At 40.1% G+C, this 222,941-nt stretch overlaps 1 protein-coding gene across 4 annotated transcripts; it reads right to left on the minus strand.

Moving 5' to 3' along the window:
• Positions 1-10,821: 10,821 nt before the first annotated feature.
• On the minus strand, positions 10,822-183,697 carry celf6 (CUGBP Elav-like family member 6). Of its 4 annotated transcripts, none has more exons than XM_086071286.1 (13): positions 183,392-183,697; positions 167,753-167,835; positions 76,286-76,334; positions 62,538-62,666; positions 55,130-55,209; positions 42,308-42,451; positions 40,685-40,832; positions 37,016-37,165; positions 34,906-34,968; positions 33,390-33,470; positions 31,030-31,173; positions 25,066-25,215; positions 10,822-19,046 (listed from the first exon to the last, which is right to left on the minus strand). In XM_086071286.1, exons 1-12 carry the CDS (start codon positions 183,642-183,644, stop codon positions 25,088-25,090), a joined length of 1,452 nt encoding a protein of 483 aa, XP_085927412.1. In that variant the 5' UTR covers positions 183,645-183,697; the 3' UTR covers positions 10,822-19,046; positions 25,066-25,087. The 4 variants fall into 4 exon arrangements, with proteins under 4 accessions (XP_085927412.1, XP_085927410.1, XP_085927411.1 ...); XM_086071284.1 differs by having other exon boundaries at positions 40,685-40,829; positions 42,278-42,451; XM_086071285.1 differs by having other exon boundaries at positions 33,390-33,467; positions 42,278-42,451.
• Positions 183,698-222,941: the final 39,244 nt, after the last annotated feature.

Below are 222,941 nucleotides of genomic sequence, written 5' to 3' on the forward strand. Positions count from 1 at the left end.
GTGTGAAATCAGGGAACATGTTTTTCTTTTATGCTGTACTAAAATAAAGTGTAATTGTACATCCGCTACAGTAGGTGGCAGTGGCGCTCGCATTGTCAGAGAGTGCGGAAGGAGTATTAGCTCCTCTGCGGAGTGTACTTACTTTTACTTTTAAAATGTAATCCATTACAGTTACAAGTTACCTGCTAAAAAATGTAGTTAGTAACGTAATCCAAGTACCATAATATTAAAGTAATGTAACCGGATTACTTTTGGATTACTCCAATATTGAGTATGCCCATGAAGACAAAATAAAAATAAATATCACCACAATATATATTCTATACAATGTGGAAGGTGTAACTCACATTATGGTTGTAGGCTAGCAGGCTAGCTAGCAAGAAGCTACAGCGCGTAGCATGCCGCTGGACTCTCAGCTCAAACTTTCGCTACAAGTAAGTTCCAGTGAATACCGGTCGCCATTTCCTCCTCCATGAAGCTCTTTCTTGCTCTGTCTCTCTCTCATCGTAATTGTAATCCCTCGAAGTAATCCCCATTTGTAATAAATGTACCTGTAATCTGATTACATGTTTTTTCCTGTAACTGTAATGGAATACAATTACATTGTTTTTGCGATCTGAATACGCAACGGCGGTACATGTATTCCGTTACTCCCCAAGCCTGCTTACAACAATTTTATCAAAGAGTTCGGGGGTGAAAAATAGTTTCTTCTTCCTAATAATTGAAGAACAAGCTCGCGTAAACATTATAAAACATTTAACCTACAATCACGTACGGAAGCTGTTGCTTATGGGGATTTTATTTTGTTGTCAACGCTGTCATTGGATTGCAATGATCTGCTTTACGTAAGAACAAGAGTCGTCCTTCAGCCTCGGAGGTGTCTTTGGCAAAGGAGAGACCCCTTGTTGGTTGATGGGAATGACAGCCCTAATTGGATTCAAACCCTAATTGAAACATAATAAAAATGCATCAGTAGACAGCGAACTGACAATTACCTCATGCAAATCTCTTGATGAATTGACGCAAGGGGCGTAATTGCAAAAAAAAAAAAGAGAGAGAGAGAGAGAGCGGGAGAAAGAAAAGAAAACAAATACATTGATTTTTCCATTCTCCTTTCCTGGAATAACATCAATTCAAATCAGCCTTGACACGGCAAGGCGTTAAATGCGCCGTGCAGACGAGGAACACAAAAAAGGGCAGGGCTTTTTTTTTTCCCTCTTCTTCTTCTTTTGTTTTCACTTTTGTTGGTTGGCTGCGGTTTGCGTCAGTTTGCTGAGCAAACACAAAGCCACGACGATTCAGCAAAGTCGCGCGCATGTGAAAAGAAAACACATTTCCTTTTCTAGCTATTCTGATCGTGGCGCTCAGGGAGATTTATTGTCTATCACTGTAGTCATAGCAACAGGTTAATAAGATCCCCCACCCTCGGTTGCTGCACGGGTTGCTAAGATACCAGCAGCATCCTGCACCTTTTTTTTTTTTTATGACAATGAACTTTCAACTTGCGCAGCAATGTAAAGTAAGACAAGCCGTTGCACGGACCCCACTCGGGGGGAGGGATGACAACAAATTGGCTAAATCTGACGACCCGACGAGCGGTTGGCCCACGCGGCGGGCCAATCGGCGGCGGCGGCCTGCTTGCTCCACGCGTGCGCGGGGAAGCCAGGGCGGAAAAAAAGCCAAAGCGTTGCCTCCGAGTTGCATCAGCTCCATTAAAGCGGGGGGTGGGGGGGCTCGCCGCAATGTCTCTTTACGAGAGCCGCTCTCTCGGAGAAGAATTAGCCTGACTTCCCCGCAGTGATGGGCCTTTTTATGAACCGCACTGGCATCGTGCGCGCGGGTTCCTGCAGGGGCAAGCCGCTGTTAAATTGCCAGGAGAGATGCTTTTGCGGATCCTTTTGTTTCTTGTAAGGTGATGTAACAGCACAGCTGGCTTAATTCACTCCTAGAGAGGCTGGCGTTGGTAAAAGTGATGGCGGTGACTTATTTGGATTTTTTTGGGTCATTTTCTCGTGTCTTTCTCCTGCGTATACTTTTATTCTGGGTGAAAAGTGCAGCAACTCGATATGAGAGCAAATAAATAAATAAAGAAAGAAGTTTTGGTCATGCACAGTAAATGTAGTGAAGCCCGTATATTTGCAGTCTCGTCATTGAATAACCTTATCATGTATTATTTTCCTGAAAATGTAATAACTAGGGATTAGCATTTTTACGAATATCGGCCATTTTGAAGAATCATATGGCCGATAATAGATCCATTTTTAAAAAGTGTTAACTTCAGGGAACTAATTATTGGGTATTTACATTTTCAGAGATGATGCTGACCCTGGGAACTCTCTGCACCTTCTGTTTTTGTTTGAAATTAAAACTAAGATAAGTAAAATTTTAATACTTGAGATATTTAAAAATTTTGGAAAACTTTATTTACTGTAGAAAACAATAGGGAGCTATTTTTATTTAACTTTTGAAGACATGCTGCTGTCCAAGGAGATCCCTTAAAAGAAAGATGTCTATTAAATATGAATTAAATATTAAAATTCCCCCCAAAATGAGAGCTGGAGTGTCTATTTTTTTCAAATTTAGATATTTAAAAATATTTTCCCTTTTAGTGAAAATTAATATTGGCTTCAAATATCGGTTATCGGCATCCTTGACTACTAATAATCTGTATCATATCGGCCCTGACAAAACCATATCTATCTTTAGTAAACACGCCTCAAAATGTAATAAAATATGCCCTTAATCAAAAAGTTAATAAAACCCTCATAATTTGTTTTAATTTATTTTTAATGGAAATTAACTTTCAACTTGAAATGAGTTGTAAAGTAAGACAGGTCATTGCACGGACCACACTGGGGGAAGGATGACAACAAATTGGCTAAATCTAATAATAATAATGCATCAGATTTATATAGCGCTTTTCTAAACACTCAAAGACACTTTACAATGGAATGGATACATTATTCATGCACTCACACTTTCACACTGTCGTGGCAATAAGCTTAATTTTTTTTTTTGCGTAATTGAATCACATGACTAGTTAACTCACGATTAATCCCAAAATTGATATCGGTTCTAAATGTACAATAAAAAAATTATAGGTTTTCATACTCTTGTTAACAAAAGTGGGGAAATAAATAGAAATTGTTCAAATTTATTTTTGACGTCTTTAGCAGTCAATGGTAGTGAATGAGTTAATACCTGAGCTGTTCACAATGGGTACTCCTGCAAGCCTATGGCTAATAGTTTTCAGACTGGATTCGGGTTCGAATTCCCCGCCCTCTGTCTGCGGATGTGACATCATGTGCGCATTGTGTATGCGAAGAAGGGTGTGTGCAGTTTCATTTTTTGATCAACAGGTGGCAGTAATGTTTCTAAATTGACTTTGCAAAATACAATAACCCTTTAAATTGTCACAGAGCCGAAGTCGTCGATATTTCATTTTATTTTTTTATTTTTTTTACTGCCGTCACATGAGTTCACCGTGTCAGTGCCAGAGATGTTATGCTCCTTATTGCAAGCCGGCCTCCCATCCAATGTTATTTCAAGGTCAATTGACTACTTATTTGTTCATTCATTACTCGTCTGTAAATGGATCATGATGGCAAATCATCACACAGTATATTGTCAATTAAACAAAAGGAAACGCACAGTGTAGTATAACGCGCCGCTTGTCTTTGATTAAAAGCCCTCCGATGTGCTCCGCGGTGGTCCGAGTTCATTCGATCTCCGCCTTGATTACTCTATCGGCCATATTGATCGAGGGCTAACTTTAATGACCGTATTATCTCAAGTGTTAATCAGGTGTCGGCGGCCTGGACACACAAATACGGTATGAGCAGACAAAAAAATCCTGCAGGTTGAGCACCCCGAACACCCTAATTGGTACTCAGCCCCAAGTCTGACCATTTTTTAATTGTCGGCTCCCTTTCAATCTTTTCTTACAGTTTTATGACCCTATGAATTACATCGGAGGGGACAGGGAACAAACATAGAGTCATTTTGTATGTTCCTATAGCCTGCACGCAAGCTTAATAAATTTAGAAGGCCCATTTAAACCCTGAGAAATATGACCCTACGGCAATTTTATTGGCGCCGGAAAGTCATTCAGAGCTGTCAATCATGCCTTTGTGTCATTCCGAACTTTAACAAAATTCTAATAATTAACTCATGGTCACACGTTACACTGCAATCATAAGTTAAAATGGATGCAAATTGGCCGTATGTGGAGGTATAATAATAATAATAAAGTATTGTAACTACCACTTTACAATAAGAACAATAGTGTGCAACTAAGTGAACCGTGTGTCTCTTCAAGTGTAAAAACACTAAAATCATGTTTAATGTCAAAGTCATGCGCAGAGTAATGACTTAAGTGTCAGGTAAGTGTAACAAGACATTAACTCATTTGCTCCCAAAACCATATAAATACGTTCTATTTTAAATATTACCAGTCCCAAAAACGTATTTATACGTGTTAAAAAAAGTAATGTTTTTTTATGCTAGAGCATACAGAAGGCTTTGATGCAGCTTCTGACCAGAAGATGTCACTTAAAGCAATGGTAGTTATTACAAAAAAGGCCAGCAGGTGGCAGCAGAGTATAAGATATCTATATTCTAATGCTAATTGCTGCAAAACGGAACCAGATACAAATATACCATTTTTCTTGATGAAAGAAGAGACTCTGATCTCTGTTTTGGTAGGTTCCATGTTTTTATAGCAATAGAACACAATATTCTTTGGGCCTTGCAAAATCAGTCAAAATCCAGTGAAACAGCCGGGAGCGAAGGGAGTTGCTTCAGTGAAAGTGGCTGGGAGTGAATGAGTTAATCACTGTAAAATGTATGTTACGCTTGTGAGTCTGCTCTTCTTATTGAGGCTGCTCTTTCTTCTGGAATAAGATATGTTGTAAAATGTCAAACACAATGCAAACCTCAAACATACATAATATTGATACTTGTTGAATTAAGATAGACTGAGAGTTTAAATAATCCCAGACTACACGGAGTTACACAATAAGAATAATTGGATGCTGGCTGGTCTACGGATGAACACCACTGACTGATTTGGTGCAATAGGCATTAGCGGTAGTGCTCTAGAGTGGTTTATATATATTGCGTTAGCCCTTGCTAACACGTTAGTCTTGCTCTGTCCCAATGTCGTATGGTGTTCCACAGGGTTCAATTTTGGGGCCCTTGCTCTTTTTCATTGTATTTGCTGCTCCTGGGTTAGCTAGCGATCTAGCTAGCTAGCGATCTAGATAGATAGCTAGATAGATAGATAGATAGCTAGCGATCTAGATAGATAGATGGATAGACATCTAGCTAGCTAGGATTCGGGTTCGAATTTCCCGCTAGCTAGATCTAGCTAGATCTAGCTAGCTAGCGATCTGGATAGATAGATAGATAGATAGACAGACAGACTTCTGTGTTACTACAAAATATTCTTTTTTGGTTTGAACACATACACTGCCCACATTTTCCCAAGTTGGTCCCATCTGAGTCTCTTCTGTGCAAACCCCGCCAACCCCCCCCCACCCCAACCCAATCTCCGTTTAATTATCTACCTTTTCCATCCTGCCCTCGTCAGGTCTCATCAATGCTTCTTAATTTCCATCAATACTTCTGCAGCACTAAGGTGCCCCCGCACCTGTCCGATCGCCATGGCAACCCTCACCTCCGACAACAAAGACCTCCAGAAGACACGGCGTGCTGTATTCCCCTTGATTAGATATTGATTAAGCTTTTGTAATACATAATGGGATCCCGGGGATTCTGCTGCTTTTGCTTACCGACGTCTTGCGCGTGCTTTCATTTAGTTATAATCCTTTGTTAGTCAGAGAATCTGCATGTAATGAAATTGGAATTTGCCACCCTTTTGTCGAGAGCCTCCGTTTTCTCCGCCTGGGGACCCCTCGCTGCACAAAAACCCTTTGGGAGAACATCACTATGCATGCAGGAGTCTCATCTATGCATCATCTCCAATTTAAGTTCTGACCGAGGCTTGGTTTATGCTTGACTTGTTGCGAGCTGCTTGGCCATTAAAGCAGATAATAGCAAAGAGGGCCTTCTGGAAAGTGCACAGGCTTCCGAGTGCTTGAGTGTCCCTAATGGATGCCGTGATAGATTAATGGACGATAAAAGTCAAGCGCTAAATGTGCGCTAAGTGACAAGTGATAAGTCAATGTGGTAAATATTTGCATAGGACATAGTTAGGAAGTTGAAAGGTCGTTATTCAGGATTACCTAAAAACGAGCCATCCAACGCTATAATGAAACACGGGGCATGAATTCAGATAAAATGGTCTTGGGCACATTTGGGTTATATTGGCGTTAGCATCAGCCTCAAACAAATCATAAATGGATGACAGATTAGTCTGCTGTACCATAAACAATTTCTCCTGGTAATGCTGCTCACAAGTTCAAATGATGGGGTTCTATCTGACACGAAGATCATTGAATTTACATAAACAACTGGATGCAAAACTTCTTGTGTGTGAATTATTGGCCAACTTTCCCAAAATTCAAGTGAAGGCTGTACTTCTATTACATGGTTCCAATGATACGGTTCCAATAACTTTCTCCAATATGGAACTACTTGATTATGTGCTATGGAAACGTAAAAAGGAAAAAACAACACCAAATACTTGTGGAATCGAATATCTGATCGAATATCGTGCCAGAATCTGTTATCAGCCAATGTGATTGCAAAATGCCAACTCGTATTGTATTGAGACTGACGTCATCGATCATGTCCAACCAAACAAAACAACTGCAGTGAATGTAAAAAAAACATCATCGTAAATGAAAAGTACAGTGAAAAGCATATTCCATTAAATATGGAAAACAATGGACGGCCGCTGGTAGGACATGATACCGTGCCTTTAAACCAATGGGGGAGGGGGGGGGGGGGAGACTCAGTCCAGACCTGTACATGTAACATATATTTTTATCGTTTACGCCTGTGGAGTCCTTGGCCAAATTTGACACTTGTGTAAGCCCAATACGATTGATGCCGATTGCTATTACCATCTAAAGTACAACGTGATGGCCTGACTCCAAAATTGTGTCAAGACTATACTTTAAAAAGCCCCGACTGTAAAGACAAGTTTGCTCTATATTATTTATTTAGCTGTTACTAACATAACTATGAGATTCATTTCTCAAAAATCATTTCCATTTATATCAGTGTGCACTCTTTAATTCACCTAAAACCTATAAAAAAATCCCATACCGTTCACCTAAACCGAAAACTTCAGAATCCAGCTAGAGTCGTGAGGTTGTCAGGAGACCCGAGGAAGGATCAAAGAAAAGAAAGGAAAGTGAAATCCAGCACCGACCAGACATCACCTACTACCCACCGGGTTACCAACCAGAATCTTTCACCAACCCTAGAAACATCTAAATTTCAACAAATTAGGGAGACCTCAAGAGACCAAAGGAAAGACAGCAAAGGAAGGAAGGATAGACGAAGCAGAGTGAGATCCATCCAGAGGGTGACTTTCTCAATCGCGTGCTGTTTCTTTAGGAACGCTACAAGGCTCTTTAGGAACGCTTCGGGTCTTACCTTGCTTTCTTTATAGGCGTTTCACATTGCTCAGCAGAGAGACAGCCGCCATTTTACGTCACTGCGACGTAAATAACAATGGCGGTGTACCAAATAAAGTATTAAAAATGTATTAAATTGAAACTATTTTAACCAAATAAATAATATAGAGCAAACTTGTCATTACAGTCTGTTTTTTTTTTTTTAAATAGGATCACGATGCATCGATCATGACTGAAACCAGTTATAAAAGAATGTTTTGAAAATGTATATTGTGATTGATGTATAATTGCTATTGAAGACCACACGTCCTAATAAACTCAATCAAAATGGTGATGAATTGAGACCACGTAAAAAACTCCCCCAAAAGAACCTATTGGAACAATCTGTCACTCGTTTTTTTGTTACAAGTCCAACACGGATAAAGACGGCACTGTGTCCTCTGTCCAATCCATACTCCTTGATTATCCCCAACTCTGAAACATTGGAAAAATGGAGCTGTCAAAAGGCTCTTGTCCCCCCCCACATACACACACCCAACCCCCTCTCCCGGAGACAAACAAACAAACCCCCCTGTTAGCACCTTTCATTCAGCTTTAGGGCTACGCAGCAGATTGAGTATCGACATCGAGTGGCTGTCGAGGCTTACGGCTCAAACGCAACAGTGGAAGGGAAATTCTCCCGGGGTGGAAGATTCAATCGAAGGGACCAAAATAATTCAGCAAGACTCACTCGAGGAACAATCCACTTTGTCATGTGGAATCATGGATTGTCTTCCCTCACAATGGAGCGGCTCTCGGGAGACTTGAGCGCGTGAATCGAGACGCGAATAGCCGAGAGTTAGTGGTTTAGACTTTGCCCCCTTTTTATTTTATTTATTTTTTTATCACCTGCAAATTTAGCAACCGTAAATCTGTTTCCACACCAATGCTAGGGCGCAGATACACCACAGAGGGCCATAAAAAAGAAATTATGAGCGGTGTATCTGACATGGTTCGGCCACTGGAGTCTCCTGGGGTGGAACGACCCTTTCAGGGAACAATAACTGTCTCGGGCAGTTGAGACGTTTCCAGCGTGATGGGGCAGTTGTGGCTGTAGGAATTGGTCGATTTATGTTTTGGAGAGAACCGGCACATTCCACCCACCAACCTTGTGATACAGAGGATTCAAGACTTCACACCTGGAAAGTTTCTCCTATTCAGGGTTTAGGTTTATCTAACCTGATTGATTTGGGGCATGAGGTGGAATGTACACTCTAAACTAGGAACGGGCACTTGACGATGTCTTTGATTAACTCATTCCAACCCCAAAACGTAAAAATATGTTTTTAAATACTTTGTCCTTCACTCTCAAAAATGTATTTATAATTGTTTTTGTGTTTTTTAGTGCTAGAACACACGGAAGGCTTTGATGCAGGTGAAGAAGTCGCTTAAAACGATGGTAGTTACTATTAAAAAAACGACCAGCATGTGGCAGCAGAGTATAAGAGATCAGCCAGGGCTCTGTTGCAACAAGCTCTTTTCCCCAGTGTTTTCAACAGGTTTGTGAATAATGATGAAACTTAGACATATTCTCATGCTAATTGCTGCAAAACGGAAACAGATACAAATATACTTTTTTCCCCCTGATGAAAGTAGAGACTCTAATCTCTCTTTTGATAGGTTCCATGTTTTTATAGCAATAGAACACAATATTCTGTTGGCCTTGCAAAATCAGTCAAAATTCAGTGAAACAGCCGCGAGCAAAGGGGGTTGCTTCAGTGAAAATGGCTGGGAGTGAATGAATTGAACATTGATCACAAGTAGCTAAATTAGAATCTTACCCTTGATGACTTTTCTATATTAATTTTTTTTAAAATCAGGAACATGCCGGCCTGCCTCCCTCCGTAACCACTAACCTCTGCTTTAAATGTTAAATATTGGGAGTGCGGACCAGACAAAGGGCCATTTAAAGGAAACTAAACAAAAGCTTTCAATGTGACCTTTACTCTCCTTTGCCATGCAGTCTACGTCAATAAAATGCAGCATGATTAATCAATTGACCTCCCGCTTGTTATGTGGTAGGGACCATTGACACACCTCTGCACCGGGTTTTCGGTTCTGCGGTAACGCCTCAATAACGAGATGAAGATCCATTTCCCCTAATCAATTCATTCTGCTCTCCTTCCAATCTCCCTCCCATTTATTATACTTTATTTGCCCCTTTTTTCAACAATCAGTCTCATCTGATTTGGTATTTGGCCGTGTCAGATAATGCAATGGCATGTCTCGACATCTACGACACGTGACATGAGGCAACACATCTTTTTTTCTTTGGGTCATTCCTGTAAGTGGAGCACACAAGCCAAACAATCATTCTTTTGATGATAAAAACGTGCTACGGTTATCATTATGGCAGCCAAATAACAGCCTCAAATGCAAACGTTTCTCTGCTTCATCTTTGGTTTTACTTGATTGTAAGACAACCTTTATTAATATTTGCAGTTGCTTGTTCAACGGCATACTGAAAAAAGCAGAGCTATAAACACAATAAATCCTTCAATCATTGTTTAACACAAATGTACTCTATGGAAGATAGAGACGATCAGATAACTGGTTCTTTTTCAAGAACCTTCTGTTTAACTTATTCACTGCCATTGACGGCTATATACGTCAAAATTTCATTTGAACTATTTCTATTAGTTTAAATTTTTTTCCATTTTTGTTAGCATGAGTATGAAAACCTAGATTTTTAAAAATTCTATTAGAACAGATATAAAATTTGTGATTAACCGTGAGTTAACTAGTGAAGTCATGCGATTAATTACGATTAAAAATGGTAATTGCCTGACACCCTAATTTTAATCAATTATTAAAAATTTGGAAAAAATTATTATTTTATAAAAAAAAAGATTATTAAAAATTAGGTGTGTGAGGTGATTAAGATTTTTAATCACATGACTTCACTAGTTAACTCACGATTAATCACAAATTTTACATCTGTTCTAAATGTACAAAAACCTTTTTTTCTAGGTTTTTATACTCTTGTTAGCAAAATTTTTTTTTTAACTCATATAAATAGTTCAAATGAACTTATGACGTCTATAGCCGTCAATGGCAGTGAACGAGTTAATGGCCTCTTTGCACGTGGCTATAGTTTTTATTTCCAGAGTATATTCAGACTGAATGCCATGCTTGTATCATCAGCCGAATGATTGGGCCAATAACCACATTTCCAGTGTACCCGCAGCACTACAAGCTCAGCAATGTGAAGGAATGAAAAGGACGAAGCGGGTGATCGTTTTTCTACAGGACTGTGCTTTATTTTTAGTCTAAGCAGAATATAATGAACTAGAGAACTACATTGTTCAGGAGCACTATGGGGAGGATATCACTCCAAAACCAGGGGGATCGGACCCGAGCCAACATTAATTCAAATTACATCTCTGTTTCAAAAATAAATAAAAAAATGTTATGCCAGTTGGTTCGAGCCATGGAATAATAATACGTGTTTCATTCATCGCTAATTTGAATAAATTCATGCGAGCGAATGACCAGGATTAGACGGCAAAGCTGGGAATGACTCGTGATAGAAAAATCCACGAGGCAAAAATTTCTCATGACTCAGTGTGACTTCTCTGAAGGCTCTGATTGGATTCTCAGTTGGCGCAAACCGACCAGTCTTCTGAGTTCTACATTTTGGTCCTTGTAACCAATGGCGATTGAGACGTTCTCATTCATGCGACGAATGGGCTTGAGGTAAATTAAACAGCAGGCTTTTTTCGACTCTTGGGATTTGGTATCTCCCCATTTTTACAATACAGGGTGTCCAAGCAGTGTTCACAGGTAGTACCGCGAGAGAGAAAGGGAATAGGCTGGGTTTAAGGCAGAATTCCCTCATCACATTGGCAAATCAACATCTCCAGTGGACTGCGGTTGGGAGGCAAAAACCCTCGCCGCAAAATATGACAAAACAGGAATGTAAACACAGAGACGTGAAAAACCACCAGCCCTTAAGAAATGAAACATAATCAAACAAAGGGATTTCATCCATAGTTTAAGTACAAGGTTACAGCATAGGTTTTGATTTGATGATGTTGGTGGGGTTTCTTGACTTTGCTGCCTTTCGGGGACCCTTTTTGACCGAGGGCCCGTCTATAACAAGGGTCAAAAGTGATTCCTTAATTGGTCTGAAAAACTGGTCAACATAATTTTTTTTTCCAATAAAAGCCAAAATGATGCTTTTTGGATGACAAGTCTGCAGGGTCCCCAAAAGTGACATAATCAAGAGTTTGTTGGACTTCCTCCTTGATTCCACATGACCAGTACCATAAGTGCATTTTGTCCACTTTATTATTGATCCAAAAGCTGTCAGCATGCGGAATCTCTTAAGGACTTTTTTTTGTTACATATGCAGCCTGAAAAATATAAATACAGTAAATAAATAAACAAAAAAAAACATCATAATAAACTTCATGATAATGAGTCCATCCCAGCTTCGGAAACAATTGGAAAAATCACCAATTTTCCAACATGAGTATAAAATCCTTGTGAATCACTGTACAAGAAATACAATTATTGTATTATCTGTTCTTTTTTTTGTTAAAATTATTCCATAGGTTGCTTCTCTTAATTTGACTGAAATATATTATTTAATTAGTTTTTTTTTTTTACATGAGATATTGTACCAAGCCCATAAAGAAGGCTGAACAAAATTAAAAAATAAGCTATATTGTATGTACAAGAGAGATGTGGCAGCAGTGTGGTCAAGAATCATGGAAGGCGACATGTTTATCGGATAATTGGTCACTTCTTCGTCCCCTTCTTCCATTCGCCACTTATCTTAGGTCCATTGCTGCTTTTGCAATGTTTCAAAGCAGATTAAGAACATGATCTGGAGTTCCGGTATGATTTTCCACAACGAGTACCTTCCATGATTCCCTGTGACCATCTCATTGTTTTCACCAAGCAGTACAGTCCAGTTTGGATTGGGGTGCGAGACCCCACCCCCAAACCTGAGCTGTCAGAATAACCGCTCACAATGGTAGGCTTGAGTACGCTTCGGTATGCTTTGATCCACCATCTTCGCTGTCACAACCAAAAGCACGGAATCGAACCACGGTGATCTGAACTGCTTGGCGGAAACACCTTCTGTTTGTTATGATAGATAACTTTACTCATCCCAAAGGAATTATTTTTTTTTGTCTACTCTCTCGAGCTTTGGTTCAGCACTTGGAAGAGTGAGACAAATTCAAAACATGGAGTAGACTGAAAAAGGACTCAACACTGCTGTGGTGTATCACGTGACATCATTGTACCAGAGAGCGGGGTTTTCTCAAAGCACACTACTGTACAATCTCTCTAATGTTTGTATTTTCCAAGCTATTTACATAAAGATACAACACAAAAATTGGTCATTATTGTTCCGAGTCAAACGTGATCGTACGTCCCGAGCGACTTGTGTGCATTATTGTCTTCGATTACGCTTTTGTTTGCTGTTCCTCTTGTGATTGGTTGATAGGAATTAGGTACTTCATCGGCCTGTTAGCGCACCGTGCCGTAGACGGGATGTGATTTCCTATCTCGGGATGAGGCGGTAAGGCGGGGGCCTCTCCACTAATCATGACATCATCGCGCCTGATGCCCTGAGTATCAGGAGTGATTTTGTGGAGTTTTCAGGTATCGGCCCTCCCTTCCGACTTGCAGCACTCAGTGCCTATTTCCATCTCCAAAATCCCATTTCCACAGCAGTCTTGCTGTCCCGACTGGATTGAGATGACGGAAAAGCGCCGTCTTAAATGAGAGGCATTAATTTCTTCCCTCCTGTCCAACAGGTTGCTTTAATTATCTCTACGCTTTCAGTCAATTACATTTCACTTCCTTTCCCTGACAATCTCTATTTTAGGGTTCGTGTTGGAGATTTAAAGGTGCACGATGAGCTAACCAGGATTTGGTTTCTTTTGTGTGTGTGTAGGGGCCGTAAATCTAATGAACAAGAATGTAGAGTTTGGTGATGATCCAAATTATAGTCTGGATCCAATAATTGGACTTTTTGCCATTGAGTTGTGAACAAGACCAACCACGTACTATACAGCTAAGCAAAGCTCCAACTACAAGTCTTAAGTGCAGACAGAAGGATCTGCATTCCCTTTTTGGCTGTTACACTCCACCTGCATTGGGGGCTAGGTGGACTATTTACCGGTTCATTCAGGTTCAACTTGATCTACAGGGCTACAAAAGCCTGTTACATTTAGTCTAGATGTTTTTTTTCCAAGGAAAAAGCTTGCTGTAGGCTAAAGGGTTTTAGAACCAACATTTTTGCCTTGTCATGAACCTGACACTGAAAATGCTTTTTCAGTGTTGAAGCCTTAAAATATGCACCATGGTCGATTTGGTTTTGATGTTTTTAGTAGAAGTGTGCCAAAAAATAAATTCTCATAAGAATGGCAATTCTCATTTCGTAAGATTCAGAATCAATTTGAAATGTCCCCAAATCGATTTTTTTTAAATTCTCGCCCTTGTTTGTGTGTGCCTTTATTGGGAGCGCTGTTCATGTTGTACACGATTTAGCCATTTAGGGGCACTGTGTTTCTGCGTGTTGTTCTTATACACTTTTAGGTTGTAGCCACATTAGAGAGTCAAAGGAAAACGTCCCTATGAAGTTATTTCCATAAAAAATTAGTTTTTTTGCAGCATAGGAAAAGCATATGCCGGTGCTTAATGTTAACATGCTTCTCTGTATACATTCCTGAAGCATTTTGTATGAATAGCCGTTCCTTTGAGTAAAGAGCCGCGAGTAGCCCACTTATTAGCATTAGCGAGTCAGACTGGAGGAGATCATGACGATTCTTTGCACATCTATAAATTGGAGCAGAAATCACGTGAGACAGTCAAAGATTCCCACCCCTAGTTTTTAAGTTTTAAAAAATACCCAGAGCTGAGCAAAACCATCGGCCCCTCATTGAAAAATACACGGACTGAGATGGACCTTCTGTAATGAGTGACCCGGATCGACGGACGTAAACCTGCTTCAGTCGGTACTCAGGCCGTGTATTGCCGAAAGGTAGGCATCCGTCAATGATGTGCCGATGTGAAGATGTTTTTCCCAGCTCGAGTTATTTGCCACATTAGTCAGATGAAGTTTTATCCACAGGGCTACATAAGTGTTTTTAAGTTTGTAAAAATACCTTTGTATTGAACACATCTTTTGTCATCTTTATTACCACAGATTCAGAGTATGTTATTGTATCGTACATAGGGGGGGAAATCGACATGGCTCTTTCTGTTTTTACTTCTCGAGGGGCAAAAGTGATGCACACTGTCTTTGTTGAAAGTTTCCAGCTGCCCATCTAACAGTTTAATTTCACCTTGCTGTAGGATATTACGTGTCGTAAATTCAGCACTGGTTAGTCAGCAGCATGATAAGCTAGCGTGGGTGTCAGCTCACCTGGGCGTTCAACCTGCCGCCGGGAACTAGAACAACACCTGGTAACGACCCCACGAGAGTAGTTGAGCGAGGTTTCGTTATCCGCTTGCGGCGTGCGCGGCAACGTGAGGCCAAGACGAGCGCAGGGAATTTCATTGCTTATGGAACATTAGATTTGCCATCAATTAGTTCTGCCTCTCATGAACAAGACGCACTTTGCAGAGCACTGCTTTGTTTCGACGAACTCTCTGTTTCCTGAATGCACCTGATAGCAAATCAAAGACAGAAGGGAGAAGAATAATATGACCGTATTTCCTCGTATTGTGGCCATGGATGTTTGTTCTTTCAATTGCAGTGTACAAGGTATTAATTATGCGTTTCTTAGAGGGGTGGCTTTTGTCCATTAGAGGTTTAGTGTTTGAAGTTAGATGACACATTTTGATTTCTCAATTTTTTTGACTATTACATGCATAGTTGAAAGACAATTATGCGTATGCGCTTAAAGATGCACCACAATCCCAGATTCTCTTCTTAACTCATTCAAACCCAAAAATATGTAAATGCGTTTTTAATACTTTGTCCTTCAGTCACAAAAACGTATTGCTACGTTTTTATGTTTTTTTTTTTTTTTTAATGCAAGAGCATACATGCTTTGATGCAGCTTCTGACATGGAGAAGTGGCTTAAAGTAATGGTAGTTATTACAAAAAATGGCCAGCAGGTGGCAGCAGAGTATAAGAGCTCAGCCAGGGCCATATTGCAACAAGCTCTTTTTGACATTGTTTTCACCAGGAATGTGAATATTGATGAAACTTAGCGATATTCAAATGCTAATTGCTGCAAAATAGAAACAGATACAAATATACTTTTTTTTTCCTGATGAAACAAGAGACTCTAATCTTTATTTTGGTAAGTTCTATGTTTTTATAGCAATAGAACACAATATTCTGTGGGCCTTGCAAATTCAGTCAAACAAACAGCAGCGAAGGAGGTTGCTTCAGTGAAAATGGCTGGGACTGAATGAGTTAAACTTTTGCCGGAATTTTGTAAAATGTTCACAGGCAGTATAAACCGGTTTGAGCCATGACATGAAAACAATCTGTACCACATTTGCTTTCTTATCTTTGGGGAGGTTTTGGCAGTGTTACAAATACCAGGTCAGCTGTCAATGGACTCACCAATGTGAGGCGCAAACATAATTTTGGCAAATCTTTCCTCTGTCCCCCATGGAAGCCCTCCACTTGCCATTTGGTCCCGGTAACTTTCTTCTTTTTGAACTGTTGCTGGATAAAAGCTGGTGATTACAGTGCAATATTGGCTATAAAGGATTGAGTAATTGAGCAGTAGTGTGAACAGACGTTGAGTTCAATAATATGAGCACAAGTGAGGGATGGGCTTTTGACACTATCTTGGCAACTTGTGCTTTATCACAATGAATCTACAAATCTGTAGCACATCATTTGTCAGTTATTTGCAATAAATCTGGTTTAGTTGTTTTTCCCTTGATAGAAAATGGGATTTAATACTCAAATTGTTTGGATCAAGCTAACAGACTGAAGCCTTTAATCCTATCATCCTTTTTTTTTTTTTAACACAGCACAGATATATGGTGCTTGTCACCAGGAGCTTGGTTACATCTTCTATTTTTATAGTGTTTGGGCTTCATCCTAGAAGCATTACTTTGAAGGATGTTTACTTCCCCCCCGCCTCCGTTCTTCTTACTGCCTACCATCCACCGCTGTTGGGATCGGATCGTTGCAACGTTCCAAACGAGCAAATTGGCCAGAGTTAATTTACAAGTTGGCCTTTTGTGAAGGAGCGTGTCCTCATCTTTTGTGGAATCGACATGGATTCGATTGTTACCAAGAAAGTAGGTCAAGGAACACGTTCACAGTCGAATGTTCATGATATTGTGTCATTGTGTTGGTCTTATGTCTTACATCTATAGGTAGTTGTTCATATAATAACGCTATTTGATGTTGCTGAGGGGATGTCGGACACAACTATACAACTTTAAGTCGTGTTTCCATCAAGCGGTATGGTTCCGTTCATTATGGTATGAATCTTATTGTTTCCGTGGCTGTGTCCCTCCCTCTTTTGAGTATCTTTTCCTGGGGGTGTCAATGTGATAACTTTGGTACGCTCCTGTAAGATGGAGCATGACAGTTTTTTATATCTCTGTCCCACTTGCACAGCAAACTTGTCGGATCAGAGCCGTAACGAAATAAACAAATATCTGCTCAACCCAGCAAATGCGGGATATTATTGCAATCGTGCATTTTTACAAAGCGACCAAACATTCTTTAAAACAAACAGGCAGTGGGAGATGTGAGGGTCAAGTTTGTAGTTTGGCTCACCTTTCCGGAGGTGTGTTGGGCCTCTGGTACAACATAGGAAGTTTCGTGGTCACCACATTACATGTCCATGTTGTTTATACAGAACAGCCAACAGGAAAAAAAAAGAGGCAGATAAATCATTGCTTGAAAATCTGTCTGCACATGGCACTGCACCATTATTTGATTATTTATTTGCCAAAATTACACACTTTGGAATGATGGACTTTGCAGCTGCCAAAAGGATGGGGTTAAATCTTAACTTGATCCTTTCCCTGTGGCTTAAAACGGGACTGTCCCGGTTAAACAGCGACTCTGGTCACAGGTTACTATTGAAGCCTGGTCAGGGTTTACAGAACCATACCGTGGCAAACTAAACTATACCACCTGGTGGAAACGTGACTTTAAGGTTCATTCTTCTGGCAGTTTCAGTAGCTTTTCTGTTCCCTAAAAATTCTTGCATTCACCACCCTCCATTGACCACTTTGCTTTTCATGTTGCGCAATACAAAAAGGTCAGAAAAAAAAAAAAGAAAAAAAAAAGACGCCCCGGGGGTCCATGTTGCTTGGTCTTTTACAGTGGATTGTCGCTTGAACATAAAGGCTAAGGAGAAGCCTTGAGGGTCTGCACTCTGTCCAGCGCAGGCACAAGTAAGTTCAGTCTTTGCCCTTTCCGGGAAGCAGTCTCTTCTTTTGTGGTGCCTCGGACATCGTGATGAGCGTAATATCCAGTGGCGTAGACGGCATTGTCCATTGTTCATTTTTTTCTCGTCCCTTATCTTTGCAACTTCAAGTATTTTTTTTAACAACAGGAAAAATGAGCAAATCTACATGTTTTTTTTTTTTTAAACCTACTTCACTATGATACAACATCGTGCCCGATTAGCATCCAGAGCAAACAAAAATCAGCCCCTATGCTACAATTCCATTTTTTTTCAACACATGAAGTCCATTTTCTTTTATTACAGTAGGCCACTGGATATTGATTTAATGATTTTTTTTGTTCCTTTTTTTGACTAAGAGTAATACTTGTAGCTACAAGGTATGAGATTTTTTTAAATATATATTTATATATTTATATATTTATATTCTTTTAAAAAGCGTTTTTTTTTTTTAGTCCTTTGGTCCCTATTTCCCAAGGAATGATGCATGTAAATTATCCTGGATTCTTCCTCTTCTTTGTCGTCATCCATCCAGTGCTCGGCCCTTTCACAGAGCACATAACGTCTGTGTAGGCACAAAAACCAAAATGGCAGCAGGCTGGTGTGTGTACGTGTATGTTTGCATGTGTGCGCATGTATGTGTGTTTGCTTCAGTACTTGGAATTGGCATTTGCACTTATGTACAACATTTTTTTTTGTTTGTTTTGTTATTTTCAATAGCTATATCATCTTGTCTGTATGCGTGTTGATGGTATGCATGCTTTGAGCATAATGAGTCCATAAATGTATTTTTCTTCTTCTTTTCAACCCATCATGTCTAAAAAAAGAGCAGCAAAAAAGTTGGTCTTTGCAAAAAATCTGCTTCCAACGGATGCCAAAGCAAAAAATAAATAAATAAAAGAAAAAGAGATTAATAAGACAAAAAAGGCATTTTCAAAAAAAGGGGGGAAAAAAACAACAAAAACCCTTCACTCAGTCACCCAATCTTCCAGTGGGATTCCACCAGGATCAAGGGACCACCTGTCCGTCGTGATATGTAGCAGAGCAAGGAGTCTTTGTACTTTGACTGCACTTGTGGAAATAAGGTGTTGTGGGCCCTTCATCCTGCGACACACAAGAGAGCGGGAGAGAGCGAGGAAGTTATCACACAGGCTGACTGACAGGCATAACCAACAACATGACGCACAGATGGGGTAAAAAAAAAAGAAGAAGATAAAATTAGTAGTGCGTGTCAATCAAATCCAGGAATAAGTGAGCTTCAGGTGGCGCGTAGATTCTTTTTAAAGCAATCGCATTTAAGCAGTGATCCAATTGAGGCTCGTTTAAAAGGGACTTGGTAAGCAATTAGGGTATACAGCGCATGGGCGTGGCCAGTTGATTTTCGGACAAGAAACACAGGCAGGCGACTGAGGGAGTGTATTCGTACGAGGCGAAACTTGTGAACTGACTCGCTACTTCACCATAAATATACTTCACAGACGTATTATGGTTACAACAAACCTCTGCTGCTTTGGTGTCTGCCATTATGTGACTGGCGATGTGACCGGGATCGAATGAAAGGAGTTTCTAGAGGAATGTCTCCGGCCGCTGGGTTCAAGCATGTACATTTAAACGGCAGTAATTTACGCGAAAAATGTCACCTATATTATGCTCTCTACATTTCGTCTGTGTCAATGTGCCAGCAGCTGAAAATCCAGAACCAATCGATTGCAGGTACGTCTACTTTCTCAGTGTTAGCCTTGCTAGCTGCCTGCTACAACATGCTAGCTACTATACATCATAGTGTAAATGCAAAGTTGACGGCTCTTGGTTTATGAAAAAGATCAGGTCCTTTCTTCTTCTTCAAAAAAAATGGGGAGATGTGGTCTCAAGAGTTTGAAAGACAGTTCTGGTTGCCAATGTACAGCAATGTATACACTTTTGGTTTAGCAACAGATTAAACTGACATCATAGGTGAATCAAACATGAAGCCGCATATAATTTTTGGACTGTGACTGTTAAACCTGAACATAAACCAATTCAGAGTCTTTTCCAATGTTAGCTGGGATAGGCTCCAGTTACTCAATGACACAAAGGAAGAGATGCGGAAATGGAGAGGTGGCACTTTTTGACCAAGCTTTCCCGTCTGAGCTGGAGAACCCAGCCAAGTTTGAAGAAAGCTCAATCTGAACAGTTTAAGGTAGCAAAGGTGGTATCACATTCTTTGCTAGTTAGCGATTCCCTTGTGTGGACGATACATCTGGCACACCTTTTGACTTTTTTTCCGTTGTTTGTTGGCTAAAACTAGCTCATAGAATGACAGCAATTTCAGCAACAACCACACCACAGGCAGCCCATGAGACAGCTCTGCTTTTGTGTCGACACATTACAGATAAATGTATCCATGCGCTGGAGATTTGGACATAAAAGATCTAGTTTATCTCTAATATTTTGGGAGCTGTGATGTGGGTGAAGAAAGGCTGCGATATCACAGCAAATTGCTCTTCGAAAGAGCGAACATGAAAGGCCGCGACTCGCCGATGCGAACCCGCAGCCAGACACTCTTTGTTCTACCGTTCGCCTCCTGCAAAATGAGCTTGTTATCGTTCCATAATAGATCTGCTTTTTAGATGTTAGTCAAATCGAGGCCAGCCATTAGCAGAATACAAACGGCCAACGGTTCTAATTATGGATTTTGGTTTAGAGGCAACAACGGACTCTAGCTGTATGTCTACCAGAGCACAAGATCAATGGCTCTAATGGAGTTTTATTTTATTTTATAAGCTAACAACTTCTTTGAAAACATTGCAGGTCTAAAACCTTACTAGATTTGAGTAACTTTGTTTGTACATTGCAACTTCTAAAGTTTTTAAGGTCGTACAATTGAGAATTCAAACTGTGTATAAAATTGGGTTATGATGTTTTTTATTTGACTTCATATAGTGTAACCCTAAAGTGGATCATTCTGAAATTGATTCCTTCCTTATGTTTTGTTTGTCTTCAACAGACCGCTGCCATGTACAAAGAAGGATGTCATGCAGAACATTATTGTGGCAATAAAGATCCGGGGAGGGGGTCGGTCTCTCAGAGCCCACTTCACGGCTCAGATACGCACTTCACCATGTTGAGAATAAGTGCACTAGTGCTCGGCATTTAAAGGGAATGATAGGATCTGTTATGATTGAAGTTGGGTGTGAGTGACCATTCCCAGACTGGATAAGGACTCCTGCTCTCAGTTCGGCAGAGGTCTGCAGATGTGGCAAATCTAGGTCCAGAAAGTAAAGACCCTGCCACAGATTGGCTTTAGCCAGAGTTGCTTCTACTCAACCAGCAAGTAAACGAGGTCCAAGAACTCTCACCTGCGGCTTAAGCCAAACGGTAGTTTCTACTTTCTGGACCTGGATTTGCCACTTCAGCAGACATGCGCAGGTTGGCGGGTCTGAGAAAGTGAGGTCCGCACCAGTCTGGGAATAGTCACAGCCGACTTCAATCAGAGCCAATCAAAGCAGACCCTCATGTTCCCTGCTTGTCTGTGAAATGATCAACATTTGGGTCTAACCTGCCTCTGCACAGAATTACACTGCGCTGGAGTTAATGCCGTTCACGAAAAGTCACTCTGTCTGAAACCTCAAAGATTCCACAAAAAGCAGGCAAAATCCCATCTAGATAGAAGTTGGTATGTTTACATGATACATCTTAACTGAGTGACAAGATCTGTATGTCACGGACGAGCTCAATTTGGGTTGTTTTGTTAGTAGAAGTTATTGAGAGTCCTTCATGTTAAGAGAGTTCATGTTAAGAAATTAGAGATGTCTTGCCATAATACTGTATCTCTTGAGAAGCCTTTGACTCATTAACAGTTTTGTTTCCATTCACATCAATTGCTACTGCCATTATTGCTTCAAAACGCGAACAAGCCAGAGTTAGAACAGCATCGGGAGTGGGCTGCGTTTGACCTTTGAGCTTCCACTCTATTTGTTGCAGAATCCTGCACCTCACTCTGCTACATTGGGTAGACACCTCCATAAAAGACTCCTAGAACGTTAAGAGGTGTACTCAGAGCCACAAAGGCGCTTGCAGTGACCCTCCCCACCCGGTGCAGACAGTCCCATGGGTGCGTCTGGCTAGACAAAAGGAAGGGCAGAGTCACCTGCCTTTGAGAAAACAAACTCTCACTCAAATGGACTTATCAAGGTTTGACCTGGTCAGACTAAAACCTTGCAAAGAAAGGATCTTTTTTTGCAGCAAATCTGATGCCGGCACGTAAACAATTTACAACAATTTACATGATGGGATCATCCTGTTACCAACAGAATCCATTCAGTATGGCTGCACGGTGGTGATATTTTTGGGCTAATGCGGCTAGGCGGTGCCGCTAGCTGCTCTGTTGCCACAGTGTAATCTGTTTTCAGCCTCATAAATAAATAAATGAGAAGTGATTCTGGTGTTGGGCAAACAAAACAATCTTGCACGAGTGAGGCCTGCGCAGATGGAAATCCACCGAGAAGTGGAGTGTCAACATTTGCCCGCGCTCTCGGCGAGATTTAATTGGCCGCGCAAACACGCCGGGGTCATCTCGGCGTCAAGCCATCTCGCCACTAAACAGCTGTTGATTGCATTTGGAAGAAGGTCCTTTTTGCAAAGACTTTCATACAAAAACACAAATAATAGCTTGCTTGAGGAAACACTGAACGTGAGGAAATGGTGATATAGAGAAACAATGATTGTATGATTACCCAGAATGAATGAATCCACTTAATTTTTTTTACAGTTGAATTTCAAATATTGCTTAAAACACTGCCTGCACAGTTAATGATTTTATGGGCCTACAACAATTTAATTCACTTTACATTATTACCTATGGAAACAAAAGTTGCTTGGAAGCAAAACCGTGCTCAATTTTGGAAGTCCCTCCGATACATGAACCCTACAGGAGAAAGTCAAAGCATCACAAGGGCACACCATTCAGCAGCATAAAAGGGTTAATGAAGGCCAATGACCGAGTTTAGCGCAGTAGTTATATTAACAGATGCAAGAAAGTCATCAGCTACACTGCACTTCACATGTGTTTAAACTACGCTCATGTCACGCAACGCGGTCACAGTCCCACCACATGATGTAACCATAGGTTAAATGTCACCATGGCGCCAACCTGGCTGGCTCCCGTGATGGGCGTGGCTATAGCGAAGCAAGGGCATCTCACACTGTAATTGGCCAATTGGGTTGCCAGGTTGGTGGAAAAGGAGACACACATACACAGTGGGATGGGTCCTTGTGTCACAAATTACCCGCTTTTCTTGTTACGATTGCAACACACCACAATGATTAGGTAAACAAAATCACCAAACAAAAGGATTGACATGTTAAATAGAAATGACAAATAATTATAATCACATCACCATAGAAAGTCATTTGTTACTCTCTGTGGTGGCGAGGACAGATTCCCAGACAACTTGCGGTCTGAAAAGGATGAATGGATGTTTTTTTCCGCTTTTTTGTACATGCACAAAGATAACCCTGAAGGCAGAAATGCATATTTCAAAAACCCTCCTGTCTCCAGTAATTGGATTTGCCTTGCATTGTTTGCGATGAGGTCGGCCACACAGTGAGGGCTGCACTCTTTCTTTTTATTTATCTATTTATTTTTGCATTAGGTTTATCTTTTCTGCACATAAACACAATTTATGAGTAGCTTCTTCCCGGTAGAAGAGAACACCGCTTGATCTTTTTTTTTTCCTTTTTAAATAAAAATTTCACCAACCAAAATTAAGTATCAGAGAGGAATACAATGGGCCTCAGAGTTTATCGTCATATGAAAGTTTTTTTATTATTACTTTTTTTAACCAAAGGGAAACAACATTGAAGTTTTATTATAGTTTTTTTCTTCATTATTATGTAGATGGCGTGGAAGGCTGGAAAACCAGCAGCTGCTGCAAAAGTTGGATAAAGTTAGTTGGAGGTTGAAATAGACTTTAAAAAAAGAAGCCATTTTGGACCAGGTGTCTATTCAAGGAACGATGCAAAGCTTTGAGTCTACAAGGTGTAAGGTGTGACATTTTGAATCAGGCATCTAATATTAGAATTAAGGTGTGAAATTTGATCTATGTCTTCGGGAAAAGTTACACAATTTTGAACGTGTAACATTTTGGTGAGGTGCTACATTCTGTGTCTAACAGGAGAACAATATCTATTATGAGTATAAGAAGGGAAGTTTTGGACAAGGTAGGGTTAAGGTATGGAATTTTTGGCTTGGTGTCTGGGAGAAGCAATATTTACGAAGTGTGGAACATGTGTCTGGTAAGGTGCACAATTTACAACCTGGTCTCTAATTAGGGTAAAGTGTCTCTTAAGAAGGACTATGTATGTTTTGCTTTTCATGTGTAAATTAGGTTGAATAAAGATATTTATTATGTCAAAGGAAATAAAAAATATTTAGCCGGAAAGGTACACTGACGATGCATAGCTCTCATTTACAAACCATGTTGGTGCTGCTGTTTTGGTTAGCAGTGATATTTAAAGTGTCAAATATGAACTGAGGTACTTAAAAGTTACCACCTTTTTGTATAAGGGGAAATATAACTTAAATATCCAAAGAACATTTTGAGTCAAACCATGGCCTTCCTAATTTCGACCAACACCTATTTTGGACCACATTAAAAAAAGAAAAGAAAAAAAATAGATCATTATTTTGGATATCTTGAGCCTGCAACGCTATCATATGCGGTTATTTTCAAGCAGGTTGCCTTATTGTAAATTAAAATTGAAATTCCTCATTGTACAGCCCGACACGGTCTCTGCGGGCTGTCGGCTTTTGTGGATTTGTCCGCTCGACAACTCGCATTGATTGTGAACACTGTCTCCAGTTGTCAGGTAATTATGCACAGTTGGGTATTGATGATGTCATCAATTTCGCAGTGGCAAATCCCGCTGTTGTTAATGGGATTCCGAACCCCACAGATACGATGATTCTTTTCAGAGGGCAAATTTCACAACATTTAGTCTTTCGCGGGGACAGAGCTGTATCGATTTTTTTGTTTCATTTGTATTTATTTTCTTTTTTCATATCCTAAATTTGCTGTTGCTCAACACGGTTGACATTGGCATGACACCTAAGATGCAAATTTGAATAAGGGTGTCCTCATACCTTGATCAGGACTGTAGACCAGTCAGTAAGGTCGGTTGGCATCCTTCGGCCGCTTTAGCTGCACCTTCAGCCTCTTCATGCCTATTTGAAAGCCATTCATGGCTTGGATGGCGGCTTGGGCGCTAGACGGGTTATCGAAACTCACAAAGCCTGAGACGAGACCACAGAGGGGCGGGAGGGGGAACAAAAGGGAATGGGAGAGTGGAAGAAAAAGGAATATCGGCAGGGATGGAGAGGGGTGACGGGAGGAAGATGAGATGAGACAGTGTTTGAAAGGAGGCCCCTTTTAACTGCAACAATGAGATGACAATAGCTCTTTGTTTTGTCTTTTCAGCGCATTAATTGAAATTCTGGGAATTAAGAAAAGATTACATAAAATAGCACAAAAGGCTAATAAGGCAGATAATACGATCAAACACAAGGCGCTATTAGAAACTCAAAGTGGAACTGCACTAGTGAAGAAAAAAAACAAACATAAAAAGGTGTGAAAAGATTAAATAGGAAAGAGATTTGCAAGAAGCATATCATTGTTAAAACCACATTTTCACCAAGTGTTCATTAATTTCACTTTACCACAAAGTGGTTCGTATTAAGGACGGGCTTTGCTCGCTGTTTAATATCACTTCTCCGGGGACATCACAATAACATATATGTTATGTGCATTGAAGACTCTACATTGTCCAAATTTCTGAATGTGATTTTGAGTGGTTGGTTGTATGCATCCTACGATTGGCTGGCAACTAGTTCAGTCTTGCACAAAGTCAATAATGATTGGCCTGTGAAGCTATTAAAGAACAAGCTTTTAGCAATGCAGCAATCAATGAAAGTAGTGTGAAGTAATACATCCTACATTAATAATGGGAATTTTGTTTGTTTTTGAGCTGGTTTACCAGGCTCGGTTCCCTAAAAAGAGATGGCTCTTCAACTTTTTCGACCCTGGAAAAGACATATTGGTCTATCACGACTCACATCATATAAAGTGCTACCAAAAAAAACAAAAACAAATCTCCATGAAAAAGGTGTAAAATCTTTGTATATTGCTGAACGTTTGAAGAAGCAGCAAGTTGCAGGAGACACACACACATTTAACCCTAAATGAAATAATATCATCAAAAGTACATAGTTTGTGGAGCGAGCCGAATATGAAATTTTAAGTTTGCAAAGTCGGCATTCTGCCCTTAAACTATCTATTAACTTTAAAATGACTTTTTTTTTTTCATTAGCCAGGGGTCGATGGCATCGTGTGGTATCGTAGGCTGTTTGGTTACAAATAGCTGATAATGGACTAGTTAGCGCAATAGTGTAAGAATATGTTACATGGCACAAGAAGGCACACTCGTTACTACAATTCATTTTAAGAAGCATAGGGTTGTGATAGATAGACAATAGCACATTCACATTGTAAAAAAAAAACAAAAAAACGATTTGACCCAACTTTGAGTCAAGAAATGGGTCTTTTAGTGTAAAACAACTCATAAATATTGGTCAGATCGTTTACTTGGGTCAAAAAAATGGGTCATTTTGTATAAAACAACACAAAAAGTTGGGTCAAATTGTGACCCATAAAGTGAATCGGCCCATTTTTGATCCATAATTAGGTTGCTTTTGACCCGACTGTTTTTAGAGTGCGGGCACATGCACACATATGCGTCATGTCACCACTGTTGGAATGAAACTATATTGTAAACTACGGGACTATGTTGACCCTGTATTCAAAAGAAGAGGACTAGTAGTTGACTCATTAACTAGTGTTTCTTTTCGACGCAAATATTATCGAGGCATGCACATGACAGAGTCATCAGTCATTTTCCTAGATGAGCATGAATGGGGATCGTTTTGTCTGCAAATCCATTATTGATGTGTAAATGTTCGACGTACGCGTCAAAGCGTGCAGGCGAGTAAAGGGCACCGGGTTGGGGGTGGGGTTACGGGATGTAGACGCCTGCAGCACTGAGTTATCACCTGGGTGTCACAGCGCAATGAGAGCACAGGTTTCCACACCGGGACTCCGTGCCCGTTCTTATCAGACACGCTTGTGATTGACGGCGCAAATTTTCCGCCTGCCAGCTGATTTCATCGCACTGCTACGGGTCCAATTTAATTTGGGGGTAGAGGGCAGGCTTTTGTCAGTGCGGATGAGATAAGGCTGCTGCTTTTACAAACCTTTTAAACAAACGGAGCAGACAAGGGCCTGTCAGTTGGCAGTGATCCCCCCCCCCCTGCCCCCGTTCCAAATCCCCCACTATCCGCACACACCACTCGCACACTTGTGATCCGAGCAAGCGCATTTAATGAATCGCCACACCTCACATTTACATCCTCGTGCCAGAAAGAGGTGATAGGAAGTTGGGGAGGAAGGAGGCAAAGTGTTGTTAGAGGGCGGCAGGAAGTCTAAAGCTACTGGAAGATTTCTGGACATCATTTAATTGGCTGTTTTCACAAGATAGTTTCGGGGCTGATTTGGTGCATGTGGGTGGTTTGTTGGGGAAGGACTCAGCATACCAAGATACTGCAGAGTTAACTTTGTAGAATTGATGTCGTACAAAGTATGAATGGCATTTGGCTTCATTTCCATGACGAAGGAAAATAAACGGCTTCAATATTCTCGAGAGCTCTAAATGAACATTCAATCTCTGAATGTTGCCTGATTTACATCAGTGTTGTATTGAGCCGGGTAATGTGACATTGCTGAAGTCTGTGTGGATCTGAGTTCAGTTTCCCACAGCTGACATTGTACTTCTGTAGATAGCAAATGAGTTGAAAGTGAATTGCAGTAAGTGGTGCTCTCCATTTTGTATGAATTGCTCCAAGATGAGATTAATCAATAATTTCCATAATTAATCAGTCCATTAATCAATATTTAGGACAGTACAAGTTTATTTTGGTGCTTTAACGCTTTATTTTGTCTAATCATTTTTGTTTGAAGGTTAAGCGCTTGAGAGTAGGTGCAACTGAATGATAAAAATAAAGAAAATAAATCATGTTTAATTTAACCTACTAAAGCAGGGATGGGCATACTTCCTAACAGAGCTGTGAAATTAATCGACAATCAATTACAATTTCAATTATTACACTCTGCAATTACAAAATCAACATAATCGTAAAAGAAAAAAGATTATTAAGACAAATTTTTAAATGTTAAATTTATACATTTGCACCTTTTTTTATTTTTAATATAACTATTTTAATAAATTTTGTTTAATCCAAAATGAACTTGCATTATTATAGTGTTTCAAAGAATTTTGTCTTGAATTAATATTTTTTATTAGTTTTTTATGTTTGAACATTTTCTTGATTTCTACCCAAAAATAAATGATCGTCCTACTGCTCAGTGCACATGCTGTACTCCAACTTCAAGCCAACATAAATAAATATATATAATATTACAAATTCTTACATACATTACTTAATTGTAATGTTTCTATTTAATTTAATTGGCCTTAATATTTTTAAATGTTTAAACATTTTCTTGTTTTGTACCAAAACAAATAATCGTTTGAATAATCGTGATTTTAACTATTGGCAAAATAATCGTGAATATTTTTTTCCCCATATTCGAGCAGTGTCACGTGTGGGTTGTGTTTTTTCGTCCCCAAAAGGAAAGGGCAGACCCCGCCAGGGCGAAAGTCACTCAGTTTAATGAAATAACAAAAAGCGCACAACACGTGGACAAGGGGTTGTTTTAACAAAAGGCGACGACGACAAAAAGGTGTACGTCGTGGGCATCAACAGGAAAACACAAAATCACGCCGGAGGGCGGATAAAACAGAGAGGAGTGTAGTAGACAAAAAAGGAAACAGCGCTACTAGTCTAATTTCTAGTGGTGTCCACAACACCAAGAAGGATTGCTGCAAGGAAGGGAGCAGTATCAAAAAACGTCAGGTACGGCAAGTAGCGTCGCGGAGCAATAACCCGACACTCCTCTCTGTTGCTGCCAGGCTTTTGTTTCAGCCTGATGACATAATGGGCAGCAGGTGTGTCAGCAAGATCCGCCCTCCAGCCGTTTCCCCAGCAACTGCAAGGGAGAAAGGGGAACCAGGAAACGGGAGAGAACCAAAACATAACAAGCAGCCCTACTTCCTAACCAGATGTATAACAAAAATGCTATTTTAGATATGGACAGGATACATGCTCTTAATAGTTAATATATTTCATTTTTGATAAGGCATTTTTCAATGCATGTCTACAAGATCCACTAACAAAGGACCAGTTGGGGTTGGGGGATTAATCAAAGTGCAATTCAGAGTGTCGCCACCAACTGCCCATCCCTGTGTTAAAGTAACAAGTAACGCTCCTACATGCTAAACACAGTATTGTTCAACCGCCCCACCACGTCTTAAAACGAGATTTTAAATATTAGTTCACTATTTGTATTTGTAACTTTGTCTATGCAGCCGACAAGACCGCATGTGCGGTGTAGACAGAAAACGATTACATAAATAGTTGAGACAAGATCGTTGTCTGGGAAAAAGACTTCCATTTACATTTTTTTTATTTTTTGGGAAGGAAGATTGCACCTGCTTTCGAACCTGAATAGGCATACTTGGAAAGCCTCATTCTCTGCAGTGTTCTTAAACCTTTCTAGCCCACTTTACTATTCGTTCTTACGCGTGTACCGTTGAGCATAATAGCCACTCATGTTAGTACTTTGCCCTTTAACCACGTCAAACATTTTAAGCGGAAATATTCTTCTTTTTTTTTTTAGACAGTCTTCTGCCTACTTTGTTCGTGTCAAAGCCTCCAGTCCATAGCCACAGTATTAAAACATGGTAAGACATCAAAGACCTTTTTCTGACAATATTTTAATTAACAACTGACACGAGTTGCCGTCCTCTCCCACGGCGTGACGGACAGTGAGGAAGGGTCTCTGTCCTGAGAAGGACGCGGGGGTTACGGAGTTGGGGTTGCCGAGCGCCTCATAGACAATCATGTCGAAGAGATGCTGAAAGAAAGCCAATGCCGGGAGTCTTCCGTGCGCTCTCTCCTGGGTGCTGCTGTCCAACTGAATCAACAGCAAGGTCCACACCAGTCTATTATTATCTCTTTAAGCTTGTGGAGTCCACCTGCACCGACTCCACCATGAACTGGTTGCTGTGGGGGAGGCATAAAGAAGGGGGCAAAGTGGGATGCTGTTGCTAAGGGGAGGGAGAATAGGCCCGGAAGAGGGGGATGTGAATGCTGTATTCGAAAAGTGGAGGGGAAATAAATGGCACGCTGATGTATCCTTACATGCATTGTTTATATTTTGTGCTTCTTGACAAGTTATATTATCTTTTTTTCTTCTTCTTCAGCTCTAAACTCCGTTCTGGCCTTTTCTCCGGATTTTCACACCACAGAAAAGTTCAAACTTCAGAGTAAATGTCAGTTTTACAGTTGCCATGTTTACTTTGCCGTGGCGTACAGATGTCTGTTACGACCACATGATGGTATCAAAGTAAAGTTGATTCGGTCTATGACACTGGACCACCAGGACATTTGATATCCACAACATGTGCGTTTTCAAGTGAATTCAGGAAAGAAATGGTAGGAAGTCTTTAGAAATGCAGAATGTAAATCGCCAGTAACTGATTAATAGTCTCTTCAAGATCCATAATCAAACTTAATTCTATCAGATTGTCTACAAATGTGTGTTTACTGCCTTAGCATGGTTCGTTAAAAATTAAATTACCCTTTATAACACATTATGGTATTCCTTATTTCCGCCTCCCTCCCCATCGCTGTATTACCAACCTTCTCTGATAGGGTCGATTGATAACGGGATGCACCCCCCCCCGCACCCCCCCCCCCTACCCTGCTCGGTGGTTCGAAACACCACCTTTAATATGTTAATTGCATCTTGATTAGGATACGGCGGGAATTAAGGAAAAAAAAAGACAAATGCTAATTGCAGAAAAGAAACAAGAGGCATGAGAAGATTACAAAGCGCAGCCGCATATCGGCTTCCACTGTTGATTTTCAACTCACCGAAACATTTGCTCTGATTAGTCGCTCTGTCCACAAAGACTTTCGCCGAGATGACGTTGCCAAAAGGGAGAAACATTTGCATGAGCTCGGCGTCACCGAATTCCTGGGGCAGGTGATAAATAAACAGGTTGCAGCCTTCTGGCCCTGGTGGAGGGAGGAGACGGCGCAGAGGAGATGAGTGACATCTGCACGACACTTTCACACAAGTAACATTTTCCATTTTCTGTAGCACTTATCATCATTGGGGTCAAACTTGAGCTGGATTCTATCCCAGTTGAGATTGGATGAGAGGCGGGGTACACCTTGGACTAGGCATCAGCCCATATTAGATTTTGACAGTATGATAACCGAAAACATTGCGGTATCACAGTATTTAAATAAGAGCTCTAAAATGACCTTTTAAAAAAGATATATATAGTAAGTAAAACAGCATTTTTTTCAGCATTGAAAATAGTCTAGTTAATTTTCAAACAAAATATAGAATATTTGGTACAGAATAAATGTGTACGTCACAGTAGTTCATCAATGGTGAGCTATTTTTAGAACTGACCCATTGGCAACTCATGTTATGCTTGGGGCTAACTTTTTTTTTTTTTTTTTTTTTTAACAAACACATCAGTGTTTGCAGCGTCCCTTTTGTCTTGCTCCCTCCCTCATCCGTGCGTAACTGCAGTTCTCCGCTCGTCGAAAAGGAAGGGAAAAAAGGTTAATTGGAGGCTTGTTTACTCAACTTTGCAAGCAGCCAATTACATTGTGCTCTGCTTAGAAGTCCCCTCAAAAAAAGAAGAGCTTAATTACCAGAGATAGCCAGTATTTGAAACCCTGACTTTTTAAAACCACGGCAAACCGTCAAACCGTTAATCGGCCCATGCCTACCCTGGGAAAACAATAATCCCATTTACACCACTGACAATTCTGTGTCTTCGGTGACCCTAACGTGTGTTTTTGGAATATGGGGACGAAGTGTGAGTATGTGGAGAAAACCTGCACAAACAGAGGGAGAACACGCTGAGGCAAACATGCTAACCACCAGTTAGAAACAGCACACATTTTCTAAAATTGTGAAAAGTGATATATATCGTAGGCTATAACGTTCCAACAATAATGTTAATCCGACCGTTAACTAATGCTTGTTAATTTACTAGTTCATAGCATGGAGTCATAGTAGCCACTTGTTGCTATACTGTGTGTGTGAAGTTGTGTCTCATCAAAAAAGATGAAATAATAATATAATCTGCTAACAAAAAATATATATACAGGGGTAAAACAAATGGTAAACTAAAACATTGAGTTGAGTTCTTGGACTACAATAAAGACTAAAATGCTAGATTTATAGTCAACTAAAAATGAACTAACTAAAAACGGGATGGGGTTGACTAACTATGATAAAAACTAATGAGCGTGATTGAAACTGAACTAAAACTGAGACAAAATTTAAAATAAAATGAACACTATTAGCATAGTAGTATGGTTGTGATTGAGGATGATCGTTAATTCATCATGTGAGGCAAGATTCAATTTAGTACTCGGCGACAACCAACAGAAGTACTGTTGTTTCAGTCTCAACTAGTTTACTGAAGTCCAAGTGGTTTGTTAGCATGTCTGCCCCACAGTCCCCATAGCCTCCCATCGTTGATGTCATTTTCTTTAGATCTTGATTTTTTTTATACGGCAAATTCTTCCAGATTGATTCAAAAGCTGGTTTCAGCCGAGCAGCGCACTTGACTCCGGACTGGGACCCTCACATGCACTCCCATGGTGGTAAACAAACTTTTTCTGCAAGGCGGATTTGGAAGCACTTCATTTCATACAGTACATCCTACATAGAATATTCATGCTGCTCTAAGCTGTCTCCTACATACAATCATACAGATGAATAATTGAGATGGAGGAATTATGTCAAAAAGAGTAATTTAACATCAGCGCACATCCTTTGCTTTATTACATTTGATGCCATGGCCCACGTGAGTGTGTGTACGTGGGTGCATGCCAGTGCGTGTGAATGCTTCTTCTAGTAATAGCGCTAAATGATTATGCATGCAGATAATTAATCTGATGAATATTTATAACCACTTAAATACATTGTAATGGACTGATTAAGCAGTCCGAGTGTGAATTAGTGCGCTTTTTGAATAATGACAGAGTAACTTTCGTCTCCTCGCTAATGTTCTTTAAATGCAGAGCCTTTTTTCTCACTTTTTTTCTTCATACACCAAGACGCCTTTTTCTTTTCTCACCATAAGCCCACCCCTTTTCTCTTTCCCCTTCCCGTTGCTAATTCAAAGCGGCGCAGCAACATTAGAATGGAACACAGCAATTATCACCTTTTATCTTGGGTGGGCGCGTTCACCCGCTCTTACCTTCCCGCTGTTGCTGGGGAATGATGGTCGGTTGCTGTGGGAATGCTTGGCTGATTGGCGCATAGGCGGCGGGGTAGGCTGCTGTTGCAAAAGGGGGAGAAAGCAAGAGGGGTGGGGGATAATCGTTTCTCCGTTTTCATATTTGACGGAACAAATACGATGGTACTTTGTGTTGAGCAACCCAAAAGGTGTACACAACTTTGGTGGAAAAACTTACCCCATACCTCAAACATTTGAATTTCATCATCATAAATGACCTCACGTGCACCTAGCAATTGATTACTGTGTGAAATAAGCAAAAACATATATATATATATATATATATGTACACAGACAGTGAACCCACTTTTTTTTTTTTTTTTGACGGAACCAAAACATTTACTTTTCAGAGTCAACTTGTAAAATGAGTTTGAAATTATATTAAAATGTTTTGGGATCAGATTTTGTCATTTATTTACTGACTCTAGAACAAATTATTCCAAATATAATTGATCTCAGTGCAGTGCTACAGAAGTGTGGAACTGCCAATGTGGAGTAAACATTTTGGACTAGGGGCAAATGCGGTTAAACGTATTTTCAAATACGTCTATTAATAATAGTACGTCACATTATGATGATCTATAGTCATGATTTCCATTCCACATTTTACCCATAATGCCACGGGGGATTGACTTCGGCATTTAGCAACTTTTTAGCATTTAGCCTTCAAGTACATTGTACACTCTATGGGTCAAAAATGGACCGATCCTCTACTTGGGTCAATTTGACAAACTTTGTTTGAGTGAAGAAATGGGTCTTTTAGTGTAAAACATTTAAATTGGTCAAATCCTTTACTTGGGTTAGAAAATGGTTTGATTTTGTATAAAACATTGACCCATAAAGTGGATCAGTCCATTTTTGATCCATAATTGGGTTACTTTTGACACAACTGTTTTTAGAGTGTAACATATTTACGCACATTCAAACATACTTACAAATACTTTTGAACACATTTGCAAATACATTTGAACGTATTTGCCAGTCAATCCATGTTTCCGTACATTGGGAAATGTTTTAAGTAGACCAAATTCAAGTTTGACCAATGTCGCTGAATGGATTGTGGTTTCACTTCGAGGTACCACTGTATTCTAAAGCACCACACAAATTGTCAATAAGCAGCAACTCAGCCATGCATGAAGACTTGCGTCTCGTTAATGAGAGTCGATGTCAGGCAGCAATGAAAAGCCCATGTCATCTCTCGTGTAGGCTATGACAAGTTCAGATCCTCAGCTCTTTGTGTATTTTTGGAATTAAAATTTTTTTTTGCGTGTGGGTGTACTATCAAGTCAATTCAAAATCCTTTCGCAATCCTAATGTAAAGCAGACTAATCCTGGTGGAAATTAGCCGGTTGTGGCTGGCTGCTATCTTTACTTGTCAGAGTGTCTACTAGTGTGACAAACAGGGAGACGAAGAGAGGGAGGTGCAGATGGAGTGAGCGAGCGACTTTCGCGAGAGGATACAAAACAGACGGATCACCTGCGTAGTGTTGGACGCCGGCATAAGCCTGCTGGAGAGGGTCGGTCACCGTCGGACTCTGTGCTGCAAGAGAGGCAGTGGGGTGGAAAACAGGGGAGGTGGAAAACAAAGAGGGTGGAGAGCGGTCAAGAGAGGCTCTGAGACAAAGACGGAAGATGTGATACCAGTGTCTTGCTTTCTGCTCAGCAGTTCAGTTTGGCGCAGAGCTATGTGGTGGTCACTCTCACTCAGGGGAAGATTTTGATACATGTGACTTTTCTAACATTTTCACATGTGGATGCAGTATTTTTAGATCCCTTGATACTCTGCCACATATCATTTATTATAACCGCATATTTAAAGATGCAATGCAAACATTTCTTTCGTAAAGACCTTTTCATTCATATACTCTGGTCAAAAATGGACCGGTCCACGACTTGGGTCAATTTGACACAACTTTCTAGGTCGTTTTCTATAAAACAACAAAAAAAATTTGTTGTTCTATATTCAACAACCCCCAACAATGGGTCGTTTTGTATAAAACACAACATCAATGGGTAGTTTTGTATAAAGTAACCTTGAAAGTTGGATCAAATCAAGTCCAGCTTGGCCCAAAATTAGATTATTGACTAGGGATTTAACGATAACAGCAATATTGTGCTATTGCGATATTAAAACTGCCACAATATCGTCGTCATCATGTCACGATATTAACAGCAGCACATCTTTTAAAAACGTCAGGTTGATTTCCATTTGTGCGGTTCTAGCACCCTCTGGTGGCTAGTTTTTTAGTACAGTTTAGTTTTCACAAGGCATGTTTTAGCCTTTCTACGTTTAAAATCCACGCTAATGGTCAGGTGAAGGAGAATGTAATATGCTTGTGAACCGAATCAATATGTGGAGGTAAGTGCCTCAATATTAAGTGTTATTAGAGATTGTAGGTTGTTTATATGCATTGCTGTTATGTACAAAATCACAATATCGTGTATGTTTGTGTTTTTAGTATGAGCTAATTTGTTTTCGAGACCTTTTTTTATATTGCCAACCTCCCCACAATATCGTGATAATTATCGTATCGTGACCTTCATATCGTGATAATATTGTTATATATATATATTGTTATATATTATTATTATACTGTGATGTTTGGATATCGTTACATCTCTATTATTGACCCAACTGTTCTTAGTGTACAGTCAGTGTCAATCAAAAATAATTACTCTCACACCATAGCAAGCAAACAAGATTGCCTGGAAGTCATTCTATATCATACCATCCACAATCATGGTTTCATGAAATAAAATGCGTACATATACCAATCTAGCTCAACACATTCATAATACAAGTAGAAACAAAGCCAAGTAAAAAACAACGTCTATAGAACCACTATAGAAGGGATAATGTTGTTATCGCTCTTTTTGTAATTTGACTTGTGTCATCACATTGTCATGATGTCCCACTATTTACATGAAGCCGAGGCAGATATTGCCATGCCCCCTGTAAACCTTCATGCAGTTCAGTTGCTGAAAGTTACCTGTGGTGAGCTAATGTGAACTGCAGCGCTTTGAGGAAATCTGGCTTAACTGACTGTGGAGAGCCATCAGGGCGCTAGATCACACTGAGAAATGGCAGATATTTGGGTTGTCATCCCCCTCACTTCTTCAAAATTGCCTGTTCGACCCAGATGTTTGCATCAAATATTAATAACGTGCCAAACAAACCACTTTGTAGTTCATTACAACTGCCGCTCTCTTTGCATAATATACAAGCAAGGGAGCGTGAGTCCTGTCACTTCTCCAGGAATCATTCGCAGACAGCATCAAGAAGCTCAGGACAGGCTGATGCACGTCAAATTAACCAGAATGGATTGAAGGGTGAAATGATTGATTCATCATCATATGGCGGTTGGCCGCTCTGAAATCTGCCAAAGATGCAGTCGACCGGCCCTGGAGCTTAAAAGGCTTCAAATCAAAAAGACATGTCACAGGAGGGTAAACTGGAAAAAAGACCTGTCAACTTTTAAATTGTAACATGCAACGCCATTCATCGTGTCACATGTGACATGTTGCTCATCAGGTGACATTTTTGGTTAGACAACAAATCCTTACCGCAAAACAGGTTTTCATCTCACCTGGGTAAGGGTGAATGCCGTTGGTGTAAATTGGCTCGGACGTGTGCTGCCCATTGGTTTGTGGCGCGAGGGCACTGAAGCCGTTGACCCCGATGGGCGTGGCTATGCTGGGGACGGCGGTTGCAGTGATGCCTGGGGGTGTGCTGGTGCCTGAAAATATAGATGCAAAAATATTTGTTTTTTTGTTGTTGTAAATAAATGAAAAAGAGGGAAATTACATGTTGCAGTCTCAAAACAGAGCAACATAATGTGTGTAATCTTTGTAGAAAAGAAGGAAGGCGTGTGTGTTATGAAAGGGGCACGCAATTCAATTAAAAAAAATTGTTATAAGAAAAGCATTAGCCACTGTGTAATATTTGATACACTTAAGGTGCTATTTTCTTTTGGTGGGTGGGGTGGGGGGACATTTTACCACACACTAAATAACAAGATGAATTAGCTGGGTGTTGCTTTCTTTTGTTAGCTTTGCAAAAATGTAAGCTAGCAGGCTTGCGGTTGTCTGCTTAACCTATTTCTGTCTGTAATTACTCCAATAACAGCTGTGGATAGTAAACAGTGTCACTCCCTCTTGGCTTCGGGGATTTTCTTTTACCCAACATGAACATCTACCTTTACTTTCAATCATCTGCTCAAAACAATATCCAATTGTTGTCCGATGCGGCTCCACCAGTCTAAACCTGCTATTCTGATTTAATATTGCTTTTGTGGAATATGAATTAAGCAGCAAAATCCACCTGTTTTTATCCATCTCAGGGGGCGGCCATTTTACCACTTCCCGTCAACTGAAAATGACATCACAGTACCCACGGGCTCAGCAAAATGGCCGCCCCGTGAGATGTTTTCCATCTTTTTTTCTTCTTCCTATTCCCCCCCTCTCAGCTTGCGGTCTTGTATGTTAAGTACCAAATGTGGGATAGGGGGCACAAGATGGCTCTTGAATTTGCAGACAGAGGGGTATAGCAAGAAATCACCAGGCCCGGTTGAGTTTTAATACTACAGACAAAGAATTTGCTATTGTCCGGGACTCTGACACGGCTATTTCACACTTCTGTAAGTTCCATGTGCATGACATGAGCAGTTTAATGCTGCGAAATGTGGACTGTGGAGGAACGACTTGTTTTGAAGGACCGTACTGGCAGCCAATGGAGATACTCCACTTCGTAAAACATGTTGTATGTGGTTCTTTAGCTATAGTTTTATAATTGTATGACTATGTAGCATGACAGTGAGAAATGTATATTAAAAAGCCAAAACCATCATCTAGTGGACTCAAATTCCACATCAACAACATGCTACTTATCCACTAGTGAAGTATGACTTCTCCTGAGAACACTTATCGAATCCGATTTTACAGAATTTAATCGTATTTTATGTATAATTAATTTAAATAATTTATTATTAGTCAATGCATCACTACACTTTTGAATCAGTCCGCCTCAAATTCATTATTTTCTCTATATTAATCCTATCAGACTATCCCTGAACTAACAGCTCAAATCCAAATCATAACATGGAAAACTAGGATTAGCATAATTTCTGATTCAAAGAAATTGTAAATGAGCATATTTGAAGACGGTAAACATCCAAAGACCCAAATATGAGTCTCAGGAAGGAGACTGTAGTGTATCTTTTGAATGTAGGAGACTGCCTTGTCACCTTGTCAGCGCCCTTTTGTGCTGATGGATTTTTATATATTTTTAATCCAAGGCGAAGGGCATTTAAGGCATCTGGGATTACGTTTGATAGGCATTACCTGGTATGTGTAGGCCTTGTGGATTACAAATGCTCCGTACAGCGTGGAGGCACTTTATTTAATGTATTTGCAATGACCCTGCCTTTCAGGCCGCCTGCCTACTTAGTGTCGAGCCGTCAAAAAAGTCTTGGGTGACAACGGTTGAGAAGGTAGTTCAGACCCAGGTCCGGGATTATCGCCTTTGAGTCATCGCTCTTGTATTTGTTCGACCAAGGACTCTGAATCCAAAGTCATCAGGATTGGCCGCGTTCCCATGGGAAAAAAACATACACCGTCACAGAGAGCGAGTGACAGCAAGGCAGTGAGAGATAATGAGAGCGAGAGGAAGAGTGTAATGTGGAGGGAATGCCGTACATGTCATACCATCTTGGCCTCCTTCAACGCGAGCTTCTTTCAGCCCGGAAAGTGAAATCTTAAAAAATGTAACAAGGGCATATGTACAAAGACCTTGGATGAATTCATTACTGCCGCTTCTCACAATCCTGCCAATAAAAATCGGTTTCCAACAACTACTTGGAATTCTTGAAAGAATTTTTTTAACATAACTTTTTCAAGGCTTGAAATGTGCTTGCATTGTAGATGATACATTTTCTGCCAAAAACACTTGTGTGAAACTGGGAATCCAAAAGTCTATATAAGCATAATATGGTTGTATTCGAATGGAATTCCCCCCCAATCGACTCTACTATTAGTCTTTGAAATCTGTGAGTTCTACTGCTTTTTTAGAGCTGAATGTCACACCTGAGCTTTTTGATGACCAGAATAGCCTAATAATAACTGGATGTATTGTCAAATTATTAACTACAGATATATTTAAAATGAATGAATAGCCTGTTTTAAATTAATACGTGGATTATTAATCCTTCAGTCAACGTATTAGGGAAAGGAGAACGTGTATTTTTCTTTGCTAAATTTTGTGCAGATCCCAGCTGTGTCAATTTAGGCACGGTCTGACCTCTGTGTGACTTCTGTTACGTTTAGTATGCACAGAGGTGGGTAGAGTAGCCACAAATTTTACTCAAGTAAGAGTAGCGTTACTTCAAAATAATATTACTCAAGTAAAAGTAATTATCAAAAAAATCACGTAAAAGTATTCGCTGAAAAGAATACTCAAGTACTGAGTAACTGCTTGAACATAAAGTCATATATTTTTTTTTTTAAACAATGTCATCAGACAGACAAAAACATAAAATTATGTGCAAATTCTGGCATCTTCAAATCATTAAAAAAAAATTTTTTAATTACGCCTCCTCTCCTCTTTGCTCCGTCTCTCCGTGACATGTTGTGTTCTAATTTCTGCCATGGTGCTAAAGCAGACAAGTTAATTATTTGATTAACGCTAATATGCGAAGATGACGCTCCCTCCATAAGCAAACGGTGGTGCGCAGGGGAGGGGGTGCATTAGGGGGTTGAACTGCTCTCACATTGAAGAGCCGTTCAAAAGACTCGATTCGTTCATGAATGCCACATCACTAGTGTCCGCGGAAATGCTCCCACACAGTGAGCGTGAAAATATGGCAAATCTAATGTATGAAAGGGGCGGCGGTTAACGACTCGAGTGTAGCCCAAGATAGCGGAGTACGAGTAGCGTTACTTCTTCACACATCTACTCAAGTACAAGTAAAAAATATTGTGTGGTAAATCTACTCTTAGAATATTTTATTCAAAAAAGTTACTCAAGTAAATGTAACAGAGTAAATGTAACTCGTAACTACCCACCTCTGAGTATGTAAATATATAAAAGAGCATACCCACTGCATACAGGAGAACTAATAGAATCTTACGAGTTCATAAAGTACAGTAGACTAGCAGGGTTATCAGCAGACAACAATTAAACAGTTAATTTGAATAAATAAGAGCGGTACGTTATCCAGGGCTGCAGCGAGTAAACTTATGAAGATAAATCCCCCTCATACCTGAGGATGGTGTCATCGGAGTCGCCACCAGGCCGTTGACATTGAACGCCGCCATTTGCTGCATTTGCGCGGCAGCAATGGCCGCCATGGGGTTCAGGTAGGACCCTTGTGTTGCCGCCATCAGGGCTGCTTGCTGTTGCATCATCTGCTGTAGGATTAGAGATCAGCGGGCGGGGGAAAGAGGGGAAGGACGGAGAGGAGGGTGAAATAGCCGCGGGAGCAGAACGTGTTTACTCTCACATCTCTGTTTACTTGGCCCGCGCCTTGTTCTTGGACCGCATCACCCCTCAGCATCACTTTCCAGCTACCAGTCCATAACAACACTTCTGGCCTCATTGTACTGCCTCATGATCAAGATGCGGATGATTCAATAGACTACATCTACTAGTAGCATTATACATGTGCTGGAATGAGGGAGGGAGGGAGTGGAGCGATTGCGAATGCGTGAGTGGGCGATTCTCACCTGTCAGGATGAGTTGTTAGCTACCGTGTGAGTGCAAAATCTCACATACTTCTAACTCGGGCTGTGACTTTCATGTGTGAATATGAAACGGTGGTGATGTGGCTAAGGGGGAGGGCAGGGGGCTGCCGCGGGTAGTGGGGGAGCCAGTGTTGGTTCTCGGTAATGACATACACTTGAGTTTTTGAGTGCAAGGTAAAATGTGTTGGTGGATGAAATTCACAGAAGTAGTCCTAAAAAAGTGACTTGAATGGGAAGTAGATGCACAACATGGCGATGCATACACATGTTAAAAATACACAAAATCAAAAAGTGTTGTATCATTCTCTAAAATGTATTATAGATTTATGAGCCAAAACTTTAGGTACACTTAACATGATCTAAGTACAGGGGGTCCTCAATTTACAGATGTTTTTTTTCCAAGTCTATCACAAACCTACAAAGTCATATTTATGAAAACTGTGAATACAAAACAATCAACGAAGTATTAGCATGCCTTGACATATTCTTACGCCTCTGTACAAACTAGTTTTTATGCGCATGTAACTGCAACACGTCGTGTGTCAAAAACTGTAGACCCCCTGTATATGCAATACAAGCACAGTACCAAATGGGCAAAACCAATTAACTGATAGAATCCTGTTAATTACGTGGAATTGGTTGATTAATCATGTCTTGGACCAACTGACTTGGTGCATTCAGCAGAGGGCGTGTTGATTCAGTCTCAACTATGGTGCAAGTGAGAATTTTATTAAAGGTGCAAATACAATATTTTATTCTTGTGAGTCGTTGTGACATCAGTTGAATGTCACCCCCATAATCTGTTCAATCAAGTAGCGCTGCCCGATTATGAAGAAAATATTAATCGCAATTAATTTGGTAATAATTGAAATCACGTTTAGGACAATCATTTTGTTTTTTGGTACAAAATAAGAAAATGTTTAAACATAAAACTGCTATGGTAAAAATTTGGTACTGTGTCGTGTATTAGAATAGACTGTGCAGGTGTACCCAATGTCGTGGCCACTGAGTGTATTACTCAAACAAGTGGACATGATCACATTCCTAGTGGGAAAGAGAAGAGAGGTCAAACCTTCAATGACAAGCGTTTTGTTTTCTGTTTTCAAGCTCACCGTCTCCTCCCCCGCTGGGCTGAGACTTACAGCGTGAGAGTAGGCGCCATAGGCCCCAAACTGGATAGTCATGGGACTGAAGATGCCGAGCTGACCCGCCATCTGGTGCATCCGGCGCAGGGTCCGCTCCTTGTCGGTGTCTGCGAATTTGACCACCAGGCTGGACGAGGCGCCCTATAGGTACATACACACATTAGAATAGGATGTGTTATGTTAGGTTTCATGTTCTGCAAAATGGATTAGTTTTAGTGAGGTCTGTAGGTTTTCCACAGGGTTGAATTTTGGATGTGTATCCAGTGGAAGTGTATCCAAGCCCAGTAAGAAATGCCTAATATGAATGTGCCCTTACTCTCCCAATGGATTTGCCTTCTCTTCCATCCCATCTGAACAATGTGAGTGCACGTTCTTCATGACCGTCAATATAAAAATATAGACCGTGATATGCATTTTTTTTTTTCAAATGAATGTCTTGACATCCATCAAGGAAGCCAGTGGAACTGAATATGCAACCATTATGAGCACAGTCATTTAGCTGTCAGTATTAAATGGAAGACAATGGTGATTGATGCATGCCTTTGCCAACTTTCAAACTCCAACAGAATTGTGATCTCAACCAGATGCCGCAGGAGTTCCAGTCGCCCGGCGGTGAAGCTCTGCTGCCTACAGTTGCCAGTAATTAGATCTGACCAGTGCCTTCGGCATATGAAGGGTGAAGTATTGACTTTACCTTATGGCATACATAGTTCTGTATTGATGTCGATCACTACTGAGTTTGCATCCAATTAAATCATTTCAGAAACAGAGACCAGAGTCAGTTCCTCGGGTGACATCCAGGGCGCAGAAAGTTCACTGTGACCGTTTAATTAAAAGCTCTGTATGCTTGGAAAGAGCACCAGGACACTAGGACGGGACGCAAGAACCCCAGGGGAATATAATTAGTAAGATCATAAAAGCAAAGACATGACGTGATGAGATCAAAAACTCGAGATTCTGTTAGAAAATGTCTCATGCTGACGGAGTCACTACAAATTGGGGCTTTGGTTCAGATTTCTATTGTCTCCTGGAGTGTGGACTTTAAAAGTGGGAGCGAAGTGACCAGTGCTGCCATCCACCTGTTTCTCACGCATGAATGAAGTGAAATTGAGAAAGCTACTCCCAGATGCTCCCCATGTCAGATTTCATGAGCATGAGTACTAGTTTTATCCCAATGGAAAAGCACAGACGCAAGGATGCCTTTGCCCTCGACAACCAAATAATGCAACAGGGCAGTAACAGTCTGTTCCCGTATAGACACAGACACTATCTTACTGTACAGCAACCATACTTACCGGTAATAGTAATTCATTTTATTGGATCTCACAGTGAGGAACCCATGGGCCACATTGAATTAATAGTTTTCTGTCCACCAATGTGGAGATTGCAGTTCATTTTTAATGTGGATCACATTCTTACTTGGTGTGTTTATACCACCATTACTTGAGATATCAACATTGGTTAAAACTTAGATAAATAAATACATAAACAAACAACAACATCTACTTAGATTTCTTGAATATTTTTTTTCTGGTGATTCATGCAACTTGACTGTTTTGTTAAATTACTATTTGGTACATAAACAATTGAAATTGAAGAATTGTCGAAGACCATGTAAATCACATTTGATGTGATTTTATTGTCCTGTCTATTGTCTATACTAGTGCATGTCCTCATTAGAGTTGCAAGAGAGCTGGAACCCATCCCGGCGCATTTTGGGCAAAATGTGGGGCATAATCTGGAATGATCTCCAGCCAGTCACAGAGTGCAACCACCAGACAAACAACCATTCACACCTCTAGACAATTCAGTGTGTTTAATTAGTGTAACAAGCATGTTTTGGGAATGTGGCAGGAAGCTGGAGTATCCAGAGAATGTGGAGACACTCGGCACCTCTCGACCGAGACAGAGGTGGTAACCACTAACCCACTGTGCCATCCATTAAATTGTCAGTTGCTCGTTACTGTGGTGTCATTTTCAGTTGACAGCAAGTGGCAAAATGGCCCCCTGAGATGAAGAACAACGGGTGGAATTTGCTGCTTAACTCATATTCCACAAAGGCAATATTAATTATAAGACCATATTTAGACAAGTGGGGTTGCATAGAACATATTATTGTAAAGAAAATGTTTGCGTTGACTTCCTCTTTAAGTCTTTGTCAATAGCATGCATTTCAAACCGTTAAATCAACAGCCCTTTCAACTGTCATTTGATCTGGAATGCTAATGCTAAATAAATGCTCGTAACAAATGAACATTCATCGCTAATATTTATAATATATAAAAAACAAACAAACCAACAAACATCCATAACGTGACTTTAGGCACAGTGATGAATAAAGTCAAAAGTCCATCCAATCATTATGGGAATGTTTGGGAACTTTCAATTGCTTCTCACACCCGTGTACATTGCACAACCACATTGAATGGACTTTAATTAAGCCCTGATTCAAAAGTGCCATATAGGAAATAGGCTGTGATTGAAGCTCAACTTTAAACAAATGGTAATTGTTTTACTAGAACTCCGCTTTCCTCCTATTATATTATTTTAGTAGCTACGAAAACAAAGAGTTTGGTGGCTGCTGATAAATGTACAGTAAATAAATGCTGTGAGCATCAGCGTGGCCCCCTGGGGACATTTTGCCGCACATCGGATCCTATATTGGAGGCAGCGAGCGTTGCCCCTCAGGCAAGAAGACAAGCCGTCTGATTCGTCTCCTTCCGTGCCATTTCAATTAGTTAAATCAATACTCCGACTTGGCAGCATTAACAGAACTGTTTTATTTTCCATTTCTAATTAGATTCCACTGCACTTCCTGACCTTTTTCCCCACTTCTTTCTCAACTTTGGTGGCCATTTGTAGGCGCCAGGCGGTTTGGTTTAATGAGGCTGACGATGAGCAAACATTGTCCGTCTGCGTTGCTGCCAGTGAAGCCTGCCCACCGTGGCGCCGCCGCCTGGCATTTAGCTCACCCCCACCACCCATCCCACCCCCCCGCGTTCTCATATTCGTTTAATACCTTGCGAAGAATGAGTTGTGACAATTGGAACAGTCAAAGCCTGAGGCGGCCTGTGCTGTCGAATACAAAAATTTTTTTTTAAAAATGGGCGCCCGTCTTTTGAAGCCTAAACTTCACCCTCGATTCTGAGGATCCTGATGCGTTCCGACGAGATGTGGGGTTCATCTCGTGGATCGACAGTTTCCATTACCAAAAAAGGACGAGCGAGATGTGTCCGGGTAATGAAGGAACAGGTGGCTACCGACGACGACGAAAAAAAAAAAAAACTCTCCTAACTGGATGCAGAAAATCCCAAGCTGACAAACAAACTGAATAATAACCTCCAGCAGCACAAGTCCTCATACCTGGAGAGAAAATGAATTTGCTGAATTTGATAAGGGCCAACGGGGAGCCGTCACTTTTGACAGGTACAACGAAGGAATTTGCGACAGGTTCAAAAACTAATCAAATTTCTTAAACAACACACTTGACTTGTGAAAATCTCCCCATATTGGATTTTATATAGGCCGGGAAACGTGGCAATGGAACAATACACGCCGGTAATTGAGGGATTAGAACTCAACTACGCCCGTGGAATGGCATTAGGCTTTATCGCCTCAGTCCTTGCGACTCAATTGTGTGTAAAATATGTGCAAACAGGTAAACAGCCTCATTTTCGTCTATCTTGAGCAACATTACGTAATATTACAGCAAGATGTTCTCTGGAGGGAAAATAAGGACACAAATTATCAATAATAACAAAGTTTTACCTCCCCGCGGAGCAAAATACTTTTTAAAGGATAAGCGAAAGTTTGTTGACACATTTAAACTCTCAGGGTGTTAACTGAGCATGTGTAATGAATTAATTGAATATATGATAGCGAGTTCTTTTGTAAATGAGTGAACTCCCACTGGGCATAGTGTTGTACGGCTGGTGAAACCGCTCGGGAAGGTTGTCGCTCATTAGCGGTGCATGTTGCTGTCTTGGTTTGGCCTTTCTGCTCTACCCCCCAAAGACTGCTGCAGCTGCTAAGTAAAAGCCGTATAAGACCCAGAAACACAAAGGATTAGGAATACTGCCATTCAGACTTTTGGACAAAATGACATTTGTCATTTGCCTGTGATGTCTGACAATATACATGTGAACATTTCCAATTCAGTTGTAATTGGGGAAATGTAGTAATTTGGACTCTGTGGTCTTTACAGAGGTGCTGTTGATTCAGTATCTACTAGTTTTCATACTAAGTTACCATGGTTAGCTTTGAGAAATTGATCTTCATACCAACTCCTCAAGACTGGCATGGAAGCAGATTTTGGCTATAGTCATTGTATGTATATGTTATGAGGGGCAGGGACAACGGAATGGAGCGTTGATGGGCGGCGCATCAAATTGGAAAATGATCTATTCAAATGTGGCGGCGTCATGACGTCAGACAAGGATTTCCAATTGGAGAGGACCTGGCGAAGTGATTTTGTGTTATTTTGTTGGACTTATTTAGTAACGTCATTGTTAAACTGTCCAAGTTCCTGCCAAGCCATTAGTTTTTCCTCTGCTGCTCATTCTTCTTAAAATGAACAAAGTCAGGGCTTTCTTTTGAAGCAATGAAAAATACATCTTGTCAAAGTGCAGTCTAACCAGTGGCAAAATCTCCGGTCGTTAGGTTATGTTGCTACATCAGCACTTCCAAAGATGTGCACGCTGGAAAACGGTCATTCTGCATTGCCTCGCGACTCTTACGCACTGAGCAAGTGCAGTGTGAAAAGAGCTCAACAGAGGTGCTGAACTTTACCAACTACATAAGGAAGGACAATTGGGACACACTAAAGGCAGACCTGCGAACCACTATAATCGCCATGCATCTCCCATCAAAAATTGGGAAAACAAAAGGATGATTTGATTAGTATTTTTTTCCTTCTATCATCCAACAAAATGTTGTCAAATGCTCATTCCTAGACAAATCAACACAATTGTCAGGCAAATAGCCAATCAAACAAAGTCGAGCACAAACTAATGAAAATGTTGCATCTATATAAAAGTATGTGTTCGTGTAGCCACACTCGGACTGAGGACATCCAAAACCTCATGCGGAATGTCACAGCTTGAAATTCCACAACACTTCGACGTAACGTTTAATGCACTACATGTTGCCAAGACAATGCTCTCTGGCTCGGTCTTATCTCTCATTAATCCACAAGTAGACAATCACACACACCTGTACACTCTTGTCGCTGCCAACGCCACTGAGGCTCCGCGGGGCCTGTCAGCCGTGCCGTGACAGCCGACATGACAATGGCGGCAATTTGCTCGCCGCCCGCCTGCCTGCCTTACCCTTGGCGCATTCCATTTTGAAGTTCTGCCACACGCGTGTCTCTTTAGCGTGACTCAACCAAGACTGTCGTTTGAGTTAATTCCGGGAGCACCTGCAGTCTGTAGTAAACATAAAGGGACACTTTGACCCGATTTTGGTAGTTGTGGAAGCAACAAAGTGCAGATACTTCATTATTGTACTTAAGTAGATTTTTCTACTTCACTTTAATGATGCTGTGTTTTGGTGTCACATTTATTTATAGTTTTGTACGTGTATGCCAGGTATCGCATATGTGACAGGGGGAACATTAAGGGATTCTTTGTTCAATGTTCATGCAAACCTCACAGCTGGCAGCAGGACGCCAAATCATGCCTCCTGCTCGATGGTTGTTGACGACATGTGGCAGCGATATTATCCAAATTAACCGCATCCCCCCGTCGATGGCATACCCGTATTTGGGTGCCTATTAATCTGGGAGGAAGTTGGATTTGGGGTGAAAAGAGGATAACAGGTGCAGGGATAGAGCCGGGAGATTTAGTTAATAAAGAGTATTAGTGAACTTTTTGGATGGCTGCTGTTTATCAGCCCAAGGTCTGTTTGTGCCGCCATTTGTTGCTGTGGACAGTTCATCTGCAGCAGAGCTCAAGCGGCTGACTGGCTCAAGCTAATGCAACGATTGCCAAGGCTGCAGATGTACGACAGAACTGTACAGAAGCCTGTAAAATGTAGTCCGTCCATTGATTTTTACTAGCATTTATCCTCACTAGTGGAATGGGTACTGAACTGAATGGACCATGTAGGTCATTGTAAATTTACAAAAAAATATGAAAGAATGTGAACCAGTATTAGAAAAAAAGCGTTTATCATAAGCATTTGAGTGTTAAATCTTGTCCTCATTTTAAGTGTTTATAAAACCATGCCACAAATGACCGCTGTTGATCAGGTTTAGTCACATAAATCAACCTTTTCACAGCCATCATCGTGTTGGGCATGTTAGTTAAGTCTTTTTAAATTGGATTTGAGAAACATTACAAATAAATTTGAATGATGGTAAAATTGTTTCAAAGCTGTCTGCAATTATTTTGTTAAAACAACATAACGGTGATAGGCTTTTGACTTCTATTTTGACATCGTGGATTATAAAGTAAATGGGTGTGGTGTGAAGTATTTGAAGGACAATTCTGCTGGCCAATGGTGATACTTGATAGACTTGTTAAATAAAACATGTTTTTATTGGTTGCTTCACTATTTTTAACTGAATGCACAATAGCATAAAGTTGGTGGCGAAAAGTCAGCGACAATATTGAGGATAAGCAAATCAATGTAATTCTAATTTTATATATATATCTATTTGGTTGGATTTTGAGCCTCATAGTTTACATGCGCATAAACCCTATGCAGGGCAACTGTGCACAAAGTTAAACAGACTTATTTCCCTCCCTCGCTCCCTCAATGTAATGCAAAAATGGGGCTGCATCAAAAATAAGTGTAAATCACATCTAGTTTCATGGCTGCCAGGAAGCATCCGTACATATTTATCGCGGCACATCAGTGAAGTGTGTGAAGAGTGAGTGTTTGCCAAAGATTGTGTGTGTGTGTGTGCGTGTCCTGCCGTACATCATTTCTTATACTTACACGGCCTTGTTTGAGCGAGTTGGAAGCATATCGGATTCATAATTAACTGCCGCTTGACGACAGCTTCCGGTTCTTGTGGCCCCATTTTCCAGTTCCCAAATCAACACCATCCAGTGCACTGCAGTGTATTATGGTAAACAAAAAAACACCCTCTAACTTCGGAGTTCCTGCTACAGTGCATTTGCTGCTAAACCCCACTCAAAAAAAACTAAAAGGGCAACTATTATATTGCACAATGCAGCCCACTCCTGCAGCCTTGTCCTTGCGTTGTAGTAACAGTGTAATGTTGTTGCCAATGACAGAGGTAGACTGATAAATGGCACTTGTCCGACACTATTATGAAGGCCTAATGGGTTCATAACAGCCAGGCTAAAATATTAGAGAATCAGTTAAGGTAGGCCACCTTAATAACCTGATCTAGTTTTGCAGATCAATCTCAACTCGAGAGAGTGCTTGTCAACATTATTGACGAACTTGTTAACCAACCCATCTAGTCGCCGCCTTGAAACCTCCCTTGATAAGTGTTTTAAATATTTAATATACGCTCCCTGACACTGGATAAACTGTACCCATAATTCAGCCGTGATGGTCTTTTTGCGAGATATTTTTCCATCAGTGCTACATCTTGTGCGAAGCCTTTTACCTTTCCACGTGTTACATTGCGAGCAGTCAATAACGGCACTTTATCTTTCATCTATAATACACTGCCCCTGGCTTAATTATTTTTTCTTCAAATAAGTAATGGATTGGTCCCAAGGGTTTGTCCTTCCACCCTTTGAGCTTCTCGATCATTCAAGGCTAGACTGGCACAAAAAATCGAACCTGACATTTTGGCTTACAATGGCCCACGTGCGCTCGTTTTTACATGCACATGAAGTCATTGTTTGTCATACGATCCGCTTTCAGAGTTTCATGAAATGCACACATATCCAGAACCTTGCTCATCACACTCATAATACAAGCAGGATCAAGTCTTAGTAAAAAGCAACATTTTGCTGAAAAGTATAATGACACTAACATCTCTTGATTCTTCAAAATGCTGCTTGTTCTTGCTTATATTATTCTTTCTTTTTTTTTTTCAAACTATTATGACTGTGGACATGCCAATATCATGCATGGACCCCAGCGAGTCAATATTCAGGTTTCCATTCAATTGTTTAGAATTTTTTAAGCGAATTTACTGAAAATGCGACTTATGCCCGTTTCCATCTGTTCTTCTTTTGCGAATATTGAGAGAGGACTCCGACGCTGTAGGTGGCAGTATACACCATAGAGATGTGATCCACCAGTACTTTAAAAGAAGAAGAAGAACAGGAAGCTACCGCGCCGTGCGTTGACGTCATATGAGTTTGCTTTTTTAATTCCATAGCGTTTCTTTGCTGTTTTCCATCCCAAATAGCATTAATATTCGCTTTTTTAATTAATTCCCCCCCAAAATTTCTGTTTCGTCGTCCCCCAAAACAGACCTTACTTTATCATCCGACATTGCTTTGGGACTACAACTGTACGTGTGACGTAATATCCGGTCAAAACGTGCAACGTGTATCCGGTCTTGTCAGCATTTATTCACAAAACCTGTTTCCGTAGCCAAAATTTGCATTTTTCTTTTTTAGTACGCTTCAAAATCCACCCCCTCCAAGCGTAAAAACTTTTTTGCGAATTGCGGGCCCTTATTCGAATTTCTAGCGTTTCCATTCAGTTTTATTTTCACATTTTTTGAAAATTCGAATAATAAAACCCCACTAATTTCTCCCTTTGTAATTTGTGTATCCACCACCCTGGGTAGCTGCTTTGATTTGCCAGGAGTCAGTTGTGTTTCATCCCACAATGACTCACAAAAGCACAAAATGCCCTGTTTTATTGGCGCTCTTCAAACAAAATACCAAAAGAAGGTAAATTCCACCCATGCACAAAGTTTATAGGTCACAGTACTTTTGGGGAAAAAACAATTAATTATCTTGATCTCTTTTTTATTACAGTATACCACAAAAACTTGGAATTAGAACAGGGGTGAGTAACTTTTTACATCCCGTGTATCAATGTATTTGATTATGAGCGTGACCTGCATAGCTGTTCTCCAAAAATGGTGTTGCTCACTGTTGCCAGACACACTCTCCAACGTAAAGCCCCAAATTATACACTCATTTACATTTTCTGAAGGAGGTTAAGAGGGGCATTTATCATATTACGGAGGCCTCTTTGCCTGCTTGGAAAAACAGTCCTATCTCCTTATGATAAGAGAATACTTACGCATACTTTCACGCGCACTGTTTTCTCCTGCCTCCCACACGCATGCCATCATCCCACTTTGCACTTTGTAGATCAACAAGCCCTTGTGACAATTAAGTACTAAATCCTACTAAAGGTTAAGCAGCATATTTAGTTTGAGGGTGAACTGACATGAACATCACTCAAGTTTTCATGAATAAAGCAGCCCTAAAAATTTGATTTTGTTGTAATTTGAAATAGTTAAGATCAAGACTGATTTATGCTGTTTTGCATATTTTTAGTGCATTGCTTTTTTGTGAGAGCAAGCGCTTCAGTTTTGCTGTCATTTCAGGACAGCATTTTGTCTCTTCTTTAGAAGCATCATAATCAAACATCCGTGATAAGGAAATACTTGTTTTCGGTTAAAATTACGTTATATATAAATTTATTTATTTCAACCAATTTGTCTTCTTCAACTTCCCTCCGATCAAAGTCTCATCCTTGTCATTTGCATGAATTATGTAAGAACCGCTTCACATTAGCCTCGGCATCATTCTTTGACCGGTGATTGAACCGTTACTCGTAAATAACATCGCGTATGAGACATTTGCGGCACAATGTCTCCCGGGGACACATTTAAGGATGCATGTGGCGTGTGCGCAGTCATCGTATCTTCTGTAAGACTCAAATGGGAAGGTGATCTGTTTGCTGAGAAGCTAGTTTAAATAGATGCAGAAAGAACGGATAAAGTGTAAATAAATGAAAGGAGTTGTGCACTGTAAGGAGGCCGATGCTGACTGTTAGTATCTTTTGTGGGCGATAACAGTGAAAAATGTCTGCGGTATGTCTGTAGATTGTTTGTATATTTTAGGCCAATGACAGTCTATATCAGTCTGTGTCTAGAATATATACTTAAAACATATATTATACACTCAGGTATGTGTTCAAGTCACCGTGTTTTCACCAATCCAGTTTGACAGGCTTCAAACTTTCAAACATTGGTTCCCCTCTCAGTAAAGATGGATTGATCATAGATGGTGCAGTTTTACCAGAACTGGGAAAAAAAAAAAAAAAAAAAAAAAAAGACACGGGAAGTGTTGTTTTTTTTTCCAGTAAAGAGAAAATGTTCTCAACCTTGGTTGTCACTCGAACCTTCGTCATAGCTGTCACCACGTCTTTGTGTGACGTGTCTAAAAACAGGTGATCGGATCGGGAAAGCTTCATAAATAATAAACTTCCCCAAACCGACCCAGCCTGCACTCCATTTTGAAGGTTTCCCAACCCAATCAGCTGTTTTTAGACACGTCACACAAGGATGTGGTGACAGCTCCGACGGTGGCTCGAATGACAGTCAAAACTGTCAGCAAAGTAAGAGAAATTTCTCATCACTGGAAAAACTAAAATCTGTCTAGGGAAAAAGAAAGTTCAGACCTATTTCAACAATTTACTTGTGCTAAACTATTGATGTTTCCTTTCCTATTTAACCTTACAAGACTATATCCCTCTATTTTCACCAGTACAGGTTTGTCAGGTTTCTAACTATCAAACAGTGGTGTGTCCCTTTTCTAGCGAGGTTCATAACACACAACTTTATCCGATCACCTTCACATTCCGCTTTTCCAAGCGATTTTATTAGCTCATTCCCCCAAAAATGGCTGGTCTGGATATTGTATGTTTGAATATGTCAACCAAAGATGACCGGACTGTGTCCCAAAACTCCTGATTTATATTTAGTTTTTCACTCATGTCCTCTCTGCTGTGCTGGGTCACTTTACGTCTGATGGATGCCACTGCTGCCTGCCAAGAGCAATTTTATACGGGGAGCCGACAGGAATGGCTCTCCGCCAAGGGGACCGACCCGCCTCTGGTTCTCGATTTGTCTGCCTTCAAAATCGATGTGAACACACATACAATATTCCCTCAGGACTCATACCGCAAATCTCTAAAGGAAAGCTGAGCATTGCGCGCGATATAAAAAGCCCGAGTAGCAGGTGAGAGTTTAATTCGGCCTACATTAAAATTTTATGTGTTTGTAACAGTTCTTGAGATCTGCACCTTGGTCAAAAATTGTCAATCTCACATTTTGATGACATTTATCCACCGTGGAATTGATGTCATTGAAAAGACAGTGAGCTGATCGTAGTATTGGGGCTTTGTAGAACAACCTTGACTGCTAGCAAATGACATGCAAATTTCTTGTATCCTGGATAAATTCATTTTATTTGGGATAGAAATGAAACACGAAAATGCCAAGATGGTAAGAAGTTGTATTTTTGTGATATTGAGGGATATTTGCCTTTTCAGTATGTACATTTTTTAACATATATATATATATATTGGTACATATAATGTCAGTTAACTGAGTTTTAGGAAACTTATTTTGCAACATTTAAAAGAATATTGCTCATTTTGAGCATAATCTAATAATAATATCAATAAAACAATCATTTTTAAGATTGGATTTGGTCGTTTTGAGAGAGTATCAATAATTTTGAACAGTGTATTTATTTATTTTTTTATAAATACTGAAAATACAACAAAATATATATTTTGGGGGTAAATTCATCTCTATCCAGACTCATTCAACAAATACTAATTTACTATGACTTTAACCATGGTGTGAATAGGTTTAGACCAGTGCTTCTTAACCTTGTTGGAGGAACTGAACCCCACAAGTTTATGCACATTCACCAAATCCTTCTTTATTCATTTATTTATCAAATCTAGCTCTCTTCACCTTGAATTCAGAAAGCCTTGTGTTCTTGTATTCCCCATCTCCATGTATCTTCAAGGAAGTGTTATTTTCGTTTCGCTTGATAGCAAGTTGTGCTGGATTGGAATTGCTCAAATTGGCATTACAAATCATGCAGTTAGGACTCCCATCACTTAGAACATAACTCTATATTTATAGAGTACTTTAAAACAACCACCGCTGTTTTCTTAAGATGGAACCCAGGGGCAGCAGATACAATGAAAAGAGCAGAGGCCCCAAAATTGAACCGTGTGGAACACCATACGTTCTGTAATACATAAATTCATATTGCACATATTGGTCTGACCACTTTCTTCTTTTGGTCGACAGACTTAGTATGAAGGGATTACAATAATAAAGAAATCACATGACGTGTTACAACGGTCACACGTCGACTAGCTGAGCGCACTCAATTCCCTGCAGCACAGATAGGCCAAGCAATGTGATCACCTGCAGCCAATGATGGCCAAGCGGGGTGCGACATCACGAATCATATGAGTCGGGTGTGTGTCTTAACCTCCACCGAACCCCTGAGACTGACTCAGTAAACTCCTTGGGTTCAATCAAACCCAAGTTAAGAACCACTAGTTTAGGCATAACCAACAACTGGTGGTTACTTGGTCGATACAACTATACCTTTCAAGTTTTATCCTTTTAATTCCATCTTGTTCAGTTATACATCTTTTTCCTCTGGGTGTACCAGAGAGCTGACTTTAGAAACGTGTTAGTACTCTTGGTTGGAATGTCCAACCAGCTCAGAACTGAAATACTGTGTCACATTAGCTTGAAAAAAGGGAGCCATCTTGTCCAGACTGGAGAAAAAACAGGATGTTTCTGGTGATCAAACCCCCTAAAGTATTAACATCGATATTAATGTTAATTCTGTTATTTGTATGTTGGGAGAGTGCGTTACTTACAGGCATGGTCTGTCCACCGTGCAAGCTGTTGATGGCAGCTTGTGCTTCTCCATGGCTGGAGAATTTGACAAAGGCACAGCCTGCAAACACACACACACAGACAAAGAAAGAAGAAACAACATCAGGCAGATGGCCTTGGATTTGTCAAGTAAAAAAAAAAAATTACCAGTTATTGTTTTCACGTTATCTGATCTATAAATATATTCTGGTCACTTGTGTGTTGGGATCGTCGCTAAAGGCATTAGCGGCCTGGAACATCCCGTCCCTCGCCCCGGCAGCACTAATTCCACAGACTTGTTTGTGAATATTAATCTGTTTAATATTTACACATTGTGATTTGTGTGCAGTCACTCATAAAGGAGATTAGCACGACAATAGCGCGGTCTTATAATCGGCCTATCCGACGGAATCGTCGCTCGCTTCAAATTTAAGACGTTGGCGGTGGTGGCGGAGGACACAATCTGGAGAGGGACGACTTTCTTTTTGTTTTTTTCCCTCAAAGGACATTGAAATCATCTTAAATCTGTTGTGTGGTTAAGGCTCAGGAAGGAAAAGTCAACATGAGAAGTTGGCCAGAACACAAGGGAAGTAAGCGTCGGCAGCAGTGTTGTGGAGCTTTGCCGGATTAACGTTTCAAACGATATTAAAGTGATTCAAGTGGATAATATTAATGCATGTTGGTACTTTAGATATGCTAACCACAAGATCAAGTGCTACCTTAAAGGTTTGTGGACTTTTTATCCCCAAAAATTCCCACTGAGATCAATTGCTTGGAATAATTTGTCCGAGAGACCAAACGGACACCATCATAAAACCTTAACTGCATGAGCAGTCTGTGAGATGCCTTTGTCAAAAATACCTAAAGAATCAAATACATTTTGTCTCATGGAAGTGAGCAACTCGATAGCTATACCCTTAAAAAAAAAGAAAGAAAAGCAAATGCCCATAAAGACGATAACAATGTTTACTTGAGGCAGGACACATAATCAACCACAAATACCTGCCAAACATCACTTCGTCAACATCACCAAGCATTAAAGTATTCTTATATGAAGCTAACATGTTAGTTAGCACTAAAAGGTATATCCATCCACTAAATGCAACAAATGCAAAAACAACACAAAAACACAAAACAAAAGCAAATGCGCAAAATTGACATGAGACTTATGCTCATTTCCATCTGTTCTTCTTTTGCGAATATTGAGAGAGGACTCCACCGCTCTAGGCAGCAGAATACACCATAGAGATGTGATCCACTAGTAATTTAAAAGAAGAAGAAGAAGACCAGGAAGCGACTGCGCCATGCCTTGACGTACGAGTTTGCTTTTGTAATTTTTGATAAACAGTACCGTTTTCCATAAAAAATTTCATTAAAATTGGCTTCTTTAATTAATACCAAAAACATTTCTGTTTGTCCCCCCAAACATACCTTACTTTACCGTCCGACATTGCTTGGGGACTACAAACGTACGAGTGACGTAATATCCGTGCAAAGTGTACCTGGTCTTGTCAGCGTTTCCACAGCCAAACTGAGCATTTTCCATTTTTTTGATACACTTCAAAATCCAAGCCCTCTCAGCGTATGTTTTTGCTAATTGTGGGCCCTTTTTCGAATTTCTAGCGTTTCCATTCAGTTTTATCTTCGCATTTCTTGAAAATTCTAATTAATATGGGTGGATGGAAACCCAACTAGTGGCGACAGATTGAGAGACCCGATGTGCGGTTCTGCCCATGATTAGGCTGCTGGTGATCATCTCTGACATCAGAATACTGAAACACTTGCTACTGCTGGCCCATTTCAGTTTCAGTTATTCCTTTGATGCTGGGTGCAATGTCAAGGTACGCTTACAGCTCATGTGATATATTGACGTCATCTATAAATTGGTTAAACACCAACATTTAACATAAATGTTCAGATTTCAATATGCAAGTCTAAACCACAGACAGATACAGCACTGCACTACAACATGTGGCACACTAAAATGGAAGTGATCGGTAGTTCATTTGGAAACGGCATTGAATTAATCAGCTTTACCATCATTGACTACTCTTGTTCTATCCTATTTTTATCCTTGGCCTCAGGTCGCTCATGTTTTAACTTTAGAAGGCTATCTAATTAACAACCTTGCGGATTTATTCAGCTGCTTTTCATTAATCGAGCAAAAGCAGTGCTCTGCTCATGGAAGCTGGCACATGCTTCCTGAGCCGAGCACCCCGGAGATGTTGGGAAATCGGATTTGAAATAGTTTTGTATTTAAGTCAGTTGATGATGATTTTACTGTGATTTTGGCTGTGGCTCTCTGACCTCGACTGGTATATTCTGACAATCACGGTCCACAGGTCAACTACAGGAGGCGTTACAAGTGAACCAGAGTCAAGGAAATCATCAAGAACTGAAAAGTTTCCTTTTACGCAAACTTTTGTCTAAATTCAATGTTCTCACCGTGCATAAGTGAGTTTTCTCTGTGTACATCGGCTTCCTTCCACATTCCAAAAACATGCTTGTTGGCTCATGAAATACTTCAAATTGTCCATCTTTCAGCTAGTTGAGAGTTTACCCCGCCTCTTGCCTCAATTCATCTGGAATGTTCTCTATCTTATCGTGTTCGACTTTGGAGGTTAGTTATTTTTCTGACTTTGCAGGTAACTTTTCCAAATCAAAAGTTTCAAAACTCGGGGACTCTTGCACTGTGTCCCCAATCAATAGAAGAAGAAAAAATCCACTTTCACCTGAGGCTTTCCATCCACTACAAAAGCAGCGTAAACTGTTTGTGTGGAGACATTCAAGTGAGCAGTAAAAGGCCATGTGTGTTTTGTTGTTGTGTCAAATGTCCTTAAAGCTGAATAGATCTACAGAAGGAAACCGCAAACGTCAAAGAACACTTTGATTCTGTCCCCCCGCCTTTTTACTTCACTCGAACAGCTCTCAGGGGGGGTTGAGGCAGGAAGGGTCTTCATTTGTTTGACTGAAAGACGTCGGTGACTTGAAGTCTGCCTTTGAAAGAACAAACAAATTTGACCTTTTTGTAGGAAAAATGACTGGGTTCAGTGTGTTCTTTCAAGAAACCTTTGGTTTTATAGGGCAAGATAATGTCTGGTTCTTTCTCCAGCAAGGGTTGGGTGGACCACAATGCAAGTTAGCATCTGGACTCTTGAGCATACAGCGTATGGCCCAACAGAATATTTAATCTGGCCGACCAGGCATTTCCTCAGTTGCCGCTTTTGGGGAAATTTTCACAGTAATTTTATTTTTGGTAAACAAAGCATCTGTTTTTTAAATGGTATATGATTATTGTGGTGCATCTGAGCCCATGTTTGTGACTACGTGTAGCTACAGACTACTATGCTAGCCCCTCACATTAGTCGCGAGCTTGTTAGCTGCTATACTCTTTTCACTTGAGATCAAAGAGTGTTATATGCCTGTATTACATTTAACTCATTCATCTCAGCCATTTTCACTGAAGCAACCCCATTCGCTCCCAGCTGTTTTAATGGATTTTGACAGATTTTGCAAGGCCGACAGAATATTGTGTTCTATTGCTATAAAAACATGGAACCTACCAAAAGAAAGATTAGTCTCTTCTTTCATCAGGAAAAAAAAAGTATATTTGTATCTGTTTCCGTTTTGCAGCAATTAATATTAGAATATGTCTAAGTTTCATCATTATTCACAAACCTGTTGAAAACACTGGGGAAAAGAGCCTTTTGCAACATGGCCCTGGCTGATCTCTTATACTCTGCTGATACCTGCTGGCCGTTTTTGTAATTACTCCATTGCTTCACCCGTTCTCTGCAGTTCTAAAAGGCCCCCATAAAAACGTATAAATATGTCTTTGGGACAACGTTTAAAATAGAATAGTATTTATAGTATTGGGAGCAAATGAGTTAAGCATCTTCATTTTTATTAGTTGATTGTTATATTTGTATGACATCCATCCATCGTCCTCATTAGGGTTGTGGGTAAAATGGTAAAAAAAAAAGCTGACTTTAGACGAGAAGAGAGTTACAACCTGCACTGTTTGCAACCCAATCGCAGGGTGCACATAGAGAAACAACCATTCACATTCTTGTTCACATGACGTGAAGTAAAGTCAACTAAAGTGGGGGACCTAACTGAGATTCAGCCTTGGAACACTTTGACTTGAGGCTGACACTCAACTTTCGTGCTGCCTTGGTTGAATCAAATTTCTTCATGGATGTAGTATGTCTCACATGGTACTGAAAAGGTTAGCATTCATGTTGTAAAGTTTCATTTTCATATCAAACATCCACTCGCTTTGACTTTTGTGCAGCCCAGGAAGAAAGCGTAACACAGTGCCAAAACATCTCCAATTAAATGGAAGTGCCAGAACCTCATGAATCATAGCACATGTCTTGTCAGTTTTTTTCCCTCAAATTTGACGTTTCCGAATGAGTCGGGGCGAACGCGGCGAAGAGAGAGATTGTATTGCTTTCAAGTGAGGGGATCTCGCCGCTGCCTTTTGAATTCCCCGGGTAATAATATGTATGCATAAATTCCATCTGGCTGGATGGGTGACATTTATAACACAACTTAATTATAGAGCTAAAAGCCATCTCTCTATTATTCCTGACAACTCGGGGCTCTATTCAATTCTGGCGGCAAACGCTGAAAGTAGTTTGGAGAATCGGCGTGGTGGGGAGGGTGGGAAACTTCTTGGCCTTTCTATTGGGTGATGAAGGCGGTGTGGGTGCTGCAAGGCTTCCGAGTAGCACCCATTACACGGGACTGTTGTACAGTTAGAAACAGGATTGGACACAAATAGACAATCTTTCTTTAACCTCGAACATAATATGTTCTAAAATGCCCATCAACCTCCTCCTCTGAATAATCAAAAAATCTTTTAGTAGGAAATACTTGTAAATGACATGTCTCCGTGTTGCAATGCTTTTAAGATGATGTCGCATAGAATTGGGGTAACAAATCCCAAGGAGTCACTAGTTCTCTCTGAGACTTGGAGAGAGGACTTTCAAGACTCAAAGCATAGAAAGATAAATTCTGGATCTCAAGACAATATCCAGGGCAGAACAAAGCTTCCGAAAGACGAAACTGAGCTGAGGTCTCAAATTTTAGAACTGCTCTCCTGGCAAGTGCAATGAGATAATTTTTCTTGTGCTCATAAAATGTGTTTAATTCACTGTATGTTGTCCTGATAGGGGAACTAATTCTGTATCTATTTGTATTTAGTTTTAACAATGTTTGATGATTGCAAATGTGTATGATGGTACCAATTTGCAAATAAAGTGAAGCAGTTGTCTGAAAATGTTTTAGCTTGTCACTGAGCTGAAGGACAGCTAAAATGTTCCAATATTAAAGATCAAATTGAGCTGTTTGCAGTGTACATTCAGTTTTTCTTTCATGATGTTGCCTTACTTTAGCCAATAATAAGCCAGGCAAAGCAAAAAAAAAAAAAAAGATACAAAAAAAAAAGCAAATTAGTTTATAACAGATCATTAGTATTGAATTAGTAAACCCTAAAGTAATTTGATATGGGTTTTTTTTTTTTTGGGGGGGGGGTCTATTTTCAATTTATTTACTATATGGTGTACATTCCATTACAGAAGTGTGTGTAACACTTTAGTCCATTATAATTGCTGTTCTAAGACTAATGGCCTGATGAAAACGCCAAACCAAAAGGCAAAACTCAATTGTTACTAGTTTTTTCAACTTATTGTTGCTGTAACTGCATTATACTAAGCAACAGGGGCAGAGACACTTGAATACATACCTACTACTACATTTACAGTTCTATAGCTAGACTACTCATTGTCATCAGTAGTTGTATCACTGTTAAATAATAATAATAATGATAATAATAATAATAAGAAGAAGAAGAACAAAAAAAGACTATAAAATAGCAAAACACCCTGAGACATATTTTTAGAGATACAATGAAAACAGCCAAGGCCCCAGAATTTAACCCTGTGGAACACCATACGTTACGTTATACATGAGAATTCATATTGTACATATTCATCTGACCACTTTCATTTTTTTGCTCGACATTGTATGAAGGGTTTACAATAATAAAAAAATCACACGAAGTACCATCACAACAGTCACAAGTCAGCAACTGAGCGCACCAAATTCCCTGCAGCACAGATAGGCCAAGTCGTGTAGTGTGATCAGCTGCAACCAATGATAGCCAATGAGTCAACTGTGTGTCTTGACCTCCACCGATCCCCTCAGACTAACTCACTGAACCCATTTAGCCATATTGTACTGAGCAGCCAGCTCCCAACTTTTGCTTCCACACTACAGCCACATTACAAAAAGTGACATGTTATCCCACTTTTCATCTCAAAACCCACTTATAGAGATAATCCCTTTGATGCTCACTGTTGAAGTCTCACGACATTTGCTGATGTCTCATTCAAGTTTCTGTCCAACTTTTGAGACGTGTTTTTCCCGAAAATGTTCGCTGAACTTTTGTATGACTTTGGGGCATTCGACATTTGAAGATTCTGCTGTACTGCTAATTTTTCTTCACTATGTCACAGTGAACCGCTATGGAAGGAGTGAGGAAAGAGTGAGAGACGAATGCCACTAGAGGGAACATATGGCGCACAAAGAGAGAGAGGAGGCGCGAGGAGGGTGAAAAGGAGCGAAAGTATAGCTCCTGTCGAACACACCAGCGCCGGCCCGATTTCATTTTATGTGCTGTCAATCAGCCCCGGGCATCTGTGCAGACAGGAAGGAAGAAAGGGAGGGAGGTGGCATGAAGAAAGTGGAAGCAAGCGGTTGGCGGGGTGTAGCGGTGGGGTGGACGAATGTGGTGGGGCACACAAAAAAAAAGAGCTGGGATTAACAGTGAAAGTAAGCGATGTAGACGCTGAAAGGCCCGTGGTTCGATACCAGCGAGACTTTCTCATTGATTTCACCAGAGGATGCATGCATTATCTAGCGCTGCCTTGCCATCACACACGTCGTGGTGGAGACGGACATGTCACAGCTTATAGATGCTGCACTGGCAGTGGAGTTCACTTTGGTATGACAAGTTCTCAATATTGGATTTTGGTGTGTTAAAAAGATGAACAGTATTAAAAAACAAATAAAAAAACATCACCAGTAATGTGATAAGATATGAACATGTTTTCTGATATATTGAGAGTGACTGCAGCTAAACTCTGAGCTTGGCTGCTTTATTTACAGTAGGACATAATGGCTGTCTGGGGAGGGATGATGGCGATGCGGGGGGGATATGAGCTGGTACATAAGAAGTAAGTAGTGAGGGGGAAAAAAGTGTTGGAAGCATCGTGACAAGAAACGAAGGAACGAGCGAGCGTCAAGTTGTGCTGCCTCAAGGATGCTCCAGCAGAGGCGGCTGAAGCGAGACCGGGCTTGCAAAAGGAGTGACAAGGGACCGTATGTATGTATGAGTGCTCTGACCCTTACTGGCCCCATCAGGACCCCGCAGGACGGTGCACTCCTCGATCTGGCCGAAGGTCTCGAAGAGCCGCCGGACGTCGTCCTCGCTCTGCTGCTTGCCGAGCATCCCCACAAACAGCTTCCTGTCTTCTGGATCGGAAGAGAGGGAAAAACAACAGCTGATGGGAGCGTTCTGCTGAGCCAAAGGGGGCTTGTGCAACTCAATCCCCCCCGTGCCCAACCAACTTTAGCTTTCTAGCAGAAATACTGGCATACTCTAAGCTTTGTGAGGCTAGCGCTGTAATGTAGGGTGTGCTGCACAGCTCAAGCAAAGACAGGGGGCCCTATTCTCATGCCCAGTGCAGGTCTAGTGCAAAGCACAGTCTAACTGCCTATGGGTGTAGTTCTTTCTTTTGGTATTTTGCTATACTAGTTCACATAGAATAGGGAGTTTTGCACCGTTGTGGGATGGAATGCAGCCGACTCCGGCCAACCGAAGCAGCTCCCTTCATCCCCATTAAAATCAGGTGGGTGGAAGAGCACCTGTGCTTGACATTGGAAAAGCAGAAATCGACTCACTGGGGTCCGAGAGGTGAGATTGGCGCACACAAAGTGCAATTATGCAGGTGTAATATAAGATCTCCCCTTGTGGATGATGTAGTCGGCTGCGAATGTGACATGGAGAATTAGAGACCACTTTGGACTCCAAATCATGCATCTGTGTGACCCTTCAGTTGTGACACGCAGTCAAGAGAGTGCTATTAAAATACCAACACGTCCTCCAAAATAAACAACCATAGTTTTACCATGCACCAAAATACGACCAAGTGTTACGTATTGTAGTTTAACGATTTCTATCGGCCATGCTAAATAGCAAAAAAATAGTGGAGTTAATTGGACTTGAACACAGGCCGTCTGGTGAGAAGATAAATGCCTATCTTACAGAGCTAACAGGCCAGTAATGACTTTGGTGGGGTTTTTTTTTTCTGTGTTGATATGTATGTCAATTCGCCGTCAGACTCATGGTTGGGGTTAGTATTAGGCTTTCAGTGAGGTTGGACAGTACACGCTATGACTTTACGTGGGACACTAATGGTTGAGGTTAGGAAGAGACTCAGTGAGGTTGTAGTATGGTTGACGATATAAAACATGTAGTCAACACTAAAACAATCACTGGCCAAATAGCTCAGTCTGATCGACACTCGTCTTCTGACCAGTCTACTTTCTGTTAACAAATTGCCAAATTTGCTGGGGGCATGGTTTGCCTTTTGACAAAAGATGTCTGTTTCATATATATTTACAAACTAAACATTTACTGAACTGAAAGTATTTAGGATAGGTTAAAAAACGAATTAATATTTTTGGCACGATCAACAGTTGTGGTGAAGAGAAGAAAGTTTGTTGCAAGGTAATTTAGAACTATAAGAATAGCTTGTAATTATCATCTATATCACGGGGCCTCAATTAGTTTTTTTTAATTGGACCAGTAAATATTTTTTTTATTTGCAGTTATTGATGTTGTGAGTGTTATAAGTGCTATCGTTATGGTTAGTTATACAAGTATAGTTTGTTGTATCAGCAGATACAAAAGTAGATGAACCTTGTTTTGAGGACAGACAAGAAAAACGCAGTTGATAGAAAGTAAGTCCAATATCAAGTTAATTTCGAATGCCCCTGAAAAATATTTTATAAAAAAAAATATGATCAATTTGAGCAATAATACAGTAATAACACACACGCACATGTTGCGTGGCAAGCGGCAAACTTTGGAAAACTTCTCAGCAACAATTGAAACAAGTCAATTAGAGTGCAAGAAAGGATAAACACTGAGCTTTTGGAATGTGCAGGGGGCTGAGCGGGAATAATGAATAAAATTCTTCTGTTATTGCAGATAATTATGAGCAAGGCTTCATAACAATAGCACCGAGTCTAACAAATAATCTGTTTTGTGAACACGTTCTTAGTCTATTCACTTTTTTTTACGAATTATCGTCATCACAAGCACGGTGATGGATCTGTTTATTCTGGTTTTAAACCACAATTTAAATCTATTCCAGCTTGTTAATAAATGTGTTAAATATAAAAAATAAAAGTTGTACTCCACTATCATTTTGTCAAGTCGGAAATATTCATTTTCCCAATCTATCCTCCTGGTATAGACAGAGCATTCATCTTATTTTACATCTTTTACATTATTCATCTCCAATTCAGCTGTGTTGTGGAATAAAATGGTTACAAGTAAGAGCCCGTCCCCAGCACTGATAGAAAGTGGCAGCGAGAGGACGAGAACTTTATTGGCAATGACACTGTTGATCTTGCACGTGAGTCATTTGACTGGTATGGAGCGTGGAGGAGTGCTTGTGGTGGGGAGGTGAGGATGGCGACAGCATCACCTGGGCCTCAACAGATGTGACGCCTCCTGTACCTGCCAGGCCCCATTAGATGCATCTGGTCTAAAAAAATAAAGCACCCGGGGCCGCCCCCTCCTTTGCGGCGGGGAAATCGGATCCTGTTCCATCTCTGTAAAGTTCAAATGAGACACGTGCGCGCTACCCGCTTGGCCACACAAATGACCACCTGCATAATCAATAAGGCTTCGCTGCCTAGGCTCTGCTGCTACTGCTGCTGCTATAATCCTGGTGTCTAGCTGGGTTTTTCTAGACGTGGATTGAATTGCAGGCTAGGGTACTTTTATCGAGAAAACTGTTGAACACCATATTTTTTCAAACGTTGATTTTTATTTTAGAAGGCAGTAAATATTCAATAATGTCCATCCATCCATGTTATACTGCTAATCCTTGGGACGAGCTGGAGCATATATATATATATATATATATATATATGAAGATAATAGAATGTATTTTCCTAGCATTAAATATTTATTTTACAAACGTACCAGTACATTCCTTCTTATTGGTTTTTCATATGGCTTTGGGCATGCTTACCAACAAAAACATTTAATTGGTGATTAAAATGTATTCATATTAAATCCCTCCCCCCCCCCAAATAAATAAATACATAAATAAATAAATACGCTTTATTCTACCAGAAAGTGTTTCCAGTAGTTGATTTATTATTATTTTTTTTTACAAAGATTTTCATTTTGTTTATTGAAGAAAACAATATTATACTAGACAATTTTTTAAAAGTATAGTTTTCATTTTAGGAAGAAATTCTATCAATACTCAAAAACAATTAAATATCTGCTGGCTGAACCAAAGCAGGAGCACAGAACCAATATTTGGACCATAGCGGGAGAGGAGCCAAATGTTAAGAGCTGGAGCTGAATGACCTTCCTATTGATTGCTATTTAGAAATCGGAGAAATACAGGTTAAAAATGATAATTTTACTTAAGCATATGTTGAGGGAGACATTCGTCAGTCAGGGAATCATCACACTATTCCCTTTCAACCAATCTACCTCTGTTAGGGTCCGCTGGACAGCATTATCCTGCTGTCACTGGCATAGAAACATGAGTTCATAATATTCACGGAGTGATTTAAAGACTTTAAACCAGTGGCCAGGTGCTTTAATAAAATGTATATAATATGATTTTGAAGAATGACAAGACACTGTGTGTATATGTTGTCAGGCAACAAAACTAAACTCCACTCTGTTTTTTGTTGTCACACCTGTAGGTGTTTTTGCATGCTCGTGTCTCAGTGTTGATCGAAAATTTCTCTAGACATACACCCAAATTAACAGCTAATGTCACGGGTAGGGAAACTGTGTGTGGGGGCGGTTATAATGGAAATTAGCCCCACTGTTTTGTTACAGTGGGATGAACGTACAGAAATGCTCGCTAACACACTTTTTCCAGAAAAAAAATGGAGTTGGTTGTTTAATTTCACACTTGAGGGTTGGGAAGGCACTCTAGAGAACTATTTCTATACAAGCAATTAAAAAGTCAATTTTCCATAAAATGTCCCCTTTAAATGATGAGTCGATCAAGGAAATGTAGTCGAAAGCCTATCCGTGGACGTTCAACTTGAACATGTGTTGGGGTAAATGAAGCCGACCTCTGTTCAAGGAAGCGAAGAGGAAATATGAAGGAAGGCCACAGCCTGTCCAGAGCACATGTGACCTAATTTGCCATGAAGGCCCCTCTATCTTTCACATTTCCACTGAGGGGTCCCTGTTAAATGGGCAGAGTGCAGTTTTACAGGCCCCCCCACTGTGTGTTAATGTTGTGGGACAAAAAAAAAGTCTCATCTTGGTCCTGGCCCGAGGAGATCTAATGGTGGCTTTACAAGGCTAATTAACAAGCCATGAGCGAGGTAATGAACTTTCCAAATGTGCTGGCAAACGCAAAAATAAATGACACCCCTGCGAAGGCATTAAAGGAAGTGTGAGTGTACTTCAGAGGCGTCCTCCGGGAGAGCAGAATGAATTTGGTGCTTGCTATCTTTTCATTGCCTGACCTAAGAGAGTCTCCGCCGGCCAGCCGCCTGCCCTGGCCCCGAGTATTGATTGCTATTAATTAGTCCTCTTTGCACCTGTCTCCGAAGCTGCTCGCGCTGGATTTTTACAAGTTCACCCCCCACCCCTCGCGCACACATCTCCCATGGCCACTTGCGCACTTTAAATTGGCGTTTTATGAATATGAATATCATGTAATGCACCCTCTGCGTAAGGGGATGACACCGCGACTTTAAGGAGTAATCCATTAAAAGTGAAGAGAAGCGAAAAAAACAAGAGAGCCCTTATGTGCAGGCGTACATTTGCATTAAGGACCTACATATAGAACCAACATGTCATGATGAAAATGTATTTTGGATTTCTCCAATAAGCTGTCGAGCAACTTTTAAAAGTAGAAATATGTGAAAGTGAGTTTATCTTTGTCTTTGCGCCAGATTCAAAGTTTGGCTGCAAAGTGAGCAGAGGTTAGCTGCCACAGGAAGTAAATACAATTTAGTTTACTGAGTTAAAATTTGCTAACACTTTATAAATGTAACCTCCAAAGTCACCACTTTATATTTTACTTGCGAGTACCGATACTTTGAAATAATACATCATACATATATATGTAGCCTATATGTATACATACCACATTTTCAGCGAGTACTTTATGAGGTTGAAGCCTCGAAAAAAAACTATAGTACAGGCCAAGTTTGGATACACCTTCTCATGCAATGCATTTTCTTTATTTTCATTACTATTTACATTGTAGATTCTCAATGAAGGCATCGAAACTAAGAATGAACACGTGGCGTTATGTACTTGACAAAAAAAGGTGAAATAACTGAAAACATGTTTTAGACTCTAGTTTCTTCAAAATAATCAAAATGAAGAAAAAAAGAACTTGTTGTAAATGTGATGGGCCATTGTTACAGATTGAATCTATTAATAACATCCAAAATATTATGTGGCTGGATAGATTTTGTTAAGGTCACTTTGGTAACAGAGTGCGCCGGATGGATTCCCTGTCATAGCAGGTCTTTTAAGAGTCAACTTTTATGAGTGTCTAAGAAGAGTTAAATGTCTAAAAATGTACTCTCCCAGTGTGAAATATTTTCACTATTTTAAGTGTTGATTTAAGTCTGGAAAGTGTGGAGCTATATAAACTGTGAAAAAGTGTTGAAATCAACTCTGTGAGAGTAAATTCATCATTGTGCTTTTTGGCTGTATACAAGTGTACAACTAGGACATTAGTAAGACCGGCCATGTTGTATAGTTCAGAGACGGTAACAATGATCAGAAGATATTAGAAGAAGCTGAAGTGGCAGAGTTGAAGATGCTGATATTTCTCTTTGGGAACAATGAGGATGGACGATTTTAGGAATGAGCTCATCAGGGGGGCAGCAAAGATTGGAAGGTTTGGAGACAAAGCTAAAAAGGTCAGATGTAGATGGTTTGGACATGTGCAGAAGAGGGACAGAGGATACATCCGTAAAAGGATGCTGTAAAAGAGAAGATTTATGGTTATGGTGAGGAAAGACTTGCAGAGTTATAGAAGAAGTTGGAGAAGGCGAGGGCAGATGGATGGTTCACTGTGGTGACTCTTAAATAAGATAAAGCCAATATACAACAAATACACGGGTGCTATTAGTCTTCATCTTTGAGGTATTTTGACAAAAGCATGTCACAGACACGTTATGATGTAACCAGGGAAGTATTATAAATTGTAACAAAATTCTGCAATGGCTCCCCTAAGCTATGTACATAGAAATGGAGACCAAAAAAGTTACCAGAAAACTACAGTCATCTCTGACAGTTGCTTGTCACCAGGATGCCTTCTCATTCCATCCCTGTGGTATATTAAAAATTTATAGATTTTTCACACAAGCCATGTGCTGTCAAGATTGATGCTTCTCTCAATATAACATTCTACTTGCATCGTATCATCTCTTAATCCTGTAGTGCCATCCTTTGCTTTCTTTTCACTCTCCAGGCAAATAATTAGTTGCTGCAAAGCCTATATTTTAATTTTGTTTCTTTGCTCACAATGTTTTTTACAAGAATGACTCCTGTGCTGTGGTAAATATCTTTTGTTTTCACCATTCCATCCCACCATTCCCGCCGGCTATTGTCGAGGAGGCTTGGTAGTAGCAAGTGTTCACAAAGCATGGACAGCTGCACCCGACAATAAAAGATGCCTACCAGGCCGCCGGGTGCATTTCAGATGCGGCGTAATGTTCCAGGCAGCATAACAGAGAAGTTGCACTTCTTATGGACTCATTAGCAAAGCATGATTTTTATTCATTTATTTCTTTCTTTATTTATTTTGGTATGCCTGCGAGGCTCGCCACCGGACGCACTCGCACATGAAGGTGCACAGAATGGTTGTATAAAATGTGAAAAAGTGTTTTTTTTTATATGGAGTTGGGCTTTGTTTCGCATCATCTACTCGGTGTCCCGATTACGTGACAGCCACAGGAATCAGTTTGGAATTAAATCGCGCCATTTGATTTTTAGTCTAGCCCGTTTTGAGGGAATAATGGCCATTCCATACGCTTCCACCTCCCGAAAAACCCTACAACTGAACTTTTGTTCAAGGATACTTTTTGTTTTTCAGTAAAAGTCCAACACACACAAAAATAGCATGCTTAGTGAAAAGAGCACACAGTCTTTATCTGGATTGCCAACAAATTAATGAAATGAGCTGGAAATATTTATTTTGGTGGGGATCATATTTTGTGGTATATTTATTGTTTAAACTGTTTAAAGGCAATTATATTCAGGTGCGTATTTAAGGCGTGTGAATTTATGGATTTTTTTCTTTCTTGTTTTTCACTATAAGAGCCGTGTGCTTCATCACTATAACACTTTGAATAGCATCATAATAGTAGTTACTGTATTGGATAACGTCCTTGGCAGATTCAGATTTTTTTTTTAAATGGGAGGAATGGTTCTGACTAAATAGTTTCTCACAAAACTTCTAAGACGAATTGCCGTCACGCATGAGGCATACCTCAAAACTTGAGCAAATCCCGCGAGACCTCGGTCTGCCTCGTGAGACTTCGGCTGAGTAAGCGTCAAAGGATTCTTTCTCTGACTTTTTTGGGGGGAGATTTTTTGGTGTGTGCATATGTGTCTGATTCCTCCACAAAAGGGTGCAAATGATGGAAAATAAATAATTAAAATTAAACTGATTATGACCATAGAACTGTTCTAGTTGCTAAGACCAATAGGACAGGAATATCCACCCATCCATTATCCGAATTATGACTCTAAATAAAAAACAAATAATAATATTAATATTAATAATAATGTATTGTGTCAGTAATGTTTTAATTTAGAGATTCACCACCCAAGCAATTACAACCATTAAAACCAGTTCATTTATTTATTTTATCCAGTTTCCATTATTTCCTATGGGAAAAACTACCTCTAAATTAAAACAAATTCGATGTTGACCACCATCCAGCCCATCGTAAGGTCACAAATAATTTAAAAAAAAAAAGGAAAAAAAAGGGGTTCATGCTGATGAGAGTGAGGGACAATCAGTGCTGCAAGGTTGCCATGGCTGCTTTCTTGAATGAGCAATCTTCCAGATAAATTTCTCTAGAGGTGTTCTAGTCGATGAGGTTGTTAGCTGGGAAAAGCAGCCTCCAAACACAGAAAGCCAAATTAAACTTTTCCATTGGAGGGAATCATTATTTTTCATTTTCATAATTATTAACGCTTGATGGAGTTTGGAATCCCTCTTGTTGAATGCTGTTTCTTTGCCAACTTACATTGAGTTGATGCACATAAGGCATTATTTAGTGTCTGGTTCAAGTGCAGTATTGAATTTAATTGGTTTCATATAAACGTAATGAGAGTAACATCCTACTTAAAATAGGATGGAAATAGTCGGTCGAAAAAAACGTCAAACGTCAGTGTTCTGATGCAACAACAGGCTGTCTACATGTAAATGCATTACTCTTGCAAGTCTACCTGACACTCTTGTATATCGATGGGTGCTTGAAACTTCATGGTCTGCATGCAAAATGAGAAACCTTTGAGATAATTGCCTGTTGCCGTTTTGTCCAAAGGCGCTTGCCCAAAGCTCCATAAATTAACGTTTAACAAACCTTTAATTGATGTCCTGCAATCCCTGCTTTGTTCTGCCCATACTCAGAACTGTCCACCGCAGTTGCGTTTGCTAGGCGGTAGTTTCGGGGCACAGAGGGATATTTTGGCTTCATTTGCATGTAAAGTGGAACACAGTCCTCTGACGGCATGAGGTGCCTCCAGACAGCCGCTCCCGTGTGGCCCGCCAGACTGTGCCAGCCAGCGGGCCCTCACTTATCCCGTGCCTGCTGGGCTGGGCTATGACAGCACACTGCGCGACATCTTAAGGTCCTGTCAATCTGCAGACTGCCCTGACTGGGGTCATTCTTCTAAAGAACTGGCTGGCAAGGACAAACGTGAGCCGTTCACAGACACTCCCCTTCAGCTAGACAGACAAAAGGCGCAGAGATATTAAAAAGGCTCACACCCGGACCACTGGGAATCGAATTCAGGCGCCGTGATGCTCCTGGCACTGTATAAGCATCCAATAAAGCCAAAGGATGGGAGAGATAATAAACAACGAGGACATTCATCCATCCATTTTCTATTGCGCTTATCCTGTTCGGGGTTACGGTAAGGCCTGAAGGCTTTCCCAGCTGACTTATGCTACATTTTCACTGCGTAGTACTGGGAATTGGTTTTACACTTCAAATGCATTATTTGGAACACGGAAGAATGGGAGAATAAGGATCTACTGTATACGGGAAAGAAACACATTTAATCAAAGAGGAGATTAACTCATTTTCTCCCCAAAACATAAAAATACATTCTATTTTAAATACTGAAGAGAATGCTTGAAGCAATTGTACTTATTACAAAAATGTCCAGCAGGTGGCAGCAGAGTATACGAGATCAACCAGGGCCATGTTGCAAAAATATGTTTTCCCCGCTGTTTTAAACATATTTGTGAATAATGAGGAAACTTAGCTATATTCTGATGCTAATTGCTGCAAAACAGAAATAGATAGAAATATATATGTTTCCTGATGAAGAAACTCTAATCTTTCTTTTGGTAGTTTCCATGTTTTTATAGCAATAGAAGACTATATTCTGTGGGCCTTACAAAATCAGTCACAATCCAGTAAAACAGCTGGGAGCAAAGGGGGTTGCTTCTGTGAAAAATGGCTGGGAGTGAATGAGTTAAGGGCTGCAAGAAATCAGCAAAATGGAGACTGTTGGTAAATAATTATAGCTTCCAAAGATAAGGTCTGCAGTTGGGTAAGCCACAAGTTTTTAATGTTGGTTCAATATACTCAACCAATGAAAGACCAGCAGCAGGTCTGCATCGACCATATCGTATTGGCTTGGCATGTCTGGAGCCCAGATGACCGGGTGCTAGAAGTAGTACCTCATAGTATCTGGCAGTAAGCCGTTTCAATCGTGGAAACGTGTCAATAAAAAGAACAGCCTTGTCGAGTTGATGACAACTTTGAATTGATCACCAGTCAATCACATAGCGATTGGAAATGGCACACTCAGTGGGCTGCACAGTATGTGAACCACTTCAGTACCTTAGGCCCATAGGCAGGACAATAGCAGGCAAAGCGGCACATTGAGAAAAAGTCCATATTGATGGACATTTCAGAACCTTTATCAACGAAAGTAGACGCTGTTGCCGGCTGATCCATCTTAAGTCTCCTCATCACTGACAGTAGTGGCAAGCGAAGTAGGACCCCTGGTTCAGAGATTCTGTTTAGATAATGGCCATCTCCAATCATAGATAATCTGGCTCCCATCTTTTCTTCACAGACAAGGTCAGGGGGAGAAGATTCCTGGGCAAGGCAAGGCGGCGATAGGGAATGGGGGCGGCTCTCAGATGATTTACTACTGAGATTCACTCAGCTGCCTCTATCACTCTCCGTTAACTTTTTCATCCTGTTGTCGTTGTCCCTTTTGCTCATTCCGCCTTCTATCTCTCAAATTCCTTCACGAGCCCAGGATGCCTCGCTATCGCTTGCTTCATCTTTCTCCTCGCATCGGCGTACCAATGAAATGGCGTAAGAAGAAAGCCAATAGCGAGAGAGAGAGAGAGAGAGAGAGAGAGAGAGAGTGAGAGAGAGAGAGAGGGGAAGAGAGAGAGACAGAGAAAGAGACAGACAGAGAGAGAGAGAGAGAGAGAGAGAGAGGCCGAGAGTGTAAAGAGGATTTGACATTTTCTGATTCTTGCCCCATCTTGGAATGTGGTAAATTACCGAGGCTTTTGAATTTAGATGTATAGCTTGTCTATCCATGGACTGCCAACAGAGTGAGTGAGTAGAGGTTCCATTCTTCACTTATATCAGATAGAATTTGAGCAAAGGAAGAGAAAATTGAAACAAAGAAGAGAAGATGGGAAGCTGTGCTTCCATACGTCTTTCTATCTCAATAATCCATGGACAAAAATCAAAGATGAGGCATTAGTATTGAACAATTTCAATGGTGGCATCCTTTGGATGAGCCATCTTATCTGGTTTACTGGCCAATGTTTTCTATATTTACTTCATTTTACAATTACAGAGAAAGTTGTTTACATGGAGTCTTGAATGATTGTTCAACAGTGTGCTCTGGTAAATTGCCATTACAATCATATGGGCTAATACTGGGAAAACTTCCTGGTTGCGTCATGCCTTTAAATCTTACTCCTATCTCAGGATACTAGATGGTTATATGTTAGCATTACTCACGTAACAGAAATAGAACAAAACTTTCAAGGATCCCAGTCATACATAATGATGAGTTATAAACCCTACAGTGTGTCGTCATTTTGCTTAAAATAAAGTTTGTCTGCATTTACATGGTTACTGTGGTTGACCTTAGTATCAAAGTAAATGAAAGACTTGCATTGTTAGTGTTTAAAATCAAGCCTTGGTAAATCAGATGATACGGTAGTCTTCAGGTTTCCTGGTGAGGCAACTCTTACCCTTAGACATGGTGCTCAGTGGCTATATATATAAATATATTGTTACATCACAAATTTAAAATTAAATTCTGTTTACATGATTAGAAACCCAATAATTCCACGTTGCTGCCATACTGAAGATGCATAACGGCACTCAAAGTGTTGTAAAATCAAGTAAAAGAAGGCAGCATATGGAGGAGTCTTCAAAATGGGACTGCCTTCCTTGGTGTTATGGTCTTCATTTGCAGTCTCGGGAGGGTCCAATCCCTGGATTGGGACACATCGATTGTCTGTAGTGGCAGCCAAGCTTTGGCTTTCTGCACTTTGGCATTATTGCTCCTCCCAACATATCCCGATAGGCGTCTGACGTCTCCAAGGGAGAGCCTCACAAAAGAGGGTCTTCAGCACCCACCAAATGAAAGAATAAAAGCGACTTCATACTGAAGGTGCAAATGTCCCAGTTGACAATCTAGTGGCTCCCACTGGTAATTACACCTGACTGGTCCTTCAACAAATGAATTCTGTGCTTCCTCCTTATTCTTTTAGTCAGCCCGGGCTGTCTATTTCCCTTTAACCGCACGGCTTCATAGTAAATCTCATTTCATTGTCAGCCGTGACTGTGGTTTACTTCCCTTGCTGGGCGGCCGACTTCCTGTTGCCATTAAAGCTCAATATCTCTGCTGGGGCCTGTCTGCTTGGTCTTATTTCAATCCGTTCTGTTACCAAGCCTGTCCTCCCATATAGAAACTTCATCTAACAGACGAGTGGCGGCTCTGCCAGCCTAAGAGCCGCCTGTATTTCATTCGCACTGCCTGTTCGTTTCCTTTCGGTGAAAGAGGGGTAGTAATTGATATTGGGATCCATCCATCCTCCCCTCTTAAGCCTTGAGATCTAATTTATCTTGGTAAGAATGCCAATTGGCTCTCACACAAGCCTTGTCGGTCAGACTTTGCCTGTTTTTAGATGTCCATTAATTAAAGTGCCTCCATGACAAAAATAAGACCTGCTTTGGGGGCGCGTGTGCCAATGGAAATGAGCCATTTGATTCACACTTGGGGCGGATAAATCACCAATGTGGCTCAGTCTGATCCCGTCCGAATCACCACCCAGAAATTCAAGCAGACGCTGATTGGTTCAATTAGAGCCAATTCCACCCAGTGTGCACATGTTTAACTGGCTTCATATGCATTAACCTCCTGTGATGGTAGTCACGGAAATGATGCAGTCACGGTGCCATTGTGAGAGTCTCTGCCAGATATTGCGCTTAATTGACGAAAATGTATATATTATTTTTCGTGGGGTGATGATTCAAACTTTGAGGGCACATACAAATTTTAAGGTAAGCAACATCTGCATATACATTAGGGGTGTCACCAAAAACAGTTTGAAACTGAAAATCGTTTTTTGATTTGCGAGTGTATGGAATAAAGCCGGTGCGTTGCACTTTTAATATATATTGGTACCTCTGGATTTGTCTTTTATTTTAGAAGGGAATTGCACATTTACAGTACTAATAAGTTCATTCAAGTGTATGCAAAATGACAACAAAAAAGTAATTGCCTCATACCCTTTCAAAATGAGCCGTACCACATTGAATCGATCCATAAGCACTCTGAGTTGAACCGAATGGAATCATTCTATTTTTAAATTGAATTGTCCTTGAATCGTTTCGCGTACTACATATCAAAAAACGTATCAAATTGACTTTTGTAGAAAGATGCACACCCATAATATATAGTATTCATGAGTTGCTCCTCTGTGTACGACTGACCTAACATACGATTCGAAGTTACGAAAGGAGCCCACTGGAGTCTTCACAGAGCACAAGAATGCAAGCTCAGTTTCCATTGAATTTACTATTTTTTTTTTTAAATAATTGTAATAAAGTCAAAAAGTAAATGATAAAAAAAAATACCGAAATTGGTACTTAATGTAGAGCATCATTTCCCCCAAAATGTCCCTGTACACAACAGAACCTCCTATTTTATTTAAAGGTTGTCCTGTTTTCTGCTTCCAATTCAATAATACAACTCAAGGTAGCATCCTCGAATTGTCTAGCTCAGTCTTACTTTCTCTGTCCAAGTTTGTTTGGCTTCTCAATGCGTGAACGCCTTTTCCCCAAAGCCTCAAGCAAGAGTGTCTACTTATTGCTCGGCATCCTCTTTCGTCTTTCCGTCGTGTTCCTCTCGCTTGTCTTTGACCCGCTCGCAGTGACTGTGAACCGCGACAGCCCCCTTTTTGCTGGCACAGATGGGAAGTCAATAGAAGCAAGTGACCTATATTACAGACCACGCTGCTAACTCCCAGTGTGCCTCAAGTGAGAGGAGAATATTAAGGATTGTGGTCGTACCACTCTGTGTGTGTCAGTGTGCTTATTTTTTTAAGGTTATTTACCTCCCCGTCCTTCGCTGTCTGCTGGCTTCACCTGGATGGGCCGATTCATCTGGAGATTAAAAAAAAAGAAGAAGAAGAAGGAATGGTTAGTGTGTAACAATGGGAGCAACTTAATTCATCAAGAGACTGAAGATGTGAATGGTAGCCCCCGGTGTGCAATGAGTGCTTTGTTAGCTAAACACAAAAATCCCAGGCAGTGAGTTTAATTAATGCAGGGTGCCGCCTCCAGAGATGCCCGAATTCCCCTCACAGTTCAGCAGAGTTCTCACTTTTCAATGACGGTGTCAGATGGCGCTTGGAGATTAATGCTATTACATCAGCCACTCCCGCACCTCCAGGCAGAGTTTTTTTCTGGCCTGGCCCTCACTCTTCCTGTCCTCTCACAGCTCCAGACTCCCAGTCACCAACTTGTCCCTGACCCTCAGCAATCCTTCCTTTTCCCTGCCACTATCCCTTCCTCCTTTCTGCCCTGAATCGCCGCCAATATGCCACCAGTTTAATCAGCCCAGCACCAAAGGATAGTTCGTACAAGGTTAACCATAAGGAATCAATAGGCAATATTTGAAGATGTGTGAGGAAAATGTGGCCGTGTAAAGATTAAAAACACCCTCCTATTTCTTCTTGTGCTCATGTCTGCCGTTTCATCTTGAGTCACTCCCAAGAGTTGGGATATGGAAGCAGAAACGCACTTAAGGTCTGCTTGTCCCTCCCTGAGCTGGAGTTTTTCTTGCAGCCCCATGCTTATCCAGGTCACGTGTCATATTTTGGTGATTTTGTCACTTGTGGGGTCGGCTAGCCGACTACATGTGAACGGCACAAGGCGCTGCCCGCTCGGATCACTCAGCTCGGGCAGCACGGTGGGTGTCGAGCCCCAAGGCAGCGCAGCACTTGACAGTGGTTGACATGAGCCGAGACCGTAGAGCTAAATATAGCGCTGAATCTGGTGGGCATATACTCAGATACACGGCGACACCCGGGGGACACAATGTACTCGGCTGACAATATGCTGCCACACTGGAACAAAAGGGATGGACATGACGCATAGATGAAGGCGTGAAGGCGCTTATAAACAGCTAAACATGTTTCCTATGACAAACGTAATTAGAGCTTAGCCTGTTGCTGTGCTTTAGGTTTGGACACTGCAGTCTTATTTTCCACAATGTACACTTTTGCTTCAGCATTCCCTTTTCTTGCTCACCTCAAATAAAATCTGTCATCCCACTAAGAAAGTACAGTACATTCTCCTCCATTGTTGTTGTTTGTTAGAGTGTCTAGATCTGACTGATGCGTTCAATGCAGAGTGGTTTTCAGTTTCCTACTACAGAGGCAGTATGCCCAGCTTTCAGTGGGCACTTCCGATTTTTGGCAAAAATACACGGACTGAGCACCGACGGAAGCAGGTTTACATCCGTCGATCCGGGTCAGTTCAGACGGGCCATCTCAGTCAGTGTATTTTTACGAGGCTTCGTGTCATTAAGTCAATGACGGATATACAGTAAATACTCCATCTATGTTCTTTGTTAATGAGTCTTACTCGGAGTACAGAGGCTGCACTATTTTGAAGTAAAACAAAATAAACAACCACATGCAGCCATGCTGAGACACAGAAGCGTTATTCTACACTATTTATGCCTGAATGTTACCTAGCAATGTTTCTGTTTATGTCTTGGATAAAGGTTGTTGTCTGCAACCGCCATGCATCAGTACTAATGTAGGTCAGTTGTAACACTGTAAGTGTTAAATGGAGTGTACTTGCTTTATCCCTGAATGTGTCATAGTTTGTCTGGTTATAAGAGGTTAAAGAGAGCCTGAAGTCCCTAAGATCTCTCCACTTGGTGATCAGTCAGCTTCCAGGACTTTTAAATGGCAACAATTGGGCAAAAAGCTTCATTAGTGGCCTTGAGCACCGCCGCCCTGCAACAAGAATCATTAGTCGTACCAAAAGTACATTTGGGGTTGCTAGGCAACACAGTGGCGGTGCCCGGCAGGCGGACAAAGCGAGCTGGCCCGTCGGTCTGCCGGCAGTTTGCCAACCAATTGGCACTTCTCTTTTTCCCTTTTTTTCTCTCCCTCGGCTAGGTCCAAGGAGGTCGTAGCGAGAGTGAGCAAGAAAGATTCTCTAAACTCCCACACCTTCTAGCATGTCCTACTTTTCTGTCCCTTTTCACTGACTCTGACCAGGACTTTTCAAAGCAAGTCTGCTGCTGCAACTTCTGGGCCAACTATTGAGTCATTGCTAGCACGCACGCACTTGGTTATGACAGCAGATAAATCCCCTAATATAGTCCCCTTGCGGAGAATGTTACTCTCAAACAAATTTACACTTTTTTTTTTCAATTCAATCTGTCCCCCTCCATTGCATCTTCCCCCACAGTAGCACAAAAAGTCTTGGGGCTCAATAACAGCAGGTGGTTTAGGTGACATTTTAATCCCTTATTACGGAGTGCAGGATTAGCCAACAGATCAAGGCTGAGTTAATTATATGAATTCATCAGAGGCTGGGCGAAGAGGCAGCCTTCCTCCCCCTTGGGCCAAGCATCCACCAACCACAACCCTTGCTCACACAAAATGTCACATTTGGTCTACCCGGGCAAGCTGGATAATACGGATTTTAGTGTTGCTGTGCTGACTATAGATGGATTTACACTACATGGTTTACATGACACAATTCCGTTTTTTGTTCTCTCATGTGCCCAAAGTCTGATATCGGCTAGAGTAGTGTAACAAAGGCAAAAAATGTCACGTCAGATATCCTAAATATTCAAATATTTTGCCAGTGTTGCTGCAGTGTAAACAGATCGGGTCGGAATTGGTGCACTTATAACAATCCACACTGTGGGAGCGCGGCGCCTCTTTTGTTTTTGTGTGCATGTGCAATACTTTTTTGTTTTGGCTGTCAATGTTTTTGACACCTTGGAAGCGTACGACTATTGTAACGCATGGTGGCGCCAAGCCCACTGTTTTTTGTTTGTTTTTAATAAAGTTCATCTGTGGACTTCCAGTCCTTTTGTTGCTCTCCCATTTTTTTTTGCTGTCCCGCTGCGCCGTCCATGACCGATCAGCCACCGCGCGTTACACACTCCGACTTTCCCGCACACAACCTAAAAAATGTATTTTGACTGAAAAGAGACACACATATGGTTTTATGTTTTTTTTTTCACTTTTACATTCAAACCTCCCCATCTCCTTCTACATTTCCCCTCCTTCATGTTCATGCTTAAAGTGGTAGCCTGGAAACCAAGATTACTCTATGGAATAATCTCTTGATTTGCTTGTGACAGCCCAAATTGGCACATTTCAAACAGCTGTGAAAGATAAAAGCCCATGATGATGAAAATACAGCTAGCCTCATCAGCCCTGGCCAACAATTCGACCCCTGGTCCCAGCTTTGCGCTATTACCTTTCACACAGTCGCCGATGTCTCTGAAGGCAGTAAATTTGCATGTGGCTTTCGTCCACGCATTGCATCTCAGTCCCTTTCACACATTCCAGGAACACAGGAAGACAGAAAGGGGTATTACAAAAATCAGATATCGGCACTAAATCAGACTAAAGCACTTAGCAGTGTAAATCCAGTCTCAGTAAAACGATTTCTAACGTTCTCCCGTCGGGCCTGTACGAAATAAGCTGCATCAACATCCGGAAGAAAGACGTCCGGCTTATTCATCTGGCAGACGTCTGGCTGCGGGGGATAGAAGTCCCCCACCACTCCCACCCCCTCACCCGTCCATGTCTTGCTTTATATTTGTCTCTCAGTGCCCTTTTGGCCTCCAAAACCAATATGCTTCCCTCCACAGCCCCTTAATGGCTTGATCAATGCTGACAAATAGGCAGCTCATGCTGTCCTGCCTGGGAACTCACAGCTCTGCGCCTACGCAGGCGCACTTAGAGAGTCCATCTTTCTCCTCATCTCTACCATTTTTCCACATTTTTTTTTTTACATTCAACCCTCCCCATTTCCGTCTACATTTCCCCTCCTTCATGCTCTATTTGCTTTATGTCTATACATTCACTTTTTCTTAGCCCCCCCCCCCCCCACTCCGCGGCATTGAATCTATAGTTGTCATTATTTTATGATGAATAAAAGTGTGTTTAAGACATGGAGGGTTGGAAAAGCAATAGTGTGGAAGAGTGGAGCTTGCTCGCATTGTTCCACAGAAAGACTTCTGTGTGTGTGCCTGTGCGTGTGTTTGTGTTCACATGCCTCAATCTTAGTGTGTCTGATTGATAACAAGTGCAGCAGAGAGGAAGCAAGACAAGGTCAGTGCTGGCCTTTGACCACGCTTGACCATGCTTTGTCTAAAGGGAAACTCAAAAGCCAACAACGTTTTTTTCCTATTTTGCCCGACAGTCCGAAAACATGAAAAATGTCATGCCCAAGCACAGTGGGTAATACAGTCTCAAACTTCTCCCCAAGTATCCCCAATGACCCCAATAACATTAAAATTCAATAGCATTGTAAGTCTACATATTTATTAAAAACAAGGTAGATGTTTAATTCCTAAAATGTGAATGTCATTTTATTCAAGATTTATAGTAACATTATTGTAGGCCACTTTAACATTTTGCATGGTTTCAATATAAACACAGTGCTTAAATATAAGAAAAAAAATGCACTTAAATCACAATTTATATAAAATGTATACACATTAGTTAAATACAAATGATACCAAAATTGTGTCACCTAGATTAGCTCTCAATTAATGTGAAGTAATCAATTAAGATTATTTTTTCCCCTAATGTATTCTGGGGATATTAACACACCTGTGATTCTTCTTCAAGCATACCCTAAACTGTCTCTTTTTGTGAACTGTTATATTTATCTAAAGGAGCCATGATAGATCTTCTCTGCCATTCACATTACTCATCTTTTAAACAGACAAGACATGACAAATATAAAACGTCGCCCGGGACAGAAAGTGAAGAAAAAGTCTCGATATGGTGCCAATGGCAGATAATGAGCCTCTCTAAGATTTATTCATCAATGCACATGCTTAAAGTCATCAATAATATGGAGCCTGGCTGATCAATTGATAACCCATATGAAAATTTATTAGTCGGAAAAGTATAATTACTCATTCCAAAAATGCAGTTTTCAAAGACGTAAATTACACTTTCTGGCAGCAGCTTGAGAATAATAAAGACTACTATAAAGACATTCATTAAAACCTTGAAATGAGCAGTTTAAAAAAAATAAAAAATGATCCTACCATTTAAAGAAGACACATTTTGTAAAACAGTGCCTTGATAACATGTCTGTGACATGTTTTATTTTTATTTTTTATAAATAACCTAATGATAAAGAATTATGTCACACTTAACACAATACAATTTTGTCCTGCTGAAATTATTCAGGTTTGATGGAGCGGCCATGTCTATGTGCCCCAACACACACACACACACACACACACACACACACACACACACACACACACACACTTCCCATGTACTGCTGGGCCAATGGCCAGTACAGATTTTGCTACAATGTTGACGAGGTGACTAGGTTCAAAGTGCACACCAACCACCACCACCACAAAGACAGCAAGAATTGTAATGATACCCTTGTGAATTAAACTTGTCAATTAGTGTAGTTGATCCATGTTGTGCATGCAGCGGACACAACACCAAACACAAATAACCTACTCACCACCATATCAACTTCACCAATGAATCAATGAAATCCAGTTACCAGAAGCTAATGCACTTAGCTAACACTAATCAGTGCATCCAACAAAATTCAATGTAGCTGTGCTTAGCTTTTGTCTTTGACATGAGAATGTTTCAGAAATCTGACTGTTGCTTGAAAATGGCGTATCTTCACCCTGCCATAAGGTGGCAAGTCGTGGCCAGAGCAATTCAAAATAGTGTTTGCACACAGACAAAAACCATTTCAGAAATAAGCAGCTTGCAAAAGATTTGATTGGTTATCCTGTCCTGTTGGGCCTGATCGGCAACGGCTAGCAAAACAAATACTGCCGCAGCGCACTGCACTACCGCTGAGCACTGAAATTTCCAATAAAACTCTATTTTGTGTCAATGTCCACTGAAAATTGAAAACCACGGTGGTCGCTTCAGTGCAATCCAACTGCCAGACTGGCAAACAAGCTGTAGAGGAAACACAACCTACTTGATGGAGGACACAAACAAACAAACAAACAAACCCCATTTTATCACAAAAATTATTTTTTTCTTTTTCTTTTTGAAGGTTATCACATATTTCCACCTTGACAAACCGCCATCTGTTTGATCCATCTTCTGATTTCTGCCACTCGTCTGTATTTTCATTTGAGCTGCTGGTGCCATTTACAGCCTTCAATGCTCATTAAAAGTGTTTAATGATGACTGACTTTTCTTAAAGAGCCCACAAAGAGCCTGTGACACTTGATAAGATGGAGAATTCACCCTTTGTGAAGGCAAAATACTGCGTTTGTGTTTTATTGATAGATGCTGATTACGGTGATGATTTCCAGAAATTGTAATATACTCTGGTTAAATCAAGCGTTAAAGTGAATTTGTATTTGGTTAGTCTAACAGCATAGTTGGCATAGTTGCCAAAGGCATTTTTGAACATTTTCAGAAAACAGGAAAAAACAAAACAAGTTTTTTGCAAGCACGATGGTGTTTTTTTTTTTTTTACCATATTTTTGGACCATAAAGCACACAAAATCCTTCACTTTTCTCCAAAATTCTTATGGCTGGATCAATGTTGGCATTTCAGTTGATAGTCTATAATTCAAATTCCTTCCTATTACGTTTACATACTCATTCTCATCTAATAGCTAGCAAGTGTCTATGTTTTCGTCATACCGGAACTAAAACTACTAGAACTGCTTAATCTTTTACAAAAGTTCTTGTCATTTTCAGCTAAAAATATATCCATTCCAAAATTATATTTCTCTCCAACTGTGGCCAGGGAGCTGTATTTGCTTTTAGTGTTGATTCAGAACTCTTGCTTAAAAAAGGTTATGGCAACATTTTTAAAAATGTAGCTTGTAGGCAGATCCAGGTCAAGTCCTTCTCTTCTTGATGACAATGAAAGAAAACTACTCTGAATTAGCATTTAAAAAATCTTGGGTAAATGTGTGTGCTACTCCTCAAAAAGGCTTTCAGGATCCATTCAGATGATGTAGTTGTTAAAAATCCAACCTGGTTTAAAATACAATTATCTCCCTCAGGGACTATTTCCCTGACAGGTAAGCTCCTAGATCGAGCAGAGGCCTCGCTGTACCGGCCCAAATTACACCTTCCATCACCCATCACTCACACATCAGGACACCCTGCCCCTCATTCCGGCGTGAAAGAAGAAACAGGGCCAGCGCAGCGGGAACGTCGCTCTCTCTCAAATTGGAGCGTGTGTTCACCGCCGCCTCCCCGCCAGGCCAGGAAGTCGGGAGAGTTTCAGTCGGCGGAGTTTGTTGGAGCAGACGGGGTTAGAATCCAAGTGATGGGAAACACACGAGCAAGGCTCAGTGTGGAGTCGCAGGGAGAGGGAATGGGGTCTGACAGCTTGGCATAAGGGTGGACGGCGGAGAAATTTGGCCTATTCTTAGCTTCGAACCCCTTCTGCTATTTAATGCTGTTTGAGACGGGCTCTATCGGAGAAGTCATCCGCACTCGAAAGTCGCAGAAAGGAAACGTGACAATTCAAGTTCATCCATCCAATTTTCTGCTTATCCTCGTTATCCAAGTTGTCGTCAAGCCTGGATTGGCCAGGGCGATTGTGATGAGCACATAGAATGGGATTCCAATTGACACTGGCTGAATGGAAGTTAGTTAAATGGATAGTGGTCAATTTGTAATTGTTTAAGATATGATCAGAAGTCAATGGATCCATTTGCTCCATATTCGGACGGAAATAATGTTTTTGTTTTTTTATTGTGTGGAAATTATTGTTGATTAGTCATGAAAAATGTGTGCAGTTCTTGGCTACAACCAGCAGAGGTGCTGTTGATCTAGTCTCAACAGAGCCGTATATAAAGAGCGTTTGGCCACTGCTCCATCTCACCTGTTCCCAATTTTAATGCAGCACACACACACACTTGTATATACACTGGGTGGGGTCACATCCACGGTGTAGGGGTAGAGTTCGCCAGCCGGCCAAGTTGCGGGTGATTCGTGGTTGTCATGGCAAGAACACAGATTCTCCACTCAAACAAGCTAGTGTTGCATCCACATTACTTTCAAACTTTTACTTTAAGGTCAAATTACAACATGCCGTGACAAATGTCACATCCAGCTCGCGCTATTCCCTCGTGCGATGCAGCACATCTTGTTTTTTTTTCTTTTGGTTTAGTCTCGGTAATCTCCCTCTCAATAGCCGTAATTGCCCACCAGGCAGGACCGTTTACATTTATTTATCTTTCTCTATCTGTGTTGGCCCTGTGAGAGGCTCCACCCACTTTGGCACTGTCATCCCTTCCAATTTAGTTTGTGAGACCATGGGGCTAGCCCGCACTCATAAAGATCCTATCTTAGCTTAATTTTGGTTGGACTTGAGGTGGGAGGGTGGGGGGCGGGTGGGGGCCCCTGAGAAAGAAAGCGAATGAGAAATTGAGCCGTCATGTTATCCTCTGCTCCATAAAGCCTCTTTTCTTTCTTGGACCGGAGATGGATTGCCATGGAGGTCTACGCACCCAATGGCCAGGCTGCTATATTACCTTTACTGCCCCATTTTTGCCTCCCTATCTCCCTCCCTCCCTCCCTCTGTAGCGGAGGGGTGACGATTGGACACAGTGCGATAAGACTAACAAATTAGTCAAAGTGACAGAGAGTTTTATGAGGTCTGCTCTTGTGAGGCGGCCGCTCTCCCTTCCCCGTCTCTGCCTCATTCTCGCGGGGGACGCCTTGTCGGGGAGCGTGCGGAAAGTATTCTGGAAAGGAAGTAAAAGTGGTGGGGTAAAGGGAGAGAGAGAACACTAAACGCAAGGAAGTAAGATTAAAGATGCGAGATTAGAGGAAGAAATCATGGTTACGAGAAGCTTGGGGATCAGGGAACAATGGAAAAGTATAACTTTCCGAGCAAATTCTCGCCTCTGCTTAGCATTAGCATACGAAGTGAGATGAGGAGTAAATTAGTTTGCATAATAGGGGTGGGACCCAGTGCATTGTTTTTCCTTCTTCTTGTAATGTATTTCCATAGCCTTGCAAGGAAGCCAAATTGTTGTGACTACGTTATTTCTATAACACTGGCGTTGGGCTGAAATCTTGTACTTTCAAAATAGCCACTTTTTAGGAGACTCCAAAAAAACATGTTGGCTCAACTATTAACATTGCATGCTCAAAAGACATTTTCAACACTTTAGATTGTTAAATAATTTGTAAAGATAAAAAATAAAAATAACACCCACACGTGTGGAATGACCAATAGTTTATATACGTTTAAAAAATAAAAATTTGACAAAATTGTGATAAGAAAGGAACACCCCAAATGGGATTAGTTTGGACTTTGCCATAGCTGCAGTTTTATCAGAAGAAGTGCAGTCAAGACTACTAGTGATGAAAAATGAAGCTTCAAGTGATGTACTGCCTGTGAAATATTTTTCCAGCCAAGTACATCCTAACCAGCGCAAAGAAAATAGAAATAAAAACACATGCTGTGCCATCATTGTTTGATTTATTATTAAACTTTGGAACTCTATATGTATTTATGTGGTCTCTGTGGTTTAGTTATATCTGTTTATTTGGGGGGAAAAACATATAACACAAAAAAAGAAGAAGAAACAATTTAATTATAAATAAAGATTTGTGCACTTACAGATTATTATCAACATAAAGTGTCATCTTTTGGCATCATAGCTGAATAACTGAATTTTAAATACAATTTTCAAATGATTAATAGGTGGCATATGACAAGTTGGGTCAAATCATTCTGGTATGGGGAAATGCTGTTTTTTTGTTTTTGCCAACTCAATATAAAATTCCTTTTATAAACATATATATATATATTTTTAGAAATATTTACATATACCTTTTAAATATATTTTGAAAGCCCAATTTGAGAACCACTGGTCTAAATGATCTGCATGCATACTAATCAAGAAAAGATGAAATCAATAAACATCCACTCCAGTGAATACTTCCATATCACAGAAGGTTAGGTTAACAGACACAAGCCCTGCACATAAACGCGAAGCCATAACAATAAGCTGGTACCTCCCCGGGTGCATCAATCACTCCACAAGGCCACAGTGCAAATATTTTCCAGACGGGCTTTGTGAAACGACCAAAGTAGTTTAAAGAGAATGTCGAGAATAATAAATGTAAAGCAATGATGTATCATGGGTCTGTCAGAAGTACATGTGCGCGTACATGTCCGTACCTCGAAACTGAGTGATTACATGCAGCCATGTTGATGACACAGACACTTATACGGCCTCCTTGGCAATTTAATTAGCAAAACAAATGTATGTTAATTCGAATGAATAAACCAATTATGTTATAGTCCAACAAAACTAAAACTATAACATTTGGCATCTCTCTCAAACAGAATACTTAACTCTTGTGACCCCGCATTGAGAGTGGGGTTTATGACAGGGCATATAATACCGCATCTGTTTTGTCTTAGCCCTCATACATTCTTAGAATGCTAAGTAGTTTGGGTGCTGACAGCAATGCAAAAATTGGATCCGTCGGATCGGGGCACCCGTGTAACATCTTAATATAGGAAGGCACAACATCAAAGAAAGTGTTGATTGAAAGCAAACGTACATGTGCATACAAATGACCTGAGAATGGTCAAAGCCAGGTGGTATATACAAATTAAAACCATTGAACGTCAACAGGTCACTCTTGAACTGCTAACAACTAATTTAAAAAATACACTTCAATCTACACAATGGCAGAATATAGCGGCAGAGTACACATTGGCAAAAAAGATATAAACAGAAGAGGAAAACATTTAATATTAACATAAACCATGGTCAACTACCGTTGCTCTAATTTCCTTCAAACTCGTATTCTCACCCCATTCCTCCATCCAATGCTCGGGTCGGTTCATCGTTGCTCACAACTTTAGATTTCAAGTCATCAAACTTGGCAACCATGCTCCACCCACACACAATGATTAAATGTGTTTTAATGTCATCCATCTAACAAAATCACCCTAAAATGGCCGCTTTAAATCAAATTGGCAGATTTCCTGTATTTTTTGTACGGTGTTCATTTTTTATTTAAATTATTTATTTAGTATTGTTATTTTTTTTAGACACTATTCATAATGCTAAGTGAATCTGGCTTCGGGAGCTGAATTTTCCAAAAATTATATCGTACTGGGACAATATTTTTGCAATCAATGCCACGAAAACAACCAAATTTTAAAATTTTTTCAAAAACAACCAAATTTTCTAAAAAGTGAACAGATTTTTTTTTTTTGCGTAAGCTCACCCTTATAAAAGCATCCTTACCATTCACATACATTAGATATTATCTTGAAACACACACACAACCCCGAAAAGCCACATATGTGTGTCTCAAGATCAGACTCGCGCAGACGGCTGTTTTGGAAAATGATCACATCAATCGAAATGATAGATAAAAGAGCCGGGAGCAATTGATAAAGTGCCACAATTATTTGGAAGATGAATGGCTGAATTTGCTTTTGAAATTGGACTGGATCTCGGGCGCAATGGAACAGAACTCATCATCATCAATGAGGCTGCCGTTAGATTGCTTTCTGTCACAGGCCAATACGGCCGATTGGATCCATCTGCCAAAGAGGATCAAATGGACCTGTTCGCGCAACATCAGTGGCTGATGTATAGTGACCGCGTGTAGAACATATCACGCCGCAAATGAGCCATACATCACTGTGCACGCTGTTGTGTGTATGTGTGTGTTTAACACTTGACACTGTGTCTAAGTATGTTCAGCAGGAATGATGAAGAGTATACAAACAGAACATGCAGGGCAATGGTGGAATGTTGTGTTTGAATTGATGGGAACAATGATGGATGGCTGGAATTAGTTCATCATACAAATAAGTACTCACTTATGTACTCACACCAGGCCGTTTAATTTCTAACAATGCGGTGTTACTACAACTTTCTTGACTGCATTGTGCATGAACTAGTTCTATTATAGTTTGTGCATTATTTCTAGTCATTTTATTTCGACTGTGCATGGTGTCAATTATAAAAAAAGAAGTGATTGCATTAACTACATAACAGAAAAATCATACATTGTATTTTTGTTGTTGTATGTTTATTACTGTTATTGCTTTTGTTTTGTTTTGATTCTTTTTCATGTTCAAATTACAGTAATCATATGACTTAGGTCAGTTCGACCCAACTTTCTGGGTTGTTTTGTACATAACAACTCAATTTATTGGTTTGTTTTATACACATTTATGCCAATCACACTGACCCAAGTAGTGGATCGGTCCATTTGCTACCCAAATTGGATTATTTTTGACCCAACTGCTTCTATAGTGTAACGTTATTTATTGAAATATGCCGTGGGCTATTGCAAAAATTATCTACACACCTGCTCGTGACCCTCATGCTGAACTTTTTACATGGCTAATTTAAATGATCATTTGAAAATGTTCAACTCCTAAAAACCTTGCCATGTGGCATCACATTGCATAATTTATTTATCTTATAAATATAATTTACCCTTTGTGCACTGCATATTGATGAAGTGGCGAACACAGCGCAGGGTTCCCACTGGGTCTAAACAATTATTAAAAAGTCTAAAATTCAGAAACTTTAATTTTAGACCTTAAATGTCTTAAAAACACCCATATTTTCATCACAGGTCTAAAATTGAATTTACCCAAGTCTTAAATTCTTTTATCTGCTCCGTCCATTCCGAGAACTGTCTGTAGAAAAAAAAAAATGTGCCTGTTGCGTTGTTGTTTCTACTGTCCGCGTGATGAAATGATGAAAATGCCCACACCAAAAGTGAAGGGAGGTATTTGAGGGGGTGCGTTTGTATTGTAGTCAATGTAGTTCGGGCGGGCGGGTAGTTCGTAACGGTTAGCGTAGCATTTAGCTTGTTGCGTTCGAATCACGGCAGATAAATGCCTTTGGTTTTAGATTGAACCAAAAGTGTATATTTGGCTGTGTTGCTATCAGTAAAGGAGTATTATTATGCTCTAAAATTGATTTATTCTATTGTTCACACACACACACACACACACACACACACACACACACACACACACACACACACACACACACACACACACACATTCACTTGCTGTGGTGCAGTGTCAAGGGGAAGCTCGGTGGGGTATCACACTGTCAGAGATACAAGACCACACAGTGCCACTGGTCCACCTGCCATGACAGCTAATTAGGCCCCGGTCAGGATGGCGGGCTTGTCTTGGGCATTGGTGTAGCTCACGGTGGCAGGGCATCACGGGTTAGCTAGCATGGCCAAGCTGATGAGGTTTGCCCTGCCGTGTTGTCTATTGGCGCATTTAACCCCGCGACTACCCGCATGCCAAGGCGGCGTGCTCTCGTCTTCGTTAGGCGACCCTTCAGTCATTAATTACGCTCGGGCAACTTCTATTAGCCCTTCATTTAGGCTAATCAACAAGCGGGGGCCCCTCTGCTGACATCATTAGCACTCTTAACAGGAGGCGGCAGCAGTTGTTTGTGAACATTAACACTTTCTTGACCAGGCCATATCTCCTCATACAGTACTCCCAAAACAATAGTGATATTCAGCTTTTGGATGAAATTTCCGGATGAATAAAAAGTGCACGATAACCTTGACAGGTGATCTCCAAATTCTAGAACCCAAGTCATAATCCAAGTGGAACTTAACAGTCGTCCCGTTAACAAATATGAAAATACACAACATTGCAGAGTGACCGTCTGTCAAAGTCTACTGGAGTGTTAACCACTCAACACTTGTTACTACATGAGGAACCCGTTTACCGAACACTTTAATTCGTCTATAGACAGTTAATGCGGCTCCCTAAGTACTGCTGTTTTGGTGAGCAACTGGGTTCAGCCGTTAACTTTGAATGTCCGTGTCCTTGAAGTAATACCGTATTCAACTTGCATATCCCCCTAAAGACATCATGACCTACTATCCTTACAAAACTGCCGCCTTAACTATACCTCAGTTCACTCCCAGCAGACACAAACAACATAAATAGAAAGTGCAGACGGAAAAGGCCGTGCTGTATTTCGGGCGAGGTGATGTGGAAATCGGATGAGACAGCATGTAGCTCCGTTGCCTTGGCAGTGCATCTTTTAAGTGCTTGTGACTCGTATTCAACTGCAGGAAGGGGCACAAAGAGGTCGAGGACAGGGAGCACAGCTCCTTGCTGGAACCAACAGTGGGCACTTGAAACAATACGCAATACACATCCATGTCTTCAAGGCTTGCAGATGCGAGCACCCCGTGTGGTACACGAAACAGATTAGCTTGCGACAATGTATACACAGCACTATACATGCTCCATATGTAGCTTTATGCTAATAGGTGCCAGCCACATGCCCTCTGTTAAACCTGTTAAATAGAACACCATAATCTCACACTATCAGTGGGTGCACCAGCTAACCAAATGTTAAACTTGCATATTGATAATTTAAACTGTAAATAGAACAGAAACTATGATGTCAAAACAATTTATAATTTAAAAATAATGTGTATGTATAATATGTATCACTTTAACGTGCTTCCTTACACTGTATTGCTTTTCTATGTAGTTAAGGCTTTGGTGGTGTCTTCTGTATCTTAACTTTAGAAGGAGCGCATACAAATGTGAATAAGTGAGTTTTTTAGTGAATAGCCGGAGAACGTGAATCTATTAATTTGTGACAAATGTAACCATGAGTATGCTACGATAACTGTACCTTTTTATTACCTCGACCAAGCATGAATGTGTGAATTTGTGAGAGTTTGGTGTGAATAGTGTTTATTGGCATTTTGTGACCCACCTTGAAATTTGGCATCATATCATTGTTGTCAATGAACACACAAAAAATGTCTTCAACCAAACGATCTTTTGTGTTAATTTGCAGAAAACAATCTTTCCATGTCATTCTACACATATTGACTACATTTATTATCAAAATTAGCTCAGTAGCTCTGGTCGGTGCCTACTGTACAAAGAAAAGTGACAATAACAGTGTATTGAAGTTAAAATTAAAATTCGTATTGCTACCCTCGTCACCTGGAGATTTAAATTAGATTTTTTTGACGCAATCATAGGCAGCTTTATGGACCTAAGAACACTTACAATAATTTACCAAATGTGAACCGTGTTGAAAATATGCGCAACGGGTAAGGAAAAAGGTCAACAAAGCAGCAGAGGAAACTTTCATTAGGCTCACGTGCGCTGCTTCGACTTGACTGCGAATGCACAATCTCTGCCAATTACTACATCCCAAAACTTGTGCTCAGGGCAGCCGTAAGCCCTCTCTGTTCTTTACTTATTAATCCCCATGCAGGCCTACACTGTATAGTGTCATGTTTGACTGTCCGTGGTGAAAAATTCATGTCATCTTATCCGCCGTATTCCCCGATCTGACTGCCTTACCATCCCCGTGTAACTGTTGCTGACCGTTATGCTGAATTTTCTTGTTGGCAGAAAATGTAATTTAGACAGCCGTGCATGCACTGCTGCTCCCGGTGTGAAACAAGACTTGAGAGTTCTCGGGATAATGAAGCCTAGTCGGTGTGTGTTTTTGGTGCCTGTGCAGCTCTGTGGCGGAAAGTTTAAGTCTTATGTGAGCGCTTCTGTAAGAATTTTGACTGCATTGACAAAATAAGTCACAGGCTATCTAATGAGATCCAATACAAGAGTGGTGACAAGCAACTTAATAATGCTCACTTTTCACTGACATTGCCACAGATGACAATGTTAACGGCAAACCTTTGAATTTAACACCTAATTAGTGATAGAAAATAGTTTTTACTTCTAATGTAGAAGTAACAAAAAATAATGGAAATGATCAAATTGATGCTCATGGCGCTAGTGCCCTGTTTGGGAACCATCATTCTAGTGGTTAGCACGTCAGACTCGTAGTCCGAAATGCCAAGTTCAAAGTCGCTGGGTTCTTTGTATAATGCCACAATTCCAAGAACGCGCATGGTAGGTTAATTGTAAAGCAAATATATTGAAACGTGAGTGTGAATTTGGGTGACTATATTTTGATTTAAAATAAAAGAAGACCATACAGTATTTTAACAAATGCCACCTCTGTATGAGTAGAAAAAAACAAAAAAACATAAATCTCTTTTGAAGTCTTACCTGGCAAATAAATAAATAATGACATAATCTTCTAAGTCCGAGGTTAGCAGCACAGCTCCCGCGATTCGCCAACAGTATTGAAAGACAGGAGAATGAATGGGATGCCTTTAATGGGGTTTCCATCCACCGTTTGTATTCAAAAATTCAAGAAATGTGAAAATAATACTGAATGGAAACGCTACAAATTTTAAAAAAGGGCCCACAATTCACAAAAATGTTTTTACGCTTGGAGGGGGTGCATTTTGAAGCGTACCAAAAAAGACCGGATACATGTACGTTTGTAGTCAATGGAGGACGATAAAGTAAGGTATGTTTGGGGGGGACGACAAAACAGAAATCTTTTTGGAATTAATTAAAGAAGCAAATATTAATGCAATTTTAGATGGAAAACTATGGAGCCACAACACTGTCAATAAGATTTGGTATTGGAAAAAAAATGTCATTGTTGAAAAAGCTGTATTGACATTGAAACAAGTATTGGCATTGTAAAAGGTTGTATTGAAAAATAAAAATACTGACATAAAAAACCCACTATTTTCTTTAAGCATATTTTTTCTCTTACTTTTTCAATGCCAATTTGCAGGGTTTTTTTTTTACACTCTTTTTTTTCTGAGTGTCACAGGTTTTCAGTTTCACCTCTTATTACTTATTGGCAGTGTTTTAACGTGGGGGGCGGGGTTGTAGTTGGGGGCGGGGCTTTGAACGTGAGAATGTCTTCCAGCTTTTCAGGAGAGGAGAGCGCGCCCTCTGTTGGCTAAAGGCAATACTTATACAAGTTCACCAGGAACTCCTAAACCGCATGTAAATCTGTGTTTTTTTTCTACATATAACCTTGTGGCGTCAGTGTTAATATTTCTGTAATAAACCAGTTAGCACGTTGGCTAAATTAGCAAGACATGATGCATAAAGTAATTTCAAACATGGTGGTTTTAACGCCACGAGTAACATATATAACCACATATAACCTTGTGTCTTACAGGCGGTTTAGGAGTTCCTGGTGAACTTGTCGCATTTGATTCAGTTTGCACACCAACGCATGCTTACCTCTGTTTGGTTTATTTTTGTTTGTTGGCTCATTTGTAAGCCTGAATAAACACAAACAAGCACGCACGTTCAATATCATGTAATTCATGTTGAGAGCGGTTTGGTATGAAAAGGGTTAACAGACTATTTCCTAGCTCTTATCGATGCTTGTAATGGGATAAGGAGAGCAAAAGTGAGCAATTGAGGAGAAGGTAACGGGGGGGAGAAAATGCCATTTGCGTGTAGGGAGGGAGGGGGTTCCAAGTGGGCCTGCTAAACGAGAGGCAGCTCATGCAAATGAATGCTAATTTATGCATACATGGCAGTGGCGGCGCCCGAGGCGGCTTTGATTGGCAGTTGCAGGTCTGCGTGTGTGTGTGCTAAGGAAGGACGCTTGGCTGGCTTTGGCATGGCTGAACCCCCCCCCCCCTTCCTTCCCATCAGTCTTTCCCCAACATCATCCATGTTGTACAAGCTGTGGATCCAGCAGCAGTAGCACAGCCTCGCCTGACCAGCAGACTGCTTCCAAAAAGCAAGCAGCGCCGCTCCTCTTTTCTCAAAAAGCAAAACACAAAAAAATCCACACATGCGCACGGATGCTCTGCCGCCTCCAATTCCTCCATGGCTGGAAGCAGCCGGGGGCATCATCATCATAAAATCAATCCCGCTCTTGCTTTGCACTGTGCATACACTGTATGTGTGTGTGAGGGTGTGTGTTTGCATCGTCTTGGGATTGTTTATGTTGATTCTTGTTTTGTTCTGACACTCACACACACCCGGGTGTGTGTGAGTGTCAGAACAAAACAAGCGCCCGTGCAGCGCTCCCTCTTTCGCCACAATAGCTAATGGGACAAGAGATAGGGTCCGGGTCAGGACCGCCCATTACTTGAGGAAGTTGGGGGAACAGGCTAAATGTGGAGCACTTGCGTCCTTCATCACCTAACAGTTTTTATAAAGTTCTCCGAGGGTCATTCTAAATTTATGAAAACATGTGCATGGTTATATGTAGTGCTGTCACTATAGAATATTTTTTAGAACTGATTAATTATTCAACCCTTTTTTCCCTGGATTACTGTTTATCAACTAGTGATTGGTGTTTATTTTGTACTTCATATTCAATTAAATTTTTTCAATTCAATTAAAAAAAATTATTTCATTCTTTAAAAGAAAATATAAATGAAAGGGGACAAAAAGAAGTCAGATTTGATTTCTGCCCCTAATCAACACACAAAAAAAGATCAAGACGAAATAAATGAGTCAGTCAGAAACAGTCAAGACACTTTCAAAATAACAATTAAACAAAATCATTCAATAGCATGACCTTGTGCTAAATATATTTTCCCAATAATTTATACATTTAATAAAAAAAAACCTAATAAACTGAGTTGATTTAGTTTTATAATCCAGAGTGAGTTGAAAACATCGTTCTTTTTGTTTTGTTCTGTATTTAGGTTTGATTTGCATGTTGGTAAAATTTCATTATGGGCTTTATACATTATTTTCAGGCTGTTAAAACTCCATCAATTCATTATTTTTTTTTGTTTTTAGTTGTATAAATATTGGATTCGTGTGGTCTCCGTATCCACAACCGAAAACGACACGAATAGCACATTTCTGTAAAAGAAAGATGGGTTCTGTGTGTATTCATATAGTAATATAAAAAAAAAAAAGTGGATTGATGTGCTTCTTTCATGAAGGACTACAGAAATCAGTAGACAATTACCGTTGATATGCTGAAATCAGAGGATTTGGACATTTGTAAATAAAAAAATGGCTCCAAATGGCTACTCGATTATTAAAATAATTGTCGATTAATCGATTACTTGTTGATTTATCGATTAATTTTGACAGCTCGAGTTATATGGTGCACATTTGTGAGTTCACGTATATCCTCAAGTAGACGCCATGACAGAATTACTTGCAGTGGTCGTCCCAATAAGAATGATTGAACCTGTTTGAACACTGTTGCCAGACAAAGCATTATGTCACAGAGTTGTCACATTGATGTGATTTCAGTATCGATACTTACAGTTTTTACATTACATTTACATTCCTTTCAAATATGTGCCTTACCTCAATAAAGGTTGTAAAAGACTGTCTTTAGAAGAGTGAAGATAATGTGAACAACACTGGGTGGGCTTAGCTGTCATATTTTTGGGTTATTTAAAGAAAGCGGAACGGTGTAAATAAGCATACAATTTCAATCTTCTGTACAACCAGAATCCAATTGTGCTCCCTAGGTGTGACAAACAAAAGGTTGCGCTCCAAACCCGTCTAAATGCTTTTGCTTTATTTCCCATCGAGATTGAAGGGGGGGGGGAATTGCGATGTGGCGTCGATGCCAACTGAATAATTTTGCTGCACAGTGTATAATTGCAGACGCTTTCTGCTTTGGCATGAACGGAGGAAAAAAGGCTCTGGTGTTTGAGGGTGTGTGTGTGTGCGTGCGTGCGTGTGTGTGTGTGCGTGCGTGTGCGTTGGGGGTCATGTGAGTACACGGACAAGACAAGCATGGCTGCACATTGGAGTGTAATGTTTATAGCACACATGCATGAGCGGCGTTGCACGCTCATGTCGAGGAATAAAATAAACAGTGTGCGAAAACCTCGCCACCACGGAACGTATCCAAGAGGCAGCGTCAAATGAACAGTATTCGTAGGCAGCGTAGTTTACTATTTCCATTTTCTTTTCCCTCCATCGGCCTGGAGGCTCACGTGAATGAGTAATAGACAAAGTAATGGCTTCATCCTCGCCTAGATAAATTTGTTTTTCTTTCCCAATGCTTTGCAAATATATAATAAATGTACAAGAAAGATGTAGTGCGGCTACCCTATTACGCCGGAATTCATGAATTTATGTTTACATTATCAACATTGTTCTGCATGCACACAAACAGCCTTTCCTCTTTGTGAAAGTGCACCAGGCAGAACTCCATTTTTTTACTGTACAAGCCATGTTAATCATGGGTGCATATGTATTTCTTAAGAGTGGGGATGCAGTGGCAACACATTAAATATTTGCTCATCTGAATTATTGGTTTAGAGTCCTCAAAGTTTGATGCGATGCTCTTCCCACACCTTAAGACAGAAGCTCAACTTTTTCACAGTGTAGCATTATTAGTCCTCGAGTACCCCTATCCAGCCTGTTTTCCATGCTTCCCACAGCCAACACAGGTGTTTCAAACGATCAGCTAATCAACAAGCTCTACATGAAGCCTGATAACGATCCTCAGCTGTATTGGCTGAGGGAGACATGGAAAACCGGATGGATAGGGGTACTTGAAGACCGGGGTTGAGAACCACTAGTTTAGTGTACAAGGATAGAATTTGGCAGTAATCACAAAATCACCTGGACAAGTTCATTTTTAATGAATCCCCAAATTAGGCAAAATGACCTGAAAATGGCAGCTTCAAACCAAAATGGCTGACTTCCTGCGATTTTCAGGCACAACAATGTGAGGCTTTTTATGTTTTTACCATGTCCAAAGGCAGTTAAAATTTAAGCGATTTGTATTTTTCTTAGTTGTCTTTTTTGTGTTGGAACCAGAATGTAAATAAGCCATCTGGCTTTATTGTGTTTTCATCCTCAGTGATGTTTGACTACTGTGCTCTCACCAAATAAATTAAATCAATCAATCAATCGATCAGTCCTGACACCTATAAATGGCCCAAATATCGCTAAAATGGCCTTTTCAAAGCAATATGGCCGACCTCCAGTGTTTATTCTTGAAACTATTTTGCTCATGATGGACATGTCAACTTTCATGTACCTCAGTTAAACTTTCTTCAGGAGTTGAATCTTCAAAAACATTTTAATTTGCCAGCAATCACACAGACGGACGGCTTTAGTCTTTTAAGAAACCCTGGAATTGGCCTAAATGAACAAAAAATGGCCGACATCCTTTGTCTTTTCAGGCATGGGCCACTCATGATAGACTGGCATTAAACTGGCTCCAGGTTGATTAATTTAGATTCCAGAAAGGATTATTGAGCAAATAGATGAGATTTGATTAATCATAGTCTCGGTTTAAAGGGTTACTTGCAAATTTGGCCAATTGGTGTCCCAGACTCAAGTCTGACCAAATAAGTTTTGCCTGGTCTGCTTGGAGATGGTAGCCCACAGAAGGCCTACGGGAAGCTCTCTAGCCTCCATCATTTGACAAGGAGACGCGAGGTGAGCTGGAAAGAGGAAGTGCGTCGAGCTGCTCCGGCCGTACGCCACTCGAGAGCTTGTTCTCCGCCCGAGGCTATTGACCACACCGTGTCAGCTTCTATGCTGCAAACGCGTCCCCACACGGCACTTAAATTGCATCCGGGCCTCGGCTGGGGGGGCGAGCAAACGGCCGGCGAGAAATCAATGAGAGGATACAAGGCTCGGCGGATGGGGAAGCGTTGGCTTTTATTCAGGCTATTGACGAATACGGCGGGTGCATGGCGGAAAGTGCTGTAGCTCACTGGGTTGTTTGTTGTTGACAGAACACGTGCACAATGTCACACCGGGCTGTTGCACTTAAGTGAAAGGTAACATCATTTCCACTGGTTAGCTCAGTACATGTCTTTTGTAGAAATCCCCTACAAAAGCTGTCTTTGTTTCAATGGGTCTCATTCAACATCAGTTTTCAAGTTGTTGCCACTTTTTTGATCTGGTTCTGATTTTTATTTTTGATTCATTCACCTAATATCACATCTATTTATTATATTACAAGTGTATTTATATTGCAACATTATTGTATAATATTTTTTTTTCTTGCAAAATGAATTTTGAAATTGTTTGTATTCACGTAAAGAGCAACAGTATTATTGTGAGTTTTTTAATTGCTTTTTTCTTGTAAAGTTACAACTGTATTCTACTTATTCTCATTAATGTAAGTTTCATAAAAAAAATTAATATTTTTTAAGTGTAACTACATTCTCCCAAATATATTCATTAATAACATTACAAAATTATTGTCTTTATATTAAAACTTAACGCTCATTAAAGGACTCTTTATTATGGGATATTCCAATTTTATTCCCATATAATTTTTTGGTGTGTAAAATGATATTTGTCTCATACAAAAACATAATTCTCATTAAATGTCACCTTTTTCTTGTATGACTATTTTCCTAAAATTTTTATTATTTCTCATAAAACTACACTTTTATTTTCATATTAAAACTTAACTCTCCTAAAATTACTTTTTATGTAATATTCCAAGTTTTATATAATGACATTTTTCTCATACTTAAACATAATTCTCATTCAATGACACATTTTTCTTGTATGACTGTTCTCTTAAAATTTGAATTGTTTCCCATAAACTACACTTTTATTCTCATATCAAAACTTAACGTAAAATTATGATTTTCTGTCTTGAAATAGTACAACCTAATTCTCATATTAAAATGTATACTTGTAAAAGTAGACCCTTTTTATCGTTAAATTATAACTTCCCCTTGTAATAGAAAGATTTGGATCTCTAAAAAAAATGTGTTTTGTGTCGTAAAATGAGCACTCTCAATTCTCCTGAATTTATGTGTTTTTCTCATAAAATGTGTATTTCTTTCCCTTGTGATCAAACAATATCATTATCCTATGATTACATACTACGTATAACATCTTGTAAAATCACTGCATTATTGTCAATATATTTAGCGACCTGTAGTTGGTGGAAATGAGGCTTGGAAGGAGCAGTCAACATTTTGTGAGGAATTAAACATGGAAGCTAGTTCACGTGGTTGAAGCGAGAAGCAATTGCAAGCATTTAATAGACGCTTTTATGGATGATACATAATCCAAGGGGCATGTTTATTTATTTTGGTAAGAGGCAATGTTTTTATTTTTATTTTTTAATACCACAAGAACTACAAAAATGTTTTCTTTTCATTTCTTCCCATTAATTGCCTTTAGGTCGTCTCACCTTCCGATTTTGAATGGATTTGTGAAGATAGGTCAAATGTTTAAGGATGGATGCGTAAACATTACAACCCATCATGCTTCATCGATCTGCTAGTAACTGCACAGGCATTAAGGAACACATTGAACCCTGGTTCAGCGGAATATATTTTCATTTCCTTTATCAACATCCTCATTCATCCTTTTTTCCTTTTATATGCACGGTATTAACACAGATGAGTGTTAATGGGAGCCAAGAAAGTGAGTGGCAGCATGCAGTGAGCAGACTCAGTGAAGAGGAGAAAGGCATCTGTTGCCCCCCCCCCCCCCCTTGCTCCGCGACTCTGTACAGATAGATGCCATTATTTACGCCCAATAAGACTCTTTCCAATTGGACGGTCCGCGGCGGCGCTTAACGAGGAAACATCGTAAGCGCACTTGTGCAACACACATGAAGGATATGTTGCTATGGTACAAAACACTAGTCTAATATTAGCATGTAGCCATTAATATGAGTAACAAATGATGCTTCACAGAGCAGGGATAGACAACTTAAATTGTGGAGGGGGCCACAATTTTTCATCTGCGCTACTTAGAGGGGGCCCACATAGGAGCACGCACTTCCAAAACAGTTGTATGACAAAAATGACATTTTAAATATGTGCTCCTACTACATGTCATTTTTCATAATACATTTTTTTCATTGCATGTATAAAAGATCAACAATAAAGGGTTTAGAGCAAACAACAAAATAACCACATACTGTGAATTATTTTATTTTTTCCCAGCGCAAAGGGCTCACATAAAAATTTGAATTCAAGGATAGCTGAACAGCAAACCAACATGAAGTGGAAGAACTCATTTTGTGCATTTTTTTCCACAAAAAATCAACTCCCTCAAAATGTTAATATTATTGAGGTTCTATGTTTGTCCTGAATATCCGCAAAATATATAGGAGGCCTACTCACGTCATGTACAATAGGGCAGTATAAGCAACAAAGCCCAAAGCCATGTCTGCCATCTAGTTTCGTTAGCCCCTGCATACTCGTGGTTTGAGAATTCTGAGAATTTATAAAAGAAAGAAAATTTTTTTCCATCCGTTCTACAGAGAAGAGACCGGAATATTGATTCAGAATTTTAGCCAATACAGGGAGGCAATTGAGTTGCATGTTTTGTGGTGAGTCACTTTGCTGCCATGCTCCACCCACACGAAATGACTAAATGTAAAATAGTTTATTTAGCGTTTCTATCTCTCTCGTATATGTGGTTCTAATATGGTAGCAGTTACCCAAAATCTCTGGCTTCTGAAGTTCACCTGAAAATGGGCACTCGAAAGGTTTTTGAGACTTTTTTTGTGTGTTTGTTAGCTCCTGATAGACATGCCTACCCAATTTTATGGCTATAAGGATTCAGTTTAAAAAAATATTAGAAAATTGCAAAATCACATTTAAACCATTAGGGCCAGGAGCGCGTGACCGCGCTTCTCCCTTTAAACCCGGGAGATATGTCATTTTATTTTGACCAATTCTTGGTCTCTTAGCCGATTAAATGAATCAGAATATACACGAGAGGGTGACGTGGGTTTCGTAGCATGTCCTGGAATTTTATTTGAGCGTTTATGGTTGATGCAGATTTGCGGGATTTATGAAATAAATTACGCGATTGACGATGGCGCGGGAGGAATTTGAATCAGTGTACAGAGTCAACAGTGACATATTGTTAAGAAATATGTTTGTAGACAATAAAGATGTTGAACATTTTGACGGATTTGACGGAATGGACGACGAATAATTACCACTCGATCCCCCGAGGTTATTACGACTGCGCTCCAGTGTTAAAGGTAAATATATTTGGAGTTATATACATGCAGATGCAATTGTTGATTTAAAAAATATATATATTGAAGGTTTATAATAATAAACTTAGGTTTGTGTGAACACCACAGATGTAAGCTCTGAAATGTTTTGGGAATTATGTTTCTATCTGCTTCAGGATCTGAGATATCAATTAATTTTAATATAGTTAAATTTCCAGGAAAACTTCAGGTTTACGGGGGGTGACTCAAAAGTCACCCTTAGGTTTTAGAGGCATGTTTTGCCAGGCGCTTTAGGCCTTAATGGGTTAAAATGAAAGCTTTACTGTGTCTTTCGCGGCATGGCTTCATGGAACTTTCTGCAACGTGTACTGATAACATACATCACTACCAAATTTCAAGCTGCTGAGTGAAACTGTCTTAACGGACTCTAATCATCAAAAACACCATTAACATTTGCGATTAATTAAACAGAATCTCTTGAATAGTTAATTTTCAAAGAACCCTCAAAATTTCCAAAATGACCCTAAAATGGCCGCTTCTGTGTCTTTCTGGGAATTTTGTCATGAAACTTTTGTGTGGGTGTACTCTGATAGACATGCTTACCAAATTTCATGTTGCTAACTGAAACTGGGTTCCAGGAGAGAATTTTCCAAGAAAACCATTTGGCACTACTGAGTCAATTTTTGGGTGTCATGCCTGCAACCTCTACCAAATGTCACGAGGATGAACACAAGTTTTGGAATTTGGTAAAAACCTCAAAATGCCTCAGAGGAACTGTTATGTTTTTCATAAATTTAGTGTGAGCCCTCGAGGACTTTATAAAAGCTAAACGTGGTCCCAGATAGGAAAAAAAAATCCCATTTGTGTAGTGTGTAGGCGAGCTTTAACCTTCAAATGAAATCATCTAATAATCAGAAATATCTTTACAGGGCTACTCACTTTTTTGTGGATTTTGAAACTCTTTTTCTGACATCAAAGACTAGGGAAAAAAGAGAGGATTTTCCCATGTTTGTCTACAAAAGACAAGCTCGGAGAATGAAATGACAAATGAGGCAGCTAAGATGGGAAGTGACAACGACACAAGAGAACAAGAAAGATGCCAAAGAGCCAGAGAGGCAACGTGACAAAAGGCAACAAGAAGAAAATGAGGATGGAGACAAAAAGGAAGGAATGGGGAGGGGAAATGGAGGCATCTGCCGTCACAACGGAGAAAGTCACAAATTAAAAGCGAATGCTGTGTGATGATTTTGTTGTGATTGTTGTCTTGTCACTTTGTGTTTGTTACGGGCACCAGATGAATACTTTAGAAAACACATTGAACCCTGTAAAGCCGAATCTTTGCATTTCTAACCCAAAAATTGTTTTTGTTTTTTTTACTAAACAACCCAGAAAGTTGTCTCAAGTTGACCCCAAATAGTGTGGTCGGCCCCTTTTTGACTCAATTTGGGTTGTTTTTAGAAGGGGGACATCAAAACTCCACACAGTAGCCTAAGAAGGCCAAGATTCTAACAGAACCTCTCGACAGTCCCATCAGCAAACAACAAATTATGCATTGTTCTACTTACAGTTTTTTCTGTACAAGTGTCAGGCAGATTGTTGTGAACACAACAAACAAATGGCAAACGCCACATTTCTTTCCTCAAAGAAACAAAGCTTGTGACTTATTCATTCCTGCCGGCCACATTGACTGCAACTTTTACCGCAATATCAACACATGGGATGAAACACACACAAACTGCACATCCTTTTTTTGCCAGACAATAACCCTTAGTCTATTGAAGAAAAGCGTTCCACTCTGCTAGATTACGGTCAGCCGCGATTAAGATCTTTTGCCTCACTGAAGCAAAGAAAAGGGAAGGGAGGGGGAAAAAAAGAAGGACATGGTCTGTATAACGTAGAGGGAAAAAAGAAGACAAAGCAGATAAAACAGATGAAATCCTTCCATCAGAGCGACTCGTTGGGAGCGGCGATCCCAACGCATGAGCTTCATCACGGCCTGCCTTTGAATGTCTCTTTCTGCATCTGGGCTTTTGTTACATGCTCCCAACTGAGGCTCCGTGTTTCTTTTTTTGTCCAACCTCACTGATCTCCAGAAAGAGAAATATCCCTCATGTGTCACAGGCTTGTCAGACCCTTTCATGATTTTTTCACGATATCCGTTTTGAAGCTCAGTCTGTTGCTGAGCTCACCGTAAAAAAAAAAAGTCAGATGTCCATCACTCATCATCGTAGCTGTGTATTACATAAGGCGCACGTGTTATATTTGCTCATTTAGGTGCTTTGATGCTGCTGTTTTGGTGAGCAGCAGAGTGTTAATATCCTCAACAAGTAAATATGTAGTCAATGTGTGGACTATAACATATATGAACATAGATAATAGCAGTATGTTTTTCCTGAAGTGGTGAAGCAACTAAAGTGTAATTTGCTTGTTCTTTGGCTTTTCTTTTTCATAACATCACCACTGACGGGGAAAGAGAAACATTTCTGTCCTGGCTACTGAGTCCAATATGGCTAAGGTGGTCATTAAAATTATTTTAATAATCAATTAATCAGTGATTTGACTTTAAAAAAAAAGTGCTTTAATTTATGTAATCTTTATTCCAAATAGGATATTATTTCAAATTGACAGTGAAGATACAAACAGATTATGTTTCAGTTACTGGTTTGCTCCATAACGTGTCAGAAAATTGGCAAAAATATTGTTTTCCAAAGTACATGCAAATGTTTTATTTTGAAGTATACTTTCAGGAAGTGGATAATATTTACTGTTGAGAAGCTGTACTTCTTTGCATTTGGACAATTTTAAATTAAACAATATGTGTAAATAATTAATTGATTATGATAAGTAATTATTAATTAACATGGTAATTGATTAGTTGATGAATAATTAATCATTGCAGCTTTATATAGTACTATGACAGGTGTGTTTAGCTATTATGTGAAGGGACTTGCCTCCCAAGCAGAAGCAGGAATCAGTGTCTATCATCTGTCATCAAAGTTAGACCGGATAATTTTGCTGAGGGGGTAAAACATTCACACCACAATCATGATTACCTTTTTTTGTACTTTTTAAAAACACCATTTTGGTAACCATCGAACAGGAACTTGTGCTGTGGTGCGGCAAAATATCATCACGATGTTCATATTCTATCAACAAAAAGAACAGTTCAAGTTTAAAAGAGAAATTATCCCATCTCATTTACTTTACATGCCTTTTTGGGTGCTGCTATTTTGGTTAGCAAAGGAGATCCAAATGGGCTCAGCAGTTAAATATTAAATGTCCGAATTGAGATAATTTCTGTCCTTTTTCTCCAGAAGGAATCAAGTGAGATCTGTATTTGAGAAGAGGCGCTAATTTGTAAAGGGGAAATGGCACACCCAGCAACTAATTAAAACACAGAGCCTATTGAGATCTCGTTGCATTATCACATGCAGCATTTTATCATCAAGAAACTTTATCATCAATTGTTTTAGTGATATGGTACATCCACAAACACAAATACACTAGATGAAATCTGTTGTTGTGAGACCTAATATGCAGGTAAATTGTGAATTTCAGCACAAGTGTGTTGTTCTGTCACTGACAAGGTAAAAACTATGGAAACATTGCAGCATAGCTTCAAGTTGACAATGTTTTCATTGTATCTGACTTCAGTGGAAGCAACAAAGCTCACTACTGGGACCTGCTCTCTTTTCTGTCTCTGTTGCAACCTGAACGACCATATGGCAAAGCCTCCACTTCATCCCGCTTGCTCTCCATCCCACCTTGTTATTTCCACACTCCTCTGATGACAGTAAAAAAGCACAGTGCACCAGGCTGGAGGTAGGCCTGGTACTTCCTGGTGGCCAATAGCGTCCAAACTATAGTTGTGGGGTTTTTTGACTAATGTGTGCTCATAATGAAGTTGTCAGAGGAGATTAAGCGTCTCTGCTGTGTCGGCAGGGCAGGGTCAGAGTTGGCCGGTCAGGAGGAGTGGCAGCAAAAACACACGGCAGACGATAAATCTTCCAGTGGTGCCTACGCTGCGAGACACACGGAGCTGTGCAGTACTTTGTTACCTCTGCCAAGCACAGAAACACTAATGCAAGAAGGTTTGCTCGCGGAACTATGCTCGTAATCACACTGTGTTGAAAATCTGAATATGTGTGAATAGATGACCAATTTCAACACTAGTTACCAGTACTAGTTATTTCCAACAGTTTCAAGTACCAACTTCTAGCACCAGTTTAAACACCTGTTACAAAGTCGATTTCTACAACAGCTTCTGAACCAGTTTCTAGCACTCGCTTCTACTTTCAGTGTGAAGTTCAAGCTTCTATCTACACTTTCTTGTGCCAACTTCTGGACTGGATACAAATGCAGTTCCAAAACCAGATGCTAACACCATTTTATGCATTTGCTCTTGGTACCTTCTATATCTACTACTAAACTAAGCCACATACCAGATTCCAGTACCAGCTTCTAGCATAGGGTGACCACATGTCCCGTTTTAACCAGGAAAGTCTCTGGAATTTTGAACCTTGTGTCGCGAGTCCCGGTGGATTTCACCAACTTCATTGTTTAGTACTGCTGTTACACAGCACGGCATCCTAGTTTTTGCCATGTGTATGCTAATCACACAGATATCATAGTGATTAATCCGATAAACCAATTAACTAATTTGCTCCCAAACATGTAGAAATATGTTCTATATTAAGAGTTTTAAGTGTCCCAAAGACGCATTTATTCGTTTCTATGTTTGTTTTTATGCTAGAGCATACAGAAGGCTTTGATGCAGCCTCTCAACTGCAGAGAACAGTTGAAGAAATGGTAGTTATCACAAAAACGGCCGGTGGCAGCAGGGCAAAAGAGATCAACCAGAGCTATGTTGAATAAAGCTCATTTACCCACAGTTCTAAACAGATTTGTGAACAATGATGAAACTTAGCTATATTCTAATGCTAATTGCTGCAATACGGAAACAGATAGAAATATAATTGTTTTCCTGATGAAAGAAGAGACTCTAATCTTTCTTTTGTTAGGTTCCATGTTTTTATAGCAATAGAACACAATATTGTGTGGGCCTTGCAAAATCAGTCAAAATCCAGTAAAGCAGCAGGGAGTGAAGGAAATGACTTAAAAATGAATTTTAATGTTAAATTCCTTCCTATTTACTTTCATATTCACATTTGCGTTCTTAGTCTCATCCATCTCATTCATACTGGAACTCGAACTACTTCCGTGTCTACGAGTCATGGGGAATGTTGTCCTAATAGCCTTATACAGCGGTCGCCAGTCAGACCCAAACTAAGCTTTTTAGATAATGGTGAGCGCATTAATTGCTTATCACTGTTGAACTGTCAACCAAGATGACATTTAGCTAAAGTAACAACACAACCGACAAGTTTGCCCATCCCTGTTGAAAAATAGGGTTCGACAAATCCTATAGGCATCAGTTTCAAAAGACCAGTTTCTAGAATCAGTTTCTTGCTCATGCACCATACTAGCTTTTAGGACAAGCTACTAGCCACAGCTTATTCATCAGCTGCTAGCATCAACTTGTAGTAGCCTACCAGCTAATACACCAAATTTTAAACCATATTTCACAGCGTTTTTTGTTGTTTCAGTTCCCAGCATAAGCCTATAAACCATCTTATAGCAAAAACTTAAAGCACCATCTTTTAAATCAATTTCAACACCACCATAAATAAGACACTTCACCTTTTTCCACTGCACTTATTAACAGTTTGGCCTTGGCGGAAGTCTCTGCTCTATTGAGTGCCAATCTTGCTTTACGCTTTTCAACGAACCGGGTTGACCTGACTTGTGCATTAATGCATTTTCCCCTCATACAAAAAGAGATTATAAAACTGCTCTTGGCAATAAACGGGAAAACACAATGTGTTATGACTGTTCACCTCTTTACTCTGTCTGTGGAATTAATTTCAAGATTTGAATGCCAATGCTGATGTTTAGCCGAAAGTTACTGCCAGTGCAATGATCCCCAATAAAAGTGGCTGAGTGGTTTAAATGAAAAGAAAGATTTGCCATTTGCAATGGGAGGCCTTACAAATGAAGCACTTGTCGGGTTCTTTAGAAAGACAAAAAAACAAGCCTGGGCTTTTCATGGGAAGTTGGTAGAATTGCCTCGACACATAAAGGCGGTGTCATACAGCAGATCTTTTTCCTCTGTTGCTCAGATTACAAGTTGTTTCTACTCAATTTGGAAAGAAAATGTTTTTTACACGAACAAAGAGACAAAGCGGTGCAGATGAAGGCAGCTGGTGTGAGATTTGTTGCTAATGTTGGCGGTTTGTCCAGCCATCACAGGCAGATGGTGGCGGTACAGAGTGCCCCCTTTCGGGCAAAGTGCACCAGAAATGCGTGGACACAGTCTGGGCAACATTTTATTTTTATCTGCGCACAACTGTTACTGTTATAATGTTCTCCAGTGTCCAACCTCCTCCCGCTTTGGCAAGCCTCATCAGGACTAAGAAGCAGAGTGCCGAGATGAAACGAGGGATGAAGGGGACACCGAAGGCGCATTAGCCGGGGTCAGATTAGCTATTATTTGCTGCACAAACCTCCGCAATGCGAGGCCAAGGTCAGACAAGCGTACACACACAGCTGGATGTGGGAGTCCAAGGCCTCCCAGCGGCAAATGGCCAGCCTTTGATCAGGCGTGTCGTCTCTGTCACAAAGGTGACCCACAACATCCAGCAGCCAGCGCCGACGGCCCAATGTTTGCCACGAAGGATGGCCGACATTCAACAACACCAGCAAATGGCATCATTGAATGTTTTTGCTGCAAGCTCTGAAATAAAGCCTCTCCGAATCTTGTTTAGATGCTATTGTCGCATTTCAGTGTGTTTTGTACAACACAATTATCCAAGCTTACCACTCAGTCAAGACTGTTTGACTGTTAAAAAAACAAAACAAAAAAAAAACATTTCAACTCCTATTTAATTTTAAACATGAGTACAGTCAGGGAAGGGAAAACCATTTTATTTGATTGGAGCCTGTTGGCAGCTGGAAATCAAACTGTGGAGTACAATTGCATGGTATGCTAATGGTAGCCTGGATGTTTTACTATGGATACTCGAACCATTTTGATTCAGGACTCTTCTTGGCTTTCCAGGAAAAAGACTATACATAGAAATTGTTCTCAATAATTAACTTGTTGATTTCGTTTGATATTTCAGAGATGAGTTATTACCAGTTAGCATGATTATTTGGTGGAGTTGGTTTGATATGAGTCCAAAAAAACACAGTTCTAGAACTCTCATCAATTTTATTATGGACATAATGCTTAGGTTGGAGTTAGTAAGTTTAAGTTGTTGTTTTTCAGTGTTGTAAGTACTGTTGCTTAGAAAATAAACTTTTGCTACTAAATAAATAATAATGAATGTTTCTATTAAAAATAAAGGCAACCTTTTTTATTTCCCATAATTGTTTTGATTTAAAAAACAATTAGGCTTTTCTGGATTTCATGTAACAAAAATGGGCTACTTGTTTTTAATTTAGTGACTGTACTGAGTAATAGTGTATTGTATCATTTATTAATTAGTAATTTTACATCACAATATTACGCGTGTGTGAGGTAGGCACCGTGGCTGTAGTATGGGGTGTTTATTGAGGTCAATTTTCTCTTACTGCTGCATCCCACAGGTAGCTACCTCAAACTGCTTGTGGTGGTGAAAGGTGCAGCTCTTTGAATTATTGACATTATATACATACATGTAGAAGTACGTACATTATAAAAAGTAATGTTTTGTGATATCTGAAGAGTAACTATCATTTGATTACTTGACTAGCAAAACTGACGCGTTAGAAAAGTCGTTACTCAAAAACGTGCACAATTTGGACCGGCATTACTGGTTACAAGCTTACGAGCCATCAATGCGAGCTTAGCAAGACTCTCCTCATAGTGTCTATTCAGCTATTTTTAGCTATGGAAAGGCATAGTGACACACTTAATTACACTTTTAATCCATGGGGAGATCATCAGATGCATTACACGATGCAATCATGCCTAGGGTTTAGAGGTCATTTCATAAAATGATGAAGTGCTTGAAATCACGCTCCATTTTGCATTTTGAAATGAGTTTGTTTCCAAACACAAAAAAACATAATCTCATGCCATGTTTGATGTTGTAAACATGAGGGAACAAATTACCCACAACAGTGTGTGAGCGACAGTCCATGACTGACTACAGAAAATCCAAATCAAAGGACTCCTCACTATTTGGGGATGGAAAATCCCACTGCATAAAAAAGTGTGACTCACATATTTCCTCTCAGATCATTTTAAATCAGATTCACTGACCCTGGGTTCAATGTATGGGTGACAACTTCTGGATAGGTAGTCGGAATGAACACGCTTGCAAACCTTCCCACAGGTCCGCGATGAGATCAAGAGGCAGCGGCCGATCCCATATTAGAGTTCACCTGAGTGGCAGCGCGTATAGGGCGGAATAAGTGGGACAACTCCCAGCAGGCCGCGGAAGCACCGGCCAATAAAGGATAAAAGACGACTGGTCCCCACGCTGCCTTATTGAAGTTTACCTTACCATTTGCACCGAGTCCCCGTTTGCCCTCAACATCTCCAGAACCTTCCAGTAGTTCCTGACACTGTGGAGCTCAAGTCGCTCAATGGATACAAATGCAGTTCCAAAACCAGATGCTAACACCATTTTATACATTTGCTCTTGGTACCTTCTATATCTACTACTAAACTAAGCCACATACCAGATTCCAGTACCAGCTTCTAGCATAGGGTGACACGCATTGAGTGCAAGAACGCCTTCCAGCTTTTCAGGAGAGGAGAGCGCGGCCTCTGTCGGCTAAAGGCAATACCTGAATTCCCTGTAGCACATTTGATAAATTAGCATGACATGATGCATAAAGCAATTTCAAATATGGTGGTTTTAACGCCACAAGGTTATATGTAGAAAAAACATAGATTTACAGGCGGTTTATGAGTTCCTGGTGAACTTGTATCCATGAGTCTCTGACTATCTGCCACAGGAAATTCAGGCATTGCCTTTAGCTGACAGAGGCCGCGCTCTCCTCCCTCCTCTCCTGAAAAGCTAGAAGGCGTTGTCGTGCTCAAAGCCCCGCCTCCAACACCCCCGTTAAAACACTGCCGATAAGTTAAGACTGAAAAAAAGAGAACAGAAACTGAAAACCAGAGAGTTGAAGCTGAAAACCCGTGACACTTGTAAAAAAATGAGTGTAAAAAAAAATCTGCAGATTGGCATTGAAAAAGACATAGTACAAAAAAATATGCTTAAAGAAAAAAGTGGGTTTTTTTTCAATACCAAATTTTATTGTCAGTGTTGTGGCTCCATAGCTGTGCAAGTGATGTGTGTACAGTTTGTTTTTAGAAGAAAGTTAGAGGTCAGTCCTAATATCAGCTACGGTTATTGTTATTCTTGTCTAAACAAAAACCTGTCCATGTATTAAATAACAACAAAACATTTCAGGGTGTACCTCCGCCTTTCATCCAGATAAAGTAGGGATAGGCTCCGGCTCAGATATTGAATATATTGATGCCGGTTCCACTTCAACGCCCAATGACAACTAAAACCCTTACAATATCTAAACAAATGTTCTTTACATACCTAATGCAAACTTGCGTCTTTTTTGGGGGGGTCTCACCTGCCTCGCTCAATACCGTGCCATTGAATATGCCGCCAAGTTAATCAAGGTTGCTTGGAACGGGGAGAAATCACAGGCTCTTTAGCTGCCGATGAGCCTGGCGCTCCTCAAAGGCGCTCGCTTGATGGATCTCCTGTGTTCATTACGCACAGACAGAGAGAGAGACTTCTCTTTAATCACCCGGAGAGTCACTTATCATAGCGACGAGGCTTTCGCCACGTGCACATGCAGACAATTATGTGCACCCCCAACACTGTAATAAATATTGAAGCCCACTTTCATTGGGACGCTACCATAAATTGCCTCAAAGTTACATGCATAAAATGTTAGTATTGGAGATACGTTCATTGCATTATACAACAAAAGGATGTCAGGTATGATCAGTATTAAATAAATTTCAGTAACACACATTAGCTACATTAGCCTGTGCATGCTTGTGTGGTGTCTGTATATTACCTTTATTACTTTTTCCTCTCACTGTGTCTGTGTGTGTGTCCGCCGTGTACATGTAGCCACAGGTCACTAATGGACAACAGGCTGGTAATGGCTCTGGCAGTTCAGGTTGTTCTATAATCTCATCATGGTTAACTCAATAAGGTAAAGGTCGGCCTGGCCCCGCGGTCGACCGGTCCTGTCCCAGCTCTGACCCGCTGAGAGACAGAAGGCTCCACGTAATGCAACCTCGGGGTCTCAGATTGGAGGTCCACATCCAGACAATTTCAGTGCAAAACATAATTGGAAGTGTTGCCATTTAGACAGCATGTTGCCACCTATAAAGCTGCTTCCGGTTATATCCATGCAGTGCCAAGGGCAAACACGGGCTAAGTCTGAGGTTAACCAACCTGGAAATATTGGAAATAGAAATAATCTATTCTTGAGTCAAACTGTCACACTCATAAAATCAACATATAAACAATAGGAGGCCTGTTTTGTGTGTGTGTTATTATTTTTATATATTTATTTATTATTATTTTAATAAGAAAAAAGTACATTGGCTTTTTACGTACCTCACTTCCTGAGTGTCAGTCGGCAAGCCAGAATTTGAGCTAACTGGGAGCGCTCTGTGCTCACAAACCAGAGACGGGGTTATGGTTTGGATTCGATCCCCGCCCCACCCCCATTAAAGCATTTATTCTTTTTTTTTCTTTGAAAGAGTTATATATATATCCCCGCCCCCCTTTTTCTGAGAGTTAGTTTGGTTATTTTTATTTTCTAATCAATTAATTATATTCTTTCTATTTCTTATGGAATAGATTGTGATCCATTTTAGAGGCACACTGACCCTCCCTAGCAAGCCTGAAGAGCAACTGGAGGATAATAGCTGTAAGGATAGGTGTCTTTCTTCATATGGAGTCATCTCTCCAAGTGTTAAGTATTGAATATAGCAGGCTTGCTGTAAAAAGGGGGTAAGGAGCTTAAAGGTTGACCCAGGAGTCTCCCAGGAAAACGTCTTTAATCAGCCCCCGGGGGATACCATCCTCTCTGGGATCCGCATGAGCTGGGAGCCGGGGGCAGGAGGTGCACGGTGAAATCTGACAGACTCTCTTCCCAGGGATCAATAACCAGCTTCTTCTTCTCTTTTTTTTCCTTCTTTTTTTAAGGGTGACATATTGAGGGGCAGACGAGGAATTCTACTCCTAAATTCCCTCGGTGAAGTGATTTTTCTCTCCCCTACTCTCCTCCTCCCTCTCTTGTCTCTGAGGGGATTTTAGAATATATGGGTGTGGGCTGTGTTGCTTTGGATTACATCAGCCTGCAGAGGGAGGGGCCCCCTTAGTTCCAATATGTGCTCACATAATGTGTCATTGCTGCTACTGCAATCAAGGCAGCGTTGCCATTTTAAACTAAAGGACACGATTACCTCCAGCGAACATTTGTGTTTTCTATTTGAAAACTGAACCTTATTTCCTCAAATAGTGGCCTCCACTCTAATAGACGGCATGTCTCAATTATCGCCGGAATTGTTGCCCATCTTTTGCGGGTGTAATTAACGGAGCTAACTGCTGCACCCTGCAGAATATTGCTAACACTGTTGGTAATCAAAACAGCAGCACCTAAAGTAAAGTGTGTAAAATGGTGCGTGCAGTCTTTCTGGTTGTAAAGAAGTCCACTGCCTTGTGTTAAACATATTCTCACATTGGTTGGAGGCTCATTGTCTGGCAATTAGCATTCAATTTGCGTCTGCACTATGTGCTGTGTGCAACCATTTTTATGTTCCGGGAAACCGTGTGCCTGCAGATTTGTTCTGACAATAGTTCTTAGGAGCTCCATTTGACTTGTAATTTATATTCAAGCTCACATTTCTGTCAGTTACAAAATTACATAATATTAAGGTATTGGTTTATTTGTGGAAATATATTGTTCTATAAATAATATAAAGTGTTGCTTATTCACGTGATTAAAGAATGAATAGTTTGTTTTCAGTTAAAGACAATATTAACAATTTAATGGTGTATGTATTAGTAAAAAATATTCTACAAAGTTGTGATTTTTTTTCTTTCTTCTTCTTCCTTGTGGTCTTTTGGTCCTCTCTACCAAAAACAAAATGCAGAGGTGATTTTCCCAAAACTCTGTGGACATGTTTAAGCATTAGCCAAATCCATAAAGTCACATTAAAATAATTGGCCTTGCTGGATGTTTCTCCTCTTCATTCATTTTCGTCCCCGCGTTTAATTGCTAACAGACCATGTAAATGTAAGTTTTCATTATACAGTTGCTTTCACCAGTTGTGCTGTGAATATATTAACTGCAGCACATTTAAAGGTTGAATATATTTATATGACTTTCATTTTAATTAAACATGCAAAAAGGTGCATATTGGGTCCAGTATATGAAACATCCGTGAAAAAGTTCAATCCATTGCCATTACAAACTGGCCAAGGGAGAATTTAATGTGGGCTGATTTATCAGCCACATTATTTCCTGCTTTCCCCAGTAGGCAAGGCGTAAAAAAATTTTTTTGCCAGTACCACTTGATCCGGCCCTTGCCTGTTCCTCTGCATAACTATCGCCGCTATCCATCCCGTCTGACATCTGGCACCGGCTGACTGGGCACAGCTCAGCCCGACTCGTCTGCATTGCTGTAGGGGAGGTCAGCCACTGAGGGCTCCGTCTAGGAAGGTTGTTCTGCATACTGAGCAGCCTGATTAGGCTGATGTGCGCAGAGGGGCTCCGGCCCTTGAGGGTCAGTGGGGAGACAGCCACGACGGCGCTCGGGCTTCCTTCCTCAGGTAACCACTGGTAACTCACAGTCATGTACTCTTTGTTGTACCAAACTATAGCCACATTATGCAAAAAAACAAACAAAAAAAAAATATAACATTTTTAGATATGGTCTTGTGCTTACTCCAACCAAGAAAAGTTAAATGGAAATTTGAGTTTGTGCTCACAAAATCAGAGCGAAACACTACCCAAATTGTATGTATAATGTTGCACGTATAGTAAGTACAGTATGGAGAAATAGCCCCGCACAGCACAGAAAAAGATTCACTGGTGCTTGTGGTGTCAGGAAAAAAAATTATTTAAAAAGAGATAGGTCCACCGCACACAGTTGAAAATTGAGCCACAATTTATTGACTTTCAACGTGTTTCGCCTAGGGCTTCATCAGGCCATTCTTATGCGTGTACAGTATGTTGCATGCAACACAAATCATATTAAAAAAGAAAATGCTGTAAATATGTTATATATTTAACTCATTTGCTCTCAAAAGGATATAAACATGTTCGATATATATATATATATATATATATATATATATATATATATATATATATATATATATATATATATATATATATATATATATATAATTATATGTTGCCATTGTCCCAAAAACATATTTATACATGTTTTTAAATGTTTTTTTTATGCTAGAGCATACAGAAGGCTTTGATGCAGCCTCTGAACTGAAGAGGTCGCTTAAAGCAATGGTAGTTATTACAAAAACGGCCACCAGGTGGCAGCAGAGTATAAGAGATCAACCAGGGCCATGTTGCAAAAAGGCTCTTTTCCCCAGTGTTTTAAACAGATTTGTGAATAATGATGATACAGACAGAAATATACTTATTTTCCTGATGAAAGAAGAGACTCTAATCTTTCTTTTGATAGGTTTCATGTTTTTATAGCAAAAGAACACAATATTCTGTGGGCCTTGCAAAATGTGTAAAAATCCAGTAAAACAGCCGGAAGCCAAGGGGGTTGCTTCAGTGAAAATGGCTGGGAGTGAATGAGTTAATATAATATACAATAAACTATATAAATATATATTTTCCTGATGTTAGATAGAGCGTCTATTTGAGAAGGGCAACTAATTGTTAGAGTGCCGTATGTATATTAGACGGATGGCCAATACTTGAGAACATATAGTAGGTGTATTGATTAATGTTATAGGCTAGTACTAGATACTGAACAAATGGTGCAGAAATCAGTCGTATAACTAAGATTCTATTATAGTTAGAATACCATTATACAGTAAAAGTCTGACTTTGGGCCAGACCTCGTAAACTGCACAGTAAAATTAACCGTCTTTCCTAGTGTTCTTCAATCCAGCATCTGACAACAAGACTGCTTACTGTACATAGCCATATCTTTATGTGACAAAATTATAGCACAGAGAGGTGAGTGCATCTATTTGCACACTAATGAAAACGTATCACAGATATCGGCCCAGGGAAGACACAGTCGACTCGCCGCTGTTATGAGGGAAAATGATAAAGATAACAAGCCCGTGACAGCGCTGGTTCACATCAAGCTCTGCACAGCTGACTGCCCAAAGCAATCCGTCCGACTGCTCCGCCTCCATGGGCCACCTTGCGCTACCGCTCCATCTCACAGCGACACTGCAGAAGATATCAACATCTGTGCAGCAAATAATTTAGATTTTTCTCCCTCATTTATGGTCAAATGTTTTCCTAATTTTACAGCAGAAAAAAATCTGCATTTTTTTTCAGGCATATGTAATAGACATCTATGAAGAACCACAAGATGATAATTCAAATTGAGAAAGTTCGGCCTGCACCCTTAACTAAATGGGGGTCATTTATCTTTTTGCATTTTATTGTTAGCCAAAGTGTACTCAACAATGAGATCATACTAGTGACATCTACGTTAACATTGAAATATATATTATCGTTTGTATTTTAATAGGCAGAGGGGTCAGTCATCTACTGAGACGATAATGAGAGTAATAAGAAAGAAAAAAAAGTAATAATAAAAATATGGGATGAAACTACCCCAGCTATACCCACAATAGCTTCTCTCATTAGCCATCAGCGCTAATGTTGCCGTTTATGCTCGTGTTCTACACCAGCTCCCCCTAATTAGGCGCGGGGCTTCTAAAAATAAACGGTAAACTAAACACAAGCGTGAACGTACAAGCGAGTCTGTTTATGTGCGGGAATAATGGCGGCGGGGTAAAGGAGGGCGGGGATTAGTGGTGTGCTCGAGTAATTGAGTCGGCTTGTGTTGACTGCACGTCGGTCATGTTGCAGAACGTGCAGCATGCTGCAAAACTTTCTCTGTGTTCGTTTTGTATGGGTCCTTGGAAAGTTGCAGTTAAGTGCAGCTGCGTATGATTGATTATAGGTGTATTAGGTGTGTGTATATACTGTATATCTTATATGTGCTCTTGATTGTCATCGAGACCAATTAAGAGTGTGGTGGTCTTTCACACAGGGTCAGCTGGAATTGACTCCAGATTGTACAGACTCATGAATAGACCAGTCAATAGAAAATGGAGGGATCGCTTTAAAAAAAGACTTAAGACTGGGAGACCCTTTAAAAGTCTGAGAGCCTATGTTCTGTACATCATTGTAATGTTTAGTTGTGGATTAAAATGCAATTGTAAATATTCTGTCTGTAACTATGTTGTTGAGTCCGACAGCTTTTTTGTTGGCCCTTGTCTCTTTGGGAAGAAATAAAATACTGAAGAATACTTGGCAATGATAAACAAAGTATCCTGGATCAGCTGTCCAGATATGCTGTATAATATATGATCTTATTTCTAGACTCTAAATTGTCTATAGGTGTGAATGTGAGTCTAAATGGTTCTCTATGTTTGAGTAACCAGACATCCAGGTTCAGTCGAGACCCAAGCCCCGATGTATTTTGCTAGCACCATTGTTTTATTCTGTTCCGTTTTTTTCTTGTTTTGTTTTTTTGTAGTCCTGTCAGCAAGCCAATTGTTTGGGTTATGTGTATGTCAATCACACTAAAACTAGAACTACTTCCTGGTTCCATGTCTAAGAATTGTAGGAAATATGGCCTACTGGCCTAATAATGTGGTCCTTGGTCAGACCCAACACAAGCTGAGCTTTTCTGGTGGCATATTTCCAATGTTACAATGTTGTACCGGACGGAACGAGGTAAAAGTCACAGCCAGTTTCCAATAGCTGCCGGGACCGAGCAAAAAAGGTTGAATAATGGTGAGTGGTGACTTATTTTAGTGCAGTTGAACTGTCAACCAAGATAGCATTCAGCATTAGCTAAAGCAATAGCACAACCACCGCGTCACCTGATTGACGTTATAAATACTTTAATTTATTGTAGATTTCATTTTCAGCGAAATTGTAGTGTCCCGGTTTTTAGTTTTGAAAATCTGGTCATCCTACTATATGTGCCCAGTGATTGATTGATGACTGGTTCAGAATGCATACTGATCCTCGCCCAAAGTCAACTGTGATGGGGATGTGCCAATTTGCAACAATAGAGTGGTACTAAATTCAATTCTACTGTTGAGTTTTCATGGGGTGCAAAGTGGAGTTGAGCCAATACTGCTCTTACTGGGACTGCAAAGAGCTGGACAACTAGGTAATGACGACAGTGCCGCAGTTAAATCCACCATGACAGGACAGCGCTAACCACGCCGCATTGCTCTCCCAAGTGATTTTACCGAGATTAATTTCCCATAACAAAGGCTTTGAACCCTTACAGAAGGATTTCAAATTCAGTAGCTCTCAAATAAAATCCAATATGAATGAAAATGGGGTTGAATGTTGACAGTTTTATGATATGTGGGAGATAGTGTTGAATATACAGTGGCTTAAAGCAATTTTCGCGGCAAAGTGGCTGTTTAAGAAAGGCTGGGGCAAAGGAGAGCCTTGCTCATCTTGATAATTCCTTTCTGAGCCTTGTCACTCCAGTTTTATGATTTAAAGCGGTTCTCTAATCTCTTGACATTGACTTGGTTATTTTCTTATCCCAGCTGCATTTGTAATATCTTTTTCGCTTTGCATTGTACCATGGGCTATCCAAACATGACTCACGTAGAGTATATTGTTTGCGCTGTGGGCAGTGGTAACAAGTTTTGTCAACAACGTAATACTATTGCTTCCATTTGAGATTACAATTATCTTTCTTGGGCCATCTGTAGCTATATAAGTGGGCAGTTCAAGTCGTAAATGTGAAACATTTGTTTGTGTTGAAAAGTAAATGCGGCCATATTGAAGGAGCACCTACTCAATCGCTGTCCTCATTACCACTGCCAATAGTGCCACTACATTATTTTACTTGATATCTCCAACTATTAAAAAGCCCGTGGAAACATCGTAGCTGACTGTACTTGCCAGGAGGCACTTACAGGAGAGAGAACCCAATTTGTAGCTTCTTATTTCCTCTTATCCTCTTCTAGACTTGGCAGGGGTTAGAGGGCTTTTTTATAAAGGTCCAACAGATGGAAATTTCAAACTTTAAGGGATTATTGTTATCAAGGCAAAAACGTCATGTTTGTAAAAGACTCTAGTAGTAAATGTGGTAGTTTCTATTTAAGCAACCATTAAGGGTCACGGCAGGGACTGGAGGCTATACCAGCTATGTAAGTGGGACTACACCCTTTACTGGCCTATCAATCTAAGGGTTAGAGTTTGTTACTGTCGCACTGGGTGTTGGCAAGCATGGATTCATGTAGTTCTGGAACCAGAATGTTATGTGTTACAGTACATCCAAGAATGAAGGTTAAAGCCTTAAGAGTCCTGGTGTTTCTGGTCTTGCTTACTCGTCAAGTGAAGTTAGATCGGACATTCAGTGATAAATTCCGTCAGATAAATAAAAAAGCTCCGGCTACCAATGGGACAACACTAGTGATGGGAAAATTAAGCTTCATGAAACACTTGCAGTATTTCTTTTTATTCCTCTAGATGGTGCTTTTGGTTAAATGATAAAAGCTAGTGCAATTGGAAATTGCTAGTGGAAATTGATTACATTTCTACTACATATTCAAACAAAGAGCACCATCTAGAGGAGTAAAAGAATATCACAAGTCATTCATGAAGCTTAATTTTCCCATCACTAAACTCATGACACAATTACCTTCTAATGGAGACCTAAATGGAAAATGCCCTCCCTCCATCCATCCATCCATCCATCCATCCATCCATCCATCCATCCATCCATCCATCCATCCATCCATCCATTTTCTACAAATGAGCTGGAGCATATCCCCACTGATGGTGGACAAAAGGCAGACTAGACCCTGTGTTGGTTGCTAGCCAATCACAGGGCACATATAGACAGCCAATCATTCACATTCACACCACCAGTCACTGAAAATGAATCGATCCCACGGCAGCTGCACATATGCTGGTACAGAGCATGAAGTAATGAAGTCCTGTAAACAGACCGTTTGGTGTACCAGATATCCAAGAACAAAGGTCTTATATGAGTCTTTCTGATCTTGCTTTATCGCTATGAGGCCAGAACATTAACCAGTGAACTTAAACCAGACACCAGTCAAGTCTCTGAGAAAATTCCTTGAAAATTTAAGACTACAACAGCTATGTGATACATTTTTGGGGAGGTCACCTGATGATGTTGCCATTATGGGATGTCAAAGGACATTTGTGTCCTAACACTAACCCTTCAAGGGCTTTTGGGGACTATGGTTGTACTGTATATCAAAAGATACATTTTCACTCGACTATTGTGCACCATCTAATCCAAGAAGTTTAAGAGAAAAGGCATTAAAACAATTTATTAGGTGGCCAAAATTGATTATTAAATAATAAATGATCCTCTACGACATTTTCCACGTTTCACTGACTTGGATGTATACATTTCTCTACAATTTTTAAATCACAGACAAGAAATTGAGGTAACAAAGTAACTTTTTTAATGTGTTTGTTTAAATTGTTTAACTGGACAAAATATAATAACAAAGTGATGATTATTCTGTCAGCTTTTGGCCATTCTACAAGAACAAAAAGACCATAATTAACTTTCACACTATGTGGCAAATGCATCACTTGCCTCCTTCCTAGTGAGCGCAAGCTAACTGGAATGACATGGTGAAGATGAGACTTGGGAGGTGCTTTGCTGTGAAAACAGCTCTAATTTGGCGCATCTCACCAATGTGTGCTGCTGCTGCATATCATAAAGCTGTCAACATCCCCTCCAATTCTCATTCACATTAAATGCTATTTTAGAGCTATTGGGATGGCATTTGTTGTCTGAGCAATGTCACCGGAGGACGCCAAATCTTTGTTGTGGTAATTACTGCTCAGTGAAATTATGTAGATGAAACAATTGAATGGGCCAAAGTTTCCGCGATCAATCCGCAAGGGAAAAACAGAAAAACAAAAAAATGAATGCTGCATTTTCTAGTTAACAATCTAGTAGAGTGAACACAGCTGGCTAGGAATACAAAGCAAAACATGTCAAAAAGTCCTCCCAAGGAAACACTGTGGAATGGATGGATACAAGGTCGAGATGTGAACATATCGATGCGTAATGGGTTGTGAAACGTCTCATCACAAACAGCTTGAATCTTCATTCAAACTTTCTTTAAAACCATTTTAAAAGCCCTTCAGTTAATCACAACTCAAATGGATAAACTGTGTTTTTGTAGTGTACTAGTCATCAACCTGTGAAAAAATATTACTGGCAGTATTTTCATGCATTCACTGCTCTTTGTTCTGCATGGGCCTTGCTTCTAGTCCGGCTCGGTCCATTTGTGCATCTCTGAGTCATAGACCTCCAGACCTTAGGCTGTCAGCAGGGGCAATCCTGGCAGGGAATTAGGAGGGTGTTCTTGCACAAAGAAAAGCAGGCTTTAGAAACAGCCTGAATCTTTCTGTTGAGTTGTACGTCAGCGTGGGCAGCGCTGAGGCCGTGCTGTTTCACTTGGCTCAAAGTGGATATTCGATCAATATTCTGTCCCCTCCCTGCTAGCTAGTTCAACCTAGGCAGCTTTTCAAAAGTGTCCTAAACACTCTGGTCGTTTTTCATCCCACTCTACTGCTTGTCCTTTGGAGGGTGTAAAATTTGTTTTTAGTAAATTAGTGAACAATACAAGACTATTGTTGGCAATCTGAGACCATAGTGCACTTTTGTTGCAAATGAATCTGTGCTAAATGCAATTTCTATATGTGTAGTTAGCATTTGAGACTGGAACTACTTTTCTCAAACAAAACAAAAAAAATGCCTGCTGGGAAAACAAAATTAGGATTATGAGGTCTGACCTCCAAAATGTTTTAGAGAAAGCAAACAAAAACTAAACTTTTAACAACCTTGAATGGCTTTTTTTCCCTTCTTCAATTGATCATTTGACTGTCATGACAACACCTTGATTTTTTTCTACTCTACATTTTCAAATAACTTAATAAATAACACTTTTTTGTATCACCAATAATATAATAGTCTAATAACTAATATAATCTATTCTTTCCCTTTTTTTCCATCAAGAAACTCAGAGCACTAATTAGCGAACCGCCAGGCCTCACCTTCTCTCGCCCTCTATTGGTCATTGTTGCTTTTTTGTGTTTCTTGGACAAGTTGCGACTGTGAAGAAAAATTCCTGTGTGTTTTTACATACTTGGTCAAATCTGATTTTGATAATAGTGTTATTGTTTTTCTGTGCAGCACTTTGGGTGTACGGTCAGATACATGACCGCATCTTCCAAGCATCACCCAAGCTTAGCAAACAAAAATGTTGTTGTGCATGTATCTGCTCCATGGTACAAAAAAAGGTTGAGAATTGCTGATCTAAAGGGACCCGAGGCCCTTTCACAACCCTGTCAGTGCTTGACGGCCCTTAATGATCAAGGTGACATATAGGGGAGCATCTGGCATATGACGAGGCGGTCAGGATCTCATTCCCTGACAGATTACAGTGTTGGACAAGCTGCCACTCGCAGCAGCGTGGTCGTGATGGCTCTGATAATTGAAGTGCTCAAAGGTGGATGAGTTGGACGGATGAAGCCTGGCCAGCAGTCGGATCAATAGTGTAATTGTGAGCTCCATGTGGCGAAGCTTAAATGGGTCAGGGGGACTGGACCCAATCCGCATCAGTCCATAAAAGGTCAAAGGACTTATTGTATCCACATTGTCTTTTTTGTATTAAATCTATTTTTCACCAGCAGAAAGTTGTTGGAGTAAACACTTTGCTCGACAAGTTGGTGGACAATGAAAAAATTTAATCTATTTCATGATAGCACATTGCCTTTTAGGTTTGGCTGTTATGTTTTATTTATTTATTTTTTCCAACCCACAATCCTATTACATCAACATACCCACCCATTTGCTTATTTCCTGCCGGGCAAATAGTAAACTACTTAACATTCACTATGTGGCGGCAAACTGATTTCATAATTGTTACTCGCACCCCCTCCTCAAGTAATAGCGATGACTTTATCAGCAGTAAAACACACAGAAGGTTCGTTCATGGACTAATTAAATAGGGATAGCTGTGCTTCGGCGTCATACAAGCCAAGTCAGTTCCATACCGTTCAAATGTCACCGGCTGACAAGATGACAGGCTATCTTGGCCCCCTGTCAAGCCTCCCTGTGATAAGTTCTGCGCCAACCAAAGACAACAAACTTGAGTTGGGCATTTCGATTTGGATTAGGGATCTACCAACTTAGTGCAAACCTAATACACTGTGTACATTTGTAAATATGACAGTCAAACCTGGGTGGAAGGACAAATGAGGAGCAGGTCGTCACTGGCCCTCTATATATATTAACCTTGAGGCTTGAAAAAGAATGTGGGTTGTTTTTAATTGTGGGGAAAAAATTCCATAATATGTTTCCTTTCAAGATACGTGGAGCAGAACAGCCCATCTCTTCTTTAGGTTTAAGGGTCATTGGTTTTATGATGGTCCTAAGGTTTTGATTGCCTAGAATTCAGTTTGAAACTGAGGACCCGCTATACTGTGTATGTAACGACAATTTTTGGATGGAAGGGTAAAAGCTCAAACCCATCACAAAAAAAGCCATTATGACAAGCAGCTAATAATAAAAGCATGGTGCGTTCAAGAGTTTCAACAATGTAGCATGTAGCTGAGCGTGATGATAGGGAGTGACAAGGTGAGATGAAGATAAATGCCAGATTCTGGAGTTGTGTTTGGACTCTATACACACACACGTACACACACGAAGACGAAGAGGCCTTGAGTGCCTCTGAAAGTGAGGAAGAAGAACTTACAGAGGAGAGCAATTTAAAAGTAGCCACAATAGGTGGGGAAAAATAACTTCTAAAGTCAGGAATGGAATGAAGCAATCCAGGGAGAGGGTACAAAGTTAAAAGTAGACACGGGGTGTAAAAAAAAAAAAAGAAGTGCGAAAGAGAAATAGCCAATTAGCAGGAAGCCAGCAGGTGTGCTTTTCCTCTGGATCTCCCTCCTTCCTCTAACAGATCCCTGCCTGAGGTGTGCACACACGCTTAAAGTGCAGGGGGTTGCCATGGCAACCGCCTGGCACGCTCTGTCTCCAGGGAAACGGAAATGTCACAGCTTAAGAGGTCTCGTGGAAAGCGAGTGAGGGAGAGAGAGAGAGAGAGAAAAGACAGGTAAGTGCAGAGAAAAGCAAGCGCAACTCCCCATTTTTGTCGCCATTGACTTTCTGTACTATCAATTCATCATCATCATCACCCCCCCCCCCCCATCCACTCACCCTTAACTTATTTACAGCCTGAAGAGATGACAGTGTAGACAGGAGGTAATAAAGAAACGCTCCCTTTAGTATGAAAGCGAAGGCCGAGCAAATCGAGCCGCTTCTTTTTATTCAATCAAATATTTACCGCCATAAGATGCCGCAGCGCCAGAGGGCGTGGCGAGGAAAAAGTGGAGCCAGGCCCGCCTGGCAGATTGCGTGGCGAGGCTTTAATGCCGAGCTACGGGCTCACCCCGCAAATCACACATTAGCTGGAGCCGACTCGCTGAAAGCCCATTAACCTGAATGGCCGCTGATTGCTTGGCTATTAACACAGCCTGACTCTTCTCCTTGAGGGCTGCAACCCGCTTGCATAGGTGCTTAAGCGCCCTTCAAGGGCTCGGCTTAATCAGGGTAAACAACTGTTGTCACTTTGCTTGATGCATGCCACTCTTTGCAGTCACACCTAAATGTCCCCCACCTATGTCTATTTAAACGCATTTACTAATCATGCCCATCTGGTGTAATTAACCTTTTGTGTGTTGCCTGTTGTGCTTCAAGAAAAAAAAGGTTATAACTGCATTAGAAAGTGATAAACAAAAAAGGAAAGGTGAGTGTTAAGCGGGGTACACGCATACCAACAATCCCTCACTTGCGGCTAAAGGAAGCAAAGGCTTTATTGTCAACTATATAGTAAAGATTATCCTGAGTGATTGTCATGTGTCCTAGAGTCAGAAGAAAATAGCAACGTGTGTTAAACTGTAGGCAGTGTATCAACATCTGACCTAGCATGAAAGGAGTTAGCAAACTTTGACAGTGGACTACAGAGACAAACCCCACTCGTTAGCTTAGCGCTAGCTAGCTAATATGACAGAAACGTCATGGATGGACGATACAAATGGATTTAAAACTTTACTAAAATACACTCTGAGTTCTGCCATTGGCCAGTGTACAGCGAGAGATGAGGAGGTTAAGTAAGTTATTTTAAACTAAAAGGAGAACCTTTCCCAAGGTAGATGGGGCATATGTACTCTCCGATATGTTTTAGGAAAATTAAATATGAGGCTTGGTAACGCACTTTGGACAACACATGGTGTAGATAAAGTGCAATATAACTGCACTACATTTACCATTATCATCAAATTAGTTTTTTTTTTTTATTAATTATTTATTTTAAAACTTTACATGTTCTGACAATTGATCCAAATTTGACCACTTACCCTCCCTTGCGATCATATTTAGGAAGGGCTCAGTTCAGTGGTGGGCGACAATGATTTATGTTAAACGTGTTTGATACTTACAATCACAAATTATTACGTTCTGAGTCCATATTAAGACTGAATGAATGACGGGTTGACGTGAAACAGCAAGCCACCTGAAGCTTGTGCTGTGAGTGCAAAATGTGTCTCACAAGTCATTCACCACCATAAAATGGAGACTCACAATTGCCGATGGAGATTTGCCGTTATTCTTTATCAAAATCATCAATCACACTTTGAGAGCAATAATAACAGGTGGTGATTGTTTTTTTTGTTTTTTTACCGAATCATGTCTGAGCTCTCTCACATTAAAAAAAAAAAAAGGGTTAAATTGTTTCAAATCTGTATGTGTATACATTTCATAAGCTTTCTTTGTGGGTAATTGTGTGTGGACGTTGGGTTTTCTCGCAAAGGAAAAGACCAGCTAAATGGAGCATTTCTCCAGCCGGCTGCCGCCAGCCTGACAGCGTCGCCTGGCCATGCCTAATTTATTTCCTCTTTTGTCGTTGCTGTCTCCGTCCCTCGCTTGATTAAACCAACCTCACGCCGCCGTGCTCAACAAATAGCCTAATTGAGTACGACCTTGGCAAAATGATATATCGGCCCGATCCTCCGAAAACACCACCTGCGCCAGACGCCCGTCGCCGCAGCCCGTCGCTCAACGGGGGCCGCCAAAACACAAACAAGGGGATTCGCCTCCTCGACCAAAGTCATTTCTTGCTCGACCTTTACCACAAATCACCTCTATGACACGGCCCCGGATGGATCACCGGAATGGGACGCATTTGTATCACTTAGACATTTCATCAGACGCGAGCAGATACTCATCTATTATTCCCTCTTCCATTTGCAACTTGCACAGAGGGCAAAATCCCGTTGACCAAACGCATCTCGCTTTCGTCTCGCGCAAGCAGCTGCAGAAGGCTTAAGCAGCACAGAATTTCCATTCTGCCTTTTGATGGGCTCTGGAAGGAAGATGGGTGGGTGTTTGGGCTTTATGTTGAAAAAGGTCAACCAAAGTAGTTCTGATGACCATGCCAACAAGGGTATGTTTAAAACATGGATCTTGTGCTGTGCGTTTTCACCTTTTGTCCTCAGAAAATGCTTTAAAACCTTTTGACTTTTAAAACTATCTGGCCAGAACCAAAGCTTACTCAAATAAATGTGTATAATATCGACTCATATGAATACAGTTAACATGGAAGTTAGCCATTCCTTGGTTAAATTTTGAGATAAAGTGAACTTTTAGTTAACTCAAGTTAATAAATTACACATGTGTAGCTTGCGGGTCTGTTTTTAAAATATCTCACCAGTGAGATTTGTTTTATAATGATGATGATGATTATGATGATTATGATTATTATGTGTGTTGCTGTTCTTTTGTACATTACATTTATATGGGTGTAAATTTAGTAATTTGCATTATCCTTTTTTCGATATGCTGAAAAATCTACCTCCCCCCAAGTGTAAAAAAGTTTTTGAGAATCTTAGGCCTTTTTATTATTATTATTATTATTATTATTATTTCTAGAATTTCCATTCAGGTTTATTTTCACATTTCTTGAAAATTTGAATCAAAATGGATGAATGCCCACCTACTGATCTGTACTTCTGATCTGGGCTTATTCCACCCAATTCCCTAGTCAGTTTGTCAAAGTACACCCTGAAATTTGCCCAAAATGTCAATGCAAAATGGTCAACTTCCTGTACACTTTCAGTTTTGGGTCATTGAGACTAATTGCTGTACTCATTACAGCAAATGAACAAACTGACCTGGGACCATCTTTGGGTCCGGAACCAACCACTGGGAAATTGGTATGCCTCACTGTCACTCTACACATATTATCCTTATTTTCCTTGCTTCATCATTGTAGTTTAATTTCCTTCTGAAACTATTGATTGGCTAAAAGTTCTAGGTTATAGTGCCACCTGTTTCTTTAGCTTATGAAGTCACAGCCTTCAAAAGTTATTTTTGACCTTGGACTTGGAAAAATGTGATTATAGCCACTGCTGGGATCACTTTCCAGATATGGATGTGTGCTCTGGGACGTCTGCATACCTAATGAGTCTAAGCTTTTGGCGCGTACATAATAAAAGCAGCGCTGCCCTCCATTCACTTGTTTGTTAGGCCGAGCCCGCCTCCCTCCCTCGATGTCACTGAGCGATGTGTCTGCCCACAGCTGGCGTGTGTGACACTCATGTGCTCCTCAAGAGGAATGTGTATCCTGCAGGTAAACACCTGGAGGCTGAAAAATCACCCAGCAAAAGCGGTAGAAGGGGGAGGCTGTGCTTGTAGCCAGGGACTGTTGACAAAGTGATCCTGTTGCCGAGGAGCAGGTTCTTTGTCCTGGTAGAAACATGCTCGCGATAAGATGCATCTATTTCTTTGAATTCCAAATAGGCTCAACTGTTACAAATAGAAAGTCACACAGCAGAGTGCAGACTTCCACCAAGGTGGAAGGATTATGGTCTGCATACCAACACAAAGAACTCACAGTAGTTTAAAAAAATGTTTGTATTCATTTATTTATGAAAAAAAATTACATGAAAACACTTAGCCAAGTTTCCATGTACAGTACAATCTTAAACTTGCTGGGTCAAAAATAACCCAATTTTGATAAAAAATTGGACCTACCCACTATTTGGGTGAATTTGACCCAATCTATGGGTTGCTTTTTGATACTAAACAACCAAAAGTTGGGTCAAATAGCCAAGCAAAGTTTTTTTTTCTTTTACCCCCACCCTCCTTTTTTTTTGGACCCAGCTGTTTCAAGGGTGTGATTAAAACTACAGGCCACTATGAACAGGTTCTCGCACCCGTATAATACCCGAGGATGCCAAACCAAAATGCACGATGATTTTTCGGGGTTCGTTCTCAGGACTCTGAAAGTACATTTTCACCAGGATATAGACTAAAGTTTTCACACAAGTTGAAGCCTCCGACAGGTTTTTTTTTTTTTATAATGATGAACACAGCGATTCACTGAGTGCCTCCACACCGCCTGCCGCTCAAATTCTAATGAATTGCTAATTGCTCCAAAAAGTCACATGCAATCACATTTCAATATCAGCTGCTAGATAGTGTGGTAGAGTGTGTAAAGAGACTGTGTGTCACTGACTTGAATTTTAGGGGAAAGGAGGGTTATGATTATGAAGTTCAGATGGGAACTTTCACTATACTATATACTATACTAATAATAATAACAACCAGGAGTCTGCATATTCTCAGTTGAACTATTTTACTGGATGCCAGAAAGATCGAGTACATAGCTGTCTACCTGGTTTCTGCTGGATAAGTGTGCCAGAGTGCAGATAGAAGAAAGGGGCCAACCCAGGACAGGTCACAGTGACACAACGACCTATAGCTCAAGTCACCTATCTAATCATCAAGATGCCTAATCTAACAGGATTCTTGCTATGTGTCACTTCTTCATAATATTCCAAGGAAATCAGGGAATCAGTTTGATGCATAATCCTCCAAAAAAAACAATCAACAACTAACATGGGTGAAAGGCAGTTACATTTATCAATAAGAATCCCCTACAAAACCGTTGAAAATCAAGATGTCTTTAGAAACGCTAAGCATGATTTGAGCCTAATCACTTTTTAACAATTTTCAGAGCAGCCCCATTCTAAATAGGACAGGGATTTTGCTAAAGCTGATCCAAGGCCCTATTGATTCTCATGGAAAGGGCATGCACAGTGGGAGGGTCAAGGAGATGAGAATGGTACACTTACAGGCTAAAAGGACACCAAGGCTTCTGGATGAAAACTCACAAAAGCTTTTATAATGTTAGCTCATTCTGTTGTAAAAACCACCCAGCTCTGCTGTGGTTCTGGGTATTATCAGAGAATGGCCTGCAACCATTGATAAAAAAAAATGTATTGTCCAACTACAATAAAACATGCAGTTGATTTAATATCTTCGACGCGTCAGCCACCACGTAAAGCATATCGCACAAAATGACCCGTCCTTGCGTGTGCACCGACGGCAAGTGAGCCCATGCTGCGATGCCCTCTAATAAAGACAAAGATGCTTTTGGTAAATAAGCAAATATTCCTAGAGCCACCCTCGAAGTCTGGCCTGGAGGTCAGATGAGGACATGCTGATAAAAGTGGGTCACGCTGCTAGTAGACCACCTGTCGGGATAGCCGAGAGACTACAACAGCAAGGGGAGGTGAATGGAGGGTCTGCTATGTTTTTTTTCTTCTTCAGATGACCTTTAAACGTAATAAAGTCATAGTAGGAGCAGGCGACAAACTGATGAAGACATGTGAAGTTAAGTCGTGTTATTGTGGTCATAGTCATGGATGGTATTGGACAGTTCAGCAGACTGTCCGGTGTCAAGACAAAGTAATGGAAGTCTAAAGTTAAAGACAATTGTCATTCCAATCCGCTCGCAACAGAGACACAATGAACAACATGCTAATACACTCAAATGATAAGGGAAGCACAATGCTCTGTTGTTATCTAGCATTGTTTTTCCTCTTCATTAGCGATCCGAGTCTACAGATGACAAACATCTTTTTGATGAATTTCATCAGTCGACAACAGCTGATGACACTAACAGGGTTAGCTTTATAAGCTACAACAATAATCACGGTGATTGTTGATCTGTGCAGTGTAAGCACTTTAATTGATAATGTTTACTTTACTAATGACACTTATAAAATAGTACAATGTGTGAGCAGCTTTTGAAAAAATGGAAGAAGAGAGTTCTGAAAGAATGCATGCTATAAGACAAATGCTACAGTGCTGCACAATCATTAGCTTATCTATTTAAAAAGTTTAACGGTGAACCAAATGAATTGATTGCTAATTTGCTACTATGGCAAATCTCTGTTCTGTTTGGGGTGAGACAAGTCTGAAAATCATCAAAATAGGTCCTGGAAATGTTTTCTCAAGACTGGCAGAACACCAAATTGCTCTGATGCCATTGTAAAGTCGTCTTGGGTGACACTGCTAGCATGTCGCACTGTATTTTTTCCCCGCTCTCTTCACTGTCCTGGCAGTAAAAAAACAAACCAGATTAGTTGTTATTACTTGAACTATGGACTGTAGCAGGTAAAAATGGTTATAAATGGAGGGCAGTAGTGCGCTACAAGATCCAGCAAATGGTGTTCTGGTATTTTGTATTGAATACAGTGTTTTAAGTGTGTAAAAAAGTTGTATAAAAACTGCTCTCCTAACCTGAAACCCCTACTCCTTAGATATTTTAGTTTTTCCTAATGGTGTGTTAATTCCCATTATGTCTTAAGTGGTTGTTTGTCCAAAAAATTACTAATTTGTTATCCTGTTCTGGGTCACAGGTAAGTTAAAACTAGATGACAGGAGCACAATGGACTTTGAAAATAAAACGAGGAACATGAAGGATGACAACGATTACTCATTTGCTCTATAAGATGCAATGACAACCTTCATTCCCTAGCTCATATACTTTTCCATTACCTTTAATCAGTTTATAACATCACCCAGCAGCCCACATCATTCACATCCAAAGCGACAGAACTTCATCACTGCTGGACCCTAATCATGTATCCATTTCACCGTTTCACAATTTGCATATGGCCAATATCTCTAGACTTAATTTAAAAAAAAAAGAAACATAATCTGGGATCACATCTCTCCTCTGATGTTTGCAAATTCAATTATCCCTTTATCAAATTGGATTTCACTGTTATTATTGTTATTTTCAGGCTGCCGGGCCGTCAGATGATGAAATCGGCGCTATTTAATTCCAACTGCGTTGACAAATGTGTTTGGCGTCATCACCATCATCGTAGGTATTCCAAAGGGCGGTCGCGGCACTCGGGCGGCAGCGGGGACGACTTTTGTGTTAATCTTTTAACAGCTGAGCTTCAAGGTGAAAGGAGAACATTTGCACACGAGCAAACATGTTGTAGGACCAAAGTGATATAGGGAACAAAATATATACGTCACCACAGGGAGGCGAACCAACAGCGCGACGCAAGCAGAATTGCTTGTGTTTACAGTTTAAAGACGCCGAGAGACTATAGCTTTCCACAGGGAGCGTAATTAGCAGCGAAGCATCAAATTGTGAACAAAAAGAAAGTGAAAATCTTGCCAGAACAAAAGCGCTCCACATATCTGTCTCTTACGTCTTCTGATCTCAATCTCCTTACACAACCTTCTGCTTGTCTTCGGCATGAAAAGGAAGAAAATGGAAGAGAAGGGATTCTCGGGTAAAGTACTTTTTCACAAGTTTGTTGAAGTACAGTCAGGAAGTCTCTTGAGTTCTTGTGTCCACTCTGAGTGAGGCAGCTGAAGGCCTCAAGGAAGGCACGATTCACTCGGCAATGGAGGGGTGGGGGAAAGTATTGCATTTATCTCGTTCTTATCTTTGATGCTTCTGTAGCCATCTGGGAAGCAAACAGGGGGGCAAGTGGTGGAGAATAGTGGAACCTTGTACCGCATGTTTGTCTAGAAAGCTGTGAACAGATATTTTTATTTTGCAACCACAGCATTAGATACATTCCAATTACATATGTTTTAAAAGTATATTCGCTATTAGAGCCCGAATATAAAATGTGTGTGGAATGTGGCAGAGAAATTTGATGACTCATCATAAAAATGCAAAACTAATAACACCACTCCAAGAGGTCAGAAATCGACCCAACATCTTGTGTGTGATGACAGGTGAAGCCAGTTAAATTGAGCAACATAAAATGGTTACCATGTCTATCATAGATAAACCCACAAAAAAACTCAACAACCCATACGGATGTCATCCATTTTGTTTTGAAAAAACATAACGACATGATTCGGTAAAAAAACAAAAAAAACAATCACCACCTGTTATTATTGCTCTCAAAGTGTGATTGATGATTTTGATAAAGAATAATGGCAAATCATCGTCACATTTTATTTTATTTATTTATTTATTTATTTATTGGTTAAACTGTGAAAATTTGTAGTGCTGAGTATGGCAGCAAAGTTTTATGACTTGCCATTAAAAACAAAACTCTAGTAACTCAACTTCATGGGGAAAAAAAGGTTAAACCAAAGTTGTTTAAAAAAAAAATCTTTATCCATTTGTGTTTTTCAATTACACATCTCAGCTGAATCACATTTAAATTGAATCACTCAACTGAGACGTGAACACGTGCCGTGGCAGTGAAACAAACGCGCCCGCCGCAAAAATGGAAGCAAGGATCGAACAGTGGTCCCTTAGCAGCAATTTGCAGACCAGATGCAGCACAAAAACTTTACTTGGGAATACAGTTTTCTATTAGGAGTAAGCTCATGTTCGCCAGGCTGGACGTTTTATACTGAATGTACAGCAGTGTTGCAGCTTAAATAACCACCCCTTTGCATATTCATTGACAAGAATGAATGAGCCACTATAGCGCATCACTGAGTGCCAAACAGACAGTAAACATCGATCAGCAGCTCGCTGGCAGCTTGTGCTATCTCCTGAGACTCAGGCTGTTTATGATATAGGCACTCCAGCCTCTATATATGTCCTTGGTGGGAAAGTGGTTAGGGGGCAGTGAGTGGGGTCCATGCCGTATGCTGCGCAGATGCCGCCACTCTGCGGGCCTTCCTTTTATGCCCTCCCCTCCATCCACATACAAAGAGGAGCTCGCAGCTCGTCCACCAACTTTATTTACATTCATGCTGGAAATATGAAAAAATATTCAAGTGCCTTCCCACAGACAAAAACAAATCATATTCATGCTAATATTTTGCATCCCTCTTCTTCCCCGCCCGTGCCTCACAAGAGAGATGGGGAGCCGGCCTAGAATTAATGACATTCCATCGGTGCTAATGTTTGCCGCGTTTCATTAACTGGTATATCTTTAATTTCCAATAAACACAGCAATTAGATGGAGGCGTCCGCCGAGACGGGACTTTGGCAGGCTGCTCTGCCGCCGTAACAGCTGTAACCAAATCGGTGCCGAGGTAACAGTAGTCGAGGAGGACTCTCGGCTTAACTGAATCCCGGCTCGCCGTGGGGAGCGGTGCGATTCAATTATATGAAAATGAAGCCCGACGCCTGTATAGGTCTCAGAGAAGAATGAGAGCAAAGAAACAAAAGACAACCTCAGACAAAGACATCCAGGAATACTGTATATACTATAGATGGCCAAATTCAAAAAAATATATTTTTTCCCTTTTTCTTGCAGAATGATATTTGTTTGGGATACCCAATGCATAATACAGTGTTTGGCAGCACGTCTGCCTCACAGTTCCAAGGTTTGGGGTTTAAATCACAGCTCCAGTCCTCCTGTGTAGAGTTTGGATGTTATTTTCCTTTATTTAGTTTTTTCTCCATGTACTCTGGCCTCCTGCCAAATTCCAGCAACAAACATGTGTGGTTAATTGAAAACTTTAAAATCGTGTCCGTGACTTGTGACTGAGAATGATTGTTTGTTTGCATATGTGGCTTGTAACTTGATATAGAAAATGGATGGATGAATACCATTATAAATACTGAATACGGGAAGCTTTCCTAGTCACCGCATCTTCTAAGGTCAGCCATTTAGAAAATCCTGCAAATCAGAGGTTTTGCGGTTTGGCCATTGATATATACTCACTGGCCACATATCACTATTGTGGCTGTTGTAGATACGGCATCACTGAGGACTAGCAGCAAACATAAAATTTCTGAAAAAAACTCACAGTATAACTACTTTTAGAGCAACAATGATAAGTGTATTGTTTTTTTACACTTTTCTGTCAATCAAACATGACCATTACAATCTATGTTTTAGCCAGCACATGGTAAGTTTGAGGGGAAAAAATACTGTGATAAGAATAAAGTTGGAAGGAACATTATTTTAATATGTTGAGAAGTTGAAAGAAAAAAGTTGTAAAGGTAAGAAAAATAACTCAAGTTAGGAGGTTAAAATGATTTGATATCAATGATATCAAGTTACTCATACAAGACAAGGATCGCAAATTTAAGTGAAAAGATCTCACCATGTTAAGGAAAACAAAGAAATCAGAAAAGTTGCATTGATTTTGTATATATATATTGTACTATTTAAAACCAAATGAAATTTTAGGAAAAAAAGTCAGAATTTGCAAGACAAGTCGCAAAGTTGTAAAGATAAAGAAAGGCATAATGTTGAGAGAAAAATATGATATTTTTTTATGGCAACTTAGTTGTATTATTATGAGTTAAAAGTTGTAAATTGGCCACTCTGTATTCCTTCAATAAATTATATATATATATATATATATATATAATTTGTAAACTTCAGAAGAGCAGTGGTTGTCGAGTAGTTGGGTCTAAATTCAAATTGATATTACAAAACATATTACTACTTTTCACATTATTTACTTGATTAAGGATAGCACATCACCACCCATCATAACTTATAGTTCAGGTGTGCCTAAAGACGTTGCCACGGTGTGTTGACTAAATAAATAATTTAAAAAAAATTAAACACTGAGTTAAATGGACAGTTTTCTTCTTTGAAAAAAAAGCTTTCATAGGAGTGCCTCCACTCATTTCCGCTCTCAAAAGGCTGCTTTTCAAAGAGTGCTGAAGAAGGGGGAGGCGCAAACATTCACTAACGTTCAAAAAATAAAATTAAAAAAATGTAAAAATCAGCCCGTCGGGAATTACAATCTCTTGTTCTAAGCACAAAGGGCAGGAGGACGGATTAAACCTCCACATTATAGTCAAAGGACGAGTGAGACTCATGTACTGAGAGGCAATTTACCATCGTGACCTTTCTATCTTTAAAATGTTCACGTCTTCCCCCACACACATGCACGCACACGCACACACACGCACACGCACACACACACACACACACACACACCCACACACACACACTTTTGACTCTTTTCCAGTGCAAGTACAGTAATCATGTCAAGATTTCTTTCTTCTTTTGTCCCTCTCAGTGTAACTTGATGAACAGTTAAAATTGAGCTTGAAGGAGGAGTAAAGTAGGGAGCTCGATGATTATGATGATGATGATGGAGACAAAGACGGGGGAATTTTTTTTCCCTGAGTGGGCTACAAGCAGGTAAAAGTCCTGCAAAGGGAGATGACAATGGGACACTGACTACATTCTTGGCTTTGATTGCAGGCTTTGTTCAAGCCTTTTAATGTTACAGAACATGTTTTCTACGTTTTGTGTGTGTGTTTTTAATGCTAGAGCATACAAAGCACTTTTATGCAGCCTCTGACCTGAAGAGGATGCTAGGCAATGGTAGTAATTGCAAAAAACGGCCAGCAGATGGCAGCAGAGTATAAGTGATCAACCAGGGCCATGTTGCAAAAAAGCTATTTTCCCAGTGTTTTCAACAGGTTTGTGAAGAATGATGAAACTTAGCTATATTCTAATGCTAATTGCTGCAAAACGGAAACAGAAATATACTTTCTTTCCTGGTGAAAAAAGAGACTCTAATATTTATTTTGGTACATTTCATGTTTTTATAGCAATAGCACAGAAAATTCTGTGCTATTGCTATAAAAATAATCATAATCCAGTAAAACAGCAGAGAGCGGAGGGGGTTGCTTCAGTGAAAATGGCTGGGAGTGAATAAGTTAATTGACGTAAAACTTCACACTTCAACATTTAAACCCATAACATTGGTGGACACAGATTTTTTTTTTGTTAGGTCTGAGAGATGTTTTTAACTATTGTTTAGGTCAGTTTTTCTTTAATCACGTGTTGAGTTAGAGGATCCCCATCTTCTTAAAAAATGCTAAATAAATGTGTATATAACTATATAAATGCAAATACAACACTAAAATGGAATAGTTAGTTTTCATCAGAATAAATATCTAACTCAACAGATTTTTTCTTTCTTTCAAATTGTTCCCGGTGCAATTAGCATACTGCATTAGCATGTACAAGCCTAGAAGGTGTGTCTAAAAGTTGTCAGAATGACTGAATTGTTGTCACTGGCATTCCTTGGCCTATTATTTAGATGAAGCTGTTTTGTGGTTTTTGCCAGAGGTATGTCAATGCATGTCTGGAAGACATTCTGACAATTACACACTACTCATGGTTGAGCATTACTTTCTAATAGAACGGAGCCTTCAGCTCTTCTAGGAAAAATAAGATTTTTATATTAGCAGTCTAGTTGCATAATTTGTCTTATAAAATATATATGTGTGTATTTAAAATATAATTTCATTGAATTCATCCACCTCCCCTGAGGCTAAGCCCGTTTGCAGTATACCAGATGAGGGGCTGTAGAAAGGGCATAGCTCAACGGTGGGCCCTCAGCATCCACACCCTACCCTTCCAACTTCTCTCTATATGGGATCAATCCATATTATGGGGAGCGGGTCCCAGTATGGGGGATCCGTAATGTCAAGCATCTACATATCCCCAGATGAACCCTGGCTCGTGAACTGGACCATGATTAGCGAGTCACTAGTGGCTGCTCGGATTTCTCGGACGGCAATGCCATCTTTATCTTGTAACGACTGCCTCTGCTTTAAGACCAATGGAACAGAGATATAAACGTGATATCCAAAAAGCGGCAAACTACGCTTCATCGCCTTCCCGCCAGAGTTGATCTTTAGGTGAACATATGGCCAGAGGGTTGAGAAGGCGCCACGTCTCGGCAGGCTGGATTAAGCACGGCCTGCGAGGGAGCGCTGACGGCCACATGATGTACGCAAGCAGGAAGGCGAGAGCGCAGATGCCGCGGCGGGCAGGGAAGCTAAGTCCTCGGTAAGGATCGGCTTTGCCAAAGAAACACCGCTGTGACGCGTGACTGTCCTCAAGATGAGTGGAAATGGATTATAGCTCGTGAGCTCTGTTTTTGAGGTGGTCATCTTCCTCGTTAAGGATAAAGAAACTGTGCTACAGAGCGTTGTCATCCATTGATCCATCGTCCAGACTGCATACCGCCCACAAAAATCAGCCAAATGAACCACTGTATCGTCATCTATTCATTTGCAATAGTGTTTGTTGTCATTAGGGTCATGGGTGATCTCCTGTGATTTAGGAATGCTGGAGTCGGAGAAAATCGAGATTTAAACTAGGGATGCATTATAATGCTATTTTCAACCGATACGATAAACCAATAATTTGGAAAGTGCTAATGTCGATAACCGATAACTAAGACAATAATTGTTTGCAAAAATAACTCATAATTTTGAGTCCTACTATAAGTATAACATGTACAATTTCATTAAAACATTGTGTAAAGCACCATGAAGGTGAATTGCATTGATATATCTGCTTCAAAGACAACCAGTAACTCGTAAAATGTTTCAAAAAATGCAACAAAAAACTGCGAGGGTAACATTTTGGGGAGACACGGTAACGAAAGCCCACATTGGCGACTGCCATGTTGCCATGATGCATCTTCTGCGTACTTGAGGTCGCACGCATTATGATGTCACAAATATGCGACACTACCATAGGAGAGGGGAGGAGTTGATGAATTGGGCACAACTGGAGCCATAAACACAACAGATGGACCAACGTGGCATGTCTATTATTATCGGCGGATTTCTTTATCATCTGGTTTATCTGTATGACGTCAAATTGGTCGATAATTATCGGCAGATTTCTTTATTATCTCGTTTATCTGTTTGACGTCAAATTGGTCGATAACTGACGATAATTATCGCCCACTGATATTATCGTGCATCCCTAATTCAAACCCAAACCTCAGCGCCGTAAAACAGACATGCTAACCACCACGCAGCCTAGAACATTCCCAAGCCTCAAAAATTTACTGCCAAGGTGAGCGAGTAGCTGAAGGAATTCTGCTGACTTGAACTTGAGGGGGAATGCTCCCATGTGGCGTCATTACCTCTGCCAGAATCAGTTAGCCTTACTCAATGTTGTTCAATGTTGATTAAGAAACTATGGGGGTTTAGGGAGCGACTCACAGGCAAGGGACCAGTCAAATAGATTGTCCGGTATAATTTAAAGATGTGCCCACCATGTAGTACAGTGCAATGCAATTGACATTTTATTTCAAGGAAGTTATGCATTCTCAAACAAAACCGCGTAAATCTTTGTTTTCAAAGAATTCAGTGCATAATTTTGGGGGATGTAATCCCACTAAATTGTATCCAGGTTTCATCAATATTGTTTATGTTGACCAGGTTACTTGCTATTCTATTTTATTTTATTTTTTTAATAATCTCATTTCCCCAAGAATAAAGCACGTCTGAATTCATTCGTTTCCAATATATGAAACACTATCCCTTAAGATTAAGGCAATTCTTCCATTGAGCTCCAACATCTCCAAGTCCATGGAGATTCTCCGCAGATATGCACGTAGGCCCAAGTAAGGAATCTCCCCCCACCTCCCCCCACTGTAACAACCTCACTGAGCTTTTTCATAGCTGCATATGCTTCTGCTTAAAGCGCCGCTGAGATTTATGCTGCTGTCAGCTCACAAGGGTGCAATCAGAAATAAAGATCCCATAAACTCCTCTGATGTGTCCGCAGGTACGGCACGACTTCTGATGGGGAATATATACCTTTGCAACTGCAGCTTTGGAGTATTAGTTTTGTCTGTATCATTATGATTATTATTATTGTTACAAAAAAAATGTCTGTGTGCGTGTTTTTTTTGTTTGTCCATTGCATGAAATCGAACTAATTGGCACTTAGTGCATTGTGTAATGAGTACACTAGCAGAGTTTGTCAACAATGGATGTGAATGAGGAAGGCTTGTTGCATGAGTCTGCAAACCTTTTCTGGTTTATTTGCGTCTTTCATGCATGAAGAGTGAGCAGTTTAAAGTTGAAAAAAATATTTTTCCAGTTTTCAAGTATATATTATTCTAGCACTTTTTGGGGAAGGTGACAATTTATGTCGATAATTGGACCTCCATATATAGGTGAAAATGTGTCACGGTGATTTTTTTTTCTTCCCCGTGATAAGGACTGGACCAAGTTTAGAAGCTAATGCACTAAAACACCGACAGGACCGTCGAGTTCGCCCACAGCCCGCCACGTCGCGTCACCGTAGCGACAGCTGAGCTCCCCCGCCTCAACCCCCTCGTCACTGCCCTGTCCGGTCGGCCCCTTCACCGCTTCCTCGGGCCAGACAATCGCTTATCCTGCCGCCTTCACCGTCTGTCGCATCACTGTCAGAGTCAACTGCGAGGGAGGGGAGACAGGAAGTGGGAAATGGGGAAGAGTGGGACGGATGAGTGGAGTGAAGCAGGATGGGGAACGTCTGAGTGAATAGGGACACACATACACACACATATACTCGTGACATATCCATCATGTCCATCCCATCCACTACTGGCTCCCATAACCCTCGCCCTCCTCGCCTCGCCTTCATCTTTTTTTCAGGTAATTCCCCAGGTCACATCAGTCCTACTCATATCATCCTTTTTTTTACTCTCTTGACAAGGCCTCGCCAAATGAGCGCTCGACAGCATTTTGATCCTTCCTGCTCCCTCCTTAAAAAAAAAACAGTGAAGGGGAAAAAGTAATGGGCAGAAAAATGAAATGACTTTGCGGGCCCTCATGTAAAAAGTGTGGCTCGCTCCTCCACTCAGGCAATATTCCCTCAATTATTGCCACTCTCACAAGCCTCCTCCCTTCGCCACCGGCTGAAGTTTTAATTCCCGGGCTTCCGATTGAAAAAAAAATGCCCTCGATAGAATGTGGAAATAACTCTTGGCGGATTGTGGGCGCTGCATGCATGAGCTGTCTATTACTGTTGATGGGGAGCGTATGATGTGGTAGCTGGAAATCGGAATAAGGGTGCTATTTCACAAAGTATTAGACCACCATGGCTGATTTGTCTCAGAGACGATCTAGCATCAGGAAGTGCTTTAATGCGGACTCTTTCCGTTTAAGGGAGTGCTCAACGATTTTCAACAGGAATGTGAAATATGTAACTGAATTTACCATTAGTAATTACAGTATGTGGGCAGCACTTCTGGGTACTATTGTTTGTATGTATGTGCCCTGTGAGTGACTCATGACCAGTCTGCAGTGTAGTCCGCCTTTCAACCCAAGAAATCTGGGAAAGGTTCCAGCTCAACTCTAGTGACTGACTCCAGTTACAACAAGCACAGTATAGAACGTGAAGGAATTATGTGGACTTGGAGTCCCTCCGAAGTCAGTAATCATCACCTCCACGTCGCAAATAAACTACACTTCTGTTCGGGCTAGTGTCATTTTCACCAACAGATAATGAGGAAAGACGGAAAAGCCATGCTAATTGCTAACTGACATGGCTAGTGTGTTTAGCGTGAATGAAGTTATTGGGGTAATAGAGTCAGCTTTTTACAGACATCTGTCTGGAACCACGTTAAAGTGGCGAACACCCAACTGTGAACAACAAAATAGCAGGCAAATAAGGGTCAGGACTCTAGAGAGAAAGTCTACTCCCTAAACAGACAAACGGTACACACTGTTAAGGCAGCCAGGAGAAACGGCCTATAAGGTTAAAAATATATTAATACAATATAACGTATTTTTAACTTTGGTAATATTATTTGTTTTCATAATAGAGTCCTGAGTTTTGGTTTTGACCTTTTAGGTGCTAAGGAAACTACTGAGTTACTGTTAAAACGGATCAAAGGTTGTAAGCACCCAACTGAGTAACGTGCCAACTTATTTGAGGTCTGAAAATGAATACTGATGAATATTATGACATGGAGTATTGAGTCTTAACATTTGAAGAGACCCCCCCCCAAATATCTATCTTGTCATTGTGTTGCGCACAGACTGTGTTTTCATTATTGAGCATGTTCTGATATTCTCAGCCTGTATTAACAGGATATCAGGATATAAGTCCTGTGTCGTGTCCTTGGGCAAGACACTTCACACACATTGCCTCCAGTGCTACTCACACTGGTGTATGGAAGCTGTGAATGTTTGGTGGTGGTCGGCGGAGTTGTAGGTGCACACTGGCAGCGACGCTTCCATCAGCCTGCCCCAGGGCAGCTGAGGCTACTTAAGTAGCTTATTGCCACCACAGTGTGAATGTGTGAGTGCATGAATAATGTATCCAGTCCATTGTAAAGCGTCTTTGAGTGTCTAGAAAAGCGCTATATAAATCAAATGCATTATTATTATTATTAATATTATTATTATTAAATGGGCATTTCTGGGTAAATAAATGTCATATTTTTTTCAGAATAATCAAAAAGGATTAATTTTGTTAATTTTTTTATTCCTGACACGACCATGCATTCTGCTTGTCCACTATAGTATTTCTAGTGCTTGTAGTCAAAATCTGTCTCACTTTGTGTAATTACTTTTTATGACGCTCAAACAATTTTGGTCAAATGAGAGGAAAGTGGGCCCCATCATGCCTAAATGAGTGCAAGTATAATTTTTTGAGAAAATTGCGAGTCATCAGCGGACACTTGAACAGGAAGGGGATCCGTCCATTTGCCAGCTGAGTTTCCACATCCTTAAAGTGCTATTTTGACTCCCTCATCTTTTAATTGCCTTCCAGAGTAGAAGCGGCCCTTAACCTCTACTTTAAATAGACACTCGTGGTTCATATACATATGTGAGGAAGCACACTGGGGACTTAAACATTCACGTAAGGAAAGGAACAATTGTGGCTATAAATTTGTCTGTGACTCAGACGCTGGCAGCAGGAAGGATGGAGGTTGTGTCTCGGGTGGAGGGGCTGTGTCGGTGTAAACAGCGGTTGCTTGCTTTCTGGAAATGGGAACAGAGACACAGGCCAGGGCGGCGAGGCGTTGGTCGCTCAGCCGGGAAATGTTTCATCACGACTGCTGGCGAGATTCTCTCAGCAGGGGGCAAAATCGGCTTTGGGGGCTAAGCAAGGGGATGTGGGCGAATACACAACAAAACACACTTGGGGGGAGGGCGAATTTATATCTATGAACGGCGTAAGAAAAAACAAATGTTTGGCCCTGTTCTGATGAAGCTATCTGAGAGAAATAATCCAAAGGACGCCATGTGGGTGGGTGAGAAGAAGAAGTGATGAGGCGAGATGGCAACATTTTGTGTTCTAATATGCTGGCTAATTGATGATAATGACAATGCTTATGGCATCGGAGTGCAGCAGGGCATCTATGTAAATCCCCACACATTCATACCAGCAGCAGAGAAATTACTTATTTCTGTCCAGCCATCCATGTGCTCATTATGGTCGCAGGTGAACTGAAGCCAATCCCAGCAGACAAACAAGCAAAAAATAATGACCAAAACAGTGAATTTCCATTCTGTGCATTTAATACTTTTAGTGAGAAATGTGATCCCGAGATGTTATCGCTGAGGCAGTTGGTTTACGCTTCCACCAGCATCTGGATTGCTTTTGACTACCCATTTATAAGCAAACCGCATTTAATCAGACCTAAAATAAATAAAATCCTTACTATCACAAGGTGCCATAGACTCCAGTTCACCCACGACCTTAATGAGGACAAACGCTTTAGAAAATTGATGGAAAAAACAAACAGAGCGATCCCATTGTAATAATCCTGCAATGCTGTGATTTGTCAATAGTATCGTTGTGTCATACGACGAGTGATTCCCAGCAGCACAAGTTACACGCCAGCCTCCCCAAACAGCAACAAGATGGATCATGTTTGTACAGCCGATGCAAATCAGCCCCTTTATTGATTTAGTGGCCTCTGGTGTGGAGTGCTGAGTGCTTTCTGCCTTTTCAACTCCATGCTGTGACAACTCCGCTTCTATTACAATACAACCCTCGACTCAATATTCGGATTAGTTGCGGTCTATAAACAGCCTGTAAATGTCAAGTTTTTTTTTTTAATCCATTTTAAATACATGTAAAAAGGTAAATATCTTTAGTTGCATGTGGTTATAGGTGTTGTCGAAAAACATTGGAATAACACTAATTGTTTATGTGCAATGTTGTGTATTGGAGTGTTTGTTGCTTGGAAGCGCTGTGAAACCTTATTACTGCTGTTCACTGAATTTGTATGGAAGTCTGCAAGGGGATACGTGAAGCTTGAAATTATTCAAACAGCCCGTCATCCAACCTCAACCGCAGTAACTTAATCTTTATTTATGTATTTATTCAATCTCCAATGAGAGGGAATGCATTTAATGCTTTCTCCACTGACATCATCCTCTGATACGTGGCACCAGGAAAAAAAAGAGACAAAGAATATAAGAGTTTTAAGCACAAAATGAAATATTGTTGCTGTCTAATAAAATGCAATGTTAGGAGTTAGAAATGAAATCAAGACATAAATATAATATAACCAAATAAAGTTAATTGTACAATTTAAACTGCAATTATAGCTCTTTATAGATGCATACATTAGGAATGTGCGAACATTTAGACCATGTTTAACTCAATGGGATTAGGATTCGATTCAATATGGTACAATTCATTTCAAGAGGGTATGATGCAATTACTTTTTTGTTGTCACTTTACGTACATGTGAATTAACTTGCCAGTACTGTAAATGTGCAATTTCTTTCTAAGATATAGCACTCAAATAAAAGACAATTCAATACGTACCTCGATATATTTTAGTGGAACGATTCGATCCAGTTCGATGCACTCACATCTTTCCAATAAAAAAAGTAACAAAAGTAATCCTCCTGCCTGGATAGAATTCAACTTCCATTTATCATGCCAGCTTGATTGAGTCAACAGTGCCTCTGCTGGCTGCAGGCAAGTACTGCATCTTTTTTTAGCCCAATTAATTTACATGAAACCCCACAGAGTTGATTTAATCACTGTTAAAATCAGCACACGTCTGAGCTGGCAAAACTACTTTTAAAACAGCAGGAAGCTGCTCAATTGTGACATTACTTATTTTATGCATGCTTCTGTCAAAATAGATTTTCCACTTTAACTTTTGTGTGGAGTTAATTGAGAACTGCCACGTCTATTTTTAGGTGGCGCATGCATTTAATCCGTCCAAATAATGTTGGCACTTGTGAGAATGTGCTGCATGTAGCGTGGGCAGCATTGTTGAGCTCCTCCAATTCCACGACTAATCCAACAAGTGTTCACAAAAAATATCAACTGGGTTTTCCTTTTTGGACCTCGTAAAGTCAAAGATTGCCTGAGCAAGGATTATAATCCTCTGGCCATAAATAGTCTGTCAATCACGGATGTATTCAAGTATATGCCTGAGAATTACACATTTGTTATGTCAAGAAAGAAGAGACTCTTATCATCCTTGCTTTAAAATGCATTTAAATAACTTCTGAAGTAAGAAAAATATCTGTAAGTACTTCACATTAAATCTTATGAGACATTTGATTAGGTACACCAACACATGCAAATGAGTTCCACAATGTGAGCTCAACATCATTCAACAATTCAATACATTTATAATGTGATTTTTTATACATGGTAATGCTCACTTTTGATTGTGGTTGCAGTTTATAGGAATTCATGGAAGTAAATTAGAAAGTAGCAAAATTGCAATGGAGTCTACAACTTGGAACATACTCATTTTTACTCATGACTTAGTCAATATATTTATTTTTTATGCTTTATTTAATTTGTTATTATTATTATTATTATTATTATTATTATTATTATTTAAAGTTGGAAACATCCCCTGGGAATTCTCAGGAATGGATAGGAAATAAATTGACTTCTTAAAAATGGCAGGTTAGTTTTTTTATTTTTATTTTTATTTTATTATTTTTTTAACAGGGGAACACAAAATAATCATGCTATATATATGTGGTTATAACAAATTGTATAGAAATGATCAGAAATTTTTTGGGGGGGTTTCCATCCTGCTTTATGTTAGTTTATCAATTGTTTAAATTTTTCATTTGTTCAATTGTCAATAATTTTTCCAGAAATTGAAACTGCTTGGCATCATACTGACAGCTGTTTATCATTCATACAATTGAACTATGAAAGCAAGAAAAAACAGCTCTCAATATGATGCAGTGACTACAAAATTGATTCTATACATTCATAATAATATCAAATATCCTGTTTTCCAAAGGCACATTTTTAAAAATGCCTTTGTATTGAATCTCATCGAATGGTGCAGGTGTACCTCATGTTATGGCCGGTCTGTGAGTGTGTGTAAAACATCAGACAGAGCTCGAGCGCACTATTAATAGAATTCCAAACTATCAGCTAATTAATCAGCTGCTCGAGGAAATTAGATGATAATACGACCTTTGCTGGGCTTCCTGTGCTGAATGGATCTAAATAACTACGAGCTAACACACACACACACACATATGAATAAATGCAGCAAAAAGTACTGATAAAGGCTTTTTCCCAAATTCCATTTGAGGGGCAAAAGACAAAACTCGGAGTATTCCATCAAAGACCAGATTCAAGAGTGAGTGTTGTAAAAGTGGTTGCAAGTTGGACTACTCTGTTGTATCTCACAAAAGTAAGTCCACCACTCACATTTTTGCAAATATTCAATGAGAAATTTATATTTTTTAACAATATTGGGGAGGGGGGTGACTAGGTGAAACAGTGGGTCCTGAACCTTGAATATGTGGCGTTCAATTGTACTTTTATTAGTTTTTCATGGCACAAGTTAGATGTTCTAAATTTGTATAATGTAAAGTACTCAGTGACAAGGTTTTATTATACAATGTAAATGTATTGTTCTCTTAACCCTATAAAGCCAAACGTAGCAAACCTAAGTACAAAACATTTTGAGCCCTCTATTGCATGAGCATAATATATTTTTCCATTAATACCCTGACGTTTATGATCTGACACCTGCATTGCACTGATAATCCATTAGAGGGCAGTATCTCTCAGCTGATCCTTGCAAGATCGCCCCAATTGAGAAAGACAAGACACCTATACTTATTAATAGCGGGAAATGTTATTTTTGATTTTTGAGAATACTAATATGTGTGATATGTCCGTTTATTATTATATTTTTGACAGTTATAAATGTACGAATTTTAAGCATTGTGACCGGATGTATCAAATATGACACAAATCAAAAGTACGTGGAAGTTGTTTAAAAAAAATAAAAGTTTTGTTTGTTGAAAAGGACCAATTAATACTCTATTTACAGAGAATCCGAATTTTCTCTCATATATTTCATAGTTCAGGCTTTATAGGGTTAAAATATCTTAATTTAGCCATTATATTCCAAACCGCTGGCAACAAAAGTGAGTACGTTAGTGTTAGAAGGTTTCAGGTGTGAATGGGGCAAGTGTGCATGTGTGTTCGTGTGTGTGTGTGTGTGTGTGTGTGTGTGTGTGTGTGTGTGTGTGTGTGTGTGTGTGTGTGTGTGTGTGTGTGTGTGTGTGTGTGTGTGTGTGTGTGTGTGTGTGTGTGTGTGTGTGTGTGTGTGTGTGTGGAGGGAGAGAAAGTGAGAGGGCCGAAATTGAATGACAGCACAAAAAAAAGTCATAGGGTGGATACTTGGAGCTGCCATACATCCTCGTTAGACCTCCTGTCTCCTGTCGGCCAAAATGGTCCCCTTTATCTCCAGAACACTTGATTGGACACACACACGCAGACACACACTTGCTCTGACAAAATGTGTGGACTGTTTTTAAAAAATTTCACATGATGGATTGCAAATAAAGCAGAAATAGCAATATGATGTTTTTTGTTAAGATATAGCATCACTACAAAAGTGTCAAATATTGATTATGGCTGTCTCACAGCACCCAAGTCCTTTATTTTGATTGTTTCTTTTGAAATTCTTTATCACAGTGTTTCTATGCCTTTTGAGTCAAGATACTAACAAATTTACATTAGCAGAGTTTCATGGAAACAAAACTGAAATAAGATTTGTTTTTCTCTCTCTCTCGTCTCACTTTAACTGCTGAGTGAAATCTGGGACTGTTTATGGATCACAATGATATCATTCAAGTGGACATACAGGTTAATTATACTGTACCTTCTGCCATGTTGTGGAAGAGCATTTATTTGTTCTGCCTGTCACTGTACGGCGCTGGCATAGAAGGATGAATAGATTAGTAAATGCCGCTTCTCGTAACCTCAGCATTTACACTGCAAATGAATGGAAATTGAGCTTTGCTACTTCAACTATTAGTATACAAACAATGAAAAGTCAATTTTCCATAATATGCTACAGTATACATTCATATTGGTGTTTGTTTACACAAACAATACACAAAAAAAAGACAAAAAGACCTTAGAGGCCAAAGTGATCAGATGAAAATTTAGTAGGATTTTGTTTGCTGAGTTTGTTTGGTAAGTCTACAAGGGGACCCTTCGAAGCTTAAAATGATCCAAACAGTCAACCTCTGCCCATTAACTTCAACTTTATTTATGTATTTAATTATTCAATCACACGTGAAAGAAAAAACGCATTTAAGTAGTTCTCCAGAGAGCGAGAGATGCATTAGCGCAAACATCAGCCTCTGATACGTGCCATTTTGGGCAAAAAAGATTAAAAAGATCATGAAGTTGGAGGCTTTATCTTGCACAATTTTTTTATGTTTTTATAAAAATGTAAATGTGGTACAATTATTGAAACAAAACTTTTTCGCCCCCATTTCTAAAAGCTTCATTTTTGGACAGCATAATAAAAATATTTTAAATATTAAAAAATGTTTAGTTTTTTTTTTTAAACGTTTTTTATTTTATTTTATTTATTTATTTTTGGGGAAACAATCATTGTTTGATGAACTTCACATATAGAATTTGCACAAAAAGAGATCCAACAAGAAGCAGGTATATTAAACAGATGGGCAGCCTTAATTGGTGTTTAAAGCTGCTATTTGTAACAATTTGCCCCAAAATGTCATTACAATATTTTTATTTGACCATTTATGACCGAAACATATTCTAATTAGTGGATTAACATCTTAGCTGTTCACAATGGGTACACCAGCAAGCCTCTGGCCAATAGTTGTTGGACTGGATTTGGGTTTGAATTTCCCGCCGTATGTCTGCGGATGTGACGTCATGTGCGCATTGTGTATGTGAAAAAGGGTGTGTGCAGTTTCATTTTTCGGCCACAGGTGGCAGTAGCGATTTGAAATTAAATCTTCTGAGTTCAGCAGCTTTAAATCACTTCTGATCACCCCCAGGTAAGATGTGCAATTGTCTCTAATTTCAGCCTCAAACAATACAATAACTCAAAGACACCAGTAAATACTAGATCAGGCACACTAAGTGCCACTTCAACCCCTGGATGTCCTCGATCTTTCTAAGCAACCCCAGAATCGTCAATATCCTGTTTCCATATGCTGACCCTAACTAAAGGAAACAGAGCTACTGAAATAAGACAAATGAGTACTCCAGAAAATCTTTTCTGGGATCCATTACCTTGCTTTTGTACAATCTTTTACAGCACACAATAGCTTGAAGTGAAGCCACCACCGCTGCTGCCGAGCGCTCATGATGGGCTTCTCGGCGGCGTCCCAGCCAGCCTTCGGGGCTCATGACTTTTACGAGACAGTCGGAGGTCAGTAATGAATATACATGTGCGGTCTGCAGCGGGAGGCATGAGGCGGCGAGAAGTAGAGTGGAGGGGGAAGAAGAAGAAGATGAATATTGAGTTAACGTGCTGAGCGGCGTCGGGTTCCTTTCTGGCTCGCCCAGTTGCATTGTCCTCCGCTGTTAGTCTCAGCCGGGCTTGTGAACATAAATATTTACACACTTGTCATGAGCGGGATTTATAGGAGCAGTTTTGCACACACCCCACCCCCGCCCCCACATAAGAGAAATACTGCTTTCTCCCTTTGCACTATGCATCTCACCTCTGCCTGTTTCTTGCCGCTGCATGCCCAGTGGAAATATTGTCTCATTGTGTTGACACTTCTCGTCCCCCCGAGATCGAATAAACTGTGTAGGGATTTTATTATTTGCAACTGGTCAGCTGGCGAAGTGGAGGTAAGCCAATAAAAAAGTCTGCCAAAAAGCTTATTGTTCAATACTTGATGTAATAAGAGAACCACAGCTGTCCAAATCCACTTATTTCTCTTGACCACCTCTGGGATATTTGCTGTCAAACCCACTGATAAACCGTTCCTCCTGATCCAAAGGGAAAGTTAGTTTTAGACCAGATTAAGAGTGGCTAAACCAGCCTCGTCTACTTATTGCTACAATAGATGGTTTATTAATTTAGTAACCCTTTACCCCTCACACCCACCCACAGCAGTTCAGGGATGAGCAACAGGGGACTACATTCTGAGTGAACCTTTGATTAGCACATTTGCTCCCAAAAACATATAAATACGTTCTATTCTAAATATTACTATGATCTTAAAACCATATTAAAAAAAAAAACATTAAAAAACATATATATACGTTTTTTTATGTTTGGCTTTGATGCATCCTCTGAACTGAAGAGAACGCTTGAAGCAATGGTAGTTATTACAAAAACGGTAGGTGGCAGCAGAGTAAAAGAGATCAACCAGGGCCATGTTGCAAAAGGCTCTTTTCCCCACTGTTTTAACCAGATTTGTGAATAATGAAACTTAACTCTAAATTCTAATGCTAATGGCTGCAAAACAGAAACAGATAGAAATATCTTTTTTTCCAGATGAAAGAAGAGTCTCTCATCTTTCTTTTGGTAGGTTCCATGTTTTATAGCAATCGAACACAATATTCTGTGGGCCTTGCAAAATCAGTCAAAATCCATTAAACCGGCCGGGAGCGAAGGGGATTGCTTCAGTGAAAATGGCTGCGATTGAATTAATTAAAAAATATATGTAATATAAAATGAAATATTTTTGGGACAAAAACAAACATGAAAACAACAAAATATATAAAAAATAATAGTAATTTGAAAAAAAATGTGCAGGTGTTGAACTGTGAATATAAATCGACTGTAGTTTTAAGTTGTAGTATCACAATTTACCATTAGATGGTAGACATGGCTTTGCTGCACTTACGTACACCAGGTTTCATATTGTCCTTTAATACAAAATGAGTAGGCCTAATAATTATTTGGGCGGATTTAGAATGACATGAATGGTATTAAAATTTTGAGTGTTACTATTCTTCTGGAAAAATATGACCATCCCTGAATGTTATTTTTTATGCATGGGGGGGAAATTACTTTGTTGACATGCGCCAGCCTCATCCAATTATGAAAAACGAAAACTCCCACTATTTTGCATTACCCATCTTTTTAGTACTCATATATTTAATTTGGTAGTAATTACCGGTAGTAAAGCGAAACTAGTTTTGGGGCTGTATTGGGGCTCAACTACTTTCTGGGTTTGGTCAGTAAACTGAGCCAAAATTGGCCGTTACCTACTTCCTCAGCACAGGTGATATCATCTTCAGTCAACACCATGTTTGGAAATTGAATTCAAAAGTTATGCTTAACCCTTCTACGTCATTGCTTCTTCCATCCAAATACGGTATTTCGGTCGCACCACCATGACCCATCCTTTCCACTCATCCATGACTCACCCCCACCTAGTCCCGTCCTATATTGTAATCTACCAATGCCACATCTACTTTCTTGGTGTCTGTCGTCTGATAGCTTGGCATGTAATTAACTCCTTGGCATGCGCTGTGGGCTGTCATTTGCATGGTAATAAATCTCATCGCTCCTTACCGTAGGTGGAGGAAGCGCGCGGAACTGTGTGTGTGTGTGTGTGTGTGTGTGTGTGTGTGGGGGTGTGTGTGTGTGTGTGTGTGTGTGTGTGTGTGTGTGTGTGTGTGTGTGTGTGTGTGTGTGTGTGTGTGTGTGTGTGTGTGTGTGTGTGTGTGTGTGTGTGTGTGGGTGTGGGTGTGTGTGCTTAGCTTGTGCAAACACGCCCGTCTCACTTTGATCAACTTCCCAGTTGGGTCCAAAGCTGAGTAATAATCTTTTCAATGCGGCCGACCATATTGATTAAACATAGTGTGTTTTTTTGACTAGCCGTGGCCTTCCGAGCATTTTGGACAGGGTGACTGTTGCCTGTTGCTGTTGGAGCCTTGTATTTATTTGTTCCTACAAGCCTTGTGCCTTCCATTATGAAGTAATTTCCTTTTGCCCACTTTATCAATGGAGAGGCTCATCTTTCCTGGAGATGCCTGGCTCTTGGCCAGAGTGCGTACAGTAGATCAGCCAAAGCCACAAAGCGCAAGAGGCTTTATTGTGTGTGCATGTGTGAGGCGTAGGTGCGTTTGTTGTAGCCCAGGGTTCACATGCAAGTAATAGAATGAAAGTTCAGAGGTGTGTGGGAGGTGATTATGTGCGTTTTCAAGATGGATGAACAGAGCGGAGATTGCGCCACGACATTCCCTTTAGGTCTAATGAGCGTTACGGCGTGACCTCAGCCTCGAAGGTTCACGGGCCCGATTAAACATGGTCTCCGAGACGACTCGGGGGACGCCAGGGTGGACCGGCAGCGGCAGTGGTTCCCCTTCACTCTTCTCCCGACTGCCCCCCCCCCCCCGCCATTGTCCTAATGGCTCCTTGTGAACTAACCCCATTTGTCTCCATCACAAGCCAACACGCTCACACTCAGCGCTCTAACACCGATGTTGCCTTTGTTTGACTGTCATTTGTCTTTATTATTGTTTTGTTTTTCCTATACATTAGCTTCCATGTCTGCTGGTTATATTTTCCTTTTAAAGCAACAGTAGGGAATGCAAATTGAAGCCACTGTGGTATGTACAGTACAAATCACGTGCAGTAAATGCGCATTTATTGACAAGATGAAAGAGGCAAGGCAAGATATTGGATTTTGGATAGACATTGACCTATTTGTTAAAATCAAGAAGCCTTCATATCGTGGATATTAAATATGAGAGCTTCAGGAAATTATATGGACAAAGTTAAATCCAATAAATGTAACTTGGACGGAGCATACCGTCACTACGGCTGTGTGGGCTATCTGGCTCTCATGCTTTGGCTCTTTTGTGTTATTGTGGCCAGTGTACAGGTTTTTCTACCCAACAGAACTTGGTTCCAATCCAGGGTGAGAGTTCAATGAGAGAATGGTGTCAGAATTGGAATGGTTTGCCATGAGTCCATTGGTGGAGGGCCAGTTTGATGGACCATTTGGACCAGTCAACCTTGAGAAATTCATGTGTTAAGTCTACAGTTTGTTTAAACCAATATATTGTGCCTTCTGTTCAGATTTGGGTTGATAGTTCAGAGTTCCTTCAGGCATGCCCCACAGGAGAGACCGTTGAGGCAGGTGAACTCTGTGAATTGAGTTAGGTATGGTGCCCATTCTGTAGATTTTTAATCCAACATACCCTGGGTTTAAATCTGTGTTGATTCTTCAGAATTTGGTTACAAACAAGTGTCAGAAGTTGGATGTGATCATTACGGTATGTCGAGTTGTAAGCGGGACAGATGCAGATGTGGGACGGTGACTCACCTACATTTATCTGTGTGTTGCCATATTTGCTATGTATTTGATAAATTATATTTCTTAAACCTTTTAGTAGTTATAAAGCTCATAATTAGCAACGAACTGACTCAATTACTGTTTATGTCAATGTCAATTTCAGTGAGAATCCATTTACCGGTAACCCTTTTTGATGATACCATCATTCGATATATAACCAATTAGTTGGTCCATGTTAACAAGATTCTTATTGTGAGACCAAATTGATCCATATTTGTCCTTTTATTACCGTACTACATTTTTTTTTTACAGTTAACTCTCACGTAGGCCATCTCCGCCTCCTGCCATCCTTTCACATTTATTTAGATCTAGTAAGCAATAATGGGACTGAAGTTGAGCAATGATGATTAACTGCAACAGGATCCAGGATCTGGCATAACTCATGATAAGATAGCTTTCCGCCGAGACTTTGATTTATTTGGCTGTGAGGCGTGGAATATTGGCCATTCCCAGCGCCGTGGAGGCCACGCGGGGTCACCAGTGGAAGATGCCCTGTTAGTCGAAGCGCAGCCGCCCCAGCGTGTTTTAATCTTCCCCTCTTTTCTTTGATCCGGCTAACTTGAGTCAAAGCTCTCTCCAATCACCGGCGAGACGTTTTAAAGGGCTGCAATTAGAGGCCAAATAGCCGGCCGTTTATCAAACTCCTTTCATGTCCACTACTCGTTCCGTAAAGACGGTCGATTGTCTGTGTGGCACCCGAGGCTCGGCCCAACCTCTGCTTGCTGTTACTCCGTAGGTCAAAGTGCAATTGGGCCAAGAGGAAAAATGGAAGGTCAGTTAGTTGACTACAACACGGTGACGATACATCACTTGTATTTACACCAGTTCCGATGTTCCATGGCACAGTAGGCCAGCTAAATCTAATCTAATCTAATGGATTACACACTGCAAAATAATACTGCAAAAACGGTACGCACCGGTCGGAGCATCTCCTGTAAAATACTCAAACCTGCGTGCTACCAGTAAGCTAAAATTCTGGGCCGCCGGCAAAGCATTGGGCCTATTTGAATGCTTAAGAATTGAGGTACATAAAAAGCTGACCTACTTTTTTCTTTAAAAAAAAAAGCTTAGAAATTAACTAATTCAAACCCAATAATGTGTAAATATGATTTTTAATACTTTGTCCTTCACTCCCCAAAACGTATTCATACGTGTTTTTTTATGGGGGGTATGCAAGAGCAAAGCATATAGAAGGCTTTGATGCAGCTTTTGACATGAAGAGGTGGCTTGAAGAAATGTTAGTTGTTACAAATAACGGCCAGCAGGTGACAGCAGAGTATAAGAGATCAACCAGGGCCATGTTGCAACAAGCTCTTTTCTCCAGGGTTTTCAACAGTAATGTGAATAATGATAAAACCTAGCTATATTTTTAATGCTAATTGCTGCAAAACGGAAACAGATAGAAATATGTTTTTTTCCTGATGAAAGAAGAGACTCTAATCTTTCTTTTGGTACGTTCCATGTTTTTATAGCAATAGAACACAATATTCTGTGGGCCTTGCAAAATTAGTCAAAATCCAATAAAACTGCCGGAAGCGAAGGGGGTTGCTTCAGTGAAAATGTCTGGGAGTGAATGAATTCATATATAACATGCACCCACGAAATCCGACTTATTTTCCCCCACCACCTCTCGCGATCGACTTGGGAGCAGTCTGCGATCTACCAGTTGCGGTAACGCAGAGCACTTCGCCTCCCATTTATCGTGCAATGAAAACAGGGCATTTTCATGAATTTTATTATTTTTTAAGACACCCTAACATACATGCATGTCTTCAAAAATGGCTAATTCAGCTGGTGAGTAAGCAATTTGAAATGAAAAAAGCTTTTGGGGTCAATGTGTTTGCTTGCATTTAATCGGACTGAAGCGGCCAAGAGGACATTGAAAATATGCTTTGCATCTCTATATTCAACAAAACAAAAAATAACCTAAACCCGTTCTTAACAAATCTACTGACCTTTCAACAACCCAAGCATAAGCATGCATCTTCTTGCGCTCACATTCACAAATAATAAAATAATGTTTGTTTGATTTTGCCTGCAAAAATGAAGTTCACTTTCCGTGCTGCATACATGCACACAATAAGCTAAATAGAAGCCCAGTTGAGCTCCAGCGGTGCGGGGCATGAGGGGAGGAAGGGGAGGAGGCTGCAGTGCCCTGACCGCATTATCATCTCCCAGTGAGCCTTCATCTATGCCTCCAGCGTCCCTGCACAGCCACAGCCAGCCTCGGACAAGAAGCAGGCAAAGACAAAAGAGTATATACAGGAAGAAAAAGGTGAATTAGGCCGGTGAGAGGCCTGTTTTGGTGGGGGAAGAAAATTGGTGGGAGTGCGAGGGCAAGCTCGGGGGCCTCTGTGATCACAGGAGAGGCGAATGGGAGAGGGAAAAAGTGAACAGAGACATTAGGAATGACGGAGGAAGCCGAGAATTAGAGTTGACAGGAGGGCCTGCGCTGACAGGAAGGAGGAAGCAACAGGGTGAGAAGGGTGGTGGTGGTGGTTGAGTGGGATGGCGGGGGGGAGGCACGAGGAGACAGAATTAGAAGAGTGAGCGCATCTGTTTGCTACTCATGAGTGTGCAGCAGCGTTGCCTAGGAAACGGCAGCCGCTTGGATTATGAGCTCATTAGCGAGCCTCCTTTTCCTCCTCAGAGCGAACACTCAACAATCTGATGCACAATAGCACACGTGTACAATAAAAAAAAGTCTTGCATCATGTTGCGTTCAGCAGGCAAGACCTTTCTGCATCGACATCTCAATATGTCACTTTTATTGTGGACATTTCCACCCTGTGGGTGTGTGTGAGGGGTAAAGGGTGCTAATCTTGGCCGTTATCTTTGCTTGCAGCTCTGCTTCTTATCTACCATTGCTGTCAATCGCAGCAGATCAAACCACCTGACCACCGAAGAGTCATTTTACTTTATTCTGCTGCTTTATTCTATTGAACAAGGACTTAAACAAAAAACAAAAAAAAACAACAATGGTGTTTTTGAACATTGCCAACATTTTGAAATTGGGTTTTAGAAATGTAAAAATTGTTTCATGTCCAATGTACACTCGCTTATTTGTGGTTTGCTAATCACAAATTCACCAACAGGCATTTTCTTCTTTTGAACCTCCTTAGTTATTGGCTGAAAATGTCACACTAATAACAGTTGGATCAAAGTTAACCGAAACTTGGGTCAAAAAAGGGGCCGATTCAACTTTTTGGGTTACTGACCCCAAAATGTTGGTCAAATGAATAACCCACAAAACAACCCTGAAATGGGTTGCTTTGTGGGGTATTAATGTAATTTGACCCAATAATTTGGGTTAAATAGCTCATTAAGATGTGTTGGGTCATTTTGGATTAATTGGGTTATGCAGTTAACCCAAAAAAGTTGAGTCAAATGAATAACCGACTAAGCAGCACCAAAAAATGGGGTTGCTTTGTGTGTTATTAATTTAATTTGATTTTACCAAACATGTTAATGAAAACCACAGGTAGCCGAAAGCAGAATGGCTAATAACTAACAGGGAAAAGAGAACTTATTATGGGCCCATGTGTATTTCACAACAATCATTTATTTAAACAACAAACTCCCCGATATTGCATACACCTCTACATTATTATTATTATTGTTTTTATTCTAGCAATACCTGTAAAAGTGACACCTTCTTGTTCTTTCTCTCTTACGTATCTGTAAGGCGTCTTCAAAAATTGAATAGTTTCAATTTTATTCAGTTTAATAGCACTGTGTTTAACTTTCACGTATTACGTATAATATATTGTCGCAATGGTGAAGCCACATATTTCCCAGCATGCTTGAAATAGTCGTATATAATCGTAATAAGTTAAAAGTTGCTCATTACTTGCTTTGTCATAAGCGTGTCTATGATGTCTTTGGAGATGGAAGAGCAAAGGAACGAGGATCAAAGGATCAAATGATCAAAGGACCTTTTCAGATGAAAGGGTATGAGTGCTACAATACGGTACATAATCTTGAATGTTGGCCTAAGAGAGGCAATCAATGTGCGGAGTGACTTTGCGTCAGCTGTGGCTGGTAGCGGCTATTGGATGAATGTGCATTCTGTTACCATTTGTGGGAATAAAGCGACTGAAGAGCATCAACTCTGGGTGTTACAATATTACTGAAAAATAAATATAATTTGCAAAATAGGAATAATGTAATTGAAATGCATACAAAAATATAGTTAGCAAGTAGAGATAGACCAATATGTTTTTTTCAGAGCCGATACGATGCCGATTATTAGTCAAGGAGGCCGATAACCGATATTTGAAGCCGATGTTCATTTTCAGTAAAAATAAATAAATAAGGGGGGGGGGGAGATATTTGCATCAAGTAAAATAAAAAAATACAAATGCCAATCTGGACTTTGTTGTAATGTCTTAAAGCATTAATGCTTATTGAACAATTTTTCAGACTTTTTAAAAATGTAGAAATGTTTGTTTTTAACCTTAGACAATATACTTCATTTTAAATTTCCCCAAAAAATTATTCACGGAGCTCCCAAGGTTATCAGTACATCCTAAAAACTTAAATGGAGGCTGGAAACACATTTCTTTAATATCGAAAAAAAACTAAATGTTCAGAAGGTTCTCAGGGTAAGCAGCATCTCTTATAAAGTTAACTGAAAATTTCAATAAATAGTTCCCTGAGATTAAAATGGTTTTAGCTTTACCTTTTATCGGCCATCAGATTTTGAAAAAAAGGCCAATACCGATATTCGTCAAAATGCCCAATATCGGCGCTACTATCCCTATTAGCAAGTTACCCCTAAAAGTATTAAAAGGAATCCATCTGTCAGTTTTGAACTGAAAACAAATTTAATTCGTCTATGGTCTGTAGTTTTGTGCATGTCTCCCCACTACACACCCTATTAAATTTTGTGCATGCACACTCATGCACCCACCCACTCCTCACCACGCTAATCCCAACTGCTGGCATTTTTTCTGTTACCGAGCTTTGCCGCGGGGGCGCCTGCAGCCCAGGTACTACAAATAATGAAAAAAAACATAAAATCCCTTTTGGGCAGGTTTAATATTTTTCTTCATTTTTTTGTAAAGCAAGGCGCTTTTATGTGGGGGCAGGAGTGCTCTGGCTCCCTAATGCTGGAGTAATTGTAGATAATGGAGTTTTAAGGACAGCTGCCGATGCAGATTTAAGTAGGATTTGAGTGGAGATTTATGGCGGAGGGAGAACGAGTGGCAGGGTGCAAAAGTTGGAGAGGTGCGAGGAAGTCAAGGAGGGTTTGTGGAGAAGGAGGGTTTTGCTGCGGCTTATCCCGGCGAAGGTGAGAAGCAGGTGAGACGGGAGGAGGGGAACTAAACGCCTATGTCTTATTGCACGGTAAAATAACTCAAATAAAACTCGTCGGTAGGTTAGTGTGAAATGGGAGGACGTCTGGCTGAGGGAAGGGGGAGATGAGGGCACAAGCTGGATGACTAATTGGGGGGATGCGAAATGAGGCTTGACTCAATCTACACCCTTGAATCAACTCTGCCCTGCAGCATGCTTCAAATGGGCTCCCTGAGTACCCCCCCCCCCTTTCCCAACCACACACATACAATACACACCTTGATTATACCCTTTCAATGTTACGCTCTGACTCCTCGTTGTAGGAAATTTGACAGCGAAAAAGGCAGCACTCTAAAAGGGGCAGTTGAGATATTGGTCAATACTTAGCAGGGGCACAAAAATAGGGGAACGGAGAGTGAGTAATATCATCTAAACGCATCGCCATGAAAGCGATTTGAGAGTGGGGGGAGGTGGGGTGGGCTCGGGGGCGGGGGCGGAGGGGTGTTCGGCTCGCTGTAAAAGCATCCGTGCGTGGCTCCTCGGCTGCCGTGGCACTCACACTTTATGAGCTATGGAGGTGCCGTCTCCCCTTTTAATGATACAGTTTAAATGGAAAAGCAGGAGCTTCTGTCGCCACCAAGGACTCCATGTGCCGAACCCTTGCAACCTCCATCTCGCAAAAGATTTCAGGCTAAGGTAAAGAGTTTTCCCTCCGATATGGAAAGTTTTACTCAGATTGGAATAAAACATGAACTTGAGCGCAATAATGTGCAAATCTAACGATTGAGTCAAATTAGTCAATCCATCAAGACCTCCAAACTTCCATCTACCAATTGTCCTGTTTCAGGGTAGCTGGAATCTGTCTCTGCTGACTTGGGGCAAAAGACAGATGATACCCAGCATTGGTCATCAGTCAATCACAAACCATATTAGACAGACATTGAAAATCAATCCACCAAAGTAGTTTGTGTGTATCGCTACACTACTATCGTCCATCCACTTTATACTATCCTGTTCAATGTCTTGGCAAGTACACCCTGGATTGGTTGCCAGTCAATCATTGGGCACATATGGAGACAGAAAACAAATCACTTTTTTGTATTTTTAACAATAATATGCTCTATGCAGCCCTACTAGTCTAAGTATGGCATTATGGTTAATATTGCATTAGTGGAATATGAGTTATGACACAAAATCCAGCCGTTTTTTTAATCCATCTCAGGGGGCGGCCATTTTGCCACTTGCTGTCGACTGAAGATGACATCACTGTTGCTCAGGGCTCCGGCAACCACCAATCACAGCGCAGCTTCAGAAAACTGGTGAGCTGTGGTTGGTCGTTGCCTGAGCCCTGAGCAACTATGATGTAATCTACAGTCAAATGCAAGTGGCAAAATGGCTGGATTTTGCTTCATAATTCATATTCCACAAATGTAATATTATTCAGAATGTCATGTTTAGACTAGTGAGGTCGCATAGCCTATAACATATTATTATCAAAATATGTTTAAGGTTGGCTTCCATTTTAAAAGGGAAGCCAAGTAAAAAAAAATCATGTTCGCCCCTATTAATCTAAACACACTATTTGTTTATGAATCACAGACTTCCATATGAATAGGAATGGGAATTTAATAGAAAATTGCACAAAATCAGATTATGTTCATATAACATGACGCTTTGTTAGCATTCCTAAGCTTGCAAAACAATCTTAGCAACACACAAGCAATTGTGGACAATTAGACATGGTGTTGTAATAATGCCGTTACATTTTTTGAGAATGCTGAGACCAAAAGTAATGAACCATACAAAAAATAACTGCATCATATTAGAAGTAGAATATTTCGAAATGGATGTGTTGTATTTTTTTTTCTCAAACTCAAACTCCCGTTATACGTAAATATTTGAAGATCTTTTCAAAGTGTTTATTGTATGTTGTTTTGATACATGGAAGAAAACTTTTCTTTTTTTAAATTTAAATGACCCCTAAATAATATTTTGTATTTTGTGATTATTCACGAGCTACTTATTAAAGCCATGCGATTTATGAAGATTGCAATTTTTGATAGACTTGTTTCTGTATCTTGCTGGGAGTGGATTAAGGAATTTACTTTTCAATTCATTCAGACCTGCTACACTTTCACACAAATTGTAGCTTATCAGCAGTTTTTTCATCTTATTGCATGATATATTATTTTTATATGCCCAATAAAAATTAATAAAATGTAATAAACTGTTACATACAAAAACTGCACTTTCCTGTAAAAGTTTGATGTACTTAAGGAAAGAAATACGAACACACACTGTAGTTGGCATGTAGTGTAGTGTACAGTGTGACTCATATGAGCCCACCATCAGCAGTTATTCTCCGTGCAATAAAACAGGCAGACTAACTAATGGAACCACCCACACACAAAGCATACTTCTTTTTTTTTCTTTTTTTTTTATCTCACGCACACAACTTTCACAAACAACACACAGATGCACACACGCGCTTCGCTTCGTCCCAGCCCACTCATTGCTCGTTATGCAGCATTCTTTTTTTATTTTTTATTTTTTTTATGTTGTATGTTGCGGCCGCTCGCTGTGCCGCCGCACAAACTGACTCCCCGAACAAACTTCCTCCCAATTACCGTTTGACTTTCCCGCCATTTCTCCTTGTATGCCCTCCTGTCTTTAATCAGCACGTAAACAAGTGCAAGGTCATTGTCTTCCTTTCACTATGAACGGCGGGAGATAAGAGGAACGTGCATGTGGTTAATCCTTCGGACAAGCTGATGGAGGAGTTTATCCCGGTGATGCTGTGCTCATAATTATGTTTCATATTTTCTTTCTCTCATTGTGACTCAGCAGTTTACCAAACAATCTCACTGGCGCAACGCTTTATTTTTGCGTTTGCATGGATGCTGCTACCATGTCTCAGATTCAAGAGGTTCTGGGTTCACCTTAATCAGCAAGTTTATTTCCAGCCGGAAAAGAAATAAAAAGTCCTTATTTTTCATATTTATTGACAACTGGCTGATCTTGCTGCAGCACGGGCTTTGATTTTTAATTGCTTGAGGAAGTGGACTCTCCCAGCTGGCAGCCCAGCTTAGAAGCAGCGGCCCAGCCCGAGCGAAAGTAAAGTTACGAAACTTCGAAGCGTTCCTTCCTGGAACGATGACAGCCCCCACACTCTCATTTCCATTCATCGCTATTTGTCAGCCTTCTCCCCACTCTTTCGCTCTCGCTCTCTCTGTGAAGCAGGGATGTTAACAATGCTGTCCCCCCTACATTTACCAGTTATGCCTCATTACAGCTAAAGAAGCGGCTAAATTAGTGCAGGAGAGCGTGCACCTGTCAGCCAGGGGAAGAGAAGGTGGCGACGAAGGGGAGGGAAGGTAAAGGAAGCGCTTACTTGAACACGCTTATTAACCAAACCGGGCCGGCTTCTCATCTTCCAGCGTCTGCTTCGTTATTAGCGACGTTTCTACAGCAGAGGCAATATTTGCTGACCGATCTAAAGTGTCTGGCCCAGTTTTTTTTTTTTTATTATCTTGAAAGATTTAGTCGATAATCCCTTCTTAATTTGTCCCTGCGGTCATTTCGGGGGGGAAAAGGAAGGTCGGTCTCATAAGCGCAGGGTAAGAACTTGTCATAAATTAACCTGCTGCGACCCTGCTTCTTTATGCAAGGACATTACATGTGGGCTTTTCTATCTCGCAATCGGAATCCTTTTTAATATTTTAATGCCAGGACAGTACAGCACAAAAATGGGATGATTCGGAGATAATGTAAAAGAAACTGCAAATAAAAAAAAAAAAAAGAGAGAGATGCTATAATTCATTTGAGAGAATTTGTTTTCTATACGACAGTATAAGATAGGTTTCCCTTAAATAAAAAAATAAATTTCTACAATTCCGATAAAGTACAATTTCTAGTCTTTGCTTCTGAGGCATAATTCTCCTAACGCCCCGTCTCACGAGATCTTGTAATTCTTCTAAAATCTCATGAAATGTTCCTGCAAGAAGATGGACACCAAGAGTTGTTTGCAAAACATCCATGGTGTTGTTTTGATTAGTTTAATCCAGTGTGTCTCAATTATTTTTTGTTGCGCCCTCCCAAGGAGAAGAAAATATTTCGCGCCCCCGCCATCCTTCCACCGCAACTAAAACATTTCTACAAAATAGTCTCTGGTGAGTAGCTAATGCCGCCACTTACTGTAGTGGAGGTGCAATTACACTTTATTCCAGTATGGCCAAACAACATAAAAAATGTCCTTTGAGGTCACAGTTGGCATCACACATCATTCATGCAACCCGTCTGTGTCAGCAAAACACTTAATGTTGTCTCTGTTTTGTACCTCTACCAAGGATTCATACTTCCTTAGCATAGCCATTAGGTTTTATCAGCTTTCTGTCCAATGGTGTAGAAAGAGAGAGTATGTGGAAATAGAAACATTGTTCTCGTTCATTTCCGCATTTGTTTAACCCAAGAGGATTTACTGTACGGGCTCTATATCGTTTCCAGCCCAAGAGTTCTTCAGCCTCGAAGCCTATAAAACCGCTATCTGTCCCCCTCGTCTGTCCAGTACTTTGGGGCTGCCACATTCACTGGCTGCCTCTAAAAATCAACTGTTTTGTCATAAAAAAAAAAAAATAATAAAATAACAGTCATGCCTCCTCCCCCATTCATTTTTTGTCAGGATTACAATTTAACACTCTCCAATGTTGAAAATCCCATCAGATGGAACAAAATTAATTTCTGCACAATAAGGAGAGCCACCGGCCACATAACAGGGGACAATGCCGAGTTCGTACCGTAATTGTGAGTCCATTCGCTCCCGAAATAGGCGGAATGGCTCTGCACAGCGCGACGGCGGAGTAAATGCCTTCATCCCGCTGGGATAAGAAAGACAATAGGCCATTTTAATTTATTTTCTAAAGCGGACAGTAGAAGGGAAATGATACCGACTTAATTGATGATTAGGAGAGCACAGGGATCGTTTGGAGAGTTCTCGAATCCAGTTTCTCAACATTTTTTTTCTTTTTTTAAACTGGACCTTTTGTAGCATAATTGCCACTGCTCAGGGGGCTCCGGGGGCGGAATAATCTCACACTAAGGACAAATTGATCAGCAGCAGACACAATTAGTCCCATAAAAGGATACATAAAGGAACTGTGGTGTCCAAGTAAAGAGGAAAAATTGATCTACTGGAGCTCTGTGTAAAACATACACCTGGAAGCCTGTAGACAAGAAACCTGACACTGCATGTTTCATTGTGCTAAATCATGGATGTTAAATTAGCTAAAATTATTAACAATCCTCTTTTCAGTTTTGATAAAATTACTCCCATAAAGCAAGATGAATGACATTAGGTTTTGTTTAGTTTTTTTGTGTTTTTTATTTATTTATTTTATTTATTTATTTATTTTGGGGGGGGGGGGGCACTTTAACATTAAGTTGATTTTCAAGTTTGTTTTTTTTCTCACACATTTTGCACCATGCAAAATACTAGATCAGAAATTTTAATCCATCAATCAGGACATTTAGTACTTATCCACTTTGAGGTAACTCCGCTGTGGCTAGGCATGGTCCGATTGCCGGTTTGGCGGTTTACCGTGGTTTTAAAAGTCAAGCATTCAATAACCTCTAAAACTGGCTATCACTGGCAATGAGCTCTTCTTTTCTTTTTTGAGAGGACTTCGAAGCAGGGCACAGTTTGATTGGCTGCTTGCCATCCCTTTGAAGTTAATAGCTTCCAATTATTGCATTCCTCCTTCTCAGTGCGTAACGGTGGAGGAAAGGAGCAAGACGGGACACTACAATGAACGATGCCTTTTTTTGCTCCGCTTAATGTGCACTGTCCCTAAAAAAATATATAAAAAACAACATAACAAAAAATGCCAGCTGGTACTAGTTAGCCCCAAGGACATCATGAGTAGCCCATTAACTTAACATGATGCATGTTTCTTGTACATTAAATATTCTATCTTTTGTTTGAAAATCAAATTGATTGTGTTAAAAAAAATTGTATCTATTATTTAAAAAAAAAAAAAAATTATGTAAGGATCATTCACCCAACCTATTCTATGTTAACAGGAGCATGTTATTTTTATTTTTATGTTTTTTATAATGAATGAAAATAGGTAAGATTGTATAGCCAAAATAAGACAATTACAATGACATTTGGAAATACAGTAGCACACATGCCAAGAGCTCTTCAGCAAGCGTACATGATTACAGGAGCTGTGGGACGACACCCAATCTCCTCCTGACCCCATTTTCGTATGATGCATACATGAGTCAATCTTTGGAATTTTCCATGGTGGGGGGGAAGAAGAAAAAAGCAACCCCAAGATTTTGGGCCACATTTCCCCCTGCAGTGTGCTCATTTGGCGGTTTCATCATCAACACAGCAGACAGGTGCTGATTATACTTCCCCCAGCTTCCCACCACAACAAAGACAACTCTACATATATGAGAACTCATCACATTACACAGAGTATGAAGTGAGGAGAGGGGGTGGAAGTAAAAGCAGAAGAGATATTATGCATGATGGGAGGAGGAAGACAGACAAAGAGAAGCCGTTTTTTTTTTAATCCCCCAACATTATAATTGGCTTTTGGGCTTCACTCGCACCCAATTAGCATGCTTGTTACACGCAAACACTAGCAGCTAATTGGCCCGAGAGGAGAGGGTGGCGTGGCCCCCGAGAGGAGAGAGCAGCATTCATTTGAAGATTAGCTCTTCCAATGTCAGGAGGGTGTTTGGCAAACACTTGTAAGAAACATTTCAGTGCAGCGGCAACTGCAAATATTAGTTACACTTCCGTGCCGCCTTTATGGCCAGATGGCGTTGCGAATGAGAGGATATGATTGTTGTAGAATGTTTGGGCAATCAAAAAGGCATTGGGACTTACTTGGAGGGGGAAATAGACTTCAAACATGTCATATGTGTTTTATTCTTAGCATTTTCGTTATCAGTCATACAAACCTGTAGTTACGTATCGCCCCATATATTCTATGTAGATCACTGAGAAGAAGAAAGAAGCTTCCTAACTCAGTGCTAATGTCCTTGTGGTCCTTTGAGAGAGATATTCACCAAAATAGATATAAAGGTTTTCATATAGCTTACCAAGCAATACTGTAGTTGTGGTTTGGGGTAAAACTAGTTATCAGTCGAGCTGGTATACTAATGCAACAGCAGAGCCCAACCCAAGACACGCTTAGGACCGCCCCTCATTTGAATAACATTTCGACCTGACAGAGCGTCTGCAGCATGAAATAAATAAATGTGATAGCAGAGCGGTTTTATTTATTGATTGGTATTTAATTATATTTATATATTTATTTCGACATTTATTTTTATATTTATTTGTATTTTTTGAATCTTATTTTTTAGTTTTGCATTTATTTTTACGTTTATTTATTTATTTAGGGATATATATATATTAGTGCAAAGTGCTAATAAGAAAATAGCACAGTGTGAGAAAAGTGTGAAAACTGTTAAATAAAGAAGACTTGTTATTGGAAACCAATTTCTAAATAGAGAAGTATGATGAGAGAAACTTGTATTAAATGAGATTATGAGGCCATTTCAGGTTACATTCAGTGGCTCTTTTCATAACGTATTAAACTAATATTATTGGAAGGTAATATTGACAACATGTATCCGTCATCGAAGTATACAAAAAATATGGATTTTACTTTATATATTTAGACATGACTTGGAAGGAAAGGCACTTGAACATGATTAAACTTTTATTAAAAAAAAAAAAAAAAAGGAAAAAGGAAAAACATGGAAACAAAAACAAATTGACTAGATTATTTGCATTTAGCGTACCGAAACAAGGCCAATTTCACAGCTTTCCCAACAAAATTAGCGTATGGGAGGTATAACAGTAGAGTTGGTGCTTATTTTTCTTTGCTATCAGTTTCTGAATGTGTCAGCGTAAACCTCAATTTTGCTTATATCTAAAGCAAGAACATTTGCGAATAAACTTCAACAGACGCTCGCCCCATATACCACCAAATACACGAGACAACAAAATAGGGAAAGTCTGAGGCACACACAGATTTCTCAGATCTTAAAATATTGTGTATCTGTTACAGACCCCCACACATAAAGACTAAAAATCCGGTTTTGGTCGTACTCTCTGTGGTGTGCTACGATTATCTATATAATCACAGATGTCCCCCAAGGTAGAAATCTCATGTGATCTAAGACAAACGATAAGTAACAGACATTCCATTCCAAAAAGCGCTGAAAATAATCAGTCGGGGTGCTTCTTTGATTGGCTACATTTTGTTGACATCACAGTTCATGAAGTCATTAGCAGTTTCTCAATTCAGTTCTTGTCCTTTCTTACGTCCTTGTGAAACGTCAACAGTCGTGGCTCAAGTACTGCTCCAATTGAAATTACGAATAAACCTGGAACGTAAGGAACACTCGGATGGTGTTCTTGTCAGTTAGCTTAAACCAAAGATGCATCGATTGGATATTTAGGAAGACCGTACTTGGCCAGTTCGCAAGACTTTATTCTGCGTTCTTCATATTGACAATCTGCCATTGACTCAGGAGGATGGCACATATGAAAACTGTTTGTCAGAAAATATTGGACACATTTAATATTTAAGATTCTTGACCTATCCTATTATCGGGGGAAAATATACTCCTAACATACCTCAGACAGAAAGAAGTACAGCATCATTTTATAGGATAATTTTTAAAAGATAGTCAGGCGTTAGGTGTCCTTAGACGGGATGAGGCAAAACAGGGACAAAAACAGAACAAAAGTCTTTATGTATACCAGACCTTAGATGGTCATTGTGTATTGGCTTTAAGATGCATCATTTAGTAGGATGAAAGGGGAAAAGTTTTTTTTTTAAATTAGCTAATGCTCCATAGATCAGTCAAGTAGCATGCTAGCTTAAACCTGCTAACTAACTCCTAGCATAAAAACATCTGGAGGTTAAAGTAGAGCTGCCAATCAGACTAAAATCACTGCTGGTTATTTTCATTTCATAAGATGTTCAATGACAGGCGGGAGTGTGGGGAAAAAAAGGCCTTTGTGTTGCCTGACAACCACACACAAGCAGACTCAATCATGCTCTGTAAGGAGAAGCCACTGAAGCGCCGACCATCTCAAAGCATCAGGCCAGGACAATAACAATCAGGCTTGTTGAGAAGTCCTCTCGTCTTTTCTCCCCATGTTTATGGCCTTACTTTTACAGCACACACACACAAACACAGAGAAGGTCAGGACATCTTTATTAGCCCTCAGTGTGCAGCCTGGGCTCTGCATGAGATTGCAGGACTGACCCCTCACTGAGCTGTGTACAGGGCCAATGTTTACCCAAAGCTGGCAGAGCAGGCCATTAACCTCTTTTGAGATAGAAGACAAACAAGAGTGTCCCGTCTTGAGGCCAATAAAGACAGAAACCATCATGACAATCATCTCATTATAAAGCCGCATGGGGTGGGGAGATTGTGCAGCAGAAGCGAGTCCCCCCCACCCTCCCAGGGGTGTTCTTGGGCTGCGGGTTGAAGTACCTGCGATACGCTGCTGAGTGCAAACATGTGATTAACCCAAAAGCAGGAGAGAGACGACCCCCCCCCCCAAGTCCATCAAACACCTCTGGCCCCCTTCTTTGCACACAATTGGTTTTGGTCCCCAACCTCCTCCAGCCCCCTGGTGGTTTAAGATCCCGCGCCTCTGATTAAAGCCTCAACCTGGCAGGGAGGCTAAAAAGTGGGGGTTGGGTGGCGTCTTCTCCTTTAAGACTCGCAGGCGTAATTCAATCACACCTCGATAATTCCCCTGATGCGATGTACTCGCGCGAGTGCAGACACACAACCCGCATCTAGGGTGGCTGAAAGAGGCACTTTTTTTTAATTTAACCTTTTTCGTCATTCATCCATTTGAATTGGAAAGTTATCCATTCGCTGTAGACAAGACGGAGGACGAAGGGAGAAAATAAATGAGAACAAAAACAGCAGATGGCGATAAAGACGGTTAAAATAATTGTTTATACTTACTGTTTGATTATATGTGATAATGAGAGAGGGATTCCTCAAGGCAATTAGTGTTTGCGGCTGCCATATTGTGAGAGGACGTGGGGAAGGACGGATGTTATGAAGCAGCGCCGATCAAATATCTTCACTCTGATCATTTAGTGTAAGAGCCCACAAGGTGAGGTAGACCGCTCCTACTTATGCGGGTGACACAGGTCGATGTCTGTATAAGTCGCCATATCAACCTGGCCAACCGGGGACTCGGGGAGGGTTTCGGCCCGAGGTTCACGGACGATAAGGCGGGAGGATAAACTTACCCCTGGCAGAGTCTTCTGTTCATGGAGGGCGCTCTGGGCTTTCAGTGCTGACTCTCTGGCACAGTATGTAAGAAAGGCACATCCTGCACAGACAAGAAAAATATTACTCCAACATTTCAAGGACTGGATCAAAAATCAAGAATGCACTTTGCAGCATTGTCATCAAATTTGTCAAGCCCTGCCACAAATAGCGAAAATTTTTAATTAATTAACGCCCTTTCTATGTCCTAAAATTGCCTATATTAATAGTTTAACCCATAACAATACATACCACAAACTATGATCCCAAAACTGTTTCATATCATTTCAAACTCATCTTACAACATTTAACTGAAAAAAAATGGTTGATTTAGAGAAAATGTGCTTGTGCATGCGTGAGGCGAAGACTCTCCGTCACTTTGAATAGCAACCCAGGCTAAATTTACACACATATTATTATTATTACTAAGAAGAAGAACAAATTTAATTAAAATTAATGTAAATCAGATATTGCTTTTGAATTGTGGTTCAATAGAATAATTGTATTGATTATTAATAATTCCTATCATTGTCCAAAGGGGAAGTCTATTTTGTAATGTATTTTATAATAATGTGTTTTATGTGCCCCCACTAGTATAAATATGGCATTCTGATTAATATTGTGTTTAAGGAATATGAATTAAGCAACAGAATCCACCTGTTTTTATCTACCTGAGGGGGCGGCCGTTTTGCCACTTGCTGTCAATTGAAAATTACATCACAGTTTCTAATGGCTCAGGTAACGACTAATCACGGCTCACCTGTGACGTTCTCAAGCTCCAATCCACAAATGCAATAGTAATCGGAATGTTGTGTTTAGACTAGCGAAGACACATAGAACATATTTTTGTAAAGGATACTTTTGGGTCGACTTCACCCTCAAATTAATGAAATCCAAAGAAAGAAATTATCAGTACTATCAAACTGATTTATACTTTTTGTCCGTCTTTTTTTTTCTTCCTTAATCTATGTGCTCCTCCCTAAGAGTATAGTCTGGGGCTGTTTTTGTTACAGCCATAGACTGTATGACACAAAAGGGCAAGTTATACGAGAAATGTCTCACATCTCTGCTGGTGAGTCACACTGCTGATTTTTGACCCCCTCATAACTTCATATAACGAGCTTAAGCTTTATTTATAACTCCATACTGGGTCAAACTAGATCTGGCTTTGTTCCCCCCTTTGTAGTTTCAAACACATGAGTCATTATATAAGATAGAAAAAAAAAAACAGCTATGACATGAAACTTGCATCCTGAGACTTGTCAGCCAAAAAAAAAAAAAAAAGTTGCAGGAGGTAAACATGCACGGATAAACAAGGTGCTAACAAATGTGCGACAGCTTCCGTCAGGGAGTGTGTCGTGTGTGTTGGGTGCACAGCTGACAGTGGGTGACCCCATTCAGCTTGAGGTTTTGCACCGTGCAGCATAATTTCCCATTACTACATGTCACAGTGGCTGCCAAGCATTCCCACGAGAGAAGAAGGAGCACAACACAGACACACATGCGCCAACACGCACACACGGCGATGATAACCCGCTCACAGCATATAGTCGCCCCCGAAGCCGAGCAACTGGCACCCGGCCAAGAGCGCTCCCTTTCACGACAACCTTCACCCGCTACCAAGCACTTAGTCAGGAGGAAAAATCACCCCCGGAGACCCTGATGAAACGGCATGCCGTACGAACAAAGCGGAAAAAGTTTGGGAGGCACCCAGGGGGGAGGAAAACGATCTTCATCCTCCTCCACGTTACAAAACTGTGAGTCGAGGCCCCGGGATGAGACGGGGTGGGCGTGTCGGCGTCTCGGGAGGCGATTTCCGGCTCTTGGTGTCACACGTGCTTCGCTTTGACAAACACAAGCAATAATAAGATGATTGGAAACGCATCAAAGGACGCGCCTCACTTCAGGGGTGGGAATTCAACCCGGGAATAACAAACAAACCCGTAAATATCAGCGTGCCATGCCGATGAGGGGATTCACATGTTGATCACTGATGAAAATGTCATGTCAGGCAGCTCAAATTGCTCGAAAGACCAAGAGCGCCCTGCAAATTTTAAAGCTTGACAGCAGATGGTTACGTTGAAGGTGGCGCAGGTTGGGTTTGAGCAATAATTATAACTATATGCTTTACTGCAAAATAAAGCACTTTAAAGGTGAAAGTACCACTGATTGTCACGCCCATCTTTACCTGATAAAAATGCACAAAGTGCCTCTCGCTGTTCAACATTCAACAAAGAAGCGGTGAGTAATTCTGCGAGAACAGAATTAATTGCAGCGTCCATTAATCTGTTAAGTTTGTTTGTTTGTCCTCCCCCCGCCATCGGCGCTTCTTGGTTTCGTCCTGCTCTAAACAACGCCTGATTGGTCCAACCTAAAAAAAGGTCGGCTGCGGTGCAAGATGTATTCTCCGGAGTTTGTGGACCCACAAATACCGCGAGGATTCAGTTTGCTGACAAGGTTAGCGTCTGACATACAGATTATTTGCTTTAGACAAAATATTGGGGTCATTTTTTTTTCATTTTAAATTATGCAAGTAATTAACTGATTAGAAAAAGAGGAGGATGAGAATGGATCAAAAAATGTGGAAGACATCCTCATAACATTAATGTAGAAGGAATTTGGCGGGCAAAAAATGTTGATTAAAAGCTAAGTGATTAATCATGATTAATCAACATTCTAAAATGTGATTAATCTGATTTAAAAAATAAAATAGTTTGACAGCTGTAATTTGTTCACAATGTTTTGTCATTGTGTTAAATTGGTCTGGGGAAAAAAGGGTATCGAACATCAACATAACAATGTCCTGATAGCATATCATTCCAAATCAATTGAACTTTAAGCCCTGGATGTAATTAACTCTAAATGCTTTTGAGACCTTCTCTGAATCTTCATAAAAAATTCAAAGCATTCTTGATTTAATATACAACAGCAATTCCAGAACATTCCCTCCACTATACCACAATCCATATCTATTATCATTTTCCTACCTCTTATGTCACTTTCAATTCTTCTTGTATGAAGTATTTACATTTTCAGACCATCTGCAAGGCTTCCAGTGAGATTCATGTCCATTATGTTCTGTGGTTCTGCTTGTGGTATCTTAAACCCAAAGGACTCTGATTGAGAAGGCTTGTTTTGGGAAGTGATGGGAAGAGAAGGGACATTTAAATGGAGTACAGCAGCTGGCGGCAGGTTGTCGCTGTCAGCGTAAAACGTGTGAATTGACTAATGACGATGCCTCAGCAACAACTGACACGTCGGGATGAATTCCAACAGGTAAATATGTATCCTGTGATGATAATATATATTAGTTGTGGAAAGGTCACATCTGGCTGTCAGTGTTGGAGCTGTGCTTCTTTTTTTTGTCCTTATTGAATCTCATTACATAGTAGTAATAATAATAATAATACGTAAAGTCATATAAAAACCACATGGTATTGCTCATGATAACACATAAGACCTCCGCATTGAAAGCATCTGGAATTCTTGTATATAATATTATTAATTTGATAATTAATAATAAAAAATTATTATTAATAACAAAAATAATTATCATGAATACAAATAATTTAATTATAAATGTAATAATTCTGAGTAATACATTTGGCCAAAAGTCAAAATCTGAAGAAATCAAGTATCCAGCACAAGTAATCATTGTCATATAAATCAGCGAGATATAAATCCCCCAGATGTGATTGCAGCCATAAAATGTTAAATAACTCTCTCTGCAAAATGACAAAAATGAAATTATCCCTCTCTACATCCTCGTAGCTCAATTATAGACTGGATTCTGTTACCCAATACATTAGAATTTGGGTTTATTTAAAAAAAAAATATCTTATTTGGATCAAACAATTCAAGCTAATTAGGCGAAAACCTAATTTAGTGTCAGTACTTGTTGCCTGCTTCCGATTGGGGATCATTTGGGCCAATTCTCACGGTCATGTTTGTGACCTCCAACTTTCTTTTTTTTCTTAACATTTTCACCAAGTTGCACACGTTTTTAAATTGTACATGTTTAGGTCCTCAAAAGACAACGTACTCATCATATGCAAATTAATAAACAGTGAGTCCAACATGGTTTAATATTGAATTGATAAAAATAAATGGTGAATAGTAAGGAGCACTTCAACAATGTTTTATTTATTTTTCTATTTTTGATTTAATCTAATTCACTTTTTCTCCATTTATTTGAGTAACATCAAGTTAAAAAAACAAATAATTTCAACAAACGTTATCCAAAGGTGGTACTCAAAAGGAGTAGGTAGAAGTTCAGAGAATTTATAATGATCCTGCCCCTTATTTTCCACTATTTAGTTATACATATTTCTCGTAAGACAGAACCTTAAACTGGGGGTAAGGAGGGAGAACAAAAGAAAACACTTGTTATTCTTGATTCCAAACTAAAAATAATCACTTAATTGTATAAGCATATGTTGGAAAGGCTCTCTCAGCTACCAGATGCAATAAAAAGCAGTATTTCACATCAATATTGTAAGTTTGTGAAGCAATTAGACGTGAAAGTTGGTGGCGTTAAATGGACAAAGGCTGGGAAATGAGGGATATAAAGTGTGGCGGTTGTTCAACAGAGGAAGTGGCGGCGTCCTGTGATGAGCAGGTTAAGTGGGGTGGGGACAATTTACTTTTCCATCATTCCAACGAAAGTCCCACAAATTCTATTTAAATGGGAAAGTGAAGTAGTTCCAACATGATTTGTTTGATTACTTTCAAAACTTTCCTTCCTAATAGGTTGTTTTTCAAAATGGAAACTAAGTATGAACTCGCAGTTACAACCATGCAGACACAGTAGTTAGTAATTACATTGTATATATTTTTGTAAAGACAGCAGGTGTCCGTAATTGAAATTGAAATGTGTTTAAGTAACATATAAAGACCCATTTGTTTGGCTTTTTGCAGTATTCTCCGGGCGGAGAAGATGATGCAAATGAAAGCAATAGAAAGGGACCATGGGTCTCTTTGGGTTGTATCAAATCTTTTGGCCATAAAAAGTGTTGTAATCTGATTACTTTCTTTCAATAACGAGCAATCCAAAGTAATTTGATTAAAGTTACTTTCCTCAGTGGCTGTACGTTACTATTTTTTTATTTCCTCATAATGTATGTAGAATTCAGAATTGTGTTGTCCATTTTGAAGAGAATTTCGAGGGTATGTAAACTTTCAAGCACAACTGTACATGTACAAGTTTTTTGGAGATTTGTTGTAATATTTGTATGTGCTGCATTGCAAAACAAAAAAAATCCAGGCTATGCTCCCCTTTTAGGAGAATGGCACGAGCCTTTTCGCCTCCCGCTCCCTAACGTCTTCCCTTTTTAATCTCAGATCTCAGGGCGCTGATTAGCGAGTACCAAAAGGCCTGTCTCCCTCTGTTGGTCATTGTTTTTCATGTTTCTTGGATGGTTTGAGCATGTACAGTGACAATAAAGATTAATTCTTTAATTCAAAATCTCAAGGTCCAGTTAATCATGGAAGGATCGCTCGGAAAGTTTTTGTTTTTTTCCACATTTCACTAATAACAGTAGTCATTTATTTATACTTGCATGACCTTTAAGAATGTTAAACCGTTAGTTAAATTACTTTTACGATGATGCCCCATGATGGTCTGGTCAGTAGTTTTTCCTTTTCAGCTATTTCCTCTGGGAAAATTGTGACATTAAAACAAACTGGATGTTGGAGAGGTTCCACTTTACTTAGATACACCTTTTCACGTCCTTTCCTGTCATCTTTCCCTATCCTGAGCAAGCTTTTTTGGCACCCAAGTTGCAAAAAACACAGTATGTTTGTTTTTACGATTTTTAGACAAATATTGAAAAGGATGAAAAGGATGAAAAGGCATCAGGTGGATAGTGTTTATTAGTAAACAGGAATCAGCACTTTAGCATTCCAGTTTATTGTAGATGTATCTTACTAATGGTTGTTATTGTTGTGACTTTCATCTTGTCCCATTTGGGGTCATGACTGTGAGTCACTCAAATGATTTGTTTGGCACAGTTTAGCGTGGAATGCCCTTTCTGATGCAAACTACTTATTGTTTATTTGGGTGGTTGGGTACTCGAACACTGGCAGGGAATCAAAGCAGCATGTACTACTACGCTATGTACTAGGGTTGCCACACATACGGACGTACTACAAAGTCACTTGGTGAACGGTTCTATAAAAAGCCACCATGTATCGATATAGAATATATACCATCTTGCTAACATTTTCAGGTCAAATTGATGTAGAAATGTGACATCTGAAATTCCCCCGCTGTGTTTCTCTCTGCACTCTTTCATTGTGATTTCCTTGGCTTCCGTGAAAGGCAGAACTGAAATTACCGTAATAACAGTAACTGTTGAAATTTTTCAGATAGGACAAACAGTGCCAGCATTACGGTAGTGTCGCTGGCAGCGAGCTCTGTGACAAAGCGTTCCACAGTAGTACAGGGGACATTTTAAGACTACAGAATGAAGAAACTCAAATTAGCTTTTGGCATTTTTCTGGACCAAATTGTGTCCCGGGAGTGATCAATTCTGGGAAAAACGGGACGGGTGGCAACTCTACTACACTGTAACGAATTCACTGTAGAATTTACAGGAAATAACTGGCAAAAAAGTTGCCAGCTAATTCTTGTAAAATCCCGATACATTACTGTATTTTTTTTTAACAAGTATTTGCTGTATATAAATTACAGTTACTTATTGTACTAAATTTGCCAGTAAAATCCTGTAAATACATAATGTCATTGTAAAATCCATCCATCCATTTTCTTAACCGTTTATTCCTCAAAAGGGTCGCTGGCTACGGGCAGTAGGCGGGGTACACCCAGAACAGGCGGCCAGCCAATTGCAGGGCACACCGAGACGAACAACCATCCACACTCCCAATCACACCTAGAGACAATGTAGAGTGCTCAATTAACCGTAATGTGGGAGGAGACCGGAGCACCTGGAGAAATCCAACACCGACACAGGGTTGGGAGGGTTACTTTTAAAATGTAATCCATTACAGTTACAAGTTAACTGCTAAAAAATGTAGTTAGTAACAAAATCCAAGTACCATAATATTAAAGTAATGTAACTCCTAATTTTGGATTACTCCAATATTGAGTATGCTCTTGAAGACAAAATAAAAATAAATATCACCACAATATATATTCTATACAATGTGCCCCTGCTATTAGCAGGTGATAGGCACCCGGGCAGCCTACAAATAGCAAAAATCATTGTGTAATTAATCAACTGCAAAATGAACTTTTATCCCAGTCACAAGTTTAGCCGTGTATATGTTGTGTATGATGTTAGTGAATAGAGAATTGGTGGGAGAAAGATTTGTTTGGAAGGTGTAACTCACATTATGGTTGTAGGCTAGCGGGCTAGCTAGCAAGAAGCTACAGCGCGTAGCATGCAGCTGGACTCTCATCTCAAACTTTCGCTCCGAGTAAGTTCCAGTGAATACCGGTCGTCATTTTTTCCTCCCGTCCGTGAAGCTTTTTCAAACTGCCCGCGTGTGGAGGACACGACTCGTCAGTTCGTTCGTTCCCACCTCCCCGACATCTAGCAACGGTCTCACTCGCGCGGGCGTGCGCGCGCTCTCTCTCGCTCTGTGCTTCTCTCCCTCTCCCTCTCTCTCTCTCCCCTCTCCCTCTTCCTCTTCCTCCCGTAGTTACTGTAAAATATACATTATTTTACCGCTAATTATACACCAAATTACTGTACTTTGTTTTGACCAATAATGCACTTTGTTTTACCCACAATGCATTGCTGTATACAGTTAAATACTGTAAAAGAAAACATGAAAATGCTGTAATTTGTTTCCTGTATATTTGACAGAAATGTGTTACAATGTATGTACTGTCTCTAGTAGTTAGTTGCCCACCATTATATACTGTATTAACCGTATTATTCTTAAATGGCCGTGACCGACTCGTGGCCGCTGAGATCCAGACGTTCACGAGACGGTGATGCCGCGCCCGTGTAGTGTTTTTACATCCTTCAGTCTAGAACAATCTGTTCCGGGCATTATAACGCGAGCGGTCTGGTTCACACACAGTTCACTTGACTGCAACATACATGACCCATCACTCGTCACGCTTCCAGTTTTAGCGCTGCCGTCTGTCAATCACCGAATCAAAAAGTAGCACAAACAAAACATTCCATGCGGTGACTTTTTTTGAAAGGTGATATTTTATTAATGGTACGCCTACGAGGGTTTTATGTTCGGTTCTTGGTGTATTTATAGCATGCGTGGACCCTCCAATGAGCGCACAATGGATGAGAACATTTAGGCTCTCTTTGTATGTGCTCCTCCTGTGATGTGCTGTGCGGTGCGTCTCCTCTCAGCATCGCAGACGGATTGATAAATAACGCTACTCAAGCAAAGGATTTGCCCCCTGCCATCATTCAGCATGTCTGAGGGGCGCACACGGGCTCCATGGCTGACACTAAGTGTTATGATAATGTAGTGCCGGGCCAAAATGATGGATGTTCAATAGCGCAACCTGGTCTGACGAGCGCCATGCCCTCGAGGACTGTGAAGCCCCCCCACCCCCCCCCCCCCTACCACACACACACACACACACACACACTCACACACACTACAAACTACTGTATGAGATTATTTGACAACACACACGTCTTTCTTTATAATTATCTGTCATTGTTTTTTGGGGGGAATTTTTGTGTATCAAAAGTATTAGTGGCATCGACACTTGGTATCGGTTACTACTCAAGAGTTGAGTACTCGTAGTGGTATCAGTCTAAAAAAAAAAAAAGTGGTATCGAACATCCTTAACTCATTCACTGCCATTGAAGGCTATAGACGTCAAAAAATCATTTGAACTATTTCTATTAGTTTAACATTTGTTTCCACTTTTGTTAACAAGAGTATGAAAACCTAGATTTTTTTTTTTTTTTAGAAATACAGATATGACGCGACTTAAAGATGATGAAAAATTCGGGGCGTCAGGCGATTAAAATTTGTAATCGTAATTAATCGCATGACTTCACTAGTCAACTCACAATTAATCACAAATTGTATATCTGTTCTAAATGTACAATCAAAAAATATAGGTTTTCAAACTCTTATTAACAAAAGTAGAATAAATGTTAAACTAATATAAATAGTTCAAATGATTATTTGACGTCTATAGCCGTCAATGGCAGTGAATGAGTTAATAATAACAATTACATAAATCTGTAATTGTTGATTGATTGATGGTATATAATAATAATTTTATTCATATGTCCATCATCCAGTCTGGCCATTATAGAAGACTCAGTGTTATTTATAGTGATTTTTTTTTCATGAGTTTTTCACACTGTAATACATGTGGGAAAGGAGAGCCACAGTTGCTAATGCACTTTTCAGTTATTCAAAATTGGGAGAAGAGTAAACCTGCATTATAAATATACATGTATGTTGTACGCAGTCATTATGCAGGTTTACAATTTTAAATGTCTTTAAAGCACGTATAAAACAGGAGGTTTTTTTTATGGTTTCTCTGTATCGCATATTTTCACCTATAGTATCGACATTGTTTATATATGGTTGAAAAAAAAAGAAAATATCTTGAATCCAAACTTTTTATCTCTAGTGTATATACCGTAGTTGTCAATGTTGTCTCTTTTTTTAATGAAATCATAAAAAAAAAATCATATGAATCCCAAATTTCAGTGCCATATATTTCCCTTGTAACTAGTGATGGAAAAATGAAGCTTCATGAAGCACTTGCGAAATTTTTGTTTATATATATATATATATATATATATATATATATATATATATATATATATATATATATATATATATAAATGTAACTTTATTTTATTTTATTTATTTATTTATTATTATTATTATTATTATTAATATTTTTTTTATTATTATTTTTTTTACTTACTATTTTTTTAGTCCTCTAGATGGCACTCTCGATTTAAAGATACAGGGGATTTTTTGTCAATTTCCATTGCACTGACTAACCTTTCTTTAAACCGAGAGCGCCATTTAGAGGAGTAGAAAAGTATCGCAAGTGCTTCATGAAGCTTCATTTTCCCATCACTACTTCAACCATGTTCCTCTCTGTCTTCGACAACTTCACAACATATACACAGTGAAAAAAAGAGGGACTACAACTCTGCATCTCCTTTATGACAGTGCGAAGGAAGCATGCAGCTCTTACTCCCCGAGTCCCACCCCCCTGTGGGGAATCTGACCACAACTTGACACAGTTTGAGACCACCAACAGGCCATTGGCACAACAACTGGAAGCCAGCAAAAGGACAATGAGAATTTGGCCTCCACTAAAAACACAGTGGAGACAAATAATAATATCATTATCATCATTATATTTTATTTTTTATCTTTATTTGTTCCAATAATCATTAAATAAATTTGAATTGAGTTGAGTTAGATTTACTACCCTCTACTCATTTTGGACGCACCTCCCATGCCAACTATGAGGTTTTACTATTTTAATCACATTTATACAGTTATCTTTTGCATGTCCTCTGTATTCTAGTGTCTTTGTTGGTCAACTATGTGGTACTCAAGAATCCTTACAAGGTTGAGTCTCAAAAACAAGTCTGCATAATCTAGCCTCACTATATGAAAGGCCCACTAGCGTCATATGGGGCAGTTGAGGGCGGCGGAAGCCAAGGGCTCCGCATTTTAGGTAGTGCAACATTTCAAGAGAAGAAAAACAATATACAGTAGTAGTAAAAGTAGTCATAAATATTTTAAAATATCACAATTATTTTCCTATTCAAGAGTTCCTACAGAATATGTTGTGTCCAGCAAGTAGAGAACAACTGAAATGTGGTTGCACAAGTGTGCACACCCGCTGATAAACGGCGTTGTAGCTGTGTCCAGAATGAACCGGTCACATTCAAACTCATATTGAATAGGACACAGCACACAAGCAAGTGCCTCTGATTAACCCCAAATGTCTGCTGTTCTAGTAGGCTTTTCATGGCTTCAAAAAATACATATGCTCATATGCCATATTTCACTGTAGGTAAGGTGTTCTTTTGGTTATGAGTGGTGACGGTGGTGTGTTTGAGCCTAACATATTTTTGGAATCATGGCCCAAATCTTCAATCTATTATTATTATTATTATTATTATTATTATTATTATTATTATTATTTTAATGTTACATTCTGTAGAGTAAGTTTGACTCTAGAGTGGGACCAAATAGACTCAGTTTTAGAGTAATATTTACACTTGAAAGAGAGTCAAATAAAACGTTGAAAAATAAAATAAAATAAAAGTCACTCAAGCGTTGAGGAACAAACTCACGACCTTCAGCTTGGCAGACAGCCGATCTACTCCCCAAGCCACGCAGCTCCTGCTATGTGTTAGTATATCGCTCGTGTCAGCTGGAATCTTCCTAACTCCAATAGACCAAAAATTATGTTTTGGTCTCCTCTTGGAGATAAACAAATAGGAGGAGGAACATAGCTCAGGTGGTAGTGTAGCAGTCTCCCAAGCTGAAGGTTGTGAGCTCGTTCCTCAACCCTTGATTGACTTTTATTTAGATTTTTTTCCAATTCTTTATTTCCCTCTCTCCCAAGTGTAAATATCAGCCTACTCTAAAACGGAGTCTATTTGGTCCCACTCTAAATAGTCAAATTTACTGTGTAGGTGTATGTAGCACCGCGAGACGTACAAAAAAAAAAGTTTTCACTAGTCATATCCTCAAATGTTAGCACATTTACAGGGGTCCTACAATGTACAAGAGATTTGACTTCAAACCTGCTCTGTGCCACCTTATGACCTAGGACATGATAGGATAAAAATGTGAATATGAAGTCCTGATTATGAAGTTCTTTAAGGTTAAAAGGAAAAAATGGGCGGCACAACATTTCAAATGAATACAAAAAATGCTGAATACTGAACACGACTGGCGAGACTCTGAATGTACACCAAAGGTCTTAATATGTATTCTACAAGTGTCATTGCTTTCATCCAATGAGAGCTTATGTCTGTCCCTTAGCGGGCGCCCCACCCTTGGGGCGACACAGCTGCTGATTCACTTCACCTACTTTGGTTTTCCTTAATGACACTAATCCCATTTTCTTGCATCCTGCTCGGGTCCGTACTAGCACATGAACACGTGTTACATGAGCAAAAACTCATCCCTGTAATGCATTGGTGAAATCTCATTAAAAGTGCACACAAAGTGACTTTGAATCTCACATGGGACTGATCGGCAGCAATGAATGCCTGCCTGGGAGCGGCCTCAGCGTGGGCGGGTGGGTGAAATGTGGGGGGGGGGGTCTGTCGGTCTTCGGAACAGGATTATCCCTCTCTTCGCAAGTCGGACCTCCCTCATCCTTAGTGTTGACATTCAGGGATGGCCGAGGACGGTGCGTAAACAACGGCAACAGGAGAAATTGTTTTAATCGATCACGGCGGGAAAAGAGGTGGAGCGCAGGGGGAACAGGTGGTGCGGGGAGGGAGGTGGGGGAGACTTTTCAAGGCTGCCCGAGCTGAACTCATCTCAATGCGATCAATAAGATCATGAACTGTAGCCACCGACTTACATATCATACATAATTTGACGGCTTGCACTGAGGGGAATGATGGTGAATGCTAATGCCAATACTAATGTATAAATGACTGACAAGTAGCCATTTTACGGACCACATTTAGTCTCGCCTCACCACGTGATTTTTCTTAGCCAATCGGCAAAGAAAAATATTTCTAATAATTTAAAATTAATATTGTCTTACATATCCTATTGATAAGAAACTAAATGTACAGCTAGGGAGTTCATTTAAATGTTAGTGTTAATAACCTGTTGGCTCAAAATCACAAACACAGCAAAATAAATGTATTCATTCGACGCCTACAAGGTTAAATAGGACTCTTCGAGAGTGTTTCTATTGTCCATACTAAATGTAGCAAAAACAACACATTTTTTTAAACGCTAAATGTAGAGTTGAATCTAACAATGCGATCAACTCTGTGAAATAACATCTACTTTGTAACATTTAACTCTGAAAATGTTCAAATTACACTTAAGGAGTTAAAATCAACTCAACACTCCAACCTTGGCTTGTATCCAATTTGGCACATATTGTGACAGGAACTCTTCATCGGCGCATACAATGGAGGAATAATGATAAAAGTTTTGATCATAATAACTTGGTACTACTGTGGACCTTGATGTATCAAAATGTCCACATGCAAAATAAGTAAAGAAATGTACATTGGATTGGAATGAAGTATCAAAATAGAAAAGTTATTTATAAGAAGTCTAATTACTTTCTATAAATTAAATTATAAGTGGGAATATGATTTTAGCACATTTCGGAAAATGCTTCACGTTTCTCATTCAAAAAGCGGATTAATTTCTGAGAACATACCTAATTACTACTTCAAATAAGTATCTGCCTTAACTTTTCACTTATTGAAATAAAGTCAAATATAAGGGCTCAATTTCCCTTAATTTATACCCCCCTCAACAGTACATTTACAAATCCTACTTACTACTGTATCATAGATTGATTCCATCTTTTGCAATATGATAAAGCGAAATTGTAAATGTGACTGTATATTTTCATGTAAATCAGTCCTTTATTGGAGCTGTAAAGCCTGTAAAGTCATTATCTGCTATAAAGGACCCGGCAGATGTCCTCAATATAAGAAGCTCTTTAACTATATTTAGCAACTTGAGTCAGAAGAAACACCTCACTGTAGAACCAAATGAGTTCCTATAACCAACAAAGCAATGTGACAATTATAATTAATTTATAATATTTATATCAAATGAAAATGTATTACAATTATATATAATATATACAAATATATATATATATATATTTTTTTTTAAACTGGAACTAAATTAAGAAACAATCACAAAATGTATTCCAGTCAATACTCGGTGTGAAACAAACGCATTCATTCCATTCATCCTGGCAGAAGACGTGCGTTGAACATATAGGAAAAGTGCAGAAAGCAATTAAAGTTCCGCCTAATGGACTTTGGACTTAATGGCTCCCTGTGCCTAGAAAAGTCTCGCACCCTCGCTTTTTGGTTATCATTAAGAAGTGATCGATCTCTGCGTAATCAGCGGCTTGTCGTCGTAATTACGAGGTGATTACTGATCTTTCAGTCGGGAGGGACGGTGAGCAGAAGGCGTCGCCGCTGCTTTGCAGCACTTCACTGCTGAACAGTCAAGGTGCTGTGTAACATTCATCAAATAGTTGCCACTATGCTAATAGGGGACAAGTAAATGCCACACCCCAAATGAGGGAAAATAACAATAGTGAGTCTAATTATCTCAGATGCTAAATTCACACAAAGTGAAGCTAATTTGAACGCTGTTGCTAGCCAAAACAGCAGCACTTACTGATGTGCAAACGAGTCTCTGCTGAATTTTAGTGTGGATTGACTCGCCTGGTCTTATGTTAAGTTGAGAAGGCACCTTTAACTATCATCTGATTCCCTGCTCACTCCACAATGTTGTGTGTGTCTATGTGTATGTTACGGAGAGTCACGTGACCTATTACAACTACCCAGTCTGCCCCAGTCATTGCCATTTCTTTGTCTTTTCCTCTCGACAGTAAAAGTGATCTTACATCATGTAGAGACAGTAACAGTATATGTGGTCACTCCACAACGTTGTGTGTGTACAGGTTTATGCTCCAGGGAGTTTCATGATGTATTAGCTCCACCCAGTCTGCCTCTCTGTGCTTTTCCATAGATAAATGCATGAACATAAAAGCATTTGTCCTTGGAGATGCCTTCACCATCTGCAGTTGAGTAAATGAACCCCTGCGGTCACGATATGAGGAAATATTGTGCCCTCAAACAGGGGTCTGCAATGACCGGGTAGAAAGACACAGGTGGAAATTTTCTTTCTTTCTTTTTTTAACATCGTTTTCTTAATATTAATTTGATATTTTGAATGCACTTGTCATTTTTTAATATTACACCTAAATTAAATATTTTCTGTCGCTTTATGCCATGCAGGCAAAGTCAAGTTTCTTCTTTAATATCTTTAATATATTAGTGACTTGATTGCGATTACATAATTATAACGTTTGCATTATGATCACTCGTAATGATCTACTTATTCTGTACATAATGCCTGCCTTGCAAAAAGCATGTGTTTGTGTGTGCTTGTGCTGGGGGAAAAAAAAAACAAAGGTTGTGAGACACCCCCCCCCCCCCAACCCGCACTAAAAGTTCACCCACCATCCCTTTTTGACTCATTGTGCGTGCGTGTGCATGCGTTTCTACGTGTTATTATGCGGGGCGAAAGTCCTAAAAGTTCACCACTATCCATTTTTGATGTATTTTGTGTGCTACGTGTTGTTGAAGCCGCACGAGCCTCTCAGCGGGGTACCGCCCCCTTCCACGCTCATGATTGTCAATGTAAACAACACACCTACACATTCACACGCACGCACGCACGCACAAAGGCGTGTAGTAGCTGCTTCATTCACGTGCTCGTGCAATTAACACGCGCCAAAACCACATGCACGTGTTAAATAGTTCGGTCCGCTCCCCCCCACTACAACCCCACCCAAAAACAAAAAAAAACAAAATGAGGTCACAGTTTCCTGTTTGCACAGTTACGCCAAATATGGCAAATAAGTAAAAGCGTCCAGAACCAACCTTTATGCATCCCGGTAAACCTGTCCTTCAGTACCGTGAGTTCGTAAATCTTGCCGAATTCCTCAAAGAGCGGTTTGAGGTCCTTCTCCTCCAGGTTGCGGGGGATCTGGCCGATGAAGAGCTTGATGGCGTCGTGGTCCTTCATGGGGATGGTGTTCTGACTACCGAGGCCGAGCCCGTTCATCCTGCCGCCGCTGTCCGTGGTGCTGAATCCATTCTCCCGCAGCACTCCGTTTGCACTGACTGTGGCCATCTTTCCTCAATGGGCCGGCGGCGGGGCTCGGCGCTCTCTCTCTCTCTCTCTCTCTCTCTCTCTCTCTCTCTCTCTCTCTCTCTCTCTCTCTCTCTCTCTCTCTCTCTCTCTCTCTCTCTCTCTCTCTCTCTCTCTCTTTTCGTTTTTCTTCTTACATTTCAAGCCCCCCTTCTCCTCCCCTCGCCCCTCCCCTCTCCTACTCCTTTTCCTCGTCGTTTTTTGTGACGTCACTTTTACAAACAGACGCGGCCACCCACCGTCTCATTTGCATATAGCAAGCGCCCGCCTCCTGAGCCAATAGAAGAGCGGGAAGGATCCACAAGGGGCGGGGCTTAGCACATAAGGCAAACAGTAGTGTAAACTCCACCACTTGTATATTATGTACATTTCTTTTGTAATACAGCATAAAATACTTTTCTTTTCATTTATATATGAAAAACGTTTATTCATTTTATTGGCTTAGACTATTGATGTGTATAAATCAAAATACTAATTTCATAATAAAATCAATAATCTATTTATTTAGACACTGTTGTACAATGTTTTTGTATTATACAAATATTGCATTGATTTAATGGGCTCGAGTACACCTGCACCTCACGTGAGGATTGGCAATGGTTTATTAATTTAAATATAAATTATCTTTTTTTTAAGCCTAAAGATAAGTTGTTGGCTAGTCAGATGAATCAGTGGTGGAATTAATCAGTTGGTATTTAATGTTATATACAGTATGTATTATGTTCATGAAACTGGCACCCTGTTGTATGTTCTTTACAAAAACATACAGCCAGACCAGCAGACAGATAGAAAGACAGTTAGTATAGGTAAATATTTTATATGATAGACAATTGTGAGCTTAATGAAAGGCTTTTCTGGAAAAGACAAGACAATAAATTTTTTTTTAATAATAATTCATTTAGTTATTTGTTACATAATTTTGAAGATATTGTTGTTTAGTTGATTGTAGTTTTTGTTTCACACAACATTTTGTATATATATGTATATATTTTTTATTTATTTTTTTAACATCCGTTTGCCATTTTATGATATTTGAAATAAACAATTAACTGGACCAACACAATTCTGAAAATACTTTAATACACAGTAAGTCTTTGGGGGGATTTGATTTGACATTCTCAAGCAAAGATGAATCAATTGTTTACACAGCGAACAGAGTCACAAGCGAGCAGACGTGGACTCCCCCTAAAAAGAAATGAAAATAAAGACAGAGGTTATGTGGCACACCAATTCATACGCTTACACCCACAGGGGAGGAGACAGACACGAGTTTGGACCTTTTTGGGCGCCAAGGTGAGCTCATAAATGACATCCCTGGAGGGTTTGCACATAAAATGCATCACATTTTTAGGGTAGAGTGCCAGAATGTTACCACACAATAACTTGATGCCAACAGGAATCTCACTGTATAGAGGTCATCATTTTAAAAAGGGGGTGATTGGTGAATTTCTGAGCCACCAGTCTAGCATTGATTGTATTTTCAATCATGGAGGCAGCAAGTCACCAAATTCCACTTAATGGATGTGCACATATTTGTATACAATCAATTAAGAATCCTCTGAGCGTCTTTTTAGCTTTGCACGGTGGACCGGATCATCTCCTGTGTCGGGCCGCGACCATATGTTCCTAACCTTTACTTGTATTTGATTCTTTTTTTAATTGCAAACCTTTATTTAAATCTCAAGAGATCACTGCGGGCAAGCTTTATTTCCAATGGTGTCAAGAGAAATTGTTAGTGAGTGATATAAATTGGTACGTGACCCGTCAGTGTGAGTGCGCGAGCCGCACATGGAGAGGCTTAATAATTAGCACAGTCGGGGATGTGGCGTCAATACAAGGGCAGCCAGGCCCCCACGCTGATACGGGTAATTAAGTTAGATGCGATGGCGTGGTATCATGTATCAATAATTGATTGCATGTCGCAAGTCAATTAAGAGTGCTGCTAATGAGGGTTGCATGCTAGCTTACAAAGCGCTGACACACGTGCGATGTTTGAATATCCTTGAGTTTGTTTGTCCGTTGTTCGCGTCATTAAACGTGTCATTTATATGCATATGCAAATGCGGACTTTTCTTCTGTTGACGTAGTTGTAAATCTATTTGTCATCATTTGATAAATGACCCGCTGAAGGCAACAAATTAACATCAGTCGTCTTACATCAAGAAAAGGACAACAAAGGATTATATATATATTAAATCATAAGTCAAGTTTCCACTGTGTGTTTTGTTTTTGTTTTGTTTTTGCCATCTAAGAATAAAGTGTAATTACACATCCACTACAGTAGGTGGCAGTGACACTATACATTTTTTCACGCAAATTAATACATTTCAAATCTTTTCTGTGACAATATGTTAATACCATTTTTCTTTGTTGTAAATATTTTTTTTGTTTGTTTTCTTTAATATTAATAAGGATATAATGTTATGTAGATGTGGACTTACACATAGTAAATTCTGGAGAGTAAGTTTGACTATTTAAAGTGGGACCAAAATGACTCAGTTTTAGTGTTAGGTTTCGGTTTTGTAGGAGTTGGATTTTGTTTATTATGGGTATGTTTGTTGTTTTTGTCTGTGGTTGGTGTTTGTCATGTGTTCCTGATTTCTCCCCTTGTCTCGTTATGTCTGATCACGTCCACCTGTGTTTCTTCCCTTCCCAGTGTGTCTGACCAATCGGTGCCCTCAGCCTATTGTGTTCCCCAGGTGTGTCTCATTAGTGTCGGTGTATTTAGTCCGTTGTGTTTGTCCGGTCTGGGTCGGTCCATTGTCATTTCCAAGTTTTGTCGTTTCGCCCATGTCTTGCTAGTTCCTCGTCATGCCGCTTGAGTTTGCTTTGATTTAGGACTTTGTTGTTTTTTGTCGGCATGTTGTGCAGCACCTTGTTTTTGTTTAATTAATAAAACCCTTTTGTTTTTGGACTTTACCTCGGCCGCCTTGCTCTGCCCCCCCCCCCCACACACACACACTTGGCTCCAAAAACACAGCCGTCCCTGACATTTAGAGTCATATTTACACTTGGAAGAGAGTAAAATAAAGAATTGAAAACATAAATAAATAAAAGTCACTCAAGGGTTGAGGAACAAACTCATGACCTTCAGCTCTTGCTGTGTTAGTATATCGCTCATGTCAGCTGGAATCTTCCTAACTCCAAGAAACTAAAAACAACTCCTCTTGGAGATGACCAAATAGTCGAAGAAGCATAGCTAAGGTGGTAGTGTGGCGGTCTCCCAAGCTGAAAGTCGTGAGTTTGTTCCTCAACCCTTGAGTAACTTTTATATGTTTATTTATTTTCAATACTTTATTGTAGTCTCTTCCAAAAGTAAATATTAGCCTACTCTAAAACTGAGTCTATTTGGTCCCACTCAAATTTACTCTAAAGAATTTACTGTATAATAATTTTGTAGACAAATTATACTATTTATTAGGAATGTTCGATACCACTTTTTTCAGACCAATATAATACGAGTACTCACCACTAGCACTTTCGATACATGAAATACCCCCCCCCCCCCCAAAAAAAATAAAATAAAATAATTGACGGATAATTTTAAAGAAAGGACTATACAGTAAATCCCAATATAGAAATTTCCCTTTAAACTGCTTGAAATAAATGGCTTTTTTTTCCTATTCTTCTCAATTCTAATTTCTACTTCCTGATCATAAAACGACCACGGTATAGGCCGCCATCACGAGTACTGATACTTTGAAGTAAGGCTGAGTATCGGCCCGATACCGATATGCATCGGTACTCACCCCTCCCTACTATCTATACTGTAGTCACGGCGGAGACTTGAGGGAGCACGAAATGTTTTCTTCTTCCTTTTTTTGGTATAACTGAAAAAAACCCAACTGCTTTAAAGTGACACAAAACGTGTTAGTTTGAGCTGCGTCGCATCACGTGAAAACCTAAAGGCATTGTGTTGACTTTTGATTCGATTGACTTTTGTGTCATGTTTTGTCTTGCTCGTTAGGGTTTTCTTTCCAACTATTCTCGTCAAGCCCAGTCACTTGGATCAACTTGTCAGCTCCCTCAAGCAACTCATGTCTTGTCCAGGTTTACCTCATCTCATCAGTTTGCTTGTATTTAGTTCCCTGGTTGTTTGTGTCGTATTTTTCATTATTGGAAAGTGCCTTTTTGTTTTTGGAAAATGACTACTTTGGTGATCCCTGCACGCCCTGCTTTGATGCGCACCATGAAAACTTTCCATTTGTCACACAGCGAACCAAACAAGACAGAAAGATAACGAGGGTGCATTTCCTGTAAGTAAAAGGGTATTTGCACTCCAATCAGTGTCTTGGAATGAAATTCCGCACTAGTATATGCGTGCATGTGCATGTGTGTGTGTGTCAGCTGTCAATGTGAGCTGTCTTTTGGGATGACAGTAGTCTCAGAGCGACATTAACATCTGGCCATGGCTTTGTTTTGAAAATGTATTCATTTTCTATGCAATTATGTTTTCGTAGAGCAACTCCAAAAACTACTTCTGTGCTTTTTTCCCCCTTTTGTGTTTATCATATTTTCTGTTTGTTTTTGTTTTTTCCCCCCTTCTGCAGTTTGGTTTGGCCTCCCAGCTGTGAAGACTTTGAAGCTGCAGGTTTGCTCATCAATTGCGGCTGTCGTGTTAGTGTCATCTTTGTTGGAACACGAGCAAGCGTGTCTTTTTCTTCTTCTTTTTCTAGGCTTCTTCATGTGCCAATTCTTCCTTTTTCTGCCTCAAAAAGAGGACTCGGAACGCTTGTATGAATTTGATATGGAAAGAAAGAGAAATCCCACGAGGCGCCTGCTCACCGAGAGGCGCGTTTCACTCAAATTAGCTCTGGATGGAAAACTTCCATTCGGCCATTAGCCTCATAGGCAAAAACCGTTTTGGCAATATGCGAAACTCCGCCGTGTTTATTAATAGAATCACTCACAGCGCCGTCAAGGTGACTTATTGTAACGTCACAATATATGCGCTAAGTGTCACGGACAATTCCTTTATACTGTGTTTTCATTATAGCGTTAAAGTGGAAATATGGAGCTGGGGTACCAGGTGGTACGTCGTCATACACGAGCATTTTACCACTGGCCTTGGGTTCGAAAGGGGGAGCAATAATTGATATTCACGCCGCATGCACTATGGGGTCTTACAGTAGCTTTTGTGTGGAAGTTTCTGTAGTAACAGAAGGGCCGAAAAGCTCGTAGTCCCAGGGAGGGGTGGGGGGTATGTTTTTCATTGCGTATGTACGACTAGATGTAATACTTCTCACTCAGATGCCATCATTTGCGATGAAAAAAATCACAACGTGTTGTTTCTTCTTGGGGCAGTAGTGTGTTTTCATAAATGAACTCCCATTTTTTTTGTTATTTGGACTTTTTTTTGGGAGCCTCATCTAGATGCTCTGCGTGGTGTGTTGTTCACGTTCCAGTGAATAATGATGGGCTCGTGATTGCAAGGTGGGTAATAAATGAAATGGAAAAAAACAACAAATGAGAGGTCAGCGGATCGCAGTGAGACATCCTTTTCCTGGCTGCTAATGAATCCCCAAAACACAAATGCGCATTCCTCCTCTGACTACTCACTCACTGTTTGGACTTGAAATTAAATATGCCTAGACATGTGCTCGGTCATGTTTTATGCTGAATGTTAACATTGCTCATTTACTACCATATTTTTACTCTTTTGTACGGATTGATCATTTGTAGTGTTTTATCATGAACATTTTTCAGTTAAAAGTTTTGCTGATATGGATAGAGTATATGAGTGCCAAAAATAAGTTGCTGCGCCTATGTATTATGTCTATGGGCGCGTGACGTGACATATGTCTGTGTCTATCGAACGTTGAACTGTCCTTCTGTCCATGCTAGGTGTATTTGTATGTGCCTATGATATGCACTAGCATATGCAAGGTGTATATGCTACATGTATATGCTACGTGTATATGCTACGTGTATATGCTACGTGTATGTACGTGTCTATGCTAGTTGTATATGCTACGTGCCGAGGAGACTAGGGCACACTAGCTCCAATCTACAAAGTACGCACATCCAGAGGACACAAGGTAACAAGTAGCAACAACATTGTCCAACAACATGGAGCATATACAACTAGCTTAGGTACGTAGCATATACAACTAGCATATACACCTATAATGAGCACGTAGCATAGACACGTAGCATATGTATGTAGCATGTACACATAGCATAGACACGTAGAAGCATATACACGTAGCATATACACCTAGCATATGACCTAGCATATGCACCCATCATAGGCACGTACATATACATCTAGCATGGACACAAGGATAGTTCAACGTTTGATAAACACAGACATATGTCATGTCACACGCCCATAGACATAAGACATAGGCGCAACGACTTATTTTTGGCACATACTCATGGAACCCAATAGAGTTAAGGCTAATGGTTAGCATGTCTGCCTCATAGTGCGTTCTGGGTTCAAGTCTCAGCATAGGCATTCCCATGTTCATTTTGTATGTTTTCTCAATGCTTGTGTAGGATTTAACATGACTATATTTTGACGGAGCAGATTGGGTTGAAGATTGGATTTGGTCTGGCTGAATAGCTAAAGCCATTTTGGTAACTGAAGTTGAAGATGATTTAATGGAACATTATTAGAAAATGACTTTAGACATGAGGATCGGGGTTCATATCACAGTCAGGGTGACTGGTTATGCTGGTAACCCATTTCTTTGTAGCTTTAACTCATTAGTATGTAGTATTTAGCTTTACAGATGCTGTCTTTGCTATTTGTGGGCGTTGTGGAATAGATGTCTACCATACAAAGAAAAACAAGAGTTGATTTCACTCATTCACTGCCATTGACGGCTATAGACGTCAAAAATTCATTTGAACTATTTCTATGAGTTTAACATTTTTTCCCCACTTTTCTTAACAAGAATATGAAAACCTAGAAATAAAATTGTACATTTAGAACAGATATAAAATTTGTGATTAATCATGAGTTAACTATTGAAGTCATGCAATTAATTACAATTAAAAAAAGTAATCGCCTGACGCAATTTAAAAAAAGAAAAGATCATTTAAAATTAGGGCTGGTTAAATTTTTTTATTGTAATTAAATCGCATGACTTTACGAGTTAACGCACGATTAATCACACATTTTACATCTGTTCTAAATGTACATTAAAACAATTCTAGGTTTTCATACTCTTGTTAACAAAAATTTTAAAAAATGTTAAACTAATAGAAATTGTTCAAATTAACTTTTGACGTCTATAGCCGTCAATGGCAGTGAATGAGTTAATGACATTCTGCAGCTAACTGTGGTATGGCGACTGTTACAGAAAAGTGAGGAAATGCAGCATTTATACATTTTACAGTCACTGGGGTCATCTTATTTGCTTTCCTTACACACAAAAAAAGATCTAAAATATTTAAGCACCACACAATATAATGCTAACTGACAAACAAAAGCAGGCAGCCCACCGTTGTGTTTTGTGTATGCTTTGAGTGTGTTTTGCCTTTACAAGCTCACACACTCCTCCCAATCCCCTTCCCTGAGGCTGTTGTTGCAAAACTGATGGCATTTTTCTGTCAACCTCAATTCCCCTGATACGAATTTGAAAAGTACCCACGGCTGCGTTACGAGCAGCATCTGTAACTTTACTTCACACAACTTTTTCTTTAAACCTTTTTTTGTTTCCTACCGTGTTTTATAACCGCATTATAAACAAAACTCGCAAAGGGAACATCTCGGAGGAATGTTGTGTAATATATTAGGGATGCATTAAATTGTTGCTGCGTCTCCGTTTGTGAAAGTCGCTCGTATTGAGCCTTGCTTCATAGCCTTGCTTTGATCGGATTTATTTTATCTTCCAAATATTTCAAACCAGGGTTGACAAAATAATAGTAAAACATGTCTGTAATTAACTAGAAGAAGAAAAATCCATAGGAGCTTTACTGTAATTGTATAACGCAATGGACAGTGGTTGACTGTATTTTATATCTGTTCTAAATATACAATAACATGTACACATTTTTTTTCGCACTCTTGTTAACATAAAAGTGGAAAAAAATGTTAAACGAATAGAAATATGGCAGCATCTTGTAGTCATTGATACAGTAATTTCATAATAATTCCTAAAATTGAGTTAAAATGAAAAAGATATACTGTACTGTAAAAAAAAAGAGTGTGATATTGATTTGTGTTGAGGTCATTTTTCTGCCACTTGATGGCATAATTGCATTTGTAAGACGTTGCCGACAGCTCAGTGCGTTTTTCTTTTCATACAGTATTAAGAGCTATCTAATCTTTAACATGAAGTCACTTGTGCACATTTTTAAAATTGTAAAATACAACTTGAGCTTAGTCCCCAGAAATATATGCATTATTATAAAATGTATTACTGCTAAATTTTGACTGCTGTCTTCTGTGTTGCAAGTGGAATTCCCCCAATTACTGGATTTCCAGGTAAGGGGCGGTCATTAATCGGGTATTTAAAAGAAATTGTGGCGTTAAGGGAACTTTAAATTACCTCAAAATTAACACACTAATGTTGACACCCCTAGTTTCGTATATTGCTTATGGTTGAATTTTGCTGTAATTGGCTCAATACATTTTTAGACAGAGGCAACAATTAAATGCCAATGATAGTTTTGATTTGATCTTTTACTGTAGTTTGTTTATTATCTTCGCCCTTGGTAGCTGGAATCCATCCAGGAACAAACCGGCTTCAACAAGACAACCACGCCACCAACCATCACCTTTACCACCATATGTAATAAACACAACATGTTCCTCCAGTCACTGCATGCAAAGATTAATCAGGATGACAAATCGTACTTGTAATCAAGGCCTTTATTTGAATATACAGTCGCTTAGGACTTTAATTCTTTTGGTCGCCGGCCAACCTCTGGGAAACAACAGCTTGGAAAAAGAGCACTTGCCAAGAGCTGTCAGGCCAAGCGCTCCTCAAATAAACACCCCACTGAGCTCGCCATTACCAACAATAACATCAGCGCAATGTCACCGACATTCGCAGAGCATTCCAATAAAATGGCTGTTTCAATTTGCGGAGGCATCATTAAACAGATGTTTTTTTTCTTTTTTATGAAATTAGAGTCAAGCGATATGGAGAGACGCCGCAGTGTCCTTGGATTTCAAATCGACTGTTATTTCTTTTAGCAGAGGAAGCGTCGGTTTTCTGCTCATCATAATCATTACACAATAATGAAATACGGCGACTGAAAGGACCTCTGGAGGACCCGTGCCGTTGCCTTTACAGTCACAAAGCATCGCATTCACTGGCTGCGCAGTTTTATGAGTACAAAGGTTTTCAGACCCGCAGGCTGCGAATGGAAATGTAGAGGGATTTGTCTTGGTGACATTGGTGCACAGACGCTGACAACTTACAAAGTTTTACACAGAGGCGAGGGAGCGAGGGGTCAACGGCACTAGCGGCGACACTGGGGCCGGGCGCCTCAACTGCATGCAAATGTGCGCAGACACGCACCCAATGGACAAAAAGACACTTCTTAAAATCTTAAACGGAGACATCCCTCTATATTTTATACTTCTTGTCCTCATTGGGGTCACGAGTAAATGGAGCGGCTGACGAGGAGCAATAGGCTTTGGTACACCTGGAATGGTTGCCATGTTTTTTTGCAGGGCACGTAGAGAGTCGACCCGGGGTCGCCAACCGCTTTGAAACTAAGAGCTTTTCCTTGAGTACTGATTAATCCGAAGGCCTACCAGTTTGATACACATTTCTGAAATAGCATATTCGCCTAACTACCTTTAATAATAACACGTGTGTATCAGGTGTGTCCAAACGTTTGAAGACAAACGGCAAATAGTTTAGGATTTTACAATATTTTGGGGTGGTGGAGAATAGTGATGGGAAAATGAAGCTTCATGAAGCCCTTTTTTTAAACTCCTCTACATGGTACTCTTGGTTTAAAGTTGCAGTGGCATTTTGATTTGTAATCAATTTCCATTGTACTGACTAACCCTTCTTTAAACCAAGAGCACCATCTAGAGGAGTAAAAAAGTAAGGCAAGTGCTTCATGAAGCTTAATTTTCTCATCACCCTGGAACCCACCAGAAAATATCAACCCGGGTATTGAACAGCATCCAAATCCCATCTCTCCATTCAGAACCAAACAGGAGTATTCTGTTGTAAGCTCGTCATTTGCAAAGCAGTTACTTGGCAACCATTCATTTGGACATTGAAAGTGGAGGAAACTATTTTTGCTTGTAAAAATTAATTATCGTTATTCATTACAGTGATATGAAGAGAAATGTTGCTACTAGTTTAGTTGATTTGTTTGAGTTCATTTGCATCTTTGCATGTTTAGAAAAGATCTTCCGTTATATAAAATGAAATTATTTTTAGTAAATGCCACGGGCCGCTTTAAAATGGACGGCGGGCAACAAAAAGCCCCTGAGCCATAACTTGGACACCTCTCTGTTATATGGTAATGAATGATATTCATTTGAAGACACTGATCATGTCGATGGTTTCTCACAATAATTACGAAACATATCAATATGCAACAATGCCTGTGTTACCATTTTCAAATGATTCCTTTTCCATTCCTAGGAAATCACAATGAACTATTTTTTAGAACAGAACCACAGGCTACTTATGGTTGCTAACAAACATTCACACCTACAGTATGGAGCAGTGCTGGACTGGCCATCGACATAGAGCGGGCAGATGCGGTGGTGTTGGTGACAATCACTCTGATTGGCTCTTTGCTAGCAAAGAGCCAATCAGTGCTCGGAGATGATAGAACCTAAGCAATGGCAAAGAAAAATGCATTATCAAGTAGTTGGTCCGACTTGAGTTGTGGTGTGTTGGGCGGAGTTCTGGATATGTGTAAATTTTGTTAAGTGGAACCACGACTGTGGATTGTGTAGGCAACAAGGACACCCATTTTTATTAAAATTTTCAAGAAATGCAAAAATAAAATTGAATGGAAACGCTAGAAATTTGAAAAAGGGCCCAAAATTCGCAAAAAAGTTTTTATGCTTTATATATTACGTCACACGTACGGTTAGTCAAAAAGCAATGGCGGACAATAAAGTAACATATGTTTGGGGGGACCACGAAACTGAAATCTTTTTGGAATTAATTAAAGAAGCGAATATTTATGCAATATTAGAAATGCTACGGTTTATCAAGAATTACAAAAGAAAACTCATACGACGTCAGGTGATTTGCAGATTAGGTATAAAATAAGATATATAAAAAAAGAAAGAAAAAGAAAGATGAGATGTAAAAAAAGAAGTATATAAAAATATGCTAAATAGTTCCCTCCAGTCATAAAATAATAATCAATACCCATTTTTATAATTGTTATAATAAACCAATTTTTTTTTTAAAGTGCACATAATGTACAATTGTTTATTTTACTTCTTTATTACAGTATTCGAATTCAATTAAAAAAATTTTTTTAATTGCTTAATCCAAAAGGAATATGTTGTAATCAGACAATGTTAGATAGGATTTTACCTTATAGTTCAAATGTTGTACCATTAACTGGTACAAATCTTCTTTTTATGTTCACACAAGAGTTAAGAGTGCTAACCATGTTACTTAAAACATTGCCTGTACTGTCTGGAAAAGGTTTTTATCCAAGAAAAAGTGTCGTCGTCCAAACGATGAGTGTAGATGAGCGGATCCACTAGCTGCAGCACGGAATCAAACAGCGCGCGCAACACAGTGCTAAAAGCTAATGAAAAATAGATTTAGAGTGGAGCTGCTTGCTTTATTTAATGCTCTGCCGAGCGCCGTGAGAGGAAGGCAGAGCAGCTTGTGAGCCGCTCGCTAAGGCGATGTGAAGCGTCAACGTTTGCGTGTCGGCGCCGCGAGCTTTGGATGTCGCGGCGTTCGTCCCGCCGAAGTAAAAATAGACTGTGGCGGTGACAACGCTGTGGTGCCATAAAGGCCTCCATTAAACGACATATTTCTGCCGCTGCCCGGAGGCGCTGCTCATCTCTTCACCTGACACTTTGCAACAATTTTAGACAAAAGAAGAGTGGGAGCATGAATGTTCCCTAAAATTGAATGCGAACAAGCCTAAATGCGACAAAATGCCTAGCAAGGCTAAAAATGGGCTGAAGCGACTAAACTGGTCTGACTGCTGTGTGTTTTATCTCATAGAGATAAAAAAAATAAAAAAAAGAGCTGCTGATGCACAGCATGGCGTCCAAGCTTTTGATGGAGTGATGATTCGAATAGAAGTGGAAGGAAAAGCTTCTTTGTAAAGCACTGAAATTGTGTGAAGAATTTCAAGTCAGTTGATAAATGGCAGAGTTAAAATGGTCCAGTGTTTTTTTGGTTGTTGTTGAAATCTCTATGTGTGTGAGAAATGTCAAGTCAGTTGGTAATGATGGGGCTGTCTAACTTTAAGGCTTAATGTTGTGAGAAATTTCAAATCCTTGATTGTACTTTCGCACACTCTCCATTCGAAACTGTCATTGCACTAAATTTAAAGGGAATGAGAGGAGTCTCTCTGATTGGCGACAAATTGATTCTTTTTTGTGGGAAATTACAAACACTCGGTCTAAGCTGCCTCTTCATAGAATCGAAATGACGAAAAATGCGGTTTTACCTTTAGACATTTTTCTTGACAGACTTATTCAAGGTTCTACCACAAACTTTACTATTTTCCATCCGTTAATGCTCATATAACTTAGACATGTAATTTAGAGAAGGTTTTTGTTTCGCACCCCCTGCTTGGCCGATTCATTTAAGCAAGGGGTCTCACACTTAACTAATGTGGGAGGCCACTGGAGATCGAGTCAGGGTCAACTACATTTTGCATACTTCTGAGCATGTCTGGTTGAGTAGTAATGTCTGATTTCTTGAGCACCGCGACTTTCTCTGTGCATTCAAGACATGTCGGCTCAACAACAACAAAAAAAATCCCTCCCCTGTTTTACTTCAAATGAGCTGTTTTTTCGTCACCAACCTTTCTCTTCATGGCAGGTTTTGAAAAAAACATGACTAGGACTGGGTGACAGTATATCTTCTCTTTATACGTGATGTCACTTCAGAATTCGATTTCGCCGAAAACTGTCATGAGCCTGAGTTATGGTAGACTATTAGTGATTTAAAAAAAAAAACAACAGCCATAAAACACACGGGGAAACCACAGAGAAAATATAGGTGGGAGCCGCACTTACATTAAACTTTGATGTTAAGTAGGTGACTGCAAAATATCATCCTGCGGGCTGCAAATGGCCCCCGAGCCACCGGTTTGAGAGCCCTGCTTTGAGCATGTTATACCTCTGATGCTATAGAATCTCTCTGCGGATCATTCTGCTGTAGATGTAACAACAAAAACGGCAGGAAAAGCCTACAAGAACATCTGACGTTTATTCCGGCATTGCTGGCCGACGTATGCTGACTCCCATTTAAAGGGATACTTGACTCAATGAGCCATTTTTAGCAGCAAAAAAGTTAATATTTTGTCTATAATTAATGTGATTATTATTCATGTACAATTAATACCTTTAAATACAAATTTTTCCACTTGCTGTCAACTGAAGATGACATCACCTGTGCTGAGGAAGTAGGCAACGACCAATCATGGCTCAGTTTGCTGAAAAAAAACAAAAAACAGGTGAATTCATTCTGGACAAAATTTATTTTGCTGCTGAAATTGGCTCAATGAGTCAAGTATTCCTTTAATATAAGATTAAATGTGAGTAGTTTATTCTAAACACAGCCACATCCCCAGTTATAAGGGTGTGCAAACTTTTGCAACCACATTATTTCCATTATTTCAACTTAACTTCTGATTATTATTTTTTTATTAAAAAAAATAGATTAATTGACAGGACATATTGTTTTGAAATGTATCTTGGTCTTATAATTTGATATCACAAAAACCTGCCATTTGAACAGAAGTGTACTGTAATCTTTCCATTTTCTCCCTCTTGTCAAACATGGTTCACATCCCAGAAGTGTGCTTGCATCCAGTATACTCTTTATTGAGCTTGAAAGTGTTTGTTTTCGCTGTCCAATAGATGTATTTTACACGCACGTGGGTTGTCACACTTCTAAACGGACTCCTGTTAAACCTCACCGACGCTTTCACACACACACGTACGGTCATAAAAAGCGTTCGTTTTCCACATTTCGCTCTTTATGAAATTTTTATTTGCCTTCTTTTCATATCCTCCACGCCTGAAGAAAAGGTGCCAAGCCAAAGCATATAGTTTTATAATAGATCATTGAACTCCATTCGTCGCTGGAGTGTTGCTAAATTACGGTTATAATTCAGCACCTCACACCTTGCCACGGCAGCAAATTACACACCAATTGCTCCGCTGGGTGTTTCATGAAGTGATGAGCTAATGTGTAACCCAAGGCGAAAGCGGAATTGGCAATAAGATTGACTTAAAATGATGTTTTGGAGATGCTACAATTAAGAGTGTTGTTGTGTGGCGCAGGCTGCAGGCTGCCGCGTATTTCTTATGAGAGCAGCAGCCAGTTTTTCTGTGAGATAACATGTTTTTCCACTGTGTGTGTGTGTGGTTTTTTTTTTATCCCTCTAGGACAGCACCTTTCTTTCTTCATTGTTTAGCATATTCGCATACAATGGGTAGGCAAGTGCAATTAAAACGAATGCAAAGGCTTGGACTAGCACCAAGTGGATCCGTCTAATTTACAGGAAGTGAGGAGAGTTAAAATGGGAAGTAGAAGTGCACACTTTGGAGCTGAGGCCAGCGTGTGCCGATAAATGCTTCCAGCACTCTGCCAAATGTAAACAGTAAGAGCGTCAAGGGAGCGCATGCAGGACCTCTGCCAAACTTTACAACTACTGACAGTATACTGCTATAAATATATGCAGTCCATGGCTACTTACAGGATACCAGTTGGCAAATGTGGGATGGATAGGTATTTCTTGAAAATGATTTGTCATTGTTTTTTGGGGACATTTTATGTAACAAAAGGTATTGGGATCGGTATCATAAACTACTCGTACAGATATCGGTGTGAAACATCGCTACTGTGAACCCATACAAATTGATTGGTAACAAAAATGCTTGCAGCATCTCAGTGCTCTTAACTCATTCAATCCCAGCCATTTTCTCTGAAGCAACCCACTTCGCTCCCAGCTGTTTTACTGGATTTTGACTGATTTTGCAAGGCCCACAGAATATTGTGTTCTATTGCTGTAAAAACATGGAACCTACCAAAAGTAAGATTAGAATCTCTTCTTATATCAGGAAAAAAGTACATTTCTATCTGTTTTGCAGCAATTAGCATTAGAATATCGCTAAGTTTCATCATTATTCCCAAAATAATTTTTTGGTTTAGAACTCTGGGTAAATGAGCTTTTTTCAATATCGGCCTGGATCTCTTACTTTGCTGCCATCTGCTGGCCGTTTTTCTAATTACTACCATTGCTTCACCCGTTTTCTGCAGTTCAGAGGCTGCATCAAAGCCTTCTGTATGCTCTAGCATAAAAAATATATATATGTATATGTAAATACATCTTTGAGACACTTAAAACATTTCAAATAGAACGTATTTATAAGTTTTTGGAGCAAATGAGTTAAAAGTGAAGACAATTTACAGTATTTATATTTTAGCAAGAAACATGAAGAACATGCACATTGTTGGCCAATAAACATTACCAATGGTGTAGATTTGGTGGCAGTGATCATCGTTTACGTCCCACTCTGGGAACTGGTTGTCTGTCTCGACTAGAAAATGGATAATGGATGCTTAACAACGGTTAGAGAATTTGAAGTACTCAGACACAAAGAAAGGCCAGAGTCGAGATTCGAAAATATGTTCCATCCTGCAGCCCAAATACACACAAAGCGTGACATCATCCGAGTATGCAGGTAATAGTCCTCTTGTCTTTTCAGACTTGGTACTTGGTACGTGTCTGGTTCTTGTCTGGGCCAGCGCATCAAGATTGGCTGGAGTCGTGCCAGTCGATCTCCAAATGCTGCCAAAGTTCCCCAAGTACCTGTGATTTGTTTAAGGTATTCTTTTTGTTTACAGCCCACTCACTCACTTCCACGCTCCCAATTGCATGACTATATATCTCGTCTTTGAGTGTTTGTTTATCGCATCCAGTCTGTAAAAAAATTGAGAGTCCCCTCACATTCCACAACTAACTTTTGAAGCCAATAAAAACTCCATTATTCGTCTTCGCTGTCAAGCCGTGCACTAAAAGATGTCAACCAGTGAGCCGGATTGCATCCATTGTTCCGCACTGGCGGGTCATTTGCAACAATCCAGAGATAAATCTGCGTTCTATTTTTGGGCCCCAGACAGCCCCAACCTGCAGCCAACCTCCTACGAGCGTCGAGACACTGACTGGCCCGGCGTCTGGTCTGGTCACAGCGGCTTCCTTCTAGCGTTACGGCAAGTTAATAAATTCTGGCCCATCTGTTTCCATGCAGAGCCCCTTTTCCATTACCAAATAAGCCCCCCCCCCCCCACACTCCTCTTCTCCCCTCTGTGGACGTCTTTCTAATTAACTTCCCTCTCTCTGCATCTCTTTGTGCCCAAAGTGAGGAAAGAGGAGAAGGAAGGAAATAAGAGTAAAAGAACAGGAGGTACATTTGTTCATTGTGATGTTTTGAGGCAAAGTAAACACTGCAATAACCTAGTTAGCCAAAGTGCATATTTTTCTAAGCTATAGCGGCCGTGTTATTAATAGCCACATGAAGGCTACTTAACCATGCAATAAAGGCAAGGGGCATTCAGTGCCACTGTTTCACCTCCGCTTCGGAGAGGAGCGCTAATTGCTAGTTGGGGAGTCTAATGAAAACCCTGCAGACAAATAATGAGGCTGCACAAAGACTGGAGAGCAATGTAAAGATGATGATATAGGAACCCCCCCCCTCCCCCCCCCCCCACACACACACACACCCCGGTCCAGGCAGTCCATTCACGTCCTTTCACATACACACTTTAAAAGTCTGTTCAATTATATGCACATAGAATGTAAACAAACGTCATATTTGTATGTATGGCACGCAAACATAACGTAAATGGATGCAAGTCTATTCACACATACACACAAAAAGTAAACATTCTATTCACATACACATCGGGCACTATTTTCACGCCCAGTGCAAGTCAAGTGCAAAGCACAGTCAGTTATTTTTCTTTTGGTATATAGAATCGGGGGGGATCATCGACTCCCAGCCAATGGAAGCGACTCCACTGATTCCCGTTAAAATCATGTGCTTGACATTGTCAAATTTCGGTTCTGTGGGGGTTGGGGTTTTGTTTGCTATGGGTGTTCTTGTTGTTTTTGTCTGTGGTTGGTATTTTTTGTCTTGTGTTCTTAGTTTCTTCCCTTGTCTCGTTATGTCTAACCACGTCCACCTATGTGTGTATTTCCCTTCCCCAGGTGTGTCTCATTAGTGTTGGTGTATTTAGGCCCCGTCCAGACGGAAGCAAAGCCGGCTTCATTCCTCAAACAAATCTCGTACACACAGAAGCATTTCAAGACTTGCGTGTGTCCAAAAGAATACGCTGAGGAGTCTCCTGACGGCGGTGTTCGGTTTAGGTGAACGGTATGGGATTTTTTTCTAATAGGTTTTTGGTGAGCTAACGAATACACACACACACACACACACTCGCACGCACACACACACACACACACACACACACACATACATACATACACATACACATACACATACACATACAAAAAAAAAAAGAGCAATGATGATGACATTACCGAATGAACAATACTGAGCTCTTTAAAAAATAAAAAAAATAAAAATAAATAAAAAATGAAGACGCTGAGGACGTTTAATGGCTGTAATGTATATGCCAAGTCAGGAGTGGCACTGTAGCGCAGCCACAGGGAGTTAACGGAAAGCGTAGAAGAAGAATCAGCGAAAAAGACAGACACCTTTTTTTTTTTTTACTTTATTCCAATTTACGGAACAAACATGGCTTTGCATGTATCAAAACCACATAAAAAAGACGAACACAGGAGAAGTGACAATGGCGGGTGATTCAAGTACAACACCGCTTGTTGAACGTGGAAATAAAGAAGCAAGACATTTTGCTGCATAAGCATAAGGACGACACGGCTATCCGCCATTGTTGTTGACGGTTTGCGCGCACACGCGAGAATTGGCGCATACGTCATCAATCTACGATAACGCGTTGTCATCGAGCTACGACCATTACGTCATCGCTGGAGGAGTATCCTGCATATGGTGTCCAGACGGACGCGTACGCGGCGCGTATTGATATCTTTCCACTCTGGAGTTCGGTTTTAAAAGTGATCGGTTTCAAGCTCAGAAACTGCGGCATCGTGTGGACGAACGGCTTTAACGGTAAGAAACTGGCTTTCGTGTGGACGGGGGCCTTAGTCTGTTGTGTTTGTTGTGTTTGTCCACTCGGTGTGGGTGCATTGCCTATGTTATGTGTGGAAGTTCGTGCGTCAAGTCTTCATCACAACCAAGTCGTCCTCGTCACAGCCATGAAGCTATAATAGCCCCAGGAAAGTCAAGTCACTCCACAGCAAGTCAAGTCACTCCAAAGCAAGTCAAGTCAAAGGCAAATCAGGTCCTGTCACGTCACGCTCGTTCCAGTCATGGCGACCAGTCTACTCACAACCCGTCCAGTCATGACAACCAATCTACTCACGTCCCATCCAGTCATGGCGACCAGTCTACTCACGTCCCGTTCAGTCATGGCGACCAGTTTGCTCACGTCCCATCCAGTCATGCCGATCAGTCCAGTCCCATCCCGTCCAGTCATGATTGTCTGCTCACCTTTCCCACTACATGGTTAATAAGTAGCACACATTGCACTTGATTCCTGTTTCCCTGCATTTGGGTCCACCATCCCTCCTCCACTCACATGCACCCATGACAGACATTTCGGAAGCAAATATTGACTTGTGGATTATGTCGTCGGCTGCGCATGTGACGTGGGCAATCGGAGACCACCTTGCACCACGGATTGTGCATCTAGAGTATGTGTGACTCCCCCCCCCCAGTTGTGACGCGTGGTCAAGGGGAGGCTATTAAGATATTTTTTATTATTTTTAATGTGATAATGATAACAATTCATTCGATGAATCGATTTCTACAATGATTCAGTGGGATTTCCAACACTGTTTTAAGATTTATAAATAAAATGTGTTGACTTCCTCCACACACATCTGACCTGGAGCGCCAAATATGCCTTCCTGCACCTCGATCAAATCCACCAAAAATACCGTTACACCACCTACGCCACCACTTAGACCTGCTTTTTCCAAGTCTAAGATCTGGTCTACCTTTTGCCACCGAATTGCAAAATGCCCCGCATCCGCCACAATGCCCAGCAAGGTGCAATGCGGTCCCAAACACGGTGACGAGACTTGCCCCGGCACAAAAATGAAGATATGCCCATTTTTACACCAAGTGTTTCTACGAAACGGGCTCATTTATTTACAGATCAGACGTTCCATTTACATACACACATAATGCAAATATTGGCCTAATTACATACACACCGGTCACATCAGTTTGTCTGTTCATGTACACATCATGTAAACATCAGTATGTCTATTCACAGAGCCACAATGTGACCGTCTTTGCTCTGCATGAATGCAGTTGTTGAAACAAGTCTTCAGACTCGATGCCCTTTGCATGTGACTACTACTTTTCCCTCTCAATCTAAATGGAAACATTAACCATCAACACCATTAGGGTGTCAGGGTGCCCCCGCCGTTTTGCCATTAGCTGGGAATATATCGGCGGTGGCGTGCCATGACGGCTCTTCAGCATCGACGTTGAGCCGCGCAAAAAAAAAAGAAGAAAAAAAAAGTGGGGCATAAATAGCCAGAAGAAAACAACTCTCCTCACAAGGTTAGGAGTCCCCATTGTGGAGGGAATGTAAGTGATGCGTCTCCATTAAGCTGAAATGCGCTCGGCGGAGATGATGCCACTTTTTTTTATTGTGATGCCGTTGACTATTCATGGGAGCGGCGACACTGGCTTTGGGAGATTAGATCCCTGCTGTTCCAGGGCACCCTCGTAAGCCCATCTTGTAATTTCCAGGCGTCTACCTGGGCGGCAAAGTTTATGTGGCTCTTTAAAGTAGGTTGCCAGCTGTGCGACCCCACCCAACCCCTGGGGGATCTCCAAATCTATTCATAAAGTACAATAATGATGCATGGTTGTCAGTATGAAAATGAGGCTGCTTTTCCAAGATACAAGCCTTCTAGCCAGTGGCGGCAATATTTCTGACACGTGTTGGAAGCATTTGCATGAATCCCATGCATATTACATCGCCCCAACCTGTTGGCTAGTGCGGGAATTGTCATCATGGGTTGCAGGCAATAATAGTAAGTTACCGCTGCTTGTCAAATGCCATCCTGCTTCTGCCATAATTTATGTGCATAGGACCATTATCTTGGGGCCCAGCGGGCATTTTGTGTCCTTCCGATTTTCAGCTGTCGCCAAGGAAGCCAACCAAAGCCCATGCCGAGAATCCCCTCCCCAAATGAATGTTTCACTTGCCCCCCGCAAATTGATTCTGCGATGACGCAGCCTGGCTGTGAGTGAAAGACGCGGGGAGAGTTTACGCCGCTCATCTGGAAGGGCATGTCTCCCTCGTTACCTCCGCCAAGCACAAAACGTGATTGAACGGCAGTTTAAGCCTTCGTAGGGAATTGTTGAAAACGCATTGGAACATATTACATGAGAGACAGTTATTTTTATTTGGTTATTTATTTTAGGGGTGTCAAAATTAGTGCGTTAATTTACTAAAACGCCATTATTATTTTTTGACTGCCCCTTACTTGGAAAGCCTGTACTGGGGAAATTCCAGTCGCAATGCAGCAGACACATCCACGTCACAATTTAGCAGAAATAAATGTAATAATAATGCATATATTTGTGGAGACTAAAACATTTTAAAAAAATCACAAGTTACTTCATGTTAAAGATTAGAACGCTCTTAATATAAAGAAAAATGCACTGAGCTGTCATCAATGTCTTACAAATGCAATTATGCCATCTGGTGGCAGAAAAATTACCTCAACACAAATCTATATCATATTTGTTTGTTTTTTAAATCTTTTTATTGGTCAGATCCTTGAAAACTGGGCCATTTTGTATAAAACAACCCAGAAAGTTGACCCAGAAAGAGGATTGGTCCATTTTTGATTTTGGTTACTTTTGACCCAACTGTTTTTAGAGTGTGGAATGGCTGCCGGTGCATACATTTCAAAATCGCAACAAGGAAACAATAAATTTGTTGGCAAGTTTATTTATTTACTAGCCCTTCATCACAAAAGGGTCTCAAATCGCTTCACATGCCCACAGTTGACAAATATTAACAAGTCCAACATCAGAGAAAAAATAAGAAACCTTGAGAAGGCACCGCAAATGTGGAACTCCCCCTTCCAAGATGACCGGGCTGCAATGAACCCGTGTTGAATTCCCTTTCCAACAATAACTGTTTTTGTAAAGAATGAGCCAGTAGCAGTAGGAGAAATCTTAAAAATCTGGTGGGCCGTAGCGTCCAAACCGCTGTTCCAATTGACCTAAAATTTGAGATTTAGTGTTGTTCCATCACTATCAACAAGTACACCAAATTTGATTAAATTCCAAATCTGCTTGGTTAAACCCACTGGGTGATTTGGCGTGGAACGACCCTGTGGTTTAGCTGTCAAAATGCACATGCTCCAAACGAGTCTAGTGAAACATATCTTGAGGGTGTAAGTATCTTTTGAACCCACAACAACCCTGCAATGGATTTATAGATGATGTCTCCAGAGTACCTGACTGTTTCCTTACGTGCACCAATTTTTGCCTAATCATCAGGATTCATGTTACAATGTGTGTAATGTGTTCAGCTCAGTTCTTGTGCCAGATGTCATTCCTTTTATTTATATATATATATATATATATATAGTTTTTTTTTGAGAGCTCAGTATTGTTCATTCGGTAATTTTACCGATTCGACATGTCATCATCATTGCTCTCTTTTTTTTTTTTCATGTGCGTGAGTATGTGCATGTGTGTGAGAGTTACTCAATAATTCACCTAAAACCTATTAAAAATCCCATACCGTTCACCTAAGCCGAATACTTCAGAATCAGATGCCATTCCTGATGCAACCCTTGAGGAGCTCTCCATTGACTGGAAAGAAATATTATTAATCCAAACCAGAGAAGATGGGGTTTGGTTAGTGGGGTTCGAGGTTATTCTGGCTCTGCATCATTGGAGACCTCCACAAGAGAGAGAACAGAGGGAAGGCAGGAGGAAAATGTAAGGGATGACAAGAACTGGGGATTGTCAGAATTTGGTGCAACAAGAGAGTGCAGGGCTAAGCAACCGCCGCCGTGTCACGGCCGGGTCGTACGAGGGAAACGGAGGGTCAACGACGGGGCAGATGAAAGGCCCGTGGGCCCGGTGAGCAATGTGAGGGACATCATGTAATCAAATGAGACACGGTCCACTGGTGCTGTCTAAACACAGTGCTGAGCTCACGATTTGCATCCTAATGATGTGTAGCATTTAAACTGCACATTGCTAAGAGTTTGTTTACCAGAAAGTCTAAGAAAAACCTTCTGTGGACCTCCATTTTTATAAGGAGAGGACAGAATATCCCCTCAGGGTTGACGCTTGTTATTAAACAGGCATTCTCATCAAACATCTGTCCCAAATACAGTATATGGGTCCATTATCAGCCATTGCATTTAAAGCAGAAGGCTGTAATCACCAATTGGATTCTTTATAAGGCACTCAGTGGAATCCTTGTAAATTTAATCATCATTTAAACCTCACACGCTTATTGGAGTACATTGCAAGACGTTTGTACTTGGTAGACTTGTGCCAGTTTTGGGGAGATTATCAGTACATTTCCTTATAATGTCATTAAAAAAAATAAGTTTATGTACGTCTGGTCGGATTTCAAATTACGTTATAGAATTCGTAAGAATTAAAAAAAATTTTTTTTTTTTTTTATGTAAGCAAAGTAGTATTTATGTATTTATTATATTGTGGAGATGTGGGAATTAATAAGACGAGGAGACGAAGGCGAGTTGTGTCTCTTTTTACTCTTCACACGAAACGGATTGTTTACAGACCAAGCCAGGAATTTACTCTCTTTCAACCCTTCCAGATTTTATGCTAAAAAATATTCCTTTTTGGTTGTGAATTTATTTGTTCAAAATAATCTTTGTATTTCCATTGTATGTACCATGTAAAGTATACAGCCGAAATAAAGTATTCATAAAAACTTTTTTTTGCACAAAAAACCCCCCAAAGTAGTTCAAAGTGCTAATGGTCATATTTTAATTTTAAAAATCAATTTTTTTGTCAATATATATATATGGAAGAGTGCCAGGAGCTGCAAATTTGTGGATTAAGGTATGCAAATATGGTAAGGGATAAATTAGCCAGTGGTGGCTTTGCACATGCGCCATTCATTTGCAGACTGGGGGGAACTTTTACAACTTTGGCGCGAGTCTCCAGAATTCTCCAAAAAGTTGCTATGATTGAAAAAAAATAGTCACTCAAGGGATCAGAAAAGTCACCAAATAAACTAAGAAAGTTGCTAAGTTGTTAACACTAACTTTCTCGCATGGCCTAGCGCCCGCCCTGGTTGTCATGGTAACAAAAGACATACTCTGCATTTGCGCAAAATGCTCCAAAACTGAATGACTTGTGGATGTTTTATTTAGACACCTGCTAACAATTTTGAATTGTGATAAACATGCATATAATTATGTCTCCTTTAAAGTTAAGGGCATGGCTTGACTTAGCATCAGAATACTGTTTTGTGTGTGGCAAGGTTATTTTCTGCAGCTCTCAGTTTGTGCTCATGCAAAAACATACTACCGGTTTTTCATACCAATCATTTTTATGCCTCTCTTAGCATCTCTCACCATGACAGTAAAGAAAGGCTCCTTCGTGTCGCTATCCATTGTTGGACACTTTGTCACAACAATGATATATCTACATTTTAATTGACGACTTATAATAATAGAAACGCCAAATGCCCGGGGAATGTATGAAGCAACAGCTGCGATCATAGCAGAGGTAATAACATATGAAGGATGTTGTTTGACGTGATTGATGGGCTTGTTCTGTCCAGCTTACGCATTTGCAAGGATGAGGGATTTGCAATTCTGTCAGAGCGGAATTTGGTCCCTAATAATGCGCATTTTAATACGCACAAAAAAGCATGATGCCATTCATCTGTAAGATTTCCAATTGCTATTTCAGCAGCAGTCATGACATCATTCACATGAACACTCATTCATGCGTCGCCCTCCAAGTTCAGCATAGTTTATTAGGACTTTGCTTTGTTTTTTTTTGTTTTTTTAGTTCCATTATTTACCACTCTCCGCATAATAGTTATACACGAGATGCCATTGCAAAGTATGCTCTCCTCAAGTGTAATGAACTGGGCAACCATCACGCACAGTCAACAGTACGAATGAAGTAGAACATTTTAATAATGTGCCGTAATTGCCTGTTTTGTTTTCAGGGCTCGAGCAGCGACCGCTGTGAGGTCACTATTGGTTTTGTAGGAATTCTTCTTTTTTCTTCTTCTTCTTCTTCTTCTTCTTCTTCTTTATTCTCCGAAAACAATCGAATTTTGGGAGACCTAAACATTTACAGAAATTCACCAAACTTTGCACACTCCTCGGGCCCATTGAAATTTTTGATATTATGAAGTTGCCATAACAACATAACAACGTATAGCGTTATGGAAAATGGAAAATTCGAAACCAATCCCAGCATGTTTGACCGAGGGCTACGAAAATCGGCAGGCACGTGCAGAGCCCCGAGACACACAAAAAAGTATTTGGATGCCATATCCTAAAATGTACAGGAAGTGAGCTATGAATTTTTGAATGTCTAATTTTGTCCCATTTTTGCACATTCACTGTTGTCATACTTTCCCCCCCTTTGCAAACAGTTTTCATCCGATTGACTTCAATCTTGGCATGTATCATCTCAAGACTGGGGCCAACAACAGGCGGAAAAAAATCTTGACTTTTCAAAATACTATATTTGACGGGGGCGGGGCATCAAATTTTGTCTTTAATATTTCCTTCGTCACGAAATAGGGAATGCTTAATAACTCCGCTGTACAAGCTCCAAAAAATCCCACACTTCTCATGTATGTTTATAGTCATGACTTGAAGGTATCTCTATGACAATATTCGGTTATAAATATAGCGCCACCTAGCCCTTGGGGCGAAATTAAATTACCCCACATACGGTATTTTGTGCAACATTTGGATACTCTTTGTAAGTGTGATTACAAAGCATTTTTTTTTTCCACCACTCAAAATGTTCAGTGGCATCTGACCTATCCAAACACATGCAGTTGTTATTTGTCTTTACTCTCTAAATCAGAGATCTCAAACTCGAAGTCCGGGAGCCATTTACGGCCCGCAGGATGATATTTTCCGGCCCTCGACTTGACATCAAAGTTTAATGTTAGTGCGATCCACATGATTTTTTTTCCCATGTCGTTAGTGTTGCTAGTGTGTGTTTTTAATCACATGTGGGCTACCAAAGCTCAAGCCCATGCCAGTTTTCGGCGAAACATAATTCTGCAGTGATAACCTAGTGGAATGAAAATATATCTTGCATGTCACCATGTCCCATTTTGAAGGAAAAATTTCATGTTCATGTTCTGAACTTTTATTCGTAAAGATTGAGAACATTGGATTAGTTTAATACTTGGAGCCATTTTGGTGGCATACTTACTCAATCAGGGCCTCCCACATAAATATGAATGTAAATGTTCGTGGTTTGTCTCTGTACGTCGCCACTTGCCATGAAGTCACCTAGTATCGACTCCAGCTCACTCACACCAAATTGCCATTCCTGCAGATTATCTTCTCAAGAAACAGTTTTGAGTGTAATCCTGCCCTGCTTCCGTTACCAACTTACAAACGGCGATCAAACAATACCTTCAGTGTTCACAGTTTTTTACGCTTGGCGGAAGGTAATAGCAGATCTGAAGACGATGCAAATGCTTTCTCCGGCGGCTCGGCTCTTCTTTGAAAGATGGGAGCTGGAAAGCTGGTGAACATGTGGTGAGCGAGTCGTGATAAGGAAGCGATGAGCGGCAGAACCTCTCTGTCTTCCTTGTCTCTGGTGCCTGTATCCAAGAAAGACAGATGGATTTGCTTTTCCCTCGATATATATCCCACCACGCGCACTGCACGCACACGGCAAAGCCTTTTTCGTGCATGTACACACACACAAATGTACTACTGTCTATATATATATATATATATATATATATATATATAAAGAGAGAGCGAGAGAGCGCGGGTGGGATTAATACACAACCAAAGGCCCAAATATCTTGGAGAACACAGGCACAGTGACTTTGACAAACAAATAGACTCCAGCGGGCACACGCTCAAACACTCCGTGCTTGGGAGGCAGCTGCGCAAATACTCCGACCCACATTCTTTGCTTCCGAGGAGCGTTCCAAATACAACAGCAAATATTTCCCCTGCTGTCATCTCCTCTATTTTCACCCACTTATTTTATCAGAAGCGTGCCTGGGAAATGGCCGGAGGGTTTTCACGGCGATTCGCGGCGAGCGGCCCCGGGATTCGTTCGCATCCTTCCAGGACCTGTTTGGCGAGTGGCGGGGCTGAAAGTTGTGTACCCGTTCCCCTCCTCTACCTTTTCCCCCTGAAGAAGATGAAATATAAATTTAGCGACGCGGGCTCATTGGCGAGAGTCTGGAGCTGTGTGATAGGACCTGACTGGAGGCACATTTGATTAAGCCTAATTCCGTCCTCATGTGGACCGTTCGCCAGAGTAAGAGGCCCACACTTAATAAACAATTTGCATCATATGAGAGATGGTGAGCATTTTTTTTTTTCATCATTAACTGATTTAGAAAAAATATATAGAATGTATGACTTTAAAAATAAAAATAAACTTCGACACAGCAAATCGGTCAGTGTTAAATTTCCAGTGTTCGATCAAATGTGCAGTAAGCAGTGTTATTTTGACACCGTCAGAGTAAATTTCCTGTGTTGGGGTGGATTTTGGACGTAACCTGAATAGCGCGACCTTGAGTGTTAAATTGACCACACCCTCATTTCCGATGGAGGAGAAACTTTTCAAATGTCCAGCATGCTGTCGACATTTCAATAGCGATGCATGCAGTTGTTGTTGGCGGGGGCGGCGTGGTTTATTGGTAGAGTGGTTGTCTCCCAACCCTTAGAGCGTGGGTTCAATCCCAGGCCAGTTAAACTGTTGAAGTATCCTTAAGCAAGATGCTGAACCCACAGTTGCTCCTGATGCTGTCATCAATAGTCAAAATGTAAAGTGCTTTGAGGAGGAAAAACACTATCTAAATGAAGTACTATTTACTAGAGTAAAGTGTAGTTTGAACTAAAAATTTTAACACTGACACTAGTGTAGAGTACTTTCAACCCTACTCAGTGTTTACCAGTGTCGATTTTTAACACTCTACAGCGTTGGAGTAACACTGCTTAAGTGTGAACAACTTTGAAAACTGCCACTTTTGACACTTTTCTAGTGTTAGATTTAACACTCTCAGTGTTAATCTAACACTTTTGATTTTGCTGTGTAATTTATTGACACATGCATTATTTCCACAGTGTAAACATCTAAATGTACAGACGGTATCAATTAGGCAACAACCAATCACGGCTCACCTGTTTTCTAAAGCTGAGCTGTGATTACTGATTGGCTGCTACCGGAGCCCTGAGTTGCATTTTCAGTCGACAGCAAGTGGCAAAATGTCCGCCCTAAAAATGGGTGGATTGCTGCTTAACTCGTGCTTTCCAAACGCAATAATAATCAGAATACCGTTTAGACTAGTGAGGCTACATTAAACATGTCCTTGTAAAGAAAACCTTTCCCCTTTTAAGAGTTGCAAATTGAATCCCTCGAAAGCCATTCCGTGGAAAAAAATAGAAAAGAAAAAATACAGCCAGTGACACCAATCAACACAAAATTGGGTGGATAGTATTATAACATGTGCTAAAAAGTCTCTATAGGACCCTTGCCCTTATTTCAATAAGAAGTCAGACATTTTGTTTTAAAGCAGCTATTTTGGGCAAATTCTTAGGTTTCCGTATTTTGACAAACTCCTACTAGTAAATTTGAACAAGTTAATCCTAATCGGAATCGTGACACTTATTTCCTGCCACTCGACGAAGGGCTGAGCATGGCATCAAAGTTTGATGATCAATTTGAATATTCGCCGCAAATAAGCAGGTGTGAGGGCTCTTGCCACTTTAATTCAGGTTTGTGTTCATCTATTTTTATGGTGTGGGATTATTAACCTTATGTTTTCCTAATCAAACATTGTTTCAACATGCATTGTGTGGTGTTATCCCACTTTGGCAATATAATGTCCCTTAATGTAAAACAATAAACTCTAAAGATCAAGGCTATGAAAAGTGTGTATGTGTTGAGAATGGGCATAATGATCAATTAGTCATTTAATGAGCTTTAATAAATTTGTCAATTGTGTGGAATTGGTTGTTGATTAATCATATCTTGTGGCAATTGAGGCAAAATAGAGTGCGCTACTCGGCTGCAACTATCAAATTTGAACATGTAAGCTGTGCTTAATGATGATATTGTATGTAAAAAAAAATAACTTTTCTTTTCAATCTTTTTATTTTGAATGCAGTATTTCTGTGTCTGTTGCCGATTTATATATATATATATATATATATATATATATATATATATATATATATATATATATATATATATATATATATATATATATATATATATATATATATATATTAGGGGTGTTAGAAAAAAAATATTCTGCAATATATCGCGATATTACAGCGCGCAATTCTCGAATCGATTCAATATGTGGCCAAATCGATTTTTAAACATCAATTTTTTTATGGAAATATTCAACAAAACGTCTTACTTAGGGTTTACACATTAAGCATGGAAGAATGTTATATTAATGGAACATTAAGCCTTAATATTTTATTTCAGTGCTGTTCAAACATGAAACAGACTGCAACCTGAATTTTCAGATAAATAAATAAATTTTCATACAAATCTTATAGTGTACATGTACAAGTTTACTGATTTGTATTTTCTAAATTTTTGTTTAAAAAAAATCGCAATAATCAATTTACAGATTTGTATCGGGATTAATCGGTATCGAATTGAATTGTGACCTATGAATCGTGATACGAAACGCATCGCCAGGTACTAGGCAATTCACACCCCTAATATATCTATATCTATATATATATTCAATAAACAAAATCAATCCATCAAATGCGATATTGATTCTTTCTAGTTTGCTGTCTAAAGAAGTCTTGAGTTACTTCCACGCAGATTATTCTTGAAATAAAAATATCGACTAAAAACACACTTTACAGTCATCAGGGACGACCCATACACACATTTCAGATACCCACACATACTTTACACATGCGGTTAATATGTGCACATAAAGTAGAACCAACACCTCCACGCACACTGCGTGGATGTACACACAGATGGATGTACACTAGCGCTATTAGCCGCACTGGATTTACAGTCGCCCGTCAGCTTTCAGCTTTTAATGCCACGCGGGGCCTGTTTTACAGCTCTGCCCCAGGGCCCCCCCGATCGGCTTTCATTTAGCAGGTGAGCTGCAGCCCAGTTCCCAATCAATAGCCCAGTACGGGAAGAATCCCTGCACTCGGGGGGGGGGACTCCCTATTAGGTGGGTGGGATTGTTACTCAATGTTGGATGGGTCGGACTCTGTACTATTCGTCCATTTTGTGGAGTCAATCTTATGGCACGTACACACAAACTGCTTTCCCACTCATTTACACTTTAGGATAATTTAGAGCAGGGGTGTCCAAACTACGGTCCAGGGGCCATCGTTTAATCCACTTTATGCTTTGTGTTAAGGTCAATGAAAGTGAATGATCCTGAGTGAACTTTTTTTTAATTGGTCAGCTGACTGCGGAGATGGGATTTGGTTGCTGTTCGGTGCAGGGGGGCATCTAGTCTAGTGGGATATAGGGCCAAGGCCACCCCAAAATCTTGAAAATGCTTAACTATTTGCCTTAACAACTTAAAAAAAAATATGTAGCCGTTTGGGAAAAATAAATTATAGAAATATAGAAACAATAAATAATTACATAATTGACTGTTTTCAGTGTGTTTAATAAATTAAAGTCAAAGCAATTTAAAGCGTCCCTTGTATCCGTCTATTTTTGTTATATGACAATTTTTCATTTGGGCTATGGGCCAGTTGCGTCCCACACAATGAAATGTCACGAGCAACTATAGTGGAAAGCAAGCCATAAATCAATCCATTATGTTATTGAACTGCAAGAGCACGTATCATTCATATGATCAAGCAGTATTTCTTATTAACAAATAGATAACAAGCGAATAAATGATCATATAACATCCAAATGTGACTTAATCACAAAAACAAATTTCATCTGAAAATAAGGAGTGTTTCCAACTAATTAGAGCCTGTGTTGGGTTTTCATGACAAAAGCACGTGTGTTTTTTTTAACAAGAGGTTTGATCGTTAAATGTCAGTGTTGCTCATTATCCCAAATAACTTTGAGGAAGTTACACTCATTAAAAGCTTTGTTTTTGTTTTTTAGAATAAGAAATGTGCCTTATATAAAAATATTTTTTTATTATTATTATTGTCTGATTTATTTTTATTTTTATCCAGGCGTTTACCTGGCAAAAAAATTAATAATTCAATCGTTAATTAAAGATGCTGGTGTTGAATTTAGAGGTTTGATATGCATACAAATGTTCTTTCCTCCTGTGGTTTTCTTTATTATTTTTTTTAAAGAAAATGCCAATTGATTCAAGAGGAACTTGAAAGTGAGCTGCATTAGAAAGACTGCTCGAACCATGACAGATATAAAGATAATTGGAAGAAATGGAAGCTCTTCATCATTACAACCCATCACCAGTCAACTAAAATTCCTTTGATGTGTCTACTTAAAAAAAAATAAAAAATCTGTTGATCTGTGTAAGTGTGAAATTATTTAACGCTTTTTCTGGAGAATTGCCATCAATTGCTGTCTGCGTCGATGTGGAATCTGCCGCCGGCATCACTGCAACTCCTCGGAGGAAAACAAACTGAAGTGTTTCGATTCTCGTCCACCCCGTTGAAGATAGCCGAGTCGTTTTTAAATCATGCTTTGCGCCCGTCCTCCAACACATGAAAAAAAGAAATTCTTCAATGGCAGCAGAGTGCAGGGACTCTGCCAAGGCAGGCAGCTTGCCTTCACCGTACAACAGAAGACTTTTTTTTCAAAAACATCACTCTGCAATGATTGTCAGAGGAATAACGCACATCAAGCCGTTCTTTTGGTTATTATTTTATCTTCTGGAGGCTTCCTTGTGAATCGTGCACACAAGAGACGAATGTGAAAAAGAGGTCTGCGAGGGCGGATGGGGTGACATGGCGGTCTTTGAAGGCAGCGCAGCAGGGGGGTGTGGCCAGGTGGAGGGGGGCTAACTGAATAGATAACTAGGTCCCCTTCCACCTCGCACGCAGGATTAATCGGATTGAAGAGTAAAATGTGTATTTGATGGCCTCTCCGCGGGGGAGTCTTTAATTTTTGCGTAGTTTGTTCACATGTTGTATGTCCACGCACCTACCTGTACCGTGTTGGCCAAAATTTGAATCTAACACCACAGGACTGACACTAACAGCACAGTAAAACATGCTTTTGAATGCATCAGTCAGAACTGAGATGCTAACCAATAACAACGATGTAGCTCAAATGTCTCTTATATTTACGTCTCAGCAGTAAGGAGACCATTTTTAGTTGCGTGTAGATTGAGGGCAGCAATATTTGCTTGTTGTCTATTGTGGTCATTCAAGAGGAGAGTGAGGGTAGCGAAAATGTACGCACGGACAGGGTAAGCTAACATTAGCATGTGTGTGCTGTTAGCAAGCAGAGGGTGAGACGGCGACCATTTCCTTCAACACAAACGTGGAAAGTGTCTGGTGTATAATATTTACGCTATGGTCCCAACTTTCAGGTACACGCCTATTATTTTTGTAAGGGATGTAAGGATAATGACAATATCGGGATATTAAAATTGCCACGGTATAATTGTTGTCATGTCAAGATGTTAACTCATTCACTGCCATTGACAATTATCGACGTCAAAAATTCATTTGAACTATTTATATTAGTTTAAAAATGTTTTCCACTTTTGTCAGCAAGAGTATAAAAACCTAGAATTTTTTAATTGTACATTTACAACAGATATAAAATTTGTGATTAATCGTGAGTTAACTAGTGAAGTCATGCGATTATTTACGATTGAAAAATTTAATCGCCTGACGGCCCTAATTTTTAATAATCTTTTCTTTTCTTTTTTAAATCACGTCAGGTGATTACAATTTTTCATTGTAATTAATCGCATGACTTCAATAGTTAACTCACAAATTTTATAGCTGTTTCTAATATACAATATTTAGTTTTTCTAGGTTTTCATACTCTTAATAAAAGTGGAAAAAATGTTAAACTAAAATAAATAGTTCAAATGAATTTTTGACGTCTAAAACCGTGAATGGCAGTGAATGAGCACACATCTATTAAAAAGGCCAGGTTTTATTAAATTTGTGTAATTCCAGCACCATCTGGTGGTTAGTTTATTAGACAAGTTCAATTTCAATTAGGCATGTTTCGGCCAACTACGTTTAAGACGCACGCTAATGGACAGATGAAGGTAAACGTAGCACGTTTGAGCCCCTCCACAAATTGACTCGATTCACATTGTGTGTGTGCAAACAGTAAGTACCTCAATATGACGTGTTATTAGTAATTGTAGGTTGTTTGAATTTGAATGACCTCAGCTAATTTTCTGGATTTGACAACATTTCATTTAAAATTGCAAGACATCTTCATTCTCTGTATTTTCATTCTTTCAGTGGCACTTTATAATATTTCCTTTCTAATGATAATGAATTTGATTTATAATACATATTTTTGGGACTCCAGCAAATATTGCATAAGCTAGGTGGTCAAAAGATCCTGCCAACTAATGGTCTAGCATGCAAATTACACCATTTTTCATCATCTTGAGCAATTTTGTCATCTGTAGATGAAACTTAAAAATTCCCACCATCACCTTTTAAAATGTTGTAGAAAGGCTTCCAGAAGAGTGAAAGTTATTATACCCTGTCAGAATAATTTGTCCTAGGAGTTTTCTTCTTCCAATGAATACTCGTATAGTTGCCCGCGACAGTAGCTGGAGTTGTACAGCTCTGGTGGAAGGGAGACATGGCAGCTCTTCCCTTCCACACATCTCTTTTCAAAGGCGCCATCAAAGTCTGGCAGAAATGTCAACGCTGCAGGCGGGGGACCGGCCCCTGAATGTCAGCCCTTCTCAGGTCAACACCGCCAGCCAGCCAGCCAGCCTGCCAGCCTGCCTGCCTGCCTCGCATAGACGCTCTGACAGAGAGAGAGAAATGAGGAAGGGAGGGGAAGACAGTGGGAGAAGATGAAGATGAAAGAGAGACACGACGACATTGATGAAGGAAGAACTTGATGGACTGGATAGGACATCAACGACTTGTACAGTATGGAATAATGAAGGGGGAAATAAAAGACTACAAAGACCATGCATATTCGAATAGGGTTATATTGACAAAAGTTTTGGGACACCTACAGGAAGTTGTCCTGTGCTGGCACTTTCCTGACTTTTTGGATTATTTTCAGTTTGGAGTGCAAGTTGGTGGATGTCAGGAATAACTGCAATTGCATGTCATATGACACACAGTACATTGTGCATATAACCTAACATGCATGCCATGGAGATTTTTTTTTTGTCTCTGTGTATTATTTTTGTCATTCTGTTTATATCTTTCCCGCAAGGTGGCAGGTATCATTAATAAGGGGCAAGAGCAGCAATCACATACAGTAATCATAATGATACAATTATATGATGCTACCATCATGTACAAGACCAAGCAAGCGAGATACTTTTTTTTTTTTTTACTCTGTGGATTATTTCCAGATGTTGTGTTTATTTTGTTTGTGCAAGATTGCAGTCGCCGGTTATCATTAATAGCTAGTAAGAGAAGTGATTGTATAATTATGACATGTATATCTCACCATGGTCTTTTTTTTATGCCTTTGTGTGTTATTTCAAACGTTTTTTATTCCTATTGGGCAAGGTGTTGAGAAGAGTGTTCACATAATGGAACCTACAATGCAAATGTGCATGTGCCTTGGTATAGTTTGTGTCCCTGTAGATTATTTCTAGTTATTGCGTTTATTTCTTTAGTGCAATGGAATGAATGGTGTTGTGAATAGCTGATGAGAGGAGCGATTGCATAATCATATTGTGCATATGAATTCTGTAGAATTTTATATTTATTTTACTTTGTGATTTTCTATTAGGCAAGAGGTGGAGTAAGGAGTAGTAATGTATGCCTTGGATCATTCTTATCATTTTTTGGGGGGCCTGTGTGGTTTATTTGTAGTCGTTCTGTTTATTTGTGTCGGGTAAAATGGCGGTTATCGTGAATAGCTAATGAGAAGAGTGATCGCAGAATCATGACTGTTCATCTCATCAAATTGTTTTTTGTGTGGGTTTTTTTGCTTCTGTTGATTATTTCATGTCATTCTGTTTATTCTTTTTGTACAAGGCATTGAGAGGATTGTTCACATATTTTAATGGGACGGTCCTAACCATGTGTATAGGGACTTTTTGTTTTGTTTTGTTTTTGTCTGTGGATTATTTCCAGGCAACCTGTGTGCCTCGGACCATTCTTACCATTTTTTTTTGCCTCTATGGATTATTTCTAGATGTTCTGTTTATGTCTATTGTGAAAGTTGGTGTTTATAATAAATATCTGGTGAGATAAACTAAAATCATATGTCACGAACATTGCAAATATACCAGTACCCTGAGCTCTTTTTTTGCCTCTGTGGATTATTTCCAGTTCTTCTGTTACCATCTGAAATCTACTCATTGCAATCAGTGGTACCCCTTGTGAGGTCATTACAAAACACACGCACAACATATATTTCAAGATCTGGGAGCACACGATCACACTTCTAACCCCCCCCCCCCCTCCTCCATACCAAGCTAATTTAAGCCATTGATCTAAAAACCCTGATTGATGAATTAATAAATGATGTGTTGTTTGATGCTTTATTTATTTATCTATTTATTTTGTATAGAGCGCACATACAGAAATACAAACGCAGGGGCGATAGACGATGATGTTAAAAGACAGACACACATTCATGCACATGCACACAGGCCATGAGGAGCCTGTCAGATTACAGCCGTGTAATTGAATGGTAAGGGAGCAGACAACACATCTCGCACAGCCGGACTCTCGAGGCGGCCGCCGCCATAACAGAGCTCAGGGGAAATTCGGGGTCCCACTTAATAGTGAATGGGAGATGGGACACAGTGTGTGCGTGTGTGTGTGTGGGGGGGGGGGGGGGGGCGTGTGTGTGTGTGTGGAGATTGAGCGGCCTTGGCAAGTGAAAATGGTCCCTAAAAATGTGGCGATTTGAGAAAGTGGCTGACGGAGAAAAAGCGCAAAAAGGACATGTCACAAAAGAATGATAGAAATAAAAGATTGGCAGAAAAATGGAGAGATGGTGGCCATTCGCAGGTGGAATGAGAGGCAGAGAAATGGAAGACAGCAGAGAGGGAAGCGTGATGGAGACGTACGACGGGGAAATGGGAGTAAAAAGGAAAAGAAAGAGGTAGATGAGGGTGATGAAGATGAAAAGAAGCAATGAACTTTCATGCTTGTTTAGTATGAACAAGGAACCTCATTTGAAACCCCAACTTCATACCTAATCCTAACTTTAAACTTTGACCCTGGGTGAATTCCCAACATTTGAAACCCCATTTTTGAACCCTTGCCATAGGTTGAAACCCCAATATGAAACCCTAAATCTGGTTTGAGACTATAACCCAGGCTTGAATAGGCATAATTTGAACCCGACTCTGACTAAACCCATTTTGAAACCCTAATATTGAATTTAAGCCCTAAATCTACATTTTCATTAGAAAACTAATTTGGAACCCTAACCACTAATTCTTACCTTGTCCTCAATTTGAAACCCTAATTCAAACCCTAAATCTTGCTTAAAACCCCAAACCAGGCTTGAACCCCCAATTTGAAGCTCTGGTTGGAAACCCCACCTTGGAACCCTACCCATGGTCTGAAACCCTATTTTTAGCCCTAAAATTACTTTGAAACCCTGATTTGAAATGCTAAACCTTGTTAGAAACCTTAACTAATGATTGAACCCATAACCCTGTCATGAAACTCTGATTTGAAACCTTAATATTGACTTCAAACCCTAACTTGGAATTTTCCTATTCCTTTGTTGAAACCCTCGTATCTTATTATAGTAAAAAGCCCTAAATTAAAACTCTGACACTGTCTTGAAACCTTAACCCAGACTTAAAACCAAATAATAATTCATATTCATAAACGTGAAGTCAGGCACTAATATTAAACTCTAACCATTGTTTGAACTATTCGAAACCATGTTTTAAAACCCTACGTTGAAACGCTAATTATACAGTGAACCCTATCACTGAGTTGCAATTCTAAAACCCCAAACCTTATTTGAAATCCTAACCCTGGTTTGAAATTGCAACTTAGTGCATCATTTGAAACCCCCAACGTTGTGTTGAAATCCTCACCCAGGCTTGAAACTTGATTAACTGTATTGAAGCCCTAAATTAAAAAAAAAAAAAACCAACCCAGCCTTAAAATCCTGCAGATACTCTAAATTCCAAATCTCCTGTTATGGCTCGGATGTGACCATTTTGTGGCCCGGTGTGACCTAATGCTACGATACCATAGCAACAACGGCACGCTCACCCTGACCTGGCAGCTCAGTACAATATGACCAAAGTTCACTTCTGTCTCATATTTGTAAAAAGTATCATGAGGAATTAAAGTAGAAGGTCTGCTGGGTATAAAGTTGCCCCTGAATATGATATGCGGATACGTGGATGTCATCAAGCCTGTGAAGTGGAAATAATAAAGAATTAGGATTGTCTCCAAAGACGACGAGAGGAATTAATCCCAAAATGAATTATGAAGGGAGGTAGAGAGGAAAGGGGAGGGAGAGAGGGAAGGGGGGGTAGACAAAAAAAAAAAAAATCAACATCAGCTCTTTCCTTTTCCTCCGCTTGAAGGCAGATAGGGGGGCGGTTTGTGTGAATAGTGTGAATGCTATAAAAATTAAATTAATAGCAAAAGGGAAAACAGCACACAGGAACAGAAGAGGTTCGGAGGTGGAGAGAGAAAGGAAGGAGGGGGCTGTTGCTGCCAGATTGCACCACACTTTTGTGGGGGGGGGGGGGGGGTATTGTCATAAATGCCACTTGCAAATTGCGCTGCGGAATAATACCACGTGCATATGGATCCTATGTATATGGGGGGGGGGGGGGAACAAAAAAAATGACGTGAGTGATAATTAAGACTTAGGGGGTGAATGACAGAGTGGCAAAGCCATTTGTTGAAGATGGAAACGGCGTCTGTATCGCTCCCTGAGAAACAGAAGGTCTCCGTGTCACAAAACATTAGCCACACAGCTGTTGGCTTCATGTCAATGGCGCGTTAGCCCCACCATCTTATAATGCCCCCACCGCCTGATTTCGCTTTGGTCGCCTCACAGCACAAGGAATGGCATCTCCAAGAAGCCAACAGCCGTGTCTTTAGATGGAAGAGAGACAGAGAGAGAGAAAGAGAGAGACAGAGAGAGAGTGTGTGTGTGTGAGAGAGAGAGAGAGTGAGAGAGAAAAAGAGAGAGGGACAGAGAGAGAGAGAGAGAGAGAGACAGACAGACAGACAGAGAGATAGAGACAGAGAGAGGGAGTTTGTGTGTGTGTGATTGTGAGAGAGAGAGAGAGAGAAAGAGAGAGAGAGAGAGAGAGAGAGAGAGAGAGAGAGATAGTGGCTGTACAGTTATGCAAAACGTGCGCATGCTGAAATTTTTCTCGTAATGTTAAGAGAAAAACTTGTATTATCGCAGTAAAAAAAAAAAGTTGTAAAGACAAAAAGTTGTAAACTCACAAGTAAAACTTACGTTACGTAATGAAATGTACCTTACAAGTACGAGCAAAAAGGCACAACTAAAGATATCAGAAAAAAGGACTGTGAGAAAAACGTTGTCTCAGTCGTAAAATAAAAATCATATGTAGGCTAACATATCAACCAATCACGGCTCAGCTTCAAAAAAACAGGTGAGCCGTGATTGGTCTACAACTGTGATGTCCTTTTCAGTCGACAGCAACGTGGAAAACTGGCCGACCTCTGATATGGATTAAAAAAATACATAAATAAATAAAAACTAGGTAGATTTTGCTCCACAAACGCAATATTAACCAACATATCGTTTTTAGATAATGACAACGATGAAGTATGCATACACACGAGGAGGGAGTGAAAACACACACACACACACACACACAAAGCACCGACACACACACACAAAGCACCGACACACTCACAGATCGAGTCTGGCTGTTTTTGAATGGGAGTTTGGGATTACGGGAGCTCAGGGCCAGACTGTAAAGCAGGGAACTGGAATCCTGTTGTTTTTGCTCGGTATGAGCCAACACGTATTTTGTATGCTCAAGCCAGCCCGCGAGCTACCGTGCTCGGTAATCACCCGTAACCGCTGTTTTTGCTTCTCCAGCTCCCGTCAAGCATCTACTTGTTAAATCATCAAGATACTTGCTTCCCGTGCTCTCCGCGGGGGATCGGCCCAACAAGCCTAATGACGCACAACGTGCTCAGTCCATGTGTCTGCATTAATTGCCACGCACAACATTCACATTCCATTTATTGCACTGCAGGGGTGAGTCTCCGGAGGGGCTCGGCCCCAACCCGCCGACCTCCCCCGGAGCCGCGTCCCCGAGCTCGATAAAAAAAAAAGCACTTGATTAACACGACTCCAACGGTAATCGCTCCTTTTGTGCGGGAATCGAACTGCCGCACTTCCTTGGACGGTGCGCAGGTCGTGACCCCCCCCCCCCCCCTCCAGGTTGCCAGACACCTTGCTGACCCCTCTGTTGCTACTCGTTTTATTCTACCAAACAACCACAGCCAAGTGTGTTTTGTGTCTCGTCACCTTAAGAATGCAAAGAAACCTGAAACCAGAGCTCCTCTTTGTGGCCGATTATGAAATTGCAAAACCCAAAATTCACAAATTAAGTCCAAGTACCACTGCTTCCAATGCTCTATCTCTATCTGTCTATCTTAATCGCTCAAGTAAGCCCCCCCCCCCAAAAAAAGAGGAAAACAATTAAAATGCATCACTTTTGTATC

This window comes from Leptonotus elevatus, chromosome 3, assembly GCF_054856555.1.
Source record: "Leptonotus elevatus isolate MCC_2025b chromosome 3, RoL_Lele_1.0, whole genome shotgun sequence".
Taxonomy (NCBI): Eukaryota; Metazoa; Chordata; class Actinopteri; order Syngnathiformes; family Syngnathidae; genus Leptonotus; species Leptonotus elevatus.

Coding starts and splice junctions, on each gene's coding strand:
- celf6 (XM_086071283.1), bottom strand. CDS start 183,644: ATGGCCACAGTCAGTGCAAACGGAGTGCTGCGGGAGAATGGATTCAGC. Junction 37,166..40,684: donor TCCGATGACACCATCCTCAG/GTATGAGGGGGA, acceptor CTATATTTTCAG/GCACCAGCACACCCCCAGGC. Junction 25,216..31,029: donor TAATCAGAGCAAATGTTTCG/GTGAGTTGAAAA, acceptor GTCTCGTCTCAG/GCTTTGTGAGTTTCGATAAC.